At 32.8% G+C, this 288,358-nt stretch overlaps 3 protein-coding genes and 1 long non-coding RNA gene across 6 annotated transcripts; 3 read left to right on the top strand and 1 right to left on the bottom strand.

The window, feature by feature from the left end:
* The first annotated feature begins 10,726 nt into the window (after nt 1-10,726).
* LOC146999487 (uncharacterized) lies at nt 10,727-16,166 on the top strand. Its single transcript, XR_015043686.1, has 2 exons — nt 10,727-13,173; nt 15,824-16,166. It is a non-coding gene; the product is annotated as an uncharacterized LOC146999487 (long non-coding RNA).
* A 24,446-nt stretch (nt 16,167-40,612) lies between these two features.
* On the top strand, nt 40,613-84,931 carry LOC118203968 (5-phosphohydroxy-L-lysine phospho-lyase). Of its 2 annotated transcripts, XM_035376281.2 has the most exons (12): nt 40,626-40,769; nt 50,398-50,692; nt 52,600-52,718; nt 64,873-65,032; nt 67,757-67,831; nt 68,558-68,648; nt 69,910-70,118; nt 71,652-71,752; nt 76,354-76,478; nt 78,116-78,270; nt 81,354-81,443; nt 83,371-84,931. In XM_035376281.2, exons 4-12 carry the CDS (start codon nt 64,917-64,919, stop codon nt 83,606-83,608), a joined length of 1,200 nt encoding a protein of 399 aa, XP_035232172.1. In that variant the 5' UTR covers nt 40,626-40,769; nt 50,398-50,692; nt 52,600-52,718; nt 64,873-64,916; the 3' UTR covers nt 83,609-84,931. The 2 variants fall into 2 exon arrangements, with proteins under 2 accessions (XP_035232171.1, XP_035232172.1); XM_035376280.2 differs by lacking the exon at nt 50,398-50,692 and having other exon boundaries at nt 40,613-40,769.
* A 23,886-nt stretch (nt 84,932-108,817) lies between these two features.
* Nucleotides 108,818-218,255, top strand: LOC146999486 (ankyrin repeat, SAM and basic leucine zipper domain-containing protein 1-like). The gene is made up of 12 exons (XM_085826084.1): nt 108,818-109,170; nt 164,903-165,095; nt 170,009-170,131; nt 174,394-174,505; nt 176,158-176,269; nt 184,417-184,551; nt 185,832-185,944; nt 188,839-188,986; nt 194,987-195,102; nt 195,201-195,321; nt 208,492-208,596; nt 217,943-218,255. The coding sequence occupies exons 1-12, from the start codon at nt 109,021-109,023 to the stop codon at nt 218,144-218,146; spliced, it is 1,632 nt and encodes a 543-aa protein (XP_085682210.1). The 5' UTR covers nt 108,818-109,020; the 3' UTR covers nt 218,147-218,255.
* Nucleotides 215,718-245,348, bottom strand: LOC118201047 (uncharacterized). Of its 2 annotated transcripts, XM_035373067.2 has the most exons (7): nt 244,910-245,347; nt 242,787-243,053; nt 236,490-236,687; nt 230,457-230,564; nt 227,497-227,654; nt 222,678-223,704; nt 215,718-218,663 (listed from the first exon to the last, which is right to left on the bottom strand). In XM_035373067.2, exons 1-7 carry the CDS (start codon nt 244,994-244,996, stop codon nt 218,544-218,546), a joined length of 1,965 nt encoding a protein of 654 aa, XP_035228958.1. In that variant the 5' UTR covers nt 244,997-245,347; the 3' UTR covers nt 215,718-218,543. The 2 variants fall into 2 exon arrangements, with proteins under 2 accessions (XP_035228958.1, XP_035228960.1); XM_035373069.2 differs by lacking the exon at nt 230,457-230,564 and having other exon boundaries at nt 244,910-245,348.
* Between the last annotated feature and the right edge of the window lie 43,010 nt (nt 245,349-288,358).

Genomic DNA, 288,358 nt, shown 5'->3' with positions numbered 1-288,358 from the left:
GATTTAGTCAAAAACTCAATTGATTTCGAGGGCAAACAGGTACAGGTCCCTCTTCATCAGAAGCAAAGAAATCTGCTCTGATGATGAGAAACCTTACTTGTTTTCCCTCGAAATTGATTGAGTTTTTGACTGAATCTATGCAAAACATAAGGTTGTTCCTTTGCTAATTTTATGTCTCACTTTGGTGTGTTTCACTTCTGTTTTGACATGCATAGGAACCGAAAAACCACAGTAGGAGATAAATTTCATTATTTTCCGAATTTGTTTTTTAATTTGACATTGACAAAGCATGAGTACTTTTCTCATTTAAAACAGTCCTATAAGTGGAAGTATGTGACTACAACTAACGACTTAGAAAATAAAAGCCGGTATGAGGGGGGGGGTTATATACATCCTTTGTCAGGAACGTTCCAGGACAAAGGTAGTGAAAAATATAAAACTGCATTTACCAAGTAATTATCCTAGCTGCTATCAAAGTAGTCCCCTTGCTTGGCTATCTATACGCAACTGCCAACGTTTCTGGAGGTCTTGGAAGCAATCTGGGAAATCTTCAACAGCGATGCTTGCAAGCTCATTTGTCGCAGCCCGTTAGATATCTGCAATAATCTTGATAAAGCTCTCCTTTCAGTCACCTTTTCACTCACGGAAACAAGAAAAAATCACAATAATCTTTGACACAAATGTGGGATTACGCCTGGCTGTATCCAATAGTTTAGCAGAAATTCGTCTGTCCTCTTTCTGTTCATCTGCTAATGAGTGACGGACAATTCTTGCATTAAGTTTCCGTTTCCCTAAATTTTCGCGTAAAATCTTATGACACACATCGTGATTCAAATTTAGTTCTTCTAATATCATACGCACAGGTACACGACTGTCTTCTTGCAATAATTGCCTTACACGCTACACGTTTGCGTCGGTATTGTGCTACAGACGGGCGACCAGCTCTGGGATCGTCTTGCACTGAATCTGTGCCTTCACGAAACCTTTTGTTCCTCTCGAAAACACGACTTCTTGAAAGGGCCTCACCTATATATGCTTGCGTAATCATGTTTCACGTCTCGCTAGGGCTTAACGCAGAACTTAATGTTCACTCTTTGCTCACAATCAGCATCCATTGTGTCACCTTAACGAATGCGACAACAATCGGAACAGTGTTTTGCTAAGCACAACCCTACCACATAGTAAGTTTGCGTGAAAACATAGCCAATGTCATGTCAAGTAAGAATACATACCAGGTAACATGAAAACAACATTTGTTCCTTTTTAGCTCTGCAAACTCAGAAATAAAAAAAATTGTCCTGGCACGTTTTTGACAAAGAATATATATTGTACGTATATACATACATATACAATTTTGGTAATGCCTATTGCAATAAAAAAAGTGTGCACAACTAGATGTTGTAACAATTTCATGTACAAAATTTCAACGTTCTACAGCTAATAGTTTTTGAGTTATGCTAGGTACATCGTATATACATAAATACGTATGTACACATTCCGAAAAGTTCTCATTAGACTCCGTTTTACGTTATCCATTATCCATTTGTCTATTCGAATATGATAACCGAAATTTTTCGAGATTACAATACTTTCTTTACTTTATACAAGGAAGTAAAAGTATCTAAACGTCTCTATCAACAAAAATACTTCATGGGTTGTTTCTTTGCTGGGGTGATTTTAGTTTTCTTTGCATTCCTGTTGTCTAGTTTTTCCCCAGTTCCTGTAAGAAACTTACAAAGAATGCACCATCCTAGTAAATAAAGCACTATTTCTCCGATAGAAAATTTTCGTCCGAAACAAATACTAATTTCTAAGAAAAAACAACATGCACTACCAAAAATGAAAGATAAAGTGCAATGATTCTAAGATAAGTCTGTTTTAAAATTGTGCAAAAGAAATTCTTACCTTGGAAGATTACGACAATAATGCGTGTGAAAGCAATCTTTTCTGAAACTGACTATTTCGGCATCCCTCGGGCTTACAAAATTTGTAACTTGAACGATATATTGCTACCATGAAAGTAAATGACCAATGAAAAGACTTCCAAGAGTATATGGACAGTATGCAGCAATAAAGAGTGGTAACAAATCCATTATTATTAAAGAAATCTATTTTAAGCCAACGGTCACCAACGTTTTGTCCATTAGAGCACATTCAACTACCGGTAACGGAGCGAACATCGTTTATCTTCTCATGGGAAATCAAGTAATGAATATAAATATGAACATGAATAAAACACAGAAAACTCATATCTCAAAGCATGTAAACCATAAAAAGCGTGCATTGTCCCAACAAAATTCTTATTCAAAAGTATAAGTTTTCGTAATATATATATATATAATCTGAACTGAATTAAAACAAAAATGGTTGGCATTTAAATTTTAAATAGCCATTAAACATATTTATGTAAAATTAAATATTTCTCGTTGCAAAGAATTTCCGTTTCGATGGAATCTCACGTCTCAACTGAGCATGATCACAAATTTATAACGCCGTGGAGTCATTAGGTTTTTAAAAATTCTTAAAATTAATGCTTCACCAAAATTGAAGTCTCACAGGTGGTAGTTGGATGTGCTAACGTTATCTAGAAGAGCATATGAGTGGAATGGCATTAGTTCCTTAAGTCTACGCACTTAAAGAACGACTATGACTGGGTGCGATACACAATTTATTAATTCATGTTGGCTACGGATTATTGTCCACATTTTAGTTTGAGGGCCATTCGAGAATCATTATGATCTGTAGAGACAGAAATTTTGAAAAATTAGCTGTACATTTGCTGATAATTGAACTCAAGATTTCGTTTTCAGATGTTTAATTTGATATGTTGACCACTAGTTCAGAAGAATACTTGAAAGGATGTCTTTAATTCCTTATATTTTCCTATACATATGTAAGGTTCATGTTAATTAACCAGTTATTTTACGTTTTGGATCTTTGCTGTCATTTCTACTTTCCGTTTTTCCACCATACTGAAAATTTAGTTCCCGTGTATTTAGGGTGAGGTTTTTAGACTGTAAGACAGAGCGTGTTATGCCTCTCGATGCTAAGTTACTAGGTTGTTAGATAAGATTTGTAGTCTTAGGCCTCTCCCTAAAGTCGCCGATAGTGAATATCCACTCCAGTTAAGTTGATCCAACTTTGCGTTAAACTGCGTTGTGCAGCCTTCGGCTACTAGCTTATTTAATTTAAATTTTATCTTTGACTGTTATTGTAAATTACATCGCTACAAATGACTGGCTGATTTTTAAGCACCAGGTATGCCTTCTGTTTTTCTTAGTTTTAAATAAAAAGGTCTTTTACACCCTTCTCAGGTTTCAGCTATTATTTTAGACTCAGCGAATTATCGCTGCTAGTACGTACGCTGCTCGTATATATAAAGTCTAGGTACCGTCTAGTAGTTGATTGCTGAGACTCCTAAACTTTATACATAAAGAGCGACTCGAGAAAAGACGCGATACGTATTCTACCAAATTATGTTGATGGCGAATGCCATCGACATAATTTAGTTCGAGAACTGCTCACGAATTATTACGACTTTTAGAGAGAAAAATTCTTGAAAAAAATCAACTGCGCCATACCTGGGAAATAAGACCGAATCTTACAACTGATAACTGGATGTCCTTACCGCTACCCACAAGAAACAATGGATTCTTAATTACTTCACCTTGTAGAGACATTAGGTATTTTTTTGGAAGCAGGAAAGATGAAAATTAGCAAACGCCTTCGCTGGGAATCGAACTACGGACCTGTGAATACCGGCCCACATGCAGAACCACTACACAACGAAGGCACCCTAGAAAGGTGAGAGAAATACCTTATAAACTAATACGTATTAGGCTCGAATGTAAGTGATTAAATTGCAAGTTATATTTTTTTTTCATTTCTTAAAGTTACGAAATAAAAATAATAGTAAAATGAATAAAGCAGCTTTCATCCAAAAACAAAAAACATAGTAGTTATGACCGTACAAACGCAAAAGAGTCAGAGGTAGGGCTTCATGTCTATCCAGGCCGATTTGGGCAGGTCAAAGATCCCAGGTTTAGAGGGTCGCAAATGCGTCTCGTAATTTTTCATGATTCTGTCCCCCACCCTATAAAAAACAACTAACATAGGTTGGAGATTCTGAAGAGACAAGAATCATGGTAGGTTTTCTCTCTTGCTGTTGACGATTCTATTCAAACCTTCGTAACTAAGTTTGCAAATTTATGCAACTTACGCTGATTCTTGTTGTTTCGGTATCTGCTACGGTCGTTCTTCGGGATGTAATTTTAGTTAATGTAAATAGCATAAGAGTTGAGGGCTATTGATAGAATGATGTACCTGCGTCGCAACCTGTCTCGATTGAACACTCAGTTGGATAAGACATTATGGCTCCTTTTGCCACAGTTTGCGTTTTTAAGCGAGCTGAATCGTAGATCATAAAGCTACGCTTAAATGTTTCTTTTCTTGGGGCAAAAAGCTAAATGCACAGTCTTGAGAGAAAAATAAATAATATATAATAAAAATAAATAATTGTATAAAATTAAACATACACGTAATCTTATATATATGTAAAATAGAAAATTTGAAGAAAAATTACCAGACTTAGTTGGAACCATTTGACAAAAGACCTTTAAATTTATAAATTTTAATTACACACATTCAGGTTCCAAAGATTCGCTTTGCACCATTTTTCATCACTCTGCAGCATGTTAACGCTACTCTTTTCTTGCACAGCGAAATCTTTAGTTCAATCGCTGCTCAGAATTAAAATAAAGATTTCTCGGCTTATAAATTGCAACCGCAGGTAGTAGGCAATACCTTTCCTCGCCTGCCGCTTCTTGAATGAACCTCATCTTTTTCCTCGCCTTCTTTCTCTAGTGTTTAAAAAATGTAAGTGCGCATTTCAAACATTTTGGGAGCAAATCGCCCTCATTATACTCTGCTACTCAATATGACGTTTGAACACTGTAATTGTCAAGTAATAAAGCTATTCTGTACTTATCTAAGGATTTTATGGTTCTTCTAAGAGTTCATAAAATCTATTACGCGTTCTACATTGTGCGTCACTTCTAATACCACTTCGTTGTTAAGAGTTTTAACTATATAATGGCTAATTTTTCCCCCGCTCAGCAACAGTCAGGGATTGGCGATCCCGTACTGATAACGAAATATGTTGGTTAATGGAACTTATTTTTTCGCTTTGTCTCCGAACACGTTGTCCAATGTATTCCACTTGAGGAGCTTGATGCTGCACAGTGAGGAACACAAAGAAGAGACTGCGCAAGAATACAAGGTTCACGAGAAAGTCAAAGTCATATCTATCGACATAATTGTCAGCCATTGCTAACTAGCATAATGACAGAAGAGCCATTAATTACTAAAAACCATTGATACTTCCATCACAGTAACAAATATTACATAGTATATATATATATAATATCGTATCAGGCCAAATATTTCCGCGAATAGAAGAAATTATGAACCAATGCTGATACTCAAAGAACTTATTCTTATGAAGCATTTTAGTCAATTCAACTTGGAGTAAAAATCAATTACTGTAGAGAAATCCTAAGTAACTCGAGTAACCGTCCCCGACACTTTCATGTTTATGCATTTGAGTACTATATTATTTGTATAAATTAAACATTGGAAATTGTCATTATGAAATCGAATTCAAAGTAAAGTTGAAATAAACATAGAAGATTACAAAATAACATAAATAATGCAAACTTTGTAAAAACAAATCAAAGACAATATAAAAATAATATAGAAAATAATATAAATAAGATCAGTGAATGTACATGAAGATATAAAGGCCAGAAAAGGTATTAAGTAACTTACATTCTTTCTAGTGGGGGAGTTGGCAAAGTGTTCTCTTTGCCAGCGTGTCTGACTCATAAGTGTAGGGTGTCCGAAAATTCTTAGCGGCAGTAGGGGCTTTGAATAATATCAGTCGGTAAGACTTGGGTGAAGTAATTTATGGTAGTGGGTGGGACTTGGAATTCTTGAGGGATGTATTTGGTGGAGTTCTTATCTGAGTGAGACTGTCTGTTAAGATTTTTTTGAAAATACTAGTGAATAGAAATTAATTAATTTCTGGCTAATTGTCGTGTCGCAATGATTAAGAATTTAAGAAAGGAAAAAGGAATTTTCACTGTCCAAGAGCTAATAGATAGACTAAAGCCATGAAATTGGCCCATTTGTTTAGTAACAGTTTGTAACAGTATATGTCTGAAGACAATTAGCTTTTTACAATATATACAATTGAGTAATTACACTATATAAAAATCTTTCAACTGACAGTCATCCAACTTATACCGCCTTCTCAGGTTTAGGAACAAATTATCATATCCCTATCAGTTAAATGATTTAGAGTGAGTATTTAACGCCTGCTCTTTTAAGGCAATGGTTGATAAATTGAATGGGAATTAGATTATTTTTGAGAATTTTAATAAGGATCAAAATTTCGCGTTGTAAATCTATTGAATCTGTGCATATAGTTTTAATTCGTTGTATTTGATTAATTATAGTATTGTTAATTACTTTTTTGGATATGTTGGAGTTCCAATTTATTAATTTGTTAGTATTGAAATTGAAGTTTCTTGTTTTGTCAAAAAGTAAAATTTTTTTGTAGTAATTGATTTGAAGATCTAGAAAGTCTATGCTATTTTGTGAATTATTAGTTTTATTAAGTGTAAGACAATTCGGATAAATCTCGGAGTGTTCAATTTTATCAAAATTATTAATTGTAATAAGGTCATCAATATATCTGTAGGTGTGTTTGTAGTAATTTAACTCTTGTGGTTGTAGATTTTTTTGGAAGTTAAATTCTTTGACAAATAAAAAGATATTACAGATCGAGGTGCTGGAATGTAAGCCCATTGGCAAACCTCTGACTTGTTTAAAAAGTTGATTTTGAAACTTGATGTAGTTATGAAAAAGTGTGCATTTTAGGTAGGTTTTCCATTTGTCAAGAGTCATGATATTGAGCATATTAGGGAAAAGTTTAGGTAGATCAAGTAGACTGGTATAGATTTCTTCTAGAGGAAGTGAGGTATATAAATTTTCAAAATCATAGCAGTTAATGTTTTGGATGTTAATGGTTTGAATGGTATTAATGACAGGAGTGTTATTATGAATGATCCAGCAATAGTTATGATTAGTGTTACAATCATTGAAAATAAATTTACAGATTTTATTAAGTTGAATTGAAAAATAATAGTCTACATTTTTCTTGTAATTATTAGTTCCGTTAGCTATAAATCTGAATTTTAATGGTGTTTTATGGAATTTGGGAATCGCATAAGGATTAGTAAATCTGTTGTAGTTTGCATTGAAAGTAATTTTGAGTTTCTTATGAAAAGTTTTAATCCTGTTTATTATAGATGTTTCTGTAAGGTTGGCCAATTGATAAGTAGTTGCGTTGAGAAGTTCTTTATGAATAATTTCAGCGTAGAATTGTTTTCATATAATGCTAAAGTTATTAGTTGCTTTATCTATTTTTGTAATAGTAAAAAGCTGTTTTAATTTATTAATATCTGATGTAAGTTGCGACCAATTCAGTGTACTTTTAAACTTGAGGGGACTGATTTCGGTGGATATGCGTTGAAGAATTTTAGCTTTCCATTTTAAGAAGGTATCTATGGGTAAATTCAGTTGATAGCTTGCTTTAACTATAAATTCGTTGATGTTGTTTTCGAAAGTCTTGAAACAGTAATTTGTAGTCATGTTTCTGACTGGTCTAAATTTTGTACCATAACTCATTAGTGTTTTTAGTTGATGGTTTTGTATGATTTGTTCATAATTAGAATTGGCCGAAGAATGTAATGGCAGAACAATTTTGGAGGCATTGAAATACGAACGCTGAGACGTAAATGCGTAGAAATACTAATCGCGTAGATACTTGATGCTTAGAGCGTCCATCCATTTTGAAGAAGAAGCAGTCGAGCCGGATTAAATTCCTTTTTTTATTTAAACTCCCATTTTGTGGCCACAATTCACTCTCTCTCCAGTCGTGCCTATTAAAGAACATTTACAATTTTTGATATTATTGCCATAGAAGCGAATATAGCAGCTCATACGTGATTGCAGTAAAGCATTTCGCGAAGAGGAAAGCACAAACAAAAGTGACGCTCAGTTCATAGAAAGAAGGGAGGGAGTTAAAAGTTTCAGTTTTTAGTTCTGGTTTACAATTCGGTGATTGGTCAAGAGGCATGTGCATTAAGAGTTGCGTAAGATCGCATGATTTATTTTAATGACGCAGTTTAGATTTACAGCGTTATTTTTAGGACAGATAGATGAGGTTCTCAAATGAAATAAAAAATAAAAGAGGTTATAGTGAAATAAATTTAGAAGTTTGCTTTCATATTTTTTATCTTACATATATACATAATAGTATAATATATATATATATATATATATATATAATAGTGCAACTAATGGGTAAAATATCTTCCACTAATTTATTAACAGAAATTTCTGTAAAACATTTAATTCACTAACACAGAAGGCAAAGCTTAATATTGAAACTGTATCATCTCTACATATAATAAAAGAAAGAGTATATGTGTGTGTCTTTCGTTCGTGCTGCGCGTAAGCAGGACTACGAAATTTGGTACATAGGTGCATCTAGACAAGAGCCAGTGCACCTCAAAGAGATTTTTTTCAAAATTTGAATAAGATGTTTTTTATTTTATCTTTTTTGATGTAATCGCGTCATTTTGAATAGTTTCACACTTTGAAAAATGTGGCTTTGGCAAAAGTTTTTCATTCAAGGCTTTGTATACTGAACTGCTGACTGTTGAAAATATGAGATAAAATATTATTAATTATACACGCAACGCACACATAGCAATCTTCTTATTCTTACGCGCATGTGTCTCGCAAGGCACAACAGAAAGAATCTCCTTTTTTCCCTCTCTCTCTTTATTAGCTAATGGCAAAGAGGTTTGTATATTTTGAATTGTGTCATCCACAAAGCAAAATTTTAATTGGTTATTGCTTTCTGATGATAGTTTCATTCTTTTAGAAATGTGGTTTCGGCAACAGTTTTTCATTCATTGCTTTGGATACTAGACTGCTGACTGTTTTCTCTTGAAAATATGAGATTTATTGCTTATTTCGTTGCATTTTTTTAATTATGTTTTAATTACATAAAATTATGCATGATTTTTTTAGGAAACAAAGTTCTTAACTTCCTTTATACCATTTGAATTCTTAAGATTTTGCAACGGGAAGTTGGTTAATTTATTTATTAGAATAATTAATATTTGTATTAAAGAATATTGCTTATTTTATTGTAATTTTTTTTAATTATGTGATATATATATTGGATAAAGTTGTTCTGCAGAGTAAAATTCTATTGCAGGTTTTAAATTTAATGTTTAGTGTTCCCTTTAGACATTTTTACGGTACATTTAAAAGCCAGATAAAGGCTGCCCGCGTAGAGGCTAGTTAGCAAATATAATGTACAAACTGTAGCGAAATTTGCATTCTCCCTTGCGGCTGCGCAGTGCTGAAAAGGCATAAAGCTCGACGCTATATTGTCCGGCGCTAGAAGCCAAGAAAGTTGTGAAGATTGTGTGTATAGGCTTATACCTATCTGAGTTGTGTGTCGTATCTGAATATCGACGTGGTCAGTAGCCGTGATTATTTCCAAAATGGTGCAGCGATGTGATGCATAGAATTCTGACATGGAAAATAGCTTTCGGAGACTAGAATGGGAATAAGAATGTAGCATAGCGTCCCGGACAGCATTTATACGAAATATTGTATGGGATTATTGCAGTCAAGTACCTGCCGATATGCCAGTCAAGTTAATCACCTTTTATTCATCTTCCTCATGTTAAGTTTTTTCTCGCATGTCATAGGTTGACATATCTTGTTTATCTGCTTCGTTAAGCTCAAAGAAAGAACCAATTTAAGTTTATGTTTCCTTTTCAGCAAGTGTGCTCCTTTGATAAAGAACCCACTAGCGGCCAAGAGATAAAGTCGTTAAACATTAGTAGATTGACGTGGGATCGAATCCAAGCGAGAGGGTTGGCTTCATGGTGTTTGACTTCACTCTTAATTTTTCGCCTGAAGGGAGTACCGTACTAGTCTCACTCATGCCTCATTTCTGTCAGATCCTCACAAAATTCAACCTTCTGATTAATTTACACAAAATTTTGAAAGTGGTTTAAACAGCTATTACAGTTGGGCAAAGTTTTGTTGCAATAGTTTTACAGTGGCTGCTTAAGATGGTTTCAAGACTGTTTTTGTGATAAAGTTGGTTTCAGTTCTTTCAAGTGAATCAGTTCTTGTTAACGATTCACCACTCACTAACAATGACCTTCATGAATTCGCTAGGAATAGGCGTCGATTAAGAGGGTTGTGCAAAGGATTGGGGAAAAGCAGAAAGAATCGAACAAGGAATGGGATCGATGGAATCAACTCAATCAAAACCATTCACTCCCTGGACTGATTTCTTTTAACTGTGCTTTTGAGATTCCCTAAAAACACCTTTCTACATAGAACTAACCATAAATTTCTGAAATAAGAAATGCTAAAAAGTTAAAAAATAATAAAATTAAAATCACTTTTGTTAAAGATTACATTATTTTATCACTATAATTGATATTTTGTTGCTACTAAAAAGCACAGTTTAAAAATGAATTTTTGTAGATTTAAAGCAGATTCCAAAGGACAGGAAATTGTCTGCTGACAGTACCGGCTTCTTCCTCGTTTATCTAATTTGACAAAATGATACTAAATATCGCTCGAGGTTCTTCTATACGGTAGGGTCGACATTTTGTTCTGCAACCTTTAAAAAAAATATATTAAATATAAAAATTAATGTTTAGAGGTATACATTAATTCTAAAGAAAATTAATTAGAAATTTATAGCTCTTGACTACAAGGCGTAAGTAAAATAAATAAAAATATAATTTATTATTTTACATGAATTTTATAATATTGTATAAAAAAGTATAGCTATACTATGACACAGTATTCGAAGAATCGAAATGAAACTCAAAGGAAGAGCTCCGAGGAAACGAAAAGAGCAAATAATCAAGACTCCGCAAGATCTAGATTTGCGGCTAGAAAAGGAGCGCCAGGGCAATGAAAAGAGCCAATAATAAGGGCTCAGAAGGAGAAAGGACAACTGGGAGTCCGAGGAGAAAATTGAGCACCTTTAATCTACGTACTTTAAACAGATCCTCACATTGTCTGATGAAAAAAAAAAAAAAAAAAAAAAAAAAAAAGTCCATAAATTTGCAAACGAGTGGTCGTTTTCCTTACATGCATCGTTTATTTAATGTTTTGTTTTTTAAATATTATTTGGAACACAAGCAATCCAAAAGCACACATATATACATACACAACACACACACATAATAAAAAGGTCAGAGACGTTTCCGGTAATTAATGAAGTAAAGAATGTTAGGGTTTACATAAGAGGAAATCAAATTTTTTCCCAACAAGAGCTCTCCGTGAACTGTTAGGCTGCTATCACACATCCATTTGTTTCGGAAGAACAATTGTTTGGAACAATTTTTCTGCTTTGTCACAATAGCCAATCAGCACAGATCAATTTGGGGTTAACGCAGGGAAAACTGGTTCTTAATTACAATCGAACTGATAGCTGATTGGTTGAAAACGGACAATTTGCAATTTTTTTCGAAAAGAAGGAAAAAATCGCGCATCTTTCTTTCAATAGTAAACCAGGCAGAAAAATTGTCCGAAACGTTTATTCGTGTAAAACAAATGCATGTGTGATATGGGCCTTAAAAGACTATCGCTCCGTTTTCGCTGCATCGCTGAGTAAAGCGAATCGATTCTTTGAATCAGTTCCGGAGCGGATAGTCCTACTCTGGCTTGTGACGACGTGGAATGCAGTTTGCTTGAAAGTCAAGTCCCTAGTCTTTAGCAGCAAGTACTATGCATCCAGTTCTTTCATATATGTATTGCATGATCAAAGTGAGATCTCTTTATTCAAATTTACCTTAAAATATGCTGCAGTCTTTTAATTTTATTTAAAAGTCGTAAAGTAGTAAACAGGCAGATAAAGGAAGCTAACTATCATCTTTTAAGCATTAAGCATGAATATGGTGTATCATTCTTCTACGTAATATCTTAGCGATCACTAATTGGCATTCCTTCAGCGTAATAGGGGAGTAATTTCAGCGGGAATGGTTCTAACTAAAAGTGATACCGAGGAATAATCCTATATTTATAAGTTAAATCTTATAATAAAGAAAAAAGGAGAGGTACTTACGTATTAAATCAACAACCTTGGCGCAATCTAGCAACTTTATGCAGATAGAAAGGTAAAAGCTACTTATCAGGTGCAAGTTTATGATTTTCGACTTTTCTTTAAATGATTTCCAAGTCATCGATATTTATCGTTAATCGCGAAGCATTATCAGCATATATAAAAAAAAACTTTAGTAATTTAAAATACAAATTTTAATTATTATATAAGGATTGCATGATATAAAAAGTAAAACACATTTTTTGCAAAATTGTTCTGTAATTTTTATGCTGGGATCTCTCCGAATACACAGCAGTCTACGCTTTAAAAAAAAAAAAAAAAAAAAAAAAAAAATCAGACAGCCGTGTATCGTACTGGCATCGCTCACAGTTTCAGCATCATTATTAGGCTGCCTATCAAACGCATCTCATTATTCTTCTCTTCAGCGATTTTACGATAAAAATACTGCACTCTTGCAAAACTTTTACTGCAATTTCGTCCATTGCTGGCAAATTACACAACCGAATGTTTTAAATTGAATTTCAGAGGGGAAAAAAAGGGGAAGATATCACGATTTGTCTATGAAAAACTTTAGAACAACAAAAAGAAAACTGAAGAAAATGTTGGCATTGCTTGACTGAAAAGTTGTTATGAGTATGGTTACCAGAAGAATGTTTATGCTCAACGGTTGCCAGTAAGGCTCCTATAAACCAGGCTGAATCATCAGGCATTCGCGCTCCCAGATTTAATGGCGGCTGAGTGGTTAAGGTGCAACAATTTTTTGTGTTTTTTTTTTGTGTAAAATGGGCGGATGTACAGCTATTAATTGTTCAAATCATTCACGGAAAGGTCATACATTGGTAAAATTTCCTAAAAATGAAGAAAGAAGAAAAATATGGGTAAATAATTGCCGAAGAGACAATTGGAAACCTGGTCCAGGCGCTGAACTTTGCTTAGTAAGTATAATGTTAATTACGCCTTCATTTAGAGTTTATATCTTCTCTGATGTTTATAATGTGCAAGTAAAGTGAAATTCTTGTGTACAATAACCTGAGTATCTGCTAATTTCTGTAATAATAGCTATAATTAAATTAGTCTAGGGTTAATGTACCCGTCGCCAAACATCGCCAATGTAGATGTTTTGAATATGGAAAAGAAATTTCTCTTCTAATATAAAGCGCGGATTTTGTTTTCCTGTGCTAATTGTGGAATTTATACTAATGTAACATGAAAATCATTAGCATATTGAAATTTATTAAAAAATAAATAATAATTTGGAAAGTCAAGATAAAATCTGAATGTTTGCTAAAGATATATGTAACATTATACTATAGTTGCAATATCGTTGGAATGATATATAAATTTTTCTTTATTTTATAATCACTATTGTTAAAAAGTTAGATGAGTTGTTTATGCACGGTGCCCACTACTGTTTCTTGGTTAAAATAACTTCCAGAATTTTGACATTGACATCTGAAGTCAATAGAATAAATTGAATAGTGTGAGACAAAATATATATAATCTGACTTCAATAATTGCAAGGATTGTGCAAGTTTATTTATAATCACAGTATTATACAATTTGGCAATGGAGTAAAGATTTAGAAATGAATGCAAAAATTCAAATTAGTATTTTCTTGTTTCTAATTATAGAAATATAGTCTATTTTCCAGTATAAAAGTTTTACTTAAAAGTATGGGAAAGCAGATTTGTTTCATGCATGATCTTTATAATACTGGTATGAAATGAATGAATTTTAATCTGTAAACAATTTTTTGTTAATATTGAAATGCGTTTCTTTGGGTACATTTTTAGGCACTTGTGGATCATGTCATACAACATGCAATAGAAAAAAGATGTCCGTGTGCATAAATTTTCCCATTGTGTTACTTCATTTTATCTAAATTTCAAGGATAATTCTTTTCATTTTTATATGGCATGTTATCAGTATAAAGGCTAGTGAAAATAAATTGGTATGTGTATCTGTTTTTGAAGTGTAATGCTTAAATAAAAAGATGGTGTGTGTTTCTTCATTTAAACAAAATTTCAAGGATAGTATTTTTCAGTGTTGTACGGTTTGTTATTTCTCAATGTAAAGTGTAACAAGGGGAAAAAAACTGGTATGGTATATCTGTTTTTTAAGCATGATAATTTTATTTATTTCTTTAGTGATGCATATATATAGAGAGAAGGTGTTTGGTCCAACTGAAGTTATAATAAATCTAATTTTACTAGATCTCTCCCTCCCCTCAGGTGTAGAAAATTTTCAAGTGCAGAAAGTTTATTTGCAGAATTAATTCATTTCTGATAAACTTATTATCATTAATTTTTTATATAACATGTTATTAAGTTACACAGACTACTGTGTAATAAAATTGTATTTAGGGCAAAAAATTAACTATAATTTTGCATCTGGTGACTAATATCATATGCTTCTAAGAATATTACTTTAACTTTTTCCATAATTTTTGTATTTCAGGAACATGAAACTGTTATTTTGATATACTTAAATAATAAAAGTGTGTATCTGAATCAATTAATGGATACAAATATTTTACAGTTATTTTTAGAAGATATTTGCCATATCGCTTCTAATAATTCATAAAGTATGTTAAAATATAGGTAAATAATTTGGTGCAGAATTCAAATTTAGGGTTTAAAATATAGTGAATCATAAGACTAAATGATTTTTATTGTCATGATTTGCCTGGGCTTAAGAATGTACTTTTCGCCCGGTGGAAATTGTCATCAAACTGTCCTGAACAGGCTTTTTGTTGATAATAACTTCCAGGCTTATCAGTACCTCCTTTTGAGTGGAGGGTATGCAAATATAGTACCCAATTTAAATTACATTGTGATTGTAATAATATTGTGGTATGAAATAAGTGATTATAATTACAATTTAGGTAATTGCATTGTAATTATATTACATTGTATCTGTGAACTCTTAATTTCATTACTTTATGCAATTATGTTGTAAGTGCATAATCTAATTGCAATAATATAATCTATTCGCAATTACAAAATAATTATAAATGCAGTTACATCTTAAATAGAGGCCATTTTAATACTTTTAAATTTTCGCAAGATAACTTCCCATTAAGGTTCATTTGGAGGAAACTATGCAAATATTAAAAAAGAAGTTATGCTAAATTTACATATTTTGTACAGTACTTTCTTGTTATAATGCTGTTCAATATATCTTCAATACTTTTGTAAATTTAACGACATTCTTTGCAATCACTGTGGTGCTTTAAAAAGAAGTTTCTTAGTTATGCTTTCTAATAAGAATGGGTTTAAAATTAAGTATTATGTATAATAACTAGCAGTTAAAAAAACTTGACTGCATGAAAATGCTGTTGCTGTGTAAAATAAAAAATAAGCTTTCTTTTATGCTTTGAAATGAATTACATGTGGTTAAGTCGTCCTTTTACAATTTAAGAATGTGGTTAACACACATTCTTAAATTGGACAGGTTTTATCTAAATTATTAGTATAAAATATATAAACTATGAATTATTTTGTAACATAACTCAAATTACAAAATTCATTCTATATACGTTCAAAGTTATTATCTTTTATGGAATAACTGTTTTTTTTAATTTAGGTAAAAACTGGATTTTTAGAAGTATTACAAATACAATGCAACACAAAGGTGATCTGATTGAAGAGGAAGGACTTTTTATTACGGTTTCTAGTTCGTATTTATATTACATTTGATGAAAAGCATCCAAAACACAGAATGCTGTACTTTCTTCTTCCATATTATGTTATGAAATATTTCACACATTTAAAAGAAAGTGTTTCTTCAGAATCTTGCACAATTATTTCCATGTACCTCAGACTTAAATGACAACATATTCTTAAGTAATTTTTTTAGTATGAATTTACAGTGTTTTTATGGAAATTTTTGTTAAAATGTCATTAAGATAAATTTATTTGCACACTCTACGCTTTAACTATTTCCCCATTTGACACTATTGAAAGTTTTTATTCATATCTTATTTATTATAGTCTGCTAACGAAACTGAAACATCTAAAGAATAAGTTATTTTGAATATGTTTACAAAATATACGCGAAATTTTTATTTAAGTGAAAACGTCTATATACTATTCGAGAATTAATAAATTATCCGAAAAGTTTATATGCGCTGAATACCGCGCGTCTATAAAATAAATCTTTAAAAAAACAGCAGACATTCAGCCAGCGTGTGCGATAAACGCGCCAAAATTGGCAGCGCGTTCACTCCCTCGCCAAGAGAGAAACGTTGGTGATTCAGCCTGGTTTACAGGAGCCTTAGTTGCCAGAGTTTGGCCCATTCTTGCAATTTGACAATTTCTATTGAGATGTTTGTGGTAATACGTAAGTTCCAAAACTGTTTTATTTACTTCAAGTATGAAATACATTGTTCGAAAATTTAGAAACTAACACATACAGTGTTAACTTGTTTATTGCTTAAAAAGTATTCAAAATTGCTACGCTTAACTATATGATACATTGGTGTTAGAATTTTAGCAGCAGTTTGAATAAAATATGTCTGGCATTAAACATAAAATTCTGTTCCGAGATTTCCTTTGTATTAAAAGTTTTGAATATAATAGATGCTGAGTGTCTGAAAGACAACACTGTTTAACACAGATTTTATTTTTGCAGAAGCGCTTTCAGAGATTCAAAACTATCGCCTTATTCACCTGCATTGAATTCAGTTAACTGTAGGGAATAGTGTTAACTAATTCAGGTAGCGTAAATAATATTGCGCAATCAACGTTGTTATTTGCCGCAAACAGGAGGCGATACTGTTGAATTGCTGTAAGAACTCCTGATAAAATAAAATCTGAGTAAATGAAAATTTGCTTTCCTCACACAGTTTCACTTATCGTTCTTTATCGAAACAGATGATAATTTTATGAAGCTTATGTTGATAGAATAAGATGTAGAATAAAGAAAGACGAATTTAGACGTTAGGTAATGTTGACTTAAACTGATTAGATCTTTCGAACAGATTTTCCTGGATGCCTGAAGATTATAAATGTATCCAAAACGATCTTACATTCTGCTGAAATCATTCAGATCTTACCGGGAAAAAAAGCTACGTATGATCAAAATCATTTCATATTCTGCTAAAATTGCCCAGTGCATTTAAAAGAGCTCCGACAGCAAGAATTGTTATCTTTGCTTAATCACAGTGCATGTGCACTTGTGATATCTTGTTTCAAATCTCTTCCTTCGTATACAGAAGAAACCATTTGTAAGTAAATAGCATGTGAAAAAATTATAAAAGACGCCTTTTATGCCAGATAATAACTGCTTTTTTGTTTCTCGCTTTGGCTGTTGCTGTGACTTATCTTACTTGTTTGACGGTAATGTCAGAACAATGTCATGGATTTTATCGTGATGAAGAGAGCAGGATTGCGTCATTCGTTGGCATAAGCCTTGGAAATATTATAGCCGAAATGCCAGTGCGACTTTGTCCAGCTCGCTCCAGTATTAAAGGAGAATCCCACTTGGGACATGTTCTAGTATCTCCCACCCCTTACTTCTAACCCGAAACCTTTCTCCTACTCAAACGAGAGAACTTTTAGTTCAACTTGTATTTCAAGTGCTTCCATAACGCAAAATATGTTAAACTATATGCTTACAATCATCAAAGCCTTTTCCTGTATTCGAACCTATCTGCAATGATACGGGCAGTCAGCAACGCTAACCATTATATTGATCAAAATGCTTTCATTCTTTAGCTATAACACAAATACCTATTTAAAAATAATCTGTACGATATAAACAGGATACAATGGCCCGTTTTACTAGAATTTTCATTCAGTCTTATATTTGTATTAATAATATTAATCATTTTTACACTTACAAAAGTGTTATGACTTATATACGTTATGGTTTATACTGTAGACACTGTATCATACTTTTCTAATTCATTGAGGATATTGTCGGGGTATTTTCTCCCTCCTTTCCACATGCCTTCTTGGTGTAATTGGAAGCAAACTCGGAAAGAATTCGAGAGGTCTAGGTCCGAATCCCGGCGAAGGCATTGCACATTTTTCACGTCTCTTGCTTCAAAGTAACCTAGACTCTTCAGTGAACCCGAAATAAAAGGTGGTGGACAATTATTCATCACCACCAGGATTTGGCGATTGGGTTCCCTAATCCCCAGTCGCCCTTTAAAAAGGGGAGTATATAAGGTATTGTTTTCCTCCTTTCTGCATATCTTTGTGCTGTAACGGTAGCACATAACGGCGTGTATTCGAGAGGTCCAGGGTTCAAGTCCCGGGGAGGGCATTGCACATTTTTCACGTTCCAACATCAAAACACCTAATGACTCTACAGGGTTTATTAAAGCAGTTTGAATAAATTTATAAAAATTCAGTTTCATGTAGAATATAAAGTATTAAAGAGCACAAAGAGAATGGATCTGGCATGACGATATAAACAGCTTAGACATATTTAGAATCGTCTTTTGTGTCAAGTCGAACTATAAACATATACACATGAGCGGAATTCAGACTTATGTTTCATTGCCTCTTCTATGCGTTGATCAAAAACAAGATTTTATTATTAAAACATCCTCTAGAAAAATACAGTATTTTTATGCATAGTAGTATAAAGTAGATATTTTATATTTGTTCTTTATTGTATCATAATTAGACTTCAAGTTTAAAATCTTTTACTTTAACAAGTGTACAAAAGAAGGAGAAAATATATTTTAAAGTGTCAAGTGTCACGTGCAGTTACTTAGAGCTGAGATACTTACTATTTATAGAGATATTTAATCTTTAGACACTATTAGAGGAAGTTTAGAAAATAGTTCTTTACTAAGATTAACTGTCTGTGCGCAATACACATTAATAAACAATATCTTACATTCGACAAAATTATCAACATCTTAGAATACTATCTTATATTATATGAGCCCAAAACTTCAGAATGTCAATGCAATCAGCATATTTTGGAAAAACTGAGAATGCAAAAATGATGAGACAACTTGGTAAAATGATTGGTAGCCAGCACTGCATTTTGCTTATACCTATTTAAATGAAATTTCAAATTTTGCGATGAGTCATTGATTTGAACTATTGTACTTCAAATGTGTTCAAGGTCATATGCATTGCGTTATTATTACACGAAACTTCAATTTCCTTATTCACTTCAGAATTATATTTTCAAGGGTGGATACCGGAAATTTAACACCGGGGGAAAAAAATTCATAAGACCGTTCGTTACCTTGACATGTTTTTATTTTCAAATCCTAACTGCCTACTTGTTGTTATATTTACTTTTAAATATGGTAACATTAACTATAAATTGAGAAAAATGAACCTTTTGTTCAGATTTGTGGACACCTTTAGTAGGGTATATCGTCATCTCTAACCGAAATGCAAACATTTCTTAGTTAGAAACATGCAAACAATTTCTTAGTCAATAACTTCTAAGTTCTCACGCTTTTGAAAGGAATGCGTGTTGTAAAAATGTATACATGCTGAATCGTGTTCTGAAGCTCAAGCAGAGTATTAATGATTGCAGTGATTTAAATCAACGTCCAAGTACATCTCGCATATGATGAGTCGAATTTAAACTGGGTGTATATGTAGGCCAAGTTATACAGTCAGTTCCTTCTCTTTCAAAATGTAGGACTCTGTGAGAGATAGAATTATTGCCCACTACGACGAAATTGTCATCTATTCTAAAGCTTCAAAGAAGAGAGATCTTGATCTTTATGTCTTTTTATCTTCAAGCAGTTACAGTTCTGTCGCAGTTCTGTCTAGTCATTCAAAATTATGGTTAGGCAATGATTCCTCCTGTATCTATGTCTGATGACCTGCTGACGCAATATCGATGTCTTACGACAATTTTATTAGGATTATCCAATGTTCCTATCTTACGCCTTCCCCCATATTGCAACACGTTTAAAACTATTTTCCATAGAAAACTACGTTCTCACTATTCTAGCGTCTAAAATTCTGAATTTTTACTGTGACACCTGACTAAAATGTGATAGACAATTTTCATCACCGAGATAGTTTCGCAAATGAGTTTTCTCCTTCCTCAATCGCTCTGCATAAAGGAGGAATGTAAAAGATTTTCGCCTTTCACACTACTTGCCTTCGTGGTGTAAGTGAGAGCACTTCCGGTTGGCAGTCGAAAGATACGGAATTCGAATCCCGACGAGGGTAAAGCCAGTTCCTTCTCGATATTGATTAATTTGAAATAAACATAGTGGCATTTGTTTTACTAATGAAACGTTAAGACACAATAACACGCCGAACAAATACTAATTCAGAAGTCAAACAACAAAAATCAGGGTTATATTATCAAAATTTTCACAGGACTAGTTTCGATGGTTTTACCGAACCACCATCCTCAGTTGCAAAACCGCAAATGAACAAGATAGGAAATAATGATTAGATAAGAAAGCCTGGGCAAGAATAAGCAAGTGGTGCCATCTGTTGGTGAAACCAGAACTAAAACATAATTTCTTTAAAGGCCGAAGGTAACCATCGAAACTAGTCCTGTGAAAATTTTGAAAATATAACGCTGATTTTTGTTGTTTGACTTCTGAATTAGTAATGAAACGTTGTTTAATTTATATCTTTTCTTATTGCTTTATGTCACCACGAGGTCCGCTCATTCTAGAATTTATGTAGATTTAAGTGGCAAGAGTTTTACTATAAAATCAGAAGAAACTACGAATAGCTGTGTATCAGAGTTTTGGCCTGCTTGCAGCAATTGCCATGCCGTATAATTTTTTCCATTGTTGGCGACTCCAAAGCTGGTATTGAATTGAAAAAAAATTGTAGGAAAAGGATAGATTTGGGTTTACTAAGTTGGAACTTATGCATTTCTGTCTTGGACTAGGCGAAGCTTTTAGCCGCAACTAAGATGAGATTCGTGTGGTGTATTTAATTATGGCAAAGCACACTAGGGCTATCTGCCTAAGGGAAGGGATTCCTTCGTGGAGAACTTTCTAAGGGAAACTGGTTCGTATACATGTTACACATGGGGAAAACCACGAAAACACCCATGCAGCCAGCCCGTTCGCGGGATTCGAACCTCGGACCGAACTACCAGTGTTCAGCGACTTTACCGCTCGGCCGCTGGTGGGCCTAAGATGAGATTGAATTTTTGAATTTATAGGAATTGTGAAAGAAGCTGATGTTTAAACCAGGTTTCCAATTGGTTGGTAACTTTGTTTTAATTTAATCCTCACAATTGGTGAAGGAAAGCAAATTTAAAGTTATATAACTTCTAAGTTTATTTGTTTAGAGCTAGAAATGCTGGTAGAAATAACTAACCTCACAGAAGCTCAGTACTACCTTCTTACTTTTACTGAAATTGAACTAGCTAACTTTAGTTGAACTCATACATGTGCTACAACTCTGTAAACTATTTCGTAATTTTATTCTTCTCAACCATTTCTTCCTCTGAACTCACATCTAACTCGTCTTCTTCTTTTCCAAAAACATCGTCTTTTTATTTAACAAAGAATAATGCCATCTAACTTTATTATTATTATTATTGGAGAGAGAGACTTCTACGCATCTTCATAAGCTAGAACAGTTTTTCTATTGTGTTCCAGCTTGCTCTACCTAAACTATTTCTGTATATTTAGTTCTTGCATTTTTATAAATACGCTTTAACTTGTGTGACTTTGCAGTCACTTTGAGGAAACATTGTAAGGATCATCTTAATTTTATTACCCGTTATTTTATGTTAATTCTCTTTCTTATCAAGCCTCGTTTCATTTCCCTGCCACAATGCAAATTTCCAGCTCACGCAGTATTCAGATTAGGTAGAAAGAAGGAAGGAAGCACAGTATTCAGATTAGGTAGAAAGAAGGAAGGAAGCACTTAAAGGAAGCTTTTGGAGGGCGAAATCAGAGCGTTTTCTTGCCTGTTTGAAGACCACTTTGCTAACTTCTGAGACTCTAACGATTAGAATTCTGCAGCGTTGAGTTATTCTCGCCATTAGGCTTGTTTACACCGACTTCGATCAGAACCAGCTTGCGCGCTAGTTAAAACTTTCATTAACTGTAGTTTATTCATTATCTTTGATTTTAAGCCAAAAGTGTTGGCTTCTCTAAACATTAGTTGGTGCCGTCTGTAAAACTTTATTTGAGTTAATAAAATGGTTCTTTACACTTTTCCCTGCCTCTGTGGTCCTTACAAGACATAGTGATAATTCGCTACTTGTCTTTCAGAGTTTTGGTCCAGTATATGCTCCTTCGGAAGACCAAATTCTGTAACATTGACAAGTAGTTATAAAGGAACATAGTATTACGTCAGATCCTAACTGTGTAAAACTGTTGATCACTCTTATACGTATTATCTGAGTGCCGTAATCTACAAGGTGAGATTTACGTTCGAGTATCTACGTGGCTGGCATTTCAGCAAACAGAAGTATCTTATCTCTTAAGCATTAAGCCTTTCAGCAGTCAAGTATAACTGATAAAAAGGGTCGACGGTCACAGAAGAATGTTCTTCGAATTCCTTCTAAACAAAAATTCCGTAAAATTCTATATTTCTTATCAGAAAGTTAAAAAGTTAAAAAAAATGTAAGACTTTTTATACATCTGTTTCAGAAAATCAAGCATGGTTCTTGAAATATATAGATTAGATAGGTTTTAGGGAAGTGTGATTAAGTAGATAAATGTGTAAGGATCTTAAGTTTTACTAACGTTTATTTTATTTTAAATCTTTACTATCACTTCTTATTTTCTACTTCCGGCCAGAATTATAAGCGTGAAGGAGTTTATGCAAAGTTGTCTGGCGAACGCCAAGTATTTAAGTGCGGCCTTTTTGCCAAGCAGAAGAGAGGAAGCTGTGAGTTCGAAGCAGGCCGCTTACCTTAGAAGTTACGCAGTTGCTACTTTGCCTTCCAGGCCAGAGGTTTTAATCCTCTTGATAAATTAAACGTATTGTAGTGTTCACAGTCTCTGTGCTACATACGCTTCCTGTTATTATAAGGCCAATCTTATTCTAAAGTTAAATTAGAGTTTAGTTTTATTTTGATATCTTTTAAGTTAGACCCCGAGTGGAGGGTCATTGTATTCCGAAGTACGGAAGTCATTGTATATAAAGAAAAAAAATAAAGGGTTTTGTATACCCTTCGTCTGTATCCTGTCTACTTACTACAATTAGTGAACATAGCTTTAGTAAGCTCTCTGTTCTAGTCAGGTCATTGTATGTTTCCGAAGAAGGTTAGAAGAAACATTGAACCTGATAGTGGCGCCCGACGAAGAATAACCATGGCCGAGTTTCAAGAAGAACCTGTGCTGCCTGCAGAAACAGCTCAGAATCCAGAAATGCCAGCTGCCGCCCTGGAAGGATTTGGGTATATTGTCCAGACCATGCGCGCTTCGATGAAACCAGAAGCAACGTTTAATGGAAACTCACAGGTAACCAGTTTTTTGGAAAAATTGGATGACCACTTCATGCTCTACCCCGTGCACGAGTTTCAAAAAGTTACCTTAGCTACCAGCGCTTTGAGGGGCCAAGCGCTTAACTGGTTCAAATGTATCGGCAGAAGTCTCTTGGGTCAAGCAGGAAGTCCCACCTATACCTACGAAAATTTCAAGACTGCCCTACTAAAAGCCTTCCCTGTTGTAAGGGATCGTGCGAAATTAGAAACAGAACTTTTCAGTATATATCAACAAAGAATCGAAAACCTCTCGAGCTTTATTTTAAGAAAAATTCACGTTTTCAAGCTCTTGTATGGAAACCGTCCGGATCCTGAAATAATTCAAGTGATTTTGCCGAGGTTACTACCCCAAGTGCAAGACTTTATTGAATTGAGAAATCCGACTACACTGGAAAAATTATTTGAGCTAGCAATCCAGTTTGAAAGTAGAAGAACGGCGGACGTCGAAAGAAGACGCCAATATCAACAGCGAAACCAATTTGGTACGCCAAGACTACAGCAAACTCAAGCACATGGCTACGGAGAAAAAGCGAATCAGTGGGCAAGGAAACCCGAGCATTCAAAAACAGCCGGCGAACGTCGACAGTTCAATAGCAACCCAGGAAAAAAGTCTCAAGGCCAGGGGAAAAAGAAGGAAAGCACGGAAAGGAAAAATACTTTAAACTAAAACGGATTTCTGCTGACGAGAGGGTGCGGAAATCCGAAGGCCACGAAAACCCCTCTTCCTACAAGTTAAATACAGTAATGGTGAAAAATTTAACTCTTCCGAAGATTGAAGTCTTGGTAAATAATATCCCGGCCACCGCACTCCTGGATACCGGCGCGCAGTGTTCCTGTGTGGCAGAAGTTTTTTTTAGAAAGTATTTTCGCAAATACCGCATATATAAAGCGGATAATACAACAGTATTAGCGGCGCAAGGAGAACAATGTAAGTGCGTAGGTAAAGTACCTTTGTACATCCGTATCAAGGACGAACAAGTAAAGGTGATGTTTTTTATAGTAAAGAATTTGCAAGCACACTTAATACTAGGAATAGACTTTCTTTCAGACGCACAAGCTACACTGGATTTTAATGAAGCGTCTCTTAAACTGACGATGAAACCAGTGCGTGTAGAAAAGGTTGAACCGCCAAGGGTAAATCTCGACCACCTGCCTAATGACGAGCAAGATAGAATCCGACAAGTGGTAAGTGAATTTGCTTCCTTATTTAGTGATATTCCAGGATTTACCCAGGTTACTAACCATAGTATTGACACCGGAGATGCATTGCCGGTTCGTCAAAAACCATACCGGTATGATAAGAATAAGGAAAAAATTATAGAATGGCATATTACCGATATGCTACGTAAAAAGATCGTAACGCCTATCTCAAGTAGTTATGCTAGTCCGGTGGTTTTATGTAAGAAAAATAATGATTATCCTTTGGAGCATCCAAAAAGGTGGAGATTCGCTATTGATTACCGTAAATTAAATTCCATAACGAAATATCCGGTATATCCGTTACCGATTATAGAAGAAATTTTAAGGAACATAAAATGAACCAAATTTATGACAACTTTAGACTTAACGAATGGTTATTTTCAAATAGGGATCAGGCCTGAGGACGTGCCTAAGACTGCTTTTATAACCAAGTCTGGCACTTATGCATTTTTGCGAATGCCGTTTGGCCTTTCAGGCGCCCCAGCAACATTTCAGCGATGCATGGACATTGTGTTAAGACCTGTTCTCGGAAAGTCCACATTTATCTATTTAGACGATATCATTATTACTAGTGATAATCTAGACCAACATGTACAGGATTTAAGACAGGTGTTTTCTTTATTAAATGAGGCCGGTCTAAAAGTTAATGTCGAAAAATGCAAATTTGCAGCCCCTGAATTAAAATATTTAGGTTACAAAATATCGCAAAAAGGGATCGAGACAGATGAATCAAAAATAATCGCTGTACAAAAGTATCCGACTCCAAACACGGCAAAGAAGCTCTCTTCTTTTCTAGGACTTTGTTCATATTATAGGTCCTTTATAAAAGATTTTGCGGCTATCGCTGAGCCATTGTTAAAATTAAAAAGGAAAAAGGCAAGATTCTCGTGGACGGCCGAAGCCAATAGTGCTTTCGAAAAATTAAAACAAGCATTAACGCAAGCCCCTGTGTTGAAATTTCCTGAAAAGGATGAAAATTTAGAAATTTCAGCGGATGCTTCGGATTATGCGGTAGGAGCGGTACTTTCGCAAAATCAGCAGCCAGTAGCATTTTTTAGCCGAACTTTAAATCAAACACAAAGAAACTATTCCGCGACCGAGAGAGAGGCACTTGCAGTTCTGTTAGCAGTGCAAAAGTTCCGAGTCTATTTTGGAAAGGCGCCGATAACAGTATATTCTGATCATGCGGCGGTAACTAGATTGTACTCTGGAAAAAATTTATCCCCAAGGTTAATAAGATGGGCACTCAAGCTGCAAGAATATAATCTGGTAATCAAGCATACCCCCGGAAAGGAAAATATCGTAGCAGATGCCCTGTCACGAATTAAATTAGACGAACAGGGTAATACCGTAAAAGTTGCAATGCTGACAGCGTGTACAATAAATTCCCGAGAAACTGTAATAACCGAACTGGGTAAGGATCCTGAGTTTGGAAGTATTTATGAGTATTTGAAGGATCCTGAAAATTTTAGCCACCAAGATATTGTGGCGATAAGAAATAGGGCGGCCCATTACGAACTAATAGATGGTCTATTATTTTATACAAAAACTACGAATTCCAACAACGAATTTCGACCTGTTATCCCAGCTAGTCTTAGATTAAATATTCTGCAAGAGCTCCATGACAGCCCTTTAGCTTCTCATGCTGGTATTCGAAAAACTACTCAACGCGTACGCGAGGCAGTCTACTTTCCTGAACTGCAAAAGTTAACAAGGGCGTATGTCCAGTCCTGCCCAACATGTCAAGCCGTTAATTATATTAATTTCCGCCCGGCCGGGTTTCTAAATAGTATTAAATCCGAATTTCCAAATGAAATAATCGGTATCGATTTATTGGGCCCTTTCCCAAAAAGTCAGTTAAACAAAAGTCGCTATCTCCTTGTTATAGTTGATCATTTTAGTAAATGGACCGAAATTGTTCCCTTAAAACGAGCTTCCGCGAAATTAGTTACCGATTCTATTTTAAATAAATATATTTTAAAATACGGGGCGCCCCTAAAAGTTATATCGGATAATGGTCCTCAATTTGTAAGTAATATATTTGAAGACATGTGCCAAAAACTGGGCATACGTCATTTAAAAATGGTCCCGTATCGGCCGCAATCAAATATAGCGGAACGGGTCAACAGAAATATAGTGAAAATTATCCGTAGTTATGTTAAAAATTTTCATAAAAGCTGGGATAACTATGTCAATGAATTTGCTTTCGCCCTTAGGACCGCAAAACATGATACAACGGGAAAAACTCCTGCTGAGTTATTTCTAGGCAGAAAGATTATAACACCGTTAGATAAACTATTTTATGTGCAACAAAGAGCCCCAGAATTTAAAATGGGTGATATAGAAAAACTAATAAAAGAAGCAAAAAAGAATACAGAAGTAGCACAAAGAAAACAAAAATTGTATTATGACTTGAAACGACGGGGAGTAACTTATAAAGTAGGGGATGAAGTACTAAAAATTAAGCATTCACTTTCTTCAGCACCAGAAGATAAAACTGCCAAATTTTTCCCACGCTTTGAAGGACCATATGTTATAGAAAAAATAACTCACGCTGTTGTAGTATTAAAGGCAAGAAATGGTGAAACCTGTTCCGCAAACATTGACCAGATAAAACCATTCTATGACCGTAATAAAATGCAAATCTTTTCAGATCTTTTGCAGGATCCGGTACGGCAGACACCGCAGGTACAAGTTCCAGAGGTGGGAAAACGACAAGTACAAGGGCAAGCCAATGAGAGACAGAAGCAAGTGAAAAGAAAATTGCCCCGCGGAAAAATTGAAGGTACAAAGAAAAAGAAGCCGTTCCACCGTCCAAAAAACAGAGTTCACGAACACCCCCAGAATGAAGAAGGGAGAAGGACGACGTATGTGGAAAAGACCGGGAGAAAGGACGGCAACTATAACCCGGCTGTGAAACGGAAGATTGACTCATCCGACAGAACTCTCCGCAGCAAAAGTCGCCGAACTGCGGAAGGGCCATCAGCGGCGGAGGAAAAAGTACAAGAAAAATTTGAACGGCCAACAACGAGGTCCAAGCAGGATCACGACAGAAGTTTCCCGGTTCCACCAAGACCAGCTGCCTTCAAACGGCCAAAACCACAAGCAGAGCACAAAAGGAAGATGTTCAAGGGTGGCCGTAGTGGTGAAAAACGGAAGCTTCCAGAGGAAAGCACTGAAGGGCGAGCCCGTACAAGAAGGAGGATCAACCAAGCTACGGTCTGCAGCACCTTTAAAGACTGGGCCCAGAAAAGGATGTCTGAATATTACAAAGATAAGTGAAATTTTGTGTTACTTTACAAACTTAAGTTAATCTTTCATTCTTACTGCAAGTGGCAGATTTCAAGAAGTTTTACCTCATGCGAGGTCTACCTTTATCGCCAAAACGGCGAGAAATGAGTTGTGACCGATTTTCTTATTATGTTTTTCAATTACTCGCGCGTAAAACTAAAGTTGATGTATAATAGCGTTGTATAAAGACTTAAATATTGTAAAAAGTTATTGTATAAATTTTATTTAAAACATTCTAACAAGAAAGAAGTTTTAGTCTGAAAGACTTTTTGAAATGTAGTATTATTTCAATGTAGAAAGAATTGGCACTTGCTTTGAAAAGAATAGAAGTTAACAATGTACTACTAATGTATGTTTTCAAATGTGTAAAATTAACGGCATCTTGATATGTTCTTGTATACATGTGAACTGTTATTTTGAATGTTTAGAAATAACGTGATATGGTAAAAGTGAAAGTAATGTTAAAAAAAATTTGTTACTGTAAAGATTAAATCATGGTGAATATGTGTTAAAGGTTGAATGATGTAGTTAGGCTCTCTGACGCTACACTTTAGAGTTAGCCACTTTCAGAATAGTACCTCAGGGTCTAGAGTTGAAATTAGGGTGTGTTAAGAGGTCTCGTATGTTGAATTTTAACACGTTAGTGTTTTGATTGTAGGAGGAAGTGTTGAACACATAGACAGAAACACATTCGTGTTTGGTGTTTTTACAACACATGTCAGAGAGCACGGGGAGAGATAATTAAAATAGTCATGAATGAAATAAGAATGTTAAGAAAAGTATATTCTATATGTTATTTGCAATGTCATTCTGTAACATTTCATTAAACTAGTTTTCCTTCCAGATCTCTGGAAGGAACCAGAATTGAATAAAGCTCCTGTTTTGATGCAGTACAGATGAAAAAGAAAAAAGATTGTTGTATATTCCGAGAGCTGCTATTGTAACAAATTTCTTTCTTTTAAAATTTTCTAGTTTCTAGCTAAGTTATGTTTGTAAAAGTTTGGCCTCGCGTTAGTTTCTAGAGCTAAAAGTTTTCAACAAGGTCGTTTTAGACCTCAGTTTCAAACTAATTAACTCTGGCGGGAAGTATGTAAGGATCTTAAGTTTTACTAACGTTTATTTTATTTTAAATCTTTACTATCACTTCTTATTTTCTACTTCCGGCCAGAATTATAAGCGTGAAGGAGTTTATGCAAAGTTGTCTGGCGAACGCCAAGTATTTAAGTGTGGCCTTTTTGCCAAGCAGAAGAGAGGAAGCCGTGAGTTCGAAGCAGGCCGCTTACCTTAGAAGTTACGCAGTTGCTACTTTGCCTTCCAGGCCAGAGGTTTTAATCCTCTTGATAAATTAAACGTATTGTAGTGTTCACAGTCTCTGTGCTACATACGCTTCCTGTTATTATAAGGCCAATCTTATTCTAAAGTTAAATTAGAGTTTAGTTTTATTTTGATATCTTTTAAGTTAGACCCCGAGTGGAGGGTCATTGTATTCCGAAGTACGGAAGTCATTGTATATAAAGAAAAAAAATAAAGGGTTTTGTATACCCTTCGTCTGTATCCTGTCTACTTACTACAATTAGTGAACATAGCTTTAGTAAGCTCTCTGTTCTAGTCAGGTCATTGTATGTTTCCGAAGAAGGTTAGAAGAAACATTGAACCTGATAAATGGATAAAAGCATTTTTATCTTCAGTTTTCTGTAGGGATATGTGTAAGAAATGAAGAAAATATATTATGCTGCATAAGAAAAATTTTGTTAGCCATACTACGACTCTCGTAGTATGACTAACAAAATTTTATAACAAAAGATTAGATTTTACAAGGCAACCGTTTCCAGTCATTCCTTTAAAATTAATCTCGCTCAAAGATTTAAGCTGCAGTCACGTGTTATTTGTGCTTTTCTTTAAAATATATAAAAATATTGTTTAAATAAAAGATCATTTAACACAGATATGATATTTACCCTTTTAGTAACAATAATACGAGATTTCGGGTAAAATTCCTCTGAATTTAATTCCTTTAAATTTTTCTCAAATATTTAATTTAAACAGATATGTATAAACGTCACTCTAAGAAGTTATAATAGTTCGTCTTACGTAGAACTTTATAAAAATAACTTAAAAGAGTAAAAAGAGCTCCGTAAATAAGCTTATCTTCTTGTGGTTTACCATTAATATAAAATATTCTATTTAAATCACTTGTTAAGCTTTAATAACAATTTACTTATTAAAGTTATTAAAGCTTAACAATCACTTGTTAAGCTTTAATAACAACTTTAATGAACAATTGAAATAATAATTGAAATGTGCGAATAATTGAAAACAAAACGTTCGCGCGGTAACATGCAAAATTCATAAAATACTGTAATTTTACATAAAAAAATTGCAGAAATATCCAACTTCTATACGCAAAATTATATACTTTATGGACATAGGTTATTTTCCCATACATGTATCTATCTTAAATTCAAAACTTTATAAGAAATTTTTGCATTCCCCGTACGTGTTCTTGTAGTGTAAATGGTAGTTTGTCTAGCTGGCAATTAACTGGAAGACTGGTGGTCCGAACCATATGTTCATCGCTTCAAAAAACCAAATGTCCCCGTAAAGATGTTCTAATTAAAGCGCAGTGTAATGGTGATTCGTCATCACTTAGATTTGATCGATTGAATCTTAAATCTCTCCCTAAGTCGTACATTAAGTGGTAAAGAATATAAAAAAGAGTTATTGCAATTTCCCGTGCACGATCTTGTAGGGTAAATGAGAGAACGTGCAGCTAGCATCACTTGTAATATCCATAACTGGAATTCCGGAACGAGGGCAGATTATTTCCCCATTTCCTACTTATAAAAGCCTAATATCTCTAAAACTCCTACGAATAAATTTAGAGACTTCCTTTGTAAGATTGGCTGCATATCTTAATTAATCATTATTATTAGGATTTGCAGATGATGTCTTTGTTGTTAATGAAAATATATTCATCGTATTTCTACGAATTTCACATGTAAAACCTCGGAACTTTTTTAATTAATTATATTATGATAAATGTTTTATTAAGTTATAAGGTTTAACTTCTTTCACTACTATGAACCGTGTAGAAACCTTTGACAGGCTTAAAGCGACGTGTCGTTGTGTCTAAGGACAACAAATATTTTAAAAAGGTGTAAAAGACACTTTATTTTAAACTACAAGGTGTGGCTATTAATTTCCAGGACTGCTCTAATAACACCAGAACAGATGATGTGAAAAACGTAACCTTTTAATATGTTTCGAAGTAATCCCCATCTGCCGTAATACACTTCTGTGCTCGGCTATATAAGTTGTGGAAACAACTTTTAAAGTCCTCTTTCGGAAGGCTTTTCAATGTCGACGTCACATTCTTCTTGATGTCTTCAACATCCACAAAGACATCCTTTGATCACAGTTTTGAATTTGGGAATATTCGATCGTACTCTCCTGACTTGGTCTCCGCAGACTTCTTTCTGTTTCCCAAACTCAAAACTGTGATCAAAGGAACACGCTTTGTGGATGTTGAAGACATCAAGAAGAACGTGACGTCGACATCGAAGGGGAGGAAGGTACCTAATCGCCAAATCCTTGTGGTGACGAATTATTATCCATTACATTTAACTTGTGGCACTTGGAGAGACATTAGGTTTTTCATCGGAGCGGAAGACGTGAAAAAGTGTCTAGCCGAGATGAGATTGGAACTCCGGACCTTCTGATTGCTAACCGTCGTGCTTTCCATTTACAGCATGAAGGCACGTGGGAAGAAGGGTGAAAAAAAAACTTTAGAAACTTACTCAAAAATTCTCGATTATGCCTGACCTGTCTGGGCATACCCTTGCAAAACCAACCGTAAGAAACTTCAGAGTGTGCAGAACTGCATTCTCAGACAAATCGCCTGCTGACGGTGGCTTGTCAGGAATAATATAATCCATGAAGAAGTTCCGTTCTTACTTCCATCACCTGGCACACACTTTCCATCTAAGTCTTAGGAACTCAAGGATTAATATCATTCCTACCTATAATTATGATTATAATTCCCGTAGATGCGGGAAGCAGCCTGCCGCCATCTTAAGTAATAATTTGTAAATAACTCATTATGTTCTTGTATTTAGTTTCCTACATCATATAAATTTTGTAACATTTCTTATTGCTTTTGTGTTAATTTATTGTGCCATATCGCCTAAAACTGTCCCACTTGCTTGTTAACTATACACTTTGATTGCGCTAAAAGAATTTTTAGCGATAACCTCATGTCAGGACGCTACGATATCCTTATATTTTGTGTAGTTTTCAAATAACTCTTTATCATGAACAATTATTCGGACTATACAATCTTTCGTAATAATAAACCAGTTTCGATGGAGGTAAGACCTCGATTCCGAGCCCTCCAATGCTAACACCATCCAATGCTACTCGAAAATTACATTAATGGAATTCTCATACGACGAAAATATGTTGTTTTCAGTCACTGTCCAACTGCAGCTTCATGGTAACTACTTTTTACTTTTCATCGTTTTGATTTGATTTCTTTTTAAAGAATGTAATTCTATACTGGTTCTTGAACTCTCCTATCTAACCTTAGCTTTATTTTTTCTCTCTATAATCTTTCCTTTGAGTTATTCAGAGAGCAAAAGGACTCTGTCTTCATTCACATTTAACAACTTCCTTTTTAATGGTACATTTCTGGTTATTTGCTTAGTAATGTATTATCATGAATCATCTCCTATCGTACAATAGCAAGATTTGTTAGGATTATCGATACTGCAGCGTATGCGAACATGCTATTCGAACTTTGTTTATTATGGTATTTTACTAAAGTTCGATGATTTTTCATTACTTCTTCGTCTTTTCCATATTTAGCTAGTAGAATGCGCAATAAGAAATGGGAATGAATTACTATTACTAAAAATGGAATGAAAACGTCTAGTTTTCTGTAAACTTGAAATATTTTCTTCCTCCTTTTTGCATATCTTCGTGGTGTAACGGTAGCACACTCGGCACGTATTTGAGATGTCCAGCTTCGATTCCGATTGGCACGCATACCTTAAACGAGTTACATAACGATAAAAACTTCAGTTTCTCTTTAATGAATGTAAAAAGCAAAGTACTGATTCACACTATGTTAGTTAACGTAAACTTATTAATATAATAATGAAAATCTCAGCCTCATGCTCAAAAGCTCCACAAACAATAAATCTTCGTCAGAGGAAAGAAAAAAAAAAAGCATTTTATAAAACGATTTTTCAATAGCACTTGAATAATCGTACATCAAACATGTAAATGCATTATACAATTTATTATTTTTCTTTACTGTATCTTCTTTTCACGACAATTATTACTGTTAGTCTACCTCGTCTTTTTATGACATACTTTCGATTTATCTGTCGTTTATCTGTTGTTTTTACATTGTGTGATCACATGTCTTAAAGTCGCATAAAATCGAAAAGTGACGAAAACGACAGTTTTACTTCTTAATCTTGAATATACAACTCTGAAAGTCTGTACAACAGTAGATTCGTGCAGTTACATGATTTTTATATATAAATCATCTTTCGAACATCTCTGATTATTGTTTTCTGAATGTCTTCAGGGTTATTAAAATAATGAACTTTTTAATGTCTTCAGGGTTATTAAAATAATGAATGTCTTCAGGGTTATTAAAATAATGTGATATTTCGCAAAAGGAATGACGTAGTAGTCAGCAGATGCTAAACATGATGAACAAGATCGATAGCTGAGAACTGTGGCATATTTTATTTTCTGCTAATTAATGCCCTTGTTGCAAAGATGCCAGCAGAGGTAGCAGCGCGGGAGAAAGCGTGGAGTTGTGCAATGATGTGTTTCTGTCTCCTAGTATGATATAAGTTTGTACATGTTTGTGTTATTAAATCAAAATCAGGAAATAATCTGACTGAGGTGAATGACTACAATCTGCAGAATCAAAGTATACCTACCCCATTTCCTTTTCTGAAAACTGCTTGACGAGAATGACATTATGAAACTACGCACTGCCATACAGCAGAAACCAATTATCATTATCATTAAAAGGGTACAGCCCCGATCCTCTTAGTCGGCGCAAGCCGGCCGTATGATAAAAAAAATGGGACTGACCAGAAAGCAGAAACCAATTATTCGATTAAGTGTTTCAAATCTAATACGCTGAATTCTCCTCAGAAGTTTATTATGCTTTTATAAAACATGGAGTTCAGCGTCTGTCAATTAAGAGTTTAGGTACAGGTTGAAGTGAGACCTGTACCTATGCAACCAACTAGGCATATTAGGCATCACCGGGCCTTGCTAACTGCTAAGCTTCCTCTCTCCCAGATGAAATTCCAAGGGAGAATAGTCACCCCAGGGTGCGGTTCGAGTGCCTGCCACCCCTCTTCCCCTACCATTAACCTCTCGAGAGGATTTCTACTCACCGTGTATTCTGAGTGTCCGCTTTCCGAACAGACACTAAACGCTTACAAACATCTATGCCTTCTCCGGCATTCGAACCCGGGCCCTTCAATATAATATTCAGAGTCGCTAACCACTATCCCGTCTGGCAGGCCTCTTAAGAAAACATAAATTCCTGATGAATTATTATTTCTAGTTAAAAAGATCCTCAGCATACTCTAAATTCGGGATTTTCGAAACGGAAGATTTTATGGCCATGGTGAGCCTTCTCCAATCCACGCAGGTGGGTTAAAGATTGTCATTTTATCTTAGGAAGCTTCAAGTTTAATTTCCATTCACGATTTTTTTAATACCTCAAAATTACCATCCGCCACTTGTATTAAATTATGACATGCAGAAATCCGATCATTCTTCTGTTCTGTTTCTTACACATAGAAAAGGGAATAAAACGAGAACAAGCTTTTCATTTTTCAATAAACGAGACAATTTGGGAGCAGTGTCTTATGGATATTAAGTTCACCAACTGTGACGAGAAGATTTTCCAGCTACAGGTATCACACTTTTTCGATGTCCTCATATGTTCAAGACTTCGAAGGGCGATCATTCCTGAGTTCATCATCAACGTCTTCGTGTTCGACACGAAATTGTTTGTACAAACGAAGTACACAGGATTGTGTTAATACTTGATACCTTAAGTTTTACCCAGCATTTATTCTCCCCACTTTAGATGCATTGTGTGCTAGAAACTGCTTTTGTTGCATTGCTTTAATTGCAGTTAATAAAGGAAGTTGAATCACTGTCAACAAAAGTAATAAAAAATACCACACGAAGGAACATGAAATATATGATATATATAAATAACTGTAAGAGGTGATAAAAATTCCAGCACCAAAATGTATTCAATCCTTAACAAAATGTAATAGCCGAAGTATTAAATAAGCTGGCGTTTATAACAAAAAAGAACAAACCGAAAAGCTACATGTAAAATGAACTGCTGCTAAATAGTAAAAATAGTTGCTGGTATTTTTTATTATTAATTGCTTTAACGTTTAAGTTAGGTATAAGTGCAGGGTTAGGTACAAGCTGACTTCATAAAATTATCCAAAATGAAGATATTTATTTTTCAATTGTTTTAGATGAAAGCTTTGACAAAACTTACTCGGCGCAAGTTTTATATTTTATTTTTTCTGTAATTAAAGATTTTCAGTGTTTCGAAGAACTTCTTGCTCTGGGTATACTAACTGGAAGAATTCGCGGAGTTGACATTTTAGAAAACTTCAAGAGAAATATGCCATCGATTACAATTTAATGTCGGTAATTTAGTCAGTGTCTTCACCGATGGCGCATCTTCCATGAGATGTAAAAAAGGAGGACTTGTTGCTTTATTAAAAAAGGAAAACTTGAAATAATTGTTATAATTTCACTGCACTTTGCATCAGCAAAACCTTTGTGCAAAAATGGCGGTTTTGCAAGACGCTCTGGATAGAACTATTTCGATTGTCATCTGTATTCTTGTAAATGCAATGCGTCCTTGTGAATTTCGGCAGAGGTTAAATTTAGACTAGGAACCGTACAGTGTTCTACCGTACTACTGCAATGTCAGCTGGCAATTAACAGGGCAGGTTTTGATGAAAGTTTTAACTTTAAGACGACAAATTTTAAACTTTTATCAAGAACAAGGAAAATTATGTGATCTGTCAGATGAAGTATTTTGCAGAAATATTGCACTTTTGTCTGATATTGTGACCAAACTAAACAGTTTAAATACTTGCCTGCAGATATATAAAATGTGGCAAAGATCGAAGCGTTTAAAGAAAATTGACATTTGTTTTTCAAAAAAATTGCTCTCTTGCTCGAATATATCTGCAGAACACTTCCCAGAGTCAGCAAAGCTGTTGAATGAACAAAAATATAGAAATAAAACATTTAATGAATGTGTAGGGTTCTTGGATTTTTTAAGCAGTGAAAGATTTTCAGATTATAAGAAGCACACTTCTGATATGAAACTTATATATCCAAAACTCCTACGGAACTGAAAAGTGGGTTATTTGAGTTGCGGGAAGATAAAATTCTGAAATCTCTTTTTGACGCTAAAAAGGATCCCATAGAAACGTGGAAAAATGCTGTTGAATATCCATGCCTAGGACAGCATGCACATCGTATACGTTCCTGCTTTGTAAGTACTTACTACTGTGAGTCAACATTTTCTTTCGTGAGAAAAATTAAAACTAGTTTAAGAACCCAAATTACAGATGCTCATATAGAAGATCTACTAAGGCTGCGCTTTCCGAAGCATGATGAAAATATTCAATTACTTTCAGACAAGAAACAAATGCAAACATCCCACTAAATTAAATTTGCCATCGAATTTTAATATTATTTTTCATACTGTTGCTATGTTGATTTTTTATAACTTAATATTGTAACTTTTTCTTTTGTTTTTCTTTATAATGTAATAAATTTATTGAAAAATACTTCTACTTTATTATTTTTATTTGAAACATTATTTAAATATTTATAGTTGGTTATTTAAAAATTATTAAAGATTAATTTTATAATAGATTATGTGAATATAAAAATATTTTATTTTAATAAATGACGAAGTTTTTTTGCATATTTCTACATAATGCAATAAAGTGATAAAACTATACGAAAACTAAAATAATTTTACAAAACTCGCATTTATGGGTACATCAAATTATGCGGCCTCCTTTATCACTGATTAATTTAAATGTGGTCTCTCATCGTAGAAAAGTTCCCCACCTCTGGTCTGAACAGTGATTCTAGACGTGTTTTGATCTGGAGAAAGAAAGGAACACGCAACTCCTTTATGGGGATGAATCACGACAAATGGCCTCACTGAGCTGCGTATCTTTCAAGGAAGTTCTGTAACCGCTCGGAGATACGTGGCGAGGTAGTGGAACCCCAAGTTAGATTGTTTAGGGGTGGCGTAGCCCAGAGTTTTTGTTAACGGATGGCAATGCTCGGCCTCATCGAGCATATGTGGTGTCAGAATACTTACAAGCAGAAGATATGACTCGAATAGATTGGCTACCTTACTCACCCGACTTGACCCCAATTGAGAATGTGTGGGATGACTTAGCGCGCCGAATTTCAACCCGCCAAATTTCTCTTCGTACTGTTCAGGAGCTGAAAAGTGCATTTTTAGAAAAGTGACGTGCAATTTCACAACACTTTATCAACACTTTGGTAAAGTCTATGAAATCAAGATGTGAGGCATTCATATCTGTCTGAGGTGAGCATATACCATATTAAAGAATGTGATTTCATTTTCCCATCATTTTCCGATTTCCAGAATTCTGGTTTTAATTTCAATATTTTGCGAATTATCAACTGCCAAACATTTTTCATTGAGAATCAGTTACGATTTATTTCTGTCATTATCCTTTAATTTTGATGGCCAGTGTCAGCTCCATATTACTATTTCAGCTCCATGTGCATTCTTATGAGACTAACGGAAGAAAGACATGTTTTCTAAAACAACTCTTACAAATTTCCGAGATGAAGAAATTCTTATTAATCATAAATAAACTTTTCAAAATAAAAGAAGAAAAATAAAAAGCCAAAATATTGTGTAAAACATCTTACGAAGATAATGTAAAATGATTTCGAAGGAATAACATTAGAAATTGCGCTATGCGATTAACAATATTTCATAATATTTACGATAGAAACCATAAACTCCGCTTTAAGTCTGTTAGCAAACTTTGCTGGAATGACTATTGGTATAGAGAATTATTTTATTCATATTAATTAAAATAACATTTAGTTTTATTATTATTATTATTATTTTCTCACTAGTACTCGAGTGAATAACACCGTTTAACACTGCTCGAGAAGGTTTCGAATCCTAGCGAACGGACTGGCTGCATGGATATTTTCGCGAATTTTCTGACGTGTGCGTAAATATAAGCAAGTTTCTCTTAAAAAGTTTCTTCAAAAACGTCTGCAAGTGTTAAGGGAAATCTTAATACCAGATGAAAAAACTTGACACTTTTCAGGAGTAATGAACTTTAATTTCACAAATAAAAGTAAGTCTCCGAAATTGTTTGAATGAGCGTTTTTAGTACAACGCAGCGCTAGACGTCCCCCTCCCCCCCCCGGTGCAATCTATGCGCTTCTTAGAATTTGCTGCTTTGTGCTGGCTAAATTATAAATATTTTGCCGCAATTTTGTAACCACACAAGTTGCGCAGCAAAAACCTGAAATGCAATCAAAATAATGAGTTATTTTGGATTTTCAGTAGATTTCTTTCTATGAGATAAACAACAAATTCCGCATGGGATAGTAATGCAATAATACGAACATTTTATAACACAGCAGTGGCTGAATGGTCAAGTCCGCTTTATTCTACGAATCTGACTTGGGCTTGGTTCCAAGACAACGGTGTGACTGCTTGGTTTTCTCCATGTGTAATGTGAATACCAGACAGTTTCCCTTAGAAAGTCGTTCATCAGAGCTTCCTTCCCCTTCTCCCGTGATCTTTGTAATGTTTAAATAATCTAACCCAAACTCTCCCTTTAATACTTAAATACTTAAACTCTCCCTTTAATACTTAATTCAAGCTATTTAAATTAACATAAAGTTCCTTTTCCGTTTTTGGCATCGAATAGCAATGAAATTTTTCGACTAGTCATAGCATTACGCTTAACATATTAAAGAGTAATATAATGAAAAACTAATAAATCGCCACACAGTAGTTATAAATAATAATAAATATTTATTTCTAATTAACAAATACTTATTTTAAATTTTTTTTTTTTTTTTTTTTTTTTTTTTTAGTCCAAAGGGGCTTTGTCCCTGAAGGACTATTGTTTTTGTTTTGCGATTTTGCGTCGGACTCATAAACGTCGGTTCACTTTTCAAACTGTTGCCACAAAATGTTAGAGTCCTGCATTATATTTGAAGAAATTAAATAATGAAAAATCTGCATAAATGATTGTCTATTTCTCGCATTGTGATAAAACAATGGTACATAGAGCCATCGAATTTTGAATGACGAAATCCTACTGCGAATATGGGCATCTGAAATCCCAAATTTGGAATTTGTTTTATTATAGATTTTATATTTTGTAAAACTTTAACGAATTTTTGATTTACAAACTCAATGCTTTAAAAGCGAGAAATGGCAACGTTATATAGAAAAAAAAATACTTTTATCTCCAGCTCGCGAGACTGTGTATATCGGAAATTCTAAAGATGTGCTTAATTTAACATTATTTTGCGATATTGCTCTTGAACTGAATTTTATGGTTTAAGTGCAAAGAACATGATATTTAATAAATAAAGGTAACACTCAAAACGTTAAAAAAACGCCCCTTTGGACGTAATTTAAAATCTGAAACATTTCAGATTTTTTTTATTTATGTTACAGTAAATTGCCACAGCTATTTTTTTTTTTTTTTCAAATTTTGGATTTTTAGTTTTTTGCAAAAGAATAGGCTTCGACAACAAGAATCGCACAATCTCGCTTATATCGCAAAATGTATTTTGGTCATATTTATATTACACTAGAATTATCCTAAGGAAGATATGTGCAACGACATTTTGCCATTTTCGAATTAAAAACGCGCCTTATTTTTTCATAAATATTTATATTTTGCAAGCGATATTGAGAAAAGAATAAATTTTGCGCATATTTTTACTTAGTAAGAATGCACATTTCTGAATCAATATATTGCCAAACAGGTTTTATTTCTTAAAAAAATTTTAACAGAAAAATTTTTTATAATATCAGTAATAATAAGAAGAAGAATAACAGAATAATGTTATCTAAGTATTATTCAAATAAAAATTTATAAAACTACTGCTAGCGTAGTATCTTTTTATCTGTCCGAAAGAATGTTAAAAAAAAGTCAAGAATGTAAGCAATCTGTCACGAAGAAAATGATTACATTTTGACCTGTAAAAATAACAATTGCCAATTACCGATTATCCATCCTCATCGTCCTTTGGAGAGCTTATCTGTTTTTTGGCTTCTTTATTACTCGCCGCGTCGCCAAGATACTTTATCTCTATGGTAACCCACTGTTCCGCAATGAGCGGTTGGCCTATAAATACGCCACTACTTCTCGCATAACATATTCTGAAAATATTATTTTCGTTGTAATATTTTAGCATTTCCTAGCTAATTTTTAACGAAAATGTCTGTCGGTCCTCTGGAAAAAGTTTCAAGAGAAGAAACTCTTCGCCTTAGAAAACTCTACATTGGGTAAATAACTATTTATGTTTCATTCATTTGCATTTTTTTACACTTTTACCCGTAATTTTTTACGGGTTTGTCAGAATTATAATATTTTATTTTGCACGCTTTGTTGGATCTTTTTGTTTTTCTTAATGGTATGCCTGCTTTATAGTTCATTCATAGTAAAATAAGCATTGTGTGAATGCACTGTTGATGTTGCAAAATATTTGCAGTGAATTTTTGAAATGTGACATACATTGAAATTAAGTGCCTGAAATTTTATGTTTCTGTTTTTATTAATCCTTATTTGAATTCGCAATTTGTATGCTACGTTATGAGTGGTTGTATGTGTGTTATAAAACGGTGCGTCTGGATGAAGTTGATTTGTGGTAAAAACGCGTCGTGATATTGAGATTGCGATTTACGAATTTGTTTTTGTGACAACGCAAATTGTGTCACATGTGTTCTAAATTAAAGACACACATAAAAATGACACTAAAAATTGATAAGCTAGTTCACATTTTTTATAATTCAAATTAAATAGTTTTACTGTATGTTTTATGAGAAACACATCCAGCCGTCAAAAACTTAATCATGATTACAGTAAATTTATATTAATCAAGATGGTAGTAAAATTAAACAAGATTAATTTGAAACTTTATAGTTCTGTATATATATATTCTTATATCTCTTTCAACACGATCCTGTATTTTATATTAGAAAAATTTCATAGGAGAATATTTGTTAGAGAAGTTTGTTAGAACTCCTCTTATATTTAGAGTTTTGCATTTTATTCATTGCAATTTAAATGCAATGTTGCATTTCCTTATCTTATCCCTTTGCATATTTTAGTTTTCCTGAATTCTTCCGTTATATCTTTCCGTTTAAAAAGAAAATGCTGGTAAAGGCGTTGCAAAATTATGTGACCTACAATTTTGTTTGTCTTCTCCTAGTATTGAAAAGTTATAATATATAATTTCATAATATAAAATGTAATGTAATAAATTTAAATTTCTGTAGAATGTTTCTTCATAAGCAGATTAAGAAAGCAAAGTAATAACTATCAACTTCAACTGTTAACGGAAGATTAAAACATAATTAAATAACTAAATAAATAAATGTAACAACAATTTTAATGTGTATAAAAACCAAAAAAATCTTATACCTGCAGAAGTAATGTTTTGATACAATTGTACATTCAGCATAGAAATAAAGCAAAAAGGCTTATTCAGTTATACAAAACAGAAGTATAATGAATCCACAGAATGAATCTTCTCCGAAACGGCCGTCCATGGTTCCAGACACTTTTGTTTTTCCGTAGGGGTGGTCGTCTTAGAGAAGTGAAATTACGGATATGGCCGCCTCGAGAATATCCATTGTGTATCGGAAAGAATATCACTTTCCTTCCCTAATAAATGTGCTAATTCCAAAAGTAATTTACCTGCCTTTTAAAGTGCTATTATTATCTCTTAAAATTATCATTCTTAAGTTATTTAATTTAAATACCTGATGAAGTAAAAGAGTTCAGAGAAGAAAATCTTTCATAAATTTAGCAATTTTTGTCCCTAACATTAGACAATTTGCATTTTAAGTTAATAATAATGATGCTAAAACATACATAGAAAGATTATAGAAATTTTTCTTAATATTCCCTATCTAATACATTTTGGAAATATTCCTGAAAAATAACAAGTTTTTTATAAATCACATAATGTTTATGCAATTGCGTGCTATGATCATGCTTACATGCCAAAAAACACAAAACATCAAAATATAGCATAAATAATATGAGTCCTAAATGTATATTTTTGTATAAAATCATAGATGTTTAGGTATTCTTTTATATATGAGTTATCTGTCTTCCTCCTAACAACTAATTTAATAAAGAGGTTTAATAAAGTCTTGGAGTTAAAATTCTTCTTTGGATTAGATTCACAAGTCATAATATCAGATATAATATGTTAAATAAAAACCTTTTACCTTTTTTAATCCCTTGGGAAGTTACAAAACATTGTTAAGAATTCAACTAATTTTTAAAATTAAAATTAAGATTTTTGGGGGGATTGTGTCATTAATTCATCAGATCGCGCAAATTGAAAAGGTTTGAATCCAAATTCGCCCGCGTCCTGATTATAGGGAACCCGCGTGTTTCTTTTTCTAAATTTATCTTTGACAAGCTATGACGCTATTCTTTCTGACACATACCGCATAACCCGTCCTTGAAGAAGTTCAAGTTCCAAAAATCAACTAACGTCTGAAGAGAAACAGAAAACTTTATAACTTTATATGATGTTCTAGACGAGAAAGGTTCCTCTTTACTTTGTGAGATGAAGTAGGAAAATGTACCTGAAATCCGTTCCTTTTTTTTTTTTTTTTTTTTTTTTTTTTTTTGAACCCTACGTTTAGAAGAACCATGATGCAATAACAGCTGTTCTTTTGTCTGAGATAAAAGATAGGAACATTTCCTTTTGCTGTTGATAACATACTCCTTCTATTTTTTTTTCTTCCAAGTATGTCAATAAAAGGATTGTGCCATTGTATGCATTCCCAAGCATTCGTATCAAAAGGGATTTTTATTGATTGAAACGTTGAACTCAGATTTTTTTTTTTATTTTTTTTTTTATATATATTTTTAATTGTTACCCGCTGTAACTATCAACTCAGTATTTTTACTAGAATATCACTTATATGACAGAAAGAAGGAAAAATAAGATACAATTTTAGGTTATTACAATTCCTTTCACTGTGAAATGTTATTATATTATAGTCAGATATAGATTAGATATATAAATATCAAATCTATGATTGAAGAGAAATATCACATTTGACGTACAGGATTTGAAAAACTATGCCCATATTTCCAAAATATGCTTCATATGATCATCTTTTATATTTGGCATTTTTAAAACATTGGCCTCTAAGATTCTCTCTGTATCTTCAATGTGCGGCGCAAATGGTCAGATATTACGGAAAATTAAATTTATTCAGAAAAAATATATTTATATCTTATTTTCAAGTTTAATATATAAATTATTTGATTCCGCTTCTGCCGTTCTGAAATGCGAAATTTTATTAAAAAATAAAATAAATTTAGTGGAAACAAATTTGCTCTTACCTAGATCAAAGAACTTTTCCTGTATTCTTCATTGTCCATTTTAATTTTAAATTTTAATGTATCGTTAATAGCTTATAATAAATAGCCTCAGTTTGACAGTTAATTTTATATAGATAAGTGTCGCTTTCGGTGATACTAAAAAGTCGTAATAATCTGGCACCACTTCAGCCTAAAATCTTTCGTCCTCTCTTTATATTCTTAATGAACTCGTTAACCAAAAATTAAATTAAATACGCAAATACTAATCCAGTTTTCTGAGTATGGGAGAGGGACTTTAGTAAATGAAAAAGGTGGAGAAGTTAAGAACTTTATGAAATAATTCAGACATTGATCTTCATTGCACAAAATCCCCTTGTTTGAGCTCATTGATGTATTAAACAAGGTCACCTTCAGTTAGTCCTCGAGGATCTTAACAGAAATCGGTCATAATTGACGTCACACTAAGGTAGTACCTAACATATGACTGACTAGGTCAGAATAATGCGATCTATTTTTAGGTTTATCACCACATTTTGGGCACGTAGTTTTTTATATCGAAAATTGGTGATCTTATTGCCAAAAATTTTTTCTTGCACCTGAAAATTCTTTATGTTCAACTGTACTTTTTTAACTAGTAAATTTTATATAACTGATCTAAAAAAACAAGTACTATTTTAAACTTCATCATTTTGTTGCCGTAATCCACATGTTAGGTGTTATTATATATTTACTTATTAAATCTCTTTACATAACAAGAAAAATGTGTTATTTTCCAATATAGTATTTTCGTCTACTTTTATTCAAAACAACGAGAAAAATATTAGATGGCTTTGTCTTTTTCTGTTGTGCTTTTCTTTCCCATTTCTTTTCTTTCGACTGTTTCTTCATCACTCGAATAAAGGAATCAATAATAAATATGTATCAACTGCTTTATTTCTAAACTTTTCTTTTTAATTTTCATTTGGGCAGAAACATTTAATCTTCCCATTTATATCAATGTCAGGAAACTGAATCCGCAGAGCTCTAGCTGGGTTCGAATTGCGGACGAATAACCGACGAGTGTACTTCCAGTTACACCATAAAGGCATGCGGGAAGAAGGGAGAAAATACCTTATAAAGTGTTGATTGAACATCTATTATTAGGGAAATAAATATATAAGTACTATTTTATGTCCAAAGATTTTGCATCTTCTATGTCAAAATTATAGCTGTCATCCCTATATCAATTTACTTTTCATCTCTATATCTTAATTTAATTCAATGTTGCTTACAGCATTTACAGTTCTATACATCCTGCATAGAAATATAAATATTACAGAAAATACAGTCATTTATATAAAACTTTTATATCTTATGGTAATATTTAAAAACATATAAAATCAGAACTCAGAAGCTGAAAAGGACAAACCTTCAATTTCTTAAAATATGAAATATCTGAATATTTCTTATCCTAAAAAGGGCTGTATTTGCGGTGATAGTTTTCCTCAATTTTTTTATTTTATTTTCAGTACTTCGAAAACGTATGTTGTTATTTATATTTGTATGCAACTGGTGTTACCTCTAACATAGGAAATGCTATTGAAAGTTAAACTAACAAAAATATGTCTTTAAAATAAACTAACAAAAATATGTCTTTAAAAAATTATTCTGGTGATATTTAAAAATTTTTCCCTTTTGATCTTATTTTTAATTCTAAGAAAGATTTCAAGAGAAAAATGCATGGATGGGGGGATGAGAGGAACACATTCACGAAAAACAAAACAATCGCTATTTGCGAAAAGATTGCTATTTTTTAAATGTGCATTGAATGAATGTGCAAAGAAGTTACATGCTATTAATACCGCAATCCGTCAAAAAAATGTTCAAACGCTAAAAGCACAATTTAGAGAAAAATATAAAAAAGTTAATATAATCAAATATCTCTATATCACGTGCTAGGAGTTGATCTTTTCAAGGCGTTTTAGTTAAAATAACTTTAGATATACCTTTTACATTCGTGTCATTATTTCATGCAATTTTCCTTGTTAAGTTATAGTTTTTATTGTTATTAAAGCAATAGTTCTTCCTTGAAACTTGTTATGTATGCCGACTTTCAAGGTCAGTAGAATGTTGATAAATGACGTGATGATCTCGTATGGACGCTATTATATCTAAAATTAATTTGAAATCAATTGTTGATACTAAAATTTTTGCCTAGAAAATGTTTCCTATTAAATTTATCTTATTAAATTTGTTATGGTTAGTGCAGTATAAGTTAATCAACATTTTCCACTTTTAATTTGAATTAATAATGCTTCTTTATTTAAAGGGGAAAATTTGCTTAAATTTTTACTAAAAACCTTAACTAACAATTAGAAATATTGCTATGAATTTTTCTCAAATTTTAATCTATTTTACGTTTATTAAGCATTTTTTATGGTTTCTATCTGTATTATAACATTTCCTTTCCGTTAGCTATTACCAGGATGCGAATGAGGTTAAAGAGTTATTTAAGGCGGGAAAGGTTTTCAATGTTTTAGTTATTGAGCTTTTGGCAGCGACCACTTGCATCTTTATTTTCTACCTCCCAACTCTGTCTGTTAATATTGCGGCACTAACCATTTACTAGCTGACTTTAGATCGCGACATTAAAGTTAAGCCAGCTTAGTTAGAAAATATTTATATAAAAAAAATTTAAAAATCTGTAAGGTTCCCGATTTTAAATGAAGTCCAAAGGGGCGTTTTTTTAACGTTTTGTGTGTTACCTTTATTTATTAAATATCATGTTTACACTTAAACCATGAAATTCAGTTCAATAGCAATGTCGTAAAATAATTTTAAAATGAGCATATCTTTAGAATTTCCGATACACAGTTCCGCGCGCTGGAGATAAAAAGGTTTTTGCCCCCCGTAGAGTGTTGCCATTGCTCGCTTTTAAATCGTTGAGTTTGTTACTCAAAAACTCCTTAAAGTTTTACAACATATGAAATCGATCATAAAAAAAATTTCCAAATTTCAAATTTGGTCTCCCATATGCCCATATTCGTAGGAGGATTACATCATTCAAAATTCGATGGCTCTATGTACCGTTGTTTTATCACAATGCAAGAAATATACATACATTTATGGAGATTTTTCATTATTTAATTTCTTCAAATATAATGCAGGACTCAAACATTTGGTGGCAACAGTTTGAAAAGTGAAAGGGACATTTATAGTGATTCAACGCAAAATCGAAAAACGAAAACAATAGTCCTTCACGGACAAAGCCCCTTTGGACTACTAATCTCCGGCTACGATAACTGCAAATTTTAAATTCAACTTATTTTATTACCCACAGCTGGAGGGGGTTTCATATGTACGCACAAGTGATGCCTTCTACTTTAATTCAAATCTGATGAAAAGGTTTATTTAAAATCCTCACTGGAATTTATCAGTATGGAACTCACCGGAACTTCAACATTTCAACATTTTACGCCATCAATATTGCTAAGTCTTTTTCACTGCATATAATATGTAAGATAAAAAAAATACGTAAATCAACTTTATAATTTAATTTTGTAATAGCTTCTTACTTCTTCATTTTTAATTTGGGATTTCCTTTTTGTATTCACAAAAGTAGTAATAACTTTCCTGACTGCGCCCTTTCTACATCAATTTATGCCACAGAGCTTGCGTGATGCTGTTGACGTAGCTCATTCTGAACTTTAACTCAAAATTTGATAACTGAAACTTTTCTAACCTAAACCAAAACCTTCCTCTTAGCGATCTTCCATATTGGATAAATGCGCACATTGCTTGTATATCTGTTGCTGCTTGGATGTCATTTCTCTGTGCTCTCTTCTTTTCGCAATAGTATTAAAAGTGTAAATGTTTTGGAAATAGGAACGTTTAGAGTGCCAAGTGAATTGTAGCCACAAATGTGAATTTAAATAAAAATGGAATTTAATCTGCCTTGACTGCCAAGTTTCCTATTCATTTGGGATTAGCATTCTACACAATCAAAATTCTTCCTTTTTATTGTGAATCTGCTTTCTACGTCAAATAACATTTACTACGTGTTTTTCTCTTTTTTATAGTATATGACATCTTCATATTTTAGAAAATGTAAAAGTTTTTTAAATCATAATCATTTCCATTTCAGTCCCGAACATGAAAGATGGTGTTCCCTCATTAAAACACAGAATACATCGTTCGTGTTAAACTGAAAGAAGTGTAAGCCAATGAAAAAAAAATCGAATATTTAAATAGATTAAAATTATTTATATGCTTATGTGTTTAGTAGTAAAATTAAAATTTTTATTCTGCAGTACCAAATTACATTCAGTTAAATAAGAAGTCAACAAATTACGTAGACAATGAGCAAAATTGAGAAGTACAAAGGGTAAGCACACAAAATGTAAATATTTGTAACAGTTTCATGAATATATAACTTAAATGAAAATTACGTAATGTACATTTGTAATAAAATCGTTTATTTAACCACACATTAAGTCTAGATGTAAGTTTTATAAAATTATTATTACTATTATTTGTAATAATATTCTTTTAATTTTCAGCAGTCATTTGTCCTTATATTTTTCTGTAAAATTGAAAACTGTCGCTTCGACTGATTGTACGGTTCAGATTTAATCATTTTTTGGAAACGTACTCTGGAAACGCACTGACTACTTTCAGCATCTGCTGTGGAATCACCATTTTGATAACGGACGTATTTTTCCGAAGCAACATTCTTTATATGTGATGTCAGACGATAGTTAAATAATATCCGAAACAGAGGCACATACAGCAGGATTGTAACAAGGAAATATTATAATCTAAAGATACGAGACATGTAAGTTTAAATAAAAGAGAATTTTTTCAAAAACTTAATGTGCAATGTAAAAATTACTTTAAATGAAGTATTCTTAAAATTTACCCCTGGAAAAATTTATGAACAAAAACTGATATCATGTTTTTTTGATTGAAAGCTTGTTTTGCAATGCTGTTGGTGTGTTTATTCCGAGAATTTTAACGTTAGATTATTACAGTAATGGATGACGTGAAATGAAACTTTTTCTTCATTGGCTCAAGAGACCAGGGTGACCCTGACCTTCTCTAGAAGTTTCTCCAGGGGATCGCTGCTTCTGGTAATAGTTTCTAGTTTTCGACCTTTAGAATGTTGAGGTTATTTTCAATGCAATCGTTCTTTCTCACTGGCGATCTACAGCTACATCTGGTTTTCATGGGCTTTACCAGAAATGTTTTCTTACAACACCGATCTTCACGCATTCTGGCCAGATGACCAGCCCATTTAAGTCTCTGTAGTTTGAAGAACTATATACTATATCAATTTGTCCATAGATTTTATATAGCTATAAATTAGATCTTCATCTCCTCTATCCATTCACATGGAAGACTTCATCAAGTATACGAGGCAAAATCTTTCTCTAAAAAATCCCCAAAGCTTCCTCATTACGTAAAGTCAGCCGCCAAGCTTCCGAAACATATGTCAGGACAAATCTTACAAGACTCTTGTAAAGAAGTATTTTAGTTTTTAACTTGAGAAAGTTGGATTAAAAAAAAAACTCTTCAAACTATGAAAACATCTATTTGCAGCAGAGATTCTATTAAGTATTTCAGAAGTTATGTCATTTTTACAATTTAACTTAGCTCCCAAGTAAATGAAACTGCAGACCTTTTCAAATCTATAGCTACTAATTCCTAAATGACTAAGTGGTAAGTCAGATTTTAGGCGTATATTTACTTTTTATTCACGTTAACAGGCGATTAAATCTTTTTGCACTTTTTTACAATGCCTGTTTAAGAACAGGAATAATACGGGCAACAACGCAAATATCATCTACATAAGCCAATAATTGAATAGTCTTACTAAAAATATTTCCTCTAGTGTTTATCCTAGAATCTCTAAAAACTTTGTAATAAAACTTGAATGTGTAAATTTTTATCAACTAAATGACATTAGCAAATGTATATAGCAAGTAGAATATGAAATACAGCGAATTTCAAGCAGACGATCACGTAGGGTCCCAGACAGTTTTGGTTTTTTGTGAAAGGTGATCGCATAACAGAGGTGTTGTTTAGTAGTAATGCTATTTATTTTCTATGAAATGTTAATTTTTCTAGTTGGTTGTAAGAGAAAGACTGTCGCTTTATTGGACATTTTTTTAGTTTTATTCATTCGTCAGTATCATATGACCCGTACTTAAAGGCGATAGATCAATAAATAAAGTAAAATGCATTTCCATAGGAACGAATAATAGGATTCGTGCAGTTTTCTGAAACGTGCAATAGCAGAAAGTTTTGAGAATAGTTATGGAATAGAACGATATTATGGTCACAGTCATTGTAAAATAAAGGAAACAGTTTCCAAGGAGAAAGCCTTTTTTTTCGTTCGCAACAAACACAGGTGCACGCAAACAAATTCAGAAAACACGCTATCTCAAATATCACGATCGCGTGTATGTTTTAATTTTTTTTTAACTGTGTTTGTGTTTGAGGTGTATTTTTGTTCTAGCTTTTGGCCACCCTATGGATGGCTGCCCCATACGAAACCTTACTAATGGCCACACTTCTTTTCAGTCCTTTTTTAGGAAAAAGAAGACATCCTTCATCGTCATTGCCGAACGAGGACAAGAAGCCTATTTCCTCTTCCAGAATTCACAGAAGAATACCTTACTCTTTTAAGAAGAGTAAGGGTTCTAAAACATAAACTTTCAAAAGCTATCCCCAGCGAAGATAGTGACATTGCAGAAGCATATTATAAAATACAGAATAAAAAAATGTTCATGTCCTTCCCCTTAATAACCCGGCCTGTGCTGTTTAAAGACGTCACACAGGCCACTAACCATTTCTTCTAATCATCATCGAGGGGAAGGTAATGTTACACCTTTCTTCATGTGTTCTTGATGTGCAGTGTGAAATATAATTCCTTTCATGTTTCTGTTTGTTTAAAAATTTAAAAACTGATTTCATTGGAATTCTCTTGAAAGGAATTCAAGAAATCAATGTAACCCATTTATGTTCATTAGATTTTTCTTATTTATTTTTTAACAATCAAAGCAATTAGGACCATCCTTGGAATGTATAGTTCGATTAGAGGAGAGTAACTTATATGTTGTATAAAGAAGTGTGTTATTTCTCTTTACAAGAATGTTATATATGATTGAAAGTATGTTATATATGTTTGAAAGGGTAATGGGGAATCTTAATTGATTAGTCCAAAAATTACATTTCCTCTTTGGTATTTGAGATCATTTAAAGAATCTCAGCATCATTTATAAAATGTGATGAGTTAGCTCAAGAACTGCACAGTGTTTTCAATCCACTGATAGCTTTTTGCATCATTTCATCTATATTTCAACGTATTACAAATGTCGCTTAATTTCTGAATTCGGTTACTCGCAAAATATTTGTAACTTTTATATTTTGCTGAGCTATCAGTTTGTCGAATGCTGTCTCGGATTTCTTTTATTTGTGTTTAATGTTTAAACAATGGATCTTCCATTAATGTTCGTTTTATTGAACGCCTTTCTTGGCCTGAGAAGCTGATGAAACCGTTTTATCTTTTATGTTTCCTTTTCCATAAATAAATATTTTGTATATAATTACGAGCTATCAAGGTTCGAAAGACTATTTCAAATGAATTCTACTCCACATAACACTTTCTCCTTGATTCAAATGCATGGAATGATGATGTTTGTTTTAACAATGAATTGCATGCAATGAAGCTTTTGCATCACAGAATTGTTCTTCTTGCAGCTGAAGAAAGATTCTATCGTATCATTATGCTAAATTCTTCATCACGACTTTTGCACTATGCAATATTTTGCACTGCAAATTGCGGTTTGCACACTTAACAGTTTTTTTTTTAATTGTCACTAATTCTGCCTTCCCCTCCAATATCCTGTACCTTTTGATATCTCAAGATGATTCACATTTCAAATTCATTGAAGTTATGGGAATGTTTTAAACTTTTCAAGATACTTTAGTGGATAGAAATGAAACAATGAATGTTGTGTTTTGTATTCAGTTTATCTTTTAAAGAGGTATCAACTCAGATATATATTAAATAAAAGGCTTTGTAATGAGTGTTAGACAAAAGAAATACAGTGCATAACTAATACTTAGTATCAAAAAAGACTTTGGTAATGCATTAAAATATATCTGCTTGAATTTGTTAGAAGTTTTTTATCAATAAATACTTGGTTTCAAATTCACAAGTAATCGTAAAAAACAATATTTTAATGAAGACCATCCTTAAAAAGACTTTGGTAATGCATTAAAATATTTCCTCTTGAATTTATTAGAAGTTTTTAATCAATAAATACTTTGTTTCAAATTCACAAGTAATCGTAAAAAACAATATTTTGATGAAGACCGTCCTTTTATAAAAGATCCAATATATCTTCTCATTTTTTCTGATTATTTAATTTTTGTTTTACTTCTAATTAAAAAGTGACATCTTAAAGTTTATATTATTTTATTGAAAACTTATTCTTTTACTAATTTTGCTTATAAAATTAAAATTTTCGAAAGCTAACATTGTTTAATTTAAACGTTTCATATGTATACCTTTATGAAATATATTTTAAATTTTCTGTGCAAATAATATTTTTAATGTTTCTTTAATTTTTTTAATTTAACCACAAAAATGAAAAAATATAGATTTCCCACATGTATATCTTGCTTGTTGATACCTCTGAACTTGTTAGCAATTGCTATTATGTGCTTGATGTAGCCGTTGCTAATGGATGTGCGACTCATGGAACTTCTTACTTACAGGGAATCATGTACACTCTTTTTTGAAGAAGATCCTCTGAAAATTGTAAGAGGTGAAGGGCAGTATTTGTATGATGAGAATGGTAAACAGTACCTCGATTGCATCAATAATGTAGCGCATGGTGAGTAGCTACCTATGAAGAATTTTTTAGAATTAGCATTTAAAATATCCGTTGTAGACATCATATGACTTCTTTGTACATATTATGCACATTATCGCTCCATTTCATTTAAACTTATTTCCTCAAATTTTATTAAAGACATATTTCTCATTCAATCGATTCATTTCTCACTATGCCGCAACGCAAAAATACATTAAAACTCAAAACATCTTCATTAAAACTTTTAAAAAAACACCAAATACAGTTAATATAAGAGCCACTGTGCAATAGGACACTGAAATTCGTGCACCAACCGACTTAATTCGCTATTCTATTAAAAGCTTTAAATGTAAACAAATGACGGGGTCGTTAGGCCTACCGCCACTTAAACTTTCAAAATGTCCATAATTCTACAACTATTGCATGCAGATTAACTAAAGACATAAAAACCTTAAGCCGGAACATAAAAGCAACATAAACACTTTTAAAGCAAAAATTGCACAATTTGCTAACATATAAGAATAAAAAAGCTGAGTTCGCCTAATGGGAATATAGTGTGTGAGTGTGGTGAGGTGTGTGTGGTAAGTGTGGTGAGGCCGATTGCAACGAAAACGTTAGGTTGATGTTACAGCATTTCCATATGTCCCATATGTCATATGATGTTACAGCAGTCCCATATACAAAAACTCAAAGTTCTACGGCGACTCATTTTTAAGTTATGTCAGATCCATGGATACGTACGTACATACAGACGTCAAGAAATAATCTCTTCTGGAACCAATTTACAATTCGTTGTGAGAAAAAGAGTCCTTTATTCTGTCCGTACGTACAGATGAAACTAAAAAAAAATTGTTCAAATGGATTCCAGAACTGTCGAAATTAATATTTTTGTTGAAATACGATACTCTAAATTTTTCGTGTTCCTTTACTTCGTACAAGGAAGTAAAAATCTGTGGACACCACATGACTTCCTTGCACGGCCTATAAAATTGTGCACAGTTTTTACTACACTTCATTTAAACTTATTTCTTACTTCTTTGAATTATTCTAACCAGAATAACCGATCTCTTAAGGTAAGATGAAAATGATATCAAAAACTGCAAATTTTGAAATTAAATATTCTGGTCAATTTTTGTCGTACGGGAGTCAAACTTCTGGTAATTATATTTTTTCATAATGAGTATAAAACTTTCCAAAACAGGAGCTGGGAGACCGCATTAAAAGTTAGATTTCGTTAATTACAGATTATTATTTTTTTTAATATTATTTTTTTTTAAATTAGGCGTTGCCAAAAGATTAATATCTTCTTCATTTAAAACACTTCTGTAATTGTAAATACTGACTGCGAACAACGATTTGGAAAATAAAGGCCCGGTAAGGGGGTGAGTATAGACATACGTTTGGTACTGCCGACTGCAACAAAAAAAAAGAGGCCCACAACTAGATGTCCTATACACAAAATTTTCTATGGCTAATCGTTTTTGAGATGTATGAGATGTATACGTGCGTAAGTACGTGCGAAAAATGCCAGGATAAAAGTTAATTTTGAATCCATTTTACCATTCCAGTTTGGAAAAAACGAGTCCTTTCGCCTGAGCCGTCACGCAAAAATATCATCCAAATAGATTCGGGATCGTTCAAAATTGGTATTTCCGTTGAAATTTGATATCCTAAAATTTGGCGATTAAAAGACTTATTTTACTTCGTTAAAGGAAGTAAACATTCTTTGACACTCTTCTTCCAATTTTTCCCTCATAATAAAGCAACTCTATTAAACCTTTTCAAATTATACCAAGTATTCATTTGTGGTAAAAGTAAAGCGTCTTCGAACACTGTAAGTTTCACGTTACATTCGCATAAGCAATCTACTTTCGTAAGGTTATTCGGAGTTTTTGTGATGTTCAAATGTAAAATTAAATAAAAATCTGCTAAAACATTTATAGATTTATAATATCTGTAAAACTTTTCGATTATCACTAGTAAATATAATCAGATAGGTAGATTTCCAAGGTAAGTTTTTATTTTAAGAGCCGGTCGTGTTTACTTGCAGATAATCTTTATTGGTTCTTCCGTTTGATCGATAACGTTATCCAAACCTATCTTTCCTATTCTGTCATCAGTGTCGGTAATGTATCTACTTGCGCTAATCAATTTATTTACATTTTCCCTATTTTTGATAAGATCGTTTCAAATCTTAGGAATACCAGTTGAAGAGAAGATAAGAGTGCTGATATTTAAAAGTTAAGAATAAATTTGCCATAACTTCCAAGAGTTTATGACCCGTGTGAGAGCTTTTGAATCCATGCCTGCGACCATTATTAGATCACAACATTTCTAAGACATATTTTAACTTATACACATCACTGTAATTCTCTACTCTTGATGTGCATATTCCTTGTAATGCTTTCTGCCATTTAGCATCAGCAACTAGAAGTTTACATTATTATTTTTGATATTTCATAAAATCTCTTCTACCAACTAAATAGAATTAATTTTAATATTCATAATCATTAATAATTCTGATTCACAAAACCGGAAGCAACATTTTGAGCTAATTGTATGCGATTTAAATACATAAATTAGAAATACTGTGTTTTAAATTGTTTAAGAGCTCGTGAGCCTACTTGGACCTTTTCAACTGACTTAGACTGAAGTATATCTTAAAAAAAGAAGTCCTTTCTTATTCTAGGTGAAATATTATTTGCCGTAATAATGAAATGTGTAATTCATTTTAAGAAGCTTCTACAACTTTTCCCTAAAAGCTTTATCTACAACTTTTCCTTAAAGCTTGACGGTCTAAGATTCATCTAAGAATAATTAAGCATGTGATAAGCACATTTTTATTTAATATTGCCATATTTATAAACCTCAGTCTAATCTAGCTTTGATCATTACTTAGAGTGGAAATGTTTCATTACGCTACAGCATAATTACCTATACAAATATCCAAATAACTTACGCAGGCTTTAATTATCAACGTGTAAAACAATCTCTGTGGAACAATCTGTTCTGAGAAATTATGAGATAGTTTTTAGGTCTTGGTATGTCCCTGAATAGGTATTGCATTCTCAGCCCGGAAGATATCTGTATGATCATTAAATTACAGCGCTATTACATTCTAGTAAATATTAATTTGCATTTAGAATATTTTCTGTACATAAATTAATTTTGTCCTTTGTTCGTTATTAATCTACACCTTTCCAATGGTAGTTCGGTCCAGAGTTCTAATCCAGACAAACGGGCTGGCTGCATGGGTGTGTTCATGATTTTCCTTATGTGTAACTTGCATACGAGCCCATTTCCCTTAGAAAGCCGTCAACGAAGGCACTCCTCCTCTTAGGAAATAGCCGTCGAGAGCTTTACCCTAATCAGAATAAACCAAATAAATAAAACCTTTTCAATGGGTTCTTCCACAGAATAAGTATTATTATCTCTAATTCAACTCAGTGATGAACGCTTATAGGGAATTATCGCATTCCCTCGTGCGGTTCTCTTGTGATGTATATGGTTAACATGTTTAACTGGCAAAGAAGATACTCTACTTCGAATCCAAGCGACGGCATAGTTGATATTTCACATTACGTGATCCTAAATGTTTAATGGTCTCTAGAATGATTCCGGAACTGAAATGCGATAGACGATAATTCATCACCACCTAAATTTGGTCGACTAGGTCTCGTGCCATTGGATTTAAAAAAATATCGCATTCTTTCGTGCTTGCCATACGTGGTAACGGGTCCAGCTAAAAGTTAACCGTGGTTTGAATTGCGACAGATGCATAACAGATTTTTCGTCTTTCCTGCTCGGAAAGTAAAAGGGACCACCAGCGGTAAGCAGTAAACGGTGAACAGCGGCTAAGCGATGAACATTGGTAGTCCCAACATGAGTTTGATTCCAGGCAAACGGGCTGGCTGCATGGGTGTTTTTCGCGGTTTTTCCCGCGTGTAAAGGCCCATTTACACTAGCGGAACTTTGAGCCTAAGAAATGCACGCGGAAGTTGCTAGCTTCACTAAATGGCGAAAATGTTACTCTTTTTTTTTTTAAACTGAAACTGAATATGTACACATTTAAATAAACAGCCTAACTTATAACATTATTCAAGAGTTTAAGAGTTAAATATTCCCTCATAATACGAAAAAATTGCTGTTAAAAAGCTCTCAAACGAGTCTTCAAATTCGCCTGCGTTTCTTAGGCTCAAAGTTCCGCTAGTGTAAATGTAGACAAGCCAGTTCGCTTAGAACGTCCTCCTTAAATGCATCCTTCCCCTCAGGCAGATAGCCCTAGTATGCTTTGCGGTAATCAAATAAACCGACACCAAATCCGAAAGAAAATTTAATACTTGTACGGAAAAAATATCTCATCGGAAAATTATGCCGTGCTAAATATGAAATATACAAAAATATTTCATTTCCTGTTTGCCAGTCAATCTTAAAGAAAAGGGAATGTTTTTCTGACCTCAATATAAGGCGAATTTGCATATTAGATGGCCTCATATTTGTTACGGTATTTTTGAAGAAAATAGAAAAGTTTTCTTAGATAATCTCACATATATCTTGATGTGTTGAATGTGTTCTGTAATAAAGGCAATTAAATGGTTGAGATAAGTAAAAGGCGTTGGAGGAAATCAAATAACTACGTTTCTTTTTAACCGAATAGCAAGTGATAAGTGATAAGTGATAAATAATATCTTAACATATACTTTCCAAAAAGTTAGACCATGCGTATATGATGGGTAGAATTTCAAAAGGGCATTTTTTGCAAAATTTGTTGTTTTAAGTCAATACCTTCGTCAACTTACCTTATCCTTTCCATAAATATTAGGCCCACCAGCGGCCGAGCAGTAAAGTCGCTGAACACTGGTAATTCGGTCCGAATTCCACGAACGGCTGTATGAGCGCATTCGTGGTTTTCTCTATGTGTAACGTGTATATGAGCCAGTTTCCTTAGAATGTCCTGCACGAAGGCATCCCTTTCCTTGGGCAGATAGCCTTTGAGTGCTTTGCCGTAATTAAATAAACTAAACGTAAATATTAAGAACTCCCAAACAGCGCTATAAATTGTTATTAAATTACTGTTTTGTGCCAAAATAGTATTTAATTTTTTGAAGGTGAGTTTAGCAGAATTAAATTTTCTAAATAATATTCTTTTTCATAACATTCATGCGTTGAAGAATAAATAATCGACTAATAAAAAAATAATAACAAGTTTAATTTTAAGTTTCATATTCTACTAATAATTAATAACAGGTATATACATGAAGTCATTAACTTTATCATTGAACTTAACATTTATTGAGTTCAACATTTATTAACTTCTATTAACTAATTAACATTCATTAACTTCAACATTTTATTGAGTTTTGAACATCTTTTTTTCAAATTCTGTTAAAATTTTCAACTCCGATTTTTAAACACTACAACTCACACATATGAAACAATATATGCGCATATAATTAAACAGTGAGGGAAATAAAAGATTAAAAGTACATTTATATATATTTAAAAATTTTCGTGTTTTCTTTCAATATGCGAAACATTAAGTATTTCACTTTTAAAGAAATAAATCATCGAGAAAGAAGAAAATTTTCCCAGCATGCACAAGGTAGCACGCAAAGTTTTCCGCGTGTTCGAAGAAGTTAGATTCCGGATCGATCGCCAAGTGCCGCAGAAGGACGCAGTAATGCGCAGTTTTCCCAACATTTTTTTCCCTGTAGAATTGCTTGCATGTTTGAACGCGAGCCAGTTGGCGATGTTTTCCATTACCTTTGGCGTAATAGCACCTCTATGCGTTTGTTGCGTAAGGATAACTAACTGCAAGTCGAAAAACTCGTTAATTTTCTTTTATTCATATTTTGTCATTCTTGCCAGTAAACAGAGTTCTGACCTTGATCTTCAAAGTCAAAACCGGCTCTCCGAGATACGTGCGCAGCTTCCAAATCTCAAAAGTTGTTAGTCGTGCAATTTATGCATTCCTGAGTGTGGAAATACACCACGATTTAGACGTTATTATCATCGAAAGCCAATAAATCAAGCGAAACCTTTTAAATAAGTATTTATTCCTATAACTACTTTTAATATTCATCTTCAGCGTTATGATTTTAAGTGAGCGTAGCTTGTAATTTCGTTTGGTATGCTATAAATCAAAGGTTGCGAACTTTTTTTACCATGAGGCCACATTTAAATTAGGCAGGCCGCATAGGTTTATATGTCTATAAATGCGACTTTTGTGATGTTATTTTTGTTTCCGTGTAGTTTTATCACTTTATTGCATTATGTGGAAATAATGCATAAAAACATTAAGTCATTTATTTAAATAAAAATTCACAATATAAAATATTTTTGTATTCACATAAGGCTAATAGCTTATTATAACATTAATCTTTAATAATTTTTAATAAACAACTACATATATTTAAACACTTTTTCAAATAAAAATAATAAAGTAGATAAATCAATAAATTTATTACGTTATAAAAGAAAAACAATAGAAAATAATGATATTAAATTATAAAAAAAATATAGCAAAAGTATGTAAAATAATGTTAAAATCGGATAGAAAATTTAATTTAGTAGGATATTTGCATTCGTTTCTTTCCTGAAAGTAATACACTATTTGGATTAAGCTTCGTAACGCGCAGCTTTAGTAGATCCTCTAAATGAACATCTGTAAATTGCGTTTAAAAACTAGTTTTAATTTTTGTCATGAAAAAAAAAATGTTGACTGGCAGCAGTAAGTAATTATAAAGCAGGAAAATAAACGGCACGCATGCTCTCGCAGGCAAGGATTCTTTTTAGCGTCAAAAAGAAATTTGAGGACACTATCTTTCCGTAACTCCAGGAGGAGCTTTGGGTATATCTACTAAATGTGATTCAAATGCCAATTTTATAGTAGAAGTGTACTCGTCGAAATCTGAAAATGTTTCAGTATATTCTTCTGTTAAAAAGTCCTAGACACCTACATGTTCATTGAATGTTTTATTTTTATATTTTTGCTAGCTTCGAAAAGTGTTCTGCAAATATATTCGAGCTAGAGAGCAATAATTTAGGAAATGCTAGTATGGTTCGAAACGCTTGGATCGTTTGCCACATATCATATATATGCTTCGTTTTACCTTGCTGGCAAATATTTAAATTGCTTTGTTTTGTCATGATATCAGACAAAAATGCGATGTCATTCTATCAGACAAAAATGCAAAAATGCTTCACCTGATACATCATATAGTTTTCCATGTTCTTGATAGAAATTTAAAATTTGTCGTCGTAAAGTTAAAACGTTTATCAAAAACCTGTCCTGTTGATAGCCAGCGAACTTTGTGGAAGTACGGTAGATCAACACTATTTGAATTCGCTTTATTCAAAGTATTCAAAACTGTATTGCACAATAAACACACAATTTTATTTTTCACGGAAGTAAAGAAATAATCTAACTCCCCCTCTACATTAAATCTACATTAACTCCCCCTCTACATTAAATGTTTTATTTTTTTCTCTTACAATTTGACATGATGGAGGAAAAACAAATATCAAATAGTATCTTTAAAAAAGCGTATACGTACTAAAAATACAATAAAACTGTGTATTAATAAGTCCTTAGAATAAGAAAAACAATAACTTGATTTTCAAAATAGCCGATAGCAATACGAGATGGGACTGTTACGAGCACGCACAAATAGCTACAAGTCACCAACTCTTGCAACATGAAGGGAAAATGCCATGGAGGTAAGAAAGGACCTACTTCCTACCTCCATGGGAAATGCGGAGGGGTGCGGGGTAGTGGAAAAAAAAGTAGGTTCTATCTGTCTCTCGGTTGCTGTAGCAAAAGGATTACTGTATTCCAAGTAGGGTGAGCAATGGCCAAAAATAATCACAAAACAATAGAATTTCTATTATTGGACGTTGGCAAACTGAAAGGTTCACCAGATTGGCAATAATTTTAGACTATAAAGATGACAATAATTTCAGAATATGAAGAACTGCAAGAACTGCCACGCTGAAGCATTCTAATTGATATTGTGCTCAATAGATGGCAGCACGTTATTTAATTCTGTTAATTTTAAAATTGTCGTAATCTATGAAATTAAGTATTAATTATTATAAGTAAAGTTGTAAGAACAATACAAAAAAGACCAATTTTGGTCAAAATTTTTTGCGCAATGTGCTGCAAAATTAAGGAAATGAGAAGGTAAAATGTAGTTAAGTTACCAAAAGCTATATTTTCGGAAATTTTAACACAGTATTAAAAGACTAATCAAATTCAATGAGGTAATATATTAGGCTATATGCGAAATAAAAAGTAAATTATAAAACACAGTAAAATACTAATCGATGGAACAAGTTAAAGACAAAAAATAAAACACAGTAAAATACTAATCGATGGAACAAGTTAAAGGCAAAATATGTATATGTGAATTGTAAATTAAAAATTAAAAAGCGGAAAATGGTAAATTAGCCCAATTCGAGGTCCATTCGGCTTTTCAAGGGAAATTTCTGAATGAACATCGAACTAAGCTAACTCCATTACGCGTTTCGCCGAAACAGACAATGGAAACTTTGCGTTACAAAATTTTTTAAATTAATTAAATAAACTGTCCAAAAAAATAATTAAGTATTAATTAATACAACAGCTTGAGGCCGCACAAAAAACTAACGAAGGCCGCACGTTCCCCAACTGGGCTACAAATAAACACTAATGAATCCGGAAAGAAATCGTTTAGAAACTCTTAGTTCCATATGATGCAAATATGTTTTTTTAATGGCAACCAAGAAAATGAAATTTTAGTTTATGCCCTTGTCAGCATTACCGATATAAGAATTCGTAAAGATTTTAATTTTTCATTGTAGTTTCTGTTTCTAAAATACAAACATTTTAAAATTGAGGAATTCTGATCATAAATCAAGGGTTCGAAAAAAATAGTTCGAAAAATTGTCAACTGCTTGATGTCAAACCTAACAGCAGACCCTTAAAAGGTATGTAATATGTCGTGCATTCAAAACACAGTTAAGATGTTTAAGTACACTATCCTCTATTTAGCGCAGTTTTATAAAAGATTTCACAAATTAGAATAAGTATGAAATATTCATTTAACAAGTTAAAGAGTTTGCTTAGCTCAAGTAGAATACAAATCAAAGTTAGCAGTCTTCACAAACATTTAAATTGAAGTGTTTAAAAAAGAACTTACAAGAGATTTATTTATAAGTTTTAAATATCTTCAGTCTTACCTATTAAACAACAAACCTATTAGGCAATAAAGTATATTCCAAAAAAGAACGTAACATTCTTAAAAGCTTAAGTACAATACAAGTACAAACTATTAAGTAATATAACACTTCTTGCATCAAAAACTGTAGGTAGAATCCTATTTTCCCAATATATATCGTTTGGCTCTCGTTTGTTTTTGACGCTGCCGAGTTTCATTATGCAAAATCACACTAATTTATTCTAACAGTATGCATATTGGTTGGCGAGTTATAGCCTCCGTTATTGTTTAACTATTATTACATAAGATAAGGCATTATTAACACAAAACTTGATTAGCTTCTACTAGTAGGAAACATAATTAAGAACAAATAAAATTGTACCACTTCGCATCGATTTCAGCAAGAGTTGCTGACTGGTATGCTAAAGTTTAAACGGGATTTTAACGACCAGGAGATACTCAGATCTACAATAAGAGCCGGATTTACGTATAAGCTACACAAGCTATAGCTTAGGGCCCCCACTTCCTTGGGGGCCCCCAAAAAATTGAAATATAGTATAAATAGTATTAAAATGTATTATAAGAGACTTATAAAGAGACCCGCATCTCAAATAGCTTAGGGCCTAATCAAGTCTAAATCTGGTTGTGTCTACAATACTTTAAGTCAGACGGAAACCAGTCAACTTTCTTACTCTAACCGAACTCCACCAAACATACAGAGTGGTTTAAAATCTTTTTTTGCAAATGGACAAGGGCACTCCAGGAAGGATATTACTAAGCCACCCTGCTGGTTAAGGTTACATTCTAATTTTAACCTATACCATTTGAGGTAAAATTTGCATAAACCTTTGATCTGTGTGAATATCGTGGCTTGACAAGGCACATAAGAAAGAAATTAAAATAAAACTAGCTGTTAGGTAACGTTTAATTGATAAGTAATAAATATTAAATTTTCCTTATGTTTTTGGACTGGTTTGGTTTATTTGACTGTGACAAAGCACACGACGGCTATCTGTCTAAGAGGAGGAATGTCTTCTTGGAGGACTTTCAAAGACCCTGTGAAAATATCTTAAAGAAATCTATAAATGAAATCAAATATTAAACTCCTTTACAATTCTTAATTTTCTATGAATTAGGGCAAAGGTATACTATAGAATTTTTAAAGTATTTTAGATATAGTTTCTGAGTTTCTATAGAGATATAAGTAGATATTCTATAGAAATTTATGCAGAAATTCTATAAAAAAAAGTGTACAATCTCTTAAAGTTCCGTGTATAGAATCTTATATAATGTGCATACAATCAACTAATGGAATTGTACTGAAAATATCAAATTTTGTTTGTCGAAAATTGGGTCATAATTCTAAAGAATTCTAAACAGCTTTCTTTGCTTTAATTTCTTATAAAAGACTCTACAGAGGTTTCAAATCAACAATTTTTTTGGAATAAAAAAAATTAATTTAATTTTCATTTTTGAATCGATTTTTTAACCTAACTTTTGAAATGATCTGTAATCTATATGGGAAGACGAATAAAAAGTTTAGGAACAGATGGAATTTTTTCCCCTAAATATTCTTTTCATTTTACAAAATATTTAAATAAAAGCAAATACATTTTAAATAATAGTTAAGTTTAATTATTTTCTTATCAGTGGCAGATATACAAAACTAAAACATGAATTTCAGGAAATAAAGTTTAAAATTAAAAGCATAAATTTAATCTTTTAACTAATTTTAAGTTCCGTTATTTGAATGTGTCAAGGCACACAAGGTCTAGTTGCCTAAAACTGACTTTAGGATTTAAATTGATTTTACATCCTGGCAAGATTTAATTTTTGTATTATATAAGCAATACGGAAAAAAAAAAAAAAAAAAAAAAGTGCATAAAATGTTACATACATTACTAAAAACGTTCAGTTAGAAGAAAGTGAGCAAATGTTTTCATTCAAAAACGATTCAACACTTATAAAAAAATGTTTATATTTGTTCTTCTGTATCTCATATAGTACAATAGGAAATGAAAATTTGCTTTGATTAAAACTCTTGAGTTTGAAAAGTAACGTTTCTACAGAATTCTGTTCAGGGAAAACTTTATAAAATTGCTTAAAATTTTTATAGAGAAGCACTTCTGTAGAACAGTGGTATTCAAACTTTATATCTCTGCGACTTTATAAAAGTTCGGAAAAAAATCTCCTAAAAACCCCTAAAAAGCAATTTTGTGACTCCAACCAGAGCGTCGACCATTAGTTTGTAGAGGCATAAGGTATTTTGGAATCGCCGAGAACTAAACCATGGACCTCTGGCATACGCGCCCAGCTTGCAGACCCCCAAACCACGAAGGCATGCCAAAAAGGCGGGAGAAATACCTTATATACTTCCCTCTTTAAAGGGAAACTGAGGATTTAGGGGGACATAATCGTCAAATCTTGGGTGTGGAGAATCATCATCCACCACCCTTTTAGTTCGGGCGACACTTGTAGAGACATTTGGTATTTTGGGAGCAAGAGACATGAAAAATGAGCAACGCCTTCGCCAGGAATCGAACCACGGACCTCTGGAATACGCGCCTAGCGTGCAGACCATCATACCACGAAGGCATGCTAAGAAGGCGGGAGAAATGCTTTATAAGTTATGTATCAGAGTTCAGATTTTTAGGAATTTTATGCATCTAGTAAGATCCTACTATAAATTTTTGCGACCCCCAATGGGATTGCACTCGTAGTTTGAATAGAGTTGCTATAGAGTACCTATACAGCTTTATAGGAATTTAAGAAAGTTTTTTCTTCAGGGTAAAATCTAATGATGTTGATCTAGTGGTGAAGTTTTAAGTTTGACAACGAATTCTGCAGTTTTGTTGTATACGTGGTTCATTGGATTTGCTTTGTAGTAAAAATATGCTTATTAATTCATATTAAAACTTAAATGTTTGCTCATGTATCTTGTATTTTAATCTGTGTTTAAATTTTCAATTTATTTCTAGTGGGTCACAGCCATCCCCATGTCACGCAAGCTGCTGCTGAGCAGATGAGTCTTTTGTGCACCAACAGTCGGTATTTGCATGATAACATGGTCTTGTACGCTCAACGACTTATTTCTACCTTTCCACCAAAACTCAACGTTTGCTTCTTTGTTAATTCAGGGTAAATAGATAATGTCATGTGTATATTTAATAAAAATAACTTCCCAGCATTTCACCTTATTTAGTATCAGAGCAAAGCTGTGTATTTATTTACCATAAAATAGAAAATTATTTCATAGACGTATATTTGAAAAAAAGTATTGAAATGCTTAAAATTTTAGCATTAAATTTGGAGATCTACATAAATAAATTTTAAAAAAAAATCTGAAAGATTTCAGATAAACGATCATCCAAAAGGGTTTGGAGCTCGCAGTCTAGTCGCAGAAGTCTGTTGCAGTCACACCTGCTAACCTTTTTTTTTTTTTTTTTTTTTTTTTACTTTCTTATTACGCATCATTTTCCTCGCACTTACGCCGTATGCAATTCAACAGAGAAATCCCTAACATTTTAAAAGCAGTATGTGTTTAGATTTCCCGATGAAGTGTGAAGTGCTGGCAAACATTTTGCTATTGTTTTCAGTCGTTTATCAGTTTATCATGTAAATGTACAGCTTTCTTAGTAAGAAGGCTTGCAAAACTTTTTTTTAAAATCTTTTTATGATTAACCTTTTGTTTGCTAAATTGGTAATTAAATATCATATTCTTCGCACTTACGCCACATAAAATTCATTTGAACATGAGAATCACAAAATACTTGAAAACAGCATATCTTTAGAATTTCCGATAAACAGTCTCGCGTGCTAGAAATAACAATGTTTCAATCCGTATAGTTTTGCTACTGCTGACTTTCAAATTGTTGAGCTTGTTAAAAATTCATTAAAGTTTTATAAAATATGAAATATAAAATTCGAAATTGAAAATCCGGGCTTCCAGGTGCACATGTTCGGGTGGAGCTTTCAGGTGCACGTTATTCAAAATTGTTTTATGTTTCGGGCTTGCATGTGCACTTTATTCAAAATTGGATGGCCCTAGGTACCGTCATTTCTTTATAGGGCGAGAAACATGCATACATTCATGCAGATTCTTCATTATTTAATTTCTTTAAAAGTGATACAAAGCAATAATATTATGTGGCAACAATTTGAAAAATGATTCGTGCATTTAAAGAGATACGCCGCCAATTCCCGTTTCCAAACTAATAGCACATTAGTACTAACGACCTTTTGCGCTTAAAAATTCGCATCTGTAGCCTATTTAAAGTTAAATTTCAATGGAATACTTTTTTCATTCTAGAAATTTCACTTGGAAGGCAGTTAGCCTTTGCTTTCTTTTATTTCTCTTAAGCTTGCCAAACAAGAGGATGCTTGTTTACAAAATTAAAGTCGTTTACAAAAAGACACGTGGCCAGACACGAGGGAGCTTGTTAACAAACTTGCCTGAGGATTATTTTATAAACTGTCTACCTTTTAATGAGAGAGAAAGTTCAATATGGTTCATTCATTTTACATTAGCAGCCACTTTTATTCTGGTACGTCAGGAACATTTGTTTACAGATTAGAAATTTTTATTTGCATAGGCCCCCGATTCGTCAAGCTTCATGCAACGAAGTTTTGATACATTTTACAAGTGAGAGCGAACTATTAGGAATACATTTGTAGAGTCATTAGGTTATTTTGATGCTGGAGACGTGAAAAATGAGTTCTGCCCTCGTTGGGACTCGAACATCGACTTCTGGAATACGCGCCTAGTGTGTGTTACTGTTACACCACGAAGGCATGCAGAAAGGAGGTAGAACATACCTTATTTATTCCCCCTTTTAAAGGGTGACTGGGGCTAAGGTGACCCAATCGCTAAGTCCCGGTGCTGAAGAGTCATCATCCACCACCTTATAGTTGGAGCGCTACTGTTGAGTCATTAGGTTACTTTGAAGCAGGAGACGTGGAAAATGTGTAATGCTCTCGCCGGGACTCGAACCTGGATTTCTCGAATACGCGCCGAGTGTGCTACATTACATTACGAAGGCATGCAGAAAAAAGGGAGTAAATGCCTTATGTATTGCTGAATCATTCTGGTTACAAATTTTTCTTCTAGATGTATGTAGAAATGTACTTCTGAATGATAAATATTTTCCGCGGATTGTTTTCATTTGATAAAGTTTTGTTAAAACGCACTATCTCGTTTCATTTAGTGGTAAACTCAGGTTCTCAAATTGTCACTTGGGCAAGAATTTGAGTTCCAGAAGACATGGATTTCTATGACCATATCGTTTTTTCAAAATAAAGGCATTTAAATTTTGTTCGGAACCTCTTTTTCTGATACGTCTACTCGAAACGGAACCCTATTTTTTTAGAGGCGAAAGTAGGAGAAGAGAGGCAAGAGATATTTGGACTTCATTCCTTTTAATGTTGTCTGCCAGAACTATAGTGAATTTACCACAAAATTAAGACAGATAGCTGCGTACAGGAAAACAACCAGCGCACTTTTATCAGTCATTAAATCTCAAAAGAATGTAAATAATATTGAAAGGGACCCTGAAATGCCTTGGAAATAAGAAAAGCAAGCGAGAAAAAAATAATGACACAATTATTGTTTTGATTTTTTGCGTCAAGCAGATTGCTTACATAAACACAAATGTATAGAAACCTAACAGAAATTTATAGAAATTCTGCTTAAAAAAAATTAATTCAAAATTAATTTTAAAAATTGTTATGATTAATAAAACTATTTTAGCTTTCATTACATTTTCATGCAGACGTCCGTCATGAAAAATTAAATTATTTTGTTCATTGCACTTATAAGATGGAAGTACTTTTGTTTTTAACGAAGGTTATTAAACTTATTTACAGATCAGAAGCAAATGATATTGCTTTAAGACTGGCACGAGCGCATACCGGTCATGAAGATGTTATTGTTTTGGATGGGTAAGAATCTCTTATTTAAAATCATTATATAACGACGTACCTAGCAAGAGAGACATATTTGACTGAAAAAGGATTAAGTTTCTCATGCTCTTTCTTACAGAAGTAACTTTACATTCAAAGGAAAATTAAAAGTAATGCAAACTTTTCACGCATTTTATTTCTATTGACATGAAAATGTTTTAAGTTGTTAGGTTTTGAAAACATTTCTGTAATAAGAGAAATACAAAACTAGCGAAATGAATTAATTATCCGTAAAACGAATAAAAAATAAAGCGAAATAATACCGTGTTTCTCGGAAGAAACTTTTTGTTTTATAAACTATATGTTTCTCTTTAATATGAAGGAAATGATTAATGATTTAAATTGTGAACAATTTTTTAAATTCTAACAAAATAAATAATGTATGCATCTATCATACTTCAGATAAGAATTCATTTTTAACTTAATTACTAATCACATGAAAGTTTAGAAAAACGCTTATTATAATGTACAAAAGCTCTTAATTAGTTTATTTATGCTATTAACAATTAGCTTCCGTCATATTGTTAAAGTTAATGTTTGTTAAAGTAAAGTTAGTGTTTTTGTATCGAATTTTTTTTATCTAAACCTTCAGCATAAAGCATAAACAGGTGTTGTTATGGTGCTGATTTTTCTACAGAGTTCGTAATTATTCTTCTAAATCAGTACCAAGATATTAAATAAATAATATTTTTTAAATGTTTTTAGAGCGTACCATGGCAATTTGTCTACGTCTACAGATATGAGCCCTATGAAATTTGAAAAGATAAGTGGCGGGAAAAAGGACTATGTGCATGTTGTAAGTACATTCCTAGTTTATTCTATTTGTTGCAAATTTACAATTAGTTTTTTATTATTTCTATTATAACATAAATTTTGGCAGTATAGTATCCTCTTTTATGCTTATTAAGCTAGTCAAATATGTAAACGTTTCAAAACATTGTTAAAGAATTAGGTTTCTTTAACAATAATGCGCAGTTGCAATAGCTGATAGAGTGTTCTTTCTGAAACCATACTCTGTGTACGTTATTTTTATTATTTAATTAGGTATTAAAAATAAGCACAACCGTTAAGATAAATTAGTTTTTTATTTAAAGAGGAGGAAATGGGACATTTAATCACTTATTAAGTAAGTATTTTCGAAAGTGAGTTCGAAGTATTTAAATAATGTAGTAGCATGTTGATCAAGAATAACACAGTGGATCAAAATAGACTCCAAAAACACCCGTCTGTCAAAATCCTCCCTCCCCCCAACAATTAAAAAAAAAAAAAAAAGGAACTAATGGAGTATTTGATAAAAAAAAAAAAAAACACTGAATTACTGTAAACTTAAAGCTTTAAATTGCTAATAAAACTGGCTGCTAAACTTTCAAAAATGAAAATGATTTTAGCATTCAATCGTGCTAAAATATATTACGATTCTTGATAAGAAATCTGAAATCTTCCGTAGTGCTGCCATCTAGTAGCTAAGAGGAAACCTATTTTCTTCGGTAGCTGATGAAAATTGAATTTTAATATTAATTCAGTTCAATGATTCTTTAACATTAATTTTAAATTAAAATGGTTAGTATATTTCCAGATGTTATTTTTTAATTAAAAAATTATTTTGCGTCTGACACCAAAAATCACCAGGTTTTTATGATTTTTATTTGCCATACAGTTAATATGACAATATTAACTTTCTATTGTTTTATTCTTGTAAACAAAGTATGTATATATATATAATATAATAATTTCTCTAGAAGTTTAAAAAAGGAAAGAACAACAAGATTAATTAAAAAACTTTTTAATGTATATCTCAGAATTTACAGATAAGATGCTTTGGGAACACTTTTAGCTTTAAAATCATATTAGTATAACTATTTATAGCAAATAATAAAACGTATGAAAATCTATTCTTTTGGTAAAACAATTAATTTTTTCACCGTTTGCTTGAATGGTATTGATTTATGACATTTTTTACTAGTAGAAAAATACCAAAGTTTTTAAATACTGGCTTTAATGAAATAGACAAAGTAAAGACGCGTAAATTTTACTGTAATATTTTTCTTTTTCTGTAGGCGTCCCTTCCATGCAGCTACCGAGGTGAATTTACATCTGATGAATACGAAACCGACGTAATTGGTTACAAATATGCTGAAAATGTTCAAAATGTCATTAACAAAGCAGAAGCAAAAGGTCGAAAAATTGCTGCTTTCTTTGCTGAATCAATGGTGAGCTGTGGAGGACAAGTACTTTTACCCAAAGGATATCTTTCCCAAGTATATAAGTAAGTTTATGTTATATGATTCTAATTGTGCATCTTCGCTATTACATGATAAACTTTGCTATTACTTTAATCGTTAATATAAATAAAAGGTGTATTGTTGATGTATTGAGAATACGGCAAAGCACACTAGGGCTATCTGCCTAAGAGGAGGGATGCCTCATGGAGGACTTTCTAAGGGAAACTGGCTCATAAACACGTTACACATGGAGAAAACCACAAAAATGCCCATGCAGCTAGCCGTTTAGCAGGATTCGAACCTCGGACCGAACTACCAGTGTTCAGCGATTTTACCGCTCGGCCGCTGGTGGGTATAAGTAAAAGGAATTAAAATAATATTTCAATACCACTGTAGAAATAATTTAGAAAAATTAAGTATTGAAATGATAATTTGTCTATCAAAGTAATTTTGTTTTTCATTTTTGAAATTATTGAAGGGTTATCTTATATTCTTTGACTATAATCTTAGCGTTTTAAATATTAAAAAGTTAGATATTCTTTATTTGCTATCTAAGAACTTTCGGGCATTCATCAAATGTAAAAGAAGGGCACAAGAAGAAAATCTTGGTTACTTTAAAAGAAGAAAAGTTAAGGGGTTTAAAGTTAAAAAAAAAAAAAAAAAAAAAAAAAAAAAACTTGCTGTCGATGATGACGGGAATGATGTTCGTGGTGACATCTATCGCAGACAAAGGTATAGTTAATGCACATCTGACAAATAATTTTAACTGTTGATACCTAAAACAGGTTTTAAGCTGAACAGTTATGATAAGACTACTAGTTTAAAAGTTAATTCCTAGAAATTCAAGGCACGTGAACTTAAAATCATAATTTGAACTGAGCTCATATATTCAAAATAACCTTTGAAACGAAAGACGGCATTCTATGGCATTGTACTATCAGAGAATAATACAATGTGAAAATTTTCGCCCATATTTGATAACAAAAATATTTTATTATAAATGATGAAACTGTTTATATATTTTCACTGGATTACTTGCACCTCAGACTGGAAGTATATATTTCCCACAAATGAAATAGCAACAATTTCTTTTTTCAAGGTTAAAAAGCATTACTTCCAGAAAACAAAATGAAAATTTCTGCAAAAAGAAATGTTTTCGGTAATTCATTTTAAAGCTAAAAATATTTTTCGATTATTTAAGTTTAGGAAAATTATGTAAATGATTCTCTTAATGTTATTTCTTTCTCGTTGTTATTTAGTTCTGTTCCGTATATATTTGATTGAGTTTCCAGCCACTTAAATATGTCATGAAATAAAAATTGTCTAATAATGTCCTTTTACAAATTCCTGAAAATACGCTATATTTACTGCAATAATTATTTGCTGATTAAATTATGAATGCGTTACGTTATGGTATAAACATAAACAACATATTTATACCATAACGTAACGACTGAATAAAATTTGACTTCAGAAAGTTGTAGAATAAAAAGAAAAATTTCAGGACTTTTGAATTAATTCACTATTCATATCACTTATATTTGTTTCTTAAATATATATACTTGTATTACCAACAGGTGTGTCCGTGAAGCAGGTGGAGTATGTGTTGCTGATGAAGTTCAGACGGGTTTCGGTAGAGTTGGAAAACATATGTGGGCGTTTCAGCTGCAAGGAGAAGGTAATTATGATAACTATGCTATGTTTCTCCTATGAATGAAAGCGCTAATTGTTTTTTAATTGACATAAGACAGATTTACGTTTGTATATTTCTTCATCCTTTCATGTGACTGAATTAGATATCAAGAAATGTATTTCAGTTTTGTGTGCGCAAGATTTGGTATGTAAAAGCTCTTCAAAGCAAACATCTGCTATCCAAATGTGCATATTTTGAGGACGAAAATATTAAATTAAATTTGAATTATTTTACGGTCAAAGTAACCAATTAATTATAGAAGGAAGAAGAATTCATACAAATAATTAAACACACCGAGTCCTTCTTATAACTCACGATTTCAAGTGATTATCCAAAAATATGATTATCCGATGTTGCTTGATACTACTTCTTAATTGTGTTCTCGTAAGTAATGATCACTTCAGATTGGATTGTCTTAGGAGGGTGGTCGCCATGAGAGATTGCATTGTAGTATAATCATTTTAAAAATATGGTTTTACTGTCTTTATGAAGATGTGTCTATGTGCGCTTGCTTTCTGTGTTCTGACATAGCCACATTATATCGATATATAACGAGTTAACTTAGATCAGGTAAAAGTTGTTCTGTAGAGTGACATTTTTTTGAGTAATATACATTAAATCAAGGCTCTTATGTAGACGTAAGCGACTTAACGCTAGGTCTAGATAAAGAAACATATTTAGGGTGTAAAAGATCACTTTATTAAGAACTCAAATAAGTTGAACAGAAGTCACTCCTGGTACTTATAAATCAACCAGCATTTATGGCATGAACTCTAAAGTAGAATTTTAAATTGAAACTAAATCTAAGTCTCCTTTATCCAAAGGCTACGCAGAGATATTTAAATACACAAGTTGGCTGTTAACTTCCATTGGCGGGGCAGCACTACCGAAACTAATAAAGCAACGCCCAACTTCCATTGGCGGGGGCAGCACTACCGACCCTAATAAAGCAACGCCCTAGACGAAATACCCCCATATGCGGTCAGGTCGTAAATTTACAATCCCTTTTTTCAGGGGGAGAGCTGACAAGGAGGGGACAATCTTGCTCCATATCTTTTGAAAATGTGGGGGTTGTTTAAACATCTAACTTCTCTACATTCAGTTTTATACAGAGGAAAATACAAATTGAATTCTTCGAATGAATGCAATTTTGTACAATGAAAATGTATTACTTAACGATAAACTGTAAGATAAATAACATCTTTTTTTAAAGCCATAGGTGTAGACAGATATTTGTTACAGGAATGAATTTGTAGTAAATATTGAGTTTTTCATTTCGAATGCTATGTTCCATGTATGTGAAGTAACTGAGTATGTGAGATAATAGTCATAACCGAATGGCTTTCAACCTTTTCACGGCTAAGGACTGTTTTTCAATTACATTGTGGTCGCTGCTTTTTGGTTAATTTTCTAATGACATATAACCAATAATTGTTTTTATTTGAGACTTATGAATAAAATAACGCAAACTAGACTGCAGAAAATTCTTAAGAATGAAGTTAAATAATACTGAAAAATACATTATTGATGCACTTTTGGGTTTTATATGTAGTAGTATTAACTACTACTATAATCCTTAAATGGAATCCTTAAATTATATATATCTATGTATAGGTATATATAAATGGAACCAAATATAGAACAAGGTATAAAATATCTTTGTTATGCAATGTTCATTACCATACCTATATTTACGTAATATCAATATAAATAGTTAGTTAGGTTTCGTACATATATAATTTATTTTTATATTTTGTATTTTTTGTATTAGATTCAGTATTGTATACGTATCTGAAGTTTAATTTTGCTTGTTTTCTTTTTGGGTTACGACTTTAAGTGAGAAAGAATTGTTAGGGCCGTCATAGGGATTACATTATATACAATCAATTAGGATCCGACTTTTCCTTTCTTTTAATCATTATATATATTTAAATACTACTTGATAAGTATACATAAAATATAGCAGTTTTTTAAGCTACTTATTTATATATCTATTGTTTGGTCTTGTTTGTTTGATTATAGTAAAGCATTCGACGGTTATTTGCCTAAGGGTAAGGGTGCCTCGTGGAGAACTTTCGAAGCAAAATTGACTCTTATGCACGTTACACGTGGGGAAAACCTCGAAAGCGCCAATACAGCCATCCCCGTCGATCCGGATTCGAACCCCGGATCGACCTGCCAGAGTTCAACGACTTTACAGCTCAGCCGCTAGTGAGCCACACACACACACACACACACACACATCCACACATATACATTAAATAGTATTTACATGTCGTTTATAAAGTATAATTGAGTGCAATTTAATCATAAAGAGTTAGAAAATATTCTACGGAATTACTTCACTTTGTAGACTTTTTGTTAAGCTTCACCATATTTCTTAAAGAGAATCTCAATGCTAGTTCCATTTCCAAGCTGTTTATGTACCTTATTTTTCATGCTTTGAATTATATTTAGAAAATTATTTCACTTGGTTATAGCTGAAAATGCAGAAGAGAATTATGCCCTTTTCTAATCATTCTTGAAGCATTTAAATTTTTTTAAAAAAAAAGCGCACATTAATACGAATCACTGAACTAAAGTGCTCGATACAAGACATATTAACTAGCTACTAAATTTTGATTTTCATTGAGTAAAAATGAATTCATCTGCATTCTATAAGAGCGTAAATATTCAAAAAATGTTTTTTTTTTCCCTATTCTCGCAGTCATAATATTTTTCTTAAATATTCAGCTAATTCATATTCAGATATTCCAATCCATTACAATTAGTAATAAATCGATACAGTAAATAAATAATTAAAATCAATTAAATGGAATTTTAATTGATTTTAATTGCCATTTTCCCTTTGATAAACCCGTCTTTAGAGTTCCATAGCAGTCGATCAGCTTTTGTTGGGGGTTCATTTTTCTTTATGGTATGCTTACGTTATATATGTATGTATTATGCATTGCTCATACTCGTCAATTGCAGCTTTTAATATCTTTTGGAAAAAAATCAATATGAGAATCCAGAAAATGATTCTTAGTGACGCTAAAACTATTATTACTAGGCACTGTCATGCCACAGTGTTAAAAAAAAATCTCATTGTTTAAAGGTAGATTCTATGCTCATATCCTAGTCTAAAATTAAAAGCTGCGAGTCAAAATTAAGGGGGTTGCTCTTAGAAAGCCTCAATTAGAAGTAGTTATATGAAATGTTATAATCAATACTTATAATCTTACGGATTAAACACTTATTCCCTATTTGATCACGTGTATGGCAAACAGATATTCGTCATTCATAAAGAAAAGAAAGGTGAATCAAAATGAGTTTTCAAGCCCTATTGCATACATTAGCAATACTTATTCTCGTAATAACAGATACGTATGTGTTATTCTCTTCGTAATTTTCAGTACATATATTTATATTTATAATTAAGAAATCTTTTGAAAGCAGCGTCAAACAGCTGTGAAAATTATATTTTAAAATTATTATTTAGAAATGCGCTTATAATGGTTTTTATATTTACGAGAGATACTTCCCGTTTACTCAAGCTCACTGTATTCAAGTCGATAGGACCAATTGAATGGAAAGATCGATTTGTTAATTCATTTCCAAGTTTCAAATCGGATGAATGGACTCGCGAATAAAATGGCACATTAAAATACGGTCAGTGAACTACAGTGAGCTATGAAAATTTTAACAAAGGTTTCGTACTTTATCTTATGAAAACAAAATATCAGAATCTAATTAAATGTTTCACTTATTAGAAAAATAGAAAATATAAATATTTGTGAATAAAAAGAAATTATCTTTAAAAAAATAAAATTTAAATGGAAAAAAAAAATAAAAGAATTACAAAATATTGCAGAAATTACATAAAATAGCGAATAAACTTATCCGGCACAAGCTCGCTAAATGTAAAACAGATTGTACAGTCAGAAAGCTCGCCTTGTCACACAAATGTACTGTTCATCGGGTTTAAAGGTTATTCAGACTAATGTGCGAAGTTCAGTGAGTAACTTGTATTTTCCTTTGAATGTATAAACTAGCCAAAAAACACTTTTTTAAAAAAAATATATCTCCTCTTATGATCCCTGACACAGCCGTTTACTTTCCCCTTCCGTAATTAACGTCAGTCTCTTGCTCTTGACCGCATTTGCCAAGCCACCCCCTAGACGAGATTACTTATCATAGAACAACTAGTAACGTGGCCTTCAGCAGGCAGAATACGTTCTGACTATAACAATCTCAAACCCTCACTTAAATACACTCGAACAAAAATTTTCATTCTGGCAGAAAAACGAAGAGAAAAAGGTGACAGTAAAGATTCGTAATATAAGATAACTGTTAATTGAATACCTTACAGTTTCATAACATAATATTTAATTCTTGCCATATACCAAACTTGGCATAAAATAGTTTACGTGAGAATGATATACTTTCAGAATTTTAAAAATTACACAAGATATGACAATTAAACTGAAATTACATTGACGGTATTTTATATTTATTTAATTTTTTTATTATAAACCATGTTTCATCAAAATATGTAATTGAATTTAAGAATTCTGCTAAGTAATTTATATTATTTCTTTGCGAAGATGTATGTCCGGATATTGTAACAATTGGCAAGCCTATGGGAAATGGCCATCCTGTAGCTGCTGTAGTCACTACACGAGAAATTGCAAGAAGTTTCAAACAGCTCGGAGTCTCTTATTTTAACACGGTGAGCAGAAGAAGTATTTTAAAAAGTTATATATTTAATCTATACTATTAAATAAATCCAAGAAGAAAAGCTCATATTATTTCAACTGATCCTCCACTCAAAAATATGTAGCTTAGAGTGTTAATTTTAAGTAAGAGGTTGTGTGCCTTTTCAGAGACCGAGGTATTTGTCCTAGAAAACTACTATCTTCCCAGGGCGGGGGAAGAAGCTGTTATACAACATCTGGCAAAGTATACAGGGCTTTAAGTGAAATCTAATATTGTGTTTTTTGCTTAATTTTAAATTATACTAGAATTCTGTACCGCTAAATGATTAGTTACTTTATCTGGTGTTTGAAATTCTTAATTTAATCACTCTGTAGACTCTTGTCTGTAGAGAACCCGTTTTGGTAACATACGCTATAAGTAGTAACTCAAGACTCTGAGTAAAACTAAGCGACTTATCGCTATGTCTAGGTAAGCAAACAGAAATGTATGAAGGATGTAAAGGACTCTTTTATTAAGAACTCAAAGAGCGTAATTCAAAAGGTAGAATTTCAAATTAATTAAGTTAAAACTTAAAACAGCCTAGAGGCTACACACAATAATAAAGCGAAAGTTGGCTCAAACCTATACCGGTGTGACAAGCACTGTCGGCAAGAATAAGCAACGCCGAAGACAGACCGTTATGGTAGAATTTCAACTAGTAACGAGGCCTTCAGGCGGAACATACTCTATCTAAGCAATTTAAAACTTCCCTTTAAATTTTCTCTCTTTCTACCTCATGTGCATTCTGGTAGGACAGTAAAGACATTAAAGCGGACACGAGGAGCGAGAGTAAAGATACAAAACATAAAATAACTGGTTAGTGAAGTCCTTAGTAGTGGCCAAAGCTTAAAATGGCTAGTGCACAGAAAACAAAAACCAAAACAAAAAACTGGGACGTTTCTAAAAAGTACATAACATAGTTTACATAAAGGTTCTGCATTTCGCATTACAATATAATTTAAATGTGTTCAAAATGTAAATGGAAATCTAACAGCATTAAAAAAAAATAATTTCATTTAGCACTCATTCATTTGCTGACAAGCTGTTGAGTAGAAAACAAAATATTCGAAACAGTTTCAGGAATATTTCGAACACGATATAAACTCTTCTATAGAGAAAAGAAAGCGAAACGAATAACTGGCATGTTTCGCTAGGAACATTCAGTTCCCTTACTCTGAAATGCCTTTCCCATAAGCAAAAATGTTTGGAGATACTTCTTATTTCAAAATTTTCACTAAAAACAATCATCACAAATTTAATTTTATGGAAAATTTTTGATTTTAAGCGATCGGAAAATTTTGTGCTTTCCTTTCTAATTATCATCGACTGATAATTCAAATCTTTGTAACTGTCGAAGGTTTTGCCTTAAAATAGCCTTTTCCCCTATAACTATTAAGTATTTTATTAACGTGAATTACTTAAACTAATGCTCTCTAATTATTACTATGCAATTCTATTTTTTGCACTTTTTATTAGCAATAATTTACGTAATTGAATTCATCTGTCTAGATTATAATTATTTTCGTTTGATTCTTAAAAATTATGATCATATCATTATTTAATTGTTGCATTTAATTACAATTATTTATAGTGTGGTTATGTTATTTATAGTATGGTGGCAACCCGGTGTCTATGGCGATTGCAAATGCAGTTCTTGACGTGATTGAAAATGAGGACCTGATGTCCAAAGCAAAAACTGTTGGACAAAAGCTTCTTAATGATCTTCTGGAACTCAAAAAGAGGCATCCACTCATAGGCGATGTCAGGTTAGTATCACTTGAGATTCATAATAAGAGTAATAAGGGGTGTGGAACAAAAGATTTCGTAACGAGAGAACATTGTTGCTAGAACTAGTTTAAAAAATTCTAAAAAATTCTTTACCACATAAAAAAGAAAAAGAAAAAAAAAAAAATCATCTTAAAATACTTTGGTGGAGCTTTAATGTTTTAATTCATGATTCAACTATGCTAAACCGCTAACATATTAATTCTCTATTAAATAAAATCTTGTTATTACACTGGACTACCTGCAAAAGCTCATTTTCAGGTAACTCATTGGAGTATTTTAAAGAACAGTGAATGAGAATTTCATAAATTTTAAATTCCTTAAAATAGTAGGACAGCAGGCATTTGAAGGCAGGGTATTAAAAGAAGTATATGGGATAATTGAAGCTCATTGCATTGTATAGTTATGAAAAGTTTAAAAGAACTTCGCTTAATCGAAATCTAGCTTAAATAAGCAGTAGTAGAGGAAATTAACTCTGAGTCTCTTTAAAACCCAATCATTAGCCCAAATAGACGTTGGCCCGAATGGGGTTTTGCGTCGTCCACTATAAACGTCTGTATCACTTTTTAAATTGTTGCCACCAACAATTTAAAAAATCTCTCTGTTAAAACCTGAACATTGATATGATAAACTGAGAAAGACTGAAAAAATAAAAAAATACATGCCAGCATAAACATATGCTGATATGCTGCTGTTAAAATTTTTGTGAGTTTGTGGTTGAGTTGTATGTGGCGTAAGTGTGAAGAAAATGGTGCTTAATAACAAAGGCAGAAAGCAGAAATGGGTTAGCGAAAGTGAATACAAGAAGAGACTGGTAGACTGTGAGCTCAGCGAACGTGTAAAAAACCTTAACAAACGCTTTTCGGCGCCCGTTAAAATCTGAACCGTTTCAGATTTTTTTTTTTTAATTTTTATTTCCGATAATTTTTTTAAACTTCCTATTTAATAGGAGTATATACTTATTTAGTAATAAAAACAAACTCTCTTATTATGTTTTCTGTAAAATAATAAACTCTAAGAACTATGTTCAGATTTTAATGGGTAGATAATTTTCATGTATATTGCTCTTCAAATGGTGGCGTGGTGATAGCTGCTCATAGACGATGCAAAAAGGAAGAACCTCAAAAGAAAAATCACTCACTGTTTTAAACAATATATTGGGTTGGCAACTAAGTAATTGCGGATTTTTTTTAGAAAATCAAAGACTAGTAAATTTTTTCATGGAACTAAATAACTTTATTCTGTAATGTATTGCCCATTTTGATCAATGACCTTTTGCCATCTTTCAGGCAGCATCATAATCCCACGTTCATTAAACTTCTGGTTTTTATTAGCAAAAAACTGAATCAGGTACGATTTGACATCATCATCATTATTGAACTTTTTACCATTCAAGGAGTTTAGTAAAAATTGAAACAAAAAGTAATCAGATGGTGCAAGATCAGGACTATATGTTGGATGTGACAAAACTTCCCAACCAAGCTCCAATAAGTTTTGCCGAGTGACCAAAGATGTGTGTGGCTTTGCATTGTCATGATGGAATACAACACCTTTTCGATTTGTCAATTCGGGCCGCTTTTCTTCAACTGCATTGTTTAATTTCATTAGTTGTTCAATGTAGACATCAGAATTGATCGTTCGGTTGGGTGGTAAGAGTTCAAAGTAGACAATTCCTTTGTAATCCCACCAAACTGATAGATAACAAAACCTTCTTTTGATGAATATCAGCTTTTGATGTTGTTTGAGTTGATTCACCTGGCCTGCTCCACGATCTTTTCCGCTTGATATTGTTGTAAACAACCCATTTTTCATCGCCAGTTATCAGTCGTTTTAAAAATGGATCATTTTCATTACATTTCTTTAGCAAATCGCAGCTGTTAATGCGTTGCGTTAAATGCGTTTCTTTCAGTTCGTGAGGAACCCATATATAGAGTTTTTGAACATAGCCAAGTTGTTTTAAGTGATTTTCAATGCATGTATGTGTTACATGAAGCTTCTCTGCAATCTCACGTGTTGTACTGTGACGATCCGAATCGATTATTGCTTTGATTAGGTCGTCATCAACTTCAACTGGACGACCAGAGCGTTTTCATCTTTGAGTGAAAAATCACCAGAACAAAATTTGGCAAACCAATTTTGACACTGCCATTCTTTTAAGGCTTCCCCACCATAAACAGCACATAACTTTTTATGAGCTTGCGATGCGTTTTTCCCTTTGCGGAAATAAAAAAGCAAAATATGACGAAAATGTTCCTTTTGATTTTCCATTTTTCAACGAACGCCAAACGAAAACTACGCAACCGATCAAAAAACTTTTTTTACTGATTGACAGCCGAATTGCCAGCTATCAAATAAAAAATGTGTTTTACATTAGAACCCTAAAAATTCAACCGAAGCCATCTATGAGTGAAATCCGCAATTACTTATTTGCCAACCCAATAGATTGGTAAATATATAACAATGCATAACTTTTGCTTAGAAATGTTATACTTATTTATTTATATCTCTGAGGGCAAAAAATAGTCGCAGGAATTATCTGAAAGGAGTCCGTGCTTTTTCCTAAATAAAGCTATGTTGAACAACAAAGGTGCCATTTACAGATTATGATTCGTAACTGTATTCAAGTCTACCAGTAGCCTGTATATGATCGACGACTCAACTACAGAAGTACGAATTAAATGTATTTCTCTATTTTCTGAAAATTTCAAGTTGTATATTCAAGGTGTTGCGCAAATCAAATTCAATAGAATTTATTAACAGCTCTGCGATTCATTACAATGTTGATTATCAAATCGTATTAAATTTTATTACTGTTTCTGAATAACGGTATATCAAAGAACACATTAAGGAAAACAGAAACCTAAATGAAATTCGTCAAATTCTAATTCAACAATCAGCGTTTGAGGTATTTCATTCAATGTAAATTGGACGGATATTATAATTTCTTTTGCCGCTGATTGAAGATTTAAAAATATTAATGCTTTGCTACTTTATACAGTGTTAAACCATTTGAAAATGTTCTGTTTGTTATCTCTAATATTTATTAGAGTGTTTCAAATTTTAGAGGTGTTGGCTTATTCATCGGAATTGATCTGGTAAAAGACAGAATTACAAAAGAACCTGCCACAGAAGAAGCAGCATATATCATATCAAGGTAAATATTATACTTTCGATTATTATAATTTAAGTTTTATAGTAGATTTTTCACACTAATTCGTAACTAATTTTATCCATGAAGTATTTTAAGTGTGATGCACAAAAATATTGTTATTCAAATATTTTAATGCTACTAATTTCCATGAATAAAGTTACGTATAAATAAATAAGACGTATTTAGTATTTTAATGATGAATATCACATAATATAGATTCCATCAGTGACCTATTTTATTATTATCATGTGACATTTACTCGGATATCGAGTTGCATGTATTAGCAAACTGTGCTATGACAGAACCACAGAAATTGATATGTAAATAATCACATGACAGGAAAAAAAATCTTAAAAATAACTATCTAGAAAAAAAAAATGGAAGAAAAGAAGGATAAAGTAACTTAAATCCGTAACTCATTTTATAACCTACATCAATGAAATAAAAGATGAGACAAACTAAAACGGTAGTTACAATGTATCAAAAGAAATACTACAAAATGCAATAAAAATACTCCTCTTTTATAACTTTTTTTTTCTGTATTATTGCCTAGCTGTTAAGGAATTATTTTTGAAAGGTATTAGATTTGAATATTTTAATTCATATGTATACAAATAGTAAACCCTCACTAAGATGATTGCTAGACCTAGATGTTTTTGGTCTGGTGGGAAGACAGATGATACTCAATCATTCTTAGAAAGGTGATATTCAGTAGCGATGTTTACCATGCCGGCGGCTGAGAGGTAAAATCCGCTGAACACTGCGGTAGTTCGGTTCGGGGTTCGAGTCCCGGCGAACGGGCTGGCTACATGGGCGTTTTCGTGGTTTTGTCCATGTGTAACGTGGATACGAGTCAGTTTCCCTTATAAAGACCACCACGGGCATTCCCTTCCTTTCCGTGTAGTGCCTAAAGGGGAGCACGTAATAAGTAAAAAATAATGATATTTGTTTATATTCCCCAAAATAATAGTTACTTTCAGAAGTGGTTGTTTTAGAGGAGCAGTCTCTTCGTAAGGTTTACTTCAGGTCGACAGATAATCAACTAAATGTAATTAAGCACAGTGAAACTGTAGATTTCATTTGTTTAAAAATTTATAAACTTTATTATATGTTCAGATGAAGCAGACTATGAAATAATGTTAAAAGTTTAATGCAGACACAATCCCAAGGAATGGTTAGCTGGATGAGTGCTTTCGTGGTAGCCCATACCTAACGAAAATACAAGCCCGTTTAACCTTGAAAGTCCTCTACAAAGGCATCTCCTCTTAAGCAGATAGCTCTTGTGTGTTTTTCCAAACTCAAATCCAAATTCAATACAAAAATTTCAAAATGGATTTAGAGTTTAAAAATAATCTTCTTGTCTTCAATGGTAAGTAAAAAAGAGGATTAGAATTAATTATCTAATTGTGGTAAAGCATATTAGGCATATGTGATCGAAAGGGTGCTATCTCTTCGCGAAATTCTTCTAAGGGAAATTTCGGTATGCATAGAAAAAACTATAAATCGTTGTAAGTGAGCCCCGCTAAGAATTGCTAGGGTTTAGTAGCTCTGACCGATTATTCACCAGTAGACCAGTAAGAATTTCAGTATCTTCTCCCCTGATCAAAATCAATCTTGTATACAAATCGAAATCAATTACCGATCAAAATCAATCTCGAAACATGCCCATACTTAATTTCATGTTCAAATTAAAATATATATGGAATCTTTTGTAAATCGGTGTTACGTATTTTTATTTGTTGTATCAATTTGTATCTTATAGTTTTATAACTTTTCAATTTATATTTAATTATCTTGGTAATTGAAATAAAAGCTTATATCGAGAGGTAGTGTCAATTTTTTTTTAAACATTTGTTTTTCTACTCCATATTATTTATATAGATAAAAACAACAGAATTTGCATTAAAATTGCGTAATTTTTCCTCCGCAGAATGAAGGAAGAGAGAATTTTGTTAAGCGCAGAAGGAAAGCACAACAACGTCCTCAAATACAAACCACCCATGGTCTTTGATGAACAAAACGCTGAAACCTTGATCGAGCGATTAGATACAGTTTTGTCGGAAGTTGAAGAACAGAAAAGAATGGCAGGATACGAGTCTCCGCTTTCAGATGCTTCAAACGAGGCTTCCAGCTCGGATGATGAAATGGCATCTGCATCATCTAGTTGAAATTTCAGTGGAGATTGAACTTTTAACCAATAACATAATTCTTGAAATCTGCACTTATGTCTGAACACACTTTTATTCCAATTTCACAATATTTAAGGAATTTCACCATGTGTGTAAATTTTCACAGTGTGTGTGAAATTAAGATGTATTTTTCAATAATTATAAAAAGTGAAAAAAAAATTTTAGATTTTAAACGCGTTTCGAATGTCGCTCAGGTAGCTCTGCTTTCTTATTTAATATCAAGTTAATTGGATACTTTTTCACTTTCGTATTAAGTTTGAATATTAACGAATAAGTTTAAATTTGATTACCGATCGACTCGAATGTAAAACTGTCGGACATGTAAGATGATTGTGATTATGAAGGAAACAAAGGTTTTGATATATTATGATCTGATATATATGAACATGCTATGGTAGAGGCACTCTGCTGAAAGAGGATTAAATTCATAAAATGCGTTGTTTGAAATAAAATGAAATAAATATGTTTCTTTTTAACGTAAAACTCAATGGATGACCGATAAATTATCTTAACGTATTTTTAAAAATATTATGCCCCCCCCCCCATTTGAGATGGATGAAGTTTTCAGAATGGCATTTTAATGGGGAAAAGGTTGTCTGTTACTCAGACCATTACGATAATTCATTTTATTAACATTTGAAATAATGTTTAAATGCTAATTTATGTTGGCAATATTTCATTAATTATTACAGAAGTAAACTGAATGAGATATTTCGGTAGTTCCATAAGTATTCTCAGAATAATTTTTGGTATTATTTTATAGATATTTATTATTGCTAGTGGAATTTAAAAAAAAAAAAAAACTTTTTAATAATGGAATATTTTAACAACTAAATCAGCTCATGATATGAATATTAAGTGCTTTATATGCCTTAAAGAAATATATAACTGTAGATACATACATATATATATATATACACACCTATTTTGAGAAGTATATATATTTGTACCCGTCAACAGAAGATAGAATGAGCTTTTCATTTTGCTTTAATGCGCAACAGTGAGACAGGTTATCATAAATAATATCGAGAACATTATGATCAGTTTACGTATGCAGCAAGTGTAAGTTTAGCATACATTTCTTTTAATATTTTATTGCATTTTCGAGATTAGCTCGACTTATATTTGGAATTGTTTGTTAAACTTGTTTTATTTGCAGAGAAAGTTATTTTTAAAGATGTACATTTGTAGATACTTCATTTTTCACTGTAAATATAACACTTTAAGGTATGAATGGTTGTTTGAAAGGATGGTACAACACGTGTTCTGTATTTTATACAAAATAAAAAATATACATTTTTACCTTTTGTGTTAGTTCTTTTTTCTATCCAGAATATATTCACTTCTTTTTTCTCTTGAACAAACGTATATGGCAGAAAGAAAAAAATGACAGAGCTTTTATGTTTTTATAATATATTATTTTAGAAGCTAACTTTACATGTTAACTTACATGATCTAACTTACATACATAAAATTTCTATTCTACTTGCAGTATTTACTGAACATGCTAGGAATTAATTCGAACTTCATAAAAGTTTGAAATAAAATTAAGATCAGCATAATTGAAACTGCAATCAATTACTGTCGATAATCAGTAGTAAGATAAATTGAAAAAAGCTGTAAAATTTTAAGTTTTACTATAATTTCGAAATTCTTTAACAATCTTGAAGCGTACAACTTTTTTCAACTGCTTAATGGACTGTTGATTCATTAATGCGTCTTCTCAGATCACACTACAATGAATACGTAGAATACATAATTCAAAACTTAAGAGCAAGATAAGAACTAACTACCCTAACTAAAACTCAGAGGAAGGAGAAAGAAGGCTTTAATATTTACTTAGATTTTTACAGTATTTGTTTACACTTCCAAAATTCAGTTCATTTTCTCCATTTCCCTTGAAGTAAATTGAGACGGGATTGTGTTTTCTGTTTCCTCTTGAGACTAAAGGTAGGCAGACCTTTAAAATAAAATGTTTAATACACACAGTGCTTTATTTAAACTATAAAATTGTTTCAAAATCTACAATAAGTATAAAAGCTAGAGTTTGAGTGGCATATAGGCTCCAGCTTGCGAATTTAAAAATCGCGCTTTTCAAAAATTTTTTATTTTCATTTTCTTTACGCATTACGAGAGAATTTTTCTGGGCGACCAAGCATTAAAATTGTACTTTAAAAACAAGTCTGTTTCATATATTTTGGGGAATTTTATTTTAAAAATTTAAGTTATTCTAAGCGTAATTTTCATTTGCAAGATTTACAGTTTTTTTTTTTTTTTTTTTTTTTTTTTTTTTTTTTTTTTAAATATGATAACTTAAAGTTGAAAGTATTTATTTAAAAATTATCATTCTCTGGTTACATTATCAAAAACATACATACAGGAAAATCAAAAATATTTAAAATAAAATCGATAAGTTAGAAAATAGTATTAAATTATTAAATCAGCTAACAAGAATTTTCAGTTTTTAACTTATCCTTGCTGTAACTTAAACTTGTATCCTTGCTACTTCCTCATATCAAGCAGCCTCATATTAAGACTTACGCTTTATCATGTGCACTATCTAAGATAATTTTACTCTGAAAGGCAATAAGTGCTACTGATTTCTTTAAACTCATTTTTCAACCTATTCCATTACCTTCGGTAGCTACAGGTTTTATTAACTGCCCACTCCTGATTTCCAGAGCTGAGACTTAAATTTGTAGATTAGAATTCATTATTTTCGTTACTTCTAATTTGCAATAATCGAAAAGCAATCTTGCTAACTTTCTTATTTTCAGCAAAAATATAGAGGTACTCGCTAATGTCCTAGTCGTAGATTTTCATGAGTAAAGGAGCCGCAAGTCTCTGCAGCAAATGCACAGTTCATCTTGTAGGATAAATGAAAAGTAAAAAATTGTTTTAATTTCTTACGGTCTTATTTGCTACATATATAGTAAACCAATGGTTCCTTTCGTGACAAATGGATGTGGGGACTGAAAATGTTCCCCTAGACCAGGGGTGCACAACTCAAATTTGTGAAGGGCCATTTAAGAAATATTGTATTTGCATTTAACGCAAGATGCAATTAATTAAATAACTCCATTTCAGCTCATCTCGGTTCACTTATGACTCTTTGTCAGGTAAAGAATCTTTTTTTTTTTTTTAAATCGCATATCCGGATATGTAGAATCACACAACAATTCAACTTTTGCAAAAACCGCAAAATTTTGCTACAATTACAAAACTGAATTACGAAAGTATTGTAAAATAAAAAAAATAGCTTTTGTTAACACAAGTGAAACTGGAGAAATTTTGTAACAGCATTAACAATATTTTTTTCCTTGCAACAAAACCGAATTTTTTTTCTTCAAATAAAAATGTTGTTTAAAACAACCAAAAATTACTCCAAACATGTCCAGGCAGGCCGCATGTGACTCGCGGCCCGTATGTTGTGCAACCCTGTCCTAGACAAACTTGGCTCCGCATTACGAAAAATACAAAACTTTCCTGCAGAAATTTATTATTAAGATAAATCCACAGTTCGTTAATATAGTTGGCTAATTGATTATATTTAGACATATAACTCAGTCTTCACAAACCAAGTAAAGCTGAACTGCAAATACGATGTAAACTCTTGGTCAATCTTAGCTGTTTTACAAATTTATAAAGTTTTCAACTTCATCTCTCGAAACTAGTGAATTTTAAATTTTTATTGCGTGGCTTTCATTATTTTATAGCTGTGCAATATTCGATAATGCTAATACTCAAATAATTTATTTGGAATATAGATTGTTACGAATTTTTAATGTACGAAATTTGAAATGTTACGAATTTGAAAACGGGTTGAAAAAATAGGGTTACGTTACAGGGGTAAGTCCATTTAACATTGACGTAAATGGCTAAATTTGGTGAAACAGCGCCAAGTTGACATAAGTTTTGGCGATTACTGTTCCGCCAGATTTGGCGAAACGCGGTTAAAAGTCGCCAAGCTTGGCGATCATTTCGCGACATTTTGGACGGATCGCTGTGTACCTAACTGATCGGATCCTTATGCCACTAAGTGCATCCACTCGTATGTAACTTTAATTATGTATTCCTTCCAGCAATGTCGAGAAATTGAAAGTACTAAAAATTTCTTGGCGGAGGAGGAAATCTATACGAGACGGGAGAGAACATCAGTTTTCAATTTAGCTCAGAGTATTGAAAGATCACTGTGCGAGTTTACTCATTTGAGGCTCTTTGCATGGCCTTGCGTTCAACGTTCTTAGAAGCTTAAAGTAGTAACTACTGATTGTATTCTGTCATTCTGAGATGAGCTGTACGAGTACTTTTGTGTAAAAAATTCCAGACCTGAAAACCTTTGGGGGAAGATGAAATAAATTTTGTCAAGCTATCATCGGTTCTGTGTGCATTTAATCCACAACGAACCGTGTGCGTGCAACAATATAATGCAACCCCCACACAGTAATTATTTTGAAACTTGGTGTTAAGCAGCTTGACCTTTAAAGAAACTCAAGATACAGCCCTGAAGGAAGACAAGCCGAGACGCATTCAGAGTTGTATATACAAACTTTAATGACGCCATATGGAAGTCAGCTCGTATTTAAAAATGACCACAAAAGTCTTATACAAACATTATTCAATAGATTTTTTTAATGGCAGATTGTGAACAGTTACAGTGTAACACATTCCATTAATCTATTTTACAAGGCCAGATGTAGTGGTCTCTTTATTATGGAGGCAACTAATAGGTGGGCCACTATTGCCTCCTATGAAGGGACGGACAATTACAACCATGCCTTCTCCGGGATTCGAAATCAGGCTCTTCGGTATCGCAGTCAGGCTTTCCTAACAACTATACCGTCTGGGCAGCCTAACATCATTTAATAGGTGCAGCACAAATATTAAATATACAGATCTAAGTTAATTTTAGAATGCAACTATCGTTTTAATCACATACGGAACTAATCTGAATTATCACACTGCAGATGCAAATCATAACATAACAAAATTTTACACATTATTTTTTTTTTTTTATAAAAGAAGGAAACAACTCTGGATGAGTTTCCTTCTTTTCCAAATAAAATATTGTACATGACTTTTTTATTATTTGTAAGAATTTTATATAGATTCCATTAAAATAGCGTTCTTTTGTGTGTGGGGGGGGATTCGAGATGGAAGGAATATGTTCTCTGTTTTTTAAGACAAATACTTGGCAGCTCAAGAAATATTCCATGAAATTCAAATTACAGATCAAGAACTAATCCATGAAATACATGAAGTGATACATGACATGATACTTCAAGAACTATTTCATCAAACTCAAAACTTAGCGCAAAGGGCAATTTTCCATATTACTGAATATTATTTGCTACTTGTCACATAAAGAACAATAGCAAATGAAATTATTTTTAGCACTTACGGCTAAAAAAGTTTAACTGTGTTAGCACTGGTTAAGTTAGCATTTGTTAATTTTAAGCTGAGCATCATGGAAGACGCTGTGAGGAAGTTAACTTGGTGGCTGCATTTTTCCTGCTCTCCTGATTTTCATATACTTTCACGTTGATTAGCTTTTGTATGCTTAGTTTAAGCCGGCTAGTATGAGTCTTTTACCTATTAATTGATAAATTTAAGTTTTTGTCAGTAATATCCTCTCTTGGATTTTATTGCTAAAATTTATGAAACTTCAAAAATAGGTACGCTAAATTACGCAGGCGGCTAAAGTCACGAGAGGCCGGATTTTCGCCATACCAAGACTAAGTATTTTAAATTCATTTTAAGTACTTGTCATATGTAAGTACTTAGTGAATATGAAATAAAAATTTTGTTAATAACTGAGCTTTTTTTTTTTTTTTTTTTTTTTTTTTTGGGAGAGGCAATCCTAGGAAAGTATGCGGACAGCCAATGGCCTAAAGGCGGCAATTCTAGGAAAGTACGCAGGCAACCAATGAACTAGGAACGGCCCTGAAAGGCACTGATTTCCTTAAGACGAAAATTTAAACCTTCTTTGATTTGGCCTAATAGCAAATTCGTTCCGTATTTCTTTCTCTTCTCCCCAATCGAATTGACAGGACTTACGCCGTTCATTGAAATCTTGTTTTAACTTTTCTTATGTGTTTTTTACTCCTTAGTTTATATTTTATAATAAATTAAAAGTCATATGAAAGTGAAGCAAATTGAAGGCTTTTTTTTCACTCTCCATAGCATTTTTTAACCGAAAGGAGCGTTATCTCAGAAGGACTATTTATTTCGTTTTGGCATTTTGCGTCGCTTTAATATAATACGCGAGTAACTTTTGAAATTATTGCCACCAACTATTATCACCCTGTATTAAAGAAATTAAATAATGAAGAATCTGCATAAATGTATGTATGTATGTTTCTCGCATTGTGATAAAACAAAGGTACATAGATCAATCAAATTCTGAATAACGAACGTCACCACCTTGAATATGGGCATCTGGAAGTCCAAATTTGAAATTTTGTTTTATTATCCATTTTATTTATTTTTGTAAAGCATTTATGAGTTTTTGATTTAGAAACTCAACGAGCAATGGCAACACCGTACGGAAAAAAAAAAAAAAAAAAAAAAAAAAAAATTATCTCTAGTGTGCGAGACTGTGTATTGGAAATTCTAAAGATATGTTCTTTTAAATATTTTGCGATATTGCTATTGGACTGAAATTTATGGTTCAAGTGCGAAGAAAATGATATTTAATAAATAAAGGTAGCACACGAAACGTTAAAAAACGCCCCTTTGGGCGTAATATAAAATCTAAAATTTTTCAGATTTTTTTTTCTTTTCTTGAAGTATATTTATTTTTGGAAATACGTGTTATCCGCAATTCAATTCCCCTATAGGTGGCGCTTTCACACATTAGCGTGGCGGATAAAAACCGGTATTTTAATTTGTGATCTGACTTCGTACAACCAAAAATGAAATTGCTTAGCTTTTCCGAAATGTTTGATTTTGTTCAGGGATTCTCGCTGTATTACTGAAGCAGAGAGAATTTTAAAAAGAGGATCATTTGGTAATGCACGGGATTCTACTTGAAAAATCCAATATACAAATTTTGGCTTTCTATTTAAGGATAAGTTCTATAGCGTCCTGATCGCATGAAATCGAAGGATATTTCATTGTTGAAAAAAGGAGAAATAAAAAGTTTTTGAAAAAATTTCTTGTTCATGTAAAGAAGGAACTGCTGGCTGTTGTAATCATTGTGTCGCTGTTTTATTGTATTGCGAAAGGTAGCTGATTTTAACGTTCACTGATTGTAAACAAATGATTTCATATTTGTAACTTGGGATTTCCAGAAAATCTGTGCAGTGAAAAATGTCTTTTATTTCATAAAAATGATATTGAATCATAATATACTAAAAATATATTGATCTATTATATGCGTCTATTGTATTTATATCTATTATATACATAAGAGCACTAATTATGAGATGCAATTTTGAGAATATCAACAAGCAAAGACATTTAAAAATGAAGAAAAGACACTTGTAGTAGAAATATTATTATTCTATACGTATTATAGAAAATACATGTAATGAATAATAGCATGACCAAACACATGGGCGCAGATTAAGTATTCTCTACCGCAGTACTTGGGAAAGCAATCCTGCCATGTAACATCTAGTTAACTTTTGATTACATGATATTACAAGCATTTTCTTTAGATTTGTCCTACGAGTAGTTAAAAGACGGAATACTGATAGTTTAATCTCGGCTCAAATCCTGGTGAACAGGCTGGCCGTGCAGGTGTTTTTTTATTTTTCGCATGTGTTTTCGCTGATTTACGAATTTACTCTTTTGGCATTGTCTTGGTGTATTACTTCATTTGACTTTTGCATATTTATTAGCATAAAACTGAATGTGTTGCAAGTCTAAAGTTTCCCACACTATCTGCAGTAGACATAATTTTCATTTTCCCCCGTTCCCTTAAGTATATTTAGTTTCTGAAATAGGTGCCTCTGGTCTGATTTATTGACTTGCCTTTCTGACGCTATCTTGGCGTATTACTTATTGATTTACTTTTCTAGCTTTATCTTTTCAATTAACTTCCGTAGAATGAATCCACTGCTCTCTTTATTACTAAATCTTCCTTTAACTCATTTCCATTACTCAGTTTCTTAAGCTTAAGTGTGCATTTCTTTCTTCTGATTAACAGTTTAATTACATTTTATGCTGATTTTTTGTCACAATTTTATTGCAACATTTTCCACTTTTAGTTAAGCACGCTGAAGAGTTTTCCAAAATACCACATTCCTTATATGCTTCTGTACAACAGCATATTAGCAACTATATTAATAGGTGATAATTAGGCGCTTAATTTGGACTTAAATTTTGGTCACATTGTTCGTTGCATATCATGATGTATTAATAACCAGTTTATACCGCATTTCTCTTATCTTTGATTCTCGCTCATAAGTAGCCTTTCTAATATCAACCTGGACATTAATGTTTTTCCTGTTTTCTTTTTTATAAATTCATGTTTATTATCTGGCTTTTAGAAAGTCTATCCGCGATTCAATTCACCTATAGGTGACGCTTTCACACATTAGCGTGGCGGATAAAAACCGGTATCTTGATTTGTGATCTGACTTCATACATTCAAAAATGGAGTTGCTTAGCTTTTCAGAAATGTTTGATTTTGTTCAAGGAGGCGTAAATTCTCGTTGTACTGCTGAAGTAGAGAGAATTTTAAAAAGCTGATCATTTGGTAATGCACGGAATTTTACTCGAAATCCAATGTACAAATTTCGGCTTTCTATTTAAGGATGAGTTCTATAGCGTCCTGATCGCATGAAATCGAAGGACATTTCATTGTTGAAAAAAATTTAAAAAAAAAATTTTTTTCTTGTTCATGTAAAGGAGGAACTACTGGCTGTTGTATGAAATTGTGTCGCTGTTTTATTGTATTGTGATAGGTAGCTGATTTTAACGTTCACTGATTGTAAGCAAATGATTTCATATGTGTTTAACTTGGGATTTCCAGAAAATCTGTGCAGTCGAAATTGTCTTTTTTTGTCCATAAAAATGATATTGAATCTATTATATACTAAAAATATATCGATCTATTATATGCATCTATTGCATTTATTATATACATAATAGCACTAATAACCAGATACAATTTTCAGAACATCAACAAGCAAAGCACTTAAAAATGAAAAAAAGACACTTCTAAATAGTTTAAGAGAAAATGACTTACACACAGAAATTTTAACATTACTAGAATATGAAATTCAAAGTTCATCATTAACGTGAAAATACTTAACTTTTATTTTTATATGTGTCATGCTAAAAATTTTCATTTAAATCATTTCTAACATGAACTGAAACAGAATTTAAATTTCTGCAGGTAAAATATGCATGAAAATCTAATTGTATATGTATGTGTATTAATAATATTTAAGAGATCAACGAGCTATAATCATTGCTCACATTCAATACTGTTGTATCATAAATTATGATAGGATGTTTAGCTTGAGAGCGCTTCTCTTGACGCATGCGCCGTTCGCGTTTATCCGCGCGGTGATGACGTATCTGTTTATTACGTATGTATGTATACGTATACCATTCTTACTTTTTCACCTTCTCTCTGCTGTACGCAACTATGTTTAAGTTAATCTCTGTCATTAAAAATGTTCATTGGTGTTACAATCTGCTTAGGCTCATTTATTTCTTCAGTGGTTATGGGCCCAGGAGTGTTTCAACTGTGCCTAATTAGCAAAATACTTCTTTTAAAATGAACATTTTGAAGTTTTCGAGCATTGAACTCTTAAGCCTAATTCAGTGCAAGAACTGTTACGTCTAATCAACGGTAAGAACTGATCAGCGTTCAGTTAAGCCTATTTTTATATCGCCCAATCTTGGTTTTTGGCTGTGAGAGACTGTATTACATTATGTCGCATTTGACTACTATAGAAAAGCTCGAAAAATATAATTTTGACAGTTGGAAATTACAAGAAGCAGTATTGATTAAAAACGACCATTGGGATTATGTGACCAGTAAAGAGCTAAAACCTGCTGAAGGAACCGAAGACGAAAAGAAATGGCTCAGCCTGATCAAAAAGCTCGCGCAGATATAATTCTTGCTATTAATCCTAGTGAACTGTGTCATATAAAGCATTGTGTGACATCAAATGCTGTGTGGAATAAACTCAAATCCGTATATGAATCGAAAGGACCTGCGAAGAAGGCTACCTTGTTAAAACAGCTATTATTTAGAAAAATGGCGGAAAGCGAAACGATGTCTGAACATTTGAACAATTTCTTCGAAATAGTTGATAAGCTTAAACAAATGGAAATTGACATAGCTGATGATTTATTATCGATTCTTCTGCTCTATAGTATTCCAGAAAATTTTGAAAATTTTAGATGTGCCATCGAATCAAGAGATCAGTTACCTAGTCCCGAATCCTTGAAAATCAAAATGTTAGAAGAATGGGAAGCAAAAAAAGGGAAAACGTCTCAAGATTCACAGAATGCATACGATACTGATTATAAAAGACGAAATCAAGAACAGAAGAAAAATGAAAAATGGAAGGTAAATTCAAACAAAATTTTTCCTGCTGAAAGAAATTTTCGGAACTTGAAGTGTAATTACTGTTCGAAAATTGGGCACAAGGCATCTGAATGCAGAAAGAAAATAGCTGATAGAAAATATGCGCAATCAAATAAGGGAAATCAAGGTTCTATGATGGCTTCTAATTATGAAGAGCAGATTAGTTTAGCAGTAAACAATGCTTATCAGAAGACCTCCTCAGGGTGCTTAGATAGTGGCTGTACATCTCACATGTGCAATGACAGAAGGTTATTTTCAGAATTTCCCCCTCGAACGAATTCAACCATAAAGTTAGCAGTTGACAAAACAACAAAAATTACAGGAATTGGAACTGTCCTTATAACAGTACCTAACGGAAATAAGACAATTAAACTTACTCTAAAAAATGTGTTATGTGTTCCGGAATTAAAATCTATCTAAAGCTACTGCAAATAATCGTTCAGTGATTTTTACAGAACGACATGCTAGAATACTAGAACCAAATGAATCTATACTAGTGCAGGCTATTCGTCATGGTGATCTTTATTATATACATCCAAGCACTGAAACAGCTGCAATAGCACAGGTAAGTGATTTGTGAAGTGGCATCTCAAGTTAGGTCATTTAAATGAGTCTGATTTGAAAAGACTTAAGTCTGATAACATGGTTAGAAATTTAAATTTTAATAACACTAAATCTTTAAAAGACTGCAAAGGCTGTATCCGAGGTAAGCAAACTGTGCAACCTTTTCAAAAATAATCAAAATTTCACAGTGACGAATTACTGAACCTTGATTCGCTCAGATTTTTGTGGACCTATGAGAGTCCCATCCCACGCTGGTTCGCGTTATTTTGTTACTTTCATAGACAACAAATCGCGTTATGTCGAAGTCAGTTTTCTCAAAACTAAAGATTAAGTGAAAAATGCATTCATTAAATACAAAGCTGCTGTCGAAAATCGTCTAGGAAAGAAAATAAAAATCCTTCGGACTGATAACGGTCTCGAATATCGCGGAGAAGAATTTAATAAATATATTCAAGAATGCGGGATTAAACGAGAATTCTCTGCACCAGTGACTCCTCAACAGAATTCGAGAGCTGAAGGCATGAACCGCACTTTAACTGAAATGGCTAGATGTTTGTTATTACAAAGTAATCTTCCCCAATCTTTTTGGGCTGAAGCCTTGAACTGTGCTGTTTATATTCGTAATCGTTGCCCAAATCGAAGCCTGGGAGTAAACAAGACACCTTATGAGTTATTTTTTGGCATCAAGCCAACTGTATCTCACTTCAAAGTATTCAGACAGAAATGTTTTGTACTTAATAAAAGGTCTAAAGGGAAATTCGATCCTCGATCAGAACATATATTTGTAGGATACTCAAATGAATCGAAAGCATACAGGCTGTGGAATAAAAATTCCAGAAATATCGTTATAAGCCGAGATGTTAGATTCATTGAGGAATTTGAAAACTGTACTAATTATGATAAAGATTTAGAAGTTTTATTTCTCGAAAATATTCCTGATAAAAAGAAGGAAGAACCTCTGAATGTAAAGCAAATATCGGCTGATGAAATAACAGAATACCCCTCAAATATGGCAGAAGCATCTGCTGAATCATCTGATAATGAAGATTTAATTCCGAAGCAATACCTGAAATGCAGATTAAAAGGGGGCCAGGTCGTCCAAAGAAAGTCAAGACTGGGAAGCCAGGAAGACCCAAAAAGGAGTACCACAATATAAACATAGAAAAGGAAGAAGCACAAGTTGCTGAAAAAGATACAAATCCGACATTAGAAGAAGCATTAAATGGAAGTTATGTTGAAGAATGGCATAAGGTTGTGCAAAGTGAGTATGAAGCACTTGTTAAAAATGGTGCATGGAAATTAGTAAAGCAACCACAGAACAAAAAGGTAATAGGATGTCGCTGGGTTCTTAGAATGAAATATAATGCAGATGTAACTTCTTCAAAAGAGAAAAAAAGCTCGATTGGTTGCTAGACGATTTGCACAGGAACCTGGATTTGATTTCAATGAAACCTTTGCTCCAGTAGCCAGAGCAAGCTCTATAAGAACTGTGACTGCATACAGTGCTGAACAAGACCTTATGTTATATCAACTAGATTTTGTTATGGCTTATGTTAACGGTGATTTAAAAGAAGAAATTTTCATGGAACAAGCTAAAGTTTTGAAGACCAAGATAATCCTGATTATGTTTATGCCTTGCGAAAGTCTCTTTATGGTGTGAAACAAAGTGGACGACAGTGGTATGAAAAATTAGATAAAAAACTCAAAAACTTTGAATTACAACCATTACAATCAGATAAGTGTGTTTACAGGATGAAAACATCTCAAGGTGAGTTAATTCTAATTTTATATGTGGATGACTTAATAATAGCAACAAATAGCTGTGATTTATATGCTGAACTTAAAGGTTATCTTTCTAAAAAATGTCATGTTAAAGATTTAGGCAAACTTCATTATTGTCTTGGAATAGAAATTAATCAAGATCTAAATAATAATTCTATTAGTTTATCTCAGCAGAAATATGTTGATAATATTTTACGAAGGTTTAATATGCAAGATGCAAAACCAGTAGCAACTCTTTTAGATCCTAGTGTAAAATTAAGTAAAGAAATGTGTCCTTCTGAAACTGAAAAGGAAGAAATGAACAATGCACCTTATCGCCGTCTAATTGGTTCGCTTATATATCTTTCTGTGTTTACTAAGCCGGATATTACATATGCCGTCAGTCACCTGAGCCAATTTAATAACAATCCTGAAAAATTACACTGGTTGGCTGCAAAGTGACTTCTTCGATACTTAAAAGGAACTAAAAATTATTGTTTAAAATTTCGAAAGACTGGAAAAGCACTTATTGGATAAACCGATGGCGACTGGGCGTCATGTTAATACTGGAAAATCGTATACAAGTTACCTATTCAAGCTTGCTGGAAATCCAATAACATGGGAATCACAAAAGCAACAAATTGTTACATTATCAAGTACTAAAGCAGAGTACATCAGTCTTTCAGAAAGTGCCAAAGAAGCAGTTTATTTACGTCGTTTTCTTAAAGAATTAAATTTTAGCGCTGATTATCCAACCATTATATATTGTGATAATCTAGGTGCTCAGAAGCTTATGAAAAATGCTGTTTATCACTCAAGCACTAAACACATAGATATTAGACATCACTTCATTCGTGAAATTTATGAAAGAAATGAAATAGACGCTAAATATGTGCCAACAGAGAAAATGCCTGCTGATGTACTGACAAAAACATTGACTGCTTCGAAACATTCTAAGTGCTGTAAATTAATTGGAATAACTGTAAATGATTAATGTTTATTTTTTTTCAGCAGCCAAACGTCGAAATGGGGATTGTTGTATCATAAATTATAATACGACGTTTAGGTTAAGAGCGCTTCTCCTGACTCATGCGCCGTTCGCGTTTATCCGCGCGGTGATGACGTATCTGTTTATTACGTATGTATGTATATGTATACCATTCTTACTTTTTCGCCTTTTCTCTGCTGTACGCAACTATGTTTAAGTTAATCTCTGTCATTAAAAATGTTCATTGGTGTTACAATCTGTTTAGGCTCATTTATTTCTTCAAATACACTCTTCAATACACAAATATGCATGTTTACTTTCGAAGAACACATATACACATTTATATAGTATATGATATACGAGAAAGAAATTTTGCATATATAAAGAAAACTTTTCTTACGAAAAAAATTGTAATCAGTTTTTTTTAAAATGCTTAGAACGCACATTCATACAACGTTCAAGATTCTTTCCAATTCGAAATACGCGAATCCACTCAGTTCTTCGTTTTGCTATCTTGTTCGATATTTTATCAACAGCATCAATTCTGCTTTAAAGGAAGCCACCAATACTTTTTATGTGAACAAGCCTTTCCTTCCCCTGCCTGCCGATATAAGAAATAGGATTAAAGAGAAAAACCGGATCCGTAAAAGATGGCAAACCACCAGGGATCCACAACTCAAACACGAACTAAACTCTATGCAAAAAGAAATCAACAGAAGAATCAAGAACTTCAAAAACCAAAAATGGACCAATTTCCTAAATAACCTAGCTATAGAGGACAATTCCCTATTTGACATTTCCCGCAAATTCAAAAAATGTTATAAACTTATTCCACCTATCCATGGACCTAGTGGAACTTCATATACAGAAGAAGATAAAGCTAAATCTTTTGCGGACTATATGGAAGATACATTCACTCTTAATCCCACTCTGTACAACAATAACCGTATTGAACGGGTCAACCAGGTGGTCAATAACTTCCTTAACACCCCTGCTCCGTACAACTTCACTTTCCTGACTACCCCAACCATCGTTGCCAACACCATCAGTGCCTTACAAACGAAGAAAGCCCCAGGGCACGATGGCATCTCGACCAAAGCACTGAAGCATCTTCCGATCAACGCTCTTACCTGCCTAACTAAAATAATCAACAACATTATCAAATTCGCTCATTTTCCTAACTCATGGAAGCAAGCTATAATAATTGTTTTTGCTAAACCGCAACAAAATCCAACTCTCCCACAGAACTATCGCCCTATCAGTTTACTCAGCCACCTGTCTAAAGTTACTGAGAAAATTCTACTTTTCCACATCCAAAAAATTCACCCTTCCATGAATTTTCTACCAGAAGAACAATTCGGTTTTCGTAATCATCATAGCACTTGCCACCAACTTCTTAGAGTTATCAACATTATCACTGAAGGCTACAATTGCAAGCTTCCGACCGGTGCTATATTTCTCGATATCGCGAAAGCTTTTGACAGGGTATGGGACTTATTTACAAACTAATCACTCTCAATTTTCCAGATCATTTTATTCGCTTAATAGCCTCTTTTCTCAGCAACAGATCATTCAGAATCAAAATCGGTACTGCTTACTCTACCACCAGAGTAATCAATGCTGGTGTTCCGCAGGGGTGGGCACTTTCGCCGTACCTTTTTAATATTTATACACAAGATATCCCTAAAGACCCTTCTGTTCATCTTGTACTCTTTGCCGATGACACCGCCATACTTACTAAAGCCTGCACTGTTATCACCGTAAGAAACCAACTTCAAAGCTATCTCATAAAACTAGAAAAATGGCTTACCCTTTGGAGGATTAAAATTAACACTGATAAAACTAAGGCAATAATTTTCCGTAAAGGAAACATGAAATACTATCCTCCACCCCCTGAAATATTTAACGAAGAAATAGCCTGGATTAATGAAACCAAATACCTTGGAGTCACCCTTGACCAAAAACTTACCTTCAGAACCCATTTCCGGTCCGTAGTACAAAAATTTAAAATCACCACAGCTACTATGCGACCTCTTCTTGGTAGAAAAAGCAACTTATGTACTACAAATAAATTAATTCTATATCGTTCCATACTGCGCCCAGCTCTTCTTTATGCAGCACCGATCTGGGGACATGCAGCTAAAACCAATATTAAACAATTACAAATTCTTCAAAATAAAATTTTACGAGAAATTATCAATGCTTCTTGGTATATTCCCAACATCTATATCCACAGAGACCTTCGAATAGAACTTATTCAAGAGTATATTAAACGATTAGCGGTCAACTTCTTTTATTCAGTACAAACCCACAGTAATAGCCTTATTAGCACTCTCAGACACTCCCCACGTCCCAGAGAAAAACATCGCTACCCTTCTGATCCGCGATTCCAGCGCTCTGATACGCCATCTAGTGGCTAAAAGGTGAAAACATTAAAGCTCGGTATTTACGTTTGACAATGCTACCTAGTTTGTGAAGCGTGTTGTGATCGAAAAGTAATTAAACGTTTTATTTTTTATTGTTGTGGGCATATGTATAACTTAAAAAGAAGTACAGGCCGCATGTTTTGTTGTGTACATCAGTGTAAATCACGAGCTTGCAAGGAACCTGAGTTATGCTTCAATCGCATTCTTGGTTCGAAAAATATCAAACGAGATAGCAAAACGAAGAGGGTGGATTCGCGTATTTCGAATTGGTAAGAAAGTGGGACATTATATGAACGTGCATTCTAAGCATTTAAAAAAAAAAAAAAAAAAAAAAAAAAAAAAAAAAAAACTGATTACATTTTTTTCTCGTAAGAAAAGTTTTCTTTATATATACAAAATTTCTTTCTCGTGTATCATACAAATAAACGTGTATGTGTATTCTTCGAAAGTAAACATGCATATTAGTGTATTGAAGTACAAATCATTATAGCTCATTAATCTCTTAAATATTATTAATATACATATACATATACAATTATGCTTTCATGCATATTTTACCTGCAGAAATTTAAATTGTGTTTCAGTTTATGTTAGCAATGATTTAAATGAAAATTTATAGAATGACACATATAAAAGTAAAAGTTAATTATTTTAACGTTAATGATGAACTTTGAATTTCATATTCTAGTAATGTTGAAATTTCTGTGTGTGAGTCATTTCCTGTTAAACTATTTAGAACTGTTTACAGTGGTTCAGGATAGTTAGTATAAAAAATTTCCAGTTCAGAAAATAGGTATGATGATCTAGTATGAGTAATAGTATAAAAAGTATTACAGATATCAAATCTTTTCCACTATAGAATAGCATGCACCAAACAATTTCTTATAAAATGATATACATACCATTGTTACTCGCTGAGCACAGTTAAATGTTTTTTCTTATCTTTTATAGCAGTGTTCGTTTTGAAGTAAGTATTAGTAATAAAAAGTTTTTAAAGTAGCTTAAAAAATTTATTCATGGTGAAAATTAGCTAATGATGAAAGTATTTTTTCTCACTTGAAGTATCAAACGGCCACATGTATCTTTTTCGAGAAAATCTGTTGTTCTGTAATGTAAAACACCCAAGTATTTGTTTAGTGATAAATATTGATAGGGGAGAGACTTTTAAGTAATTTCATTTCTCAGCCATTATTCAAAATATGATTGCATATAACTAAATAACTTTGGAGTAAATTAAACAGCGTACACAGACATGTGTATACAGATATACAGATTAGCAAATAAAAGCAAGGACAGTGGATTTGGATCAATTCAGTAATTTATTAGATTGTTTATGTATTCCTGTTTTATTTATAACAAGCTTTTATTTAGTAGAATAAGAATGTGTAGAACATTTAGTAGAATAAGAATAATACATGAATACACAGCCTTTTAGTTGCAAGAAATAAGATTTTGCATAGTTATTTAAAGATGCAACCATATTTATTATCTCAAACATATTCTATCTTAATTGTATTTCTGGGGCAAATATGCATTAATTCTCTTACCTCTTGTCATTATAAAAATTTGATTTTATCGTGTTGCTTATATGTTCGTAACTAGAATTGGTGTCGATTCTATGCAGTGTTGATACCTGTAACTATAAGCCTCATCGAAAATATATGCATATTGGATGCCTCATCAATGCTAAGAAGATTTAGCGATTTTTTAGTCCAAAGGGGCTTTGTCCCTGAAGGACTATTGTTTTCGTTTTGCGATTTTGCGTCGGACTCATAAACGTCGGTTCACTTTTCAAACTGTTGCCACAAAATGTTAGAGTCCTTTATTATATTTGAAGAAATTAAATAATGAAAAATCTGCATAAATGATTGTCTATTTCTCGCATTGTGATAAAACAATGGTACATAGAGCCATCGAATTTTGAATGACGAAATCCTACTGCGAATATGGGCATCTGAAATCCCAAATTTGGAATTTGTTTTATTATAGATTTTATATTTTGTAAAACTTTAACGAATTTTTGATTTACAAACTCAATGTTTTAAAAGCGAGAAATGGCAACGTTATATAGAAAAAAATACTTTTATCTCCAGCTCGCGAGACTGTGTATATCGGAAATTCTAAAGATGTGCTTAATTTAACATTATTTTGCGATATTGCTCTTGAACTGAATTTTATGGTTTAAGTGCAAAGAACATGATATTTAATAAATAAAGGTAACACTCAAAACGTTAAAAAAACGCCCCTTTGGACGTAATTTAAAATCTGAAACATTTCAGTTTTTTTTTTTTTTTTTTTTTTTTTTACTGGCACAATCTCAAAATTTTCATTGCCAGTATGTAATTGTTTGCATACAGCACTTTTACTAAGAAAATTATAGTACATATAAAAAATGCTAAAGATAATAAAACCTTTGGTGACACCAGATATACATATTGATTTGATATTATCTGATAAACATTGTAAATGAATGAATAAATTTGTCATTAAAATATTTCGGAGGAGTAAAAATACATTAAATCATTAAATGAAGAGGCTAGATGAAATATTCAAATTGTCCAGCTTCTACATTTAGTGCGATAGTAAAAAGTCTGAAAATAATATTAATTCTTTGGTAAAAATATCTTTATTTATACAAAATGTTGCAAATCAATCTCAAGTTATTTTTTAGAATGATATATAAAAATCTGCATGTGTATCGTGTATGCAGTGTCTTCTGGATGCATATTCGTGCAAAACTGATGAACACTGGTAGTTCGGTCCAACTTTCGATCCCGGCGAATGGGCTGACTCCATGGGTGTTTTCTTGATTTTACACATGTGTATCGTTTAAGCATTATCTTCTGTATGCATACGTGAATAAAGCGCTAACTCTGATAGTTCGGTCCATTTTCGAATCCCAGCAAGCGGGCTGACTGCATAGGTGTTTTCGTGATTTTCCGCATGTGTAACATGTTGGCAGTATCTTGTGAATGCATAACGTCAATAAAGCAGGTGCAGCCCGGGTAAAATCGCTGAATACTGGTAGTTCGGTCCAACTTTCGAATCCCGGCGTACTGTCCAGAAATTGTGGATGCATATGTGAATACAGCGGGCGCAGCCCAGGAAAAAAAATCGCTGAACACTGGTAGTTTGCTTCAAATTTTAAATCCCGTCGAATGAAAGCGGGCTTCACTGGTAGTTCGGTCCAACTTTCGAATAAAGGCCTATGAAAGCAGGCTTCAGGCCGCTCAAATGGTGGGCTTACCCGCTAGCAATCATGCGAGCTAGCGTATATCTTGTGATTGCATACGTAAATCAAGTGACCTAACGTGAATAAAGCGGGCGCTCCACGAAAGCATCCCTTCCCTCATGTAGCGGGCTTGCCCGCTAGTGATATATAAAACTGTCCCTCTCTAGCTACATCCCTGAAAGTAAGCATTCATTCAAATATTTAACAAATAGATTTGATCATATTTTATGCATCATGCAGACTATATTTCCAGCTCTTTCATTTAAGTGCAATTTATTTCCAATGTATGAACATGAATACTGTACAAGCTTAGTCACTTATTTGTAATTTAATTCAGTTTTTATATAAAAGTTAAAATTTACCAGGCAATTGCTTAAAAAAGTAGTTTAATAGATGTTGCTGTAATTTAACACTTTTGATTTTAATGTTTTCAGAAATTTGCTAAATCAAGTTTATCTTCGTGTAACCTTGCATCAAAGGCACCGATAATAAATTTGTTTTGGCATTTAGTGCTAAAATTTTTAAAGAAAAACTTATTATTGATGTAAAAGAAGGAACAAATTATATTTATCTTGGTAATATGTCTTATGATATGCTTATTTACGGTGTCATGATATTGCAGTAACTTAACAGGCATTTCATATAACTTGTTTCTTAAGTTGCATAACCTGTTTTCATAACATTTTGTTATCAAATATATATAAAAGGTAAATTTCTAATGAAATATTCTTCATTTCACAGCAGTGTTATTTACCGTGATATAACGTGTGTTCACATTTATTATACGGTTATGATCATTATTCATTATAGAGCTTTATATATTTGTTATATACATTTAATTTATATCATTATGTTTTACATGATTTTGCTTTTAGAATATATCACAATATATATTTCGAGTTGCTAATAGAACTACAGTGGTTCCCAAAGTGTTCGTACACTTATGATTTTCATTGAAATAGGGCTCTATCCATTAATCAAAAGTAAACTTTCTGAATGAGACTTTAATAATAAGATCTATAATCTATTTGTAACAAAATTATATAAAATATTTTTTAAATGTAGTGAAACTTTATTTTTAAGAAATTAATAATCAAAAAATGACAAACATTTTATCTCAAAAAAATGAAGATCTTCATCCTAAGAACTTAATTAGAGGCTATATGCCTTTGTGGAGGACTTTATAAGGGAAACTGGCTCGTATACAAGTTACACATGGGGAAAACCACGAAAACACCCGTGCAGCCAGCCTGTTCGCAGGATTCGAACCTCGGACTGAACTACCAGTGTTCAACGGCGTTACCGCTCGGCCGCTGGTGGTCTTCGTGGGCAGTAATTATGTGAATTAGGATGCTATCATACCGCTCACCCGATGGCAAAAATATAGAAAAGGCAAAGTCAAAGGTTAAATTCATTAATTCTAATCAGTATGCACTAGCAAAGTAAAGCACTGTGGTTTTACATAATTTCTGATTAAGCTATTGAAATCATACAAACTGAAATAATTCCTGCATTTAAACTTGTATTCCAAATTAAGATTTAACTTGAAATTAATGTAGATAATCACTGAGAGAATTGAATTTTTGTAGTGTACTTTACGTGAAATGAGATCACTTAGGGTCACGTGATGTGAACTGGTGAATCAGGATGTTTTACCATGAAAGCATAGTAAATTCTTAAATTAATGTCTTTTTGAAAATTTATTGGCTTTTTTACAAAATTTTAAATGACATTTAAATGTTTATACCTTTAAAATAAAAAATTCTTAGAACTAATATTTGTCTATATTTTTATGTGTATACTGTGTGTTGTCGCTGATAAAGTCTGCTTGGCGAGATTTGCGCTGGCGAAACGGAAAAGTACCAAAATTTGCATTCTATGAAATTGTACTTTTTAAATGATAAAATTTTAAAATCTACAATCTGAATATTAGAATATGGTTGGAAAATTACCATAAAATTTCTTGTTTCTACCAAAACGCTTTCAATATTCTGCGATGGAATGGGATAGTTCTTATGAAAATTATATTATGGTACTGGAAATGGCTTCTTGTTTGCTTAAGAATTATAACCAGATAGTGAAGCTCTTACAAAAAATTTTATCTGATTAATATAATTTATGCCTTTTTTATAATGAAATGGCTGTTGTATATAATGATTGTAGTTGTTTAAGAGGTATGTTATATTTTCCCATGAAACCATTATGGCATACTAAAATTCATTTGATAAGTTTAATTTATTTTTGTCTGTTGGGTATTATACTTCTATGCAAATACATTATGGTATACTGATGATTATCGTCAAACTCCTAATATTTTTACTCTACTTTCGACCATTTTTGGCTAACAAAAACTGATAGCAATGTACATTAGCCCCAATAATGGATAAGCATGATATCGAAACGTACTCATAAATTCTCGGTGGTTTCATATAACACTGAGAAATCCTTAATAAACCACTTTTATCTGTTGATTATCTAACCAAATAAATAGCATCTGTTCCTCCCAAATTTCCACAAATAATTTTTCAAGGTTTTTTTATATGCTATATCTCTATAGTTTCTGTTGATCATGTAACTTAAATATTTGTTACAATAATTTTTAAAAGGACTATATTTCCATCAATCTTCTTGACTGACAAGAAAATATGTAGAGTTATTATAGCATAGGGAAAAACATGACACCAATTTTACAACAAATCTGGGCTAATCTTTGGAATATGGTAACAGGTAGTTTTGCGACATTTTGGTAAGGCGATAAAGGTTACTAGCTAGGACTTTAGCAGTGTACATGGATACAGTCAAGAGTGTACGCAATGCCATTTTTGTGCAATTCTAGGATTTTTTTAAGTGAAAATAGGTCGACGTGTACATGGATGATACCGTGTATGTGCAATTCGTAAAAACGCGGCAAGCAGTGGGCGATTCTGCCCTTTGTCCCAATTTCGCACCTAATCTTCTTCATGATTAAGCACTTTTATTCCATAAAAGTTCTAGCATAAGCGTAATTCGGCTAGAAGATTGTTGGAAAAAAATGTTGGAAATGTTGAGTAAAAAAAAACATGCCTTTACTTCTTGAAAACAAAATGGCGTCCGAACAAAAACTAGCAGGTTGCTGTAGCAGGGTTGGTCGCCAAATTTTAGCCAAAAAATCGCCAAGTTACCATAATCCAAAGATTAACCCAAATCTGAAATTTTGTTTTGTGAGTCTTTGGTTAAACTAAATGCTATAATTTATTTAGGATGAAATAATTCTTTGGCATAATGTAATTCATATCATCTATGTTGCTACAATTCTGTTTCAATACAAGACCATCATATCAGTGTAAGATTTCCCATGTGGAGACTTGGTTTCTAATCTTTGTGTAATATAATACAGAGAACCTCGTACTGTGAATTCGTAAGTATAATTTATTCTTCTATTAGATTGGAATAGACTCGGTGTTTTCATATAGAATGTTTCATATTCAAAGTGTTAGTTCGGTGTTTCATATTCAAAGATGTTGAAGTTCATACAATGTAATTAATTAATAGACTTATCACACAGACTTTTTTAATAGACTTATTCTTGAATTTTTGGCTCAGATATAAAGTTATTAATTAAAAACAGCATTAGAAAAGCAAAACTGATTAAAAGAACACTTCCATTATTTTTAAAATTGATATATTTAAATGCTTTTGTTCATATAAAAACAACAATAAACACATTTCTAAATAATAAGATTATTAAGAAAATTTGGAACATTTATAAAGGTTTGCAAGGACAACATGATCGATTTTGTTATAAATCACATGGTTTTGACATGTTTTGAGTATGCTCCTGCCAGATTGGTAGAAGCCTGGTGATCCTGTTATGAACAAATCTTAACAGATAAAGATATAACATGTGAATATAGAATCTAAAGAAAAGGTAAGGTTAGATTAGGCTATTTGAATATGGCTAAGCACATTGGTTATCAGCCTGAAGAAGAATGCTTTTATGAAGAACTTTATAGGGAAAACTGGTTCGTATTCACAAAACACATGCAAAAAAATAAAAACTGCACAGCCAGCTTGTTCACCAGGATTTGAGCTGAGATTAAACTACCAGTATTGAGTTGTTTAAACCACTTGTAGGACAAAACTAAAGAAAATGCTTGTAATATCATGTAATCAAAAGTTAACTGCATGTTATATGCCACAATTGCTTTCTCAAGTACTGAGGTAGATAATACTTAATCTGCTTTTTTTTTTCTTTTCAAATGTTTGGTCATGGTATTATTCATTGCATGTATTTTCTATAATACATACAGAATATTAATAGTTCTATAACAAGTGTCTTTTTATCATTTTTAAGTGCTTTGCTTGTTGATATTCTCAAAATTGCATTTGATGATTAGTGCTATCATGTGTATAATAAATACAATAGATGCATATAATAGATCAATATATTTTTAGTATACATATAATGATTCAATATCATTTTTATGGGGAAAAAAAGACACTTTTGACTGCACAGATTTTCTAGAAATCCCAAGTAAAACACATATGAAATCATTTGTTTACAATCAGTGAACGTTAAAATCAGCTACCTGTCACAATACCACAATACAATAAAACAGCGACACAATTTCCTACAATAGCCAGCAGTTCCTCCTTTACATGAACAAGAATTTTTTTTTTAAATTTTTATTTGTCCTTTTTGAACAATGAAATGTCCTTCGATTTCATGCGATCAGGATGCTATAGAACTTATCCTTAAATAGAAAGCCAAAACTTGTACAATGGATTTCAAGTAAAATTCCGTGCATTACCAAATGATCAGCCTTTTTAAAATGCTCTCTGCTTCAGTAATACAGCGAGAATTTACGCCTCCTTGAACAAAATCAAAAATTTCGGAAGAGCTAAGTAACTCCATTTTTGAATGTACGAAGTCAGATCACAAATCAAAATACTAATTATTAAAAATTAATATGGCGGAGTTTTATCCGCCATATTAATGTGTGAAAGCGCCATCTATAGGTGAATTGAATCGCGGATATCCTCCCCACATAAGATTCACAACCTTAATTGACTCATTCACGCAAAACTGACTCTGCGGTTTTACCACTCACGGCTTCATCTTATAACGACACTGAACTTGACACCCGCCTTTTCTCGCCGCCGCTAGTGCGGACCTCACTCTCTTTCATCCACCTCCCACACTCCTTTCACCCTTCTCCCTCTCTCCCCCTCCTGCTCTTTATCAGAAGTCGAGTAAAAAGATGTTTCTACATCTTGACACTCGAGAATAAAATACGATCTGTGTGTTGTTCGATATTTTTTGAACCAAGAATGCGATGGAAACATAACTTGGGTTCCTTGCAAGCTCGGGATTTACACTGGGGTACACAACAAAACGTGTGGTCTATACTTCTTTCTAAGTTATACATAATGGCCATAACAATAAAAAATAAACGTTTAATTTCTTTTCGATCACAACACGCTTTACAAACTACGTAGCATTGTCAAATGTAAATACCGGTTTTTAATGTTTCCACCTTTTAGCCCCTAGTTAGCGCATCAGAGCGCTGGAATCGCGGATTGTTAAACGACACGAGGTTATTTTACCCATTTTTCTATTTTTCTTTTCTTTTCTTTACGGCTACGCTTGATTTTTTTTGCATACGAGCAGAAAGACTTAGTGGATGCAAAACAAAACCGTCTGTCTACTTTGTCTCACTCGAAAGTCTGACAACTACTCTCTGCACGTACTAGCGAACTTCGGACGAAATTTGAATTTTCTACCGCATGCATGTGTTGTTATCGATAACGTACAGTTGTGAATATTGCGTTTAGCTCGGCAGCAACATACTAATTTTTAATTGTGTGACATTTCCCTCAGACTATAAGATGGTTACTTTAGCTGGTGGTATGGAATCTGATTTTTCAGATGAAAATGACATTGTTTTTTCTATTGGAAACTCATCTGAGCCGAATAATAAAACATACGAAGAAGTAAATTTTATATCTAAACCCAGTAATGTTCCTAACGATGGTGTGGTAAGTATTCTGCAAAATTAGATTTTTTAAAATTTCTTTGAAATACTGTTTTTCTTTGATAAAGCAGTTTAAAATTTTGGTATAAACAGAAAATTTGTTTTATGTCGATCCATTTGACTATAAATATTAATGTCTACCTTTGAGGGGTAAATAGTTGTAAGGAGGAAAAAAAAAATTATATAGTTGAGATTTTTTTATAGAAATTAATTTTAAATTAGGCAAAATTCAGTATTAGATTCATGTTTGCTTCATGAGAAAATTTATGGACCATTTTAAGAGACCTACATAGGCACATCACCAAATTGCACTGAGGTGGTTTGAACATAATATTAACTTTTCATGCTTGGCAAGCTCAACCAACACTTGTGAGATAACTTAAAGAAACAGTCAAATTTAAGATTTAAACGTAGTAGCTAAAGGTTGCACAATTTATTTAACCAAAGCTGTCTCAAACTTCTCACCAGTGTAACAATTTAAATGACAACAGCTATAATGCAAAGCCAAAGAATTGCAATCTTATCAGAGTTAGCAAAACCTAGCAACAAGGCCTTTAGAGGCAGAAACACATTCTGTCTTACAATTTGAAAACCTCAGTTTGCATATTCTTAAACTATTTTGCATTCTGGTAGCATAACTGCATAAATGCTGGTAGCATAACATAATAAATTTTGCATAACTGGTTATGTAAAATAATATTAACCTTATAACCTAGAGACTGTCCCTTTCAATAAACTGCTTTAATCATTTGCATGCATTTCAGAATGTGTGTAGGTAGAAAAATTTTCTTAATAAATGAGTATGAAAAGCAATGTAATTGGCTCATATTTACCTGTGATACATAAAATTAAACTCTCATTATCTTAATTAGTCCATCATTGCAGTTACTTGGGGAGTTAATGTGGTAAAAGTTTACAGTTGGGTGCCCCTTGTTTTTGGCTGTTCTTTTTTGGTGCCAGGATGGCACAATTTCAAGATGGCCACTACACAAAACCAAAATAAGAAGTCAAAGAACATGCACAAACTTTGTGTCCATGTACACATCGATCTGTTTTCACTTAAAAAAAAATCCCAGACTTGCACAAACTAGGCATTGCGCACAGCCTTAAATTTGTCCATGTACACTTCAATCTATTTTCATTTAAAAAAAAAACAAAGTTAAAACTATTATAATAACCAGAAATGAGGTTTCATTGCAAAAATTTATCACTAATCGAAGGGGCACCTAATTGTACACTAGAGCCGTTAAGGTATATTTTCGAGTGCTAAGTTAAGTATCAAAACCAGTAGCTTACAGCAATGTAACTGGTTTCGTACAAGTAGTACTTTTTTCAGTACTTAAGTATTTTCCTATTACCCATTTCCTACAAACAAAATCTGTCGCTTAACAGCACCAATAAAGGATAAGCTTAATTTGTAACACATTCATCTCTTCTTTATGTAATCCTGATTCTCAATAATCCAGTTTAGTCTTAATAAAGGCTATAAGTCAACTGCTGTTTCTCAATTTTTCTGTTGCATTGTTAAAATTTGAAACTACCTTTTGAGAATAGCAAGCAATGAAGAACTTTTAATATTACAATACTTGTTATACTAGTGTGCATATTCAAAATATTGAAAGATTGTGGGTTCCTCAAAATGGTACAGTAAAAGAACCACATGACCAAAGAATATGTATTGTTAAGAAAGGAAGCTTCGCAGCAGCAGGAGTGGCTCCCTCCGAACGAAAAGGGACACAACTACGCATGCGTGAAATATCTGTCGCCAAAGCTCGAAGCTGATGTCAAAGTTCGAACAGGTTCGACGGTCACGTTTATCAAGAGTTTAAAGCTGTGTGACTCCATTTTGTACCTCTACATATTTACAGATACAAAATCAGACATCAATCTGCAATATGGATAATACAACTTCAACTAGTAAAGCAAAAAAGCATGAAAATTCGAGTTTAAATTATCGTGAAAAGTCAAAGAACGATTCATCTTAACCTGTGTTACTCAATTTCCTGTACACATGGCGGAGGTTGAAAAGCTCGGCCAGCTACATCACAAAGGAGGAAATTCTCGCCAACAGGTTCCGTCGCCCAATCCCTTGGTGAATTGTCCCTTTTCTTTCTAGCGGCGTAGAAGACAAACTGGTTTACATTATGTCTATGGAGCCTTTCCTTCTTTACATAGACTGTTTGACATGACACTGCATAGATTTACATTTAAGTGAATTTATGTGGGTTCACAAAAAAGACAAGTATTCATTTACTATTTAAACTGCCATTAAGGATTTAAGCTATTGAAGTGATTGATGCTAGTTTTAATGAATTTTTTAGATAATTTTAAAGCTTGAACTTGTATAATTTTATAAAATGACTTTAATCAAACAATAAGATTTAATGAACAAACCAATAAAAAACTTGCTAATTCAACAAATATTCCGGTACTTTTCGCGTTTTGCTGGTGCAGGCAATAAAGTTGCTAAAAATGGTACAATCGATGCCAAATGGAATATCCTCGCTGGTAACCTTTTACGCCACATTTTCAAAACAAGTCGCAACCATTTCTTATCAGATTGATTGTTTCTTTCACTACTGGCATACAATTACATATAATTTTACCAGATAGTTCAGTTTTATTAAGTCAATTAGGATGCAATCACACCGCTCACCCGATGGCAAAAATATAGAAAAGGCAAAGTCAAGGGTTAAATTCATCAATTCTAATGAGAATGCACTAAAGAAGTAAAGCACTGCGGTTTAACATAATTTCTGAGTAAGCTATTCGTACGAATTGAAATAATTTTTGCATTTAAACTTGTATTCCAAACTAATATTTAACTCGAAATTAAAGTAAATAATCACTGAGAGAATTAGATTTTTGTAGCGTAGTTTACATGAGATGAGATTATTTGGGGTCATGTGATACGAGCCAGCGAATCAGGATGTTGAACCATGAAAGCATAGTACTTAAATTAATTACAAATTTATTGTCTTCATTTATTGGCTTTTTACAAAATTTTAAACGCTATTAAAATGCTTATGCCTTCAAAATAAAAAACAAAAATTCTTAGAGCTAACATTTTTTATGTGTATACTGTATGTTGTCGCCAATAGTCTGCTTGGCGAGATTTGAGCCGACGAAACGGAAAAATACCAATATTCCAAATGCCTTTTTAAAGTTAATCAATTACCTTTAATTTCACTGTGAACCTCAGGGAAAGTTTTCATAATCATCACATAATCAGGTCATTTTTATAGAAAAAAAAAAACTTGGTTACTAAGCGTACTAACAATAAGCTGATGATAATTTGAAATTTCTCTCATTTGTTTCAGTGGCAACTGACACTGTACCAAAATTTTCATCTAGAGAAAAATTAAACCATAAATTTAGTTTTACACAAGATTTAAATTTTCACATAAAAAATGTTGAATTATGTGTTTCTTTTCTCATGTCCACAAACACCCTAACTTGCATTCTATAGAACACTTTTTAAAAGTTAAATTGACAAAAATAAAGTTTTATTATTACTGTACAATTACTTGTAAAGTAATTATTATTTGGAATATTAACTATATAACTAAAATTTTGTGGAACTTGTAAATTTACCTACCTTTTCCGCAATTAACTCTAAAATCGAAGACTATATACATAAAATATACATACACACATAATTTTCTGATTTTTTAAAAATTATTTAATAAATTTATGAAGACATTACTTACTCAAAGTCACAAGAGTGGATATAACTTCTATTCCATCACTGTTTACATCCAGAGCTAGTTATTTATGGTACATTCTATGTTTCCGACAGAATGAATATAATGCATTTTACAGAAATATACATTATGTAATATATGCAGACATATACATTATGTTATGAAGAATGATTTTACTAGGAATATCCGGGAATATCTTTTCAAAGTTCTATTCAGCTATGCTAAATACACTAGTAATAACGGTTAATCTTTGGATTATGGTAACTTGGCGAAAATTTGGCGACCAACCCTGCTACAGCAACCTGCTAGTTTTTGTTTAGACGCCATTTTGTTTTCACGAAGTAAAGGCATGTGTTTTTTTACTCAACATTTTTTTCCAACAATCTGCTAGCCGAATTACGCTTATGCTAGAACTTTTATGGAACAAAAGTGCTTAATCATGACGAAGATTAGGTGCGAAATTGGGAGAAAGTGCAGAATCGCCCACTGCTTGCCGCGTTTTTAAGGATTGCACATACACAGTATCATCCATGTACACGTCGACCTATTTTCACTTAAAAAAATATCCCAGAATTCCACAAAAATGGCATTGTGCACACTTTTGACTTTATCCATGTACACTGCTAAAGTCCTAGCTAGTAACCTTTATCGCTTTACCAAAATGTTGCCAAACTACCTGTTACCATATTCCAAAGATTAGCCCAATTTTCTAATCTTTTTTTAAATGAAAACAGATTTTTGTATACATGGGCAGAACAACAGTGAAAGAGATAAGCATTTAAGTGAGAAAGAAGCAACAAGGGAAAAAAGAAGTATTTAAGTGAATTTATGTGGCACTGAGTTTACAAAGAAGGCAAGAATGTATTTGCTATTTTAATTACCATTGAGCCACTGTAATGACTGATGCTAGTTTTGATGAATTTGTATGTTAAGTGATGGACATCACATGACGTCTTTGTATGGTCTAATAAATTATACGTATTTCTTGCTGCACTTTATTTAAATTTATTTCCTCTAATTATTCAAACTTAATTAACCAGTTTCAAAAGGCAAGTTGGCAAAAAAGGCATCAAAAATTGCAAATTTTGAAATTAAATATTCCGGTCAGTATTTTGAGGCATGGGAGTCGGACTTCTGATTTTATTTGGTGCTCTTCTGTCTTGAAGACCAGATTCAGAAATGTATGTATGTATATGGGTATAAGTGTGTGTTTTCAGACGCGTACATTATATACATATACGTGAACACTTAATCCATACATACATATACATTTCTGAATCTGGTCCGATAAAAGAAAAATACCTTTTATTTTCTCATCATGAGTGTAAAACTGGCTAATCCTTGGAATATGGTAACATGTAGTTTGGCGACATTTTGGTAAGGCGATAAAGGTTACTAGCTAGGACTTAAGTAGTGTACATGGATAAAGTCAAGAGTGTGCGCAATGCCGTTATTGTGCAATTCTGGGATGTTTTTTTAAGTGAAAATAGGTCAACCTATACATGGATGATACCGTGTATGTGCAATTCGTATAAACGGGCCAAGCAATGGGCGGTTCTGCACTTTCTTCCAATTTCGCACCTAATCTTCATCATGATTAAGCATTTTTGTTCCATAAAAGTTTTAGTATAAGCATAATTCGGCTAGCATTTCTAGTATAAGTGTAATTTGGCTTGGAAAAAATGTTGAGTTAAAAAAAAAATAACATGCCTTTACTTTGTGAAAACAAATTGGCGTCCAAAACAAAACTAGCAGGTTGCTGTAGCAGGGTTGGTTGCCAAATTTTCGCCAAAAATCCGCCAAGTTACCATAATCCAAAGATTAACCATAAAACTTTCCTATATATAAGAATTGGAAGATCACATTAAAAGTTATGTTTTGCTATTTGTTGAAAATAAGAATTTTTTAGAAATTTGAAATTGGCAAATCAAGAATATTTTTGTCATTTAAAATACTTCTATAATTGGAAGTATGTAACTACGACCAACGATTCTGGAAATAAAGGCCAGGTGAGGACTTTTAAGTCGAGTAGAAGTGGATATATATTTATATATCTTGTACCAAATGCAAGCAAACAAGGTTACCATTCCCAAAGAAATGCGCACGGTAAACTGTTACGTACTTGAATTTGTATATACCAATATTTGATGTCCCTATGAATGTCACATCTTTAGGTGATGCAAAATACTTCATAACGTTCATCGACGACAAATCGCGGAAAATTACTGTATACACCTTACGGAAAGAAGCATTTGAAAAGTACAAATTTCAGGGTGAGAAGCAAACGGGAAAGCAGCTGAAAATATTCTGCAGCGGCAAAAGAATTTAAAAGTCAAGAATTTAATCAATTCTTAGAAAAGGAAGGCATTAAATGCCAGTTTTCATTTGAGTATAGAACACAACAGAATAGAGTTACGGAATGCACAAATCATACCTTAGTTGAAATGACCAGATGTCTGCTGTTCAAATCAAAATTACCTCAAGGACTATGGGCAGAAATGGTGAAAACAGCTGCTTACATTCGTAACCCACATCTGACTAAATACAGATAAAAAACGCACCAGTAAAAATATAAAGCCTATAGTATCTCATTTCAGGATCATAGGAAGCAAAGCTTTTGCATTAACAACTTCTAACAGAAAAAAAAAAAAAAAAATTCTCCCAAATAGTGAAGAATACATTCTTATAGGATATTCTGAGGAAACAAACGCATATCGTTTATGGAAACTTGGAACTTGTGAAGTAACACAGTCATGTTATCAGAATTTTGGAACTCCCCATAACAAGCCAGCTGAAAAACTTCAACTGATGGCGAACAGGAATTCATATAGTTTATTCCTACCGAAAAAAAATTCAGAAAATAAGAATTCCGAAATGTCAAATGAAGGGAGAGCAGAAGTTGAAGAAAACATACATCAAGGTCAGAGTTCAGAAAGAGGACCAGGAATACCTAAATTTCTGAAAACAGGAAAACCCGGTAGATCAAGAAAAATCTATCAACAAAAGCATGCTAATTTGGTAAATTCTGAAGTTTTTGTGAATCAAGAAACTGTAGAAGAAGCTTTATCCACCCAGATGCAGATAATTGGAGAGCAGCAATGCAAGAAGAATACAGTTTGTTAATGAAGACCAACAATACATGTGAATTAACTGATTTGCCAGAAAATAGAAAAGCCATTGGTTGCAAATGGGTATTTCTAGTAAAGCGAAAAGTGGACGGCACAGTCGATCTGTATAAAGCCAGACTCATTGCCAAAGGATGCTCGTAAAAGTATGGAATAGATTGTACGGAAATGTATTCATCCGTACTACACTACAACTCTATACGCACATTGCTCACTTTAGCTGCTGAATATGACTTGACAATACATCAAATAGATGTTCAAACAGTTTATCTGAATGGAAAACCTTCTGGTTGAGACATGAGATCTTCATGTCTCAACCAGAAGGTTTCGTAACTTTTAAAGGCAAAGTTTGCCAGCTGAAAAAGTCAATCTATGGACTTAAGCAAGCAGGACGAATGTGGAATATGAAATTAGAAGAAACTGCGAAAACTCAGATTCGAAAAGTTAATGTCGGATAACTGTATATATGTTCAAAAAGGAACAGATGACTATATCATAATCACTATTTATGTAGATGATTTAATAATTCTAACTAAAAGCGAGTCTTCTATATTACATCTTAAAAAAACTCTCAGCAAAAGTTTTGAAATGAGGGATTTAGGTCGAATAAAACAGTGTTTAGGCATTAACATCGAACATAATGAAAATGTATCAATTAGCCAGATTCAGAACATAAGAGAACAGCTAAATACGGTATGCAAGAATGTAAACCTATATCAACATCATTAGATTCTATTATTAACCTATGCAATTCATCAAACGTCACCAAAGAAAATGAAAGTGTAGACAAAATTAAGTTAATTAGATCATTAACCGGATCCTTGATTTACGTAGCTGTATCTACACTACCTAACATTGCAAATTCTGTTAGTAGACTTAGCCAACTTAACAGTAACCCGAAATATTTTTACTGAATTCAAGCAAAATGCGTACTACAATACCTTAAATCTACGCTAAACATGAAGATAACTTATGACAAAACAAATGAAAGTCTTAAATGTTATGTAGATGCGGATTGGGCTGGAAATACTCTTGATAGGAAATCATTTAGTAGCTATAGTTTCATATTAGCAGGAAGCCCGATTTCCTTGGAATCGCACAAGCAAGGAATTGTAGTACTATCAATCACTGAAGCAGAATATATAGCGTTAATTGAAGCTTCAAAAGAAGTGGTGTACTTGCATTTGCTATTAAGAGGTTGCGTTAGGTTTTTTTTTTGAGAAGATAACAAAACCAGCTCTGTTGTACAATGATAATCAAAGTGCACAACATTTAGTGGAAAAATCCAGTTCATCACTCTCAAACAAAACATATCAATACTCGGTTTTATTACATAAGAGACTTATGTGACAGTAAAGAAATTGATATTAAGTATGTGTCTACAGCGGCAATGCCTGCCAATATTTTAACAAAAAAATCTAAGCAGAGACAAACATAGGAAATGCATGAATGTATTAGGACTTTTAACTAAATGTCGTTTTTGTTTTATGCTCATTTACAGCTCATCGATGGAGAGTGTTGGAATTTGCATTTCTTCATCTGTGACTGCGTTAAGCAGAAAAGGTGAACTATATAAGCAGGAGTAGAATCCTCGTGACGGAGAGAAAGAGTGTGTGGTGGCGACTACGTGTCCTCTCAATACTACCGAAGACTGTGTGTTCTGATCGTGGTGAAGACAGAGTCCTTCCTGATATGTCTATCCGAGGTGTTTGTGAACGTGGCCAGTAATCGGAATTCTCTCGACGTGGTGTGGCAATGTGATGCATAAAGTCCTGACATGGAATATCGCAGTAGAAGAAATTTTACTACATCATCAAGTACCTGCCTAACTGAATGAACTGTTAAGCAGACTCATGTTGTACCAGTGTGTTGTTATCCATATGATTTTGCTAATGTGTCATAGTCTGATATGATAGTATGTTCATCTAGGTTGCTCGAGGGCGGTCAAGACGATGCATAAAGATTCTGAGGACGGTAGAGAGGGCCGTAGCCTCAGAAAGAAATGAAATGAGAAATGATATGTTCATCTATTTAAACTTAGGAAAAGTCACCATGTTTTCAACTTATTGCAACTGTACTCATTTTGGTAGGGAACCATGTTTTTTTATACGTACTACTGCATATAACTCTCAAGGCCTGGTTGTTAATGTTGTTTTGGTAACAGCGTTTATTTTGGGTATTTCTCTTTTATTATTTTTAAATTCCAAAATTAGCTAATCTTTAAATAAGTCTTGTGATTAAATATACTCCTTCGCTGCAATTACCTCTACTTGCATCAAAATTTTGCAAACATCTTGTATATAATGATATATTTTCTGAGGAAATATTGCATTCCTTGTATTTTTTTTTTTTTTTTTTTGGTTGTGTTTTTGTTTTTCCAATGTTTTACTTTTTACTTCCTGGTATGAAGTAAAGGAAGTATTGTAATCACGAAATAGTCTGGGTACCATATTTCAATGAAAATACTCATTTTGACCGCTATCGAATGCAATTTAACAATGTTTTTGCGTGTCATCTGTAAGGACAGAATAAAGGACTGTTTTTTCCAAAACGCATTATAAAACTGATTTAAAATTAGTTGAGAAGAGATTTTTTCCTGGCGTCTGTATGTATGTATCTTGCATAACTAAAGAACGAGTAGCTTCCAAACATTGAAATTTCTTATATAGGACTGCTGTAGCATGTAGTTGTGCAACTCCCCTTTTTGGTTGCAATTGGCTGCCCCAAAAGTATATAAATATATATATCCACTCTGTTACTTGGCTGAGTGAGCTGAGTTTTTTTTATTCTTATATGTTGGTAAATTGTGCATTTTTTGCTTAAAAAAATGGTTGCATTATGCTGTTCTTATCTTTTGGTTAAGGTTTTTAATGCCTTTAGTTAACCTGCATGCAATAGCTGTAGAATTATTAACAATTTAAAAGTTGTTTAAGTGTGGCTAAGCCTATTTATTTTTAAATCATTTCAGCCATATTTGTTTACATTTAAAACTTGGAATAGTGAATTAAGTCTTTCTGTACCTTCAGTGTCTTTTTACCGAGTGGGACCCAAAAGGAACTTTTAGTTTTGTGCACCGAAAAAATTGTCTTCTAGCCTGCTGGCCAAATTGCTTGGTTTTGCTTAGAAACTGTAATTTTAATTGTTTTAACTGTATTTGGTGTTTTATGTTTTTCTATATCTTTTAATTTTTAATGAAAATATTTTGCCTTGCCATGAAATGAGAACTGAACTAACTGAATGAGAAATATATCATTGATGGAAAATAAATTTAAATTAAATGCAGGAAAAAATGCATATAATTTAATATTCTGTACAAGGGAGTCATGTGGTGTCTACATCAGAGTTTTTATATTGTACTTAATGCATAAAAATTTTTGATTTAAAAAAAATATTTTTTGTATATTTTTCTTCCATTCTACGTGATATGGCATTTCATCAGTAAACAACTAATTATTAATTTTATTAATATATATTTTTTTAATTTTTGGAATTTTGATTATGTTGATCAATTGCCAGAGCATATTCAGCTATTGAATCCTTAATCATCATGCTATTCTTTAAAATTTCATCGACCATCCCCCCCCCCATTGAAACCTCTTGGCTTAGAAGAACTTCTCTTTTAAATTGTGAAATTATGGTGAATAATTTAAAATAGCAAGTCTGTATTGATTTTTTAATTTATATACTTTTCTAAACCTGTATGGTGCTCAAGGCTCTTGCCAATGATAGGCACAATCTTGCTGTTCTTACCGGGATGAATTTCGTGGGCTTGTTCTGCTTTTACTGTCATACAAGTGAGAAAAGTCACCACATTTCACATTTCTATCACATATCACCTATTTTTGAAAATTTCTTATCTTTCACATCACAATATTGCCTATTGTATCGAGAATATCTTAATTGACCGGTGATTCGAATGCATAATGACTTCTAAATAGTCTATATTGAACTTTTTATTGCAATTCTCTCTTTTACATTCTCTTTTGAGAAATTGGGAATTTGAATACATAATTTGTGGATAACTATTGTGAACTGTGTGAATGAGTAAAATTATTCCACAAACACGCATATGTATTTCTATATTTTTTGATCATGTATCACTGCTTTACAATCAGAATAACATTGCAATGATATAAATTAAATTTATTTAATTACCTTTTTATTTTATTTCTTTTATGGGGAAGGGGATGAGGCTGATTAGTAGATGGATTGGTAAACGGACATCTGAAATTGTTATTTACTCAAACCAGAAGTACTGTAAAGTAAGTTTGCAACAAATGAATGTTATTTTACTATTGATTCTTACAACTGAACTTGTAGAGAGGCTAATGTCTTATACTTCCAAGAATTATGATTAGGTCTAAATCAGACTTGCAGCAAAATCTTCTTCAAGACATTAAGAAAGGATTTCAGATTTATTCTTATGAATTTTTTTCAATTTACAGTAAGTATGCAAATTTATAACTAAACCAGTTTAATCACAGAAGTAAGAAGTCTTTAAAGTATGAATTAATTTATAAGTTACTATATTTGGGGGGGGATACACCTTTTTATCAACAAGCCCTTGACTCTGTGTTTATCAAGAGAGAGAGAGATTTAAATATTACTGCTTTTCAATTTATATTTGTAAATTACAGTGAATAAATATATGCTGCAGTCTATAATAGATGTAATGTGGATATCATTGTAGTAATGCATTACCAATATGATGCAGAAAACATTGGTAACTGTACTGCTAATTTAGCCCATGTAATTAATGCATTCTCAAACTATGAAGTGAATAACTATAAGCTATGAAGCAAAAGCGCACATTGAACATATTTTTAAAACTTTAATCAGCATTTCTTTCCTATTAATTGAATGATGATAAATGTTTAAAAATTAGTGGAAAAATGAGAAATGATTGTCTGGATTTGTAGTTGTTTTGTATATTTAGATAAAAATGGTGTATAAATATTTTGAGACTTTTTTGTATTGAAAGAGAACAATTATTTAATTATGTTATTTTTAGAAATCTGGATAATACTGGGGGTTTTGAAGAGCAGCCTGCATAACAAGTACTAATGATATTGCCATGTGATTGCTATATAGATAACTTTACAAAACGCTTAAAGAACAGTACTGCATTGCTAGCTTGCTTTTGCTTTTTTCCTGTATTTACTATTATTTGTGAAATCTGGGATTTTCTTTTTAACATAAATGTTTGAGAGGTTAGGTTAGGTTAGGTTATTTAATTACGGCAAAGCCTCGAGGGCTATCTGCCTAAGGGGAGGGATGCCTTCGTGGAGGACTTTCTAAGGGGAACTGGCTCGTTGTTTGAGAGGTGAATGTAACAGATATTTTAATTCGTAATTTGAATAAGAGGTGTTATCTGTATTAATTGAGTGGTTTATTAACTTCTTTAAAGCTCAACTTTATTAATGTTCTTTGTACTGATCTTGACACCAAATGGCAATGATTTTTGTAAAATAATTTTTGAGTTATGAGCAAAAATTCAATATGTAAAATAATTCAATGTAAAATAATTTTTGAGTTATGAGCAGTAAATTCAAAAGATTTAATAGATCAACTGTCAGACAAGTCTTTCTGTATTTAATAGATCAGTCTTTCTTTTAGATATCGCTTTTAAGAAATTTACACAATAAGAAATGTTATTCTGACTCGAAAAACGAAAGATTTACTCAAAAACCCGATTTGATTTAAAGAATTTGGGTCACTGATTCGTTTAACAGTTTAAGAACTAAATATGTGGCCGATCAAGCGATCGGAATGCTCAGTGGGGCGAAAATAAGTGATAGAACGTTTTGCAGTTTAGCTTTCACATTGAAGTTGAAACTGCTTTCGACTTAATGGAACTTCGATGAAGTTTATGCAGCGGCCTTTTTGTGAGGATTTAATCATATATTTGAAGTTGGCTTTCTGCTTCAATTGAGTGACCGAGCAATTGAGGCTGCCTGAAATCCGTAGTTCCATTAGTTTCTTCTCATCTCCTGTTTCCAGCGGTGAAGTCGGTGACTATGTGAGTATTTGCCCTCGTGAAATGTAAATACTTGGCTGTTCCCATTAGAAAATTTTACAGAAATGTGTATCCTTAAGGCAAGTAACCCTGAGTGCATCACCACAATAAATTAGCTTCTTGCGCCACTTATACGTTCCAGATCCTATTGGGTTTTCTGTTGAAAAATGGTTTTCTTATTCTAATTTGCATTATACCGACTTGCATTCCACTATCAACATGTTATTTACAGTTAAAAGTCATACCCATATGGGCATAGGAGTCCGGTATGGCAAATGTTACTTCAAGGAACATCAGTGATTTGAATAATAGACACTATCGAAAACTGATAAATTAGTACAACAATGCTTTGCATAACGAACTCAGTCCTGCCCACAAATTTCGCCATACATTGAACAGCTAATGAATTATGTTTTACTTTCTCTTTCAGTGACACTTAAATACAAAAATTACTAGCGCATAAAGAAAGGTAACAAGCAAAAGAGCGAGCAAATATTATATTGCCATTGAAGAACTACAAGTCCTTCTTGATCAGGAATAAGGGGAAACCCCTTAGGAAATGTTTTTCTGTTGTGATAGATACCGGAAAGGATTCATACCAGCTGCAATTATTGACGAAAAAAGAAGTAGAAGTTTGACTGATTCTGCATTTTTTAAAGCGAACTTTTTTTGCATTGGAAGTGGCAGAAGTTTAAGATATCAGCCGACCAGTGTGATATCAATAAGTTGAGACAACAAAAAGAATTGACTATTCAACGAAACTGCTGTGGACTACTTCGGGACCATTCTGGAGAAGAAAGATCATTTTATGATAACTTCTAAACTCATTTATACAATTTCTTGAAACCTGTACTTCACACAAAACTAACACAGACAGATATGCAAGAAAGTAAAACATAACTCTTTCCTCTGTAGTGGAAGACGGGGAAGATTCAGATTAAACTGAATTAACAAAATGTTCGACATGTATGCAGTTTTTATATATAATTAATAAATTTCTCGCATTTTTAACATCGGTGTGGTTTTAATATTTTCTGAAATTTTTTTGCGGTGTTTCGTAATGGTGCAGAAACGGGTTAAGATTTTTTCATACTTATCTAGGAAAAATAGCGTTCCACATTTCGAACCCCGTTGCAAAATGAATTATGTTCGTTATGAGCAGGGCTGTGGAGTCTAAGTCATGGAGTCAGAATCGGAGTCGGGCAGATTTTGGGGTAAAAGGAGTCGGAGTTGCAGTCGCTAAAAACAGGTCGACTCCGACTTCAGTTTTTGTTGGACAGTTTGAATTTGAAATGGAATTAAAATGAATTGAAAAAAATTAATGACAAGCTGAGTTATTATTTTTATTTATGGACTGTATACATTGCTAAATAATTATTTTCTGTTTTATTGACATATTAATAAATAAATATAAGGGAGGAAGATGGATGTGATATTTGCGATTAGTGATTAAACTGATTAATTTAGTTACAAATTTCACTGGTAAATTTAGGTAAGCAGCAATAGCAAGCAAGAACTCCCAAAATTGACGCCATTCTTAGGAAGCGAGCAGGAAAAGGAGCAATTATTGATCAAGCAACGTGATAAGGAAGTACATATTTGATGATAAAGAGGTTTTTAGAATTAATAACTTTTTTAGAAGATGTAGATAATCCTAATGTTTCATTAACAGAAAGACTGTGGAATGATCTTGCAGAATTGGAAACTCTTCTTTCTACACCGTATATAGCTACAAAAAAGCTGTAATCTAAAGAATTGACAGGAGGCGAGAATGGAAGAATGGGATGTTTGTTCTTTCTGAAATGGAGGTTTTATTACAGAAGGAATCATTTCTTCAATGAAGGAAAGAGAAGCTAGTTTGCTCGATGATGAGATCTTGCTGGGTTCAATATATGCAGATCTGAAACACTGAATTATCTTGGATGACGAACAAATTAAAAAGGCTAAGAAAGCCATTAATGAACTTTCATTGAGAATGAAATTATTCTCAGAACATTTGGAGAATTCGAATCAGGGCAGTCAAACTGCAGACATTGCAATTGAGTCTCTATCATCCTCTTCCAGTGATGAATTAGATTTTGAGATATATTTTTGGATAATATTGAAAAGGCTACGGCAAAGCGAATGAAAATAAAGAACCAAGAGCCTTTAGATATAAAAATGAAAAAAATACAAACAAGATTTCTACACGGCCTTTGAAGAAATAGAGAAATATGATTGCGCTTGCAAGACACCTCTTTTAGAACTTATAAAAATCTATCCTGAAAAGTTGAAAGAAGTAGCCCTAACAGTAACAGGTCTTCCTCCTACTCAAATCAATGTGGAAAGACCTTTTCAGCTCTGAAAGTAGTAAGCGCGGGTAACCGTGCGGTCAAAGGATGCCGCCAAGACGTAATAGAACAATAGATTACGGAAGAGAACAATATATAACGCAACAGGGAGTATGCATCTGAAGTGCCGCCACCGCCATCTTGGATCACGTGACAATCGAAAGTAACGATATCAGCGCCATCTTGGATTTCTCCGAAAGGGACACATTGGAATGACATCATCAAACTTTCGTTTTGATTCTGTGGCAACGATTTTATGTTTTCAAAGTTTTTATTTTTTGTGGCAACGACACTATTTTTTATGTTTATGGCAATGAGCTCTTAACCACGTGTTTGGAATGACATCACTTTTAATTTATTATTTTTAATTATTTGACATGTGATTAATATTATTTTGTTATTTGATTAATTTTTAATACGTCATTAATTTTAACTTTTTAATTATTAACTATTTAGTACATCATTATTTTACTTATTACCTTTAATGAATTTTTGTGGAAATTAATATTATTTTCCCTGAATTTTAAAAGTAACTCCACCGCTGGGATTCGAACTCGCTATCTCTGGGATGGGAGTCTAGCGCTTTACCGCTCGGCTACCCTGTCCTCTTATCAGACTTGTTATTTGAAACTCTCTTTGTCCCTTTGAGTTTTTGCACCATTGATGACATAAGGCTGAAAGTCTGCGCATGCGCTTTGACATGAAAACCGCGTCACACATTTGTTTTTACACGACGGCTAGGATTTCTTTTGGCTTCTTAATCATTACTTTATTCATTGCTGTTTTAAATGTAAGATTTTCCCACGGTTTAATTTTTTTTTATTATTAAGATATTTTTAATTGTTTTCAATTTTCATCTCATTCTTACTTTTTTTTAAGTTATTAGTTAATTTATTAGTTTTTATTTTATTTTTTTCCCTTTCCCAAACATAAATTTTATTTTTAACTTCAACAAAAGTGAATTTAAATTTTCTTTTTACTTTTTATCTTGCAAAGTTTATTTTTTTTTATATTTAATTTTCTTTTTGGTTTTACAAAAGTAATATTTATTTTTACGAATTGAATTTTTCCTTTTCACTTTTTTATTTTGCAAAAGTTTTTTTTTTTTTTTTTTTTGTAATTTTACTTTATTTTAATTTTTTGTTTAACTTTCATTTTGGTTTTACAAAAGTAATATTTTTATTTACGAATTGAATTTTTCTTTTTCACTTTTTTATTTTGCAAAAGTTTTTTTTTCCCAAAATTTATTCCTTTTCGTATTTTTACTTTACTTTATTTTAATTTTTTGTTTAAACTTTTTTTTTTTTTGGTTTTACAAAAGAAATATTTATTTTTCCAAATTTAATTTTCCTTTCCGCTTTTTATTTTAAAAAAAGTTGTTACTACATTTTTAACTTAATTTTTTTACAAAAGTAATATTTAGTTTCATAATTTTAATTTTTTTGAGTTTTTTGTTTACACAAACATTTTTATTTTACCCTTAACTTTTTTCCCTTGTTTTAAATACAATACGATGTTACATTTCCATTTCTCCAAAAGTAAACTTACCTACATTTCTGTGTCTTTGAAATTTTAAGCTGGAATTTACATGCATATAACTTCACTAGATAATATTTTCTGTAACATTAAGCCAATATACACAATGCTCTTTCTATATAGTTTAACTGGAATACTACATTTCTTACTTTTTTTACTATTAAGTTGGAGATACTCAGAACTTTTCCTTCTAATGCATTGTACTAACTATTAATGCCTGTATTAACTTTTTTGGCCAACTATACAAAACTTTGTTGATTCCCTTTTACACGTCTTACTTTTATTCAAAGGATTCACCAAACTATGTCTGACAAATGTAATTTTTACACTTTCCATTTACACATTTACCCTTATATTTAACTTATAAAACATATTCATGCTGTATTTCTGATTCCTTTTTCCCACAATAAATACAGACTTACACATGTTTCTTTATTGTAAGACTTACTAACTTTAAAACAAATCTTACAAGGAGCAATAAATTTTCATGGTATGAAGCCCACTCAAACCAATGCATGGAGCATTTCTACCCAGTTAAGTTTAGATACATACCAATAGTACTTCATTTTTTCTTATTTTACTCTACAGATATTTATACATATATATTCAGAACACTCCCTTTCATTCAGTAAGATTAATTTATACTACTAACACAAATTTTGCTAACTCTTTGAAATATTTTACGAAAATATCTTGTATTTTCTTGCACACATCCTACTTAAATCACCAAACATACACTGAACCTTGATTTTTCCTTCATGTGAAAACGTCACTCGGATTTTTAATATGATTCCACCATTTACCGCAGAACTTTATAAACACTACTCTATTTGAACTTATCACAGCCTAACTCTCTTAACAAGGTACAGAAGATTGAATTATATTTTAACTACAGAGAAGAATATCCACATTGTAATGAATTATTTTAAATTTGAATTATAATCACATTTTGTGAAGGAGAACTTAAAGTCTATAATACACATGGAATTAATATTCAGCCATGGAAATGAAACTTTATCGCCTTTTTCCCAATTTGGAATATAAAAATTCGTTAACTTGGAATATTTTTAACGTATTCATTGTAACTTAACTGAAAAATACTCATATTTCCCATTGTCAATAATTTATTCAGCACTGAACTCTTACAGCCTTTTGAGAACGAAATTTAATTTATCATACCTGACAAATGACTCCTACATAGTTATGATACATTACACGAAATACTGAGTAGAGTTCCAAATAATGATCTAACATAGTAATTAACATAAAAGACCTAACACAAATAGTTTTAAGATAGAAATTTCAAACTGACATTGCTTACTAATGAACTTTTACAGCTTTTTTTGACTGACATTTAACTTCTCATAGATAATAAATAAAATTACACACAAATAATTATACAAAATAGGTAATAATGACAGAAAGTCCATATAATGATCTACTATAGTCACCAACTTTAAAAATTTTAACGCATTTCTAATATAAGAAAGACCACACTTTTTTGAAAAGCATTATTTTAATTAGGAAAAATCAAGGTTCAGTGTATGTTTGGTGATTTAAGTAGGATGTGTGCAAGAAAATACAAGATATTTTCGTAAAATATTTCAAAGAGTTAGCAAAATTTGTGTTAGTAGTATAAATTAATCTTACTGAATGAAAGGGAGTGTTCTGAATATATATGTATAAATATCTGTAGAGTAAAATAAGAAAAAATGAAGTACTATTGGTATGTATCTAAACTTAACTGGGTAGAAATGCTCCATGCATTGGTTTGAGTGGGCTTCATACCATGAAAATTTATTGCTCCTTGTAAGATTTGTTTTAAAGTTAGTAAGTCTTACAATAAAGAAACATGTGTAAGTCTGTATTTATTGTGGGAAAAAGGAATCAGAAATACAGCATGAATATGTTTTATAAGTTAAATATAAGGGTAAATGTGTAAATGGAAAGTGTAAAAATTACATTTGTCAGACATAGTTTGGTGAATCCTTTGAATAAAAGTAAGACGTGTAAAAGGGAATCAACAAAGTTTTGTATAGTTGGCCAAAAAAGTTAATACAGGCATTAATAGTTAGTACAATGCATTAGAAGGAAAAGTTCTGAGTATCTCCAACTTAATAGTAAAAAAAGTAAGAAATGTAGTATTCCAGTTAAACTATATAGAAAGAGCATTGTGTATATTGGCTTAATGTTACAGAAAATATTATCTAGTGAAGTTATATGCATGTAAATTCCAGCTTAAAATTTCAAAGACACAGAAATGTAGGTAAGTTTACTTTTGGAGAAATGGAAATGTAACATCGTATTGTATTTAAAACAAGGGAAAAAAGTTAAGGGTAAAATAAAAATGTTTGTGTAAACAAAAAACTCAAAAAAATTAAAATTATGAAACTAAATATTACTTTTGTAAAAAAATTAAGTTAAAAATGTAGTAACAACTTTTTTTAAAATAAAAAGCGGAAAGGAAAATTAAATTTGGAAAAATAAATATTTCTTTTGTAAAACCAAAAAAAAAAAAAAAAGTTTAAACAAAAAATTAAAATAAAGTAAAGTAAAAATACGAAAAGGAATAAATTTTGGGAAAAAAAAACTTTTGCAAAATAAAAAAGTGAAAAGGAAAAATTCAATTCGTAAAAATAAATATTACTTTTGTAAAACCAAAAAGAAAATTAAATATAAAAAAAAATAAACTTTGCAAGATAAAAAGTAAAAAGAAAATTTAAATTCACTTTTGTTGAAGTTAAAAATAAAATTTATGTTTGGGAAAGGGAAAAAAATAAAATAAAAACTAATAAATTAACTAATAACTTAAAAAAAAGTAAGAATGAGATGAAAATTGAAAACAATTAAAAATATCTTAATAATAAAAAAAAATTAAACCGTGGGAAAATCTTACATTTAAAACAGCAATGAATAAAGTAATGATTAAGAAGCCAAAAGAAATCCTAGCCGTCGTGTAAAAACAAATGTGTGACGCGGTTTTCATGTCAAAGCGCATGCGCAGACTTTCAGCCTTATGTCATCAATGGTGCAAAAACTCAAAGGGACAAAGAGAGTTTCAAATAACAAGTCTGATAAGAGGACAGGGTAGCCGAGCGGTAAAGCGCTAGACTCCCATCCCAGAGATAGCGAGTTCGAATCCCAGCGGTGGAGTTACTTTTAAAATTCAGGGAAAATATTAATTTCCACAAAAATTCATTAAAGGTAATAAGTAAAATAATGATGTACTAAATAGTTAATAATTAAAAAGTTAAAATTAATGACGTATTAAAAATTAATCAAATAACAAAATAATATTAATCACATGTCAAATAATTAAAAATAATAAATTAAAAGTGATGTCATTCCAAACACGTGGTTAAGAGCTCATTGCCATAAACATAAAAAATAGTGTCGTTGCCACAAAAAATAAAAACTTTGAAAACATAAAATCGTTGCCACAGAATCAAAACGAAAGTTTGATGATGTCATTCCAATGTGTCCCTTTCGGAGAAATCCAAGATGGCGCTGATATCGTTACTTTCGGTTGTCACGTGATCCAAGATGGCGGTGGCGGCACTTCAGATGCATACCCCCTGTTGCGTTATATATTGTTCTCTTCCGTAATCTATTGTTCTATTACGTCTTGGCGGCATCCTTTGACCGCACGGTTACCCGCGCTTACTACTTTACGCCACATTTTCAAAACAAGTCGCAACCATTTGTTATCAGATTGATTGTTTCTTTCACTACTGGCATACAATTACATATAATTTTACCAGATAGTTCAGTTTTATTAAGTCAATTAGGATGCAATCACACCGCTCACCCGATGGCAAAAATATAGAAAAGGCAAAGTCAAGGGTTAAATTCATCAATTCTAATGAGAATGCACTAAAGAAGTAAAGCACTGCGGTTTAACATAATTTCTGAGTAAGCTATTCGTACGAATTGAAATAATTTTTGCATTTAAACTTGTATTCCAAACTAATATTTAACTCGAAATTAAAGTAAATAATCACTGAGAGAATTAGATTTTTGTAGCGTAGTTTACATGAGATGAGATTATTTGGGGTCATGTGATACGAGCCAGCGAATCAGGATGTTGAACCATGAAAGCATAGTACTTAAATTAATTACAAATTTATTGTCTTCATTTATTGGCTTTTTACAAAATTTTAAACGCTATTAAAATGCTTATGCCTTCAAAATAAAAAACAAAAATTCTTAGAGCTAACATTTTTTATGTGTATACTGTATGTTGTCGCCAATAGTCTGCTTGGCGAGATTTGAGCCGACGAAACGGAAAAATACCAATATTCCAAATGCCTTTTTAAAGTTAATCAATTACCTTTAATTTCACTGTGAACCTCAGGGAAAGTTTTCATAATCATCACATAATCAGGTCATTTTTATAGAAAAAAAAAAACTTGGTTACTAAGCGTACTAACAATAAGCTGATGATAATTTGAAATTCCTCTCATTTGTTTCAGTGGCAACTGACACTGTACCAAAATTTTCATCTAGAGAAAAATTAAACCATAAATTTAGTTTTACACAAGATTTAAATTTTCACATAAAAAATGTTGAATTATGTGTTTCTTTTCTCATGTCCACAAACACCCTAACTTGCATTCTATAGAACACTTTTTAAAAGTTAAATTGACAAAAATAAAGTTTTATTATTACTGTACAATTACTTGTAAAGTAAGTATTATTTGGAATATTAACTATATAACTAAAATTTTGTGGAACTTGTAAATTTACCTACCTTTTCCGCAATTAACTCTAAAATCGAAGACTATATACATAAAATATACATACACACATAATTTTCTGATTTTTTAAAAATTATTTAATAAATTTATGAAGACATTACTTACTCAAAGTCACAAGAGTGGATATAACTTCTATTCCATCACTGTTTACATCCAGAGCTAGTTATTTATGGTACATTCTATGTTTCCGACAGAATGAATATAATGCATTTTACAGAAATATACATTATGTAATATATGCAGACATATACATTATGTTATGAAGAATGATTTTACTAGGAATATCCGGGAATATCTTTTCAAAGTTCTATTCAGCTATGCTAAATACACTAGTAATAACGGTTAATCTTTGGATTATGGTAACTTGGCGAAAATTTGGCGAAAATAAAAATGTTTGTGTAAACAAAAAACTCAAAAAAATTAAAATTATGAAACTAAATATTACTTTTGTAAAAAAATTAAGTTAAAAATGTAGTAACAACTTTTTTTAAAATAAAAAGCGGAAAGGAAAATTAAATTTGGAAAAATAAATATTTCTTTTGTAAAACCAAAAAAAAAAAAAGTTTAAACAAAAAATTAAAATAAAGTAAAGTAAAAATACGAAAAGGAATAAATTTTGGGAAAAAAAAAACTTTTGCAAAATAAAAAAGTGAAAAAGAAAAATTCAATTCGTAAATAAAAATATTACTTTTGTAAAACCAAAAAGAAAGTTAAACAAAAAATTAAAATAAAGTAAAATTACAAAAAAAAAAAAAAAAAAACTTTTGCAAAATAAAAAAGTGAAAAGGAAAAATTCAATTCGTAAAAATAAATATTACTTTTGTAAAACCAAAAAGAAAATTAAATATAAAAAAAAATAAACTTTGCAAGATAAAAAGTAAAAAGAAAATTTAAATTCACTTTTGTTGAAGTTAAAAATAAAATTTATGTTTGGGAAAGGGAAAAAAATAAAATAAAAACTAATAAATTAACTAATAACTTAAAAAAAAGTAAGAATGAGATGAAAATTGAAAACAATTAAAAATATCTTAATAATAAAAAAAATTAAACCGTGGGAAAATCTTACATTTAAAACAGCAATGAATAAAGTAATGATTAAGAAGCCAAAAGAAATCCTAGCCGTCGTGTAAAAACAAATGTGTGACGCGGTTTTCATGTCAAAGCGCATGCGCAGACTTTCAGCCTTATGTCATCAATGGTGCAAAAACTCAAAGGGACAAAGAGAGTTTCAAATAACAAGTCTGATAAGAGGACAGGGTAGCCGAGCGGTAAAGCGCTAGACTCCCATCCCAGAGATAGCGAGTTCGAATCCCAGCGGTGGAGTTACTTTTAAAATTCAGGGAAAATAATATTAATTTCCACAAAAATTCATTAAAGGTAATAAGTAAAATAATGATGTACTAAATAGTTAATAATTAAAAAGTTAAAATTAATGACGTATTAAAAATTAATCAAATAACAAAATAATATTAATCACATGTCAAATAATTAAAAATAATAAATTAAAAGTGATGTCATTCCAAACACGTGGTTAAGAGCTCATTGCCATAAACATAAAAAATAGTGTCGTTGCCACAAAAAATAAAAACTTTGAAAACATAAAATCGTTGCCACAGAATCAAAACGAAAGTTTGATGATGTCATTCCAATGTGTCCCTTTCGGAGAAATCCAAGATGGCGCTGATATCGTTACTTTCGATTGTCACGTGATCCAAGATGGCGGTGGCGGCACTTCAGATGCATACCCCCTGTTGCGTTATATATTGTTCTCTTCCGTAATCTATTGTTCTATTACGTCTTGGCGGCATCCTTTGACCGCACGGTTACCCGCGCTTACTACTTCTGAAGTTTATCAAATCGTATTCTATGGCCCTCCAACAAAGATATTGCCGAAGCTATGCTGTTTCTTAGAAATAACTAATGCCAGTTTTTCCGTTTCATAATAAATGCTAATTAATATAAAAAATTTGCTATGCCATCAATTTTTTTTTTTCTGTAGCATCTATTACTTCTTTTATATTAAAAAAATAAGCTGTAACCCATGTGTATATGCTTACATATATACATATATGAGGAAATCGGTCATTTTTCCTACCGACTCCACAGCCCTGGTTATGAGAGGAATCTACTGTATATAATTATTTTCTGCTGTGGAAGTAAAAGGGCTGCAACCTAATGTCAGAAATAAATCAGCAGTTTTACTTTACTTCTCTAGATTTTTGTAGATAATTTCTGGTTTGATTTCGCGAATTAAAGGAGCTTTAGCTAACTCGAATAATAGGTCCCCTTTTCCGATGACAGCTACGAAAATAATATTATGCGAGAAGGATAGACATCAGTTTCTTTGGTATGTGTATGAGGCATCTTCCATTAGAGAGCCGTCCACGAAGGCATCCACTTAACCCTTTTCGGCACAATGTGTCCGGTCGCACAGAAAAATTGAATGAAAAAGGATTTATAAGTTACTATAGATTACTCTGAACCTTCTTTATTTATAGTAGATGGCAGCTCAACACAAACCAGTCCATATATTTTACCCATGTTTAGTTTTTTAAGACCCTCATTTTTCAAAGAAATCTTCCAGAATTTTTTTAGGGAATAAAAGGAATTGTTTGAAAAGAAATTTCTATGTTATTTTTTGGCTGTATGCTAATCTCCTTATTCTATATTAGTTTTAAATTTTTACCTTGAAATCTTGCCTAAAATCAAACGGCGAGCCCTAGGTGTGTCAAGACAGGGCTCACCAATAATCTAGGACAACTGAGAGTCTGTATTCTTTGTTTCTCCGCATCTCATCGGTCAATTGATTGACAACGATGCTCGTTTCAGCACCCTTTTCGAAGCTCTATTCAATCAGTGTGCCACTTTAGGCACACCTACGAATTAAAACGATAAGTACTATCTTCACAAAATTTTACTTGTTTACTCCTCTAGGCCTAATTAAACTGCCTACCCCCCTTTTTTTTTCTTTATCAAAACTTCGAATTTAAAAGGTAGCTTGCCGGAAAGGGTTAAGCAGATAGCCCTCGAGTGCTTTGCCGTAATCAAATAAGTCAAACCTGATAATGATGATGTCCTTGTAAATTTCGACTATCTATCGAAGACATTTTAAGTGAAGTAGAATTTTTTACTCCAGAGCAAATGCAATTCGCTATATATACAATTAGAATATAAGTTTTGAATTGATGTAAATATTTTTTATATTAGTTTTTGTTTATATGTTATTGTATGATTTATTTGTTGGGCTGTATTGATTTTGTTTGGTTGTGTATTAGATTTTATTTATTATTTATTTGTCTTATCTTATTATATTCTGATGTATATTATTTAATTTTTAAGTCATATTTTTACGTATTTAATTGTTTACTATTTAGTAAATTCTGTGTAACTACACATTGTAAAAGCTGAAACAAAACCAAAAGATACGACATATTACAGTCTATTCAGCCTTAATGGCAAATTTTGTCGCCATGTTGGCGATATTTAGAAACTTCACCAACTTGGATAAATTTTTAAAGATTTTCGGAAAATGTATTTTGGAATAGAACCGATTTTTATGCTTCTTTATAGTAGTCCCCCTCCCTTTCGCCCCCATTTAGAAAGTCATCAGGAGAATTCTTTTTGTTAGTTGAGAATAATTTAATTAATTCGGTATTGGAATTTCTTCAATTATTCGGTGATCTCAGTCTTTGTTCGTTTGGCTAATTTTCAATACTTTTAATTGCCGTTTTTAATTCTGAAATTGTGAACTTGTGTTAGCAGGTAATCCAGCACTTTTAAGCCACCAAATCAGCATCCCCTTTTGATTTACGAAAGTAGTTATCGACTGGAGCTGCAATAAAGATTCAGTTTTTCATCTTCATATGGCTTATTTATTCAGGATGTCTGCACGAGCTGTTATGACGCAACGCAAGATTTTGTTCTTGTAATCGGATATTTGTAGAAGTATGATGGTCGTATTAATTCAGGACTCGGGAGGTTAAATTTAAACAAGCATGAAACGAGGAATTTGTGCTTATTTTTTACCGTATTGCTATTACTAAAATATTTGTTATCTAGTAATAACAGCGTATTAGTTACGGAAAATGTATTGCCTGAAAGAAAACGGAAGGAAAATAAATTATTTAATAAATAATTTGTTTTCTGTATTCTTAGGCATGGTAGCTTAATATTTGTTGCTTCTTGGTGAAGTCGAATTTAACCGATATTAAAAACCGAAAGATTTATTTATAATGCTTGTACAATAAATTAACTCTGCACTTGTCATGCCTTTTGCACTGGTCATGATTCTTAATTTCATATGCCGGAGAAAATAGTAACCGGCTGGATCGATTGCTTTGAAGCAATGACTTTCTCTTTAACATTAGTATTTGTATCGTAGGGTCTTATCAACAACTTCCATAAACATGGAAACGCCCAAGGTAAAAAAATTCCTTTGGGAACAGTCAGATCTCAAAGCCATCTTTCTAATACGAAAAAATTAAAAGATTTTTCGAGAACGTATACTAATTTTGCTGCTCTTCAAGCTTTCAAAATAATTTTCTGTTACCATAGTCAATAAACTAATTAATATCTATTTTCTGTTTTAAGCATACCTTTTTTTAAATTTTCTTATGGCAGTAGGTCATACTTAAGATGAATGTTTCTTTTACTATTAAGTTCTGTTAATTACAGAACTGTAAATTAGTAGAAAATAAACGCGCGGATACGAGCAGTTTCCCTTAAAACATTCTCTGCGGAGGCGCCTATCCTTTTATGCAAATAGCCTTTGCGTGCTTTCCTTTAATAAAAGGAAGCAAACCAACTTCTTGTGTCAAATGTTAGGTTATTTGTTTGTGGTAGAGAACGCGGGAGCTTTGTGCCTAAAGGGAGGCATGCCTTCGTGGAGAAGTCTTTAAGGAAAACTAGCTGGTATTCGCGTAACACTGGGGAAAGCCACGAAAGCCAACAGTATAGGCAGTCCGTCTGTCTGCGATCGAACTCGAGTCGAACTAGCAGTATTCAGCGGTCTTAACTGCTCGTCCACTGGTGAGACTGTGTGTCAAATTTAATTTAATGCGTTTTTTATTTGACACGTATTTTGAAAGTCATCGGAAATCCTAATTTATATGGCTTTAAATAAAATCTAAATTAACATTCTATTGAAATAATATCCGAGATTCCTTTTCATCTCTTAATGTTTGATGTCAAATCCATAATCGATTCGGAAGTCTTAACTGCATCATTTTCTCTCACTGTACTCACTGAACTTAAAACAAATAGGATCTGCTTCATTCATGTTCAGGCAAAACTGCGACGAGGCGTAACACGTTTGTTGGCAAGTAATACTATGTCTCCAGCCAAGCGCGGTGCAGCAAAAAAAGTTCTCATGAAATCATCCCGGAAGACGGATGCGCAATTTACTTATTAAAAAGCTGGCTAACAGTGTTCAGAAAATAGGAGCATATAACGTTGTACTTGCCAATCATCACAAATGTTTTATTTACATATCTTCCAATAAATCCCTATTAAATTAGAGAGAAGAACTTTGGATGTTTTAATCTCTATTGGTAATTTCTAATTATTTTTTAACATTAATTTCTACAACCTTCAAATATACGTGCCCCAAGGCAGCGAAATTCTCTGCTTTAAATAATGCCACAACGGTACTATTTTTATAATTAGTGCCCCATGCGATAAAATAATCTAAGTTTTAAGTGTTTCTAATTTGTATGTAATGTATATGCATTTAATGATGTTGATTTCTCTATAATGTACCATAGAACTAATGAATAATTTAGACATCATCCTAGGTTATACTTTATAAATAAAATCAGATATTCGCATCATATAGGGGGAAAAAAAGTAATTTTATTAAGAGAAACACCACAGTATTATGTGGCTTCACAGCACTCTAGTACTCATGGAACACGAGCATTTAGTATATAAGTATGTAGAGTTTATATTTATTTTAAGCTATCTTTCCTGTCAAGCCTCTACTTTCCCATAGAATTGCCAATGCCAGAGTATGTAAATTGTAGTAGAACGCGCAGTATATTCAAATTTTAGCAGAAGTAAGTTCAGTTTAAATAGAAGGGAAACGAGTTTGTAAGTGTGCTTCTTGAATCGCTAACGTGAAGGTTGCTAAGTAGAAATTTAAGAACCGCGCGTTTCAGCCTGTGTGCCTATCTCGGCAGTTCGCTGAATCTTTCAACTGCTTAACCAGTAAGCTCGCTGAATCTCAGCTGTATTTTAGAACGCGGTTAGGTTAGTTACGATTTCAGAGCCTCGTAGGTAGTGATCTAGTTGTTTATTCATCCTGTCATTAATTTTTAGTTTCATATTTCTGTTTTTGTTAAATCGGCGGGTCGGCGTAGTTTGTGAGCGTCAAGTGAACGCAGCTGTTATTTCTAAAGGGGAATAAAAAGGGCTTTAAACCCTTCTTACGTGTTTGTGTAAATTTACAGTTCATAGCAGTCACTACCACGGTTGCTGACAAGTTGGGGCCACAAAATACTAGAAGTATAATAACGGAAACTGATATTTGTAGCACTTGAAATCTTATATGCCTTTGGAGAGATATCTTCGTTAAAAATTCTGGAAACATAGCGTGTATTTATTTAAAGAAAACGATGAACAGCCCGTTTCAATCACTGAGGGCTGAACCCGAGATGAAAAACGTATGTTTAAGTGGCATCATCCACTACACTGCGCTAATTGAATTGTTTTTCTCTTGGGAGATAATAGTAAGTAAATAAATTAAAAAAAAATGTAATGTGGACACCAAATGACTTCCTTGTACGGCCTACTAAATTATACACATATCGAAATGAATTTACATAACTTTGTTTTGTTATATTTTTGTGATGATACGGTTTTTACTAGTAAAATCCGCAACTCCTCCGGAACGGCGGGGATTTCAGTTTCGAGAAATGTACCTCAGAATTCTAAAATTCGTGGGAAGCCGTTTCGAGCATCTTCATCTTCGTAAGAATTTAATCAGTCGAGTTCTTTACTCAAGAATAATAACTAACACGTGTAATCAAGGTTACACCAAACCTGGCGTGTTTGAAGAATACTTTTACATTTTTGTAGAAAAATCGCTTAGTTTGGCATTATTTTCTTTAATAGGCAAAAATGGTCGACGGGATATTAATTACCCTGAAGACGGTAATTTTCGCGCTCCAGAAGTTGCTTTTTTCGCTGAAATTCATTACTGTTCGGGGTGCTGTGTCGAAAAGCGTACAAGGTGGAATTTTAAAATTGCCGCTTATCTGTCTTTTCTAAACAGAAGTAAATTTTTTTATGAAATTACGCGGCCTGTTTATCATTATTAAATTATATAGAGCTGATTTCATTCACACTGAAATGTTTTTATACATTTCCTTTTCAGATGTACATAGAACTGTAAATTTTTATTTAGCTGCAACTCATTCATTTGGCGGGCTTGCTCGCTAGTACTTTTTGTAGTTTGTTGAGACAAGGTTTATCTACTCATGTCCAAAATTATGTTTACATGCATAAATTCACGGATTTCTCAGAGACTATGACTTATAATTTAATGAATTTTCGTGGAATCATACATAACATGATGATACATAAGTGCAAAAGAAAAAATTGAAGATCACCTCATATGATATAAAATTGTAGCATGAAACAATAAAAATGGTAATAAAGTGTGACAAAGAGAGTTAAGAAAAAAAGGAATGATTCAGAAAAAGAATTAAGTCTTACGAATTTAATATGGAATATAATCTCCTCTGACTTGTACACACATATCACAACGTGTTTTAAGGCTGGAAATAACGTTGTTAACCACATTTTGGGGAATTAATCTCCACTCTTCCAGCAATGCCGTCTTCAGAGCATTTACATCTCTAGGAGGAGGAAGGATGTATACGTGCAATTGCTCTTCCAAGGTAGTCCCATAAGTTCTCTATCGGGTTAAGGTCAGGAGAGTTTGGTGGCCAAGGTATTCGCTTAATGTCTTCACTTTCAAGGAATTCATCAACGAGGTTTGCTCGATGTGGACGGGCATTATCATCCATAAATAAAAAGTCAGGTCCATATGCACCCCTGAAAAGTCTTACATAAGGATCTAAGACCTAATCTCGATATATCTGGCCTGTCACAGATCCGCTGCTGAACACGTGTAGGGGCGTACGTCCATCGATCATTATTCCACCCCATACCATCACACCTCCACTACCGAAACGGTCACGTTCCACAATGTTCGAGGGATCATTTCGTGTTCCTGACTCCCTCTAGATGTAAACACGTTTAGAATCACCAGTTAAACTAAACCGCAACTCATCAGTAAAGAGAACATGGGACCATTGATGTTCAGTCCAGTTTTGATGTTCTTTACACCAATTAAAGCGATCCCTCTTTTTCTGTGAAGACAGTAAAACACATACCCTTGGCTTTCTGGCATAAAGGCCTTTTTCATTAAGCCTTCTGTATATTGTTTGCCGTGATGCAACAGTTTCAGTGGCGGCTGCAAGCTCTGTACTTAACTGGCGAGCAGTAGCCTTTCTGTTACGACGGACAGTTAATGCCAGATACCGATTTTCAGAAGCAGTTGTTATTCGTTTCCGACCTTGTCCAGGCCGCCTTACAACACTTCCATCATTTTGAAACTGTTTCCATAGCTTAGAGACTGTCTGTCTTGAAATATTCAGACATGTGGCTGTTTCCATGATTGACTGCCCTGCTTCTAAACGGCCGATAATTCGCCACTTTACAGATTCTTCCAAATGATACTTCGAAGCCATAACAAACCGCTTTGAGTCCCTACACACTGAAATCAAACGCTATGTTGCAGAAATTCACTCAAATATTCAGTTTGCGCAAAGCGCCTGATTCACCCTTGGATGACGTAACGCCTAGATTTGCATATCACAAACCGTTTGATTACTTTTGCTTGGATAATGCTAATTAGGCTTGGTTTTCACACATTCCCTGCAAATACGGATCACATTGATTCGATATTTCATTGAATATCATCATTTTTGGGTATGTAAAGATAATTTTGGACATGAGTGTAGGTAGACAAGGTAAGGGAAACTTGAAAAATGAAGTATACTAGCCACTTATTTGATCATTAGAATATGCGCTAATTAATCTGTTAAATTAACTTTTCAAAAATTTCCTCTAGGTGTGATATTTTAGAAACTTTTCATGATTTTGTTCATTATTGATGCTACTATCATCTTGTCTGGATTTATATCTGAAAATATCAAAAATTACTGTATATATATTAGTTCCAAACTTCGAAAAAGGACAGTTTGCGACACCTGTCTGAAAAGAGGTTACGCAAACACTTCTGGCTAAGAACATCGTTACTTGTGCCAGCGGCAACCTGTGTGTTCTTTCGCGGACATGAATGAAAATACCCCTCTTTTTTTTCCTTTGCGAAATGTCAAGAGAAGCATAACCGAAGAATGCTTTTAACATTGTGCAGTCGTTGTGGATTGAATAAATTGTTTGTGCTTCAATCGTTATTGTTTTCTTCAATTTTATGATTTAAAATTCTTAGAAAATAGAGGAATTTAACGCACTATACTTTATCTCGAATTTTTGAGTATTAGTGCAAATATTTACCTCTATCAAATAAACGAGGCTTAAAATTTGGTACTGCAAAATGTATTAAGGTACTTAATTTTTTATAATTGAAAAGGTACTTTAAATGTTTAAAAAATGTGAAATGCCATTAATAAATATGATGCTATCTAATGTTATTTTGAAATAATTTGTTCAATTAGTTATCAGAGCAGAATTAACTTACTTTTGAATGTTTTGGTATTCTTCGTTCTTCAGTTATTTAAATTTTTCTTCCGCTTTTTAAGTGAAATACTCTTCCGAGTCAACTCAATACATTTAGTTGTTTGTCAAGATTATTATTTCTATGATATATATTTATTTGGCATTCAAATACTTCAGGTTTTTACGAAAATACATTGGGAGTAATATATTTGTACATTATTTCAAAGTCTGCTTCATTACAATGGTATTGTCATTCGCGGCTACAATTTACTTAGCACTTCTAATCGTGCATATTTATTAACATTTACATTTTTGGTACCATACATAGGAAGAGAGCAACGGGGCAGCGTCTTAGCGAGAACAGAAGTAGAAGCAAAAGTACATAGTTAATACAAAATAGAAGCTTGTTAAAAGAACATTTTCGGTTTAAGTTTCTAATTAGCTACGTCATCAGCGTTATGCAAGTCATATGATACGGATTAATTTAGAAATGGTGCAGTCCAGAAATAGTAATTATTACTTTTAGAATAGAGAGCGGCTCTTGCTAATTTAGGTACTTACGGAAAATCCCATCGACCGCAAAAAACAGCGTCAATCGCGCCAAACAAACAATTAAAAAAAAAAAAAAAAAAAAAAAAAAAAGTTCTATTCTTACTTTTTCATTAAAAATTTCCTGTATTTTTCATTAAGGATATATACTGTAAAAGCAACTATTTTTGCTAGATTCCATAACTTTCAGAAATATTCAACAGCATACCCTTCTGTAGTAGGCAGGTCCTAAATTTTAATCATTTTTTCCCCCTCGAAAATGCATGATAGAGGGAAGAAAAGAAATAGTTACTCAAGAATAATAACACACGTGTAATCAAGATCACACCGAACCCAGCTTGTTTGAAGACTTTTACATTTTTGGAGAAAAATCGCGTAGTTTGGCGTTCTTTTCTTTAATAGGCAAAAATGGTCGATGGGATTTTCTGTAAGTACCCTAATGGTAATTATAATTTTGATTTACATATTTTTATCTTATATTTATGTATTTGATATTAATATATACATATAATGATTTTAATGAATCCAGCTAATGTAGTATCATGTTTCCACGTAGTAATTAACGATAATTGAAGTGAATATGCATTTCTTGCTTTTAAACCTCTTAGATTGTTAATTAATAGCAGAATAAATTTGAAAGAAAAATATCTTATGCTTTTCTGAACGATAACACACTGCCGCGTGGAAGATAAAAGTACTTTAATTCGGGCAGTGGCAACGCAGGTCTTCTAAATCGCTAAGTCTCTTGATTAAATTCGAACGACAAATATATTGCGTTTCACCGAGTGTCAACGCACTTTTTCTGATTGAACTTGAATCATAAATATCTAATGCTTTGCACGGTGAGAACATAAAACTTTTATATTGTTGAGTTTTTTTTATCAAAGATTCTTTAAATCCATGCAACATACGAAATAAATTTAAAAAAAAATTCAAAATTCAGCTTCGAGGTGCACATGTTCGGGTGGAGGCTATATGTGTTCAGAATTTGGTGGCTGTAGGTATCGCCGTTTTTCCCCAATGCGAGGAATGGGCATGCAGTTATTCATTATTGAATAATAGAGTTTGTGGTTTTTTGCATACGGCATGAGTTTAATTTTAGTTCATTCTTTTCACAGCTGTTCGTAAATTCTTTTGCAAATAATATTTATGTAATGATGTATTTGTAATATTTTATTAGCATCCTAATTTTATTTTCAAAGAGCTCTGCTTATGCAGCAATATGATTGCGAAATTTTAGGTGAAAACTTGTAGTGGCTGACAGCTCTGCTGGTCCGTATTGAAGTTTTCCTGATAAAATAAATAGCACATTTTGCTCAGCATCAGCAGATTTTTTTTTCGTTTACGTAATCCTTTCTGTTTTATAAATATTATAAACTAAACAGATCGCCTTTTATTTATTTATAGAGCACTTCTGTTCCCGTGCAGTCTGGCTTTGCCATCTATTTTTGATTTCGCCAGCAGTACTTAGACGATGCCTGTTTTTAAAGTTTCTACCACTGTGTCATAAATGTCTTTTGTATCCCCTGGGACAAAATCAAAGGTAGAGAAAAGAAGTGTTCAGAGGAAAGAGCTATTAATAGGTGTTGCTGAGAAAAGAAAGCAGTGGGCCTGATGATTTCCTTGTAGTAGTACAAATATTTCAGAATTTTAATTAGAAGATCTATTAATTATTATTATCATTGAAATTTTGAGGTAATAATAATAATAGAAAGTGTTTTATATGCTTCCGGGATTGAATTATTAAATATAGTTTCAGTTGACTCACTCGTTTCCTGCTGTCAGCAGGTACCTGCTAAGAATGCATTTTTTCTCTTATGCTTTTCCTTTTTCACACTTGAAAATGCAGAGATATGAGCTGTCTGGAGATTATGATATTTCTTTTTATTCATACTATTGTTTGTCTTTCGCAGTTTCTTTCGTAATTGATTTTCCTACTTTAATTTTCGTTTGGAAGAGTTCCATCCTAAGCTTGCGTTGCTTCTTTATTTCTATTTTGATAATCAGACTTTTTTAGGAAGTAAAAGTTTTCTTAGCTTTGATTTGAAGAGAATAACATAAACAGGAATTAGAAATTTTAATCTTGGCTATCCGTAGTTATGAATTAAATATTTGGTGACTTAATATTTATAATTAATGTGCAGGAGCTGCTTTAATCAGAGAAGAATTTCGCTATAAGATGAAGAAAAATTTTAGTACCAAGTACCATTCTAGTATTCAATTTCCAAGGTCTTTAATAATCAAAATTGGTGTGATTAATAAAATTTCGGTTCATTTCAAGGCCTATTGTGTAATATGAATATTGCTACGTCAAAAGGGAGGCTTCATTGTAGCAGTAGATTTTAAGATTCATTTCTTTGCAGCAGTATGATTTGGAATGAAATATCAAGTTAAGGAATCCTGCTTGAAAAGTTATATTACATCTCTCTTTTATTAAAGATTTTGATGACTTAAGCTTTGTTACCTGACCTCTCATTATTTTCATCTAGCTACTACAGCACATTCATCACACAGATGAATGGTAAATTGGCTTATTACGTGAATTTGTGGCCGTTGGCTGTTTTAGAAATATGCTATTGCGTTGATGCCTTAACTCCTTAACAGAATCAAGAAACATGTACTCCCGGTGTTTGTTCTATAGCTCTAACAAGAGTTCCTTCTAAGCCAGGGGTGGGCAACTATTTTGGTTTGGGGGCTACTTTCTGGAAGCGGAAGATAACGGAGGGTCGTATTTTTTAAAATTATTTCATTCATTATTTAACTTTGTATTTCAGAAAAGGAATAAATTGTACCATAAAAATGAATAACTATAAATAAAATAAAATAGTGGTAGTTTTATTTAATTTATTGATTACGCTAATTTCATATCATCTATAGCTGCAAGCATATTTCATTTTAGAATCATTTTAATGAGACAATCGTACCCTATCGCACTTTTCGACATTTTGGAAATCAGGAATGAGATATCTTGTTGAGATTCTCGTCAAACCTGCAAGTTGATGTCTGTCAAATAGCATCTGTATTTACTCTTGTTGATCTTCAAACAAGAGAAAATTTGCTCACAAATATATGTAGATCCAAACACAGAGCACATTTTCTCAGCAAATTTCGTTTCTTGGAAATTTTTCAACAAACAAAGATTTAAAAAAGTCAATAAAAGTCAGAGCATTAAACATTTCTCTTTCACAGTGTGATCTGACTACATGTCAATAAGTTCAAGCTGCAGTTTCTCTGCTGTGTCAATAACAGCAGTGATGGGAAGAAAGCAAATTGAATTTAGGTTCAATTTTTTTAAAAGTTCTGTAATCTTTTTGTTACCTCGTCCCCTAAACTCTGCAGATTATCCATAATCTTAGAAGCGATACTTTCAGGCTGTTCCGTCTTTTCGGTAGATAGGTGGCGCTCTTGATGCGCGCCAATGAAAATATTCCACTTGACACTTGAACTTGAAGAATGACGCATGTCATACCTTTTTGATGCTTGATTATTTTTCATGGCCGCTATAGGCGGAAGTAATATACTATATCATTAAGTTTATCGTTAATAAATGTTATTTCTATGTTCTGTGAAATCTTGAAGTTTTGATTTGAAATTCTAATGCTCTCCCAACCTGTTTTTCTGAAAAACGAAACACCTTAGAAATTATGACTCATGAAAAGACACCATACATTTTATTGGTGTCTGAAACCCGGGAAAAGGGAAATTACCTTTTGAAAGGTAAGAATTTTGATTTATTTGTTCTTGGTATCGATCTTTGAAAACGAAACATAATGGATGATTTAGCAAAAGAGAAAAAGAAACGTGATATTGTACGTAGTAAAGTTACTACACTTCTAAATAAACTTGAGAAATTATTATTCAAAGAATTAAGTAAAGAACATCTAGAAGATCTAAATTCATCATATGAATTGTTAATTGAATACCATGAGAAACTTAAAAGTCTTGACTCAAAGATCGATGCTCTCATAATTGATGAAAAAGAATATGATAACGAACTACTTGCATGTGAAGAGTACCATGAAAAAATTATAACGTTTAAAGCTAAGATTGTTAGTAAAGTAAAGAAAATTAACAGTAATGAAGTTGTTGAAAGAAGTATACTTACAACTAGTAATGGTATTAGTAGTACTCTGAATGGTAACAATGTTGTTACAAGTAGTGCTTCAGTAAAGTTACCTAAATTAAGTATTGAAAAGTTGCTGGTGATCCCAGCAAATGGCTCGAATTCTTTAATTCGTATGATAATGCTATTCATTCTACTTCAAGTTTATCTAAAATAGATAAGTTTACATATTTGAAAAGTTTATTATCTGGTTCAGCATATAATTGTGTTTCTGGTTATGCTTTATCTGAAGAAAATTATGATCTATGAATTAAAAGTTTAGAAGAGAGGTTTGGTCGTAAGATGTTATTATATCAAAATTCATGCAGATGTTGTTACAGTAAGAACCAGTTAAAAGTTCTTCAAATGAAAAGAACAAAAGACGTACAGCAAGATGAAAAAGAACCAGTTAAAAGTTCTTCTTTTTGAGTTAAGAAAGCTCTATGATTAGTGACAAGTCTGCGTTAGGAATTTAAGTAGTTTGAATGTTACTAGCGGTTCATACGGACAATTATTGAACCCAATAATTCTTAAATTGTTACATGAAGATTTAGCTCTTGAATTCTATAGAAAAAGAACATCTAACCAAAATATAGAAGTAAGTGAATTAATAGAGTTCATTAAAATCGAAACTGAATGCCGAGAAGCAAGTATTTTGATTAATAGCTCAAAAGGTAATAAATACACAGGGCTTAATCCTAAACAAGGGTTCAAAAATTATAAAGTCAAATCACAAGCTTCTGCTTTTAACGCATCGGTAAAAATGTTTTGCATATTCTGCAAATCAAACGAACATACATCTGCCGGATGTTTGAAATTTTTCGACGAACAAAAACGAAACAAATTAAAACGGGAAGGTCGCTGTTACAGATGCTTTCTAAAGTCACATTTGTCATCGAATTGTCAGTCAAAGATACAACCATGCGAAAATTGTAACGAGAAAAATCATAATAAACTTTTCTGCCGTTTGAAATGGAAAGAAATGGAAGATGTTAAATCCGCAGATACGCAAAATAAAATTACTAGTAACTACTAGTATAAGTATCTACTTCCCACTGTAACACTCTAAAACCTGAAAATAGTGTGCCTTTACAGACATGTTCTGTTATTGCTCAAAGCAAAAATAAATCGAGAGATTATTAATTGATTCAGGTAGTGAACGAAACTTCATCACCCACAAGTTAGCGCGCGATTTAGAATTGCAAGTAATTAGAAAAGAATCTCTAACAATTTATTCGTTTGGAAATCAGCGCGGTAACTCGCAAGAATTTGATGTATATAGTCTAAGAATAAAAAATAAAAACGATGATCGCTGCCTTGTTGTAGAAGCTATCGGGATAGAATTAATATCATCAATAGAATTCCAGGCATCATCAACATGTCAAAACATTAAAGAATTTATGACTAAAAAGGCTTTGGAACTTTCGGATACATGTCCCGTTAATGAGAACATAAATATTCTGCTTGGCGCGGAGCATTTCTGGTATATACAAACAGGAAGTAATTCAATGATAAATGATGGTTTGTTTATAGTACCGACGATATTTGGATACACTGTGATGGGTAAAGTAAAAAATAATAATACTCGAATTAATGCGTTGTTTTTATCTACCGTTGAAGGAAACACATTTGATTTGCAGTCATTTTGGAAATTGGATTCGATAGGAATTGAAAATGAAAACAAAACATTTTCGGAAACTGATTTGGATACTATTAAGCATTTTAACGACAGTTTAAAATTTTAATAACGGCAGGTACGAAACAAAACTCTTTTGGAAGGACAATAAATCACAGCTCGCTGATAATTTTTTCGTTGCTAAACAACGATTTCTAGTACTAAAGCATAAATTAAAGGGAAATGATTTCCTATATAATGAATATGATAATATAATTAGAGAACAAGTTGAAAGGGGGATTGTTGAACAATGTAAGTTTGTTGAAAGTGAACCTGTTATTATATGCCTCATAGGCCCGTTATACGTGAAGGAAAAGTAACAACAAGAATAAGAAAAGTTTATGATGCCTCCTCTAAGTCTGAAGGAGCTAAATCGTTAAATGAATGTTTGGTATCAGGCACTAATTTAAATCCTAACCTGTTGGATATAATTTTAAAATTTCGCGTTCATAAAGTTGCATTTTGTCCAGACATAGAGAAGGCTTTTCACCAAGTTCAAATTGATAGTGAAGATAGAAATTTTTTAAGGTTCTTGTGGTTTGATCATTCTTACGACGATAGTGACAATAGTTTAGGATTTAAGGTTTTCCGAATGTGCCGAGTGCCGTTTGGAATGACAACAAGTCCGTTTATTTTGTCCGCCACTATCAAACATCATATTAAGGGTTATGAAAAGAAATATAGCAAAGCTGTTGACATGTTAAATAAGTCCTTATATGTTGATGACCTTATCCATGGAGCAGACTCCGTTGAAGAAGTTTTCTCATTATCAACTGATGCAGTTAAAATTCTTCAAGACGCTGGTATGAACTTAAGAAAATTTGAATCAAATTCCGTATTTTTAAAAAATCATTGGCAAGATATTGGTTTAATTAATAAGGAAGATAATTTGGATAAGAAAACGTTAAAGGTGCTGGGAATAATTTGGGATTTGGATGAGGACACATTGAAATTAGATGTACAAGAACTTTTACAACCAGTTGACTGGAAACACGTTACGAAGCGAAAGGTATTACAGATTGTGGCAAAAATTTATGACCCAGTTGGCTTCATTGCACCTTTTGTTATCAGAATAAAATTCTTATTACAAGAGTTATGGGAATTGGGTATTGATTGGGACACAATTTTGCCCAGCTATTTGAGTGAAAAATTTAAAACTTGGTATTTTGAAATTGAAGTTATTCTCAACTTGTGTATTCCTAGAAAATACATATTAAATGATGAATGTGTAAATTTCGATAAAATAGAGCTTTTTGTCTTTTGTGACGCCAGCCTCAAGGGATATGGAGCTGTTGCATATTTTCGTGATCCTGATTCTTGCTGTACGTCTTTTGTTCTTTCAAAGAGCCGTGTATCCCCACTTAAAAAATTAACCTTGCCTCGTTTAGAACTTTTTTCCTCGTTTAGAAAGCCATTATTACCGCAAGAATAGTTAAATATTTAAGGAAATTATTTAATATCCAAGAAGATAGTGTATTTTGTTTTAGTGACTCTAAAATTGTTCTTCACTGTATCAGGGGTACCGCTGATAAATGGAAACCCTTTGTTGCTAATCGTGTACGTGAAATACAAGATGTTGTATCACCTTCGCAATGGAAATACTGTAAGGGAAATGACAATCCAGCTGACATAGTTTCACGTGGATTAAGAGCTTCTGATCTAGTGGGAAATAAACTTTGGTTCAATGGAGCAGTGTGGTTAAAAGAGAAAAATTTACCTTCATCATCTTTTGATCGTTTGATCGAGCCTATGGTGGAAGAGGTACAGGTAGAACAGCGTCAAACTACTGTATGTTCTGTTATTAGTCAAGAGGCTGAATTTGAATTGACATCCAGGTTTTCATCCTGGAAGAAATTGAAACGCGTAACTGCATGGTGTTTAAGATTCTGCCACAATATTAAACCTACATCTTTAAAACTCAAGGGTTTTTTTAACAGTTAAAGAATTGGATAAGGCAAGCAATTTGATTTTTAAAATCACACAAAACTCCGAATTTAGAGAAGAAATTAGACTTTTGAAAGCAGGGAAGAAATTGAATCTCAGCAGTAAAATCCTGAAATTAAATTATTTTCTTGATAGAGAAGAAATCCTTAGAGTCGGTGGTAGACTCTGTAACTCGAATCTTTCAGAAAATACAAAGTATCCAATCATTCTTCCCAAAAGTCACCAAGTTACTGAATTGATAGTCAACCACTTTCACGAAGTGAACCTTCATGGAGGAGCCACATTAACATTATCTGCTCTGCGACAGAAATATTGGATCGTTAATGGCCGAGAAATTGTAAGAAAAATAATTTGGAAATGTATAAAATGTTTTGAAAATCGAACAAGCACATCCAGTCAGATAATGGGCGACCTACCTGCTTCTCGCGTATTGCCGGATAGAACATTCTCGAATACAGGACTAGATTTTGCAGGCCCCTTTTTAATTAAAGCTAGGAAAAGAAGAGGGGGAACGAGATATAAATGTTATGTTTGCCTTTACATATGCTTCACCACAAAGGACATTCACCTAGAAGTAGTCAGTGATCTAACAACTGAAGCATTCCTAGCATCTCTGAAAAGATTTGTGTCGCGCAAAGGAAAACCCCCAAAAAAAAAATCTTTTCAGATAGAGGAACCAACTTTGTTGGGGCTGATCGAGAATTAAGAAGATACATAGCTACACTTTCCTCTGAGGAAGCATTTCAAAACTACCTGAGCGGTGAAAATATTCAATGGATCTTCAATCCTCCTGTTGCCCCTCACTTTGGAGGTCTTTGGGAGGCTGAAGTGAAATGCATGAAGATTCACTTAAAGCGGACTATTGGGACCCAGGTTCTGACATACGAAGAATTTCACACCTTAATTACACAAATCGAGGCGTGTTTGAATTCCAGGCCAATAGTTTCCATCTCATCTGACCCTGAAGATTTTAATCCTTTTACACCTGGACATTTCCTAATTGGGACTACATTAACAGCAATTCCTGAACCTGATCTTACAAATAATAAGCTAACCCCTGCTGAAAGATGGAAATTGACACAGCAAATTTTCCAGAGCTTTTGGAAACGTTGGTCTAGAGATTATCTTTCACAATTACAAGGGCGTACCAAATGGTTGAGGGATAAACCAAATTTAGCCCTCAATGACTTAGTCTTGATAAAGGACGAAAATTTGCCTGCATTAAAGTAGCGACTTGGACGAGTAATTGAACTATATCCTGGTGCTGATGGAAAAGTTCGTGTTGTGAAACTAAAAACTTTATTGGGCAAAATGAAGCGTCCTATACATAAACTTTCCCGCTTATCATTGAGTGAATAAAACTCTAAAAAGAAAACATTAATTGCATATTCATAATTTGTGTCCTTACTGTTATTAATTCAATTATGTGTCAGATTCAGAGAATGGACCACAATTGTGGATTATGGTAATTTAGCAGTTGCATTATTTTGTTTTCCTTCTAGAGATTGTAAGTATGTTTTATTTGTAAAATTTTGTGCTAAATTTAATGTTGTTATTCAATTTAAATTTGTCAGTATGCATTTTTATTTTATATGATATACTGTTGAATGTTTGGGAAACTTGTTTAAATCTAAAATTGAAGATCTTTATAATAATGTTGTAATGAACCAATGTTCATCGGGGCGGAGTATGTTCCGTCTTTTCGGTAGATAGGTGGCGCTCTTGATGCGCGCCGATGAAAATATTCCACTTGACGCTTGAACTTGAAGAATGACGCATATCATACCTTTTTGATGCTTGGTTATTTTTCATGGCCGCTATAGGCGGAAGTAATATACTATATCATTAAGTTTATCGTTGTTAATAAATGTTATTTCTATGTTCTGTGAAATCTTGAAGTTTTGATTTGAAATTCTAATGCTCTCCCAACCTGTTTTTCTGAAAAACGAAATATCTTAGAAATTATGACTCATGAAGAGACACCATACACAGGCACTTTCTATTTTCCTAATAAAGAGGAATGAGAAAAATTGACATCACTGAAGTTGCCTTGCAGTCCGTTCGCTGGGATTTGGCAGAGAATCGAACTAACAGCGTTTCGTGATTCTAATGTTGAACTAACCCACTTAGGAATTCTTGAACCTTTCGGAGCAAATTGCCACGTTTTTGTACTACACTTGGAGAAAGATCGCGAAATCACAAATAACCCGCCCGTTTAACTAAGAATTAAACTTAGAACGAACACCGAAGTTACACGATATAAGTACTCGGCGAACGGTGGGCAATCAGGTCTTTTCTACATTGATGAATCTGCAGGAATGTTTACAAATAGATACTCTGTCATCACTCAAAACAGAATAATGAAGTTATATATACGGTTAGTTTTCGGTCAGTTGAACCATCGTTTAATTGAAGCAGCTGTTTATTCAGGGAGGCAAGACATATATCTTAATTTGAAGAAATGAATAGGATTCATTTTTTTCGTTTATTAAGGGACGGTTATTTTTAGTTGTGATATTCTGCGGACTAGTGCAAAATCAGACACCTGTTAGTCTTCAAAGTTCAGATTTTTTTTTTTTTTTAAATTTAGAGTTAAGTAATTTACGTTAGTAGTATATTCATTCAGATTCCTAAACTACTTTTCGCGCTGTTATTTCGCAGGAAAAAATGTATATTTAACCACTTCTTCAAAATCGAAAGTGTTTATTATATTGTATCCAGTAATGAGGATAACTAGTCGTTCTAATAATAATGATGACGTGTAAAAAAAGTTTAAAATTTGTATTCTGAATTTGAATATATTCTTCATAGTAACCGCATTGTTACTGCTTATTACGAAAGAAGGTGAAGCCGTTTTTCGCTTCTAGTCTAAATTATTCCACGGTGTTGTTTAATAAACAAGATTCTCCTCCAAAACAGTGACATCGTTTTTCCTGCAATTCTGCGCCTTATTTTAATTAAGTAATTAGATCATTCAATCTAATATTAACGCTGCCAAAATGTATATACTATTACATTTGAACTACTTACCTAGAAAACAGAAACTGATGGCAGAAAATTTGCTAGGTTTGATTTATTTAATTATGACAAAACTCGCGAGGTCTGTCTACCTGTAAGGTGAGGACATTTTAAGGGAAAATGGCTCGTCTATACGTTACACATGGAGAAAACCACGAAAAGGCCATGCAGCCGGCTCGTTCGCCTGGAATCGAGCCCAGGTCGGAACTATCAGAGTTCAGTGACTTCATCGCTTGGCCGCCCTGGTGGGCCAAAAAGTTTGCTAGAAAATATGGTATATACATATTAACCCAACTACCTAAATAGAAGTCGTCAAATTTTCAGAATATGCCAAACTCTGGCAATCGTGCGCATAAACATTCTCCGGCAACTGCACTCATGTTGTGAGGTCAGCCCTGCGAAACCGTACGACTGCATCCCGGACCATTAGTCAGGAAATGGGCATGTTTGCAGCAGGTCCAGTATCAGCCTGTAAGATGCGTTGACGTTTGCAGCAGCGTGGACTATCAGCACGGCGACCATTACTTAGGCATCCCTTGACAATGCAGCATAGAAAGAAATGGCGACTCTGTACGCCGAACGACAGAGCTGGATGTAGGAACGACATAATGTCGTCTTTTCAGACGAGTCCTGGTTCTGCGTGTTGTATTCTGATGGATATACGTGTTTGCAGTGTTCGAGGAGCCCGAACCTCACCTGCTTGCATTCGATATCGACATAGGGATTCTGCACAAACCTGGTCTGGTGGTTTGGGCAGCCATTGGGTACACGACATGCACATCGCTAGTTCGGATTGAAGGTCATTTGATATAGTCGGAGATAGGTACATTTTTGACATTTTACATCCAGTGGTTGTGCTCTCGAAACCTGACAAACGTCATCTTCCAACAAAATAATGCAAGACTACATGTTAAATGTTGTGTTCTGACCTTCCTAAATGGACCACCTTAAATGTACTATAGCCCCGGGTCGCCAGCCTTTCTCGACGGCAGTTTTTAATGATTGACACGAAAGTATATTTTATATAATCTTGTGGTTATCTAGTAACTTCATCTACTTTTTATTCTTTCTGGATCAGTGGGGGAATGTTTCCTTAAGAAATCGTTTCGACCACAATGGTATGTTCAGCAGCTGCACAACCTGGCATAATCTTTTCAAGTGATAACTTTGTTTAACTGTGAACTAAGCTTTAGCTAAATAAGTTCTGTAATTTATTTGGTCTGTAAATATTAGACACAGTGTATCTGTTACGGTGAAAGACCGAAATCTGGAGAATGTCGACTTTCACCGGTGAATGTCAACATTCACATAATCTCTTGGTGTATGTCCGAAATATTTTCCAAATACTCTTATTTCTGACTTACACCGGTCAATGTCGACATTCACCATGTAATGGTGAATGTTGAACATATAACAATATTATATTTTCTTCTCCGTAATTCAGTCGCGAATAAACGCACTTGAGACTTGAAATAAGAACTTAAGAACCTAAAACACACAATACATTCAAAATGAGAAAGGAAAATAATAGAAGTTAAAAACTTACTTAATTATACAGTATGTTCTAAATGAGAAAATAAAATAACAGTAATAAAAAAACTTACTAAATTATGTGATTCAAATCTTATTTATTGCAACAACTTAAACTATTATGGCATTTTATGACCTCTCTTTTCGACTTAACCAGAGCATATCTGTGATTGTCGACATACACTAGTGAGAGTCCGAATATACAAGAATGTAGTGCAATATTCGATCTTTCACCAACGTATTTGGTGAATGTTAACATTCTCCGGTGAAAGTCGACATTCTCCAATTTCGGTCTTTCACGGTAATATACGTAGCGTATTCGGAAACTAAGTACCGTTTCATTCTAGCGATGTCGTAATGCTGTGGTAGGCGTCCCGCGCATGTGCACTAGTCTTTCTTGTTCACTGACTTTCAATTGTCGCCATTTTGGTTGCTCTATGTTGTGTTAGATCGCTCAGCAGAGCCAGGAGCAGGTCGTGTTTCTGCAGCTCCGTGTTTTTTCTCCGTAGTAGCGGAAATTTTTGTTTTCAGGTTCTGAAACAAACTGCATCGGATAGATAACAGCTTGATGAATACGCGGATACCGAATTTTTGGATATACGTCAAACGGTTAATTAATTACGAAGTAATTAATATTTATAGCAATACGTTCAGCGTGGTAATTCCAGCTAGCAGTCTTCAAGCGATAGCCGAGCAGGCATTGGAAGCCGACGCTTATTAAATTGGATATCATTGGAAAGAGGATTTCCCAAGGAGAATTTTGATGCTAATTACAAGCCCGATGGACAATTAGAACGGGAGTAATTAATTCTTAAATTAAGCGAATTTACAGCCACGTGGTTCCCATGACCCCTTAACTAGTACTTTAATAATACTGTTACAGACCCAAGTTTGACCTAGGTACTTTTAGACTCTTAATTCTTGTCGTTCAGTTCTCTATTCTAATTAATTACTGTTAATTAACTGACCAAATAACAGTATCCTTATAACAGTTCTGGTACTCTGGCCAAATTTATCAAGTATCTGTTACCATGTATTTATGTGTTTTCAGGCTACAGATTTAAAAGTGTTTCACCGTTGATTAACCGCCTCTAATTAAGCTAATTAACAGTGCTGATTTTGATTATTGTACTTCATACCTATATAACTCTGATTTTTGCATCTTGTATTCACTCAGATTTTACAGTATTTAAGTGACTGTTTACCAGATATTCGGTACTTTAATTTAATTAGTATTAATTAGTCCTATTCAATTAGCAATCCTGAGTTAAATTGTAGTAATTTTCTAACTCTTAGTGCTATTTACATGTTTACTTTGTGTTATGAGTAAATATTTAAGTATACCAGATTGTAATTTTTTGTGAACCAGACAAACTATCACATAGTGTCTCCACGTTGGCATAAATAAGATAATACGTGTAATTACACAAGGTATTTAAGTGCCATTCATTTTACAAAGTTATTACAGTGCTGAGTGAAACAGTGTTCTTCACAGTAAAAGTGTTTAATGTACTGTGTGTGCTAATTCAGTGATTAAACGTCAATTTACAAGCGTTATTTAGAGTCACATCCAGTGTTACAACGTGAGCTGATAGTGCATAACCACCAGTCTTCAGTTCACGATAAGTGTGTGCTATAGCTCAACGATTGAAGCTTCGTTAGTGCTTATATGTGCAAATTGTGTCAACAACAGTGCTAATAAGTGAATTAATCGTGCCCAGCCCCTAGTCAAAGCGTCGGTAAAGTATAGTGCGTGATTTAGTTCAGTGTTCAAGCAACGTTAGTGCATCTCAGTGAAAGTTATTATACATTTCAGTGCGATACAGTGCATCACAAGTGTAAATACGTGCAAATTGTTCCAATATCAATTTCAGTGTCTTTAATTGAATGAATAGTGCATGGCCACTAGTTAAAGCCCTCAGCTAGAAATATAGTGTTTGTTGCAGTGACCAAGCAACGCTAGGCTTTGTTTCAGTGAAGTTAGTTTTCTCTTCAGTGATTTAAAGTGCGACACTAGTGTCATAGCTAGTGTGAATAGTATCGTACAGTGTTTTTAAGTGCATACAACGCTGAAATAAGCGTATTTTAGTGTACACATCAGTGTCAAGAGTGATTTCAATAGTGCATTATACGTGTTACCCAGCGACTCCCATAGTGTCAATTTAGAGGATCACGCTTCTACTTGTGACATGACACGCCAGTCCAAGCTCCCAGAGGAAGCCATTAATTCAACACAGCTTAATTCAGCAGAATTGCTAGAGTCCGATCGGACAACACCAGAAAAGATCGCTGCACCAGCCAACGAGATCCGGAATATTACCGATACAAGCCGAGGAGGTAGATTCCTTCTCCCTCAAGATTTAAGGAATAGACTGATGGACGCATTATTTGTGCTCCAAGGCCTTGCCTTAGAGGGTCCAGAGTATCGCCCCAAACCGCCAGCAATAGAGGCAGGTACCAATACCTCTACTTTTGTTTGCTGTGGTACAGTGCATACTCCCTCTCCATCTGCGCAACAGCCCGCCTGTGAGCAGGCCCCTCCGCAAACAGTAAACAGTACACCGCAAAGCTTTGCAGAGGCCGTGCGCAAGAACAGTAAGCCCAGTCTCGTGATTAAACCAAAGACCAAAAGGCCAACAGACGATTTGCGGAGAGCTCTACAAGACAAGGTCCCTTTGGACAAAATCCCCGTAGCAATACGGAGAATACAGCCCGCCCCGCAAGGAGGTCTGGAAGTCTATTTTGATACCCCCGAAGAAGTTGACAAGTTAAAGGACCATCTTCAAAAAGCAGACATCGATATAGATATACAGAGGAAACAGCGACGTCGACCAAGAATAGCAGTACACAATGTCGGGGAGCATACCAAGCCAGAGGAGCTCATCTCTGAGCTCAGCACGACAGCAGGAATCTCCGACCTGCATTTCAAGATTATCTTCCGTCTGCGTGAGCGACGCCCACAGAGGGTCAAATGGATCATCGAGTGCTCCACAGAAGGATTTGCTGCAGCAATCAAGACAAAGCGCATATTCACGGCATGGCAGGCGCATGGCATCTCCGAGTTCCTTGGAGTACGAAGATGCTATCACTGTCAACAGTTTGGACACAGCCAAGACATGTGCAGGTCCTCCAAGATCTTTTGCGGTTTCTGCTCCGGCGCTTACGCAACCAGAGACTGCACTGGAGACCAACCATCATGCATTAATTGCGGAGACGCAAATTACAGGTTGGGTACCAGATACAATTTCCACCACCCTGCCTATGCAGCAGAATGCGCAATTTATCAACGGGCAGTTGACAACGTCCGTAGCGCAACGGAATACTGAAGAGAAAGTGTCTGTGAACACCCATACAGAAGCAAGTACGTCACAGCCTTCAGTTACTTCTGCACCTCATACCAGTAATAGTCTAACCCAGCCTCCTCAGCAAGTGGACGCTGCACTGACAACGGACATTAATACGGACGCGATCCCAGTTCAAACACCAATAAGGTGCCTTCAGATTAATCTGCAACATGCCAAAGCAGCCACGGCACAAGCTGCCGCATATGCCGCAACCGAAGGGGTTGATCTAATATTTGCCCAAGAACCATACTGCTTGAAGGGAAAAGCGGTAGGCTATCCTCTACAATGGACAGTGTACCAAAAAGATGTTAACGATTCACCCCGTGCAATACTGATCAATTGCAACCCAGCGTGGACACCGGTTATCATCACCACAGAAAGAGACTTCGTGGCTATTCTTGAGATGCACGGTTCTCTTGGTCTCACTATACTCCCCTCCGACAGCTAATATAGATACAACTATCCAGCGAATGCAGCAACTACTTCAGCGGTACAGGTCCCATAACATCTTATGTGCTGGGGATTTCAACGCCCACAGTTCCACATGCCAGCACTGATCCTAAAGGCCGGATGCTAGAAGATTTCTTTTCTAGTCAAAATATGAGCGTACTTAATCATCATGATGCTGCACCCACCTTCGATAGCATCCACTCACAGGGATGGCCCGACCTTACAGTAGCAACATTGCAAATTGCGAAAAAGATTCAGGATTGGATGGTCGTGGAAGGCTTAAGCCTTTCAGACCACAATTATATTAGATTTTCTATCGCCAGTGAGACAGCCACCTTGATAATCAAGAGGTATAACTTGCCAGGTAATAAAGTAAGGACATTTGCTGCAGCCATTAAATCCCAACTTGCCCACTTCGCAGAGTTGATCAAACAAGCAACTACAACCGAAGCCTTACAAGTTATCACGAGTGACATAATGTCCACCAAAGAACAGTTTGTAATGAACTGTTGCCAACCAGAACAACCAAAAAGATCTCTAATCTAAACTGGTGGAGCAGTCATCTCAGAGAACAACAGCAGAAAGTTCGCGCCCTTAGACGCCGTCTTAAGCAGGAGCGGCGACACGATATTTCTTCTAACACGCTCATTACCTTTCAACAGGAAAGAGCAAAATATAAGAAAATGATCCTATAGGCCAAACTGGAAAGCTGGAGAAAATTTTGCACGGAAAATACTGAAATATATGGCATACACCACAAGATTGCCACGTGTAAGCTTTTGAAACCCGCCTCCTTCCATCTGCTACCTGTCCCAGAGATCTCCAATAAACTCACAGAGACCATGCTTGCAGAAATCGTGAAGGCGGTCTTCGCCACAGACGACCCCTCCGAAGTCACGCAAGCACATAGAATAATCCGATATGATACCTCGGACATTGATACTGCAGAAGATGCTTGTTTCACAAAACAAGAAATATTGCACGTCTTAAAGTGCCTACCGCAAAAGAAAGCACCTGGGCCGGACGGAGTAGACTATCGTATAATTAAACTCATTGTGCGTTCGAATATCAATCTATTTCGACAGCTATTCAACAAGCTACTAAGTACCGGCACGTTCCCCAGGTGCTTCAAAATCGGCCAAGTAATTCTATTCCTTAAAAAGAACAAGGATCCGAGAAGAGCGGATGCCTACAGACCAATATGCTTACTATCAGCGTTTGGTAAGACATTTGAAAAGTTGCTAGTGAACAGGCTCCGACATCACTTGCACTCTAGTAATTACCTGAGCGAGGATCAATATGGGTTCCGTACAGGCAGATCCACCGTCCATGCTCTCATGAAGGTTAAAGAATATCTCCTACAAAACAGATTGTCCGGTCATCACACCGCGTTCATCTCAGTCTATCTCAAAAGTGCCTTTGACACGTTGTGGTGGCCGGCAATCCTACGGGCACTAAGGAACTCACGTTATCCACGGAATATCTATCGGACACTGGAGAACTATCTCGCAGAACGAAAACTAATTCTGCAGCATAATAGTGGCATACTACAAAATAATCAAACAAGGGGATGTCCGCAGGGTTCCTGCGCGGGATCCTTCCTATGGAACTTTACTATAGTATACTTACACAGTCGTGGCCAAGTCACACGAAAATAGTTGCATATGCCGATGACACGGCACTAATAGTACAAGGCCCCACTAGAGAGCAGTTGCAGAGAAACTGCCAAGAATCCTGCGACCTCTTTCAGGAGCGATGTGCAACGCTGAAGTTGAAGATTGCCGAAGAAAAATCCCAAGTTTTATTGATTCCAAAAAAGGGAGGCTCCCTAACGTGACAACCACGCATCACGCTCAATGGGAAACGACTTGCAATCAAGCGAGAACTCAAATACTTGGGAATAATATTTGATGACAAACTGGATTGGATAGCGCATGTGCTCTCCCTAAAACAGCGCACAGCAAGCATCGCTCAGCAGCTCAAGATGATGAAAGGATATCGCTGGGGTCTCAACCCCCATATCCTCAAGATCCTCTATAACACCGTCACTGAGAAGATCGTGACGTATGGAGCAGCTGTCTGGGCCTTACCGATGCAGGGCAGAAAAGTAAAGCATTTGCAAAGCATCCAACGGCCGTTTTTATTAAATATCACGAGAGCATTTGGAACTTCCCCGACCAATGCACTGGCAGTCCTGGCTGGCATACTACCCTTGTCCATTAGTCTCGAGAAGGAAGCTACGTACCAGATAGTCAAGCAATTCGGCCAAACAACGCAATTTGGGGAAGAGGTGTTTACTGCAGATAACCTCGAAAGAGCAGTCATCAGCCTCGACAGGCACCCGTCTTTGCAAGGACGGGGTGTTAATGTCAAGACCACAAGATCCACGAACATAGATGTTACCTATACGGATGGATCTAAAATAGACGACAGTGTGGGCTGTGCATATGCAGCACTTAAAGAGGGTAGAATAGTAAGCCAATGGAAGGGGCATCTGGAAGCGCACAATAGTGTCTTCCAAAGCGAGGCCACAGCTATAAGCTATGCACTGCAAGCGATAATTCAGCAGAGGCTATACAATAGTTACATAATAACAGACAGCCTGTCTACGTTATGCGCCATCCTTAACCCCACCCACAGTTCTCCAATAATAGCAGCTATTCAGGAATACCTCCGTGCTCATAAAGAATTAAAAATTAATCTAGAATGGACGAAAGCCCATATCGGGAATCATGGTAATGAGACTGCAGATCGGCTTGCAAAAGAAGCAGCCCATAACGTCGAAGCAGTCCCAGTACAAATCCCATGGCCGGTTTCTCATTTAAAACGGAATCTGCGCGCCACAGCTCTAGCACTCTGGCAGGCTGCGTGGGACAACGAAGACACAGGCCGCCGAGCGCATACATTTCTGCCTAAAGTAGATAGGGAACTACTGGTTGCACGGCCACAAATGGTGTATTACATCACAGGGCATGGGCCCTTTCCAGTATATTTTGAGAGATTTGGAATCTCCAATTCGGATCAGTGCTGCTGCGGCGATCTGGGCACAGCAGAACACTACGTTTATGAATGTCCTCTCACGGAGGGAATGCACATTCCGTTCCCGCAGACGAACAGGGAGGCATTCAACAGATTTATGGTCAAGCAGCGACACCAGACCAACAAAATTACTCATATACTTGATAAGCTAATGGACATGGGTCCAGACTTATGCCATGTGTAAATATAACTGGTCAGTATGTCAGCAAATTTCAATGTAAATCAGTATCATTCAAGCATAAGTACTCTAGGTATGTCTGCGATGTGTGTATATAGTGTGTGCAAGCGTGTCTTAATGTATGTTATTATTATTATTATTATTATTATTTTATTTTTATTATTATTATTATTATTATTATTTTATTTTTATTATTATTATTATTATTATTATTTTATTTTTATTTTTATTTTTATTGTGCTAAGTGTATATACTAGCTCTGTCTTATTATTCCAAAGCAAATTAAGGTAATGTCATGTAGGTATTTAGAAAGTATATGTATGTAACAGTGCTGGATTGCATGTCAGCAAATATGTATTAACAGAAGCATGTAAATAACTACTAATGTATATCTGCCCTTGTTTAGCCATGTACAATGCTATTCTTGAAGATTCAAAATCACTGGACCCGGGCACTTTGGACGGGTGTCTACCCGGTGGCATTTGGTTCGCGGAACTGCCAACCGGATGGTCCAGGCGTTGGGTTTGGGCGCCTTGTGCAAGCCTCCCATGTGGCCTCTCTGGCTTTACTCTGTATAAGGGCGGACGTGGCCCTATATGCTAATTAACTTAATAGTAAAGGGGTGGTGGCCACGTCCTCCGTCACTATCACTATCACTATCTATGTTGTGTTTTCAGTTTGCTGTGCACATTCAAAATGTTTAAGACAATTAGTTCTCCCGTGATTAAATTTTTGAACGCGAGGAATGTTAAACCGGCCGAAATTTATCGTCAAGTGACAGAAGTTTACGGTGAATACGGAAGTGATGGAATGGTGAGAAAGTGGGTAAGAATGTTTAATGCAGGTCGAACAAATGTCCACGCTGAGGCTCGGAGTGGTCGGCTTTCTTTTGTCACCGAGGCTCGGAGTGGTCGGCTTTCTGTTGTCACCGATGATTTGGTAAGGAAAGTTGATGAAGCAATTCATGAGAACAGACGCTTCACAGTGACAACTCTTTCAGAGGCATTTCCACAAATTTCACGTACTGTTTTGTTCGAAATTGTGTCTGACCGCTTGAATTATCGCAAACTGTGTTCCCGATGGGTTCCAAAAATACTCACTGATGTTCACAAAACAAAGCGACTTGGTAGTGCCCTGACATTTCTCACGCGGTACAGTGATGAGGGAGAAAACTTTTTAAACCAAATTGTGACAGATGATGAAACTTGGGTGTGTCATTTCACACCAGAATCGAAACAACAATCGATGGAGTGGAGACACACTCATTCTCTGAAAAAACAAAAGTTCAAAGTGAATATGTCATCACAAAAAATCATGTGCACTGTCTTCTGGGATAGGAAAGGCGTTTTGCTTACTGAATTTCTTCCCAGAGGTGAAACCATTAATGCGGCACGATATTGTGAGACTTTAACGAAACTAACGCGTGCCATTCAAAACAAACGAAGAGGAATGCTCAGTAAAGGAATTGTGTTGCTCCATGACAATGCTCGGCCCCGTACTGCTGGTGTCACTCAATCGTTAATTCGACAGTTTCATTGGGAGCAGTTCGATCACCCGCCGTACAGCCCGGACTTGGCGCCCTCCGACTATCACTTGTTCCCGCACATGAAGCGCGAGCTTGGTGGCAAGCGCTTTGGATCTGACGATTACGCGAAAAATGCTGTGGAGTCGTGGTTATCGAAACTGGCGGGAAGTTTCTTTGACGATGGTATACAAAAACTGGTCACCCGCTATGACAAGTGTTTGATCATTGGCGGAAACTATGTTGAAAAATAGTTTAAGACATGTATTTTCATGTAAAAATAAAATTGGATTCGAAAAAATTGTTTTACTATTTTTTTTTCTTTTTCAAAACGGTACTTAGTTTCCGAATACGCCTCGTATCTACTAACATCCAGAGCCGGATCTAGAGTTTTAAACGGCGCGAGAGAAACCAAATTTTGGTGCCGTTTTATACATTTTGTAAAATTAATAATAACAACTCAAAAAAACATTGCCAAAAACGTCTTTTCTCTTTTTTGTTTTTGTAGAGCAGGCAGCCTTAAGAAGCGTACTGACTTGTAATTATTATTACAATAATCAAATTTTCATTGTTGAAATCAAAATTATATAAAAGAGAAAGATTAAATTTTTAATCTAATTACAAAGAGAGTTATTAGATGCATGCATATATATTATACACTAAATTATCTGCTTTTGATATGTACGTTTAATGTACGATACAGTATAAAAGAACGTATACGTACGCTATACAAGAAAAAGATTAATTTGTTAATCTAGTTACAAAGAGAGTTATTAGATGCATGCATATATATATATTTTACACTAAATTATCTGCTTTTGATATGTATGTTTGTTCAGATTATATACAATAACTATTATTATTATAATTTATGTATCTAATTGTGTGATTACTGTTCAGCTTTTATTTGTTGTAATCAAAATAAAAAATTGAGGGTGTTTTTGTACATATGAAATAATGTTAGTGAAATTATATGTATTTTGGGATATCTCATGCATAATGTAATATGAAAGCCTCAAGAGTTTAAAGCCTCGCGGGAAAAGTTACAGGTTTAAGTCCATATAACATTGAGGCAAATGTCGATCTCGCCAATTTTACAATGATTTTGGCAAATAATTTTTGTCCCCAAATTTAGCAAAACATCGCCTAAAGTCGCCATACTTGAATTTTGGTCCGATACCTGTATGACTGTCTAATCCCTATGTAACTGTATCCTGCATCCTGACCAATGTAACTGTATATGCCTTCCAGCCAGGAGCGTAGCTTGAGGGGGGGGCAAGGGGGGACATCTGTTCCTGGGCGCAGCATCCAGTGGGAGCCAAACTGATGTTACAAAATTTTAGAATTAAATATTTTGCATTGTCAAACAGGAGGGGCACAAAATCTTCAGCTGTGCTGAAAACCCTAGCTGTCACTTTGCTTCCAGCAGTTTCGAGAAATCAAAGGTACTGAAAATTTCTCGTCTAACAAGTGAAAACTGTATAAAACTGGAGAGAGCATCAGTTTAGCTTAGAGTACTGAGAGATCACTGTGCGAGTTAACGCATTTTGAGGCATTTTATAATTTTGTGTTTAATATTCCTAGCAGTTTGAAGTGGTAACTACTGATCGTGCTCTATTTTAGAGAAGAGCTGTACGAGTACTTTTGTGAAAAGTTCCAGAACTGTAAAATGTTTCTTTTCGGAAAATAAATTTTATCAATCTGTCATTGGTTCTATGTGCATTCAATAATTAATCATTCCTGAAGCCAATACTTCAGCAATCTACAAAAATAATCATTTTATTCATAAAGCAACCTAGCATCGATGGTTCACTACTAACTACGTCGCAAACTGAAAAACTAACGTTCTTTCCCAGAAGCGAAGCGCCCTCTAACGGCGATACAGAAATCATTTGTGGGGTTTTTCCACATATGTGGCCGAGTGACTTAGCAAAACATACTTTTTTGAAGGTATTTAATTTATTAATTTGAAGATCTATTGCTAATTAATTCAAATTAATTAGTTGTGTTTCATATTATATATATACGTTACTTTTGCGTTTTGTTTATACAGTTTGTTTTTTTTTTATTCATATAGGTTTTTTTTTTAAATTTAAATTTTTGTTTTTTTAAATTTATGCAATGGTAATAAACTGATTTTTCTTATTTTTGAAACATTTCTAAAAATTTGCCGGTCACCCCACTTTTGCTACCCCGCCTGGTGTATTTTGTTATGAAGAGGTGCGCATTATTATTAGTAGCCCGCGGGCGCCATCTATCTTAAAACTGCTCTGATCATACTTACAACAGCACATTTATTCAGTGACAGTTAAGGAATTCCATTTATCTGCAACATTTTATTTTTTAATCGTAATTAATTCTAGGTGCACAGTATAATAGCGCTGTACTGTTTACTTTATTTCCTCCTAACATCAAATTAATATACTCATATTTTACAAGCTAGACATGAAATATTTCGCCAGCATTAACTATATTTTCCTTTAAAAGTATTTTTGTTTAGTGGCCAGAAATGTGTTAAGAGATGTGGATTAAATTATTTTCTGAGGAAATATCAAGTGTATTCGAAATTCGCTATTCATATTAAAGAGAAAAGAAAGTTTATGATACGAAAACGAATTTAAGAAATTCGAATATAATATGGAAATATTATGATACGAAATATTCTTTATCGTTAAAAGCCTTCTTCTTTATTTGCTACATAATTCATTCGGTAAAATAACTGTTAGGTTTTTAAAATGTTAGCACGACTTTTTACGTTTTCTTAAATTTAAAAATGAAACTTCAATAACTGTGATAGCATCTTAGTTGTACTATACTTTCTCGAAGTATCCCAATTACGAGTAACTGACATCCGCAATTTCAATTCAATCACTGTTATCTCTCCATATCTGTGACTTCTGTAAGTAATCAAAACTAATGATGCCGAATAGAAGCCACTTTATCCATTTCTTAGTGTATTTAACCAGCAAATGCTTTTTTGGTGTGGTTATAATGTTGAGTGTTTAGTTCACCATATATCTGTGGTAACTATTTGCATCCATTCGCTGAAAGTTCTGGATTTATGCTATGAATACTTTCTGATTATTTTGTACTATTATTTGATATTTATTATTGCTTAACTTTTTTTTATTTTATTTGCCTAACTGTATATATGTATATATTTCATTTTGCAGAATCATTCAAATTTCCAACATAATGATGGTTCAAGGGCAAGGATTCCATCCAAATTCCAAAAAAACCGCAGAAATCGAACGATCAGTAGACGCCGGCAGTGCTATGATGTTAAATCTTCCCAGCTGTTGGATGATTTAAGATATGCTGTACTGCAAGGGAATTTAGATATCATTAAAGATATTTTATGCAAAAGTATGGACAAACGAATTTTCCTTAAAGTTAATTAAATAAGGAAGTTAACAACTAACTGAGCTTGCTTTCCCCTTTCCTGTTTTATCAGTTTTGTTTCTGTAAATAGACTTTTTTTTTCCTTTTTAATCAAGGTTATAGTTTAGAAATCCATGTTCTAATTAATTTTAGAGATAAATATTATAACTTTTTTCTCACAAATATTTTCCAAGTTTTTTTTTTTTTTTTTTTTTAATGTATTTAACAAATGATAAATCTTCAGTTTCTTATATAAAATATTTTAAAGGTCTGTGACATGCTTCCATCAGTCATGTGAATTGTTTTCTATAAATAAAGAAAAAAAAAATTAGGGCAGACAAGGAATTACGTGAAGGAATTTGATGAAAATATTAATTACATTATGAGCTCTAAAACTGCATAAAAATAATTTATTCAAGAAACTTAGCTCATCAAAAATTAATGCACAAAATGTCATACATGCGGGACAAATTCAGAAATTAATCTCCGTAGTGACATAGCATTAGAAGTAGTGGGTGAAGCGCAAACATTGTTTTGCATCAAACAATGTGTGATTCAGTAAGCTTCCTGCTGTCCTAGTGACAGTGTCATATTCTCGGGCATGTACTGTTATAATGGCACAAAATGTGTGCTGCTATTGAAAATCCTGCCAACTATGAGGTAAGAGGAGTAATATGATTTCATTGGACAAATAAACTGTCAGCGGCGGGCATTCATCATGAATTGTTTGCCGTATACAGCCCAAACATTATGAGTGAAGGTGGTCACCATGTTTTGAGATGCTAATGGAATCTTGCTTGTCGAATTCATGGAACACGGTATGACAATCAGTTCAGAAGGGCACCGTAACATTTTGAGAAAACTAAAAAGAACCATTCAGAACAAATGCCACGTCTTGCTGACATCTGAAGTTGTGTTCCTGCATGATAATGCATCACAGTGCTAAGTGAACAGAAGATCTTTTGTGCCAATTCAAATGGGACATGCTTCAATATCCTCCCTACACCTGGACCTGGCTCCAAATGGTTAGCGTCTGTTCCCTGCAATGAAGAAGTGACTTGAGGCACGGCACTTCGGTGGTGATGAGGAACTTCAAACTGCTGTGACAAGTTGGTTGGAGTCGCTATTCGGCTGAGTATTATGCAGAAGGGAATGGTTAGTTGGTAAAATGCTATGACAAGTGCTTGAATGTATATAGTGACTATGTTGAAAAATAGAGAGCAGCTGTATCTTTCAGACGTAAATAAAAAATTTGCAGCATTTTCTTAATTTTTACTTTTTTATGAGGTATCCTAATTTATATTTTATATCTACTGCAGTAAAGTGTGATCGCTCCTTTTTTTTTTTTTTTTTTTTAAAGTTATGTTTATTAGTTGCTAGTAAATGAGAAGATAATTGATTTTATTTTTCTTACGAAACATACTCTAAAATACTTTCCGAAGTGATTTCTGCTAAAACTAAATGCAGTACACCTTTAGGTTAGGTTTGGTTTATGTGATTATTGCAAAGCCTCAAATGCTATCTGCCTAAGGTGAGGGATGCCTTCGTGGAGGACTTTCTGAGGGAAACTGGCTTGTATACACGTTATACATAGGGGAATCCACGAAAATGCCTACGCAGCCAGTCTATTCACAGGATTACCGTACTACTACTGTTCAGCGGCTTTACTGCTGGGCCGCGGGTGGGTCCTAGTACACTTTTGAATTATAGATGATTAAAATGCTTTTTTGTTTTAAAAATTAATGATGAAGAGAATTTAATTGTACCATTAAAACCAGGAGAAACGAATATACAGTATTATATTACCGTTAATGAGTTGTTCAGTATACTATGTGAAACTCGCACCAGCATAGGCCATGGAGGAAGAATGTGTGAGCTTAAAATTGTCAAGTCGATCCGACAGATCTGCAGTCACACATGAATGGTGAATATAAGTTCGTAACAGTGTATCAGGATTATTTAATGAAGTTTGCCCAGTTACGATCTTTGAAAACTAAGACAGCTGAAGAAGTAGTGTCTCACCTAGCTATATTCCATTCAGATATTGGTAAGGAATTCAGTAATCAAGTGATATCTGAACTATATGCTATGTGGAAAAATTTTAAGATAGTTCAGGGAAAGCCTCATCATAGTGAAAACGAGGCTCAGGTGAAAGGAGCAGTCAAGATACACAGAATATATTAACTGCATGGATAAATGATAATAACACAAATAAACGGTCAGATGATTTTTCCCTTTGTTCAATTTGCCAAGAACACCACATACCACAAAGGAATGTACCAAAGTCCTTATGAACCCTCTCTGGCCTTAACACGTTGAGCACGGCGCCAGTCCCTGGGAACCGGCACTGGAATTTCTGTTTGCCTGGCGTCGGTCCGCGGGAAAAACAGTATTAAAGTTAAAAAATAAATATAGTCTCAATGAAATGTGATCAAATTTAGTTTTAATGAAATGTATTGAAACATTCTAAGCAAAAATACGGCTTAGCTCGCTGCCGGCTGAACGGAAAGGACAGCGAATTTGGCGCCGCGCTCAACCTGTTAAACCAAAAAGAGGCATAACATCGTCATCTTTGCCTGGCGAATAAATCACAAGAATTGAAACCAAAGAACAGCTGAAAGAAATTGATAATACTTTTGAAGAAAATTTGAAAAAAAGAAAAATCCACATTCCAAAGGAAAATATTGAAGAGGAGCTGCAATCTACCATGTCTTCACATCGAGCTCTGACTCAGTCAATCTATCTTTCTGAAAATCTGTAAAATGACCAGTCGCGAAAGTGAATCTTCTTTTGAAAGCAATGAAAATATTACAAACCTCAAAAAAGAAAATTTCCTCCTGTTGAAAGTGATGAAACCGTACGAATACAACTCCCTGCATATGCCCAAAATGTGTTGGGGGTTGTGCCCTACCGTAATTACAGTTCGAACCTTATCGTAAACGACGCTGTGAATAACAACTTATTCGGTGCAAACTTATTAGATATGCAGTTTCATTTTAATTTTAAGAAAATAAATAGTGTTAAGGAGTAAATTTGTTATCCAATGCGTTTAGTATAATATTTCGCTTTACTTGCAATGTTATTTTTTATTATAATTATTATTGGAATAGAAGACTCTGACTTTTATAAATTAGTAAACAGAAATGGTACCTTCAAGCAGCTTGATACCCATAATCAGTTTGTAATTTGTAAAGAAAAGTTATTTTTCATAAATGGGATTTCTTTTCAAGAAATGTTACTGAGAAATAGCTGCAACTAATTTGAGCAAGGCTATATACGCTGCCATTGCAAAAAGAAGTATTACATGACCAAATGTAGTTGAAAAGCAAGTGTCTGTTGTGTGATTGAAAGTATCATAACAGTTTAAATTTTTGCAATAAATAAGATTATATAATGTCAATCACATAACTGCGTACGTTCATAATTGGTTTTATTTTCTTTTCTCATATAGAATATACTGTTCGTTTTAAATTCAATGTTTTTTTTATATATATTGCTATTATAATTTAACAAATATTCTCTATTCGAATAAAGCTAATTTAAAGTTAATTTAAAATTTAATCAAAGTTAAATTGCAAATATAAAAGATTAATTATTCCTGCAAACTAATTTACAATATCATTTAAACTCTAAGAGCATATGTAAATTAAGTGCACATATCCAAAACCATGAAAAAATATATAATATTCCAAAAAATCAATCCCAAAAATTTATGTATTGTATGTATTGTGTATTTATATGTATAGCTTTCTCCTGTTTTGGCATATACAGTCAAAAGTCTTTAATCCGGACGTCCATAATCCAGACCTCAAAACTACAAACTATCTGCGCATGCATACACGCACAATGCGTATACGCAAGCGCATAATACCTTTAAGCATGCGCGTTTAATGTATAACGGACGGTATAAGCTAAGCTAAAATTATCTAATTATCTATTTCAGTTAATGTTGCAGATTGCGTTGTTCCTTAATCTTCGAATTGGATCCGGCTTATTATTTTTTTGCAGACTGTTAGAGCAATTTTATAAAAGTAAGCGTGAACTTTCGATTATGTCAAAAAGAATTTCCGATTCTGGAGCTGTCAAAGGATCTGCAAAGCGAAAGCATGTTTCGATGCCCATCAAACAAAAAGTGGAATTGCTGAAAAAAAAAAAAATGGATAAAGGCATATCCTTTGTTTCTCTAACCATTCCGAAATCTGTTTATCAATTTCACTCTGCTCGGTGGGGGGGGGGGGGGGAACGTCGCGGCGCGCAATGAACTGGAAGTTAATCTGTCAGCGTCATCCTTATCTTCAGGTATTTATTTTATTCGGCTTATAATTCGTTACTAAATGTAGTATTTCATCTCGATGTACTCAGTCTTTGATATGATTTAAATCAAATTCCTCGTCGTAATAAATATCACGAATACACATCAAATAGTTTTCTGGTCGCAATTTTCTAATTTCGTCTATGCGTAATGTATGCTTTACGCATGCGCGCATTGAAAGAAATGTTTAATAAAGTAAACAAATAAATATTAAGCTTTTTTTTGGTAAATTTTGATACCCTTTAGATCATAATTGTTCTTTATTTCATAAATTACGATTTCATATTTTTAATTTTATAATTTCTGCATGCCATCTTACCAGATTTAAATCCGGAAAAAACCGATAATCCGGAAAAACCGATAATCCGGAATCGCCGATTCCTATATTGTGGTATTAAAGAATTTCAAGGAAATTCTGGGATTTTTTTGACTGCCCAGTGTAAATTTCCGATTTACAAATTTTTTGTTCATTAGGAGGTTAACCATCAAAATATTTTCATAAGTTTTTTTTTAAATGTGTTGATGTGTATTTATGTGCTGATATTTTTATTTTTTAAATAGGTATGTTTTGAAATTTTGTTTGCAGATATCTGGGTAGATACTATACTGAAAGCTGGATGGACTGGTTTGATGTATGCTTGTAGTGCTGGCCATCCTGAAGTTGTTGAGTTCTTTCTAGAGATAAAAGCAGATCCAAATTTTCATAAAGGTTAATCATTTGCTTTCAGGACTAGTTTATGTATCTTAAGCTGTATGTTTACATATATATTTTATGTGTGTGTGTGTAAGATAAAAAATAGGTAAGCTAAAATGTTAACTTTAATTTACAATAGCTCCTTAACTTTCTTTTTAAATTTGGTTATTTCCCCTTTCCATCATAAAAAATAGTAACCACTTACAATAAACATCTCTAAATTGTACCATTTCAAATTTTATGTTCTTTGCGTGATTCTTATGTAACACTAATGATGGCTCACTTAAAAAAGGCTTCAGCCAATAAAGCCCAGTTAACACCAATGCATTCGGGTGGAAACTGGGGACCAATCAGAAGTGAGCTCAGAGGAGATATTTTCCGGATGATCGAAGGTTACGCAAATTGACTTAACAACTTCAACTCTTCACTGCTTGCGGCATCAGTTTCCTGCGTCTCATTTCAAATATCCAGTTTATTAGATGTTTTTTACACTTTACAGAATATCTTAATAAATTATTTAAAGGAAAATTTAAGTGTATTAGCAGTAATAAAACTTAATTATCAACCATATAAGATATATGGTTGATAATTTTTACAGAATAATCTAAAGCAATAGATTGTTGCGAGAAAATAGTGATGGATTTCGAAATCCCAGATTTTGATTTTTTCTTAAAATCTATCTACGTGAGTTTAAGGTTGCCCCTTTTGCCTAATGGATAAAACATTGGCTTTCAGAGTTAAGAGATTGCGGATTCAAGTGTCATCAGGTGTTGTAATGGCATTGGTATTTTTTAAAAACAAATATTTACAGAAAAATTTATAGCTGCATTCAGAGTAGCACAGATGCTTCTTCAGTTTCCTGAAGGGTGAAGTCTGAAAACCATTTTTCCATTTAACTACTTGCATTGTGGGTTCGGACCTTGCTTTTCCCATCTTTGATGATGGTGCAAAAGCACTAATTTTTTTTTTTTTTTTTTTTAAATCTACCACAACTCTTTTTTTTTTTTTTTTTTTTTTTTTTTTTTTTTTTTTTTAGTGCAAAAGAAGCTTGCATTTATTTTTCATTGACTATAAACGTAATTTTCGTCTTCCATGAGCATTGTGTACATTATTCTTTTGACAACGAGCCTTTGGCACAATTCATAGGATGATCTCAATTTTATTTTGGCTAATGCGAGACTGGTAAAAGGGATACTGGTATTAGAATAAAGTTATTGGTTTACCTAATTAAAAAATTGAGCGAGTTCTTAGTTTTAAATGAGTAGTGACGATTAAATCATTTGTTTAAAAAAATTAAGAAACTATTATTTATACAGAAAGGAAGCATGTACTTGGCAGGAGGTTTAATCTTGATGATAATGTTTCATTATTTTAAAGAACATTTGCATGAGCATTAGTGAATTTGCTAATTGTGGAATTCAGTTTTTAACACGGAAGAAGAAGTATTGTATAAAATGCAGTTACTTCAATGAGTTTTAGATAAAAGTGACTTTATTAAACATTAGATAGTGGCTCTTTAGTAATATTTGAATGACTAATTGATGTAATTACAGTTACATTTGAGGTAAAAAATATGTACATAAGGCAGAAACAATTTCTGTTGTTTATTAACTTAAAAATAACCGCTTCTGTTTTTCAAGTGTGATATTTAGTTTATTAATGCTATAAACCTACAAATATATTTTTGTATTGCATTATTTAAGGCAATTATATTAAGGGAAGTTCATACATCGTACAAGAAGTTTTATGGTATTTTACCCATGAAAAATTCACTCTCTAAAATCAAAATATTAAATTACGAATTTTCAATTATCATTCAACAAAATTCATAAATAAAGTAAATTAGATATATACAATGATCCTTTTCTGGGATATCCTATTCCAAACAATTCTTTATTAAGATATTCTGATAAAAATTAGTGTTCTTGGATAAATGGTTCAATAAGTGCTATAAATTCATCAAATCGTTGAGGCATCATGGGAAAATAAATTAAATTAAAAGAAATTTTGATGTCATTGAAGTACATTTCTTCAATTAAATTGTTTGCATCTCTTTGCTGCAGTCATCGCTCGCATATTAATGTAAGCCACTGCATTCTGCTTCTGTTACATAAAGCAAGAAGTAAAATAAGTATTCATCTAACCAAAATTGGTTCCATTTTAATTAAAAAATGTAACCGTAAAAAGTAAAAATACCACACAAAAATTCACGTTTTTACACTAGTTTCTGATATGAAGAGCCATCTAATGGTGTGAATTGATGTATGTGGAAAGCTTTTTTTCACACCAACGGACTAGTGTGAATGCAACTTAATGACTTCAAATTTTGAAATCAGAACTAAAAATTAACCATTCTAAATAGAACTGAAACTAAATCATTCTGAAATGGGGTTCATCTTCTTACGCATTACATTACTTCTCGCACTTTACTACTGCTAACTTGCCAAGGGCACCATTGTAGTTATTCGGGAACACATGCACTTTTTGTGCCAAGATTTATGATATTTTGTGTCAGCAATAAAAGAAATGCCCAGTCTGCTACTATCTTTCTGCATTGACATCTAAATTAGCACGCAAAACCCCATATATATATATCACGTCTACAAAAATCTGTACCTTTTTTTTTTTTATTTTCATTCATTGTAGACCTTTTTTTATTCATTATTGGCATATACTTCCAATTATAAAAAATTTTTTAAATTATATAAATATTCATATTTTAGCATTTTTAAATTAAAGTTTTATAAAATTACAAGATAAAATAGCTTTTAAGTTGATCTCTCAGTTCCTATATTTATGGTTAGGAAATTTTTGTTCTGTTTTTTTTTGGGGGGAAGGAAAAGGTTTATGTCCAGTATAGGAAAAACTGATTGAGATATTTGACTTCAAATTTGAAATTTCGAGAGGTCAGTTATTAAATAAATTAGAATAATCCAATTTTTTCTCTCTAAGTACCATTCATCACATTCTTTTGTAGTTTACTAGTATGTAATATTCTTTAATTTATAATTTTATTATATATGGTATGCTAAAGGAATTTTTAGTCACAAGTTTTCCAAAGTTGTAAATGTTATTAATATTATCATTAGTTTTATTGCTTTATAACTATAATCTAATAATCATATAAGAGTCATTAAATTGGAAATACTTTTAATATTTAATTTATGCAAAAAATATTACAGCCTGACTATAGGCAAATGCTGAAGCCTCCCAGTATTTTCTAGAACACTATTCTTGTTTTGAAAAAAAAAAAAAAAAAAAAAAAAAAAAAAAAAAAAGAAAGAATAATTAATACTTTTCAAGAAAACCTGCATAGAAATGCCTATTACCTAAACTCCCAGTATTTTCTAGAACACTATTCTTGTTTTGAAAAAAAAAAAAAAAAAAAAAAAAAAAAAAAAAAAAAAAAGAAAGAATAATTAATACTTTTCAAGAAAACCTGCATAGAAATGCCTATTACCTAAACTATCAACATCAGAAACTTTTGTCTAAATTTGTATTTTAGTTTTAATTATGCAAAAATGAAAACATTTGCTGTTCAATTTGTCTATAGCCCCTAAATATGATTCCCAGCTTTAAATTAAATGTTTTTTGGCCCCGTGAGAATATTTTTTTAAATTTTATTTCTTATATTGAGTTTAACTTAATAAGTATTGAATTAATATAAAAAGTCATATTTCGTAGTTTTTGCAAAAATGACTTTTAAAAATTAAAAAACTAAAAATATGAATATTTGCATTATTTAAAACATTATTTTATTATGTGATGCATGCCAGCAATTGCAGAAATAAAGGCCAGGTAAGAACTTTTGTGGACATGGTGTGTCTGTGTGTGTGCATGCATATATAAAGAGGATGCTTGAAAAAATGACCTCAAACTTTCATAGCTTGAATATTAATCCTATATATATATATATATTCTTCCAATTTATTTTTTAAAGTAAAGTAGATAATTTTATAAAATTAATTTCAGTATTAAAAATAGGATTAGGTTTTATATATCCTCTTTAGAACAAAAATTCTTGTTTGTGAACTAACTATTCATTATATTTTAACATATTTAATTCATTTTAATTTAATATTATTTTATATGTTCATACCTTTATATCTAGAAATTCTGCAGTTATAATACAGTCATTATCAATAGTTTTTAGTTGAGGCATATGCTCTCTAAATGCAAATGTATTATTATTATTATTATTATTATTATTATTATTATTTGTTGTTTTGTTCTTTGCTTTGGATAACTTGAACTCATTACAAGTCCTTCTTCAACAGATATGTTTACTCCATTAATGGCTGTGTGTGCTTCAACTAAAAATGAGGAGGATTTACTGAAATGCTGTTCATTGTTGTTAAAATATGGAGCAAAGGTTAATGCATATGAAAGGTTAGTGCTAATATTGCATAACTTTATATTAAGAAACAGAATTTTGTCCTGAAGTAAGTAATATATGCTATCATAACCATCTTTTATGAATTACATTACTGTTAAAAATGTTAATAATTTGTTAATAATTATCAATTGTATATATTGTAAATTTGTATTTTAAATTATACCAAATAGTTAGATTATTAAAAAGAAAGCATAGATTTAAATTATTAAAAATTGTTTCTATTCAGTTTATGAAGCAGTTGTAATCTAATAAATAAAATTTCAAGTCATTTCAAATGGCAACACTCTAGAAATTGGCTGTTTCGAAGACCACTGGAAGATTAACTATATTTCCTCTCATATTCCCCCCCTCCCTAGCTTATTAGTAACAGGTTCTAAAAATTTGAAAAATATTCATATCATTTTCTTCTTCCTCAATTTATTCAGAGAATAAAATCCCCTAAATTTTAAGACTGATTCATCCATGTAATGATTGTTTTTGTCTTACCGACAATATCCCCCCTCGCTAGCTTATTAGTGACAGGTTCTGAAAATTTGAAAAATATTCATATCATTCTCTTCTTTTGCAATTTATTCAGAGAATAAACTCCCCTAAATTTTAAAATTGATTCATCCATGTAATGATTGTTTTTTTCTTGCTGACAAAGACAAACGCTTGCAAAATATCTGTGAATGTCATGGCACCATTTCCTTTCTAATTATTGAACTTGATGCCAACCTAATACAAGAACCAACCCATCATATCAAAGCAAACATGAACTGATATTTAGTCTATGATTTCATTAAGTTAGCTGCACATTCACCTTCTGTAATTATTTATGAATGATTTGAGGTCCAAGGATATCCAGATACTGTTATAAGAACAGGTGAGATTCAAGTTGTAGGGAAGTAGAATTGAAAATAGTTTATTAGGTATTGTAGTATTAATATTACTGTGTATTTTTACTGGAATTTAAATCTCGTTTAAAGTGATAATATTGTGATTGTTACCTGTAGTTTATCAATGATACTTTTAATTTGTGATGTTCTTATTATAATCATAGCCTTCAGATATTAAATTATCTGCACAATTTTCCTCTCTTGATTTTGAGATGATAAAATAGTAAAAATAGGAGTGGAATATGTGAAGAGATAATGGTATTAAAGATCTTATTATATTTAAGACACAATAACATGCCGAACAAATACTAATTCAGAAGTCAAACAACAAAAATCAGCGTTATGTGAAAATATAATGCTGATTTTTGTTGTTTGACTTCTGAATCTTATTATATACCAGAAAAATGCCATTGATACTAAAATGCATAATAATGAACATGTAATGAAATGTAATAAGCCCATGCATTTGAAAAGCTGTGTTAAAGGTATTTTTAGCATTATGAGAGAAATAAAATTCTTTAAAATATTTATTTAGCTCTTTTTATGTATGTATATAATACTAAATATTTTATAGTGCATTTTATAATGGATATTATAGGATTTATATCCACCATTTTTAAAAATTTGCTATTTTTGGGTTGATAAATTACTAATGTATATATGTGTGTGTGTGTGTGTGTGATAAATTACTAATATGTATATGTGTGATTAATATCTGTTTAGTTTCTCATGGAGTTTTAAAAAATGAATTATGTATTTATTATTAGGCATTTAACTACACCATTAATGTTTGCGGCTAGAGAAGGTCATGCACAGCTGGTAAAAGAGCTTCTTGATCATGATGCTGATCCTAACATGAAAGATAATAGAGGAAATACAGTAAGTTGTGTTTAGTTTCCTTAATACGCTACATTTTAATATAATTTTTTCTTTTGTGCATCCACAAATTTCACTTTAAAATTTCAGAATAACATGTCTTAATGGGCACAGGTAATTAACTGAACATGTTTGAGATTTTTTATCATTGTCATTAGATATTCTGTAAATTTTTTTGCAAAAAAATTAAATTTTTTTTATGTAAAAATAGCAAAAGAATATGTATTCAGGCTAATATCTTGTCTATGTAATGTAGTTAAAAAATGTCCAGTCTTTATTTGACGTGAGTAAACCAGCCTGTATGTAAGTTAAATCATTTTTAAAGCATGGGACTGAAGTTCCGTAGTACTTCCTCTATCGGTAGCAAGTGTCTGAGATCCTTATATATATACTTTGTTACATTTGCCATTAGTATCCTCAATTACCTACTTCATAAGTTTAGTAAAGTGTGGGATCCGACATGGAGTAGCTATGTCAAGAAAACAGAAAGCTCGTTGAATCTGTGAAATCTTGTGTGAAATTGGAAAACTAGTCTGAAACTAGATTAGAAAAAACTAGATTAACTTTTAACTGTATTAGACATTCCTGGCTGAGATGAGAGAAGTTGATATGTATTTTCATTACTTCTTTTTCCATTACTTTAGTCTTCAAGTTTAGAAAATAGCTCACAGGTAGTGGAATATGATTAGGTACTTATATATACCTACCTTGACAAACTCTTTTGAAGATCTTAGTTGCTTTTGATGAAACATTCTGAGCTCTGAGTCCAAAAATGGCTTTAAAAGTGCCATTAATGCACTTTTTCACGACTAGCATGCTTTTTATAACAGGCCTAAGAATGCTAATATTTGCTTACTGTGTAACTGCAAAGTAAAAATTAAATTACTATAAAAGTTTTGTAGGAATAATATCTTGGTTCATAAGCAATGGATTAAGAACTTGCTGCTAATTTTAATATAAATTATGAATTTTTAATATATTTGTACTGTTTTTGTAAAAAAAATTGAAATTAGTTATTATGTGTATAAAATACAATGATTATGAATGGATAGCTTGTGGAAAACTTTAATCCATTAAATAATGTGTGCTATTTGGTCAACTGGGTGCTGTGTTAAATTCTCATGTTTCATATGCGAGTAGAACAATAAAAAGAATGCCATTGCTAGAAGCAAAAGCACAAGCCACTAAGAAAATTTCTTTAAACTTCTTCAACCTGTCAGCAAAAATCCTTATCTGCAAAGAGAAATTTTGTTTGTCACCACACATAATGTGAAATCCATGGTTCGATTCCCAAAGATTCCACTTCTGACTTTAATTCTTGGGGCATTTATAGCATATCTTGCCAGTATGGTTTGAAATATATTGGCCTGACTAAAAGAGTATTAAAGCCTGCATCAAGAAACACAAATCTTATGTTTGAAAAGGCAACATTAACAAGTCTTTGATAACTAATCACAGGAGGAAATTTATCATGACTTTGGGCCTGCAAAAATTATCCAAAAAACTTCTTCCAGTGGTGAACTGGGTTTTCTCATTTATAAAGCTTGAAATAATGAAATGAAGTTTTTTACGTTTACGAAGATATATCTGTTAGATTTAATGACTTTAATTCCAATCCAGTCCTTTTTAAAATTCTTTTAACTTAATTTCTCTATTTTCGTTACTGTTTCTGCCAGCAGATAATGCTACCTTCTCATTTGCTTTACTCCTTTTGTATATAAACACAGTTGTGACTTTCTCTTCATTGCAGGTTTCTTTGCTCCTGAATTACCTATTTCCTCTCGAAATGGATAGATTCTTGACTAAAATCTGTAGAACACAAGATTGTTGTTTTGGTAATTTTATGTTGGGAGATAGCATTAATAAAAAGTACCAGTTGCTTTATTAAAGTAACCCTGTCTTCCTTTTCCTCCCAGAAACCAAGCTAAAGGAGATATTTTCATGAAACAAGATATTAGAAAACTAAGGTTAGAAGAAAACCTTGAACTTCTCATGAATGAAGTTGGAAGCAATATTTGAATTGCCCCAAAACTGCATTTAATAAGTTTTTGAGTAACATCGAAAACAGTTATGACTTTATGGTCATAGCTGAAGATATGCTGCAATAATTGAATCTTTAGGGCAGTGGCGTAGCTAGGTTGGGGCAAGGGGGACACCTGTCTCTGGGCTCAGCATCCAGGGGGCACAAAACTGATGTTAAGAAATTTTAGAATGAGATGCTTTCCATTCCTGGCACACAGAAAGGGGCTCAGAATCTTCAGTTGTCCCTGGGCTTTGAAAACCCTAGCTATGCCTCTGCTTTAGAGTGCTCTCCAATAACAATTTCATTGCAGGAAACTTCCAAAAGTGCATATTTTAAAATTGAGTTTTAGACAAAAATAATATAAAAAATAAAGGATTTTTCTATAAAAATACTGAAATTTGAAATATGAGAAGTACATATGTAAATTAAACTTTTAAAAGAATTATTGTGCATGTGTTTGTCTTAAGAAATGTAGAACTGTTACACGGTACAAAGTCCGTAATTCGGACTCGTCGGGACTTCGGCTATTCCAGATTAGAGGTTTTTCTGGATTATAGATCATCAATTTAAATTTGGTAAGATGGCATGCAGAAGTTATACAATTAAAAATATGAAACCGTAATTTATGAAATAAAGAGCAATTATGATCTAAAGAGCATCACATTTTACAAAAAAAAAAAAAAAAAAAAAAAAAAAAAAAAAAAAAAAAAAAAAAAACTTAATATTTATTTATTTACTTTATTAAACATTTCTTTCAATGCAAGTTGTTTAAGTTGTTTCGTTTTTTGTGCTAATACTTTCTCTTTAATGCTATAAACAGACATAATTTCTTGTTCAGTTACAAAGTTCCACTGTTCAAGTCCTGTAATTGCTGTGCCGAGAATACCGACTAACTTGTCAATCGAATTTTTTTTTTTTTTGTTTTCACCAACCTCTCTGTCACTTTCTTCATGCCTTTATCCATTTTTTGCAGCAATTTCACTTTTTGTTTGATAGACATCGAAACATGCTTTCGTTTTGTAGATCCTTTGGCAACTCCAGAATTGGAAACTCTTTTTGACATAAACGAAAGTTCAAGCTGAATTTTTATAAAATTGCTCTAACAGTCTGCAAAAAATAATAAGCCGGATCCAATTAGAAGATTAAGGAACAGCGCATTCTGTAACATTAACTGAAATGCCTTAGAATCATTAAAGATAATTTTAGCCTAGCTCATACCGTCCATTATACATTAAACGCGCATACGTAAAGCATACAAAAAAAAAGTTTGTGGCTTTGAGGTCCAGATTATAGATCATTCCGGATAATGGACGTCCAGATTACGGACTTTGTACCGTATACATTTTTTAAGTGTGTGGTACATTCTGAAAATTTTGCGACTTCTAACAAGGTGGTAGCACAAGAGAGTTTGTTTTTATTAAATAGCATAAACTAGACAGAAACTCTTTAAAGTCTAAAAGGATGCTTTTATGAACTCAAATAAAAGTTTAACAGATGGCACCAACTTGTGCTTACAGAAGCCAACAGTTATGGCTTAACTGAAAGATAATGGACTAACCAAAACTAAGAAAGAAATTTAGCCTAACAGCTTAACATTTGGAATAAAGTGCAAGCTGGCTTTGACCTATTTTCGGTGTAACAACCTTAATGTTGAGAATAACTCAATGCCACAAAATACTGTTTGCAAGAGAATCAATTTAGCAACACGCTCTGATTCTACTCTGTAAAGCCTTCTTTTAAATACTCTCTTCTTTCTACCTCATTTGAAGTCACACAAGCTAGAAATTGATATTTTGGTAGGAAAATGAAAATGAGAGCAATATGAAAGTGTATTAAAATAAAATAACTGGTTAGAAACTTAAATGTGAACTCTGTAAGACTAATACATAAATATCTTTTAATGTTTTCTAGAAATATATATGCTGCTTTTTTATAAAAAGTTTTTTTTAGTAATGATATGTAATAGTTTCTGTTTTATTAAATTATTCTTTCATTGTATATTTTGAAAGATTTTTTTGTATCTATTCAAATGTGTATATCATTCAAGAAACAATAACACACTTTGGATTGACACTTTTACAATATGAACTTCATTGGGAGGTGTCAATTTTTGTATTCAATACTCAAAAAACTTAAATTTAAAAGACATTTTGAAATTTTTTGTTAAATTTCAGTCTGGCAACAAATTGCATTTATAAGTTCCTACGTATTAAAAAATTTTTGAGTATACTCATAATAAACAATGCTCATACGAAAATTGTACGGTGTCTGTAAACAATAACTTTTCTGTGAACCTGCTTTGCATTCCTCAGGTTTTGTGACTTAAATTATTTTGGTTATGATAATTAGAATTTCATTTCTGGGTCATATCCATACCTTGAAATTCGTTGATTATTAGTAATCTGCATTAGAAAATTCAGATAACTGAACATCTTGCTTTTTACTTATCAGGAACTATGATGCAAATTCGGAACTTCAACTAGAATTATTTTTATCTAACTGTAACCAGCATTCTCCTCACCCTCCCACATTTTGAGTTAGAATAGTAATTTTCTATAATTAAAGTGGGCACCTAACTGTAGAATATATGCTAGATTTTTAATCATTCTCCACTTTGTTTGCTAAATTTCAAATGGAGTAACCAACTTTTAATATGTGTAATAGTTAAAGGTTTGTTGTCAAAGCTTTTATTATTTATTAAAAAAAAATTCTGAATATTTTTGAAATTTATTTCATCAAGTGTTTGATAAAATTTAATGCAGTGATATAATGGATTCTGTTGGTTGTTGCTGTTTAAAACTAAAATTGCAACAAAGGCAAGATATGTGATTATAAATATGGGGTAGTAAATAAATAGGCTTACTGACCCTGACTGCTGTACTGAATATCCCCGGTTCGAATCCCGGAGAAGGCAGGTATGTAAATTGACTGTCCTTCATAGGAGGTAGCGGTGGCCCACCTATTAGGTGCCTCCATAATAAAATGGCCACTGCTTCTGGCATTCATAGTGGCTAGGGCTCCCCACTAGAAAAAATAAATTAATAAACAGTCTTGCTGGGGATTCTAGGGGGTGATCATATCTGTATTCCAGGACATGGCATAGATTTTTTGCTGGTTATTATTTGCAAGTGAAAAAAATGAAGTCAGATTTTTTTTTTTTTTTTAAATCAGAAATTGTAATTCTTTATGGCAAGCTATATACACTGACTACCAATAAGTATTTGGACACCTATGCAAATGACGATATCTGCGGTCCTAAGGTAAGTCACGGACTCTGCCGGTATATATCGTGTAGGAAACAACATCGGCTTTAGTCGCATGCAAGATGCCTCACAGTTCGAAGCTCTCTGATTTCGAGAAAGGTATAATTATCCGGTATCACAAATGTGGCTGATCCATAAGGGACATACCTAGCGATCTGAAGTACCTAAAATCGACAGTGGCCTATGTGATTAAGAAGTGAAAGGTGAGCGGTGATTATTGGAATGTTCCCCGAGTTGGCAGCCCAAAGAAACTGGTAGATAGAGACTGATGAGTGCTGTCCAGAGAAATTCGGAAGAACCGCACCCAACCGATGGCCCTCATCTGCGAGGAGTTTCAACAGGCATCCGAGAATATTGTTTCAATGAATACCATCCGTAAGGAAGCACATCTGCTTGGTTTTCATGGTCGTGCTGCTGCCCATAAGCCTTTGATCACAAAGTCCAACCGCGCTGCTCAGTTAATGTGGCGCAAAGCACATTGAAATTGCACCGTAGATCAGTGGAAATGGGTTCTTTGGAGTGACGAATCAAGGTTCACCCTTTACCGTTCGGATGTCTGGGTCTGGCGTCTACCTGGAGAACGTCTCCTGTCAGAATGCATTGTGCCAACAGTCAAGTTCGGCGGAGGTGGAATTATGGTCTGGAGGTGTTTCTCCTGGTATGGGCTGGGACCCTTGGTCCCCATTAATGGTAAGCTCAACTCCGATGCATACTGCACTATTTTGGATGACAATGTGCTTCTTACGTTGTGGCAGTTTTACAGGTTGGACCCCTGTTACTTTCAGGACGACAATGCCAGTTGTCATGTTTTGACATTAACCAAGGCTTGGTATGGTGCCAATGGAGTTCATCGAATGGAATGGCCTGCCCAGAGTCCAGACCTGAACCCTATCGAGAACCTCTGGAACGAGTTGCATCACCGAATTCGGGGGTGCACTACCTGTGCAAAATCGGTGAAGGAACTTCTATGTCTTCTCCAAGCCGAGTGGAAAAAAATACCACTAGCTGTCATACAAAGACTTATGGAAAGTATGCCCCGGAGGGTCCACGCTGTAATTACCTCTTGTGGAGGCTCTCCCAACTATTGATTTTGAATAAAGTTAATTTTTCTTTTCTATCACAGGTGTCCAAATACTTATTGGTAGTCAGTGTACAGTCCAAATTTTGAAAGTTAGTTAAATTAATATTTATTATGACCTTACCTTAATTTTCTTTTAGAAACATTTACTTAGAAGCATGTCTAGGTAACAGAATATATTAAGAAACATTTTAAGAGCTCATTTGTTGTTAAAAATGAACTAATTCTGAAATTATACTTTAAAACTGTGGGAGAAATGTAAAGGACAGCACTTTTTCCCAAAGCTCTCTCTCTGTCTAGCTTCCAAGACCTCGATTTTTATATAGGTGTTAACTAAATTGCATTCTGATGAGAGCCAATGAAAGTAGAAGAGAACGGTATTGATAAAATAAAGTTATGGATTAATTAACATCAAGTCTTATTTATGAATTAAATGAAATGCTTGATTCCATAAAAAATACATCCAATCGGGTTAAAACTGTTTGTGCTTTATCTCTCTCTCTATATATATATAAAAGGAAAAGCCTGTCTGTGTGTGTGTCTTTCGTTTGTGCTGCGTGTAAGCTAATAGACCAAGGGCTACAAAATTTGGTATATAGGTGCATCTAGAGAAGACCCAGTGCACCTCAAAGCGATTTTTTTTTTTTTTTCAAAATTCGAATGTAACGGGCATTTTTTTTATTTTAGGTTTTTTGATGAAATCCCATCAAATCGATAATTTTCTCTCCTGTTGCCATTCGGAATAATGAGGTCTATAATTCTGTGCGGTTTTTAAGTTTAATGTTTATCTTGGATACTGGATGTTTGTCAAGAGAAGGCAATGAGAAATTGGTTAATTTATTTATTAGGATGATTAATATTCGTATTAAAAGATATTGCTTATTTCATTGTAATCCTTTTTTTATATGTAATACATTTTTATTGACTTTTTTCTTTTTCTTTTTTTTATAAAGTTGTTCTGCAGAGTAAAAAGTTATGTGCACTTTTTAAACTTAATGTTTGTTGTTCCCTTTAGGCATTTTTTGTGGTACATTTAAAAGCGAGATGAAGGCTGACCGTGTAGCAGCTAGTTAACAATAAGTTAAATACTGCTTATCGATATTTTTTGTTATTTGTGAAAAACAGTTAAAAATGCCTTTATTTAGAAATTGTTATTCATAATCATAAGATCTTCCATAAGGGCAGTGGAATATGAAGTATTTTTAGAATTAGATTAATAATATCATTTTTGATCTGTGCATAAATTTATACTGGGAAGTAAGTAAAATTCGAATGCAAATTATCTAAGTTTATGGAGTTTAAAGAAATAATCTTTAACTGATAATGTAGTCTACTATTTATTGTTTGAATTTAGCTTTTTCCTTATCATCTACAGCATTTTAAACATAATTTAGAAATAAACTGTGTTTTCTTGGCTTTTGTAAAATTTTCTACAATCATATTCAAAGACAGCCATTTTTATTGTGAAGGTGAGAATGTTGCATCACTTTTTTAAAATAAATAGGCTAAATTATTAGAAAAATGTAAATATTATACCATTTTTAACTGAAAATACTCTTTTATTCAAATATACATATTTTAAGGCTTGCTTGTTTGTTGAGTGTGACAAAACTTTGCTGTATACCTTGAAATTTATGACATTAAAGTAAATATGTTAAAAATTTTCTAAAATTTTTCAATTTATAAGAAATATAATGTTATAGTTTGATGAGATAATTTTGAGGTATCTTATTTCTCTTATAGATCTAGTAATATTTTTATAAGTATATTAATATTTTCTGTTTAGGCTTTAGCATGGGCTGCATCTTGTGGCCATGGTCAAGTTGTTCGTCATTTGGTTGAAAAGGGGGCTGATGTCAATATATTCAATAATGTAGGACTGACAGCAGTCGAGCTTGCATATGAAAATGGACACAATAAGGTAAAAGATATAGCTGGTGAATTTATTATTTGATGTTCTTTAAACTGAGTTCTCTTTTAATATTCAGTATTTTTTTAAAAAAGATTAGGCTATTACTAATTTTAAATTTCTTAAAATACAGTTTTTCTGGTTATATCTCAAATGTATATATGGCGATTTTTGTCACCATTAGACTCCATCAGAAAGGGCCAAGAATCACAAAACTTCAGCTAACATTTAAAATCATCTTTATTTAACATTTAAAAAGAGGCAAGCACATCTTGCAGGAGTTTAAATATTCAAACATTAATACACGAGATGATACCAGACATCGGTAATGAACAGGCAAAATAAGATGAGAAGTAAATCGTCTCAGCAAAAAAGTTCTCGTTTTTATCCTCATGCTATGGTGAGCACATATGCATATTGCATAGCAAATATGAATGTTATCACTCACTGCAGTGAGGATTTCTACCATACGTACTTGGAAATTGTATTTTTTCTAAAAGAACAAATATGTTTTCCTGGTTTGCTGCTGGTCTTTTATTTTAATACAGCTGCTTGTATCAGTTATTAGTCCAAAATTTGAAAGATATGTATAAAATTACCTTAGCTGTGAAAAGTTGTTTTTGCATCTGTGTTAATGAATGATTACCTTAATGATTGGTAATGAGAGGTGAAAAACATGAAGTTTATATATTTTTAATAATTATTTAATCTTTACTTTTTATTTTATTATATTTCTTAATAAAATAAATATAATTATCTGAAAACCTTTAATTCGTAAATTTGATAATGAAAATATTTGCATCTATGTATCTTTAGATATAATTATCTGTAAAATTATTTGTATAGATTAATTAAAAATATTACTTTTATTTTGTATTGATATTTCATAAATAAGCTAAAATAAAAAAAAATAATTAATAGTAATTCCCTCATATAAATATAATTATGATAAAATAAATATGCTTATATTATTAAAGTAAAACATAATTCTACCATAATATAAATATATATTATGAAAAAATCAGGAGATTAATGAGAATATATAAATATGAATGCTCATTAAATTTCTACTATGAACTATAGTCATTCATCATTTCTGATTTTTGTGCGTTTCATAAAAATTTCTCGTAGGTTGTATCACTTCTTCAGAAAGGCCTCTTTGCAAAAGACGGAATGAAAAAATCAGGAGATTAATGAGAATATATAAATATGAATGCTCATTAAATTTCTACTATGAACTATAGTCATTCATCATTTCTGATTTTTGTGCGTTTCATAAAAATTTCTCGTAGGTTGTATCACTTCTTCAGAAAGGCCTCTTTGCAAAAGACGGACCAAATGAAACTAGTGCTTCTGAAATGGTTACAACTCATCCTTCAAGAAGTATTTTGCAAATATCTAAGAGGTGAATGATGTTAATATTTAGATTATTTTGCTTTTGATATATAGATTTAAAAAAAGGTTGTAAATGCATACAGATAAGTGTTTCATTTTTGTTTAAATAATATACTTCCTGCATCAAGTTTGATAACCAAGTAAATTACATCAAATATTTAAGTTCTTTTATTTTCACAGTTGTTTGAAATTTCTTTCAGCATTCTTCATTTATTCTTTTTATCCTCAATGAATTTTTTTTATCATTCATGAATACATCAATTAATATACCAGTAACACACAGCAACCAATTAAATCATTGTGATTATCTTTATGGTTTTCATGCCTACAAAACAACTTTTGCACAATTTTTTAAAATCTTAGTGTTCTTTAGTAACTGGAAGCAAAATGTCTGAAGATCCTTCAGTTCCCACAACTTGTTCTTCAGACTCGAACTGCAAATGCTCGATTTCTATCAAGAGTATTTGGAGTCTTTGGTAATAGATTGCATTATTACTTGTGTTTTCGGAATGTTTCCTGACAGCCTGACATTGAGTACTACGTTTCATGATGGAAACACCTTTTACCAGTAAGAAAGGTATTTCCATCATGAAACATAGTACCTAACATACGAAATGTGTGTCAGGGTCACCGTGATGATAAGTCTAAGCAATTTTCAGGAAAGCATTGCACATTTCTTTAAGCTCTCTCTAACTGTCTGTTTCCATTTCACGATTCATTCAAATGCAAGAATTTTCTTTACTAAATGTTATATTCATGTATGAGAATTCACATGTAACCAAAATTTATCGGACTGGCAACCCACTTTCAGTCTTCAGTGGTTAAATTTTCATTCTCATGTGACCATTGCATATATTAGTGGATAATGAAAAAATTAAAATATGTTGGGATTGGCAGCTATGTATCTCTGCATTTATAGGCATTCAGTGACTGGCATTCTAACACACAAAACCACCACCACTATTGTAGCTAAGTGATTTCTGCTATATTAATCCACCTGTTGATGCACGTAAGCTGTCACAGTCTGTATTGACCTCTAGCATCAGGAAGGTGTGGTCGACTCATACTTTGATTTTATTTTATTATTTCATTATTTTTGGACAAATGCTGATTAACATTAACAGTTGATGAGGACCAACAACTGATTTGTCTTGTTTATTTCTGTGAAGAATTTTTTTTTGAAGTTGAAAAATCTGCTACTTTATACCCTAACTATTCAGCCTTGCTCTTTCTTAGTGACGTATGCTGCTATTTCTCTCTCAGTGAGGTTCATTGTGTGGCCAAAACGTGTTCTCAACTGTTTCACCTTGAAGATTGAAGCATCATGAAGATGATAAGCTAGGTGTTTGCATGCACACAGTTCAATTGGAATGATGTGGAATTCCTGTGATCATTTTTAAAATACTGATTTTTGTAAGGATCATGGCTTTAAACAATAAACTTAAACGAAGAAATCTGCTGGCATTTTGTGTAAGAAACAGGATGGTCATTTCTACATTGCAGTGCGAAAGATTCTGTGACGTGATTGTTTTCCAATGCAGCTTTCTGAACTCGGTGATGTTACATAGTAATCCTTCCTTTGGACATGGACTTATGAAGATTGTTTTTCTTCACCTTTTTTTTTTTTAATAGCCGTATTGCTTTAAACATGACATAAGTACTTTTATGTCATCTGTTATATAAGGCAATAGAGTATTACTGCTCACTTTATGTGTTTTAATTCATGTTTGGTATTTTTTATGTTACTGGTTGAAACTGCAAAATTTACAAACACCAGTTTAATGTATGGGATCGTTTAAGTAATGTATGATAGACTTAATTCTGCATTATATATAATCATTCAATTAGGTCACCTTTTTTTAAAAGTATTTTATATTATTCTGAATTAGTGTTTAAATAAAGTATGTGAAAGGAGTTTAGATTAATCACATAACACTAGACAAAACAATCGATTATGCTGCTTGTAGGACTATAACAAATGAAACAAATGCAGCTTATGTTCCAGCTTGTGTTTATCTCATTATGCTGCTTTTTAGAATTTCTAATTATTTATTTTTTTATGGTTCAGCTTATTAGATGATATGTTAACTGTTGTTAATGTGATATTTATTTACATTGTCATACACACTGATGGTGACCATCTATGCATACTTATAGTGAGTATTTTATTTATTAGCTATTTTCAATGAGTAATTATTCCCCCCCTTTTTTAGTAGGTACTGTTCTCTGATCTTTAATTGCAGTTTCTTAGCTTACCTTTTGTGGCTGCTAGTTAAATGCCCTTTTTTCTTCACTTCCAAGGCAATCCTCTGAGGTTATTATTTATCTGACCTTGATATCAAGGCTTTGAAAAACTCCAAAACAATCTAATTATGTTTTTCAAAAATCATAAAGAATGATTTGGAAGGAATTTATGACAGAAACTTTCTCTTTAAAAGTTCTTCATTGAAGGTATTCCTCAGGCACATTTGCCTTAAGCAGCACACTTAACTTGAAGCACAAAAGCTCTGAAAATGGTTAACAAATCATGTATTGCATCAGATACTGCATACAAATACAATATTAAAACATTTAGAACACTCAAACTGCAATATGTATTTAATGCATAGGAGATCTTTTCCCCCTCCCCCTTTTTTTATCAACTTAATGAAAGTTAAGAAAAGTAGTATTTTATACTTGATTTTGATTAAACTTTTATATATATATAGAAAAGTGATTAAAGTCAGAAAAGCTTAAATTTTTATCCCAAGTAAGCAAATTATGAATCTCATGAGAAAAAGACATTTTAATCATAACAGTTATATAATTTGAAATAATCCCTTAACTTACGATTTTTTTCATTCTTTTGTGTGCATGTACTTGGAAATTTTTTTTTTTATATATGTCTGTCATTTTTTTCTTTAGCTTTGCTAATGCGAAGAATTATGTGAAGCTTGGAGATTTGGATTTATTTCTAACTGGAATAGGCTTAAAAGAATTTCTTCCTGTATTCAGTGAACATCAACTGAATTTTCACGATCTTTTAATAATGAATGATGAAGAATTGGAAAAGGTGATGAATTAATATTTTTAAATTATAATTTAAATATCATTATTATCATTGACCATTTTTTCACTTTTAGAGCTATAGCAATCTAATTTTTGAATTAAAAATTTAAAAGTGCAATAGTAATTATAATAGTATTTAAAATTTAAAAAAATGAATTGGAGCTCAAGATATTTGGAGCTATTTATATCAAGAAGACATGTACCAGTATATTAGAAACTATTCTAAAAGTTTTTCTTGTGCTAAAATCAGACAAAAAATTTCATAAAACCTTGTTAAAAACCTTAGTCAAATATATTTTATTGAATGCACTTTCGTATATGTTTTCTGTCTACTTATTATAAAATTTAAAATATAAAATAATGGAAATTAATTTACATTTAACAAAAATTGCTTATTTTAAAAGCTTTTGCAAATGAGGTAAAGTTTTGCTATCCAGAAGTTTTGATTACAATTGAAATCATGTTCACTGATTAGCTTAAAATGAACCTGCATTGTAGCATTATGTAAGATCATATGATATGGACTAATTTGAAATGACGCAATTTAGATTGGTATATTATATGCAGTTTCTATTTTTAGGACAGGAAGGAAAATTCCAAAATTAAAATAAAGTTTTAGTCATAGTGTTTTAAGCAGTTGGTGCTTTTATGCAGTCTTATATCTGCCAACTCTTACTGAGAGGCTAGTTTTTGATATATCTCCCACTAGATCATCAAATCTCCCAGTTATTAGTCTTTACCAAAGATAATATTTCACAGTTCAATAAATGAATTTAGGCCTGGTGGTGCAGTGGCTAGCGTGTCGCCCAGCTGCACCACAGGCCCATGGTTCAGTCCCTGCGCTGGGCAAGGATGATTCAGCATTTCATCCTTTGAGTGGGTCGATAAAATGAGTACCAAGTTTGCTTGGGGAATAAACACTGTGGGTCTTGCAACAAACTGACCACTAGTCCAGGGCATATGCTGATGCACTCCGGGGCCCAAGGTCAAGAAAGCAGATTTCAGGGAACTTCAGGCTGTGGCCCACTAGGGTTGTTATGCCACTGAGTTTAGTTTTTAATAAATGAAATTAATTGTGGTAGTGAAACTTAGGTAAATCCCTTTTCCCTACCTATAATGATTTTCATCTTCTTTAAATGTTACTTCATCTGAACTGTATTTTTTGTCTAATGACAGTTTTCTATTCTTTGTCTTATTGAATTTCATTTGATCTGAGATGTCTTAATCTACTGTAGACATTTGTAGGTTTTTATATGAAGATTCAGTCAATGTTATTATTTATGAATATTAGGATTTAATTTTGGTACATGGCCAATAGATGGTGCATTACTAAGTTTATCCACACAAATACTATGTACATTAATTATTAATTTTATTTTCATCATATTTAAAAATACTTCAATAAATAAAAGCTTTTCTTCACACTCGAGATTTTCTCAGTGTGAAAGTGGAAGAAAATTAAAAATGAAGTTACCCAAAGAACATAACATTTAGAATATCCAATTAAATGCATAATAATGTGAATTAAAGTCAATTTGGATTCCTTTGAAATGGTGTCACCATGTAACATGAAAACACCCCAGCTTCTTCAGAAAAAATTTCTCGGTTTTTAAGATTTCAAGGTCAGCAGCTCTGCAGTCTTTTGCAGACAAAATATCAAATTATACCTTTATTGTATAGTATGCTCATATTATTCAGTTAAATTTGCTCATTATACTTCTTACATGCAACTGTAATTGCAAAATCTAGTACTGATTCAAATTTGAATGATATTATAGTTTACTGATACCATTAAGATGTATATTTATTTAAAAGCCTTTTCTGAATTAGCTAATTCTTTGATTGATTGTGTAAAAATAAATAGTTACAAACAGGGTTCATATGGTCCTTAAGAGTCCTTAAAAGTCCTTAGATTTTTTGGAATCGACTTTTGGTCCTTAAAAGTCCTTAATTTTGGCCAAAATCAGCAGAATGTCCTTAATTTTAATCATCTGAAATTTATGTCTGTTTTTACGACTGCCATTTTGAGTGTGAATTGGCATTTTGGAGGAATATTTTTGGCGATTCACTGACATATATGGTTATCTTTTGAATAGGTTGATGGGTTATAATTTGTTTCTATTTCTAATATAAATGATGGGGTACTCGAGTTTCTGAGCAAGGAGTTAAACATAAGCATTACGAAATTCATTTTTTCTAATAAAGAGCTCCTTAAAAAACTTTTTGCTTTTGGGGATGTGAATTCTTTTATTAAATGGTTCTAAATTTAGCGATTTATCAACATTTTGGCGACTTTAAGATATGTTTCTATAGAAAATTTTTAATTCTGAGATCTGAGAATTTTTCTAAGACTTTTTTTTAAAAACATCGTAACATTGATAAATGTCATTAATATAATGGTAATATATTGAAATTATATTTAAAAAATAACATTAAAATAAAACATTTTTTATTTTTGTGCTAGTGCCTTTCTAAATTCTGCTTCCAAAGTCTGCTCTAAATTCTAAAAGTTTTGCCATTTCTAGATTTTGTTATTCGGTGTGTCACTAAATTCTAAAAATTCTGCCACACCAACTCTCTAACCGGCCTTTACCATATACATATCATATTTCTTCTGAATGTTAATATTACTAAAGAAATAAAATTAGCCATTTTTACTTCCTTGTACGAAGTAAAAAGGAAGTATTGTAATCACGAAAAGTTTCAGGCAGCATATTTCAACAAAAATATCCATTTTGACCGTTATCGAATGCTTTTTAACGATGTTTTCACGTGATATCTGTACTAAAGGACAGAATAAAATACTCATTTCCTTCAAAAAAATTATAAAATTGCTTTAAAATTAATTCTGAAGAGAATTTTTCGTGGAGTCTGTACGAACATATGTAGGTACGTATCTCGCATAACTCAAAAACGAGTAGCCGCAGAACGTTTAAATTTTGTATACAGGACTGCTATAACATGTAGATGTGCACCTCATATTTTGGTTGCAATCGGCCGCACCAAACGTATATAAATTATATTTATATATATATCCACTCTGTTACCCGGCTCAGTGATCTCAGTTTCTTTACTCTTATATGTTTATAAATTGTACATTTTTTCTTTAAAAATGATTATATTATGTTGTTTTTATCTTCCCTTTAAGGTTTTTATGCCTTTAGTAAATCTGTATGCAATGTTTTGAGAATTATCAACAATTTTAAAGTTGTCTAAGTGCCGCTAAGCCTTTCTTATATGGCGGCCATTGATGTTTACATTTGAAACAGAGACTAGTGGATTTGTTGCCAATCTAGAGAAACTTAGCTTCACAACAACAAAGATAACGCATTCATTTATTATTGCCAATTAAATCACGCTTAATTCTTTCTGGAATTTTTTCGAGGAAATAAGTGTTTAAGATTTACTTCGTAATTTTTAATATAGATATTTTTATGCATTTTTCCTTCTCGCGAAGTGAGAACTGAATTAATTAAATGAGAAATACTCAATCATCTGTGAAAAACTGTTTCTTTTTTGTTTTGTTTGCTTAATTTCTTTTATACATCCTTCTAGCTTTATTATAGTATTTGAATAGAACATGTGGCAACGATTAGATAATTCTATTCTTTAAATGATATAAATTTTGTGCATTATGAGTTATAATATGAATGAAATATATAAGTTAACTGTTATATAATTATTGGATTATATAACAGTTAACTTAATTTACGTTATATAATTATTAATACTGTTAAGTGAATCTAGCGCCAGATTGTCGCTATGGTAAACAAATACTAGAGTGAATTTTAAAGAATGCATTTATTCTATTGTGGTTTATGCGCTGTCGGCGAAGTAGATTTAATTCAATTTAATAAGTTTAAATGAAATGGAAGAAAAAATGCGTATAATTTAATATTCCGTACAAGGAAGTCATGTGGTGTACACATCAGATTTTTCTATACATTCTAAATAGTGTTTAGTGTTTTTTGCATTCTAAATTGCATTTAGTGTTTTTTAGAATAACAGAAATCCTTAATTAAATCCAAAAATTCTAAAATGAAAAGGAAACATGTTGAAGAAAGAAACTGAATACATAAAGAAAATTATTCTTCAAAGATATGTGCAGTTATTATTATGTTAATTACCTAATTGTTTATGATTTCAGCCTTTAATTTCCCATTTCTATTTCCTCATATGATAGAGTTACTGAGCCAGATTAAATTTAAATTAAATTGTATAATCTTTGGCCACTAGTCCACATTTTTAGTTTGAATTTGACTGTTCTTGTTTAATTACATTACCGTGAGCCGTAAGTGATTTTGTTAGCATCAGAACATGCCTTTATGTTCCAAGTCCTTTTTAAATAAGAGGCTTATTTAAACTTTTGTCTGATATTGTAGTTACTTTCAGATGTAGCAATAATTTGCTTCGTGTCTGTTGGGGGTTTTGGACTATTTAGCTTTTACCATATCAAGTAAACCCTCATAGGTACATTGTAAAGAGGTAGGCAAGTTAAAACATAAAGCAAGCAGAAACTAACAAGAGCATTGGTTTGCATATTGAGACAAATCTCTAATTGTTAGAAAAGATGCTTAAAGAGAAGGAAATCAATATAAACTAGCCAAAATGTTTGGGAAGGCTTCAAATTAAAATGACAGATAAATATTTTGTTGAGTGTTGTTGTTACAAAACATAAACATTTTGTAACAACAGTTTTTAATCCTAATATCATTTAAGAATCAATGTCATAAATTACGTGTATTTTAAACTTTGAAATTTTATTAGATTTTGATTTTAATAGGGCTTTTTTAACAAATATTGTTAAAAAATAAAATTTAATAGTGGCCATGTAAATCCATAATGACTAACTGTTTACCCTTAAAAATTATCTCTACATATTAAAGCAAGTTATTGCCTTTCAATAATACTCACTGTGGTCACAAGATAAAATATAAAAATGTAAAAATTCAAGTAAAACTTATTCTTTGCATCTAGTGAGACTTTAATATAATACAAAACAACTTATCACCTCTTGTGCTTTAATGGCTTATTGGAACTTTAAAGTATATTAACTGAGTTACAACCCCTGGAACTCTACATGAAGTTACGACACTAACTGCATCAAACAGAACCTAACTTTCAATTCTTGCCAACCGTGCCTACATCAGGCCTTTCAGGTTTGTTCTAGTCAGCAGGTCTCTCTCTAGACAAATATAGTAGCAGCTGACAACATTCAGTCTTTTGTTATGAATTATATTGATTATGATCTTACTTCTTATTTTAACCTATGCTGTTTGACATAAAGTCTACCTGCTATTTACTAAACCTCTAGACTGACTAAGTATGTGACAAAATGAGACCTAAAAAAATCAACATAAAGCTAACTGTTAGTAAAACGTAAATGTCACTTATCTTATTTCAAATACATCCAACTGTTATAAGTGTAAAATATTTCATGCTACTTGATAATTTGCATAAAGTTTATTTTATTTTCAAACTTATTAATAATTATGTTAATTCATGTTTAGTAATAATGCATACTACTTAGGGATCTACTTTATTTTTAGGATAGTATTACAAAAGTGAAATTCAAGTATGGATAATATTTTTAATTGAATTTATTCAGTTCCCATTTGCTCATAGGTCCATAATTTTTTTCATTAATGGTCTTTAAAAGTACTTAATTTCAGTGCGCAGAAATGTGTACAAACCCTGTACAAATCTGTTTTTCTGATTATAAATTTCTGTGCTGAAGTAAAAGTAGAATTAATATAATTTATGAATATTTATTATTTATAATGTTCAATGTACTTTATTAAAGGATCTCTATTAATTGATTCTCATTTAATTAATACTATGTATGCAGAATTTAGATATTCAAGCCCTAAAGAATTGTTAATTATTATTATTATTTCAAAGTTCTGTTGGTTCATTTAAAGTCAAATCTTAATTTCATGTTGTTATTTTATACTAGAAATATTCTTAACAGATTTGTAGGACTCATTTTAATATTGCATTTTAGGTTGGAATTAAACAGGTTGGAGTTAGAAAGAAAATATTAGAAGCATGTAAAGCTGTTCATAAAAAAGAATGGCAAGATTCCAGTCTTCCAAACTTAAAACAATACCATTATATCAGGTTAGTACTTTTGCAATAAATTTTTGATAAGTTCGTAAGGATTTTCATTTTCCTTTCGATTTGCATTTTAACAATTTATTTTATTACATTATTTACAGTTGTCCAGATGCAGTTGCTATGATGGCAAATATTGCAAAACATTTAAAGTATATTTCCACTTCTGTCAATTACATCCGTCTACAAATACAATCAAACCCAAGAATATTAGAACTTTCTCAGGTAAGTATTTAAATTATATAATAAAATTCCAAATATTGCATGTAACTAAAGGAAGGTAAGCTGTTAACCTATTAGTGCTTGCCTGCACATACATACATATGGGTTCATAATGGATTGCCCACACAGGACCAATGATACCCCAGTAAAATTTTTTATCTCCAACAAAAAAAACTTTCCAGTTCTGGAACTTTTCACACAAAAGTAGTCATACAGCTCTTCTCAGTATGACAGAACACAGTCAGTAGTCACCACTTCACATAACTAAGAATGTTGAACACATTAATAATGCAAAACATATTTTCTTTTTAGCTTCTTTTAACTGTCCTTCTTTCTAACTTAGGATGATAGGAGATAGCCAAGGACTTCTGAAAGCTTGGTGATGTCACTTTCCTGCATGTCCTTTAGAAGTTTCGTACCTCTCCTTTAGCAATTGCTAGACATCTTGGATGTTGCTCGATTGGCAGATGATCCCTCATTATCAGTTTCATAATGTGCTAAACTACTTCAACATATGTTAGAAAACATTTTGAAATTCTTAAATGAAAATCTCTGCTGCACTCCTCTCTTTGTGCTTAATTGTGCATTCTGCAAGAACACTGATGTTAGGCTCTCCAAAGGCACAGCCACTGTTGGTTCATTTAATATAAGTCACTGGAGTACAAGCAGTAACCTCTTTGCCTTATCATTTACGTTGGCAGATCTCATCGAAATGACAGTCCTCAATAGGTCGATGAGTAATGATGCTCTAATACTTTTTTTGGCTGTCACAGATATTAGGATATTCCATTATGCCATATTCAGCTATGGATCCACATAGTAAAAATTCTATTCTTGATGGTACTGTAATGTCGTCTTGAGCTATTATTTGGTGGGCAGATTTAACTCCTTCATTTTTGATTCTAAATTAGGTTATCTCTTGAGAAACAGAATGTGTTTCATTTTTTTTTTTTTTTAATATCCAAGGAAAGATTGTATTTCTTTAGAAAATCTAATCCGAGTATGCAAGGGTGTGTAACATCTACCAGTTGATGGTAGGCAGCACTGCCAAATATGATGTTTATGTTTAATTTTCCGCTGATGCCGATGTTTTTTCACCGGACACAATCTGGTAAGTAAGGCAGGGTGGCATCCATATGGCATGGTAACTTTGGCTCCTGCATCAATGGCCATATTGCAAGGAACTGTATTTATATGTCTCATGATGAAGAATCTGTTACTGTTGCCATTCATTGCAGAAATCTGAATTATTTTAAAATAGGACTTCTCAATATCTGGCAACCTCCATCTCATGAGATGACCATTAATTTGCTTCCTAGCTCCTTGATGAAAAATCTTCTTAGTTTGCATGTTTTATGGTATTCTGCAGTTCCTTCATATGTGGCCTTCATCATTGAAGTTCCACCCCTCTAGGGTTGGTTTGTTGGCATTCATATTCCAACTCAAGGGGTTGATTTGCCTGGTTAAATCATCTGGATCAGCAGTCATTTGATCCTCTTGCTCCTGGACATGAGCAGCTGTTTGTATGGTGTACTCTCTGGGCTGCCTCAAATTTCATGGCATACACTAGTCCAAAAAGACAAAATGAGATGGCCTTTTGACGGGTCTGTGATACTTAGCCTACAACCACTTAGCCAATGAGACACTTAACCGACACCACTTAGCCAACATGGACACTCAGCCGACAAAACATTTAGCTGATACAGAGTTAGCCCTCAGGACATTTAGCTACGGGACATTAACTGTCAAGACATTTAGTAAATAAGATATTAAGTCAACAGTGATGTTTAGCTGACATGTACCCAATAATTATTTAAACTTTCTATGAATTACAAAATTTCTCGGCTTCTTCATAAGTTCAATATTTAAGTCATCTTTTTCACCTATCAGTAAAATTCAGTTTTTGATTCTTAAAGATCTTACTTGTGCTTTTAATTCTCGTATAATTTAGCATAGGTTGGTTTATATCGTGTTGTTTGATGTATACCATACACCGCGAAGATGACATCCATCCTAGTTCGTGCCATACAGAATTGAATGTCATTTCTGCAGAAATCAGTTACATTGGCATACAAGGACTGTTGTTCAGTACATATTATTTTCTTTTGTTGCAAGATATTTTCAGAGTTGCCAACTCTCCCGATTTAGGCGGGAGACTCCCGATTTTCGACCGCTCTCCCGCCAACCCGATTTACAATATATTTCTCCCGACTTTTTCTTATTCTTAACCCCTTGAGGACCAGCGCGCCAGAAATAAAACTCAGTCACGGGACCGAACGCTCTGAAACGGAGCGTCACTACCGGCCCGCGCATTTTAAGCAGTTAAGCCTAAGTTTACAAAAAAAATTCGTATAAAATCAGCATTTTAATAAAAAGACTCCAAATTTATAAATTATATATATGTAATGATATTTTTAAAGCAATTGATTAAATTAAATTCTATTAATATTGCTTAATAATGTGTTGGCGATTCTCTACCTAAATTGCATCCCTGTTCCTAAATTTTGGCGAAATCCTTTCTTTAGTATAAAATATATTAACCTGTTGGCGCCCGCCAAATCGCCAAACTCATAAATCTGTCATATTACATAAAGTACTTAAGAACACTCCTGATGAGAAGATAGTGTCACCTCGTGATTTCAATTAATATCGCTGATTGGAGGAACCTCGTGATGTACACATATGTATAAGTAGGGCTTCTGCAAGGTACGAGGAGAACGCTTACGAGATGGATGCTAAAATAAACCTACCACTTTATATTCCAAAATTTGTCTCATTCCTGTTGCCCCGGCTGCACAAAACAAATAATGTATGAGAAATTACGTTTCAGAAAGCCGGTAGGATACCACCTTCAAAGGGATTATCTAAAAAAGAAAATACCCCAAGGATTATACGGATAAAATGTTACGCACTTTAGATGAATTTGTCGCTGTGCGACTTCTATATTTCTACATTTTTCGCTAGGCGTTCTTGCTTCAAGAGAATCATCCTTCTGTTACCTGTATTCTGGTATTCTGCAGATTATTTTACGTCCAGAGAAGCATCCTTCTGCCCCCTGTGATGTGTGATTTGTGTTTCCATCGAAAGTTCATCGTTCATCAAATGTGCTCTTACCGTTGACCTACTTTTGAGGATGGAAATCTTTCCCTATGTCTACGCCGTTCTGTGTTGCTCTCGAGAGCTTTGTGCTTGTGTGGTGATTGATCGTGTTTTGCGAAAATCTAATCAAGAGTGCACAAAAATGTGTATTTTCGTGTCGATTTCATCACTCGTATTCTCGTCACAATAAGTCAAACAGAAGCAATTAGTAAAAAGATTGGCGATGCAAATGATATTATTACTATTGAGTTATAATTACTGATTTAATAATTGTGTTTTTACTTTGAAAATTTTAAAAAGTATTATTTTGTTATAAATGTTTTTTAAATTTGGTATTTAAAGGATGTATTTTGGTTTTAATATTGTTTTGGGAAGATTTAAAGAGTATTATTTTTGAGTTAGTTTTATTTATGAAAGTATTATTAAGAGAATAATGGCTAATGAAAACCTCTCTGATCCTGATGATTCATTAAGGGCAGCTAGCGCTGAACCTGAAACAAGTATAATTCCCTTTGACGCGCAGAATGATATGGATATAAATTCATGGCTTGAGTACTTTAACAAAACTCATTTAGATAAAGATGAAACGTGGAAGCTTAATAATGTAGCTCGATATCTAAAAGGTAATGCACTTAGCGTATATGTCAAAAACTGCCATAAAATTACTAAATATGTGGAATTAGTCCAAATTTTAAAGGAAAATTTTTTCGACCCCACTTTAACTATGTTTGGTGATTTTGCCAATTACAAGTACAATCATAAAGAGGACATAACGCAATATTTTCGAAAAAAATTAGATATTGGTAAAAAATTAAATCTAACTCATGAAATGATCTTGGAGAGTCTGACGGATGGCCTTCCTACAGAATTAAAATCCTTAATGACGATCAACGCACCCTCTGACCCCATCTCTTGGCTTACTCATGTCCATAAGCTTATTAAGATTAGAGAAAATCAACAAATCAAAAGTGCACCTCCCAGATTTGTTACTCCGATTGAGAACAGTCCCCAAGATTACAATCGATTTAATAGAAGTAGAATTTCAGCTACTGTGAGACAAGATTCTCCTAGACCCAACAATTTCCAATGTTTTCAGAGACCAAGTAATTTTTATAAACGGTTCAGTGGTCCAGGATTTACAAGCCATCATAATTATAATTCTCAAAATAGATTGCCATTGCCACCTAGTCCCTGTAGACTTTGCACCCGGAACGGAATCCCAAATGCTTTTCACTGGTTTCAGGTTTGTCCTTTCAGAAGGGAGAGATCTGATACACCTAATGTTACGCCCCTTGCAATAGAACCAACCCCAGAAACCCCTCACAGTAGTTGACTATTAAAGGTGTCGGGATATTTGCCCAATAAGAAACGTCTAGAGTGTGTTGTAGACAGTGGTGCCACCATATCAATAATTTCTTCCAAAACAGCTAGACAATTACATTTCATATATACTATACTTCTATTTAATATGTATTAAAATAAAAAATATAACGTTAATACAAATGAATGAAATATGCAAAAAACTAAAATTATTACTATGCACATGAAAACAAATACTATACACAATAAAACAAAGCTGCAAATATTACAAACACAAAATAAAAAAAGAGGAAATTAAGGATAATAATATATTCTGAATAAAATCGAAATTTAAGAATTCTGCTGTGTGTGATATAGTTCAAAACAAGGATCCACACAGAGTCCAACATTGCATATTTTGCACTCATAATATGATGTTTGTTTTCGATTTTTTTTAGCACATACGACACATCTTCTTCTACTTTTATTTCCTTTCCCATCAATATAAATTTTTGGAAAATGTCTACCAGTTAGACGAAATGGTTGAATGCCCGGTAATTTTGAACAAGTTTTTGAGCTCCTTGGTTTAGCGAATTTTCCTATTATTTGATGAATAACTCTGGATTTGAATTCCAAAGCAGATATTTTCTCGCCTTTTACCTTCGAATATATTACATTTGCATTTAGAAGTGCCATATCTTAACAAACCAAAAAACAGCTTTTTATACCATTTTACGGTTTTTCTAAATGCTGGATAGTGATGAATAATAGAATCGCCAATGTCAACACCCCCCATATTGTGATTATACTCCACAACGCAGAGTGGCTTCAAAATGTCCTTTCCAGTCTTTTGGTCTTTTTTACCAATTGGCACAATAACGCCGTCATGTATAGTTGATAACATCAGCACTTTTTTCTTTTTGTCATTAAATGCAAATAAATTCACACGTGCCCTTTCAAACATCCGTGTTTCCCAGTTTGTTTATATTAACTAGAAGAAATTCTTTCTTCCATTTCACTATTTGATTAATTCATCTATTTCGAAATCTCGCTCTGTCAAACCTCAAAAGACAAACGCAATTCTACTCCAACATTTCAACTAATAAACGTTCCATAAATTTCCACAATCTGTCAAAATATAAACACAGCGAGCAATAAATCCCAGCCCTTTAAAGAGCCGTGATTCTCACTTTGTTTACATCAATAAATATATCAAATACAGAAGCATAGAACAGAAACCAATGCCCGTTCATGAAGGTCAAATACCATATGAGTCGACCGTTGTGAAAACCGTTGCCATTTAACGCCATCTAGTAGCATTTAAAAATTCAAATAAAACGTTCTGATTTCCGATTACGCATACACGACGCTGGTCTCTCCATATCAATCGGAGCTCTTCGCGTGGAAGCGACGCTGGGCTGATAAGAGTGGAATCGCTGCGTCGCGTCCACGCGACCTTGTTCACGAACGGGTTAAAATTTCTTACGATTTTTATGGAACTTGGCTTAATACTTTGTTATATATATATATATATATATATATATATATATATATAAAAAGTGATTTTGGCAGTCTGAAAGCAATTGAATTTTCTCTAGGTTATATCTAAAACAAAACCTTGCGAATTAGATAACTTCTGCTTTGTAAGTGAGAGCAGAGCATATACGTATCCAGAAACGTCGTTCTCCAGTTCTCCAATGGGGACATCGTGCTCCACTACGTGTCATCTGGCATATATTAATTAGCCAATGAGGACAAAGAAAGCTGTTATTTGGATGTTCTTTAGTTATTTCGGTCATTTTGTCCTGAGTTGTTTGTGTATACGTGCCTTAGGGAAATAGTTTTAGAAATTATCATCTTTTGTTATGTTTGCCAGAAAGGTGAAATACTTGTGTACGTTTCAAAAATCGTACACAATTGACTTTCTTTCCATTATTTCCTCAAGGAAATGTAATAAATTTGTGATGTGTACCGCCTGTCGTTGCGATTTTTCGATTTCGCATGGTGGAAGGGCGGATGTTTTCAAACATGTGCGTACACAAAAACACAAGGACAACATGAGTTGTGTTGAAAAAAACGAAAAATAAAATTTTTCTTCAGAAACAGAGGACCAAAAAGTTGCTAATGCAGAATGTCTGCTGATGGAATTTTAAAATATAGTGAGCTGTCTAGAATTAGGTTGGCCATCTTGACAGTTCCCCATAATAATGCAGAGTGTGAGAGAATTTTCAGTATTGTTGCGAAAACGAGGACTAAATTTAGATCTAATATTAGTGATGACGCATTAGAAAAGCTTTTATTAGCGAAAGCAGGCCTACAAGCAATTACTACGAACAAAATTATGAAGTTTCTTTCTTAAAGAAAGCAAAATCTGCCACTGTTTCTAACATTTGTACGAAAATTAATTAAAGTGGTTTTCTTTTTTCTTAATCGATGCAAGTAATAAAAATGTTTTTTAAGTGTAAGGTATTTTTGTGTTGCTTGCATTTAAGAATTAGTTACTATTTAAAGTTAACTCATTATTAAAAACTATATTTTTATCATTTAAAAAGTCTTTTTAACATTGTGAAAAATCTCCCGATTTCTTAAAAAAATCTCCTGATTTTTGAGTGTCATAGGTTGGCAAGTATGTATTTTGAATAGCACATTATTACATATGAACACTCTTATAACATAAATCAGTACTATGTATGAGTGAAATTATATTGTATGTATACACATATATGCATTTGGCAGTGCATTAAATGAGTACTACATTTGAGTATAAATAAGTCAAATCCATTTAAGTGATGACAATCAATGTGGAAGAAAGATTTTTACACTACAGAAATACATAAATGACATTATGCAACATTGTTATTGGTATTTCATGTGTTAGATTAGCATATTTACTATATTGGAATGAACACTTATATTACGAAAGTTAGATAACTATATGAACAATGTATTACACCGGATGAGTACAAATATTTGTATACGTCAAGAAGTTGATTCGATGGAACAAAGATTTTTATTACAAAAGAGTTAAATAACTTCCAATATAGTAAAGAGTAGATAAATAATAAAGAGTTAAATATATATATATAAAAGGTAAAAAAAATATATTAAAAAAAAAATTAAATACTTGCATTACAGGAGCTGAAACAGTAATTTAGCTATTTGGGGAATGACTGTGATGAGAGCTGTTCCAGGTTACTGCATTTTTGCTGAAACTGCTTCCACTTCAGGAACAATATTTCTACAAAATAGCTTATTATGATTTAAACCATTACACAACTCACAAGGCTGAAGTTTAATTTTACATCTGGAAGATACATGGCCTCTCTTAAAACATCTGTAACAACGTCCATGGTTTTTTAATATCGCTCTTTTTTGCTCATTTGTTTTCTCACGTTTTCCTACATCATGTGTATTTTGATTACAATAGAAACAATACTGCTTAGTCACTGTAGCTAATGCCGAAGCAGTAGGAACAATTGCCCCTTTTAAGTAATTATTTTTATTCTGCTTAACACCATAATTTGTGTCTTTTTTTCTTTGAGTTTATTATTAAATTAGAAGCTTCCTGAATCTCAACTTCCAATCTAATGAATACGAGAAGTTCTGTTAGGCTATATTGCAGTTTAGAGTTTCTTTTTCTATTAAACTCCAGATTCATATCGTCTGGTAAAAGCTTTAAAATAACAGGTCTTAAAAGGGTTCCATAAGCTTCCGACACAATACCCAATGAATTTAAGCTTCTTATATTGATTTCACAGGAATCGTATAGTGTTCTTAGTGCTTTCACATTGGACGAACTTCTAACCGGTTCAGGGCCCACCAGCGGCCGAGCGGTAAAGTCGCTGAACACTGGTAGTTCGGTCCGAGGTTCGAATCCCGCGAACGGGCTGGCTGCATGGGCGTTTTCGTGGTTTTCCCCATGTGTAACGTGTATACGAGCCAGTTTCCCTTAGAAAGTCCTCCACGAAAGGCATCCCTCCCTTTAGGCAGATGGCCCTTGAGGCTTTGCCATAATCACACACACACACACACACACATCTAACCAGTTCAAGATTCAAGAGTTTATTCATGTGCGAAGATATTGCCAAATCTGTTCATCCAAATCTTTCTTTAATTAAACCTATAGAGGCGTCATAATTTTCATTAGATAGTGCAAACCCGGATACTGCACTTAAAGCAGGTCCCGCAAAGTCCGAGTAAGGATTTAAGATAGGTAAACTTCTCGACCTTTGTTAACTCATTATTATTACCAATAGCAATAGGAATTACAAAATTCCAAAAATAAACTAGGATCACCATAATATTTAGGAATTGAAATTTTAGGTAACCGAATGTTAGTTTTGTTTTTGACCTTTACAGCAGCAGTATGGTTACCAGGTGATTCACTTTCAATGCTCACTATCTGAGAATTTAAATTAAGTTTCTTTTTAGCCCTAAAAATACATAAACTCATTTTTTCATCATACTCTAACACAGTATTACATTCTTTCTCAATTTCAGACTCATCCCCTTTAAAACAATCCAATATTTTTTCATTAATTTCTTTCAACGCAGACTGTTTAGAAATAAGTAAAAACCTATTTTCTTCTACCATATTATTATCCCAAATGTCTTTTTTAATTTCAGGTTCTAGTACATTTATTATTTTAGAAATAGCTTGTCTCATGACTTTTCTAGTAGATTTCAATTTAATAATATCGTCTGCCATAATTTATAAAAGTAATTTTATTCTCTTACCTGCTGCAGGCTTCAAATGGTATAGTTCCTAATTTAGTAACTCACTTTCTTGGTGAAGCACATTCAAAAGTATTCTGAAAGTTAATCCTGCCACATTCAGTGCAAAGGAATAAATTTTCACTAACACGAAAAACACCACATTCTAAATAAAAAAAATTGTTCGTGCGTAACTGTTGGGCGCCAAAAATATAAAATATTATAATAACTGTCAAGAATTTCAAGATATCCTGGTTCAAAAAACACTAATTCAAATCACACATAATATCAAGATAAATGAACATTACGAATCAGATTTCTAAAACTGCCAAGTTTATTCATGTCTAACACACATGCAACTGGCTCTGCCAGATCCAAGAACAAGAAGTATAACATCATGAAAGATTTACACCCTCTTTGGCGATTAAAATATATTTCCACATAAAATTTCTTTCAGTGCATTCTTGAAAGTGCTTGGAGGCTTGAGGCAGAGTCCGTATAAATATGAACTTGATTAAGACCATTCCTATAACTGTGGCTGATTGGTATGTGTATGAGTTCTGCCTGAAACACTGAATTACTTTCGTTCAGTCTTCGTTTCCAGAAGATAATGCTGCCTTTATCCAATTTGCAGAATCCACATCCTGTGCCAGCCTCTGTCTTAGATCCATCAGTGTATAATGCATGATAATTTTGTGCTGGAGAATCTGAGTTTATATGGATGGTGTCCATTAGGTCAAATTGTGCTGGGTGACAAAGATAACGAGATTTGTATTTTTCATAGTCTGTGTGGATTATGCTGTGTCCCCACAGTGATGTATTTTTATTAAGCCTTGTAGCTTTTATCATTGCGGCTTCTCTCTCGACTACAAGATCAAGAGGGGGAAGACCCGCAATGACTTGTAGAGCAGATGTTGGAAAAGTCCGATAGGCCCAACAGATGAGCAGAAGTTGACTTCTTTGTATGGAAAGCAAAGTTTTCCTCATGGTAGAACTAAGGTTCTGGCCCCAGATGGAGGCTCCGTACAAAATAATGCGTTCTGAAATGGTTTTGTACCAAGATTTCAGGAAATTTGCCGGTATGTCCCATTTCATACCCGCAGTAAGTTTCATACTGTTAGTGAGATTGCCAATGCACTGCCTGAGAATTGTAAGATGAGGCGTCCATGAAAGTTTATTATCAAAGGAGAAACCTAAGTATGTTATTTCTGAGACTGTTTTTAATGAATGTCCCTGTTCTTTAATGAATTTCTCAGGTTCTCCTGAGGGCATGATAATGTCCTATTATCATGGCTTGTGTTTTTTTCTGCACGTATTTCAAGTTTATGCTCCTTGGCCCATTGAGAAAAGATATCTAGACAATGCTGCGATCTTTGTTGGATGTCGCTGCAGCCCGCTACAATAATGAGGAAATCATCAGCATATGCCAGAATCTTGACTTAATTAAGGTTGCTAAAATGCTGGAATGCAATGTTTGCTACTAAGTTCCACAGGGTGGAACCTAAGCAAGAACTCTGAGGACAGCCAAGAGTAATTTTTTGGTGATGATGCCATTATTCATTGTAAGCTGGACTTCTCTGTTGTCCAGTTAACTTCTAATGAGATCTATTATCACACCAGGACAGGAAAGAGAGGACAAGCTGCTGATAATGTCTGGCCACCAGATGGTGGTTGCTCCCTTGGATATCAATGGAAATAATGACTGCATGTCTACGTTCTTATTGTTTGACAGCATTGTCGTTAGATTATCCAATGCATTTTCAGTTGACATTCCAGATTGAAAACCATACTGGTTAGGATGCAAAGCATGAGTTGTTGAGCCTCGTAAGGATGGTACGTTCTAGCACTTTTCCAAGTTCCTTTTTTTTAATAAACAGATGGGTCGGTATGATCTTAGTATAGCCGGATCCATCCCTTTTTTGCAGAAGAAGGCTACTTCTGCCACTTTCGTTCCTTGTGGAAAATGATGTTGCCTCCAACATGCATTGAAGAGGGAGTGTAGTAGGGAAGGAAAGTGCTAGTAGATGATTTTGATAATCATATTATCTAACCCATCTGGGCCAGGGGCTTTCTTAGGAGGTAGGTATTTTATTATGTGGTTAAGCTCATATGTTGTGGGAAGTGGCTCTTTTCTTTGCTTTGTTGAAGAGCTGCCTTGCATGCCTTTGTGCTGCCGAACTATGTTTTTTGTTATCTGTGTGAAATATGCAGTCCATAATTCGTCTCGCCACGTCTGAACCTGACTTAGCAGAAGGTAGGAGTGAGGCTGTCAGCATTGTTGGTCGAAATGCTTTGTCACAGGCTATTTTCTGCACTACACCATACATTTTCGTTGCTGTGGTAATGTAGTGCATCCAAGAAGAGAGTTTTGCAGCCAAAATGTTGCGCTTGTATTGTGCCCTGGCCTTGCGAAATTCTAGCATGTGTTGGCTTCTAAGTGGCTGTTCTGTTGTTGCTTGTGCTCTTCTGCACAAAGCCCGGATTTTGCTACGTTCTGCCATTTAGTGTAGTATGCATCCGCATTCTTGCTTGGGAGGTGGCCAAGTGAATGCTGCTTTTATCCTCTGTGCAGCATATATCCATGATGCCTTGTGTTACCTGTGGGATGTTAATGCATATGCACTTGGTCATGTTAAATCACCCTGTATACCATCCTTGACAGGCCAACATTATGTTGACAACATCCTGTGGCCTCTTGTAGGTCTGTCCATGATGAGAAGACACTTGACCTTCCCTGTTAGGAAGAGAAGTTCATTTCCCTGCAGGGAAAGATGCACAAAATCCAACAAAGGTTGCAAATAAGTAAATCCAAATTCTATTATTATAGAACATGAGCCATTAGCCCCAGTTTGTCTAAAATAAGATGCTGGATTGTCTGACTCCACGTTTCAGTGGTGGCAAAGTCTCTACTCCTGGTGGAGAGACTATCCTGTACTGATGAGCCTACTGGCGGTTATTCTGCAACATGATAATGCTCATCTGCACACAGCATATGGCATTATGGACTTTTCCATAATATAAAAACTCCATGTCATCATCCTGATCACCCAAACTCTTCCTTGTTGAACACATTTAGGACATTGTTTGCCCTGGTTCCAGCCATTGCAAAACATGTCTGATTGACTGCACAGTTAACCAAATCTGATGAGACATCATTCAGGATAGCATTAGATATTTGTGTGCATCCAGCATTTAGATATTTGTGTGCGTTGCATTTCAACATGCATCTACACCTGAGGCAGCCCTGCATCATATCAATCTATTGCAGTTCTGGACTATAACTGCTGGAATAAATGAGGTTACTGATTCTCCAATTTTTCCAACATCTTCTTTGTATTCCCTATCCTTGATCAGTTTCATTATGATTTGCATTTTTTCTAGGTGTGTGATTTTTGCTACATAGTATCTATCATATATAAATATATGTATAATGAAATATTCATTACCCTTCCAATTTTTTCCTGGTAATAAATCCACAGATTACAAATAATACTTCATGCATTATACTTATATCAAGCCTTTTAGGCATGCCATTCAATTAATTAACAAGACTAGGGGCCAAATTAATGGGCTTGTATTACAGTTTAATTTGAACTTGGCACAGAAGTTGGTAATCAAAATACAAGTATAATGCAGCATTAAATAATTTTATTTGTGAATAAAATAAGTTTAAACATTTTGTGAGTTAAAAATTAGAAAAATTATTTTAGATACATGTTCCCCCCCTTTTTTTTTTAATTATTCCAAGAGGGAATTGAAAATTTTGTGAGTTAAAAATAAGAAAAATTACATTAGATTTATATATGTTCTTTTTCTAATCTAAGAGTGAACTGAAATCATTTATAAAATTAGTAACACAACAACATTGAGCTTGGCCTAGATTTGATAAGTCACGATCTCGATTGATTTCAAAGGCAAACAGTTATAGGTCCTGTTTGCCTTCGAATTCAATTGAGATGTTGACTTAAATCTACACAAGGTTGTTGTGTTACTAATTTTATGTTTCATTTGGTATGTTTCTTTTCTGCCTATATATAATTATTTTTAATTTTCCTATCAAAGGATTCTGCAAATGTTCATGACCTAATAGATGAAATGGAAGATAGTTTGAAAAATGTACGAAACTTAAATGATGAACTCAGGTTTTTTAAAATGCATTTAGAAAAGGTAAGACGAATAAAATATATACATTTTTCTTTGGAATAAATTAAATATATCTTTATTGATATTTATATATTTTTTCATATCCTGTACATTTTTTAAATACAGATTGGGTATAAAAGTAGGTATAATAGCTATTTTAGCTAGAGGAGACAGCTTCCTATAAATTAGACATTTCCCATAGATCTTTGGGGTATCTGATGCAACGCTTAAAGGTTTGAAAATATATCAGCCAAGATATTACTTAATGGATATTATTAGAAAATTATCTAGATTGTCGATTACAATTCTAGGAGGTAATGTTGAGACTTGATGACATGATTAATTTCACACAAGAAGCATGCCAAGAAATTATTAAAAACCACTGTGAGTGTGAAAACTAGACTGCAAGAATGTATCTTCCAAACTTTATATATTTCATTCAAATTAGATTAATCATTTTTAAGCTATAATACTTTAAAACTGGATAAAGACTTTAAAGACACCATATATCAATGAATATGTAATTAATATAGTGTGATGTTTTTATTGAACTGAAAAAGTCTTGAGCATTTAAAAAAAAAGGTATCCTTGCAATTCATCTGATAACTACAACCTAAAAATGTAAAATTATTATAACATAGCCTTTTATTTAATTTTTGCTTGATACATTTGATTTTGCAGTTTGGCATATTTATTTAGTTTACTATCATTTCATTTTACTATAGGACAAGGTTTTACCAAATTTTGCTTTAAATCTCGGAATTCAGTACACTTCTTACCTGTATGCCTATTCTACAATCACTGGCTCTCATGTACTATAGCGTGAACAAATTGACTTAAAAAAAATGTATTGTATACTGCTTCCAGCTGTATGGAGAAAACTATTATCTGGTACTCGGCTGATACATAGTTCGGTTTGTTTGACTTTATTGAAAGGAGACAGGCCTTTAGGCAGCTTTAGACCAATCACAGTACAGACAAGTGATGTAATTTATGGCGTGCAGTGGCTAAAGTTCTAGAAATATTTACTTCAGTGCATGGCAGCCAAAATTTTAGGAATATTTTTCTTCCATTGTTTTACTGTGGACAGGTCAGTGGCACAGCTAGAGCTTTTGCAGTTTCTGTAATGCATAAACATCTATAGTTCTTAGACGCAAAATAAACAATTATTTTTCTAAAATACTTTCTAAGTAATTTTTATTTACCAAATTCTTCTCACAACCAGCAGCAAAAGAAGAAAAAAAAAAAAAAAAAAAGCATTGTGGAAAAAGTTTGCAATATTTGGAATTTGGAGATTATATTTTAGAATAAACTGAAAAAATTTAAAAGGACCGCCCTTCCATGTAACATGAGAAACTGCTCTGTTATCAGTAGGCTGACTGACTGACAGACAAAATTCATGTGCTGTGGACTACTGATATGATCCACAAGCAAAAAGCTGTAAGGCATAAAAGTATCTGAAATTATGACAGTTACGTATTACATATGAAACAGTATATAAAATTAGCAATTATGATATTATGATATATTAATTTGGCATTGCTTCATGTATTTATAAGCATACGAGATCTAAAAAATTCAATGAGTTTGAGCTGAAATACATGAGATTGTTTCATTACACATAACTTACTTCAAGGAAATTTTTTGTGTGACATACTGTTCATGTGATCTTATATATTAATAGTTCCAAGGAATATTTGCTTCCCTCTATGCATAGAATAAGTAGCTTTCCTAGCCAGCTGGAATCTTGAAGATCCATTAATTTGCACATATGATTGTCAAATCATATTACAAAGTATGGGATAACCAGCACTTTTGTAAAACGGGATAAATGTGAATAATAATAGTAAGGTAGTATCATTTTGGCTAAAATTCTTAGCACCTAACAATAAGTTTAAATTATGCATAAAAATATTTGGTAGGCAGATAACATTTCAATTAAATGACTGAGTTCGAAATTTACTGATATTTCTATAATTCATTACTATTAATAAGACTCATTTATTAAAAATACTTTGCTTCTTTGTGTACCACTGGTTGAGAACCACTGCTTTAGACTGCCAAAATTTATTGTCATAATATGTGCTGATCTGAGACAGTATTTGAAACCACATTCAGAAAATAGAAATGTTCTGAAAGAAAGGCAGGCCAAATGATCATAACTGTTTTTTAAAACTCTCATCTCTCTCACAGTTAAAAATTTTAATCATTTAATAATTTACTAGTAATAAATAACGAATTAGTTTGAAAGATACAGTAACCATTCATTTTCATGGTTATCCTTGAAAATATATGGTCCCTGTGTTTTTCAAAGACATGCATTATTTTAACCCCTCTTCCCCAAAAAAAATATGAAGAGCTTTTTTTTAATTTAAACTTGTGACATCAATATTTTATTTAAAACAAAATATATTAACTATACGTAATCAGTTTTAAATCATAATAAGGATACAAATAAAAATAATTTGTAAAAGTATCATAATAGTTACAAAAGTTTTATATTTTATGGTTTTATTATCCTCTTAATACCATATACAGTCAAAAGTCTTTAATCTGGACTCGTTGGGATTTCGGCGATTCCGGATTATCGGTTTTTCCGGATTATAGATCATCAGTTTAAATCTGGTAAGATGGCATGGAAAAATCATAAAATTAAAAATATGAAACTGTAATTTATGAAATAAAGAGCAATTATGATCTAAAGGTATCAAAATTTACAAAAAAAAAAAAAGCTTAATATTTATTTGTTTACTGTATTAAACATTTCTTTGAACGCGCACATGTGTAAAGCATACATTACGCATAGACGAAATTAGAAAATTGCAACCAGAAAACTATTTGATGTGTATTCGTGATATTTATTATGACGAGGAATTTGATTTAAATCATATCAAAGACTGAGTACATCGAGATGAAATACTACATTTAGTACGGAATTATAAGCTGAATAACATAAAAACATCTGCCCTGAAGATAAGGATAGTGCTGAAAGATCAAATTCCAGTTCATTGTGCGCCGCGACGTCCCCCCCCCCACAGAGCAGTGTGAAATTGATAAACAGTTTTCAGAATGGTTTAGAGAAACAAAGGATATGCCTCCACTTTTTGTTTGATGGACATCGAAACATGCTTTCGCTTTGTAGATCCTTTGGCAGCTCCAGAATCGGAAATTCTTTTTGACATAATCGAAAGTTCAAGCTTACTTTTATAAAATTGCTCTAACAGTCTGCCAAAAATAATAAGTCGGATCCAATTAGAAGATTAAGGAACAACACAGTCTGTAATATTAACTGAAATAGATAATTAGATAATTTTAGCTTAGCTTATACTGTCCGTTATACATTAAACGCGCATGCGTAAACGCATATGCACATGTGTAAACGTATTATGCGCATGCGTAGACACATTGTGTGTTTATGCATGCACAGAAAGTTTGTAGTTTTGAGGTCCGGATTATAGATCATTCCGGATTATGGACGTCCTAATTTAAAGACTTTTGACTGTATATGTATTTTACAATAGTGTGAATCTCGCTTAATAATGAAAGATATTACTTATTGGATTCACAATATTGTTCATAAGGTATTCGACTGTTATATTTAAAGATTAATTTTGTGTACATAAAGTAGTTAGATTCTTCTCGGATGTCTCTATATTATTAACTGATGAAAAAATATGTGGAGGAAAAATGCTTTACAGATAATTGGAAAATAGAAAAAATATATATATTTCATTTAAGAAAAAGTACAAAAAGCCTGCCTTTCTTTCAGAACATTTCTATTTTCTGAATGAGGTTTCAGATACTGTCTCAGTTCAGCACATATTATGACAATAAATTTTGGCAGTCTAAAGTAGTGGTTCTCAACCAGTGGTACACAAAGAAGCAAAGTATATTTAACTATTAAATTCGAAAATTAAAACAGCAACATCATGATTGAGTTTTTTCTCTAACACTCGTAAATTTATGCGATCTGAGCTTTGTTCAAGCGTGGTGCTGTGGTGGTACTAAAGGTTTCCAATTTTTGTTTAGATGGTATGCATTAGTCAAAAGATTGAGAACCACTGGTCTAAAGTATACAATAAAGAAATTTTTTGGAATAGCAAATGCATCATCATGTTTTTGATAAATTCGACACCAATTTAGAGATCTGCAAGCATATTCTTCATTTAAATATGAAAAACATACAGAGTCATAATCAACTTCCTACCACAAACTACACAAACATGATTTGTGATGTGGCAACCATTTTCCCTGCATTTTCTAAAAAGTCTGTACTTCTAGAATATGCAATGCTGGATAAAACTAGTTTTTACAAGTAGCGAGATCCACGGCCAACAAACTGGAGACGACTCTTGGGGTGAAGAATAGGCATCCTCGACTGTATAAATATAATTGAATATAAAAAGTTTTTCTCCTATCAGTAAACCAAAATATATGATTGTATTCGTCAATATATTGCAGTAGTTCCGACCTGGGTTCGATTTCAGGCAAACAATGCATGGGCATTTTCATGGTGTCCCCATGTGTAACATGTATATGAGTCAGTTTCCCTTAGAAAGTCTTACATAAAGGAAGTCTTCCATTAGGCAGATAGATCTTGCATGCTTTGCTAGAATTAAACCAACCCAATAATACTATTGGATGTATATATATATGCTGCTGGCCACTGTAAATGCAACACCCTGAAGGAAGCATGCAAATAACATGAAATTTACAACATGCATTACCGGAGGTGAGATATGCAAATGATTAGAATTTCAGCGCAGACGCACATCACGCGCGCCACTTCAAAGCGCTGTTTAAGGCTTGGAGTTTTCGACGATTTTAAGTTTGGCAATTGTGTTTTTCTTGTGGTTAAAAAAAAAAAAAAAAAAAAAAAAAAAAAACTATCAATTATGCCTCGTAGTAAACAGCGATCATCGTGTGATCAAGTATCTGAGTTTGACAGAGGAAGGATAGTGGCCTACCGAGAGCGTGGATTATCTTTCAGGGAAATCGGTAGTCATGTTAGACGAAACCAAACAACTGTAATGCGAATACGTGACCGTTGTAAGCAGGAGGGTAAGACAGACCGATGTGTTCGATCGCATCCACCTCATTGCACCACTTCACATGATGACAGGAATATTGTGCACATGGCAGTGACGGATCGCACAGTCACATTACGAACCATAGCACAGCACATTCAGTCTGTAACGCATCATCCAGTGTCTGCGCGTACAATTCGACGCCGTTTACAGCAAAGTGGTCTATCCGCAAGACATCTATTGTTTCATCTAACCTTGATGCAGAACCACAGACGTCTTCGCCACCAATGGTGCTATGAAAGAAGGATGTGGACGGCAGAATGGAATGAAATTGTCTTTACTGACGAGTCACGCTTCTGTCTGCAACACCACGATGGTCGGATTCGAGTCTGGAGACACCATGGAGAGAGGATGCTGAACAGCTGTGTTATGCAATGCCACACTGCTCCTGCACCGGGTATTATGGTATGGGGCGGTATTGGATATCATTCTTGCACTCCTCTAATACGCATTGCCGGTACTTTAAACAGCCAGCGCTACATCTCCGAGGTGTTGGGGCAAGTTTTCCTTCCTTACCTTCAGGGCTTGCCCTTAGCCATATTTCAACAGGATAATGCGCGGACCACACGTTCCATGCATTGTCCAAGGGTTCTTTGTCAGTCAGCAGATTGAATTGCTTCTCTGGTCGGCTCGCTTTCTGGATCTTTCGGCGATAGAAAACATGTCCATGGTTGCTGAACGATTGTCCGAGATTACATCCCAAGCTGCCACACCAGATCAACTTTGGCAACGTGTAGAAGTTGCTTGGTCTGCTGTACCCCAAGAACATATCCAAAGTCTCTTTGAATCAATGCCGAGGTGTGTGGCAGCAGTGATCTTCAACAATGGCGGCTACTCTGGCTACTGATTCTGGAAGGAACCATACTTCACAGAAGTTTATAAATTTAATCAGTTGATACTTGGTCATCATGTTATCTACTAAACAAATTTTATTGTGATATCTCTTGTCTTTCTTGGTGTTGCAATTTGGGTGGCTAGCAGTGTATATATATATATAATGTTGTATAATTTTAAATTCACTTAGTGCGAAATCGAATTATTTTACTACTTGCGCAATTGCTGCAAAGTAAGTTAATAATAATTTATTTACTAAAGAAATATTGATTATATTATCTCCTAAGATTAATTTTAGTAGAATTATCTTAAAAGTCTTTTAATTTAATTAATTGCTTTTCATTTATTTCTTTTTACAATTAAAATTTTGTTATTCATGATTTAATTGAAGTCCCCGCTAAGCATTTTTAACAATATACATTCAAGTTACTTTAAAACAATTTTCAGAATTGAACTTACTAACTATGGATCACTCTTTTAAGATAATTCTATTAAAATTAATCTTAGGAGATAATATAATCAATATTTCTTTAGTAAATAAATTATATATAGAGATATATAATGCACAGTTAAAATACATTTAAAATGCATTAAATGTGTTTTAATGTAAAAAATTGTCTTTATAATTGATCCACATGCAAGTCAGCGTTGCCAAAAAAAAAAAGTACTTTAAAATTATATGCTATGATTAGAATGTGGATGTAAATCCTATCGGATTTAAATATAATTAACATTGATTTTCAAATTCTCAGTTAATAGAAATTATGTAAATAAGGCCAGTTCAACAGTTCAAAAAATAGTTTAACATTTACAGAGGTGATTTATGAATATGAATTAATATTCCTAATTACTATGCTATACATTTTTACACATAATTAAACTTTGATCATAAATTTTTCTTGCATCTCTACCATGTATTCTAAAACATGAGGTTTCTGTGTTTAAAAGTTCTTATTGTGTACTTCTATCATTTCATATGAATTATTACTGAATTTTTCTAGAGTTCTAGTATATAAAACATTAACTGATCTGCACTGGTTCTTCAAAACTTTCAAAATAGCATTTCAGTGCTTTGTGACAGTTGCTCAATTAATGATGAGTAATACATGTTCACTGAATGATCTGCATTGCTGCAGATTAAATTAAAGTTATAGCATTATTAGTTAGTTCTTGGAAGAATCAATGTCTATAAAAAATGAACGTTAAAAAATTAATCAAAAAAGATCAATTACAATACTTTATATACACAATAATGGAGAAAACTTTACATTCAGCATAAATTATAACTTATGCATTTCAAGGCACAAAGAACAAATACATACTGAATTGACTTTCAAACTAAACTCTCAAAACTAAAGAAAACGAAATACTTGTATACACTGGTGTATAAAATTAAAGGATAACTATGGAAACTCATTATTTATTCTCATATTTTGACCCACTAAAAATATTTTGTGATTTGTTTATTTTTAGTTTAGGTTAAAAGTAAGTAAGTTAAGCTAAAAGTGTTTAATTCAATATACTAGAATTATTTGAAATAAATGTCAGTCTGAAAATTTAATATTTAACTGTCAATTTGTTTGTATTCCAAAGTATAACTAACTTTAAATTTTAGACAGAATATAAATTAGAATTTTTTTCCTTTGCATTATTATTATCATCATATTTATGTTTAGATAAATATTTAATATAATTAAAAATTTACGTAAAAAATATTTATTTCATTAAAACATTAAAAATATAACTAAGATGACCTGCCAACTGCTTTCAAATCATGCTTTTTTGGCCCACATGCAATTTCAGGTTAAGACCACTGTCTTATGTAACAACATGCAGTCTGTATTGATTCAGAAATAGCAATTGGATTGGTAGACACAGAGCTGATTAATCACAGTCAAACATTTTGAGACTTTTGTCATCTTAGGTATATGAAGGGAGAGGTCATTAGGAATGTTATTCATTCAAATGGTCCTGATTGTCCAAGGGCTACTACTACATCTGAAGACTTTTGTCTATTTGGTAAGCAATTGTGAGGTAACCCTTATTTCATCCTATTGTAGCTACTGTCACAAAGATGAATATGATTATTGCTTGCTTTATCTGTGAGAAAATGGCCTTTATGCAAGGCTATCAAAACTTTTTTACCTTCATTCCCCAGCAGGAAGCATTTAAGGTCGTATCACTACTGGAGTCCAAATGATTGAATCACAATTCTTTTCATTTTTCAGTTTAAATTCTGATTCTTAACCCATCTGAAGCAAACACAAAACATCAGAATGTCTGTGGTGACCCAGTTTTCATGGCAGTTGTTTGATTTTATAAAAAGGAATCGTAATAAAGAGTTGCATTACTTTGCATATTACAACGGAGCTTCTAAGATTAATTTTAGTAGAATTATCTGTAACCAGCCAAAGCCAGACAAACAGCCATGTTTCCCAAATAAGATTTTTTAAGGTCTGCATCATAGCAGTGCACCCACTCACTCACTCTTCCCAGTGGATGAATATTTTTAAATGTTAAATTAGAGTAATAAATTTTCTACAGTTTAAGTCTACTAAATGTGTTTACCATTCATTTCTTCTTCAGAGGGAACTCAGATCTATTTTTTAAAACAGTGGGTGGTTGTAATTTACACAGGACATAACAGGCATGTACATATTTGTTTACCTACAAATCTTTCCTTTGCAATGTAAGTAACATAGTATGTCTTTCTTAAACTTGATGCAAAAACAGAATGTTCCTTTATGTAATCAGGCAACCAAAGGCCGAGTGGTACACTAAACACTGGTTCTGGTATTTTGACCTGGGTTCAGTTCCAGGTGAATGTGCTGGCTGCATGAGTGTTTTCATGGTTCCCTTTATGTATAACACAGCTAGGAGCCAATTTCCCTTGGAAAATGCTCCATGAAGGTATCCCTCTCTTTAGGTAGATAGCCCTAGCATGCTTTGCCATAATCAAGTAAGTTAAACCAAACCTTTACATAATCACATGCAATGTTCTCTATGTGCTGTGTACACTGATATTTATAAAACATTACAGGTGTTTTTAATTCCTGCTTACATAATTCATTGCAGGGAAGCATATATATATAAAAGTAATGATAAGTAAAGGGACAGTGATCACAAATAATGTAATTTTTTACAGCTATCCTTTGATTTTGCATACCATTGTAAAATAAGTAAATGATTTAAAATGGAAAGTGCAATTTAATTTGAAATATATTAATAAAGTATAGAACACATTTTATCATTTATTAATTTTTAAGTCAAAACAGTTCTGTTGCATTGTAAAGGTAAAAACAGTATTCTCAGTATCACAGGTCTTAAAAGTATATTTATGAAATATTTATATTCATGCTGTAATATTTCTAGTTGGATTTTTAATGGTTTTGACTGTTATTGATTAATAGTTTAAACATGTCACTGAATATAAAAAATACTCCATATAGGTACAAGATAAAGTGCAATACATCCCAGCTGATTTAATAGTTGAAACTGTGCCTCTGAAAACCAAAGGAAGAAAAATGCATACAGCTATAGCAATTGTAACATCAGCGATAATTGTTGGCATTTTGTGGAAACATCCAGTAATCCTGAACAGCATTCAGTCTTCTATACAAATAAGATTACCTCAGATACCTTTCCTCAGATAATACATTGTACATATATGTAGTTTTTAATAATTTTAGACATATCATTCATCTAGTAACTACATTGCCTTATCAACTCCATTTTGTACAAATAAAAAAGTCTTTCCATCTACTTGTATATATCATTACTATATATATATATATATATATATATACACACACACACATACACATTCATAAATATGTTCCTGAAAAGATATCTGAAATTAGCAGAAATCATTTAATGTCTATTTATATTGCACAACTAAATAATATTTAAGATATGACTAGCTTTCAACTTTTTTAAAATGAGATTTGATATTAAGCCAGTATTAAGTTAATGAAAGAGATTTACATTAGCTAATAAAAAAAGTATGAATAAAAAATGTTTGAGTTTAAATAAGCACTTAAGGCAATATTTTTAGGCTTCTGGAACTATCAGATTTTCCTTTTTATGTATCTCAGAACACTGAACTTTCATTGTTTGATGTTCTAAGTTCAGAATTTTATTCTTGTCATCTCCTGAGCCTGTTTGGACCATCTGAAAATACAGGACATGTAAAATTAAAAGAATGAAATTTCATACACTAAAAACAAATATTTCAAAATTATGAAATCGCAAAACTGCTAATATTTCATATCTATCTTTTCATGTTTAAATAATAAATTTTCAACGCACTTAAAAAACCTGTAAGAAGTTTATGTCAAAATGAAGCATAATTGATAAAATTCAACTTTTGCTTGAAATTAATAAGATATGCTTTTAGCGTCAAATTAATATCAAGTTTGAAATATCATTAAAAATGAAAACATAATCCTATTTTAATTTTCTTTCATTTTAGATTTTAAAACCCTTAAAAATGATACTGTTAAATCACGTTTAATGATATAAAAATATATAATCTCTATAATTAGAGAGCATAAGTTTTCCTTTTAGTACATGTTTTACATTTATGGCTACTTTATGGCATCATATATTGCAATTTTGACTTGACTATTGACAGGAAATTTTAAAAAGTAAAGATTGTACCACTATACTGGTTTTTATTGTCATCAGACAGCAGTATGGAGATACAATTTTTAGTATTATCAATTAAACTATCAATTGATAGTTTATTTTATATATAGTATGTATATCAGATGTCCATAATTTAGTAACATTCATTTGTTTGTTATTAGTATTATTTACAAATGCCTAATCAAAAATGGAATGTGTTTCTAACACATTCCCAGTAAATACGAAGGCAATCTCAAAAAAAAGGTCTCCTATTTTTTTGGGGACGTACGGAAAGTTTTAATACGGTTGTTGGCAACACTATTGTGAGTGGTGGCTTCTCCACTACCACATAAGCACGCAGGCGCTTCACTCGGATGCTCAGTCTTGGCTTGGCAGCCATTCGAAATGGAGCTCCCGATAAACGTTGCTGCGAAGTGCACGCAGTTATTCGATTTTTGAACGCAAAATGTTTTAAACCGGTTGAAATTCACCGCCTTTTAATGGAAGTGTATGGACAGTCGTGCATGGATGTCAAAAACGTTCGCAAGTGGTGTAGAGAGTTTACAGCAGGTCGTACTGAAATTCATGACGAAGAAAGGAGCAGGAGGCCGTCAATTGCCGAAGAGACAATCGCGAAAGTTAAGAAACTCATGCGTAAAGATTGGAGGATCGCTCTGGATGCTCTGTGCATTTTGGTTCCTGAGGTTTCCAGAAGCACCATCCACAGGATTTTAACGGAAAAGTTGCAATATTGGAAGGTGTGTGCAAGATGGGTGCCGCGTATGCTGACAGAAGACCACAAACGGCAACGGGTTGATTCTTCCCGCAAATTTCTTCACCGCTATGGAGACGAAAAGGAGAACTTCTTGGACTCAATTGACGCTTCCTGAAGGGCATGGCGGCAAGCTGGTATGACATGGGCATTGTAAAACTGCCACAGCATCTACAAAAATGCATCGACCGAAATGGCGATTATGTTGAAAAATACAGCATGCTTCAATCTTTAAAGTGATGTAACAATTATAGAAAATAAACGGTTCTTTGTATATCTAAAAAAATAGGAGACCTTTTTTTTGGGGGGGGGGAAACGCCCTCGTAGCAGATCAAACTTAATGTTTTTACTTATATTTCAAATCTGCTCACAGACTTCATGTTGAATTATTCACTAAAGATGTAATTTTTAAATGACCAAAGAAAACACTATTTCAGATATTTATTATAAAGTTTTTTAGATTAATTATTTGCTAAAGGTATACTTTCAATTCAAATCTGAATTAAAATCACTCTGTTGCAATTCTCTTGCATATCAATAGTTTTTTAGGGAGGCTTTGTTGTTGTTGTTCATGTGTTTTGTAGTACTTTTTACTAATTATAATTTATTGAAACCATAAAACTTTTGATGTGAAAAACCTAAGGTGAATAAAAATTAAGTTTAATTAACAATATAATGGTTGAAAATTGGGCATTTTACAGAAATAAACAAAATGTCGCACCAGTTTAACATGTGTGCAGAAAATATATTTTTTTCTATTACTTAAATAACTGTAATTTTTTATATAATTTTCAAATAATTAGCTTGTTTTATGCAGAAACTATAGACTGATGTTCAGAACTTTGGAATTAAAATAAAATGCCATGGGAATGTGTTAAAATTTGATGAAGTATCTAATACTGCATTTTCTGTTTTCTTTAATTAAATGTGAGAATAATGTGCTTTATATAGAAGAAATGAAATCAGAATTTCGGTAATATTTACAATAATTTAGAAATAGAATGAAGTCTCAATCATGTTTTGAGCAAGCAATCAGTTTAAAGTCCTTATAAAATGCAACTTGAGCCGACTATCCATTCTTCTTCAGTAGATTAAATAATTAAATGTTATAGATAAGAAAATATAAAATTAAGAACCAGAGAAGTAGATATTATGTGTACATATAAGGGGCAGCACTTCTTTTTCCCTTCTACATGTTTATTTAACTAATGATTATTATTTCAAGTTCGCAGATATGCAAGTTCATAAAAACCAGAAAACATTTATTGTAAATTTTTAAAAAATAATTTAAATATACAACGTGACTGATAATACATGTGACCAAATTCAGGTACCTATTTTCTCAATAATATGATCAAGTTTTCAAATCATCACACATTGAGTATTATACTCAAAATCAAACAAAATGTTTTATAAATTGTAAATTGAATATTTAATTAAGCTAAATTTTAAAAAATATTTTAAAGATATTTTTTAATAGTTTTTCTTCTCAAAATCATGTCAAGTTGTTAAAAAAACCCTATGGAACTCAAATGAAGAACAAAACAGGAATAAAAGCAAATGTTAAAATAAGAACAAGAAAGAGTAAGTTTTCACTACAAAATATCCCTTTTTATCAAAATAAAACTGAGATCACTCAATCTAGAAATAACTAAGATTGCTGAAGTTATAGTCATTCCTGTTAGGTTTGGTAGTTGGTGAATGGGCTGGCTGAATGATAATTTTATGATTTTTCCTTAATATATGAGCATGTCCCATGAACATGAAATGATTTCCTTTAAGAAATCCTTCACAATACCATTCTTCTCAGTAACTCCCTTATTGTGCTTCAATTAACCAACTTTAAAGTGAAATCTGTAACTAATCTAATATATATCAGTGCATAAGGAAATAACTGAAAAATGTTATAGGTGATGGAGGATGGGGACACTTGGTGTCTAACAAAGGTAAGCAGGTATATGTCCCACGCCCTCCACCATCTTAAAATGGCAGCTCCCAAGACCCAGGAGACCTGCCTTGGGAATGCCAAAAATATTACACCAGTTTGTTCATAGCAGTAACTTTTGATAGACTTAAGAAATATTCTAATGCTGTGTATTAACCATTTATAACAACGGCAGACATGAAAACTGGATCTCATCTGAAAAGCACTCTCACCAGGCAAAGAAAAATACAGCACATGGAAAAACACAGCAGTGAAAAGATATACCAGTTTAAAAAATGGTAAATTGGCTGTCTGACATTCTGACATGATTTGTCACAAAGACATTTCTATACAAATCAAAACCAAAAATGAATAACCTGTGTTGTTAAAATTAGGTTTCAATTCATGATGAAGTTCAGTCAAGTAAAAGCTATACATTCCTTATATATATCCTCCTATATTGATTAATAATTAATTATTAATTAAAATAACTATATAGCATTATAAAATGACTTAATGAAAAATAACCAGTTGTCTGCCTTCTTGAAACCAACTATTATCTCCATCTAATGCTGGATACCCTGAAAAAAAAAAAAAAAAAAAAAAAAAAAAAAAAAAGAATAAAGTCAAAATTCTGAAGTCTTCAAAATGCATTAAAGATAGAAGTAAACGAAATACCTCCCCCCCCCACACACAAAGTAATTAAATGAGGTCTTGCCTGACTGTGGCCTTTATATAAAAAAAATTATGATGCTTTTTGCAGCTATATCGAAAACTAGACGTAAAAATTTAATTTTGGTCAAATGTGTTATCAGTCGGTTTATAATTAACTCAAACTGCATTAATTTACTTTAAAAAGTACCTTTTCTGGCCCACTGTTGCATTCCATTATGCTACATAATAATGTTTTATCTATTTTACGATCAAATGAGTCTTTACTCAGCTGCACTTCAAAACTACGTGCACCATTATCTTCAAAATATAAAATTCTTTTATTCTGAAGAATTGGCAAATTTATTTCATTAGAAATGCACTTAGTAGCTTGGTTTCTAGTCTCACTGTTTTTAATCTGTGGTAAAGTACATACAGTGCTTTCATGTGAAGGGGGAGTGTGTTCATGATTTCCTCTGGCACTAGCTACAGACCTTTTATTGTGGGACTTAGAGTTTGTATTTTTTCCATATGATAGCAACTCATCAGCTGATTTAGGTGGGTAAACATTGGTAAACTGTTTAGTTTTTAAAGCTGTACCTCTAGATAACATGTATGTGTTGCTGAAATTTTCCCATGGCTTGAATCTTGTGCTGGCTATTGTGTAAGTAAGATTGTTCAGAAATTGATATGATTTTTCTCCTTTTATTTTATCTGCACTGGGACTCTGTCCTCTAGTTGTATATTTAATAGATCGTGGAGTTGAACTCTGAGAGCCTGTAGCAATGGAACTTGCATCTTCTTTACATTTCTTGTTATGATTTACTACAGCAGTAATAGTTTCTGATATATTTTCCTTAGACTGATTATCTTTGAGATCATCTGGAGCCTTATATTCAGAACATTTGTTTTTCTGTACTATTGAAAGGCACTTTAAATCTTTAACTGCCCTATGCTGACTGTTATCATTACCATCACCATTTCCATTTATATCTGGTATAGTAATTACTGCTTCTATTTTGAGTTCATTTTCTGTAATTTTCTCTTTGTGAACAAACTGCTTTGCTTTATTACAGAATGGAGGTAAACTACACTCTGACTCGTGTTCTGTGGTTTTCTTTTTATTGACATGCTGAACTTTCTTGTTAATGAATGGAGGCAAACTGCAGTTTGATTTTGACCTTTGTACAGATACATGAGGTTTATTTTGAGTTTCGCTCCCATGCGAAGATGACGACCTATGTAGATGAAAAATAAAAATAAATATATATTTTAAATATTAAAAAAATTGTATAATATTAATATCAACATACAAATCAGTAGTTCCCAAACTCTTCAGTCAGAATTAAGCTGTTTAGAGAAGTTATGCTAGTTTTTGTATTGTTAAATTTATATGTGTACATGTTTGGATTATCTTCGATTTGAACAGTATTATTATTGTTTAATTTATAGGCAAAGCATGCAACGGTTATCTGTCTGAAGGGAGGATACCTCTTTGAAATACTTTTTAAGGGAACATATCGCACATCAGTTAAATTATGAAAGTTTAATGCTTAAGATCTATACTAACAATTTGACAGCCAAAATGATTTACAGTAGCATATTTCCCTAGGGTTACCAGACACAACTTAGTAGTACAAATAGTTAATGCATTAACTAAATCAGCACTGCATTTTATGCTCAGTCGAAACAGTACTTTCTAATGTTACTCCATTTCGGTTGTGAAAAACAGTTGCAATGCATCGTGACATGGCTTCTGCAAGTCCTGTAAATATCCAGAAGACTGTACCACATTTGCAAGCAGGGGTCATGAAAACTTGATAAGCAGTTGCATTTCAGAGATACTTGTTCCTAGCCTTGGGATCTGGATTTAACCTTTTAATGGTCATCAACACGCTCAGCTCATTCCAGTTATGCACCACAGTGTGCACAAATAAACCAGCTTGCATTACAAATTTATGACTAACAGATATCATAAGTATTTGGAAAGATAGAACTGCTCAATCTTGTAACTGCTATTGGGTTAAAGTTATTTAGATCAGCAGCCTTTCTCATTACATGAGATTTTAATGTTTAAGATGCATGCTAACAATTTCACAGCCAAGAGAATTTATTGCAAAGTGATGCCTCAATATTCCATAATCTAAAATAGCTAAATCTTAAATAACATTTCCATTTTGTCACATGCCATATACCTGACTAGGGCGAGTACATTCTCATATTGTAGAGATGGCCATAATATTTTAGCTGATCAGGGTATAGCTTAATATTCATATTTAGTCAAATTCTGGCAATATTATAAAAACTTAAGATTTTCTTTAATGGAAAGCATTTCGATATGTTAGATTATATATTTTATGTTATATATGAGGGGCTTTCAAATAAAAGTTGTTTGAGGTGTATATCCATGAGATGTGTAGCAACAGAAATGAGACAGATACATAGATAGGAACAGCAATATTTAATGATTGAAATGCATACACTGTTTGTTAAAAAAATCACACATTGCATTAAGGCAGGCATCCCACTGCTTGGAAAAGTTAAGAATTCCGTCCGTGAGGAACGATTATGGACTATCCGTGAGGAACGATTTGTCGGTTGATCATGGAATCCGTTCATAACTGTGGCTTTTACGTCCTCGTCAGACTGAAAGCATTGATCTTTTAGGCTTTTCGTCAGCTGTCAAAAGATGTGATAGTCACAAGGCGACAGATCTGAACTGTAAGCTGGATGTTCCAAGACTTCCCACTTTTTACGGGCCAATGCCTCGACACACATCCAGGCGGCATGCAGCCTTGCATTGTCATACACAAGGATGACACCTGACCACAACATATCTGGACATTTGTTTTTGATAGCTTTGTGCAGCTTATAAAGCATTTTGGTGTACCATTGGGCGTTAATGGAGATGTGCGTCTTCTTAAACTCCAGTAATAGGGGACCCTGAATGTCCAAAAATGCTGTCAACATCACCTTTTCGGCTGAGTGCTGAATTTTGAATTTTTTGGGCTTAGGCAAGTCGGGATGTTTCCATTGCATGCTGATGGACTTCCCTTCCAGTTAGAGTGATGACACCAGGTTTCATCCCCTGCCACTATGCGTTGCAGAAATTTGTTACCGTCAACCGTGTAGTGCACCAAATGTTGTAAACTGAGGCCCATTCATTGTTTCTTGTGATGGTCAGACAGTATACGGGGTACCCATCGGCAACAAACTTTTCGATACTTCAGAATGTTGCTGACAATATTGTGAACAATACCAATGGAAATATACAACTCATGAATGCATGAATGCTTCGACGTCTATTTGCCTTGATTTGCTGTGTCAATATTCATAATCAGTTTATCTTTCACAACCTTGTGCGCTTGACTGGGCTGCGGCAAATCCGTTGTCTCCTGGTGACTGTTGCTAAAAGTTCTCACCACCTTGTCACCGTGGGCTTCGACACACGTCTCCGTACACAGCTACCATTCTTCAATGAATGTCCACCGGCTTACACCCATCCAGAGTTTAAAACTTAATTACAGTTCACTGATCTGTTTTCAATTCAGTTGCATCTACAAACCAGTTTTGAATGAATGCCATGTCCTTACAACTGAAGTTAGCAAACATCTCCTTCTGCACATGCATGCATGGTACATACAGCTTCACTATTGCATTTGTTTCACAAAAATCCAGTGCAAACTTTTCGCATGTGGTGATTCGAATCACTTTCATTTGAACACGCCTTATATATTTTAGATTATATATTTTATTATATATTAGATTTTCTTCTATATTACATTGCCTATTACCATGTAACACCTTTTCAAATTTTGAGAATAATCATTCAGAGTCTGTTTTTTCAGCATACAGTAGGCAGCAACTTTATATTGCTTAGGAAAATGATTTTTTTTTATATTCCAGAAGTATACAAACATTTATTAAATATGGATATGGACTTGATCAGAAATTTTGCGAGTAATTTAAGGCTTAAATTTTTTATTTGGATTTTTGAGGAGGATTACAAATTTTTTCATCCAGTTTTTAATAAAATATCCAGTTTATTTCACTTACACTTAAATAGAGGGACTATTAAGTTGTTTAAATCGAAAAAAGTAACATTATTTACAGGAATTTGAAATGCAAGTGAAAATTCCCAGAATTCATGGATTTACGTACTTAATTGTGTAATCTCAAAAAATCATATAAAATTTATGGGAAATTCATTACCCAAGATATATTACCCATTATTGATAGTGATAGTTTTTGTGTAGTCTGTCAAACTGTTTACCTAATAAATTCATTTTAAAATTTATAATACAGTAATTTTTAGGTAAATAGTGATTTACAAAAACCTACCTTTTCTAAATTACATTTGGGAGAGGAGTTAAGTAAAGTAAACTATAGGTGTTAATATGATGTTTGATTTTTGACTGTCAAAAGCTCAACGATTTGTTGGGGAAATAAAATAAATAATAAGTTGCGAGTGAAAAGGAATATTTTCTCAAAGCAGGTATTATAGAAATTTACTAAAAAAATCTAAAAAATTAGCAGCAAATTACTATCACAACATTGTAAGTATGTGCATTTAGCAGTGTAGCTAAATTAATGCAGGAATTCTTATCTTAATATGTCTTAAATTTTTTCATATTCAACTACATGATTTTACAAATATAACAATGTTAAGTCTTTAAATAATTTAAAGTTGTATATATGTATACATAATTAAAAAAATATCCACAGAAACTACTTGGATATTCAAATATTTCATTAGAGAATAGCATTTATCTTTTATAAGATATTGCATTAAATTTATATATACTTCTCTCATGCAGATACATAAATTACTTTTATAATCTTACAATTTTTGGTAATCATCTGTTACTGCCATATTAATTTTTTCAGAAAATTTATATTAAAAATGTTAACACTAATTATATGTAAATATTTACTAAATAATACATTCACTTCTTTCTTTTTTTTAAACCAATCATTATATAAGAACAAAGAAACATGTAGTAGTTTTCATGATTACAATGAATACACACCTCTCAGAAGAGTCCTGAAGGAACAATAAAATGAATTTTCTAATATAATCATTCAAAAGCAATTCTGTGATACTTGGTCTTTTCTGTGGTTCATGTGTGAGCATTGATGAAATTATTGTCAGAAATTCAGGAGAATAAATATCTGGCATGACGGAAACCTAAGAAATAGAAAATGATATTTTTCTTTACATTATTATATTATTAATACTTTGTGAGGTATGCAAACACGTATGACATTGTATAAACTCAGTACTATATGCAACTTTTGCCATTGGTAATCCCATAGAGAGAGTCATTCAAAAATCAGTGAAAATGCAATAATGGCCTCAGTTCCTTTTTAAAGAACGTATATGGATCAAAAGTAGCATATATAAATTGTAAATATTTGTCATACATTTATTTCAACAGAAGAATGAAATATGTGGATAAGTGAATATTTTTTATCGTTAATTTATAATAATTACCCAATTAATGGCATTAGTTGGAGTCAGACTGTTACATGGGATAGATGGCTTTGTGTATTATGTTATTATCCGAGTTGGTAGGACTTCAAAAATTAAATAAAAATGATTTTAGGAAGAATTAACAAATGAAGAGATAAAACTAAAAAATTACAGGAGGTGTTTACACATTTTTAGAATGATTTCAAGGCTGATGATGAATGATAATTGATGTTTAAAATGTAAAGACTATTTTTTAAAAATATTAGATCTAACAGCTTTTTTTTTTTTTTTTTTGACTATAAGTCTACATTGTGATTTCCATGACAGAAAGGCTTTTCATAGAATTTCCAAGCGTATTAATTTCCATTCCTCTTCCACAGTCCATCAATTATGGTGGGCTTCACTTAGAAAGAGCTCTTTTCAAGAGACTAAAGGCACAACAATAGTGTGTAGGTAAGACATCAGGTGACTTTATACATTTAAATTGTAAATATTTGTCATACATTTATAAGAATACATTTAAAAAGGTGCATATGCAACAACTGTATCAGTCTTTATTTTTTCAAGGAATGCAATGTATTTTTCAAAGCATGACTTGTTGCATTTCACTCTTTCCAAGTCACTTGGGTAAAGAAATGGAATTTCTACTATAAATATTAAATGTAAAACTTTCACTTGATAGTATATTGAGTTGATTTTAACATTTTTTCCAGTCTTCTTATTTTTAATTTTGCCTTGTAAGAGAATCCTACGAGACACCTGTACTGAAACTGAGTTGATGGAGCGAGATTTGCATATTTTTCCCCATCTTTACTTCAGATAATAAATGCACCTTTTTTATTTTGTGCAGCAGAGTACTGGCTTCCAATGCATAGAAATTTCATTTTATATAATGTGTAAACATGCAGAAGGTCTTTATATATTTTTAGATTGATTTCGATGAAGAAATAAAAAAAAAAAAGTTTTGGAACAAAAACTTCTGGCAACAGATTATCATTTAAATGAGAAATATCATCTGCTACTTTTAAATTTATTCTTCTTTCAAAATGTTGCACGTAAACTAGCTGTGAATTGCAGGATATGTTTTTGCACTTTCTGAAGTAAAATATTCCAATTCTAAAATTCAAAAACATTGTTAAATGCATGGTATTAAGATTTTGAAGTGTAAAATAAGCAATGTTATTAATCAGAAAGAGTAAAACCCTCAATTATAACTCCTACACGGAAATAAGACTTGAAACGAATACCCAAAAAAGGTATGTACTGCTTCTGATGTTTCTAAAGTTAAATCATTGGTATCAAGAGAAACTCTGCCAATGCAGAAATGGTTAGGTTAGGTTATTTAATTACGGCAAAGCCTCGAGGGCTATCTGCCTAAGAGGAGGGATGCCTTCGTGGAGGACTTTCTACGGGAAACTGGCTCGTACACAAGTTACACATGGGGAAAACCACGAAAACACCCATGAAGCCAGCCCGTTCGTGGGATTCGAACCTCAGACTGAACTACCAGTGTTCAGCGACTTTACCGCTCGACTGCTGGTGGGCTCCCAATGCAGAAATGAATTGCAGATCTTTAAATGCATCTGTAGCAACTACAATTAAAATAATAAATCAATATTTACAATTTTAAAAAAAGTTAAAAAAACATAATGTTCATCAACTTTTGCCAACTGTGGCTCAATGCAGAACAATTTGTAGAACCCAGTATGAAAACTATTCAGAAAGAGACAAAATGAAAATACATTGTGACCCTCAATGAAACATGGTTTACGTAAATGACTCCAACCTCCCCCCAAAAAAAGAGAGAAAAGGGGGGGGGGGAAAAAGAGAAAAGGGAAAAAAAAGAAAGGGTCTGTTTACTATTTTTGAAATTGAAGAGAAAATGTGTATAAACTTAGTTCTATCAATGCAAAGAAAGTTTCAGTAAGTGGTTTATGATTGTTGCAGAATTTTCTAACAATGAGAAATTAAAAAATAAGAAGAATGGAAAAACATATTAAAAATCAACTCGGTGAACCATCAACAAAAAGTTCAATATTTACAGAAGAAATTCCATTTCTTTGTCCCAGTGACTTTCAAAGAGTGAAACTTCATCAAAACAAAGCAACATCACACTTCAAAAAGTACCATTGCATTCCTTGTGAAAATGAAGACTGTCTCCTGACATTTCACTTATGGACTATTGTGCCTTTGGTCTCTAGGAAAAGATTTCTTTCTAAGCACAAACCCACCATGACTGCTCTTCAAAGTAGTGTAAGACAAATGGAAACCAATATTGCTAAAGTTCTTATGAATTCCTATATTATGGGAATCATGATGCAGACTTATAATAAAAAAAAGTTTACCAGATTGAACTTTAAAAAAATATTCTTTGCATTGTAAACATTAATTACATGGCCTTAAAATCATTCAAAAATTTATATAGACCCTCTGTACATTTTCATAATTTCATTCATACATTTCTTGTAGTATACATTTTCAAAGTAAGAATTTATGCAAGAAAATAAAGGTACTTACTTTTCCTTTCATTATTTTCTGAATTAGTGTATGGATATCCTGAGCATTAAATGCTTGTTTTAAAGTAGCAATTTCATACATGCAGCAGCCTAAAGCCCATACATCTGACTGTTAAAAAAATTAAAATATGTATGTATGCCTACATATCTATCTATCTACACTCATGTCTATAAATTAAAGATAATTCAGAATGACATGGAAATTGAACTCTAAAGTAAAAATTTCAACTGTAAAATTATCATACATATCTCCAAGAATAATATTCAAATTACAGGAAGTCAACAGATGACACTGATAGTACATCACAATGAGAAGACTGTAAGGGAAGTGTATGTAAGGAATGGTAGTAAAGAAATCAAATTGTTCACAAACATTCTGTAAGCCACTTAGTGCCACAACCGAATAGTTATGACACAGAAGATGCATGTGGATTATTTTTTACATGGTAGAATTATCAGTCACCTGGTATGTGAGCATACTCAGATGGAAGTATTCGAGGAACTTGGAATAGCCCAAAGTGTCATCTCTAGGCTTTGGCAACAATTCCAAAATGATGCAAATATCAGTAGACGTTACAGTACAGGTTGCCCCGAGTTACAATGCCGAATGGCGACCAATATTTGGTAGTAACTGCCAAAAGAAGCAGATGGAGCACAGCATCAAACCTGTCTCATCAGCCATGGGTATGACAGTTTCAACTCAAACCATGTACAGATGTTTGGAGCAGATTTGTCAATATGCTCACAGGCCTGTCAGATGTGTTCCTCTCATGGCAACTCACTGTCGCCAGTGGTTAGCCTGAAGTTAAGAACATGCAATGTGAACATCGTCACAGTGGGCTTGTGTGATGTTTTCCGATGAGTCCAGGTTTAGCTTGCAGTCTGATTCACATCGGACTTTCATATGGAGAAATTCAAGTACCCACTACCACTAAGACAACATCATTGAACGACACCATTACAGAGGTGCAGGATTGCTCGTTTGGGGTAAAATTATAGTCAGCTCCAGAAAAGATCTGCATGTTCAGATTGGAACCATGACAGACTAGATTTATCATGGCATCATTCTGGAACAGCATGTAGGTTTGTTTAGGTGTGCCACAGGCGCAGAATTCGTGTTTATGAATGTCAACGCCCATCATCACCGTGCAAACATTGTAAAGGAATGCCTTCAGTCTTGTCATTATCAATAATAAGTCATTCTTGATATGGAATGGCCAGCATTCTCACCTGACTTGAATCTGATAGAGCATGTGTGGGACATACTTGGTTGACGAATTGCAGCCCGTCATGAACCTCCTACATGTGTACTGTAACTTCGGAGAGCTTTGCTTGCTCAGTGGAGTAATCTTTCCCAAGATCAGCCTGATAATTTAATACTCAGCATGCCTAGGCATTGTACGGACTGTATTTCATTGTCTGGGAGACATACAATATATTAATCATCATACCAATCATGTAATGTTAATACATCCATCTTTTCTTCATCTTTTGTTTAATAAATGGGCTTTGTGAATAAGTCATGTTCGTTTTGTTCCAAACCTTTATTTTCCGGATCTGACATTATCCTTAATTTATAGATATAAGTGTGTATATATATGAATATATATATTTTAGAAATTATAATATTGAAATTTTTTAAGCCAACAATCAAAGAAGAAATTTTTTAATTTCCTATACATTTATGGTACTTTAAAATGCATGACATAAATGAAATAACATAATCACTAACTGTTGTCAGTAGGTGGCTAAAGAAAACAACACACATTTATTCTTGTAACATGATTGTACATTCTTGTACATGAGGATAATTTTCTGCAGTTTGATGAAAACAAACAAAATATGTGCTGTATCTTACTACAATGAATTGCACACAAAAACACAGTGAAACAACTTATGAATAACAGACTACATGACCTGGCAGTGATCGAGTTTCAAGAATGGAAGAAGTCAAAGAATTAATAGAGATATGATAAATGAAGAATTGGATCACCTTATCACTACAGCCAATAGTGAAACCAGTGATAATGAAGAAGTTAAAGTGCTTTTAACTTAAAAGAAATTAAATGAATTGTTAAAAAAGGCCTGATTTTGCCATGGAGACTGATTCAACCGAAGAAAGAAGAGGACACTTCATGAGAGGCGCAGAAAAAAAATCTGTGCTGCTTACCACAAAATTTTTAAAGAATTGCATCATTTACTGTACCAAGCAAAAATCACCAGCTTTAAAAAATGTGTGCTTACATATCAAGTACTTATTAAGCAGCAATAAAGAGATCTTTCAATTAAAATTCAATTCACGTTTTTTCCATTTTAATCACAACAATATTTTGGTTTATTTAAATTATGCATACTTTTTTAATCTGAATGATATTTAACACATTTCTTCCATAGAAAGTTGACTTTGCAGAATGTGATTTTACGACACATGGTAATAGTCTCATGTTCGGCTATGATTTACTGTACATAACCTGAAAAGAATTACTGCTAGGTATGTTCTCTTAAGAGAACCACTTCTAAAGAAGACTAATTTCCAGTGATACACATGGTCTTTGAGGCAAAAAATTCCGCTAAACATCAGAACTGTGGGTGACTGTCTTGGAAGATTTAACATATTTTCTTCAACAATATTCTGTAACATTTGACTGACAGAAAATATAGATGCAAAACTTTTCACTGCTCAAATTTTTATTCAGCAGCAATGGTTAACAATTTTAAACTTGAGAGTGTAAATAGTTAATCAGAGAAAGCTATATGGAACACCAATACAGGCAGCTTTTTCAATAATCAAGAACTGAATCCACAAAGAACCATTAAATACTTTGTGACTTTAGCTATTCAGCCACACACCAGTGCTCCTTGGAAGCTCAACATTGGTTCATTCAAAATCTGGAGAGGAGTTTTCTGTTGAAGTCATACCTACTGCCTGAATGCATTTTGGCACACTAATTTAGTATGTGCATAAAAGTTAAGATTAACTAAATAAATAAGTCAAATCCATTATTTGATGCCAACCATAAAGTTAACGATTCAAACATGACAATTTAATATCAAAGAAAATTAACAAACACATCAATGAAAAGATTTGATATAAATCTACTGATTGTTAGTTGAGGTTATCAGATTATGTCCATACTAAAATTAGTGCTAAAAATGCAGTGAACCCTTTCTAAAAGACAGCCATCCATGACTCCAAACAATTTGGGGCTTCTGTAGAAGTGATCACCTCAAGCAAGGGATTTTCAGTACTGATTTTATTTATGTGATCAGAAATACTGGTTACTTTCAAAGGTGATCATCGTAAGGAAATGTTTGGTGTGAAAAAGTTCATTGTATATATCATGATATGATAGTAAACTGTTCCTCTAGAAAGTCATTTGAACTTTAAATAAATTTTCATGTGAAACTATATGTATAATCATTTACAAGCAATTTGTTTTCAAGTAAAACACTTTTTGCCATTCTAACAAGTTTTATTTCTTAAGAATATTTTTGCATCTGCCAGATCTTACATACCAGCATTACTTCTATACATATATATTGTTGTATCTATATGTTGTGTACACACATATATATATATATATATATATATGTGTGTGTGTGTAAATTTTTTCACTGCATTGTTGTATTATTTATTTATTAGTTTTGTATTTGTTGCCAGCTATTTTTTTGTGGGTGTTTATTCCTAATATGACTGTTGTAGAAATGAGAATGGTAATTTTCAGAATATAAAAATAGCTTAAATGAAACATGAGATACACTCTTCACATGACAGATCTTTCCTGAATTTTCTGAAAGCTAGTGTCTATATAAATAAAGCTGAGAAAGCTCAAACAAGTTGTTGTTGCTGCTATTTTAAAGTAACAAGTTGTTGTTGCTGCTATTTTAAAGTAACAAGTTGTTGTTGCTGCTGTTAGTTATTCAAGTGTGAGATTTAGCTGAATTGTGAGTTTACTTTGCAAGTGATTCTGACAACTGCCAATATTTCTCATGCACTAAAGAGAAATTATTTACATCTGCATTCTGTTCAAGCTAATTATTGAGCTGTCTGTAATTAAGTTTTGATAATAAATTGTTAATTTCTTGCCATGTATGAAAAGTTATTCTTCAGAGATAATGTTGAACGGAAAGCCTGCAACAATATATATACAAAGGCAATAAATGTCAAAATCTGGCAAAAAATAAGCAATCACCATTCATCACAATTTTTTTTTACTTCAGTTAGTAAAATTTAAAAACATCTAATGCATCTAATGGTTAACTAAATAAATTATGGAAATATACAAATGACAATAGTACCGTATATACCCGCGTATAAGTTGAGATATTTTGGACCAAAAAAAAAGACTTCAAAGCGGGCGTCGACTTATACGCGGGGCCATAAAAAATTAAAAGAATCGGAAGTTCAAACATTTCTTTATATAATGCAGTTGTTTTCTTCCCGCACTGAAATTGGACAACTTATCAAATAAGTCACTTAGTTAAAGTAATTTCATGACTTAAATTATGTGGCAAACTAATCACAGAGTTTCATACTTTAACTAGAGTAAGTTTCGATAAAACCAAAGAATTTTCGGCCCCCGAACAATAAAAAGCCCAATATTACATTAATTGCTTAGTGGGTTAAAGATGCTTGGAACGAAATACCCTCTGAAATGATTATAAAATCATTTAAAAAATGTTGTATTAGCAACGAACTAGACAGCATGGAAGATGATACTGTTTTTGAAAGTGAAAATGACGATGAAGGCTCTAGTAGTGATTGTAACAATACAGAGTTTGAGACTGAAAATATGTATGATGACGAGCCAACGACGACAGAAGAGTTCTATGAAGTGTTTGGCGAATCTGACCATGAATCGGATGTTGAAGGATTTTGATTTTGTTTATTCACCAAGGTATTTTTTATTGTATATTTACTTTTTTTTCTCAGATGATTTTGAATAAATGTAGTACTTAAAAAAAATTTTTCGAAGTTTCTCAATCAATTTCGGAAGTGCGGGGTCGACTTATATGCGGGTTTCTTATTTTCTACAAATTTTTTATGTCGAAGTGGGGGGGTCGACTTATACGCAGGTATATACGGTAAGTTGAAATTTCCATTTACTATGGTTCATATATTTATTATATGGATTTCATAAATAGTTGGTATATAAATAGTTTTTATAAATTATGGAAATATGCAAATGACCAAAGTAAAATATTTTTGGCAACAATTTTTAAATATATGTTTTTTATATATTATATGTTTATTATATATTATAATAATATATAATATATTATATATTATATTTTTTATATATTATATGTTTTTTATATATTATACTTTTTATATATTATATGTTTGGCGAATCTGACCATGAATCGGATGTTGAAGGATTTTGATTTTGTTTATTCACCAAGGTATTTTTTATTGTATATTTACTTTTTTTTTCTCAGATGATTTTGAATAAATGCAGTACTTAAAAAAAAATTTTTCGAAGTTTCTTAATCGATTTCGGAAGTGGGGGGTCGACTTATACGGCGGGTTTCTTATTTTCTACGAAATTTTTATGTCGAAGTGGGGGGGGGGGTCGACTTATACGCGGGTATATACGGTAAATTGAAATTTCCATTTACTATGGTTCATATATTTATTATATGGATTTCATAAATAGTTGGTATATAAATAGTTTTTATAAATTATGGAAATATGCAAATGACCAAAGTAAAATATTTTTGGCAACAATTTTTAAATATTTATACTTTTCCATTTTTCTTTAATTTGATCAAGGTGGAAAACTAGGAAAAATAATTTTTAAAGTATACCATAATGCAGTAATCCATATGGGGGAAGAAAAAAAATTCAAAAAATAATTTGAGAATTTTTTTATCTTAACTAATCAAATCCAAAAAACCTTTTTCTTAAATAAAAAAATACAGTAGGTATTTTGGACCTTTTGATTACATTCACGGCCAAAGAACTTCCAGAAAGAAATACATAAAAACAATTAAAAGTGCTTTCGATTTACTTTATAATTTACTTAATTATTACTTTTTGATTATAAGGCTTGCCAGCAAAGATCTCAGGGCTCATGTAATAAGGTGTTCCTATCAAAGTTGTAGCCATTTCATGGGTTGAATTTAACACTCTTGCAATGCCAAGATCTCCAATTTTAATTAGCTCATTTCTTGTGAGGAAAATATTTTGCGTCTTCAAATCTCTATGCAGTACATTTTTGTCATGCAGATACTGGAAACAACAAAAAAGGATAAATTATAAAAAATATAATTTAATAAAATTAATTTGTTCTCAAAGATTATGTAATTTTGATAAATAAATTATGACTACATTTGTACATTTAATTAATAATTTATATTTTAAGTATGCAATGGTTATTGTTTGAAAGCTCATAAATAAAAATGGGTACAAATAAAAAAACTTAAAGGTATGTGAAAGTTATATATTAGTTACATATCTGATACTATATTTATGAACAGTGGAGTGACAAACTGAGAACTTAGCTATTATATTGATGAAAAAGTACAAATGATGAAAAGGTGAAACAATCTCCAAATTGGGATGTTCCTAGAATTTAACACAAACTGAATATCAGGAGCAGAAAGCTTATCATTTGATAAAATCTCTCCTCAAGCCCTCACAGTTGTTTCACAAGTTAACGTGATCATATCATTCAAATGTAACCTATTTTACGTTGTTCTTTTAAAAAAGTTGGCTGATTCTGTAATACAGAAACAATTTTTTAGATACAGAAGATTTATTTATTAGTTAAAATTAAATGATGCCATAGCACAAGAAAGAGTATAACTTTTTTTTCTTTAAAAGTTATGAGGTACTTTCTGACTATTCATATTACCATCAAAATGCTGCAAACATGTTGGAAATGCAGGAAAGGAAACACACATTTTCCAAATGACAATGCACTAAGAATTCCATACAACAGCATTCAATTTATAAAATTTGAAGAGCTAGAAATATCAGTAATAAAACAATTATCTTTTCCAAGAAATCTTTTTTGGCACCATTGTTTTTCTCATGAATACAGTGATCTATTTTCACTTAAAAAAAATCAGAGAATTGCATAAAACTCAGCATCTATGTAATTCAGCACTGTACACAGGCCATAGTAAACATATACTACATGCATACTTGGGTTACTACATAAATGCTTTTGGGCAAAATTTTGGGTTGCCACATAACTATTTTGACAAAATACTGCTTTGCCTATTGAATACTTTTTCATGAACTTTTGGTAGGGGTGTGGATAATAGAAAGTACCAGCCATAATTAAAATCAAAATGCTTAACTATGTTTTCAGTTTCTAATTTCCAGTTAGGTAAATCTCCAATAAGAAATCTCTAGTTTGATTTATCGGTACTTACGTATTAACGCAACCAGGTGAAAATTTGCATAAATCGCCAAATTTGGCGACCCTACGTGTTATGCGTAGTTTTTCGTTACATGCGGATTATTAATTACATGCGGGAGATATGTGCCCTTGAAATGGATGAAAAAGAAAGAAAGCAAATAGGCGGCGAAGGACTTATTGTGAAAATAGACGAAAGTTTATTTGTAAAAAGAAAAAATAACACTGGGCGTGTACTACCACAGCAATGGGTTTTCGGCGGAATTTGCCGAGAAAAGAAAGAGACTTTTTTTGGTTACTGTACCTAACAGAAGCGCTGTTACCCTCATGGAAAAAATTTGCGAAAATATCAAGGAAGGAAGCATCATTTATTCGGATTGCTGGAAAGGATACAATACAAGTGAGTTCGAAAATGCTGGATTTCTGCATGGAACTGTTAATCACAAATATAACTTTGTGGATCCCAACACGGGCGTTCACACACAATATGTAGAGCGCACGTGGGGCTCAGCCAAATGGCGCAACAAAAAAAGGAGAGGAACAGCCCGTCATCATCTTGACTCATACCTTATCGAATTTATATGGCGCCAAGCTCAAGCTGTTAATGGCAAAGACGGTTTTCAATCAGTGCTAAAAGCAATAGCCAAAAGATTTCCGGTGAAAAAATAATTCTGCAAGTTATTCAAATTCGAAACCGGAAGGGTTTAATTGCTATTTTATATTTTAAAACAAAATAATATGAAAAACTGTATTAAAAATTATCTGTAATTAATAAATGTACATTTTCTTTCTATTCATACTTTTTTACTCAAACTTACAAATCACGCCAACCTGGTTGCGATAATACGTAAGTACCGATCTATCTTTGAATAATGTTTGATACCAATACCCTATATTTGAAATGAATTATTAGAGAATAAATATTTTATACGAGCAAGTTATTGAATAGGTGAGGTTAGTGAAATTTTTTATTAGTATCTGAATTCAGTCCTTTAAACAGTTTAATATGACAGATTTGTCAATTTCAACAATAATTAAGAACTGTTATTTCCACAATCCATAGTAATAAATAAAGAGGATGTAGCTTCAGTATAGTAAGGTATCCATAATAGTGAATTTGAAGCACTAGGAATAATTTGTCCGCTGCATATGTCTATTAACAAGCAGCTGAGAAAAAATGGTTCAGGTATGAATGGCCATGAGGAAAAATGGCCTTCATTCAGGTTTTGGGTGATCATATCCCAGAAAAATCTCCTGATATATTTTAACTACACTTTGTAGTGGAATCAATGAATATTGATGTCTATCAAGATTATTGGTCACCAATGATCTAAAAGATGCTAATTGAGGAGCAATTCATATTTCACCAGTATGAGGCAATTTTAGTACATTTAGACAGATGCTTCAATTAAAAGTAAATCAAAACAGATCTCTTGCTGTGAGACAGTACTTAAATTTCAGAATAATATACAGATAAAAGTAACCAAACATTCTCTATTATAAATATCTTGATTACATACATTTTGGTGGATATGGGGACAAAAGAAAATTTTTCTAGCAGATGCATATTTACGAACCACTGCAGAAAAGTAATTTCTTAAGTAGCTTTAAGAAAAGTTAACACTAACATTAATTAAATTTATAGATTTATTACCAACTCTTACTTTCTGTTTAAAGCAAATAAAAACAATTACAAGTTCTACAAAAAAAAAAAAAAAAAAAAAAAAAAAATCCTGCATTTTAAATTTGTAAAAATTTAAATTTTGTATTGGATACTTGGAAAGATGTTTGAATACAGTACAAAGTCCAAGACCTGACTCATCGGGACTTTGGCAGTCCCGGCTTTGGAATTTTTCTGGATATTAGTTCATCACTTTAAATCTAGTAAGGTGGCATGTAGAAATTATAAAATTAAAAATATAAAATCGTGATTTATGAAATAACGAAGCATTTATGATCTAAAAGGTATCAAAATTTACAATAAAAAAGCTTAATATTTATTTGTTTACTTTATTAAACATTTCTTTTAATGTAAGTTGGACATTGAAACACGCTTTTTGCTTTGTAGCTCCAGAACTAGAAACTCTTTTCAACATAATTGAAAGTTCAAACTTTAATTTTCATAAAATTGCTGTAATAACAGCCTGCAAAAAATTAGCTGGATGAAATCAGAAAGTTAAGGAACGGTGCAATCTGCTATATTAAACTGAAATTCCATCAAATCAGTAAAGTATAATTTTCGTTTAGTTTAATAGCATACGCTATACGTTACTGGCTACGTATCATGAGATTGACGATGAAAGACAAGTTGTTCCACTAAATTTTGTCTTGCTTCTATCGTACACGAGACAATTAAGCCTGAACTGTATTAGTTATTTATTATACTTACGTCTATTTCTTGTATATACTTAATCTTATTATCTGAGTGCTGATTAAATAAATTCCCACATATACTTAAGGCTTATGATGGGCCAGAGGCATAGCTAAGGTTTTAAGCGCCCAGGGACACCAAAAGATTTTGCACCCCTTTCTGTGTTCTAAGAATGGAAAACATTTAATTCTGAAAGGTGTATCATCAATTTGGCGCCCCTTGGATGCTGCGCCCCACCCCAGCTAGGCCACTGTGATGGGCCACCACTAGGTATCTTACTGCAATGTCTCTGCGGGACCAAGCGCCTCCCTAAGTTTTAAATTTTTGCCACTCCTAAATTTTGGCTCCCAGTGCTTTCCCTAAATTCTAAAAATTTTCTCATCCCTTAATTTTGTTGCTTTATGCTTCTCTAAATTAAAAAAATTTTGCTTCCTAAATTCTGCTACCTGTTGTATTTATGTAAATAACAAATCAGTTATTCTTCATTCAAATAGCACGAAATGTAATCTTTTGGCCTATGAGTATCATTAAGAAAATCTATTTTTAGCACATGGAAGGTTGGTGTATTTAATTACGGCAAAGCACGCTAGGGCTATCTGCCTAAGGGGAGGGATGCGTCGTGGAGGACTTTGCCTAAGGGGAGGGATGCGTCGTGGAAACTGGCTCGTATACATGTTACACATGGGGAAAACACCCATGCAGCCAGCCCGTTCGTGGGATTCGAACCTCGGACCGAACTACCAGTGTTCAGCGACTTTACCGCTCGGCCGCTGGTGGGCCTAGCACATGGAAGGAAAGTTTTATTAAATTTTTCCTCCTCAACATTTCTTAGCACATTTAACATAAATCTGTAATCATTGCCAAACATGATGCCAACAGAAAAGGTTACAATACTCTTTGTTATTCAATTACTAATACAGTCAAAAGTCGTTAATTCGGACACCCATAATCCGGAATGATCTATAATCCGGACCTCAAAGCTACAAACTTTCTGCGCATGCGTCGCATTCACGCATGTGCACAGGCGTTTACGAGAGCGCGTAAGACCTTTATGGCTGCTAATATGTTTGTGCGCATGCGCATTTAATGTGTAACGGAGGTATAACGGAGGTATAAAATTATCTAATTCAGTTAATGTTGCAGATTGCGTTGTTCCTTAATCTTCGAATTGGATCCGGCTTATTATTTTTTGTAGACTGTTAGAGCAATTTCATAAAAGTAAGCTTGAACTTTCGATTATGTCAAATAGAATTTCCGATATATATTTACTAATATGTAATTTGTATCTACAAAGCGAAATTATGTTTTGAAATCCGAAATCTGTTTATCAATTTCACGCCGAGGATTGGAAGTTGATCTGTCAGCACTATCCTTATCTTCAGGGCAGATGTTTTTATTTTATTTGGCTTATAATTCCTTACTAAGTGTAGTATTTTATCTCGATGTACTCCATCTTTGATATGATTTAAATCAAGTTCCTTGTGATTATAATTAATTCGCTTCCGATAGTGAAGAAAGTGACCCAGAGGTTATTGAAAACGAAAACATTTCGATTGACAAGTAAGTCGGTATTCTCGGCACAGCAATTACGGGACTTGAACAGCGGAACTTTGTAACCAAACAAGAAATTATGTCTGTTTATAGAATTAAAGAGAAAGTATTATCACAGAAAACGAAGCAACTTAAACAACTTACATTGAAAGAAATGTTTAATAAAGTAAACAAATAAATATTAAGGTTTTTTTTTTTTTTTTTGTAAATTTTGATACCCTTTAGATCATAATTGTTCTTTATTTCATAAATTACGGTTTCATATTTTTAATTTTATAATTTCTGCAAGCCATCTTACCAGATTTAAACTGATGATCTATAATTCGGAAAAATGGATAATCCGGAATAGCCGAAGTCCCGACGAGTCCGGATTAATGACTTTTGACTGTATATATAAAAATTTTTTTAGGCATCACTGCATGAGCCATTATATTAGTTGTCATGTGTTGAATAAATATGTGGTGATGAAAACAAAATATAATAAACAATGATTCGCTAATGTTGGAGTCAGGGATATAAAATGTTATTAGATGTAAAATCAATGATGTTTCTATACAGAATGTTCCGGTTTGAGATGTATGCCAAACAAATACACACCGAGTCAAATTATTGATCACACAAATTTATGTTAAAATGATTGCTTCTTCAATAACGAGGTATTTTATTTAATCCTGAAGTGAAGTTAATAATCAGGATTCTCCACATGTTTTATCATGAACGGAAAAAAATCAAATGCATATGCATAAAGCATACCAAAATAAATAAATAAAAAATAAGACAATAAAAGTTGTTGGTGGCTTAGGTCTGGATTTTAGATCATTCCGGATCTCGGACTTTGTACTGTATTTGCATTTATTATTAATATTGAAATATATTAAAAAGGATATGAAAAATTCCACATTATGATTTTTTAAACTAAACAAACACATTAATTAAAGAACTCAGATAACATATAAACTCAGAAATAAATAACATAAAACAAAAAGCAAATAATTAGCAAACCCTAAAAAATTTTTTGAGGAGGAAAAGCATAGTTAAATACCTTTAATGCCATACAAATTTGAACGAACCAATGAATAATCTGTTTTTCTTCATAATATACACCATTCCTGTTCTTTATGCATGTGTAAAGGTCACCATGCTCACAATAGCCCATGACAATGTAGAGACTTGCATTGCTGTCATGAAAAGAATCTAAATATGTCACAATATTAGGGTGCTTAAGAGTAGACAGAAGTCTTGCCTCCAAATAAGCAGCTCTTTGTTCTCGTTTGCATGCGTGTCGAAGATCAATTCTTTTTAAAACATACTGAAAGCATAAAAAATCCAAGCTCTGTTTCATATTTTTATTTCTGATCACATTAAGGAAAATAAAAAGAAATAAACAACACTATAAAATATACATGATTCATTTTTGAATAATTAGCATTAAATTCTTTATAAATAACAAACAATTTCTAAAGGACTCACTTACAAATTATTTTCGATAGGTAACAATTAAAAAATACAAGAGAACCTTAGTGTTTGTCATTAAATTTTGACAGGCATTATAACGAAAGACATTTCCCCCCTTTCTTCCTTTTCAAATGAGAACAACAGTAAAAATGATTTTAAAAAATGGCCAGATATTAATAATTGATTAATAAAGCAATAAAGATTCATTCAAAAAATATATTATCTTTTAAAAAGTTGTCACTTTTATAAAATTTAATTAATTTATTTAATGAACCTCTTTTATAAAACTATAATCAATGACTGCAAGCTATTTTTTTATCAAGGAATACTTTTGAGTTAATTAGAGCTATCTATTTATTAAATTAATTATTTTATATTTTTATGCACATTTGTGACTGTAATGTGTGACAAGAACTCCCGGTAAGGGAGCTACCGATGGGTCCGAATTTGAACCCCTGAGAAGGCATGGATGTTCGTATGCCTACAGTGTCTGTGTAGCAAGAAGGCACACAGAACAAATGGCAAGCCAGAAGTCCTCTTGAAGGTAGGTGGCATAGGGAGAGGGATAGGAGAACTTGAGACTACCCCCTCAGGGTGTTCTCCATCAGAATTGGGGTGGAACTAACAGTACCTGGACAACCAACAGTAAAATGATGGTGTCTTCTCCACTTCTACCTGTCTGTAAAACCTTGCACTAGATGATTACCTTAGGGGATGGAAAATTACTTCCCCCCAATAATAATTTTTTCCTACTTCATTATTTATAAAATCTCATTTGTAATACTTAGTCTAGAAAATTACATAAATTCATAAATAATTAAGATTTTAATAATTGTGTAATATGGCTATTTAAATTATTGTTTTTATAGGTATTTTCTATGTGATGTTTAAAATGCATTACACTGGGAAGCACACTAAATGCATGCATTATATTAAATAATAACTTATGCAATATTTATAAACTTAAAATGTTTCAAAAAACATTTTGTTTAGTTATAAAACCATTACACCAAACAAGTGAATCATATTCATTCAGTAAAATGAAGGAAGCAGTCAACTTGAATAATATTTAAACTTAACCTATATTGAAATTCTTGAAGAAAATATAAAGGCACACCTGAGTTCTACAATATATTGATCAGTAATGAAATTGTATTCTTAGATAAAATAAAATGGAATTCTCAGTGGCATATACATGTTTCATAATTAATATTTATTATCCTTTTCTGTAGTTTCTTTTCCTAATAATTAGCAAATAATTCTTATCTGTAGTTTGCTTGACTGTTTAGTAATGCACTCAACAGCTACCTAATTCTTTGCTAAATTACAAAAATAAAACTAACACAAATTATTACACAAAATAAGTAATAAAGAGTACATTATAATAACAATAGTTTCTGTTCTTGGACTTTGCGACTACTTTATTAACAGCTATGAACAATATATAAATACAGTTTCGTACTGTTAAAATTATTCAAGACAACAGATTAAATGGTTACAGAACAAATATTAAAGTAACAGATCTGACCAATATAATCGCTCTGAGCAATTCTGCAAATTAGTTTTTATTATACATTTTAGGATACTTTTGCGATGTAATTTGTTGTCTCTTCCCGATCAAATGTTAAAATTATTTCTGGAACTTTCACACACTAAAATCAGTTATAATTTATATAAAAAAAACTATCAACTCCTCTTATAACAACTTACTTTCTTTCTTGTTTTTGAACACTTAACTAACCAAACTTCACTTGAATGACCTTGCCCTATCTGTTTGATTAACTGATAATTCTCCATTTAAAAAATACATTGTGCAATTAATACCTGAAACCAAAAATTAAATTAGACACAATGCGAATTAATCCAAATTATAGAAATATGTTTTTATTAACATATGACTAAAGTATTCGAGATAAAATATATTCTATATCTCCATTAATAATCCCAACACGTTTGGAGTGAAATTATTTATCGATTTTAAATAAGTATGTCACAGCATAGTCATAAAAATTTCCTCAGAATTTGTATTAATTTATTATCTCAAAAGATGAATATATTTCACTCCATCTAATGAAGCATTTTGTAATTTTTTTGAATACACCGCAAGGATATCAAAACCATAAACAAACACTTTACTAGGTTTCGTATACAATAAGTTGAGTAGTTCCTGTTCTCCATGTGGACTAATGAAATTTAACAATAAAAATTAACTATAAAAAACACGATTGAACATTTCAGTAACGATTAATATCGTAAACACAATATTCTTCTATATTTATTTTAATTAATTAAAAGTAGTTGGTAGTTTTAAAAATAGATAGTAAATAAAATAGTTTTAAAATAGTTTTCTACCAGCCCAACTTTAGCGATTTTAGAAGACTTCCGAAACATTCTCAAAGCCATGATGACTCTCGGCTTGTTTGCTAAATAATACTTGCATCACAGGCTTCTTCAATGCAAACACCTGAGTACCTGATCTGTGGAGACCTACCTCCATGGAGTAAATAGTTACTTTTGAATTTACAGCAAAGGAACAGAGATGCTTCTTGTAACTTCTTGTGTAGTTTGTTGAATTTAATTACTTCTGTACTTCAAAAGAAGACTCAACTAATGAGTATAACTCAAGAATTCAAAACTTTTTTTATTACATTTTTAAACAGTTCACATAACATTCAGCTAGCACAGTAACACGTGCATCACAACAACGGAATCGCATAGCATGAGCGCCATTAAAGTTATTTTAAATATACATCACATCCCTTCCTCCAGTTTATAAACAATAATAAAAATACCAAATAATATCAATATATGTATCAATATAAATGTATATTTACAATATGACATACAATAACAAAAAAGTTACATAAAAATGATATATGCAATACGTTACATTATTTTATTCCATGACAAAGTCTCTATATCTTGAAGGTTGTCTAATCAACCGTCCACTTCTTGTTATTGTACTATTGGATAGATTATTCTGTTGATTTCCTATATTAAGAGGCACAAAAACACTCTCAGGGCTTCCATTTGAATTTTCCTCTTTATCTAATACTATATCATCATAATCATTATTAACTTTGTAAGGTGATTTTGAAAATTTTCTATGGCGTCTGTTTCTTCGCAATATTTCCCCATTTGAATTTCTTACAATATAGGATCTAGGAGCTTTATGTTTTGAAATTACTTCACCTTTATCCCATTGCCCAGTTCTAAAGTTGAACAAGGTTATACTATCTCCAGGTTTTAACTCAGGCAGTTTCTGTGCGGTTCTATCATAATAATATTTTTGCCTAGCTTGAAGTGCACGAAATTTAGAATAAGGTTTGTTTATCTTAGTATTTAACAATTTATTACTGATAGGTAATTTTGTCCTTAATCTTCTATTAAGTAACAGTTGTGCAGGAGACAAATTTATTCCACTAATTGGGGTATTTCGATATTCCATTAAGCCTACACTTATATCTTGCACTTTCCTCATGATATTTTTCACTATTCCTACAGCTTTTTCAGCCAACCCGTCACTTTGAGGATATCTGGGGCTACTAAATTTAAGTTCGAAATCCCAATCTTCAGCAAATTTCTTAAATAAGTAGCTATTACAGGGATTATTGTCGCAAACGACTTCATTTGCAATACCATACCTGGCAAAGATGCATTTTAACTTTATCATAATTTCATTTGCTGTCTTATCTTTTATGCTAGAAACCTCAATCCATTTAGAGTAATAATCGATAATTACTAAGTAATTTTGATTACCAAATTGCAAGATATCAAGGGCAATTTTTTCGAATGGTTTAGTTGGAATTTCATATTGCATTAGAGGTTCCTTTTGATTTCTATTTCTGAATTTTTCACATATTTCACATTTGGAAACAAGCTGCTCAATGTCATTTGTCATACCTGGCCAGTAAAAAGTTTCACGGGCTCTACTTTTACATTTCTCAATTCCAAAGTGCGCTTCATGAATTAATTGCAACATATCTTTTCTCAAAACATAAGGTACAACTAATTTTTCATTAATAAATAACAAGTCGTCATTAATATAAAGATCATTTTTAACTTTAAAGTATGTTTTTACACTACTATCTACTTTTTGTAACATTTAGGCCAACCCTCTTTAATATATTTCATAACTATTTGCAAATCTGGATCTGATTCAGTTTCTTTCCTAAATTGCACCACTCTTCTTTCACTCATAGGCAAATATTTTGAAATAATGTGAACAACATTTAGCATTTCAGGATCATCACTAATAGTTTCATTCACAGGATATGCACGTGACAAAGTGTCAGCAAAAAGCATTTGATTACCTGGAACATAATTTATCTCAAAATCATACTTTAGTAACTTTAAGATCATCCTTTGCATTCTAGACGAAATTTTATGCAATGGTTTCTTAACAATTGCCATTAACGGTTTATGATCACTTTGTACTGTGACTTTCCGTCCATAAACAAAATTGTGGTACTTTTCAAAAGAAAATACTATGGCCAATAGCTCTTTTTCGATCTGTGCATAGTTTTTTTCACTGTTAGTCAGGCTGCGAGACACAAATGATACAGGCTTACCTTTTTGAATTAAACACGATCCTAGGCCATCCTTCGAACTATCACACTGTATAATTATATCTTCATTACCACTGAAAACTTTTAAAATTGGAGCTTTTGTTAGCAGTTGTTTGATGTTGTTAAATGACTCTTCCTGAGTTTCTCCCCAATTAAATTCTACCTTTTCTTGAATGATTTCTCTTAAAGAAGCAGTAACTTTCGATACATTAGGTATAAATTTTGACAGAAAATTTAACATTCCTAACAACTTCCTTACTTCAGTTTTTGATTTTGATGTTGGCATATCAATAATTGCTTTAATATGACTAGGATCGGCTTTTACACCTGACTCGGAAATAATTTGGCCTACATATTTGACTTCCGGTACCCTATACTGTAATTTATCAGGATTAAATTTTATATTTAGAGACCTAGCTCTTTCAAGAACCTTAGAGATAATTATATCATGAGTAACCTCATCAGATCCTGCAATTATGATATCATCAAAATAAACTTCCACACCCTCAATATCACCAAATAATTTTTGGTTTCTTTTCTGAAATATTTCTGGGGCGGAGGATATTCCAAATGGCATTTTATTAAATTTATATCTTCCATAAGGAGTATTAAATGTGCATAGTTCAGAACTAGCTTCATCTAGTGGTACATGCCAAAATCCATCTTTTAAATCTACAACTGAAAATACTTTTTTACCTTCTAACCTACTAATTATATCATCTGGAGAAGGAATTTGATAGTGCTCCCTTTTAATTACTTTATTTAGATCTCTAGGATCTAAGCATAATCTCAGACTCCCATTAGGTTTTTCAACTATAACCAAACTTTGAACCCAATCAGTTGGTTTATTTACTTTCGATACTATCCCTTCTCTTTTAAGTTTATCTAAAGTATCTTTTAATTTAGGCTGTAAAGCCTGAGGAACACGTCTTGGGGGGTGTATTACTGGTATTGCATCATCTTTAAGGGTTATATGATATGGTTCGTCAGGAAATTGCCCTATACCTACCTGTAAATACATCTTTATACTGAGCAATTAAATCATTTTTATTAATGATATTGCACTTTAAGGAATCAATCCTTTCAATTAGCTTTAATGCAGAACAAGCTGTTAACCCTAATATAGGCTTAGATCTTACATCAAGAACATAAAACTGTAAAGGTACATTCTTAAGCCTTTCAGTTGAACAATTAATTGTAAGAGTACCTTCTGGTTTTAACTTAAAATTACCACATGCAGTTAAGAACAAATCAGTTTCATTAAGTTTAGGCTTAAGTTTAACATTGTTTAAAACATACAAAGGCAAAATATTTACTTCTGCACCAGTATCTAACTTAAAATCAACCTTGAAATACTTATTATTTACATACATTGTAATACTTTTCACCCATGTTTCACTTACCTTGTGAATATCCTTATTTACTTCATCAATATAATTTGTTAGATCTTTGATTGATTTTGCACTTATTTTAAATTCACTGTGCCCGTCTACTGGTGGATTTATCATTACTGAGTCAACAAATACACTATGTTCATTATATATACTAAGTTCATTATTTGGTATTCCAACTTCATAAATGTTCTTGGGACAGCTCGCGGCAAAATGGTTCTTTACTTTGCATTTCGCACACGTCTTTCCAAAAGCTGGACAATCCTGATATTTGGGCCTTCTTCCGCACTTCTTGCAGTCATATTCTAGTGCTGATTGCTTCTGCTGCGACAATAATTTCGGTGGCACTGACTGTTTTGATTGATGCTGCTGTTTTCTATATTTCTTCACGCTGTTCACAGTCGCTGGATCATCTTTTCATGTTCCGGAGTTGCTCTTTGCTTGTTTCAGCGGCACGGACTATTTCTATAGCTTTTTCTAATCCTAGGTTAGATTCTCGAAGCAAACGTTCGGTCAGACTCCTATCCCAAATGCCTAATACAATACGGTCGCGAATCAATCCATTTTCTTGTTCAGCAAACTCACAAGTTGACGCTAAAGTCTTTAACTGAGTGACATAACATTCAATTGTTTGTCCTTCTTGCTGGCTACACGAAAAGAATTTGTAACGTTCATATACGACATTCTGCCGTGGTGAACAATAATCTTCAAAAGACTTCAAGACCTCTTAGTATTTCTCCTTATTCTCAGGTGGTTAAAATCGAAACGTGTTATAAATTTCGAGTCCTTCAGTACCGAGTAAATTCAAAAGGATTGCAATTTTAGTCTTATCTGGCTTGGCATCTTTTTCCGTTGCAAGTAAATAGTTTTCTAGCTCTTGCTTCCATTTTTCTTTAACATTTCCGACGGAGAATGTTAGCGGAGCAGATGGTCTGAAATCCATTTTGCTCCTGACACCATGTAACTTCTTGTGTAGTTTGTTGAATTTAATTACTTCTGTACTTTAAAAGACTCATCTAATGAGTATAACTCAAGAATTCAAAACTTTTTTTATTACATTTTTAAACAGTTCACATAACATTCAGCTAGCACAGTAACACGTGCATCACAACAATGGAATCGCATAGCATGAGCGCCATTAAAGTTACTTTAAATATACATCACACTTCTAAATGCTGAGGAATGACAAAAGTTCTAAACATAAAAATATCGCAGTAACATAGCACTTCTCTTACGAACGAAACATGTAAGCGGAGCTGTCGAACTGGTGAGAATGTAAACAAAAATAAAGTTACACATTTAAAAGCAGTGCGAGTCTTAAGGGACTTAATCTTATCATAATAAATTTTAAAATAATACATAATCACATTCGCATTCAAAATGCTAAACGGAAAATCTAGGTCCAAATTATACACCACTAAATTATCAAATACGATAAAAAAACAACCAACTATTGACAAATTTAGCGCACGTGAAGTAACTATATTAAGGGAAGTAATATTTTAAATGAAACTCCCCAAAGTTCCCCATTGAAGATTCCTTTAAGTATTCTAAATTACACAAACGTCTTGTTAGTAGAAGTAAAGGCTTCTTTATTTCATTAAGTATACTAGTGATAATTTTGTTTACATTAAGCATCTAAAATTTGGGAAAGATTGCCTTAATTTCATTGTAAACTTTAAACATAGCCACGAAAGTGACAGATACGCTATACGAACTTTTAGCATTTTTCTTTCACTGAGGCTTTCGGCCTCTCAGAAATTTTAGCTCAGAATAATCTATTATTGGTAATATTTCTGCTTTCTTCTAGTCCAGATTTAGGCTTATAACCACGAGAAGCAATTTCCTCAGCGATAGTTTCTCGTGCCTGTTTATTTACTAGTGGCTCCTCGCCGCGTGGTACAGAGGTGTTTCTGCTAGAGCCAATAAATTTTCTCAGAATGTTTTTTTTACATATCCTCATTGTAAATTGGGGGCACTGGAAAAATTGGCGGCAGGTTTGTAGCCACAGTTGCAGTAGGTTAGTTTTTCGATCCATTTTGTTTGACAATCCGAACGTTTGTGTGGGAGAGCAGATTTTACACACCTCGGAGCGAGTTTACACTCGTCCAAGGAATAATAGATATATTGGCATATCGGGCACTGGACCACCTCGCCTTAAAATTTTTACAGTTCGGCAGTGATTTTGAAGAAATATAGGTTTTTCCATATGGTAGATCTTTTCCACACCCGGTTCCTCTACGAGATGGACCGGGAACATATGCATGGAAATACGTGTTTTGAATTGTATCATCTGTGCTACCTTGAGCACTTATAATCATCACTAATTAGTTCATCTTTTATTTCATCTGAAGCACAGCTCTGGCCATTATTCAGTTGTGGCATATATTTTTATATTTTTTCAGTCTTTTCTGAGTTCATTATATCAATAATCAGTTTTTTTAGTAAGACGGCCAACAGTTTTTTTTAATCGTCTTATTATTTATGTTTTATCTGTTAACTTATTTATTAAATATCACTTTCTTTGCACTTACGTCACATAAAATTCAATTCATTAGCAAAGTAACAAAATATTTAAAAAACAGCATATCTTTGGAATTTCCTATAAACAGTCTGGCGAGCTGAAGGTAGCAATGATTAATGACTTTCAAATTTTTAAGTTTGTAAACATTTCGTGCTTTCAGGTGTACATGTTTGAATGGCAGACTACGTTATTCAAAATCTGATGGCCCTAGGTACTGTCATTTTTTCACAGTGCGAGAAGTATGCATACACTCATGTTGATTCTTCATTATTTAATTTCTTTAAAAGTAATGTAGGACGATAATATTTCATGTCAACAATTCGGAAAAGGATTCAGAGGTTTGAAGTGATAAGCCGACAAATCCCGTTTCGACTACGGGCTTACACCCTTTTAGGCTTACGCCCTTTTAGGTTTTCCGATTTTATGTTACACACAAACAGGTATTTTTTTCAGTTAACAGACACATACAGATTTCAAGAGTATTTGGGCTAATGCCACTTTCGGCTGAAAATATTTAAAAAAAGCACATCTTTAGAATTTTTGATGGGCAGACTCGCGCGCTGGAGATAAATATGCTTTATTCCCTACAGTGTTTCCACTGCACGATCTAAATTCGTTGTTTTTTTTTAATCAGAAATTCGTTAAAGTGTTACAAAATATGAAACAGATAATAGAAGAAATTCCAAATTCCAAATTCAGCCTTCCAAGTGTCCATATTCGGGTGAAGGACTGCGTTATTCAAACTTCGAATGTTCTGGTACCGTTGTCTTTTCACAATCGAAAAAAATTCATGCAAATTCATCATTATTTAATTTCTTTATACAGGGCGACATACATTTTGGGGCAACAATTTGGAAAGTGATTCAGACTTTTATAGTGATCCAACGCAAAATCCCGTTTTGAGACTAATAGCCCTTCTGTTATTTCTAAACAGATGATTATAATTTAATTAAATCATTTCAGAGAGGAAAGAAATAGTAAGCAGTATTATTTGAAGAAATTTTTATGTGAAGAAAATTGATAAATTAATGCAACGAATTTTGCTCATTATCCACTCATTATTGTCCAATTTTAAGCTCTCATATTTCTTCGTAAATTAGGACCACGAATAAAAACAAAAACTCTGCAATTCTCCAGACTTTCAATTTATGCAATGTACACCAGTTTTTAAGTTAATTTTCTTAGAGTTACTTCATTTGTCCAAAATTACTGATCTTAATGATTATTAGGTATTTTAATCCATTAGATATATGATATTGCCGTACTTCCATTTTGCATGACAGAAGAAGTCTACTTTCAAAATTATAGCCTAATTACTGTATTTAATTACTGCCAATCATACAAATTGTGAGGCAAAATTTCAAGACCCTTCTTTAATTTAATAACAAAATTCAGTTTTATTAGTTAGTTTTCTTTTTCTTTGAATTCAATTTCTTTGAATGTGTACGATTACTGTTATTTTGAATAACCAGTTATTTTTTAACCTTCATTGGCACTTCTCTTTCCATTTCCCTACCGGAAAGTAGATTTGTTTCAGAGTATTTAAGCCTAGGTTGTTGGATTGTAAGACAGAGCGTGTTTCTGCCTCTCGAAATCACGCTACTAGGTTTCGCATTCTCAGCTAATTATGACTTATATATGTCAGATATCTCAGACTTAATTTGTATTATTCGACTTCGTATTTTAGTTATCGGCATTTAAGTTGTTACGCCTGTGAGAAGTTTTGGGGCAACTTCGCGTTATAGTTTCTCAATCTTCAATTTCACTGTTATAGTAAAATGGCGCCCGAACTAACAGATGATGGATAATAATTTGTCACCACCAAAATTTGGTGACTGGGGGCCTTAATCTCTAGTCTCCCTTTAAAAGAGGGAATATACAAGGTTAGCTACATAGTTAGTTTTAAACACTGGCCCCCAGTTCACATAGCCGTATGGCTATGTGGGGACAGGCCTTTCCAACAACAAACGAACGTTAAATAACGAAACATAACAAAATGAATGTTTAAATAATGGAACATGACAAATTTAAGGAACTATAAGGTATTTTTCCTGCCTTCCTAGCTTGCCTTCGTGGTGTAGTGGTTCTCCACTCTTGGCCGGTATTCCAGAGGTCGTGGTTCGATTCCCGGCGAAGGCCTTTGCTCATTTTTCATCTTGCATTCTTCTGAAAAATACCTGATGTCTCTACAGTGGCACCCGAACTATACAAGGGGGAGTATATAAGGCAGGGGTGGCCAAACTTTTGGGATCCGTGGTCTACTCCATATTTAAAAAATCGAAGGCGGTCTACCAATGACAGAGCTAAATTAACGTAACGTACATGTTTATATATTTATTTTCGGTAACAAGAAAAAATGGTAAATTATCTAATTTTTCTAAAAAAATTAATATTAATATTTACAAAATAAAAATTTACTGACGAAAATAATCAAAGTACTCATAAGTAGCATGAAAATGGGCGTTCTGCATCAGGTGGATCAGTGGATCAGGGGGCGTGGTCAATGACATCACACAGAGGGCGGGGCCAAAGGCAACGTCATCACACTAGGAGGCGTGGTCACGAGTGGAGTTGAGGTGTTGGTAGATTGCTGATTGAGTTGTAGACCTCCTGCTTTTCATTTAAAGTTAGTTTTTTTAAATTGGCAACGGGGATTTTTTGAGATATATGCTCATGACGTCCTCTAGGGATGAAAAATGAAAATAATCTATTTAGGAATTGCTCATGGCGTCCTCTATGGACGAAAAAAGAAAATAATTTATTTTAGAAGTTTCTTTTTTTTTTTAAATACTCTATTATTCAAAATATAGAATTGAACTCTGAAACAAAATATCTCACCAGCTGAGTAGTTTGAAGATTTTAACCACTAAGCTGACGGGATACATTCAGATTTAGGTAAAAAAGCCTATATAAGAAAATGGAATTTGAATCGACTCATCAATTTATTCTGATACTTTTATCCTTTCTAGTTTTTCAATGAAACTTTAACTTATTTCTCAGGTTTTCTGTTTCATAATAACATATTCATTTACTGTCATATTTTTTTAATACTTAACGTTTCTAATTTATTTGTAATATTTTATTTAATTTCCACATACTATTTTTTTCATACCTTTCATAAATTTCAGAATACCTGATTTTTAACTTATACGTTATATTTCACAAACGTTCCCGCACGTGCTGTTTATTTGTTACATTACTTAATTTTAGATGCAATTTCACACTTTTTTTAACGTTATAATGTTCAATATATTCTGAATTTTAACTTCATTTACATTTTTTAAACCATTCTAGTATTCTATACACACTTTAACTTAGTGGTATGAAATTGTATTTAAAAAGAAACGTTTATTTTTCATGATCTTAGTTCTTTTACTAAATTTTCTACAGAATTTCTAATTTCTTTCACGTGTTTAACAATATCTTCCTTACATTACCGAATATTTTTTTAAAAAAAACTTAAGTCTATAACTGTTAATTGCTTTTCTTACGTTCATGATTTCCCTTCTGTGTTTATATTTCTTAATTCTAGCTTAACTTATTTATTATAATGTTTTTATTTCTGTCTCATCACTCGTAATTCCAACATTTTATCCCTTTTTATTCATTTTAACGATATGGATTGTTTTCATTTACTCCATAATCAAATATTTCCTTACAATTTTTATAATACTTGTTTTATTCCTCGATCATAAGAGATCATCTACAGGTTTTACTCAGAAATTTCCATTCACAACTTTACAGTTTAATACCATTTATATCTAAATGTATTTCTTTCTCATATAGTTTTATGGTCTTCAAAGTTTCTAACATCATATTTAGTTTTAAATCCCGATTACCTTTAAGTGTGTTGATAATTTTCATTTCTAATTTTACAACCACGTTCAGTGTTTCATCCACACATACCAAAATATTTCTTACATTTTCTGATATTTAGTCTATGTCATATTTCAGTACTTCAAATGAATTTACACTGCTCACACTATTATTTTTTCATGTTTTAGAGACACTAACTATACTAATTTTACTATTTTTCCTGCACTAATTGCATCTATGTCAGCACTCATGATAAACTAGCAATTGTTTTGCATCACATGCATAAAGAAATTCTTAAAACCAACTTTTTCAATATCGTACTCAAATTACTGTTTTCCAGATAGGAATTACCAGTATTCTTTGGTTTTACTCTGTTACATCTTTTTAAATTTTAACATCTTACTTTTAATTCTAACATACATCTTTTAAACAGTTTTTTCTTTTAATGATAGCCTTACCTTATTTGTTCAAATTAATTCTTTCATTCACCTTCTTTACTACCTTTCAGTATCTTCATAATTCACTATGCAAACGCAATGTCTTTCACTGACATTCTGTTTAATAATACCACAAGTTTCCTTAATTGACAAAAAGCGAATTATTTCTCATTTCAAAATAGAACTACTATATTTTTGCACAAACATTACCTTTATCCATTCAAGCCACCCCTTAACCTGTAACTGATGTAGCGATAGGAAAGGAGATTCTTATCATATGCTCTTTCGACATTTGAGGTTTCTAGAACTTCTTTGACAAGTATATCAATACCATCAGAAAATATACTTAACACTTTTACCCAGTTTAAAGGCAACATACTGTTATAAGAATGGTTTTAGTTAAATTTATAACACAAATAAACGCATTTTGTGCTAAATAGGCATAAACATTTAGATTCAGAGTATTTCTTTTTAATCCGATGTAAGACTTGAATTTCATTCATGATACGGATTGTCTCTTGATTTTCTTTTTGTTTACCTTACACTAATAGAAAATTTTTATTTTACAAGTTCAGCTTTTAATGAAATAGAAATAAAAACTACGATACACCAGCTGATTTTAAGAAAAGGAACTTTGATATATTTCTGGAAATGTAAATGCTTTTAGAGTTTTCTTTCTATAACGTTGATTTTCATTACTTTACTAACTTCAATAATTCTCTTATTAGCTAATATGAATGAAAGAAGATTGTCAAAAATGTGACACAGTATAATTCTTACGAACATATGTACCTTTACCAGCATACAGATATTACTGATTGAAATGAAGAAAGATACAGATATTTTACTCCAATCTACATTAAATTAAAAAAAAAAATATTGAAACTTTCATACATTCCAAAGAATAAACGAAAACTCAATAGATATTGTCATGTTTGTATATATGAGATAAAAGTTTTATGAATGGTATTTAAAGTAATGCTTAGAACTTCATAAAAGCGAACATTCACTATGTTAATACACATATCATCAGTTATTTACATTAATCAATGTAATATTAATCATTACATGTACTATATGCATATATATTTAAAGTGTAATTGTCTTACAATTGAATAATTAACTATTGAGAGAAAGAGGTTCATATCTTACACTATTTAATTCACATGGAACAAATTTTTCCATCAACCACATTGAACCAAGTTTATTAAATTCGCCAAAGCTCTTTTATTTCTGCATTTTCACACTCACGACACATTTTAAATGTAACTATTGATTACCATTTCAAACACCGATATCATAACTCAGTGTAAAACTACATCATAACTCATTTTTTCCCTACTAACTACAATTTTATATATTCAAGAAGTACATCTAAGACATGATCATTTTCTATGTTCTAGCAAATCGATTCAATTGCGAACATACTATTAAGACTTGCGATTTTAGAAGACTTGCATGTATTAACGATGTCAACGTTTCTTCGTTTTTGTAAGATTCGTATCAAACCATGTCGCATTCGAATGTGGTGTAAGAGATCACTTTTTTTTTTAAACACTTGTAAACAATGGATGCAATTTATAAGAAGAGAAGTATCATGCTGTTTCAAAACATCATCATCAGCATATTTCTGTTTCTTTTGACACCAGCAAAATTTAAAAAAAAAAAAAGGTTCGTGAGATTTTCTTCAAATTCTGTTTTACTTGACAAAAATGTCCGAACATTCAATACGATGTAAAGATTCATATTGTTTTAAATTCTTATGCTCACTAAATATTTTTTATCACGATTTACTCTTAAAAGTAACTTTATAAGTTTTCATATCCTTTTTACATGAAAAGAACTTGTGATTATTCACTACAAAATTCTAAGACGAGAAGCTTCGCGACTTTTCAAACTACAAATTTAAATTTCTTAGGACATACACTACATCTGATGTTTCTTTCATGAGATTTCAAATATCTCTTCAGATTACTCGTATTCAAGAAACCTTACAAATATATCACATAAGTTCAGCGAATAATCGCTTCATAAACTCTTAAATTTTTAACACGAGTGAATCACTTGAAGCATATACTGCACTGTAAACATACAATACTTAAAAAAGTTGTTATAAAAAATAAAAATACATTCATTTCACCAAGAAGCTTTTCTATTTAAATACATTTATTTATTTCCAAAGAACAAGTTTCTGTATTATACATAAAATATACTTAGAATTTTCTTTCATTAGTTAATAACAAATTAACAACAATATCCATTTACTGATATTTGATATACATGTTTGCTTTAAAATTAAAACTAAAATTTCAATATATTTCTATTAAAAAAAAACATAATGAAAAAAAAAATACTCATAACATCAACCAAAGACAGAAATTTAAATAGAATAGCTGTACTTATATTAGTGCATTTTTATAATCTTCATAACATTTCGATTCAAAAAACCTATTACAAAATAAATGAAACATTTTTTTCTGCCTTAAAGAATCTCTTATATTTTTAAAATTAATACATAAAAATATATCTTCACCAATATATTTAATTCTGTCCTCAACACTTATTATAATGCAATCATGTCTTGTTTGTGAAGGATGATTTACAATGCAACCTTCGCATTTATATAGCTTTTTTATCACTGAATTTAATTCAGTTTTGATAGAGTTTATGAGTTCTTTAAAAGGTTCATCATCATCACTTACGATATCCGAACAATTGTTTTTACATTTGATTTGCAACGGTAAAATATTTTTCAAAAATACTTTTATATAAAGTATTAGATACATCAGGAATAATTTCTTTCAATTTTTTTAAAATATCACAGTTTACTTTTAGGTATGTAGGTTTTAGTTTAAAAGAATTTTCATCTTGTTTAAAAACTTGTTGAAAAATACACTCACCTTCTTTGTTGAAAACTACCAACTCATTATTGCAAATAATGCTTTCACTCATATAGACAAGATTAAATTCATATATTTTTGAGGAAAATTCTTGCCATGTTGCAGGAGTTATAACAACACCGCATGTAGTAGGGTATAATATTTTATTTTGTTCCACACATTCACGTAGATGAATGTTCATTCTGTTTTCAAACTGATTTATGGACACAAAATATCCCCAACCAAGAGTCCACTGTGCAATCAACTTCGAACTTTCTTTTTTCTGTTCTCGATTATTCGGCATGAAGATATTTTCAGGAACAGACTTCATATAGTGGGCAAACCAGTCATCCTCTGGAAGTTCATCCTCATTATCTTCCAAGCGTCGTTTTTTAATTTTCGAAATTTTTATGTTTCGGAATGTGATACTAATTCTAGGATCTTTAACGTCAGGTTGAGAGGGTATTCCGTGCATCCAAAATTGATTCGTTGGGTGTCTCATTACAAGGAGAGTTCCATGAGTTAAGTCCACGCTTCGAGATGTGAAATTTCGCCTGGTAAATACCATTTGACGTTTTGCACCTAAACTGATGATAGGTATATCACTTTCAGGTTCGAGACAAGTTTCATTGTCTTTATGCATTGAAATTTTCGCCACTCCGTCAGGATAATAGTTCAATAAAGCAAAATTATATTTTTTTTCCAGTTATCGTTTCAACATAATCTTTTACATTTAGAAGAGTTTGAGTCCATGGTTCTGCACAAATGCTCGTTCCAGAGAATTCGTAACTAAGTCCTTCATCACCAAAACCGAGTACTTTTCTTCGTGGAACATACTGAGTCCCAATAATTTCAAAACTAATATTTTTAAAATCATAATTTGATAGTTCATCTAGCAAAATATCAGCTTCATTTCGTGAATAAAATTCTTCGTATAATTCCACATTTAACTCTGTATCACATATATTCCTCATATTCGCTTTTGAATCTAACGACAATTCTGAATGATATAGAAATACGTAGCATTCTTAAATAGCAAAAATTATCTAAAACATACATTAACGAAATGATTTCATCAACACTTATCGTAATACATTCTTGTCATGTCTTGTTTGTGAAGCCAGTCTTTCCGGCGTCATATGTGTAAAAATAATCATGATAGGATAGTGGGAAAGAGTTATAGTGTCCTAATGTTGTTATTCTGAACCTCGATATTACATATATGCATAAGGAGAATCTTAAAAGCATCATCCACTTATCATGATAGAGTAATGGAAAATTTCTAAAACTCTGATAATCATACGCGAAAGAATGTATTATCTTAAGGTTGTTGTTGCTATTCCAAGTTTGACAATACATACAGAAGTGAAGGAAGACCCTTGATGAGTGCTGCACGTTATCATGATAACGTGAAGTCTACAGCGCTTATCAAGGATCTTCATTCACTTCTGTATGTACTGTCAAATTTGGAATAGCAACAACAACCTTAAGATAATACATTCTTTCGCGTATGATTATCAGAGTTTTAGAAATTTTCCATTACTCTATCATGATAAGTGGATGATGCTTTTAAGATTCTCCTTATGCATATATGTAATATCGAGGTTCAGAATAACAACATTAGGACACTATAACTCTTTCCCACTATCCTATCATGATTATTTTTACACATATGACGCCGGAAAGACTGGCTTCACAAACAAGACATGACAAGAATGTATTACGATAAGTGTTGATGAAATCATTTCGTTAATGTATGTTTTAGATAATTTTTGCTATTTAAGAATGCTACGTATTTCTATATCATTCAGAATTGTCGTTAGATTCAAAAGCGAATATGAGGAATATATGTGATACAGAGTTAAATGTGGAATTATACGAAGAATTTTATTCACGAAATGAAGCTGATATTTTGCTAGATGAACTATCAAATTATGATTTTAAAAATATTAGTTTTGAAATTATTGGGACTCAGTATGTTCCACGAAGAAAAGTACTCGGTTTTGGTGATGAAGGACTTAGTTACGAATTCTCTGGAACGAGCATTTGTGCAGAACCATGGACTCAAACTCTTCTAAATGTAAAAGATTATGTTGAAACGATAACTGGAAAAAAAATATAATTTTGCTTTATTGAACTATTATCCTGACGGAGTGGCGAAAATTTCAATGCATAAAGACAATGAAACTTGTCTCGAACCTGAAAGTGATATACCTATCATCAGTTTAGGTGCAAAACGTCAAATGGTATTTACCAGGCGAAATTTCACATCTCGAAGCGTGGACTTAACTCATGGAACTCTCCTTGTAATGAGACACCCAACGAATCAATTTTGGATGCACGGAATACCCTCTCAACCTGACGTTAAAGATCCTAGAATTAGTATCACATTCCGAAACATAAAAATTTCGAAAATTAAAAAACGACGCTTGGAAGATAATGAGGATGAACTTCCAGAGGATGACTGGTTTGCCCACTATATGAAGTCTGTTCCTGAAAATATCTTCATGCCGAATAATCGAGAACAGAAAAAAGAAAGTTCGAAGTTGATTGCACAGTGGACTCTTGGTTGGGGATATTTTGTGTCCATAAATCAGTTTGAAAACAGAATGAACATTCATCTACGTGAATGTGTGGAACAAAATAAAATATTATACCCTACTACATGCGGTGTTGTTATAACTCCTGCAACATGGCAAGAATTTTCCTCAAAAATATATGAATTTAATCTTGTCTATATGAGTGAAAGCATTATTTGCAATAATGAGTTGGTAGTTTTCAACAAAGAAGGTGAGTGTATTTTTCAACAAGTTTTTAAACAAGATGAAAATTCTTTTAAACTAAAACCTACATACCTAAAAGTAAACTGTGATATTTTAAAAAAATTGAAAGAAATTATTCCTGATGTATCTAATACTTTATATAAAAGTATTTTTGAAAAATATTTTACCGTTGCAAATCAAATGTAAAAACAATTGTTCGGATATCGTAAGTGATGATGATGAACCTTTTAAAGAACTCATAAACTCTATCAAAACTGAATTAAATTCAGTGATAAAAAAGCTATATAAATGCGAAGGTTGCATTGTAAATCATCCTTCACAAACAAGACATGATTGCATTATAATAAGTGTTGAGGACAGAATTAAATATATTATTGAAGATATATTTTTATGTATTAATTTTAGAAATATAAGAGATTCTTTAAGGCAGAAAAAAATGTTTCATTTATTTTGTAATAGGTTTTTTGAATCGAAATGTTATGAAGATTATAAAAATGCACTAATATAAGTACAGCTATTCTATTTAAATTTCTCTCTTTGGTTGATGTTATGAGTATCTTTTTTTCATTATGTTTTTTTAATAGAAATATATTGAAATTTTAGTTTTAATTTTAAAGCAAACATGTATATCAAATATCAGTAAATGGATATTGTTGTTAATTTGATATTAACTAATGAAAGAAAATTCTAAGTATATTTTATGTATAATACAGAAACTTGTTCTTTGGAAATAAATAAATGTATTTAAATAGAAAAGCTTCTTGGTGAAATGAATGTATTTTTATTTTTTATAACAACTTTTTTAAGTATTGTATGTTTACAGTGCAGTATATGCTTCAAGTGATTCACTCGTGTTGAAAATTTAAGAGTTTATGAAGCGATTATTCGCTGAACTTATGTGATATATTTGTAAGGTTTCTTGAATACGAGTAATCTGAAGAGATATTTGAAATCTCATGAAAGAAACATCAGATGTAGTGTATGTCCTAAGAAATTTAAATTTGTAGTTTGAAAAGTCGCGAAGCTTCTCGTCTTAGAATTTTGTAGTGAATAATCACAAGTTCTTTTCATGTAAAAAGGATATGAAAACTTATAAAGTTACTTTTAAGAGTAAATCGTGATAAAAAATATTTAGTGAGCATAAGAATTTAAAACAATATGAATCTTTACATCGTATTGAATGTTGGGACATTTTTGTCAAGTAAAACAGAATTTGAAGAAAATCTCACGAACCTTTTTTTTTTTTTAAATTTTGCTGGTGTCAAAAGAAACAGAAATATGCTGATGATGATGTTTTGAAACAGCATGATACTTCTCTTCTTATAAATTGCATCCATTGTTTACAAGTGTTTAAAAGAAAAAGTGATCTCTTACACCACATTCGAATGCGACATGGTTTGATACGAATCTTACAAAAACGAAGAAACGTTGACATCGTTAATACATGCAAGTCTTCTAAAATCGCAAGTCTTAATAGTATGTTCGCAATTGAATCGATTTGCTAGAACATAGAAAATGATCATGTCTTAGATGTACTTCTTGAATATATAAAATTGTAGTTAGTAGGGAAAAAATGAGTTATGATGTAGTTTTACACTGAGTTATGATATCGGTGTTTGAAATGGTAATCAATAGTTACATTTAAAATGTGTCGTGAGTGTGAAAATGCAGAAATAAAAGAGCTTTGGCGAATTTAATAAACTTGGTTCAATGTGGTTGATGGAAAAATTTGTTCCATGTGAATTAAATAGTGTAAGATATGAACCTCTTTCTCTCAATAGTTAATTATTCAATTGTAAGACAATTAAACTTTAAATATATATGCATATAGTACATGTAATGATTAATATTACATTGATTAATGTAAATAACTGATGATATGTGTATTAACATAGTGAATGTTCGCTTTTATGAAGTTCTAAGCATTACTTTAAATACCATTCATAAAACTTTTATCTCATATATACAAACATGACAATATCTATTGAGTTTTCGTTTATTCTTTGGAATGTATGAAAGTTTCAATATTTTTTTTTTTTAATTTAATGTAGATTGGAGTAAAATATCTGTATCTTTCTTCATTTCAATCAGTAATATCTGTATGCTGGTAAAGGTACATATGTTCGTAAGAATTATACTGTGACACATTTTTGACAATCTTCTTTCATTCATATTAGCTAATAAGAGAATTATTGAAGTTAGTAAAGTAATGAAAATCAACGTTATAGAAAGAAAACTCTAAAAGCATTTACATTTCCAGAAATATATCAAAGTTCCTTTTCTTAAAATCAGCAGGTGTATCGTAGTTTTTATTTCTATTTCATTAAAAGCTGAACATGTAAAATAAAAATTTTCTATTAGTGTAAGGTAAACAAAAAGAAAATCAAGAGACAATCCGTATCATGAATGAAATTCAAGTCTTACATCGGATTAAAAAGAAATACTCTGAATCTAAATGTTTATGCCTATTTAGCACAAAATGCGTTTATTTGTGTTATAAATTTAACTAAAACCATTCTTATAACAGTATGTTGCCTTTAAACTGGGTAAAAGTGTTAAGTATATTTTCTGATGGTATTGGTATACTTGTCAAAGAAGTTCTAGAAACCTCAAATGTCGAAAGAGCATATGATAAGAATCTCCTTTCCTATCGCTACATCAGTTACAGGTTAAGGGGTGGCTTGAATGGATAAAGGTAATGTTTGTGCAAAAATATAGTAGTTCTATTTTGAAATGAGAAATAATTCGCTTTTTGTCAATTAAGGAAACTTGTGGTATTATTAAACAGAATGTCAGTGAAAGACATTGCGTTTGCATAGTGAATTATGAAGGTACTGAAAGGTAGTAAAGAAGGTGAATGAAAGAATTAATTTGAACAAATAAGGTAAGGCTATCATTAAAAGAAAAAACTGTTTAAAAGATGTATGTTAGAATTAAAAGTAAGATGTTAAAATTTAAAAAGATGTAACAGAGTAAAACCAAAGAATACTGGTAATTCCTATCTGGAAAACAGTAATTTGAGTACGATATTGAAAAAGTTGGTTTTAAGAATTTCTTTATGCATGTGATGCAAAACAATTGCTAGTTTATCATGAGTGCTGACATAGATGCAATTAGTGCAGGAAAAATAGTAAAATTAGTATAGTTAGTGTCTCTAAAACATGAAAAAATAATAGTGTGAGCAGTGTAAATTCATTTGAAGTACTGAAATATGACATAGACTAAATATCAGAAAATGTAAGAAATATTTTGGTATGTGTGGATGAAACACTGAACGTGGTTGTAAAATTAGAAATGAAAATTATCAACACACTTAAAGGTAATCGGGATTTAAAACTAAATATGATGTTAGAAACTTTGAAGACCATAAAACTATATGAGAAAGAAATACATTTAGATATAAATGGTATTAAACTGTAAAGTTGTGAATGGAAATTTCTGAGTAAAACCTGTAGATGATCTCTTATGATCGAGGAATAAAACAAGTATTATAAAAATTGTAAGGAAATATTTGATTATGGAGTAAATGAAAACAATCCATATCGTTAAAATGAATAAAAAGGGATAAAATGTTGGAATTACGAGTGATGAGACAGAAATAAAAACATTATAATAAATAAGTTAAGCTAGAATTAAGAAATATAAACACAGAAGGGAAATCATGAACGTAAGAAAAGCAATTAACAGTTATAGACTTAAGTTTTTTTTAAAAAAATATTCGGTAATGTAAGGAAGATATTGTTAAACACGTGAAAGAAATTAGAAATTCTGTAGAAAATTTAGTAAAAGAACTAAGATCATGAAAAATAAACGTTTCTTTTTAAATACAATTTCATACCACTAAGTTAAAGTGTGTATAGAATACTAGAATGGTTTAAAAAAAGTAAATGAAGTTAAAATTCAGAATATATTGAACATTATAACGTTAAAAAAAGTGTGAAATTGCATCTAAAATTAAGTAATGTAACAAATAAACAGCACGTGCGGGAACGTTTGTGAAATATAACGTATAAGTTAAAAATCAGGTATTCTGAAATTTATGAAAGGTATGAAAAAAATAGTATGTGGAAATTAAATAAAATATTACAAATAAATTAGAAACGTTAAGTATTAAAAAAATATGACAGTAAATGAATATGTTATTATGAAACAGAAAACCTGAGAAATAAGTTAAAGTTTCATTGAAAAACTAGAAAGGATAAAAGTATCAGAATAAATTGATGAGTCGATTCAAATTCCATTTTCTTATATAGGCTTTTTTACCTAAATCTGAATGTATCCCGTCAGCTTAGTGGTTAAAATCTTCAAACTACTCAGCTGGTGAGATATTTTGTTTCAGAGTTCAATTCTATATTTTGAATAATAGAGTATTTAAAAAAAAAAGAAACTTCTAAAATAAATTATTTTCTTTTTTCGTCCATAGAGGACGCCATGAGCAATTCCTAAATAGATTATTTTCATTTTTCATCCCTAGAGGACGCCATGAGCATATATCTCAAAAAATCCCCGTTGCCAATTTAAAAAAACTAACTTTAAATGAAAAGCAGGAGGTCTACAACTCAATCAGCAATCTACCAACAACTCAACTCCACTCGTGACCACGCCTCCTAGTGTGATGACGTTGCCTTTGGCCCCGCCCTCTGTGTGATGTCACTGACCACGCCCCCTGATCCACTGATCCACCTGATGCAGAACGCCAATTTTCATGCTACTTTCATATATCAAAAATTGACCATCCTATTCACTTCGTTTAGTTGAAATTTGGCACTGTATATCTGCGACAAGTTTATCATATTGTGGCTGGTACGAGCTTATTGCAATACGTAAACACGAAATGAAATATTCATCTGTTAAACGCGACCGATGTTTGGTTTTTATAGCGTTCATGGTTGAAAAAGCAGATTAGCAAAGATACGTCGATCCAAAGTAGGATTTCAAATACTTAATCAATTTGTAAATATTTGGAAACGTTTCCTCGGAAATTAATTTCCAAAAATCAGTATCGCTAGATGCTCTGGATTTAAGAAATATATCGCATCTTAATTTAATAATTTCTTCCTCGACCGTGACTGATGTGGTATCTATCAAATGTCCTATTTCTTCAGATACTCCATCAATGTTGACATTTTCATTAAATGGAAATATCATAAAATTGAGTATATTGTTCAACTCAATTAATAATTAAGTCAGCGAATCTTCTTTCAAATTTTTCAAACAAAACATCTAAGTGTTCGGCGAAATCTTCAAAGTCTCGGTTTGGATTATGGATGCACTCTTCCTCCATGTTTTCGAAGTTTCTCAATTCATGTTTTCTTAATTGAGACGCATACCCTTTTATCGTTTCTTTGAAAGTTCAATCGCGCTCATCATGTCTGTTAAACATTTCTTTTTACTTCCTTGTACGAAGTAAAAAGGAAGTATTGTAATCGCGAAAATTTTCAGGCAGCATATTTCAACGAAAATATCCATTTTGACCGCTATCGAATGCAATTTAACGATGTTTTTGCGTGATATCTGTAGGTAAGGACAGAATAAAATACACTTTTTCTTCAAAAAAATTATAAAACTGCTTTAAAATTAATTCTGAAGAGAATTTTTCGTGGCGTCTGTACGAACGTATGTACGTACGTGCGTACGTACGTATGTACGTACGTATCTCGCATAACTCAAAAATGAGTAGCCTCAGAACGTTGAAATTTTGTATATAGGACTGCTATAACATGTAGATGTGCACCTCGTATTTTGGTTGCAATCGGCCGCACCAAACGTATATAAATTATATTTATATATATATCCACTCTGTTACCCGGCTCAGTGATCTCAGTTTCTTTACTCTTATATGTTTATAAATTGTACATTTTTTCTTTAAAAATGATTGTATTATGTTGTTTTTGTCTTCCCTTTAATGTTTTTATGCCTTTAGTAAATCTGTATGCAATGTTTTGAGAATTATCAACAATTTTAAAGTTGTCTAAGTGCCGCTAAGCCTTTCTTATATGGCGGCCATTGATGTTTACATTTGAAACAGAGACTAGTGGATTTGTTGCCAATCTAGAGAAACTTAGCTTCGCAACAACAAAGATAACGCATTCATTTATTATTGCCAATTAAATCACGTTTAATTCTTTCTGGAATTTTTTCGAGGAAATAAGTGTTTAAGATTTACTTCGTAATTTTTAATATAGATATTTTTATGCATTTTTCCTTCTCGCGAAGTGAGAACTGAGTTAATTAAATGAGAAATTCTCAATCGTCTGTGAAAAACTGTTTCTTTTTTGTTTTGTTTGCTTAATTTCTTTTATACATCATTCTAGCTTTATTATAGTATTTGAATAGAACATGTGGGAATGATTAGATAATTCTATTCTTTAAATGATATAAATTTTGTGCATTATGAGTTATAATATGAGCGAAATATATAAGTTAACTGTTATATAATTATTGGATTATATAACAGTTAACTTAATTTCCATTTTATAATTATTATATAAGATAATTTAATATTCCGTACAAGGATGTCATGTGGTGTACACATCAGATTTTTTTTCCTTGTAGATACAGGTTTAAGTCGTTAAGTTTTGATATCGCAGAGAAAAGCTAGTTTTATGAAGCCATTTCTTATCTTCCAATTGAGTAATGTGCTCTCCTTTCATTTGTAGAAAATTTATTTCTGGTAACAGAATACGATAAGCCGTGGTACTTTTTTTTTTTTTAAAGTACCACGGCTTAGCCACCTCACGTCTGTGTGCAATAAGAAATCTCCGTACTCTGATTCAGTTTCTTCCAAAAGCGCCTGAAATTGTCGTCTCTGAAGATTTCTTGAACGAATTGAGTTGACGATTTTAAAAGCAATTTGCATTATATCATTAGACTTCAGTATTTTTGAACACAATACCTGTTGATGGATAATGCAATGATAGCTGGTAAAACTGGGAATTTCCTCATCATTATTGCACAAGGCCATAAAACCAATTCGATTCCCGACCATTGCTGGAGCTCCGTCTGTTGTAATAGAGACCAATTTATATGTTGGAAATCCTGTCTTATGAATACAGTTTTTAAATGAATTGTAGATAACTTGGCCTCTCGTTTGTCTTTTCAATGGAATTATAGTTAATAACTCTTCTTTTGAAGTCATATCTTCGAAAACCATTCTCACAAAAATGCATAACTGTGCAATGTCATTAATATCCGTGGATTCATCAAATTGAAGTGATAGGAACTTACAAGCTTTTAAATCGTCACTTAATAAATCCTCCAAATTATTATTCATAGCTTCAGTCCGTCGCATCACAGTGTTACGCGACAAAGAAATATTATTTATTGAGGATATTATTTCACATTTGTTTTTGAAATCGTGGAAAACTTTTCTTCCGCTTTACAGAAAGCTTCTTTTACCAATTCTCCATCTTCGAATGTTTTTTTCCGCTTTATCAAAACTTCTGTAATTTTAAACGGCGCGAATGTTACTGCTTTAGCTTTGGGGCCTGGTCTCGTAAATAACGATTGCTGTAACTGTAAATTCAACTTTAATTCATGCATTTTAACTTTTCGATGTTCACTGCCGATTGGAAAGTCTGTAGCGTATTCTAAGTGCATGATTTTAAAATGTCTTTCGACGTTTGCTTTTTTTGGTAGTGCCACAGAGTTACATATGAGACAAACACATTTCTCCATCACCATAAGAAAAAAGAAATCATCTTCCCACTCATTGTGATAATGGTATGTTTTACTTCTCTTAGCACTGGTACCTGGCTGAGTCATTTTGGACGGGTTGTTGAAACAATAGATTATCGTATCAGTGCGGTAAGAAGCGAGCGACCTGCAACGTAAGACGATTAACTGAGAACTGAAAACGGGCGGATGTGACGGGTAGACTAGTCGACTCGCCGCGTCGCTATCATCGCGCCACTTACTGGATATAATCTAAGCATCCCACTTTGTCAAGTTGTCTCTATTTAATTCTCCACTGTAAAACGACAAATTCATTGTATTATTTTGCACAGTTTGTTTTAAGTTTTAAAGAGTAAACTGTAGTAAATTTTTATTTTAAATAATTCATTAATTCTATGTCATATGTCATACATTAAATTGTTAATATCCGAGGTCATTATAGGGATGGTCGCGCGGACTACCTAAAATGTCTTCGCGGTCGATGTCTTGGCCATCCCTCATATAAGGCATTTCTCCCGCCTTCCTAGTGTGCCTTTGTGGTGCAGTGGTTCTGCACGCTGGGCCGTTTCCAGAGGTTGTGTTTCGATTCCCGACGAAGGCGTTTGCTCATTTTTCATCTTGCCTACTTCCAAAAAATACCTAATGTCTCTGCAGAACATCTAGTGATAAGCTGCAAAACTAATATAAACAGCATATCATACAATCACACAAAAGAAAACACGGGTTATAAAAGAAATAAAATCACAGCACGTAAAACCAGATACATACCTCCCAAACACTCTTGGTGAAATCACTATATAGTGATATCGTTTACATTTCTATGTTCTTTCCTAAGATTTAAACCTTTATAAGTTTTACTTTCAATTATTATTATTCAAATTTTCATTATACTATCCCTCTTTCTAGCATACCTTTTTTTTGTAATGGTAGCACACTTGGCGAGTATTCGAGAGGTCCAAGTTCGAGTGCGGTGAAGGCATTGCTCATTTTTCACGTCTCCAGCAATCAAAAACACTAATGACTCTAAAATAGCGTACGAACTAAAAGATATTGGACAATAATTTGTCACCACAAGGATTTGGCGATTATGTCCCCTAATCCCTAGTTTTCCTTTAAAAAGGGGAGTATACAAAGTCTTTTCTCCCTCTTTATAGCATGCCTTCATAGTGCAATGGTAGCACACTCGGCGCGTATTCGAGTCCTGGGGAGTGCAGTGCGCAATTTTTGACATATCCTGCTTGAAAAAAACTTAATGTCTCTGCAGTATTTAAAAGAATGAAAAAAATTTAGAGCAAAATTATTAAAATTGTTATAAAAATTTTTAAAAAGGACCATTTTATAATAATTTAATGTTTTATTTAAACCAACTGATTAATATTATATACAGATATACTCGTGTGCAAAATTAAAAGAATTCGCAAATTATGTCAAATTTCTAAAAAAAATCTGATGTGTACACCACATGACTTCCTTGTATGGAATATTAAATTATACGCATTTTTTCTTGCATTTCATTTAAACTTATTGGATTGAATTTAGGTTCACTTAACCGTATTATATTTCATTCATATTATAACTCAGAATGCACAAAATTTATATCATTTAAAGAATTATCTAATCGTTGCCACATGTTCTATTCAAATACTATAATAAATCTAGAACGATGTATAAAAGAAATTAAGCAAACAAAACAAAAAAGAAACAGTTTTTCACAGACGATTGAGTATTTCTCATTCAATTAATTCAGTTCTCACTTCGCGAGAAGGAAAAATGCATAAAAATATCTATATTAAAAATTACGAAGTAAATCTTAAACACTTATTTCCTCGAAAAAATTCCAGAAAGTATTAAGCATGATTTAATTGGCAATAATAAATGAAGGCGTTATCTTTGTTCTTGCGTAGCTAAGTTTCTCTAGATTGGCAACACATCCACTATCCTGCTGTTTCAAATGTAAACAAGCAATGGCCGCCATCAAAAAAATTATTAGGCTTAGCGGCACTTAAACAACTTTAAAATTGTTGATAATTCTAAAATTCTTGCATACAGATTTTCTAAAGGCATAAAAACCTTAACCGGAAAATAAGAACAACATAATTCAATCATTTTTAAAGCAAAAAATGTACAATTTACAGACATATAAGAGTAAAGAAACTGAGATCAATGAGGCGGGTAACAGTGTGGATATATATATATAAATATATTTATATACGTTTGGTGCGGCCGATTGCAACCAAACTACGAGGTGCACATCTACGTGTTATAGCAGTCCTATATACAAAATGTCAACGTTCTGAGGCTACTCGTTTTTGAGTTATGCGAGATACGCACGTACGTACATACGTTCGTACAGACGCCACGAAAACTTCTCTGCAGAATTCATTTTAAAGCAGTTTTATAATTTTTTGGAGGAAAAGAGTATTTTATTCTGTTCTTACGTACTTACGTACAGATATCTCGCAAAAACATCGTTACATTGCATTCGAAAGCGGTCAAAATGCATATTTCAACGAAAATATGAAAAATCGTTGAAATATGCTGCCCAAAACTTTTCGCGATTACAGTACTTCTTTTTTAATTCGTACAAGGAAGTAAAAAAAGGGACAGATTGTTAAGAAATTTGGTATGTATATACATTTATAACAGAGATAAAAATGTACCATTCGAAAGCCATGTAATGTATGCATGATTATCAGTAAGGCCCAGAGTGCTGGGATGTCCAGAATCAAATTTGGGAACTGAAAATATGTCAGATAAGGGCTATAGTCCATTCTCACAGCCAGATCGGTCGAGCAACATGGATGGCATATTGGACAGGAGGAAGTTCGATGTATCCTTGTGGCAGTCTATCCTACTCCTACAGTAAGGCAATTTCCAACTCCAGGATGGTTCTCGGAAGGGGATGGCGGCATGAAATTGTCCTCCCAATAGCGTCTGAGACATGCACTGTAGGGTTAAGTTTTGTTATGTATGTTGTAGGCAGTAGATGTTCATGATAAATTTTATTACTTAGTGACTATTTTACTGTACACAGTGATCATGCTGCCCTAATCTGGCTTAAAAATGTACTTTAGACGGAAAATACCGAGTGTTTGCCTCTCTCCATATGCGAATATGTCGAAAATCACACTAAAGCAAAGTCAGACTTGCCAATGCAAAGCAAAGACAATGAAAAGAACAGAACTTCATTAATTTTCCGTCTAGTTGGCATGAGTACGTTCCCAATTCAAACGTCCCCTTCGGCGGCGGAAGGTAAGTGGGGGGGGGACGCACATTCCCAATTATTTAGCATAGAGACCTCTTTTAATCAGCCTTCTGCCTATTATAGAGTTTAACACCGTCCTTCCTATAATAGAAATACAAGGTTAAATCCTGTATCCCTCGTGTAATAGAAATGCAGGGATTCCGTGTTCCTGTTAAACGCGGATCTAAGCTGATATTGTATAGCAGACCTGTTGGGAAGAGCACTAAGTCGCAAACACTAATAATCTTCAGCAGCTTGGAACTGGTTCCACAAACAATTTACGACAGTATGGTCAACATTTAGCCGTCCTGCAAATGCTAGACATCTGCAGAAGCAGTAACTCTTGGCCTACCTTAGGTAGGTCTTCGAGCGGCAGCACCAGTAGTTAGGAAATGGTTCCACAAACAACTTACACCAGTATGGTCAACATTTAGCCATCCTGCAACGTCAGACCGTAGTTGATCTGCTTCTAATCGGCTCTATAACGCAATTATGTTGCATCGAACTCAATTTTACATTTTGGCCTTTATAGTTGTACCCCGAAATTGTTTAATATACCATCGTTCTCAGAAAAACGATGCCTTCCTAAGCAGCTGGTTTTAAGCTGTATAGTATTTACATAAGGCGATAGCAGCGCCACTCTTTTGAACAAAGTTTCTCAATGCAGCTTGCTTTTATTTCTAAAATGCTCAGAATTCAAGAATTTTGAACTAATTTTAGCCGATAATTTCTGGAAATCAGTGTAGTTTTAATTGAAACCGAAGAAAGTAAACAATAGAAAGCTTAAAATAAATTTATCATGGGAAAACTGACCTAATGATAATAAGATTAAATGGATGGCAAGATAAAAGTGCCCTCTCAAGAACGTGTGAGACATGCTCTATTAGGGTTAAGTTCAGGTGATGTAGCTGGCCCATCCATACGGCGAATATCCTCAATTCACAGATATCAACTAGCTGAAACTTACTTGGACGAGCCTAATATGATCCCAAGACCGCTTGCGGCCTTGAAAAGCGCAATAAGGGCTCTAAGATCTCATCTCTGTGCATGAAAGCAATCAAGGGAATATCGTCGTCCATCATAATGCCTGCCCTAACCACTGCCCTTCCACCACTGTAATGCTCCTGTCGACACCTCCATAGTATAAAATAGAGTGCTTCCAATTTAAATTCCAAGCATCTGCGCATGCCCAGTCACTTTAATGACTCTAACTTCTTTTTGAATTATTGCTATGTTGTTTTTCCGTTAAGTGTCTGTATTGAATCTGAGTGTGTGTTAAAATGATTAATAAATGGTGTGTGTAAACTTTAATAGCTTTCTGGATTTAAGAAGACAGCCTTCCCTGCGTCAACATCTATTCACGAGCAAAGAGACAAGGTAAGAAAATTAAGATTATTTCATTTGTTTCAACTGTTTAATTAGAATTTAGATTGCTCGTGAAATCTTGGCGCCCGAACAGAGACGCTGGTTTTTTAGTAAAAGGCTGTTTTTAATGAAGAGAAATTGATAATAATGGATGCATTATTAAAAGTGACAACACCACTCAGAAAAAATTTTACCAAAGTCTCTAATAGGCTAGATGAAGCTCTAAAAGCTAAAGCGATAGATTCAGAAGAAATTGATGTAGCGTTTTCGCTATTAAGCGATAGGTTTACAAAATTAAAAGCTATTGATCAAGATATTTTAGATGTTTTATCAAAGTATCCGAGCACGGATCAAAATATGTTTGATCAAGAATATGAAAGGATAAATTCTTATTCTGACACATACATCTTTGAAAACGAAAGTGGAACGATTTCGAAATGAACTGTGTGATAATGTATCTAGTAATGATTCTTCTGTTGAAGTGATAAATAAAAGAAGTGTTAAATTACCTAAAATCGAGTTACAAAAATATGATGGTTCAATTAAAGGGTGGCTTGAGTTTTGGAGTTTGTTTAAGAAAATTCATGATGACCCATGTTTATCGAATGAAGACAAGTTTATATATCTCATTCAAAGTACCACAGAGAAGTCGCGAGCTCGTGACCTTGTGGAAAGTTTTCTACCTACGTCAGATAATTAATTACCCGTTGGGTGACTGAATGTATGAAGTCTCGTTTTGGTAAGGACGAATTACTAACTGAAGTGTATGTGCGTGAATTATTGATTTTAGTATTAAGCCATAATAAATGTCATTTAGCGAAGCACTATGATAAGATCGAAGCATATTTAAGAGACTTAGGTACCTTAGATGTTACCTCCGATAAATATGCAGCTATGCTCTATCCTCTGGTCGAGAGTTGTTTATCAGATTATGTTTTTAAAATATGGGAACGGCATATCAGTTCTCTTTTAGTTAATGAAAAGGGAAAAGGGGAAGTAAATAAATTAGCTGCTCTAATGGAATTTTTAAAATCAGAAGTGGATGGGGAACAAAGACTTGCGATTGCTAGAAGTTCGTTTGATAATGAAAGGGAACCTCTCAAAAAATCAACTAAGCAGAATTTTAACGAAAATAAATGTGATATTCCGACCGCTGCTAGTCTATTAAATACGAATGGTTATAACGAAAAGAAGTGTATTTTTTGTGAGAAAAACACGATTCTCAAGATTGCAATAAAGCAAAAAAATGAGTCTGGATGAAAAAAGGGATATAGCTAAGAGGGCTGGTTGTTGCTTTTCCTGCATTAAGAGGGAACATGTTTCGAAGCAGTGCTATAGTAGAATAAAATGCTTTATATGCAGTAATTTTCATTGTACTGTTATGTGTCCAAATCCTTTATTTGAATCGAAAGCAGATGTTAAAAAATCGGTTGAAAATCCGAACTGTACCCAGCTCAAGGATCCAGCCCTTACAAGTCAGTCTAACTCAACAGGGGTACTGTTACAAACATTGCAAGTTTATCTTAGGGGTAAAAATGATAGACACATAGTAAGAGCCCTTTATGATACAGGAAGTCAACTTTCTTATATTAGTACCAAAGCAGTTGAGCTATTTAACTATGAGTGTTTAGGAGAGATATCAATAGTTCACAGTTTATTTCGTGGTCTTGAATCTCCTCAACAGAAGCATTGCCGTTTTAGAGTGTATTTGACTAGTTTCGATGAGAATTACAGTTGTAAGTTTGAAGTACTAGAACACGAAAAGATTTGCGTTAATGTATTGAAAACCCAGCAAGGCCCATGGATGGCAGATCTTCGCAAGAGGAAGATAACTTTGACTGATAGTACCAGCAACACTTTACAAGAAATTGATTCTGAGATTCATCTACTTATCGGAGCAGATGTGGCTGGTAAACTTTTAAATGGGAAAGTACAAGTTTTAGCTAATGGTCCCGTTGCAGTTAGTACTCATTTAGGCTGGTACTCATGGGAAAGATTCCATAGGTATCCAAAGTATCTGAATCTTATTTGTCTATCATATCTCTACTCACCCACAACTTTAACCTTCCAGACATGTGGAGTTTAGAGCGTATAGGTATTGCAGATCCAGTTGAAAGCCAAACTGCTGCGGAATTGCAACAATTGCGACAAGCTGCACTTGGACATTTTCAGTGTAGTCTAAAAGTTAATGAGGACGGAAGGTACGAAATAACGTTACCATGGCTCAAATTGCATCCCACACTTCCTGAGGGTAAAGACGTAGCCGAAAGAAGATTACGCACTGCAGTTAAGAGACTCAAAACAGCTAACATTTTAGAAGCCTATCAAGAGGTCTTACAAACGTGGTTAAAGGATGGAATAATTGAAGAACTCAAAGAAGATGAGAAAATGACTCTTGGCCATTTTTTGCCTCATCGAGAGGTAGTTATGAATTCAGCAACAATGAAAATTAGGCCTGTGTTTGATGCCTTTGCACATACTAAAAACTCGGCATCTCTGAATGAATGTTTAGCGAAGGGTTCGAATCTCACGGAACTTATTCCAGTGATATTAATTCGTTTCCACATGAAAGAATTTGCTGTTACATCGGATATAAAACAAACCTTCTTGCAAATTTGTATCTGTAAAAATGATAGGAACTATCTTAAATTTCTCTGGATGGAAGACAGGGATCCAAATAAATTCAAAATCTACAGACACTGTCGTCTCGTTTTTGGACTTACGTCCAGTCCCTTTTCGTTGAATGCCTCGTTAAAATACCATTTAGAAAATGCTCCTTCTCAGTTTAAAGATACAGCTTTGATTTTACTAGACTCCTTTTATGTCGATAATTGTCTTGCTAGTTTTGGCAGTGTTAAAGAGTCAAAACTATTCGTTGAACAGTCAATAGAATTGTTACTCTAGGGTAAATTTAAGTTAAGAGGATGGCGAAACAATTACTCCATGTTAGAGAATGTTAAGTTTTCAAATGAGAATGCTAATGGACTCGAGGATCCAAATGAAGAAAATTTAGTATCGGTTTTAGGATTAAAGTAGGATCTGACATCTGATACATTATTTTGCAATTCCACTTACCATCAAACTGCAGATCCTCCCGTTACAAAAAGGAAGATTTTAGCCGTAGCGCAACAAATATATGATACTTTGGGAATTGCATGCCCATTTACACTGTTGCCAAAATTGCTACTTCAAGAATGTTGGAAACAGAAAATAGCATGGGACGCAGAATTACCTGAAGCTATCACGAAGAAATTTTTAAACTGGCAAAATCAAATAACACAGCTGAAAAATATCTTTATTACTAGATGGATGACGAAGAGAACCTCTTCGGAGAAGCAGTGTAGTTTACACGTGTTTGCTGATGCAAGCAAGAATGCTTATGCAGCTTGTATTTTTATCCGAATTGAAACCGAAGAGTCCGTATCTTGCGAATTCGTTAGAGCTAAAAATAGGATGACTCCACTAAAGACAATCACAATTCCTAGACTGGAACTCCTAACATGTTTGATTGCTGCTCGTTTAGCTGTTAACGTGAAGACAGATTTAAAAAGACCAGATATTGAAACACATTACTGGACGGATTCTAGGAATGCCTTAAGTTGGATCAAACGAGATGAGCATTGGACAACTTTTGTCGCCAATAGGACACAGGAAATAAGAGATAAGAGATCTGTCTCACCCTGATGACTGGCATCAAGTTCCGGGAAGTGTTAATCCAGCAGATGTTCCGTCTAGAGGAAGTTCTGTTAGATACCTTATTGAATCATGATGGTTACAAGAGCCAGAAGGGTTAAAATCTCCAGCAGAGGAATGGCCAAAATCTCAAATCGTAGCTGAGGAAGAAAGTTTAAATCAAGAGAGAAGGAAGACAGCCATGATCAATACTAAAAAGGAGATACCTTGGTACCACAATAGGTTTTCTTCCTACTCGAAGATAGTTAGAACGTTTGCCTGGATCATAGCAAATGCCAAGAATGCCAAGAAGTTAGAAACGGTTCTATCAAGAATTGACTGTCAAGGAAATAGAACAAGCTGAACTGATATTACTAAAAGGCATACAGCAAAAAGCTTTCGGCTCAATAACTAATCCCGTTTTGAAATATCTGTATCCTCAACTTGATGAAGATGGTTTAATCCGTGTTACTACACGTCTCATACAACGAGATGACACTAACAGTTTCAAACGGCCAATAATATTGCCCAATAATTGGCCAATAATATTGGCTAGTTGTTCATTTGCTTATCTTGGAACATCATAGAAGATTGAGTCATGCTGGAGTACAAACGTTAATAGCTCAACTAAGAGAAAACTTCTGGATATTGAGATGTAGAAAAACTGTTCGTGAAGTTTTGAGATATTGCAAGAACTGTAGAAGGTTTGAAGTTTCCATTGCTGAGGTTATGCCGGCCCCTTTGCCAGAAAATCGTGTAAAGAATGCAGCTGCGTTTGAAATAACAGGAATTGATTTAGGAGGGCCATTATACTTAAGAAATGGAGATAAAGCTTGGTTCGTTCTCTTCACAGGCGCTGTGATTCGAGCAGTGCATATAGAATTAGTGCAATCACTGAGCACCGAAACCTTTTGTTTAGCATTTCGAAGATTCGTATCGAGAAGAGGAAGACCCTTGTATGTGTATTCTGATAACGCTACAAATATTGTAGAAACTAATAATATTTTACATCAAATTGAATGGCAAAAGGTACAGGAATTGGCTTCAGTTAAGCGGATTCAGTGGATTTTCATCCCTCCTACCGCCGCTTGGTGGGGCGGATGATGGGAGCGACTAATTGGAATGACTAAAAGAATCTTAAGAAGAAATCTAGGACGAGCTCGACTACATTATGATGAACTGGCTACTATTTTATGTGAAGCAGAATATATAATCAATAGCCGTCCCTTGACTTATCTGTCAGAGGATGTTGAAGACTTACAACCTTAAACCCCATCTTTATTTTTACAAGAAATACGTACTGAATCTCTCCCTGAATTAGATGTTTTCGATTCGAATAATTTAATAAAACGTTTTCGTTATCGTCAGAAACTTAAACAGGACCTGATGAAAAGATTTCGGATAGAATACCTGGGTCAGTTGAAATCTTACTCCAAGTGCAAACACCCAACCACCCTTAGAGTAGGTCGTTCTCATTGGTAGTAACAACAGCAAACGAATAGACTGGCCGATGGGCAGAATACTTGAACTTTATCCTGGACAAGACCAAAATACTCGTGTTGCTTGCATAAAAATATGAACGAACTATTAAGACCCTACCAAAGACTTTATCCTCTTGAAGTTGAAGACAGTCCAGAATGTTCCGGGGTAAAAACTAGATATGGTCGTATAGTAAAACCAACTCAGAGACTGAATTTGTAACTTATTGAGACTTTGGTTGCATTCCTACACCAGAATGCAAGGTGGGAGGAAATGTCGCAACCCCCACAATATAGAATTGAGTGCTTCCAATTTAAACTCCGGCCATCTGCGCATGCCCAGTAACTTTGAGGACTCTAACTTCTTTTTGAATTATGGCTATATTGTTTTTCGGTTAAGTGTCTCCTGTATTGAATCTGAGTGTGTTTTAAAATGATTAATAAATGGTGTGTGTAAACTTTTAGTATCTTTTTGGATTTAAGAAGACACCCTTCCAGCGTCAACATCTATCTACGAGCAAAGAGACAAGGTAAGAAGATTTAAGATTATTCCATTTGTTTCAACTGTTTAATTAGAATTTAGATTGCTCGTGAAAGATCCTTTTCTCTGATAAGGGAGGAATAGTATCGTGTCTCAGGCGTTCTGTAGATACAGGTATGCCGAGAATCAGTGTCCAGGCTGAACCTGGACTCAAATGTAAAAAGTACAGTGCTCCATTGAAGTCTGGTCCAAGGTGTCTGGTATCAACCAGCTGTAAAAGTACAGTGCTCCATTGAAGTCTGGTCTGGCTGCACCATGCTAAACACGCTGTCTTATATGCTGCAGTGGTCGGGACGCAAGTAGCTGGTCTTATGGCATACAGCCCTATTTCCCGAAGTCCCTAAGCAACTGTAGACCGTAAAACTCGGGTGCTAGTTGTAGCATACAGCTCACGTGAGAGTTGATGAGCTGTAGCAAACTGTGTCGCTGCCCTGAAAATGTCAAATAATGATCCTCATTCGTCATTGTGGATCTTGGCCAACTTTGGCCTGGTTTTCCTCGATATTCATCCATTGTCCTGCAATTGTTTCCACAAACTGCAAACGACGCTGGGCGTTACATTGAGCTATGCAGCCATCTGCGCTTGTGATTGGCCTGCCTCCAAGCTACCGATAAATCTGTCTCTCATTCCGTCATCCATACGTTTATATGGCTGCTAATTTTACCTAACACCTTACAGAATTTACACAATTCTTGTGAGAAACATGGCGAATGTCAAGAAGGAGTGCGAGCATACAAATCGCTCGTGCTCTTATATGGGTGTCCACCGAAAACATCGTGGCAAAAACATCGCGGATGGAAACGTCGCGGAGAAAACAATGCAAGGCGAAAAGCGTCGTGGCACAAAACGTGGTGGGAGAAAATAAAGCAAAGAGAAAACATAGCAGTTCTAGAAACATCGCGGTACAAAATATCGCCGTCGAAAATAAAGCAGTTCAAAAACGTCGCAGTTTAAAACATCGTCGTCGAAAATATCGTGGTAAAAAATAAAGTACCTACAAATCATTGCATGACGATAACGTCGCAGACATGCATTTTTCAGGCTTTAATATTTGTAAATGGATATTAGCATAATGGTCTGTGAGCGCGAGATGGAAAGAAGGATAATTTTTACTTTCATATTTTTTGTTAACTAATAAATATTTGCTGAAAATGTAAAATGGAAACTTCAGCATAGGAAATTAATGCAACTTATAGCACTTAATAGAATTTTAAACTGATATAGTTAATTAACAAAGGTCCTTAATAAACTATTTCTTACAAAGTTTTACTGGTGATTTTTCACGGAAAGTATAATCTAAAAAAGATTAGAGAAAGGAAGATAAGTAACTGCATGCCCTTATCTATAAAAAATTGCTAAGATAATTATGAGATTATTTTCTTCACTTTTGATAATCTGATACACTTATAGTGAAAATTATTTATCTTTTGTTTTTTTATAAATTTATTGGTTGATAAAAGATATGAATGTAAAATTTATCCTTTTTTCCATCTTGCGCTCCATTTACAAATATTAAAGCCTGAAAAACGCAAATTTGCGATGTTATCGTCATGCGATGATTTGCAGGTATTTTATTTTTACCGTTATATTTTCGACGAAGATGCTTTTTAACTGCGAAGTTTTTGAACCGCTTCATTTTCGACGACGATATTTTGTACCACGACGTTTTAGAATTGCAATGTTTTCTGTTTGCTTTATTTTCTCTCACGATGTTTTGTGCCATGACGTTTTCGCCTTGCTTATTCACAAAGCCTACAGACCGTTTCTGCTGCTGTTTGCTCCGATTGGTTAAAACAGGAAACGTAGGGTTACAGAATCTAGTGCTCAGAGACTTTTGGTTCACCACTTTTACAATTTGTATTAGAGCGTCGTGAACCCAAAAAGTGTGCGTAATCCATAGGAGAAACCGCAGATCAGCGGTAACGAGTGCGGGGAAAAATTTTTAGGCTTCTAGGTCGCTTGTTTTATCCCTGCTCGTTAGCTTTCATGAACTCTGCTCTGCACGGATTTTTTTTTAAAATTTTAACTTTATTGAATGACTCATTTGTCATTATTTATCTTTTTGCCTTCAGGTGAGGTGTTAAAAATTAAACGCTTTTATTTTCTTAATTTTTGTTAATGTTAATTTTTCTTATTTTTATTTACTGGTTTGTACTCTTTGTAGTAGGTACCAGTAGCAAGATTACGATCCAAGATCCCGAAAAGCGTTTCAATAGAAATAGCGCATAATGGAATAAAATATAATTTTAATTATACTTACTCATAATTTAGGTAAAACGAATAGTTATCCGACGCCCTTAAATGTTTACTGAAAGTTTTCATTTGGTTAATTTTTTAATATTCTTTTATTTGTATAAATTAATGCGCTATGGAAATTTACCCAACAGACTCTTTCTAACAGAAATGACGAAAAAATGAATATGCTATCTCCTTTTTCCCCTTTTTCTTGTAAAACAATTATGTACTTTTAAAATTTTAAATTCAAATACAAATAAACTATTAATAAGATCAATAGGTTATTTAAAATATATTCCACACCATTCCTCAAATCTTTCATTCATAAACTGAAAAAATATCGAGTGAATCGAATGTTTGGCGTTAATTACCACGCCTACAGGGTGATAACTCACCATTCCAAATATGACCGCCAAGCATATGTTTCCTCCAATGAGAGCAGCCCGTAGAGAACTTGCGTTGTTTTCTCCGCGATGTTTTCGGCTGTAACCTTAGCGCAACTTTTAGTAAAAACAGGCATAATTTGCAAATTCACTTTTTTTTTTTTTTTTGGAACTGAATGTATTTTTCAAGTATTGTTTGTAACATATAGTTAAAATATAACATAACCTCGTTTTCTGAAACTAAAAATGTGAAAAAGTTGAAAGGATACTATTTTTTCTTAATATCACAGCTTTATTTTTGTGTAAATAGAAATAAATTGTTTATATGGATAAATAAAAATTATTTCATCGTTTAATTTTTGCAAAAATTTGTATTCCGTATAATATTTTTAAGAAACAAAATTATTTTATGTTTAATTCAACTGCATAATTTTTATTTGAATGCTTAGTTAAATAGAGTGTGATAAGGTCACATAAAAGAAGAAGAGACTGAAGATTAATATAGACAAGGATGTCTCGTGAGAATAAGCTGAAAATTATTATTTTTTTTAACTTACAAACACGTTTTCAATAGTGGTTAAAATAGTCTTTATTAAAATAATTAAATCGTTGGCAATGTTAAAAACGCAAGCTCGAGAGCCACGAATTGCTCTCACACGTAAAATGTATAGAATTTGATTTTTGAAAAAAGATAAGTTTGACTCTGGTTGTGAATTGTATGTAGCCATTTTTTTAGCATTCAATAAATTTCTTATGCTGTGTTTTGTTTTCAATCTGATGTCACAACCCAGGGTTTGCATAGCGGTTTCGGCCACTACACCACAGCAGTAAATATTAAAAGTTGGTGGCAGCTTTTAGGGATTGTTCCTGAGAGTAAATTTAGGAACGGACTTTTTCGCCTGTGAACATGAGTTTTATGTGAACAGTAAACTTTCTTCTCTTCAAGAACGATCTAATTTTGCGTGCAATGACAGTTCGCGTGGTGAAGCCTCTTCAGTGACAAGTGACAGTGTGTCAGAAGGGAACGCCGGAGGAAGCGTGATCTAGTGCCGCAAAATAGTGAAATTTTCCGGAAGAATATCCAAGTAGTGCCAGGAGAGTCAATCGAATGCGTCTTCAGAATTGGTGAGTACCATTTTTGTGATTTTGGAGAAGTTATGCCAGTTATTCGAGACTAGGTTTATTTTGGATATAGTTCTGTTTTTGGGGATCAAAAGTTTTCTGGTGATTATTGAAAGTTAAGCTTGTGGTTACTGTTGCTAATTGAAATTAAATTGTTTGATCTATTGTTTTAGTAACTGTTTAAATTGTATGAAGTATTGTAACGGTATGCTTTAGAAAAATTTAGTTTTAAATCAGTCCAGAGTTAGAGGACAATATTTATATAGTTGATATAGAGCAGGAAAAGGTTGCCTCTTAATTAGCATTTTTTTATATACGCTTTGTATGTATAGGTATTATCATTAAGTGTTGTAAGTGAGGAAATTTACTAAAGCTCTGCTATTGGAGTTAGCGGAGGAGTTTGAAACAAATGTGGCTCAGGCAAACAGAGTAAGAGAAATTAGGCAGGCTATTCTAAATGCCGAGGACTATGAAGAAGAAGCTGCGAAAGAATACGCGGCAAGAATTTGGGCTGCGGCTGAGCAGAGAAAAGCAGAAGAAATAGCCGAACAAGAGAGAGCAGAGCGGGAATGTGAGCAAGAGAGAGCAGAACCGGAACGTGAACAAGAGAGAGCAGAGCGGGAACGTGAACAAGAGAGAGCGGATCAGGAACGGGAGCGAGTTTTTGAATTGGAAAGGTTAAAACTGATGAATGTGGTTCAGACTAATAGCCTAGCTTCCACAGTTTCGAAAGTTGAACAATCTAGAGAAAAAAAGGTTAATTTGAAAGATCTAGTACCGCGTTTTGAACCGAGTAATATAGATATTTCATTATTCTTTATGCTATTTGAGAAACAAGTTTAAAACGAAAACGTTAATGAGATTGATTGGGTCTCGCAATTAATTCCTTTATTACCTCACGATGTAGCCCAGTTAATAGTGAAAGAACCAGCGGATAAAGGGGATGATTATCAGCATGTTAAGAAATTACTCATGCAGAGATTCAAGCTTAGTTCTTGGGCACTAAAAACAAAATTTGAAGAACATTCTAGAAAAAACGGAATGTTATGGGTGGATTTAGTATATGAATTGAGAGTGTATTTAGAGAATTGGTTGGATTCAGTAGAAGTTCAAGATTTTGAATGTCTTAAGGAACTTATGCTCACTGAGCAAATTAAGCGGCGAGTCCCTCTAGAAATAAGGGAGCACTACTTAGACAATTGGGAAGAATTTAAAACAGCTTCCATTTTAGCAGAGAAATGCGACAAGTATGAGGCTTTGCGAAGAGATAAGAAGAAGTTAGAACAGAGAGCGGGGTTAAAGAAACCATTTGAGAAAGATAGAGAGCGGTATGTAAATTCTAACTCTAGTTATAATCAGGAAAGTAGTGGTCATCAAAGGATTAAATCAGAGGAGCATAGAAAAGTGGAGGCTCCTAAAAAAAAGCAAGTTTTCAATGAAGCAGGTTTCGAGAAACAGCGGAAAATAAGGTGTTACCAACGTGGAAAGGACGGACATATCCGACCTAACTGTCCATCGCTGGAAAAGAATAAGGCTAATCTGGTGAATAATCTAGGAACGGAGAGTTTAGGAAAATGTTTTGAGCCGTATTTCAAGAAAGAAGTAATTAATGGGATAGAGAGAGAATATCTGAGAGATACTGGAGCTGGTATAGATCTGTGTAATAGTACTTAAATTAATACTAGTGACTTATTAGGGGAAACTGTATGGGTGAAACAGCCTTTGAACACAGAATGTAAATGTTTATCTTTGGCGAAAGTCACCATTGAAGGTGATTTTGGTGTGGTCACTACAAAGGCAGCGGTTACTCCGGTAGAGTTAGATAAAGAGTACTCTTTGTTAGGGAATAAAACTGCACAGTTGATTGAGAAAATTAGGGAACGACCGGTTCTCTTGAATGCTGTGGAGACTCGTAGTCAGGCGCATGTGCGTAGGAGTCTAGAGAGAGCGAGTGCAAAAGACTTGGATTCCAGATCGGAAGAAAAGAAAGAGATAGAAAGTGAAAGGAATAAAAAATAATAATGAGCATTCGTCAATAATGAGCATTCGGAAGAAAGGAAGTTAACCAGTAATACGAAGGAGGCAATTAAAATTGCAGACATCAGTTTAGAAGAAAAGTCTATCCTTGCGGATGTTTCGTCAGCAGAATTCTCGGAAGCACAAGCAACAGAAACTCATGACAATGTTCATCACCAAACAAAATTTATTATATCGCATACTGAAGGAACACAAGATCTACAGAATTCGATATTCGAAAAACCCACTTCTATCAAGACGTTTTCTTCTGAGAAATTGCTTCCAAATAACCTTGCTGTAAAAATGATGTTCAATTATAATGCTGAATCAAATGCATATGCTATATGGCGTGCAATGTATAAGGAGACATTATCAGCCATTGGCGAGTTTTCATTGGATGAACTTACAAATCATAAAGTCAGGAAAAAGAAATTGGGACCTCATCCAAATATGGTTGTAAATGTTGAAGCGTGTCCTATCTCAGTGATTGATTATTCGAGATCAGATCTACGGACAGCAGGAACTTTGGCATATGAAGTATATGGAGGAGCCAATCCTTTTTGTTCTGTAAACTGTTGTTTGAAAACTGATTTTTGTAGCGTTTTGGAATTATATTTTTGTAGATTTAAATTCGTTTGCATAGTGTGTTTCATTTTCAAATTGGTTAGAATCAAATGTTTTATGTTAAGTATTAGCATTTTGTAAACTGAAAAGGTACTTTGTGTAGATTCAAAATTTAAATCTTTTTGTTGTATTTTTGCATATATGTTATCTAGAAATAAGTGCAGGGTAATGTAACTGGCTTCTCTATTATCACTTAAATGGTTAGCACTTGTGTTTTGAAAGCAGTGAAATGTATTTAGAATTTTTCCTTCCATAGTCAAGAAAAATTTCTTTATGAGGGGAGGAGTTGTGATAAGGTCACATAAAAGAAGAAGAGCCTGAAGATATGTCTCGTGAGAATAAGCTGAAAATTATTATTATTTTTTAACTTACAAACACGTTTTCAATAGTTGTTAAAATAGTCTTTATTAAAATAATTAAATCGTTGGCAATGTTAAAAACGCAAGCTTGAGAGCCACGAATTGCTCTTGCACGTAAAATGTATAGAATTTGATTTTTGAAAAAAGATAAGTTTGACTCTGGTTGTGAATTGTATGTAGCCATTTTTTTAGCATTCAATAAATTTCTTATGCTGTGTTTTGTTTTCAATCTGATGTCACAATCCAGGGTTTTCATAGCGGTTTCGGCCACTACACCACAGCAGTAAATAGAGTTGTGGTAAGGTCACATAAAAGAAGAAGAGACTGAAGATTAATATAGACAAGGATGTCTCGTGAGAATAAGCTGAAAATTATTATTTTTTTTAACTTACAAACACGTTTTCAATAGTTGTTAAAATAGTCTTTATTAAAATAATTAAATCGTTGGCAATGTTAAAAACGCAAGCTCGAGAGCCACGAATTGCTCTCGCACGTAAAATGTATAGACCTTGATTTTTGAAAAAAGATAAGTTTGTCTCTGGTTGTGAATTGTATGTAGCCATTTTTTTAGCATACAATAAATTTCTTATGCTGTGTTTTGTTTTCAATCTGATGTCACAACCCAGGGTTTGCATAGCGGTTTCGGCCACTACACCACAAGAGCTTTTATAAATATAGCTTCATTTATTTTCGTTAGTATAGTGTAAATGGATATCAATGAAACTGCAAAATTTAATTATGAGTAATATACATATCTTCTGCTATAATTAACATTTCCCCAAATAATGAAATTAACTATACAGGTGGTTATATGACTACGGTGATAGTAATAATTTTAAACCAGAAATTGCAATGTGCTAAAAATATTAATAGCTAATTATATTTTTTGGTTTAATTTCTAATAGCTATTATGTGTTTCAAAGAAATCAGAGGTAATTTTATAAAATCTTCGAGACAACTTCAGTGCAGAAAAGTTACACGCTTTATATTGCAGTATTTTGAGGTTTGTATTAGAAGCTTTCTTATGAACCAGACCTGTGCTAAAATATTGGATGTAAATCAAATAGGATAAAACCATTCAGTACTCTATAAGGTATTTTCTCCTTCCTTTCTGCATGCCTTCGTGGTGAAACGGTAGCACACTCGGAGCGTATTCGAGAGGTCCAGGTTCAAGTCCCGGTGAGGGCATTGCTCATTTTTCACATCTCCTGCTGGAATCTAATAAATCTATTAAATAATCTAATAAATCTATAGTGGCGCTCGAACTAAAAAGGTGGATGATGATGATCCTTCACAACCAGGATTTGGAGTTTGGGTCCCTTAACCCCCAGTTGCCCTTTAAAAGGCGGAGTACATAAGGTTATTTTCTCCCTCTTTTCTGCATGTCTTCGAGGTGTAAGGGTAGCACACTGGGCGCGTATTCGAGAGGTCCAATTTCGAGTCTCGGCGATGGCACTGCTCATTTTTCATGTACTTTTGCTTCAAAAAATCTTAATGACATTACAACTCTTCTAAGGAAAATTTTGAAAAATTATCACATACCATCGGCTTATTTCTCAACGCAGGATTACCTGCTCATCCAAAATTTATTTTTATTTATTAATCTTTTATTGCAATTATCGTTATAGGACAATACTCCCAAATTTTATTTTCACTAATAATCCGTTATATTATACCTCGAAACATTATGATTATATTAAAATTACTATTTATTAAGCATTTCTAAAGAGGTTATTTGGGGCGAAGGCAGGGATAAAGCCAATAAAGAGCTTTTATAAGTCTACAGTCATATGATATCATTATATCTGAGGTATTATTCAAAAAGTGACTCAGAGTTCGATGTCACACATCAATCATTTTCAACTGAAAAATGTGCTTTGCCATGTCTCCTTTCAGTAAGGTGATACTAAGACGAGCCGTGACAAAGCGAATGTTCAACAGACAAAAAATTTGCTTCGAAACTCATCCCCTCTGCCGTTGAGAAGCTTATCCGTCACGCAGATAAAGGTCCCTGCTTCTATCTGACTTTTAATGTTAATATAATCCA

This window comes from Stegodyphus dumicola, chromosome 1 (assembly GCF_044657685.1).
Source record: "Stegodyphus dumicola isolate Sdum_Otavi_A_Nest chromosome 1, ASM4465768v1".
NCBI classification, from domain to species: domain Eukaryota; kingdom Metazoa; phylum Arthropoda; class Arachnida; order Araneae; family Eresidae; genus Stegodyphus; species Stegodyphus dumicola.
This window is presented reverse-complemented; position numbering and strand designations above follow the sequence as displayed.

Coding starts and splice junctions, on each gene's coding strand:
- LOC118203968 (XM_035376280.2), top strand. CDS start 40,702: ATGTCTGTCGGTCCTCTGGAAAAAGTTTCAAGAGAAGAAACTCTTCGC. Junction 67,832..68,557: donor GATGTTATTGTTTTGGATGG/GTAAGAATCTCT, acceptor AAATGTTTTTAG/AGCGTACCATGGCAATTTGT. Junction 70,119..71,651: donor TATCTTTCCCAAGTATATAA/GTAAGTTTATGT, acceptor TATTACCAACAG/GTGTGTCCGTGAAGCAGGTG.
- LOC146999486 (XM_085826084.1), top strand. CDS start 109,021: ATGGTTACTTTAGCTGGTGGTATGGAATCTGATTTTTCAGATGAAAAT. Junction 109,171..164,902: donor ATGTTCCTAACGATGGTGTG/GTAAGTATTCTG, acceptor TTCATTTTGCAG/AATCATTCAAATTTCCAACA. Junction 188,987..194,986: donor ATGATGAAGAATTGGAAAAG/GTGATGAATTAA, acceptor ATTGCATTTTAG/GTTGGAATTAAACAGGTTGG.
- LOC118201047 (XM_035373067.2), bottom strand. CDS start 244,996: ATGGAGAATTATCAGTTAATCAAACAGATAGGGCAAGGTCATTCAAGT. Junction 243,054..244,909: donor GTTCAAAAACAAGAAAGAAA/GTAAGTTGTTAT, acceptor TTATGCTTTCAG/TATGTTTTAAAAAGAATTGA. Junction 236,688..242,786: donor AAATTTGTATGGCATTAAAG/GTATTTAACTAT, acceptor TGTTGTTTCCAG/TATCTGCATGACAAAAATGT.